The 287,429-nt window shown below is 47.8% G+C and overlaps 2 protein-coding genes and 1 long non-coding RNA gene across 4 annotated transcripts; 1 reads left to right on the forward strand and 2 right to left on the reverse strand.

Moving 5' to 3' along the window:
- Positions 1–32,170: 32,170 nt before the first annotated feature.
- LOC111772839 (uncharacterized) lies at positions 32,171–39,188 on the reverse strand. The gene is made up of 3 exons (XR_002806926.2): positions 39,103–39,188; positions 37,996–38,094; positions 32,171–34,317 (listed from the first exon to the last, which is right to left on the reverse strand). It is a non-coding gene; the product is annotated as an uncharacterized lncRNA (long non-coding RNA).
- Positions 39,189–73,284: 34,096 nt separating this feature from the next.
- On the forward strand, positions 73,285–203,755 carry CPXM2 (carboxypeptidase X, M14 family member 2). Of its 2 annotated transcripts, none has more exons than XM_014733353.3 (14): positions 73,285–73,733; positions 83,675–83,773; positions 105,920–106,029; positions 125,157–125,296; positions 161,887–161,971; positions 162,927–163,077; positions 172,552–172,655; positions 180,228–180,351; positions 181,810–182,006; positions 183,059–183,238; positions 188,208–188,505; positions 193,041–193,180; positions 195,120–195,219; positions 202,420–203,755. In XM_014733353.3, exons 1-14 carry the CDS (start codon positions 73,418–73,420, stop codon positions 202,671–202,673), a joined length of 2,298 nt encoding a protein of 765 aa, XP_014588839.2. In that variant the 5' UTR covers positions 73,285–73,417; the 3' UTR covers positions 202,674–203,755. The 2 variants fall into 2 exon arrangements, with proteins under 2 accessions (XP_014588839.2, XP_023493433.1); XM_023637665.2 differs by having other exon boundaries at positions 73,287–73,733; positions 172,567–172,655.
- A 51,494-nt stretch (positions 203,756–255,249) lies between these two features.
- Positions 255,250–281,074, reverse strand: GPR26 (G protein-coupled receptor 26). Its single transcript, XM_001490947.5, has 3 exons — positions 280,185–281,074; positions 271,238–271,351; positions 255,250–258,570 (listed from the first exon to the last, which is right to left on the reverse strand). Exons 1-3 carry the CDS (start codon positions 280,850–280,852, stop codon positions 258,339–258,341), a joined length of 1,014 nt encoding a protein of 337 aa, XP_001490997.3. The 5' UTR covers positions 280,853–281,074; the 3' UTR covers positions 255,250–258,338.
- Between the last annotated feature and the right edge of the window lie 6,355 nt (positions 281,075–287,429).

The following is a 287,429-nucleotide window of genomic DNA, read 5'->3' on the forward strand; positions in this document are numbered from 1 at the left end:
TGGAGCTGAGAGAGCCTTCTGGACAGAGTCTGGGCTGGGAGGCCGATGCAGCCCTGGCGGCTGAGGTGAGGGCTGGGTGACATTGTCAAGGTCATTCCCTTGTGGAAGCAGAACTGACTGGATGGTGCCCCATTTTCCCTGCACCCTAACTGGTGCCCAGCCTTGCAGGGCCACTGGGGCAAACACTTGATCCTGCCCGCTGAGGCCCCCTTATTGTGTCCCTTCTGTGTCCTGCATCCACCTGGATGGGGGGAAGCTGAGTCCAGAGTGCTTCTGACTCCCCAGAGGAGCACTTGACTTTTTGGGAGGTTGAGCTGGGGGGACTGGCTGCTCCGCGGGCCCTTCCACCTCACGGTCTGAGGCTTTCTCAGAGCCCAGGAATCCTGGGCTGCTCCCAGACCACCAGTTCTGAGGTCAGCAGCTCCTGCTGCCACTGCGGGTTCAAATCATGGTCAAGGAATGGGGAGTGGCTGCTTTTCTCCTCAGGGCTGGCCTCCAGATCTTGGAGGGGCAGCCGGACATCCCAAATTAGGCTCCACAGTCACCATGGAGACCACTGTTTGCCCCCACCTCCACATGAGATAATCTGGACAACTGCTGTTTTCTGCACTTTCAACATAATGGAATTCAGAAAAATTCCAAAGCTAAGCCAGCTCCCAGTGCTAAAGGCAGAGACCTAGGCAGCCTGCGTGGACCTCAGAATTTGGGCAAACTTCTCTGTCTGGCCTCTAATCTTCTTGCCTAAGAGAGCATGTGCCTCACCTATGCTCCAAATTTTCTGCCTCCTGCCTTTGCCCAAGCCATTTCTCCACTAGGAGTGCCCACCCTCCTCATTGGTTAACTGAACCAGCTTCTTACCCTACCCTGAGGACAATTTCCCGTGTGGGCTCCTCCTCCACAATGGCCTCCTGGATTCCACCTTCCCTTCCACCTCCTGACCTGCACAAGGACGTCTCTCCCTCTTCTCAGTCCCTCTCCCATCTAGTGTGACATTGACTGTTTTCTACCTGACTCTGTAGTAATTTGTCTCTTTCCATCTCTCATCCACACAGCAAATCCTGGGGACTCCCACCCCCAGATAACTAGCAGTGGAGTTACGTTCCTAACGGGAGGCAGTGGGGGCCTGGAGAAAGAACTGAACTGGGAGCTAGACAGCTGGATGACATTAGGCAGACGATTTAACTTCTCAGAGGCTCAGTTTCCCTAGCCACTGACCAGGGTGGGGGCCTGGAGGATTTCCGGTGGCCCTTCACATCTGCCCATCTCTTGACTGTCTTTTGAAAATCTGCCACTGTCCTCCAGCTGCGTGAGTTCCTAAGCGTTTTGCAGAGGAAGTGTGTGGAGAAAGAGGTGGAGGTGGGGAGTGGTCACCCCCTCCCCAACCTTCGGGGGTTCCCGGGACCGCTCACCCCGGGAGCAGGAGGCACCGAAACGCGGCCCTGCGCTGCCCCCGTGTGGCCGCACGGGCACTGCCGTCAGAAAGCCTTTCTTAGCCAACCTTTTCGAGGGCCGTCCTGGAGGGAGCTCACCACCCATCTGGACCGCCCGCTTGACCCCCACTCTCTACCTCTCACCTGGGCCAGGGAGCTCCCTCGGGCCGAGGGTAACCCCAGCAAAAGGGCGTCCAAGGGTGGAAGGACTAAAGTCTCAGCTCAGCCAATCTTTGTTGTTCTGAAAGTGCAGCAGTTGGGGGGTGGGGAGGAGGAGGAGGGGAAGCGTGGTCGTTGGAGGTCCCCAGAGGTGCGCTCCGCCTGTCTGCCTCTTGGTCTCCAGACTCCCCTCCGCCAAGAGCGCCCCACAGGCCAGGCAGGATCGCTCAAAGAGCAGAGAAAGGGAGGCTGGGAGAGGGCCAGTGGCAGAGCTGGGGCTCCTTGGGAGCCAGCCTGACTCTGGGTCCAGTGCTCCCTCCACTCCATCGGGCACCTCCAGAACACAGGCTCCTGATGTGCAGAGCTGAGACCCCCTCCGCCCCTAGGGACTGGTAGTGGTCCATACACCTCCTCCCCAGCCCCTCCCTACCTCAGTCCTTCCACCTGTGGATGCCTCATCTTCCCAACCCACCATTCCAAACACCTATCCTGAACCCACCTGCGCTTTGGCCTCATGCACCCCTCTAAGACTGCACAGTTGAGGAGGGCCCGAGGGAGCCATCCCTCCCCCCCACCTCGGAGGTGCGGGTATACGTGATGGGGGGGCCTGGGCTTGCAGCTCCTGCCTGTGGATCTACAGAACTCCATCCTCCCTGAGCCTTGCCCTGCCTCCTCTGCCTTCTCCACTCCTCCCAGCACCCTCTCCTCTCTGGACTCTCCTCTTTCGTCCAGCAAATAGCTCGCCTGACTCCAGGCCCCACCTCCAGATGAAGCCTTGCTCTGTGACCTCTTAGCCCCATGCAGGCAGGCTCTGCTACCCCTGTCCTGGGGCCAATCCTTTCCTAGATGTGGGGGGAGGGAACACAGCAGGTCCAGGGGGCTATTGTGCTCCCCACCTCTTCCCCCACTTCCCAGGGCCTCCTGCTAACCAGCACCTGTCTTGCCTTAGTTTAGACACACTGGGTCCTGCTTAACTAGTCTAATGGGGCAGACTTGACTTCCCCTTTCCTTTGAGTTCTTCCTTTTATCTCCTCTCTTTCCCTCCCTTCTCCCCCTTCCTCCTGGCCTGTTCTCCCAACAGCAGTGAGAGTTTGCTGGACTGGGCTGGCCCAGCAGGGCTGGGCTGGGCTGGACTGGGCTGGGCTGGGCTGGGCTGGGCTGGACTGGGCTGAAGTCCCAAAGGGCAGATCTGGAGAAGCTGCTACAATGCAGCTCTAGGAATGTCCATGGTCTCGATGATGAGCCAAGCTTAGCATAACCAGATAAATTCCCACATTGTCAGGACATTCAAAGAAACACTGTCTACCAACCAAGGAAAGTGGTCCCACTTTACGAGCAGCCACTGAAAGACGCCTTTCTGAGATCCAGTTTGCAACCCTCAGGTCCACTTCCCACCAGCTCTTTCTCCGGCTCTTTCACTTGTCCCAAGACGCCTGCTCCAACGCATCTCCTTCACTGGCTGGGGGCCACACCTGCTGGAACACGTGACCTTCTCCGCCCATGCATCAGCAGAGAGAACTAACCAGTGCCTCAGCTGAGAAGTGACTCGTGTCCAGCCCACTCATGTTTCAGTGGCCAGAACTGGTCACATGGACAGACAGTGGACCAAGTGCCTGGATGGAGGGCCCGTTTTCGGCGAGCACTTGCTGTGGCGGCCAGCTCACTCAGTGCTCTGCTACGTTCCAGGCTGGCCTTCTAGCTTGTTCTTCTGGTCTCTTCATCTCTTGCAGATTTTCTGCCTCCTTCTCTCTGCCCTGCCTTCTGTGAAATTTTCTTACCCTTATCTTCCAGTTCACCAACTCTTTCTACTTGCCTAAACCACCAATTCTGCTCTCTAAACCATTAAGTTTTTTGTCTTTAAATGACTCTTTTGGGTCATTTTCAGTCGTAGAACTTCTATTTGATTCATTTTCAAGTTTTTCATTTTTTCATAGAACTTTGTTCTCTCAATATGGATTTTATTCCTTCTTTATGTATTTAATCATGTTAAACATTCTAAATATGATTTATAATTTCATTTGAACTGGCCTGTCATTTAAATTTGATTTATAAATGATTTAAATTTATTTATGATTTAAATATGGTTGATTTAATCATATATAAATTTATAAATTATCATATATGAATATAATCATAAATTACTAAACGTAAGTCATAAATTTAAATATGATGTATAATTTCATTTGTTCCGTTATTACAAGTGCTTGGAGGAGCCTCATCATCCTGTTTTATTTTATCTCCTGACTTTTCTGTATTGTGGATTACTTCCTAAGTACTTTGTCATTTTTAAAAATTGTTGTGAGTTTTTCTTAGGGTGGTGTTGCATATTTTTCTGGGGGAGGCCCGCGGGCCCTGGTGGAAGTTGTCTCCAGGAAAGGCTTTCTTTGCTTTGGCTCGGATCCAGGGGCCAAATTTTACTCTCTGAGACCAAATTTTACAATAACTTTTGGGCTTGAGATGTCCCTGCTTTGTGGGAAGTATGAATGAAAACTTTCCATCCCATGGGGTGGGGTGGGGAGCCTCCATTTCTAATGGGAAACTTTTTCCACCCTCACCTTTTCTGAGCAGAGTCAAGCTGTTTGTTCCTGAGGTTTCTCTCGGGTTTTCCTGTTCCCTCCTATGAGGAGGGGCCGGTCTTCCAGGGTCCAGACTTTATTCAGAGCTCCCAGATCACCTCTGCCTCCTGTGTGTCAGGGCCATATTTTCTCTCTCCTGTGAGCGTTGAAACCCAGCCCCCAGCCCTGAGGACATGTACTTACAGTTGGCCCCTCCCTGGCTCCTGTGGTATTGACTCATGAATGCTCCTTCTGGCTTGTATATCCTACTTTATTTCTGGCTCAAGAAGTGCCCCATTTCCTTCTTTCAAACTGGCCTATGAATGACAAAGAAATTGACATATATTTTGGGAGCAGAGATGGCTAGCAGGGCAGAGATGGGAATTTTCTAATTAACTTTTTGTTATTAATTCCTAGATTAATTTCAAGGTGATCAGAGGACTTACCTCCGAATGATGTAAACCCTTGAAACCTGTTGAGGTTTGCTTTGTGACCCAGCATGTGGTTCATTTTATTAAATGTTTGTGCACTTAATGAGAATGTGCATTCTATCATTGTTGGATACCGTGTTAATTAAGTCAAGCTAACTGTGCTGTTCAGACTTATGCCCTTATTGATTGTCTATTTCTATTGAGAGGAATGTGTTGATGTCTCCCAATATTATTGTAGGTTTTTCTATTTCTCCTTTTCGTTTAGTGCTTATCTGGCATAGCTTTTCCCAAACTTTCACTTTTATCATTTTTAGCTCTTATTTGAGGTGAATCTCTTATAACCAGCATATAATCAAGTTTTAAAAATTTGATCTGACATTTTAATTTTACTTGGAGTATTTAAGCCATTTACATTTAACGTAATTATTAATATATTTGGATTTGTAGGTACAATTTTACTATTCATTTTCTATTTGTTGCACCTGCTTTATGTTGCTTTTCCACACTTTGTTTTTATGCTTTCTGTATGGACTAATAGTTTTACTATTCTATTTCTCCTGTACTAACTTGGTATGAAATCATTCTTTTATTTGTATTTTCATAATTACCCTGGATATTACAGGATATTACCCTGGATATTATCCCTGAAGTACTGCTGTCTAATATAATTTAGGAGTTTTATTTCTTCCGCACAGTGTTAAGATCTTAGAACACCCTATTCTTTCACCCTTTTCTGTTATTGTTGTCAAGCATTTTAATTCTACATTAATTCTATATTAATTCTACCTATTTGAGTTCCCAGAAGACATAACTTTTGATGTTTTGCATAGTTAATATTTATTTATGTTTCCGTTTTTAATCATTTGGTAGCTCTTAATTTCTTCATGCATTTCCGTTTTTTATCTGGCTTCCTTTTCCTCTGTCTGGAGAATTCCTGTCAGTGTTTATTTTAGAGTGGGTCTACTGGCAACAATAGATGATTTCTGTTTTTCTTTCTATCTACCTATTTTTTCCCTTCATTTTCAAAGGCAGTTTTCACTGGATATGAGTTTCCAGGTTAGTTTTCCTTCCTTTCAACCCTTCACATCATCTCTGTTGAAAAGTCAGTCTTTGGTGTTATTATCGCTCCATTGAAGGTAATGTACCTTTTCTCTCTGACTATTTTCAAGATTTTATTTTGTCTTTGTTTTCCAGCAGTTTAACTACATTGAAGACTGGTTTCTTTTCCATCTATCTTGCTTGGGGTATGTAGTGATTCTTAAATCTACAGATTAATGTTTTTCACCAGTTTTGGAAAATTGTCAGCTGTTGGTTCTTCAAATATTTTTCTACTCCATTGTCTCTTTCTTCTCCATCCGGGGCTGCAATTATACATATGTTAGGTCTTTATACCTTGCTCCATATGTCCTTTATACACTTTTCTGTATTTTCTATCTTTTTTTTCTGTGTTTTAGGCTTAATTTTTCATATTCGTCTATATTCCACTTCACTCTTCTTCTCTGCTGTTCTAATCTATTATTAAATCCATCTTAATTTTAGTTTGTGAAATTTTTAGCTATCAAATTTCCATTTTCATGGCTTTTCAATTGTCTGATGAAATTCTCTACAGTTTCATCCATCTTTTCTTCTATTCTCTTTACCAAATTAATGATAGTTCTCTTAAGCTCTCGTCAGCTAAGTCCAATATCTGGATCACCTGTCTGTTGATTTCTCTTTTCTGCTTTTCCCCTCCTGTTATTTGGTCATTTGGTCCTGTCTCTTGGCATGCCTAGTCATTTTTTCATTGAAAGCTGGATGTTGCTCATCCTTTTCTGATAGGTGGATAGACTGTGGGGGGCCAATTAAGAACAGGGTGGAGACTACTCAACACTGCCTCTCAAGGCTGGGCAGCAGTATTGGTACACCGCTCCTTACCCTTGGCTCATGCCCACTCCTGGAGCATGGTTTTAAGGCCCCATCAGGGCTCTCGCCCCGTGATAGGTCCTGAACTCTTGTCCTTGTGTCTTCAGCCCAGTGAGACTATTAAAAACTTCACTTCACTTCTCAGACTCTGTATTCACCTTTCTAGTTTCCATTTTGTGAAGCTTCAGAACTCCTCAAATATCTTGAGGGGAAAATTGGCTGAGAGTTGGGCTCAGTGCTTTGCCCCATCTTTGGGATTCTGGCTCCCCCACCCTGAGGAATCTACTGTTTGTCTTTACAGACCTATAAGCTATCTTTGCTGGCTTCCTTGCTCCCTCTAGTAGTCCTGACCTGGGACCTTCACCTTCTGCTGTCTGTCCAGGATCCCCAAGTGGAAAAGTATCTTCAGAATACGGCTCACCTTTCCATGGTTTCTCCCTCTCTGGAATCTTGGTCCCTGAGGCCTACTTCATCAGCTCTCCAGTGGCTTCAAACAAATGCTTTTTGGTATGTCATCAGCCTTCTTGTTGTTCCCAGTAAGAGTATTGATCCTCTGCAAGCTTTCCAAGCAACATATATCTTGGGGTCTGTTTGTTACCCCAATCTAGCCTATCCTAACTAATACATATTTTACCAGCATTTCTAGATGTTTTTAGGGGGAAGTGGTCCACAATAACTAGTCTTTCAGGTTATTGAACTAAATGGCCTTATATCCGTTACAACAGAAAAATATGAAAGAAGTAATTCTAAAGTCAGGTATTGTCATTAGTGACAAAATATAGGAACACGATCAAATACTGTGGTGAAGAAGCATGTTTAAAAATGCTATGTCTTGTTATAAAGATAATACACATTTATAAACAATTTTGTTACTACAAAAATAAAGAAAAAATTTCAAAACCCAGTACTTAGGGGCAACTGCTATTTACATATTGTCATATTTTTTTTCTGGTCTTATTTCTCTACATTTTGGCTTAGTTGAGATCATATTATATGGACAATTCTATATGCTGCTGACAACAGAACACACATAACACAAAACAGTATAGCCTATGCTGTGTGCCCCTGGCCCATTCAGTTAACCACATGGTACCTCACTTTCTTCATCTGCAAAACAGACTTTTTTTAAATTGAGATTCATAATAGTTTACATCACTGGGAAATTTCAGTTGTACATTATTTCTTGTCTGTCACTGCACAAGTGCCCCCCTTCATCCCCTGTGCCGACCCCCACCCCCCTTCCCCTGGTAACCACTGAACTGTTTTCTTTGTCCCTGTGTTTGTTCATATTCCACATATGAGTGAAATCATCTGGTGTTTGTCTGTCTCGGCCTGGCTTATTTCGCTTAGCATAATTCCCTCCAGGTTCTTCCATGTTGTTGCAAATGGGATGAATTTGTCTTTTTTCCCAGATGAGTAGTATTCCATTGTATATATATACCACATCTTCTTTATCCAATCCTTAGTCTATGGGCACTTGGATTGTTTCCATGTCTTGGTTATTGTGAATAGTGCTGCAGTGAACATAGGGGTACATATGTTACTTTGGATTGTTGATTTCAAGTTGTTTGGGTAGATACCCAGTAGTGGGATAGCTGGGTCATATGGTAGTTCTATTTTTAGATTTTTGGGGAATCTCCATACTGTTTTCCATAGTGGCTGCACCAGTTTACATTCCCACCAGCAGTGTATGAGGGTTCCCTTCTCTCCACACCCTCTCCAACATTTGTTATTTTTAGTCTTAGTAATTATAGACATTTTAACAGGGGTAAGGTGGTATCTTAATGTAGTTGTGATTTGCATTTCCCTGATGATTAGTGATGTTGAACATCTTTTCATGTGTTTATTGGCCATCTGTGTATCTTCTTTGGAAAAATGCCTGTTCATCTCCTCTGCCCATTTTTTGATTGGGCTGTTTGTTTTTTTGTTGTCCAGTTGTGTAAGTTCTTTATATATTATGGAGATTAACCCCTTGTTGGATATATGATTTGCAAATGTTTGCTTCCAATTGGTGGGTTGTCTCTTTGTTTTTTGTTGGTTTTTTTTTTTTTTTTGAGGAAGATTAGCCCTGAGCTAACGTCTGTCGCCAATCCTCCTGTTTTTGCTGAGGAAGACTGGCCCTGAGCTAACATCCATGCCCATCTTCCTCTACTTTATATGTGGGATGCCTACCACAGCATGGCTTGCCAAGCAGTGCTGTGTCTGCACTTGGGATCCAAACTGGCGAACCCTGGGCTCCGAAGCAGAACGTGCAAACTTAACTGCTGCGCCACCAGGCCGGCCCCAGTTGTCTGTTTGTTTTGATCCTAGTTTCTTTTGCCTTGCAGAAGCTCTTTAGTCTGATGAAGTCCAGCTTGTTTATTTTTTCTTTTGTTTCCCTTGAAAACAGACATATTTTTAACAGAGTTGTGGTGAAAATCTAATGTGCTATTATACATAAAGCTCTTAACATTATTCCAGACACACGATTGCTCAGTACATTGTAGCTATTAGAATTAGGAGCAATAATGTCAGTTGTATCCCCATGCTAGAGATGAGACCATTGAACCTGAGAGAAGTTAACTCTCTTGCCCACAGTCACACCTGAGGTCCACGCTCTGGTCTTCCTGACACCAGGCTCTTTCCATTGGCACCTCCTGCCTCAAACTGCACCCAGCACCATGCTGCGTCCTGAGACTTCAGAAAAACTGAAAGCTCCCTCTGGCAGCTCTGTGGAGGTAGAGTGAATCCATCATCAAGTGTCACAATATTGCTGTGTAACAACCCCCGCCCCCCAACCTCAGTGTCTCTATTTGCATTGATTTAGCAGCTCATGGGTCTGTGGGCCAGTAGCTTAGGCTGGGCTTTGCTCCCCAGTTCTTCTGGTCTTGGCTGGGCTCACCCACATGTCTGCTGGTCAGCTGCAGGTTGGCTGACCCAGAGTGAACACAGCTGAGATGACTGGTGAACTTGGCTCTACTCCACATGACTCACCCTCTGGTGGGTTGTCTAGCTTGTTCTCACAGCAAAGGAAGAGGAACCAGGGAGTGAGGGAGAGGGGCAGGTGCTTCTTCAAGCCTCTGCTTGTGTCACATTTACTAACATCCCATTGGCCAAAGCAAGTCACGTGGCAGAGCCTGGAGTCAAGCGATGGGACAGAATGCCATGCCCACAGTGGGGGCTCTGAAGGTCTCATGGCAAAGGGTGTGGGTGCTGGAAAGGTGAGGAACAGGGGCATCCAGGCCAGGATGTTCAGGGAGGAGGAGACACAGAGGTCATCCGATTAGCCAGGAGGGCAGACAGGTGAGCACCCACCTGCAGCATCCCAGCAGGAGGACCTGTGAGAAATGGACTGCGGGGCTCCTTCTAGATCCTCAAAACCCTTTAACTGGGTTGCTTGCTGGAGGACCACATTGCCTGGGGCAGGTCACAAATAAAGTGTGAAGGTGCCAAATTCCTGGCTTTTAACTTCAAGAGCCTTGATCTGGGAATAAACAAAAGATTCAGAAAGATATGCAGTAACGGTTTCCTTTATCAACAGTAACTTCCCTTCCAGATAAGGCAGAGCCAGAGGGCAAGGAGCAGGAATATGTGACAGTAGAACCTTAGGGGGGCGTGGGCTCATGCACTAAGCATGTCAATTTGGCCAAGTGCCTCAGCCCAGGGGCCGGAAACAAAAGGTGGCAACGACAACTATGAAAGATGACAAAGCTTGGTGATCTCAGGAGAAGCACAGTTGAGAGCTTGCCAAAAACCCAGAAGGGAGGTACAGGTCTTATTTCCCCTTCACTGTCTGCTGTAACCTTGTGCTTCAAGGAGCTGAGCGGGCCTGGTGCCAGCTGCTATCTTGGAGCTCGGCTGGCCCTGAACTAGGAAGTAACAAGCAATTCCAGGCTTACCAGAATCAAGACCATGTTCCTCCCTTGTGTGCCAAGATCCGGAAACAGGCACGCCAAGAGAGAACATGAGAAACAAAATCTCTGGAGAGTTACAGTTGGGGTGACCGGAGGCAGGGTTGGCCTTGAGGTGACTGACTTGTCCTGGTTTACCCAGGACTTTCCTGATTTCAGCACAGAAAGTCCAGCTTTCTGGAAACCCCCTCGGTCCTGGGTCCGTTCCTTGGCCTGGTGGCCTGAAATTGCAGGGTGAGCAGGAAAGCAGGGAGCCGGGGACGACGTTCTGTGCCCCGCCTGAGTCCTGCTCCCCTGAGCTGTGGGTCTGGACTGAGGGGTGAGGTGGCCCTGCAGACCCCATGGCTGGGGTCACCTGCAGCATCTGCAGGACAGGCCTGGCCCCTGAGAAGTACGGGAGAAAAGGCACCCACTTTGCGTTGCTTGACAAACTGACTCCTGGAGGAAGATCTGCGTGGCCCCTTCAGAAGGACAAGAACTTGGTGGAAAGCTCCCAATAAACACCAAGCAGCAGGGAGACGGGGCCGGTCCACCGCCAGGACACCTCCCTGGTTGCACCTGATAGCCCGCAGCCTGCGTAACTCCCCATGCCGGCGTCTCCTGGCCCCTGTCCCCACCACTGTGCCCACCAGTGTGCCCACATGGCAGGGTGGCTGGGGGCACAGTGGCGCAGAGGAGCCCTCCCCCTCCACTGCTCCCCACCCTTCTTCCTAGGCTGAGAATTAGAGGACATTTATTGAAAAGTTTTGAACAGTGCACAAACGATTTGAGCATCCACTACCGTGGAGACCGTGAAGAAGTCCTCCGTGCCCCCACCCCCGGCGCCCCTCTGCCGAGAGCCACCCTCAGGCAGAGCCATGCAGCCCAGGGAGGAGGAGCCAGTGGCCCGGCCTCCTCCAGGCAGCGCTCCTCCCCGGGCGCAGATGCCCCGCACCGGCCCTCCCCAACCTGGGGTTTGCGGTGAGGCCACGATGCTGACACTCAGAACCAAAGGGAACATCGTTACCACCCCCTGACCCCCAAATATATTTATACACATCTCCATTGTTCTTATTGTGCTGATCAGAATTTGTCAGTGTTTCCTGCCAATTTGAAAGATTTGTGGGATCCACTCAGGAACCAGGATGAGATGCATTTCCCATGAGCCAAGCTTGTGTCTTCCACTTGTCACCTTTTTGAATGGTTCTCCTACTTTAAAAAGGCGAGTCAGAGTCACTCCTCACCATAAATCAAATTCATAAACAATATTTAATATTCTGCTTCATATTGTTAAAAATGCACAGTCAGGCAGAGCTGGCTTTTCAGGCTTTCCCAGTCTCCCTGCCTGAAACCCTCACCAGCAATGGCAAAGGGGGGGAGGAGAAAAAAGAGTTAAACCCTGTGAGATTGTGTGATTGCGCAAGAGTGTGCATTTGTGTGAGTGTAAGAGTGTGGGTGTGCTTGTGGTGGCAAGTGTGTGTTTGTGTATGTGAATATGTGAGAGTGTGGGTGTGTGTGACAGCATAGGTGTGTATTTCTGTGTGTGAGAGTGTGGATGTGTGTTAATGTGTGTGGGTAAGAGTTTGTGTGAGTGTGTGTTTGTGTAGGTGTGTGTTTGTGTGTGAGGGAATGTGTGTGAGAATGTGGGTGTGTGTGTGTGGAGGTGGGTGGATGTGAAAGCGCGGTTGTGAAAGTGTCTTGTGAGGGTGTATGCTTGTGTGTGTGAGCCTGTGGGAGGATGTCTTGTACCCTGGGGCTGGGTCCTGCAGAGTGCAGGAAGCATGTTCCTTTTCATTAGGGTCCCCGGGAGCAACAGTGACCATCTGGGAACGCTGGCCTCGAAGCGGGGCCCCACGTCACCTCTGGGATGCGCTGGCAGAAGAGCAGCGGTGGCTGCAGGTGTAGCCTGTGTGCAGATACTGAGTGCCTCAGGGTGGGGGCTGTTCTGGTGCTAGAGACGTGGCCCCAAGCAAGACGAGAGTCTGTCCTCAAGGAGCCGATGCTGTCCCGCGGAGGCTGCATAACAACGTGTACGTGGTTGAGGCTGTTTCAGGAGCTGCCTAGTGCTGTGGAAAGCATGAGACGGGGCAACATGGGACAGCGTGCCTGGACAGTAGGCCAGGGCAAGAAGTGAGCGTGGGCCATTTTGGGAGAAAAAGGAGGCGTGAGTGGCCAGACTGAGGGCAAGAGAGGAGGGAGAGGAGAGGATGTGCCCTGGACCGACTTTATAACCTCAGTTCGTGGCTTTAGTTCAGACTTCTCTCCAGAGCTCTGGACTCTCGCATCCAGCCACCCGTATGCCTGCTGGCCCCTCGGCCAGGATGTCGAGTGAGTGCCTCATGCTCCTGACCTTCCCACCAGCCGAAGTCCAGACCCTGACCACCTCTCCCATCTCCACGCAGCTCCCCAAATCCACGCCTCCATCTCCCTCCCTGCCAGAGGCTGGACACTAGTCTCTGCCCTCATCACCCACCCCAGTCTCTTCACAGTCAGCAGCCAGAGGACAAGAACTTGTGATGTGAGCTGGGCTGTCCCTCTGCTCAAACCCTGCCGAGGCTACCACTACTCAGATGGACGCTGAGCCCTTCCCACGACCCCCGAGGCCTGGCATGGCCCTCTCTCTCCGCCTTGGTTTCCTGCCACCTCCCCTTGCTCTCTCTCTCGTCCCAGTCCCATGGGCACCCTGGCTGCTCCTCACACCCTGGGCTGCCCCCACCTCGGGGCCTCTACACTGGTCAAGTCCGCTGCCCCTCCTGGCACCTGGCAACAAGGCCGCCATGATCTGCTTCTTTCTGTCACAGCGCTTTCCATCTTGTACCCCATTATCCATTGCTTATTAAGTAAATGCTCACGGTTTTCCCACCTCCCACTAAATAGCTCCATGGGGGTGAAGACTTTTGACTCTTGCTCTGATATCTCCTATCGCAAGTTCCCAGATCAGTGCCTGGCACATAGTTTGTGCTCAGCAGATATTGCCTGATGCTGGACGGATGCAAGGCCTGGTCGACCACGGAAGGAACTGGATGTTTTTTCTGGTCATTGGAATGGACATGGGAGAGTTTAAGCAAAGGTGTGACGACAGCAATGTATATGCTCTGCCTGCTGTGGGAGATGGACGTGGCGGGGGCAGGAGACCCACGAGCAGGCAGGGATCACTGTCTCTTTTGTTCCCCGGTAGGGCCTGGAGCACTGTTGCCCAACAGGACTTTCTGCCATGATGGAAATGCTCTGTAGCCGTGCTGTCCAGGGCGGTAGCCACGGGCCACGTGTTGCCAGTGAGCACTTGGAGTCCGGCTAGTGTGACCAAGGAGCCGGATTTTAAATTTCATTTTATTGTAATCAATTGAAACTTAGATAGTGACAGGGGCCTAGATCCCCGGATGAACACTGCAGTCCTAGACTCAGGGACCAGGGTGGTGGCAATGGAGATGGTGGAAGAGGACCAGACCAGGGAAGGAGAAAGCATAACTGGAGCTGAGAGAGGCTAAGCTGTCCCCAGCATGTGCCCGAGGTGACTAGACTCTGTCCTAATATCCGTTCTCCCGAGTCAAGTCCAGGTATAAACTCCTATCTGTTATGCCACCTGGTTTGCGGCCTGTGGAGTTCATTCTCGCTGTAGGTGCCCAGGAAAAGCAAAGTTAGACTTTCTTCTGCAAACATGCAAATAACAGCAGTGACTGGAAACCAGTCTACCTGGAGGCTGGGATTTTATTGGTAAATAAGTTTGGGTCATGAAAAGGTGCAAATCAGCTGGACTTCTGATCTTCTGTAACTGTCCTGTGGGATCAGTGTCTGTTTACAGCAACTCATAAAGAGCTTTGAAAATATCTAGCCTGACTTAAACAATGAAATTAATTAACATGGGGGAAAAACATCTCTCAGACACGTGATACACTGTTTTCTTAACAGACTTCAATCCCTGATGCTAACCGCTGAGGGTTTCAGGTAAGCCCTGAGTGAAGTGTTTTGGGCATTTAGGTCTTGAGCGTCAAATTCCAAATGGCCCCTGGAACCTGAGCTGTGTCTTGGCTCACGAGGTCCCTTATTGAGGACCTGCCAGCAGGTGGTCAAGGGGTTCTAACTTTGAAAGTGCAGCAATATTCTTATTTCCCACGTAAACTTTAATGGACCCTGACATGCTAGGGGGTGGCCTGGAGCCCAGAATTTTACCCTCTGCCCTTCGGCACTCCCCTCCCTGCACCCAGCTGTGATGAAAACACGCTACTCACACATTTTATACAATCCAGGCAGTGATTTCACTGACAAGTAGAACATAAACTAAAAGTTCTCAGTCCACATAAGTGGTTAGAATGGATGCTGATAAACGTGTGATCAATGCTCTACTAATGATTTTGAGAATTGTCGCTCCCAGTTTACAAGCTTGGACCTAAAAGAGGCCTCTGAGAACCCGACCTGAGGAGGCCTCTGTTTTCAGGTTCCCCCGACACGCCCAGCAGAGGGCAGGCTGGTGCTGGGAATGCGCTGGAGACGGCTCCACATGAGACTGTCAGCTTCCCAGGAAGCTGGGAATGGATGGATACTGAGTCTCTGACTCCCTCCAGAGGCCCTCTCCCCGCTGGCTCCTGCCAGGACCCAGTTTGCTCCCCATCAAAGAGACTATCTTCTCTGGCAGTTCTCGGCCACGTCCCCTTCCCTTTCTACATGCCCTGCCCTATTCCACCAGATGGTCCTGGCTCACCTGTCTCTTGGGAGCCGGGGTTCTGGGAACTCTAAGCTGGGATCTTGTGAGGATTGGCTCCCTCCGCTTCCTGCTGCCGTTTGAGGGCCAGCTCACTTGGTCACTGCCACTCTTAGCCAGCTCCAGGCCTGCTGAGCCCATGCGGCAGCCCCGAGCCAGCCCCACTGCCCACCTCGGTTCCAGGCACCGTCCAGCCTCGAGAGCCTGGCACAGAGGTTGGGAGCCTACATTCCAGACCAGCCTGGGCTCAACTCCTGGCTCTGTGGTTTAGTAACAAGTGACCTTGGCTCTCCACAGCCTGGTTTTCTCATCTTTAAAATGGGACTAAGTGAGTTAATGTTTGAGAAGGGCTTAGAAGAGTATCTGTTACATCATCTGAGAGGTTGATTGATTGATCAATTGATCGATTGATAGATTGATAGATATAACATTTTCTTAAGCTGGGAAACACTGTTTTTTCATCTTGAAGCTTTCAGCGATCTCCGTATGCCGAGGTGGGGTGGGTGCAGTCAGAGGCGGGCTGACCCACTCTCCAGTCAGAAACCGGCTGGTGCCTGGGTTTTGTCAGCTCGCAGGCAGAGCGGGCCACGCTCGCCCCGTCCCCCATCCACGGGCTCCTTTACCCAGCACATTATGCTGTGTTTTCTTTGAAGGAGATTTTAAACTGCAAAGCGCTCGTCCCAACGTGCTATGGAAGGAAAGGGGATTGAATTTGCCTGTTGCTTCTTATAAATGCTGAGAGGTTGAGTTTCAGTCCCCGACTGGAAAGTAAGGAAACCCTGAATTGTATATGGGTCTGGATCATTCCAGAAGCCCCCAGAGATATGCAAGTCTGCTGAGAGCTACCGGGGGCTGCCAAGGCTCCTCATTGCCCTCCCTGACAGCCTGGGCACAGGCCGTGGACGCTAAGCCAGGGCCTGCCTGTGGGCCAGAGATGGCCAGGGTGTGGATGGGGCAGAGGAAGCAGCGAGGCCCAGGGGCAGATATATGTCCTCCGTTTGGGTCAGAGCACAGGAGAGTGGACCCTGTAAAAGGCCCATCTATCTGGCTTAGTCCTCCTGGCCAGTGTTTGCTGCTGGGGTCACTGATCGCAGGCCCCCCCACCCACCCCACCCTTCCTGGGCGGCCATTCTTTCTAACAAAGGCCACTGGAAGCAGCTCCTGTTTCTCTCTGCGTAAACAGTATGGGTTGGCCTCAGCTTCGCCTGACCATATTTTAATAGGCGTTTCATTGTGGGATGATGCTAGGGTGTGTGCATTGTGTGAATTCCAATACAAAACCTTTTTGTGTTCCTCATCATCTTCATTCTGTTTGGCTTCCTTTGACTCATGTTATCTGTTGAAACGTTAATTACAAAAAGATGGCTAGGGGTGCAGAGCTGGGGATGATTTGGTCTGGCTCCTTCATTTAATAAAGAGGAAACAGGCCTGGGGAGTGACTTGCCCGAGGTTGCCAGTCCCTGGCAGAGCGGGGCTCCAACCCAGGCCTCCTGAGCCCCATCCTTGGTCCCTGGCGCTTTCTTCTGTCCCATCGTTGACCCGGCCTCATTTCTGGGACTGATTTCCCTGCATGTGCAAAGCACTAGACTGACCCATGAACTCAGCAAGTGTCTAAGGAACATGGAAGCCCTGGCAGGAGCTTGGGCCCTCTTGGAAAGGATCCTGGAGTGGTGAGAAGCCACTGCTTGTCTGTGTGTGTGGGCCAGGAGGGGCGGCAAGAGTTCTCCTTTTCTTGATTGAGTCACTCATCAAGTGGGGACCTCGGGGCCCCTGACCCTGCTGGGGTGATGGGTGATATCAGGGGGTCTGCTGTTGGGAGGCTGCCTTCAGCCTGGAAAGAGAAAGGGGTGCTGGTGGCTGGTGCATGTGAGCGAGAGGTGGCCACACTGGAGCGTGCAGCCGGGGGTCAGGAAAACCACATTCATGGATACGCCGGGGGGTCCTGGGACAGATCAGAACTTCCATTTGCCCATCTACACACAGAAGGGGAGCTAACACTACACCTTGTTTCACAGTGTTGTAAAGAGAAATTGGGGTCTCCAGAGCCTTTGTTAGCGGGAAAGTGCCTACGGTCACAGGCCCTGCCCCTTCAGTTGGTGAGAGTGAGGAATGAAGGGCTCACGTCCCTAATGTTAAAGTCACTGACCAAGGACGCCGTGAGACTAGCGAGCTCTGATGCCTTGGTAGCCTCCATCAGCCAAACAAATCCTCCGCCGGAGTGACGCACTTGAATCCGAGGAAACGAAACTTGAGAACACGGACATCACGGACAACCAACTTTTCCCCAATAAAAACCCATCAAATAATCCCTTTGCTCTGCTTCTGTGTCTTCTCTATAAAAACCTCTCCCCCAGCTCCTGTCGGTGGAGTGCTCCTAACCACCTCTGGTTTGGTGCTGCCCCATCCAAATCAATGGATGCTCCAGTAAACTCTTGAAAATCTTAATGTGCCTCAGTTTATCTTTTACCACTGAGCGCTTTGCACGGGGCACCATCATCAGGCCCATCCAGCCCTGGTAGGGAGAGCAGGTCGCTGGGTGGCGATGGAAGGGGGTGCCCCGACCGGTGGCTCAGAGGGACTGGGAAGGTTTTCAGCCCTGGGTTAGTGTTTCCATGAAAACCTGCTCTTGCCTTGAAGCAGCTGTAGCTAGAAGCCCGAGGGCAGCCCCCACACCCCAGGCCCTCCAGGGCTTGTGGAATCTGTGGCTGAGCACCAGCATAATGAAGGACGGGAGTTGGGCAGGCCTGCCCTTTCCTCCGGAAATCTGAGAGTCGGGCGATTTTCCTTTACGGGAAGGATCTGCAGGGCTGGCCAGGGAGGGTAACCCAGGTTCCTAAGGGTGCAAGTTTCCAGGTTCAGGGTAAGCTGGGAGCCTCGCCACTTGTGAGGTGCAGGGAGAACAGACCCACCACCATGCTGAGGCTCTGGGAAGCGTGGACGTGAGGATTTGGGGATCAGGTGTGAGCAGGAACTTGTCAATACCCGGAGCCTACAGAGAAGGTGGATATTCATCTTGGAGATGCAGAGCACGGAGGGCCCAGCATGGACCTGGAACCACACCCCGTCACACTGCATATTCTTCCATCTGTTCAAACTAAGTCATGGAGGGTCAGGGTCCCTGCTTAGTGGGTCATTGGCCTCCCTTAAAGAGCCATGGCCCGGGTGGTGTGTGTGTGTGTGTGTGTGTGTGTGAGTGAGGGTTTTAGGTGGTGGTGTCTCCGAGACTGGGATTGGAGCACGTGGGATTGCTCCAAATTTAGAAAGCAAATGCAGGGTAGCGTGGAGGGGGCGCTGCCAGAGGATGTGGGCTGGCACATCTCAGTGTCTCTTTTTAAGGAGGAAAAGTTCTAGTCTGTTGCCTACTGTTGCCAACCACGTGGTCTTGGGGAGGGGCTTCCCTCCAGGGGCTGTGGTTTCTCATCGACTGTCATTAATCAGCGTCATTGCAAAGTCTCTCCATGGCTGTGATTTGGGGTGAGTCGGGGCCGCCTGTCTTCTTGGGGTTTGGGTGGGGGTTGGATAACGTCAGAGGAACCCGTGTGTCCCGGGCCTGTGCCTTATTCTTCCAGGAGCTCAGAGAGAAGGTGCGGCAGGCTGCAGGCTCCTGCCCTCTGTCTGGCCGAGGGCTCCAGTGCATCTGTTTGCTTATTGCTTTTCCTGAAAGTTTCCATTTGGAATAAGGATTCTACAGCTCTGTATCATTTGGGAATCCTCGGATCAGAGCTCAGAGGACTCTCCTGCTCCGACATTTGATGATTCTGCAACAAGCGCTCATTCAAGGGCAGCCAACATTCCCGGTTTGCCTTGGACTCAGGGTTTCCTCGGGGAGAACCAGTGCTGAAACCGGGCACGTCCCAGGCAAGCAGGGCTCGTTGGCCACCTATTCCACTCTCACCCCACTCCCTTACCTTCTGAGCCACGCTTGCTTCGTAGGAGAAAGACACACCATTTAGCAAGCCTCCCTTCTGGGAAGCCAATCCAGTAGTAACACCGGATGGGGAGGGAGGGCAGCTCATCCCATCTGTTTTGAAAAAGCAGCATTTACTTTGACTCGCAGATCACAAAGCAGAAGCCAACTGGGGCCAGGGTTGGTGTGACGGATGGGAGCCGAGGGGAAGGGGAAACTTTAAAAAAGGAAAAGAATTTCACACTGAATCTCTTAATCTGATTTATGAAGAGACTCTTAAAGCCTTAATATAGCCCCAGGACAGTCATGTTTATAGACGTGGCTTCAGTAGGCACAGCAAGGCAGGGCTTGTAGTGTGATCAAAGAGTTTGCAGAAATACACCAGAGAGGCATATGGACTAAAGTGACAGAGCCGCCTCCAAGCAGGGTAAGGTGGGACAGCCGGGGCATCTCAGTCCGGTCCCCACCATGCGGAGGAGGCTGAGCTACAATCTAGTTTGAGGTTCCAGGTCACTTGCTCTTGTCTAAGAGCTCGATCATGCCCGGCCCCACCCGAGTCCTCTGGGGGAGGGGAATGGAGCCCCCCCAGGGGAGGGGTAAGCCCCTGCCTCCCAGCTCTTCTAGAGGAAGGTGTGTGACATAGACGTGAGCTCTAGACCAGTGGACACACTTGTGATGGATTCGAGAATGGACAGAAGCAGCTGAGAAGGAAGTGGGGCTGGCGAAGTGGCCAGGGAGGTTCCTGCAGCTTCCTGGAGAAGAGATGCTGGCTGGCCTCCAAAGCATTTGGGAAGGTGGAAAAGGAGGGCATTGCAGGCGGGGGAGGCGGCATGAGGGAAGGTGGCGAGGCAGCAGAATGGGCAGGATGCCGGCCGGGGCGGGGAGAGGCAGTATCTCTGTTAAGGAGAGGTGAGAGATGAGCTTCTCCCATGTCCTGGCCTCGGAGATGAGAAGAACAAACCCCAAACCAAACCCAAAGCTTGTCATTCAAGGCGAGTGTACAGTCTAGACTCTACCCGGGAGAGCTGAGCTCCCGAGGCAGGCGCAGGAGGAGCACCTGCCAGTGTCAGGGGCCGGTCACAGCCCACGGAGGTTGAATATTCCAACAGCACTGGGACAAGCCATGTCCGAGGGCGGGCCTTCCAGATGGAGTTCTTCTCCCCTTTCTCCACGTGCTCCCACCACCACCCCAGGAATCTGGGAATGGGCATGACTCTGTGTCAACATAATGGCTTTTTAATTGTTTCCTGTTACTTGTTTTAAAGAAGCAATTTCCAAACACTGGTCTACGTGGAAAAAGTGAAGAAAGAATCAAGTGTTCCTTGGTCTAAGGCAAAATGTGAAACATAAAGACAACGTAATGAGTTTTTTATAAAGCTGAGTTTATTCAACTTAAAGGAACATCCTTTACACAGAGAGTGCGCTGTATCTATCTTTCGTTGTTCCCCTGGCATTCTTTAAGGGAATTGTGGTGAAAGGTGGAGGGCGGTTTTGTTGTTGTTCTGCCTTGACTTCCTGTTTGTTTTAAGCTAACAACCCAACATCAGTCCCTGATTTAACTTAAAATTGAAAGTACTGGTTCCTGAAATCCCGAAAGCTGAGAATCACCGATTGTCTCCCTGTCTAGAAGATATGTCAACACAACTTGGAATTTTGACATACGGACATCAGGCATCAAGAATACGGAAGAGTCCAGACTGTGGCACACCAAGACTTCAGTGGTTGTGCCGCAGAGCATGGCATGTCCAAGCAGAAGGAGAGGCCCCTAAAAGGCAAACCCACATCTCCCCTCCTCCTCCTTGGTCTGTCCCCTAGATGATGTGCGTTATTACGGTGATGGCAGGTAGGGACAAATCGGAAGAGGTTTAGACGATACTGTAAGATTCGAACCTACAAAATCTTTGTGAAAGTTTGTTTCTTTGAGCCAGGCTTGGGATGGGGATGAATTTTCTCTCCTTCGTCCCAGGCACAAGTGAGATCAGAAAGTCTCCCAAGACGCTGAGAGTCAAGCCACTCTCCGAGTCTTCTCTTACCCCTCTCTGGCCTTCCTCTGCCCATGCCTCTTCCCAGAGGGTCAAAGAGTCCAAGACCAAGTTAATACGCCCTTCTGGAGCCTGCGCCTCTTCCTTCTGGATGAGGCTCCAGTTCTGGGAACCTTGAAAGTCCCTGTTCAAATGGCCCCAAGGTCCTCCCAGGCCCTGTGCTGGCCTCTTCCCTGGGTCCCTCTGCCCAGGCGGGCCATGCTGTTGGATGAGCTCCTCTAGGCCCACCATGTGACCGAAGGGGCCTGTTTGCAGGTGGGGGAAGAGCTTAGAATATGCGGAGCTGGTGGTGAACATATGTGTGCGTTAGAGGCAGGTGGTCCAGGGTAAGCCAGGTAAGGAAGGGAGAGAGGGGAGGATGGGCGGGGGGCCCTCTGTTGCCACACTGCACGTTCTAGCGCAGGACTCCAAGCAGAACTCTTGGATATTAAAAATGTGATGGCATAAGTTTACAAAATCCATAGAAGAGTCAGAAGAAATTAGAAAAGAAAAAAAAAAAGAAAAATGGAAAAGGAGAGAGAAAAGATAAGAAAATAAGAAGATCAAGTTAGAAAGTCTATTAGTTGCAGAAGAAAGCCAGAAGGAGAACGCAAGGAAGAGGAAGAGAAGAAAGGAATCAGGAAAATAATTCTTAAATTCAACTGTTAACATGATGTCTTCATCTGGGTGGAGGTAAGCACGTCAAGTCAGTGGCCAAAACAGAACTCTGAACCCTGCCCCCCACCCTCGAAGTGTAGTTCCCTCCACCCCAAACGTGTGCCTCCCCCCGCGTCGTACCTCAGTGACTGGTGTGGTCACAGGCCCAGGAGATGGATCCGGAGGAGGAGGCAACTAGTGGCTACCATTTTGTTACTTATGACCATCTTCCCGACTCAGGGAAACCGCTGGAGCAGAGGTAGGTTGACGGTCACACTGCTTCTGGGGAATCGGACCTGGGGGGAGTGATGGCCCCAAGAAAAACCTGAACTTGATTAGATGATTTTAAGCCTTTTTGTCCTCCCTACACTATTTTTTAAGCAGCTAGCTGAGCCCATTCAAGCTAAGTGATAAACTGCAAGGAATCGGCATAAAACCTGTGCACAGATGCAGCAAGAAAACCAAACAGGAGAGAAGACTATAAGTAGAAGTCAGATGAGTAACGTGCTTCCACAGAGGGGTTGCTTGGAGCAGGAAAGGAGAAGATCAAACGAGTTCCCCGTAATCTAAAGAAACTACAGACACATCAGAATGAAAGACTGCACTCACCTGAGATCTATGTGAGCTTCCAGGAGGAGGTTCTTTGACGACAGGAAGAGATGAAAGGCAAGCTGGCAGAGCTTAGGAAACCAGTAGAAGAGAAAAAGAAAACATTACAGACCCAGACCCAAATTCAAAGCAACGAAGATCTGAAAACACAAGTTTGACAAAATCATGGACAACAAACCTGCAAAAAGATGCAGAAAGGACTGTGGAGAAGACGATTTGGGCAAAGAATAAGGGGTGTCTCCAAAGGCGAGAAGAGAAGGAATGGAACAGAAAAGGCATTCAAGGGAATACAAGGAGTAAACTTTCCAGAAGAAGAACTCGGATCTTCTATTCAACGGAGTACATTGTATCCCAGGAAAAACAAATGCCAGGGTGATGGATGCTGGGACAAGCCATGTTTAGCTACTGAATGCCATGGCCAAGGAGGAATCCTATGGACAACAGAGCCAGACGAAACAAAGCAAGACAAAAATGCCCCACAGTGTTCAACGCCTGAGGATGGTGGCCAAGGGCTGCAGACTTCGGAGGGAAAGGAAATAGGACCCAGCAGTCGGTCCCTGGGGTATAAAAGGTCACAGCCATCTTTAAGCAGGTGGCGGACAGTTCCTAAAAGCCCTTCTGTAAATAACCCTGAGGAATCAAACTCCAGATCTCAGAAACAAGGCACCACACTGAAAGGACTGGTGGTGAGCATAAACCCATTCTATTCTGGAATTCAAACTCAACACCTCTTGGAATTACGTTATAGAACAGAATGCTGTAGAACTCACAGGTGTAAATAATGATGCCACTAACCTATTCGAAGGGGCGGAGACCGAAAGGTGGTATTTCCCTCATCTTTCATAGCAGGAAGTCAAAGTTGAAACCTATAGTCATCGAAAAACGTAATAACCTCAAGTTCTTTTATTTTTATGCTCTTTTCCTCCCTTAACTTGAAGGCATCTTTTGGTCCTTTTTATATTGCTTTACTTTTTTTAATGAGCAGTTTTTTTTTTAACAACAACAAAAAAGAGTCATTGTTCTTGAAACATTTCTCTTTTTTTTGAGTTTTCTCTTTTCCAGTTGGTTTGCTTCATTAAAGAAGAAGAAGGAATTTCCAAGCCTTTGAAAGGCGCCTGTCCTAATGCAACATCCCAGGGCAACGAAGGAGCTGAGCGCTGCAGACCAGAGGCTGTGAAGGGTGTGAGGGTAGTGGGGGTCTCCCTGCTCCCCACTGAGGGGGGCTTAGAGCCCTGGCCCAGGCTGGGGGGGGGGGTCTGTGAGCACCTGGCTCTTGGAGAAAGTGTCAATGGTCAGTTGGGGGCCCTGAGCTTGGGACCAGGTCTTGCTTTGTAGGCAGAACCCCGGGAGGAGGCAAAGGAGGTGATGCCCCAAAGCCCTTCTGGAGGGATATTGCTGGGGCCCCCTCCCCCCAACACCCCGATTTCCATGTCAGTGGGCCCACTCCACATCTGGGGCCAGATATGGGGCATAAGGGTCCGACCTTCCCAGAGCAGCAATCCTGCCTGCTGCCCTCCCTCTCTCCAGTGTCGACCTGTGCTCCTCTCAAGCTTAGAATTGACCAGAGAGAAAGTGGGGGTGCACTTGGAGGGAAGAGGAGAAGAGGGGTGCCATTCATTCATTCATTCATTTGTGCACTGAGAGGCCCTTGTGTGGTCTCTGGGGACACAGAGATGAGTGTGACACTCTCAGGCCTCTTGGTGTCTCTGCCAGATGTGAGGAAACCACTGGGGAAACCCTCAGGAAGACTCAGGGCCCCATGGGAGTTGCGGGGGATGGTAGCTGTGTGCCAGGCACTGTCCTAAAAGTAGGCAAGATGGTAACTCCAGGCTGGGAAGAGGGTTGCCTCCCTGGAGGAAAGCCTTCTCTGCTGGCCTCAGAGGGTGACAGTGGAGTAGGTTGCCTTGGGTCTCTTCCTGGCCCTTCTCTGGCACAAGCTCTCCATGTCCTTAGGGGCAATTCCCAGCTGCCTTGTGTCTCCCTGCCTCCAGGCCATGCTGATTGGTCCAGGGCTGGGGCCACCTGGCCTGCTTGGGCCAATCAGAGTGAAATGGCACCAGACAGCTTGGTTCAGATTCCTGCTCCTTGATTGATTGATTGAGTGAGTGTGGGCAAGCTAGTACCTGCTCTGTGCCTCAGTTTCCCAATGTGAAATGGAGCCAAGTCCATCTACCACACTGGGTTGTGGGAGGATCAGATGAGATAAAGCATGTAAAGCATTTGGCACCGTGCTTGGTGCCTGGTACACAATGACACAGATACACCCCAGGAACTAGAGGTGTCCTGGGTCCCCAAGGGCACACCACCTGGTTCTGGTCCTTTCAGGAGCCCAACTTACCTCTGTTCATGGAGTTCATAATCCAACCTATGTTTTCATGATAAACTCTCCTTTTTGCTAGCTCAGTGGTAATGGTGGTGATGGGTTCTGTTACTTGCAACAGCGTCCCACAGATGCTAACCCAAATGGGGGGCGGGGATGTGCAGAGGTGGTGGGCCAGGGGACGGATGCCAGGGCTCAATGGGCAGGAACAAAGCTGACCAAGCTTGGGCTCATGCCATTTACCTGGAGCATGGAGCGCTGGAGGGGGCAGCAGCAGCTGGGCAGAAGGACAGACCAGGACCAGATGCTGAGTGTGGGGCGTGCACACAGTAGGTGCTCAAAAAGAATTAGCTTCCGCTTCCCTGCGACCTGGCCCTAGTGAGCCCCACCGCCCCCAGACCAGTCTCTCCTGCAAGATCAGTTGTTGAACTAGATGATCTCCAGGACCTCTTCCAGCCCAAGAAACTGAGTTCTCTAGGGTAAGTGATACACTTAGTCTATATGATTCATAAAATATACTAATATGTCCTATGCTTATTTAGGCAGCCCTGTAAAGGCGTCATCTCTTTTAATCCTCAATTCTTATGCCCATTTTCCAGAGGATAAAATTGAGGCTAGAGTGGTGAAGCCACCTGCACAGTAGAAAGTGGCGGAGACCCTCGAGCCTGGGTGTGTCCAGCTCCACATCTTGGGCATTTAATCAGCATATTCATTGCTTCTCTGTGACCTGTTTAAATGTTGATCATTTTTTTCCCTCCAACTGGTAACAAAAAACCCAAGAGGAAGAACTAGTCACTTCATTAGGAAAGGAGAGCGGGCAGGAGGAGAGGAGCCGTAATAGAGGTCTGTGTCAGCGGAAAGCTCTGCCAGAGCCATTTCTCCCTAATTGAGAAAGTGTTTGGAAAATACTCCCCTTTCTGCATGAAGAAAGATGGTAGAAACCGGCTGATTCTAAGGGACCATGAGCTGATGCATATATGCATGCGAACACGGATGCACCAGCGTGTGTTATGTCTGCCTTTCCATTTGTTTTCCCAGGATGTGACCGCTTTAAAATACATAACAAAATGCCTCCTTTGTGGTCTGTTTCTCATTTAAAGAAAAAAAAGAAAAGCTCAAGATTTAGAAACCCAGTATAGAACCAAAAGCATTTAACACAGCAATATCATTAAAAAATAAAATAAAATAACAAAAAAATAAAATAAGGCACCTGTCTCCCTCATCATGACCATTCCGACCGGTTCTTTCTGTGTGCAGCCTCACCCCGAGTCCCATGCCTCCCCCGCCCCCAAGGCAGTTGCTGCTCACCCCACAGAGCCCTTCTGGCCTGAACTCTCTAGTGGGTATTTGCTGTGTGGATACAGAATCCACTTTAGAGAATCCAATTATCTGACCTTTTGTATCGAGACCCATCGGGAGAATTTTAATCATTCCAGCAGAATATGAGATTCCAGTGGCTCTCGGTTGATCTCTGTGACTGCATTTTAATCTCCGCGATTCTGCAGTTTCATTCTCTCTCCTAGGTCAACAAGGACGCTTTCTCCAAGAGGCTCGTTGCCAGCGCCTGTGGGCAGAGCGCCCTGCGGTCTTAGGAGAGGATGTTGTGTCTCCAGCCGAGATGCGTTCTGCATCTCACTTCAGGGGGATTAAATTGCACACGGACCCTCGGTTCTGTCTGCCCTGTTAATGTTGCCTTATATCATAACGACCTTCTGGGTCAGCTCCTCGGCCTGCACCCTCTCCCACTGGCCGGTGGTGCTGCTTCCATTGACCTGTCCTTATTACTCTTTGCCACCCAGGCCCTTCCCGGCACACTTTACCAAGCTGGATTAGCAGGTGTCTTGCTGGCCCTAGGGTAAGCAGGGCACTGTGGCCATGATCCGAGAAAGGCTTGGGTGGAGATGAGAGGTGTAGCAAGGAGGGGAAGGGATGGTGCATATTTTCAACAATAATCTGCCATCTTTCCTCCAGTTTCCCGGCACTCACCCTGGTGTCAGGTCTGCCTACCCCAGGGCCCTCGTCCTGGCCTCAGTTTCCCTCTGGCTTCCCTCAGCATTTCCCTCTCGGCCCTCGTCCTGGCTGAGGTGTAATCATCTGTGACTCCGCTTTCAGCTCCACTAGGGGCAGCCCAGACCTCACCTCACATCTCCGGACACAATGGTGGCCGTCCTCAGGGACCTCATAGGACAGGCACCACACAGGGCAGTCTGTGCTTTGATAGAGAAATAACACCTCACCGGGCGCCCCCGAGGGGCATGGAGGACTGAGTGAGGAGGGGGAGGCAGCCTTCTGGAGGACGTGATGCTGAGTTGACTTGGAAGGGCGAATATCTGGCTGAAGAAGGGAGGTGGGAGGAGGTCAGGCAGAAGGAACAGAGTATGGAAAGACCTGGATGCACATGGCTGCACAAGTGAGGATTCTAAGTGGTTAGACAGAAAGTGTCTGTCAAAGATGCTGACAGGTGCGGCCAGAGAGATGTGGGGGCCTGTAGACCTTGAAGGTCTCTCCATGTTACACTCAGGACCACAGGGTACAGATGTGTAGATTGTGGACTGCACCGTTCTAGGAGCATCTCTAAACCTGTGCAGTACACAACCTGAATAACTGAACAGGGTGATCCCGCTCCACTGAGGGAAAGGAACTTTATCCTGGCGGCAATGTGAAGTCTTCAAAGGGCTGTAAGCAGGGGAGCGACCTGGTTATAAATGTGGCTGTGGAGAGTGGGCTGGAGGAGGAAAGAGAAGAGGCAGGAACAGGAGTAAGGAGGAGCCATGGCGCTATAGGTGGCATGACGGGGGCTGCTCTAAGGCAGTGCTGGGCAGAAAGGAGAGGGAAGCTGCCTGCAGGGGTGGATTCTGCCGGGCTTGGAGCCAGTAAAGAAAACGCCTAAGCCGTTGTAAATGCCTTCAGTGAATAACAAGGGGCCTGGAACATGAGCTTCCATTCGTCCTTGCTCCTGCCACGGAAACTCTCCAGGATTCTTCTCCTCCACAGTTTCAATGATGCTTGAGAAATTATTTTGCTTGTTGCAGATAATATGCACGCTTCAAGGCATTTCTTTGTGTCAATATCTGTTCCATGCTAATATTCAATACCTTTTCTCTTTTATGACTCAAAATGTTTTTGATTCCTCCTGTCCTTATGCCACCTCAGTTCTGGAGAGGAGAAAAGCCTGGGTGCTTGAGATGGAAAAGGGCACCAGTGTGCCCAGGCCCATGTCTGCTGGCACCCCTTCCCCAGTTAGTGCATGGAGCGATGTGGCCTCAGTTGTGCCCAGGCACCTCCAGCAGAGTTGACAGAGCCTGACCCCATGAGTTCCCTGCCTCCCCCCACCCCTTGGCTCACCCCCTTCCCACCCTCAACACCCACAGGGATAATTCCCTCACCTCCTTTCTCTCCCCCACAGCTACCCTGAAAACAACCTGTCATCTTGGTCTCCACTGACAGCCATGCTCTGCACAATAGAGAGAAGAATCTGGGGTTCCTGGTGGCAATTCAAGAGGTAGGGGTGAGGCAGAGGGAGGAAGGGTGGAGAGAAAGAGAGAACCCACTGAGATGTGGGGAAGGTGAAAGAGCTTCTGGTGAAGAGACACAATTCCAGCGGTGGTGTGGCCAAAGACCCAGAATGTGATCCAAATGGAAATGCACACAGTTGCTGTGGAACTATCTGCACGAATTCATAAGCTAGCTGCTGTGACAACAAAACCCAAACAAGCAGCGGTTCAGCACAGGGCACAGGTTCACTTCTCGCTCCCAGAACAGCCTGGTGGGTGGCTCTCCTCCACAAAGTCACTTAGGGACCCGGGTCCTTCCGTCTCTTCTCCATCACTGTCTGCATCCATCAGCCTGAAGGGAAGGGCCTTGAACATGTGGGAGGTTTTTACAGCTCAGTTCTGGAAATGGCATGCTCACTTCTTTTTTTTTTTAAACAAATTGTTTTTTTTAACAAATTTATTGAGATATATTTCACATATCATACAGTTTACTCATTTTGGGTATACGATTCAATGATTTTCAGTAACTGTAGAACATTTTCATCCTCCCAGTAAGATCCTGTGTGCCCATTGACTGTTCCTAACCCATAGGCAATCACTAATCTACTTTCCATCTCTATAGATTTGCCTATCCTGGACAGTTCATATAAATAAAATCATACAATACACGGTCTCTTGTGTCTGGCTTCCTTCACTGAGGATTATGTGTTTGAGGTTCGTCCTGACATAGTGGGGGTCCATAGTTTGTTCCTGTTTAATGCTGAAGAGTATTCTATTGTACAGATACACCATGGCACATTCACTTCTGCTCTCCCTCCAATGGCTAGAACTCATCACCTGGCCAATCCCTACTGCAAGGGAAGCTGGGAAACGTAGTTTATGTGCCCAGAGAAAGGGAGCCTATTGCGGTAAACAGGTAGCAATCTATGCCCAGGCATTCTTTCCCTGCCTCCAGTTACCCCATAAAAATCTATAAACACACAAATTCCACATGTGAGCGGTATATGTGAATGCATGTGCAGGTACATGTGCATGTATGTGTGTGCGTGTAGAAACCGCAGAGTCCAGGTCTGAGTTGGCTCCATGAGCAGCAAAGGGTGTGCGTGGGAGGAGGTGGGAGGGGGGCACAAACCCCAAGTTGAGGGCCAGAGGTGACCTTGAGGACATTAAGGTAACTCCCTGCTCTCCCAGAATGGTGACTTCTAGACACTTTGGAAGGAAGATTAGCTCAGATCCCCTCCAGCTCCTCCGAGGCTGGGACATACGTAGGTTACAATTCGTGGAATCATTTCAAATGCCCTTGCAACAGCTCTTGAGAGGGACCTGTGAGGGGTGGGTGGTTCTAAAGACATCTCTTCTGTGCTTTCAGATTTTCACATCAGCCGCGTTGTTGACCTGCTTAGTTGTCGACGCATATGCATCAGCACAGCTCAAAGTCTGGAGGCACAATTTTTAGAAGAAAATATGAACTCTGCCTGCATTCTTGGAATAGTTGTCAAGGGGGAGAATATCTTCCAGAAAAAGTGTGGTCTTTGGAGGAGAGGGAAAGAAACGGCAGTCTTGGGTCTTGCCTGAGGGTGATGCTGCTACCAGAAGTTCAAGGGGAAGAGCTCTTGGAGGGGCGGCCTGGGGAGTCATCTCAGGACACGATTTGCCCCGGCTCCCTTTGATCCTCAGCGATGTTTTTCACTTAATAGTTTAATCATTTGGCAGAAATGGGGAAGCTCATTCCTTCATGGACACGGTGAGCTTTCCAGGCCAGAGAATTCCATCACCTTGAATAATAGGCCCAGCCGCCCATGCCGACCTGCAGCTGGCGGCTTCTCTGGGACAGCTGAGGCCCCGCACCTGCTCTGTGGAGCCCGCGCTCCGGCCTGAGAACAGCCGAGCGTCTCAATCAGGGGGAGAAGTGCTGAGGCTTCTTGCCTTCGGAGGCAGAATGTTGGAAATGCAGCAGAGAGTCTGTCTTCTTTTCCAGGGGGCAGTGAGGTTATAGAAAATTCTGCAAATAACCCTGAGGAAACTTCTTCACATCTGCTTGGCCCTGTCCAGAAATTCTTGTCCATCTGGGGAGGGGCAAGAGGGAAAGAGAGTAGGGACAGTGTTTTGCTGAGACCTTGCAGCCATTTCTTAGAAAACAGCTCAGTTTTCCCAGGTCCTGAGAAATGGCAGGGTGGCAGGCTAGGATTCCACGCCTGGCTCAGGTCCCCTGACTTCAAAGAGCCAGAAAGCAGAAATGAGGGAGTTTGTGTCAGAGCCAGAAGTAAAACGTGGCAAAGTCTAGTGCTGTAAGAGCCTACAGAGGACCCTCTGCTTCTACTCTACAAGAAGGAGCAGGTGGGGAACCAATATTTAGGGCGAGTCTGCTCTGTCCTAGGCACTGTTTTCAGCACAATTCATATGTTCTCATGAGATCCCCACAACCCACCAGGGGCACGCTGTTATTACTCCTTTTATGGACTGAGGAAACTGAAGGGAGCGCCTCCCTCGAGGTGACACGGCGGGCAAGGGAGATTTGGGATTGCAGCCCAGGTCAGTCTCATGCCCAAGCCTGGCTCTTTGTGCAACATCATGAACAAAGAGTTCCTGAACTTTCAATTTTGCAGGGCTGGCGTACCCTGACCAACCTGTGGAGCATTGCAGAGTGGCCCCAGATAGAAGCAGCAGCAGGTAACCAAGAGTAGGGGCTCCTTTAATTAGAATTCCATGAAGGACCCACCCCCCCCACCCCCCCCAGCCTCAGCTCTAGAGACAGAAACGCCTTCTAAGAGTCATCAATTGCACAGACTCTCCTACTCTGGGGGGCCGGGGGGCAGCAGGGGCTGTGTCTCCTCCATCAGGAAAGAGGAACAGGAGGCGGAATCCCTCCGGGCCCAAGGCAGCCTGGTCTTGTCTGTGCAGGCAGATTCATCACACTGGACAGCCCCACTACGGCCCTGGCCCTGGACATCCACCCGCAGGGGCTGTCAGTAATGTCTTGGCAGCCCAGCTCCAGCCCGCTGGCACACACAGAGCCCGGCCACGAAGCCAGCAGTGACGCTTTTATGATTCTGTTTGTCATTTTTCAGACCTAACCTCATCACTTCGTGGAGCTGAAAATCAGCCCTCTTGAGGCCCAAGGGGCGGCTGGCCTTCCTGCAGCCTGCTGGCCACCTGAAGATTTGCCTCTTGCTGACCACGCACATCCCAAACAGCTGGCACTTCCTTCCCAGATGACGTCTGAGACGACAGACCCCTGAGGGCCTCACACCCTGGCATTTTCATTGTTGCCGCTGTCATTTCTCAACTTTCCAGGAACTTGTACATTCAAATGCTGTACCCTGTTCCCCCCGTTAAAAAGATAACTTTGTAAAGGGTAAAGTCATGAGTCTCAGAAAATATGAAATGAACTCATGTCAAGTTTATTTAGCTCATCATTAAATAATGAGGAAACCGATAGTACGCTACAACTAGTTCAAAGGGAAATTCAAAGAACACACATATCCAGGCAAACAGGAATGCTGAACCGAATGTAGAAATAGGTGCAAAACTGGCCAATACCCACAGGGCAACAGTCAATGACACCAACAGACAAAACTCATGTGTGCTTACAGACAGGAACCATTCGCGTTGCTCTAACTTCTCTGCAACTCACGGAGTTGGCAAACGGCTCAAGGACAGTGAGGGTGCAGGCCCTGTGGAGAATCAGATAACCCTGGAGGGTGCACGAGACAGGACATCCAGTCACCTCGTCTGCCTATTTCAAATTCTTTCACAGTCTTTCCCGACACCCTCATGAGCACATTTCCCAAGCACCCGCACTAGCGCCCTCTGGAGCACACCCTCTAAGAACTTTTGTGCCGTGAGCCATTATGCCTACTGATTCTACGTTTATGTACTTTGGCTGCTTTCCTCCTCATTTCAGATGAGGCTCAGAGAGGCTAAGTGGCCTGCCCACTAGTCATAATGAGGTCTTCCAGCTTTTGAGCTCTTTCCCCAAGCATCCCCAGAGGCAGAGGGGCGTGAAGGCTGCTGCAGGTGTGAGGGGCTTCATTTTCGCTCATGTGAATTTTACGTTTTATTCCCTCATTCATCCAGGTTGGCTTAAACACAAAAACAGTGTTTTTACATCACTCACTATTTTGGGTTGAATTGTGTCCTCCAGAAAGATATGTTGAGGTCCTAACCCGCAGTACCTCAGAATTTCACCTTATTGGAAATAGGGTTGTTGCAGATGTAATGAATTAAATTTCGATGAGATCACACTGGAGTAGGGTGGGCCCTTAATTCAACATGACTGGTGTTCTTCTAAGCAGAGGGGAAGAGACACAGAAACACAGACACGTGAGGGAGAATGCCATGTGACCACAGGGGCAGAGACTGGAGCGATGGAGCTGCAAGATGAGGAATGCCAAGGATTGCCAGCAACCACTGGACACTGGAAGAGGCCAGGAAGGACCCTCCGCCAGAGCCTTCAGGGAGCACGGCCCTGCCGACACCTCGACTCTCAACTTATAGACCCCAGATCTATGAGAGAATCAATTTCTGTTGTTTCAAGCCATCCAGCTGGTGGTACTTTGTTATGGCAGCCCCAGGAAATGAATACACTCACTGTGGAGACAATAGATGCTCCAAGAAGTTCCAGGCTTGTCCTGTTCCTTTGAGGAACCCCCACCCCACCCCTGTTGTACCCATCGGTGTGGGAGTCTCCATCTAACCCACAGACCTGGAGAGGTGTGTGCTGATGAGCCCCCCGAACCCTTCCCCTCCAAAAATTCAGTGTTGGCTTTAAATGCTGGAAGTTGAGAGGGAAAAGCTACTGACATATACAAAGGCTTATCAGGTAGATGCTGAGGTATCCCCCAGAACTTGGACATGAGGGAAGCGAGGCTGCTCACTGAGCGCTATTGTTAAGACCATCACCCACGGTATTTAGATCAGAGATGTATAAGCTTGCTGGAAACATTCCCAGGCTTGGGAACTCTTCTCCAGGCTGAATTCCTGAGAATCTCCATGTACATCAGGATGAGGGCTCATCTATCACGGAATGGGTATAAGGAGAGGCACCGAGGTGGGTGCGGGCAGTGCCTCGCAGGGCAGGAGGAGGACTAGGCTGCAGACTTTGGGGCCTCCCCGCCCTATCGGTGGGGGCTGCGGCTTCCCAGCATGAGCCGCGCGCAGGGAGCCTGCGACGGGGTCTGATCCCGATGATGACGGCTGCAGGGAGCTTAGGGGTCAGGACATTGGGAAGATTCCGGTTCTGGAGACAAGGCAGTTTGATAGTGGAATGGCGCCACTTAGCACTCGGTCCTTCCACTCCTCCTTGTTCCACCCAAGCCCCTGGATGTGCCCTGCCAGCTCTGCCTGCGGAAGGAAAGGCGTGCCGGCCGGTCCTTCAGGGCCCTGGTCTCTCACAGCGGTTCGCAGAGAGCAGGTCACGTGGCTCCGGTCCTGAGCCCGGCTCCCTGCGTAGCCCTGATCATGCGCACTGTGCGCATTTCCGGTCCCCGGGACAGGAGTTTTCACGGCACATTGAGGCGCTGGGTTTCGACGTTTACCTTCATCTCATTTTCTGCCCGTTTGCGTGAGTCTGCCTGTCCGGGCCTGATGAAAGTCACGTCCCGCCGCCTCTTTGCAGACATGGTCTCTATACCACCCAGACGCCTGTCCTCTGCTGGCTTCTATACCGGGCACCGGGCCCAGCACTTCACATGCATGGTCTCGTTTTCATCTCCACAGTCCTGTGAATTAGGGACTATGCCTTGCTCTCCCCGAATTTCGAAGACATAGCAATAGAAGCCGAGACAGTTCAGTAATTTGCCAGAGGCCACACACAGGTCTGCGGCCGAGGTGGGATTGGAATTCGGGTCTGTCTGACTCCACAGCTGGGCTCCTCCCACATCACCTCAGGAAGAGCCACCATGTGATGCAGAAGGTCCAAACCCACCAGGGCACTGAGCAGAGGGACTTTCTGAACCTGCCTGCCCTCTGCCCACTGGGCCCACTCTATGCTGCTTTACTGGCCTGGCTTGAATACGTGGGTCCTGTTTCCAGCCTTACCCTAGGCAGGCCCAGGTAGAGAACATCACCATGGTAACCCTTGTTTCTGAGGGGCAGCATATTGCTCTGGAAAAAATGATACCTTGGTTCCCAACACTTAGAGCTCTGCAGGTCTGTGGGACGAGTTTAATTGGCACTGTTCGCAGTTGGCTCAGCAGAGACACTTCTTGGCTTTATGTCCCTGATGTGGTATCCAGGATACCAGGAAACATGATGTGTTTGCTCCTAGAGAAGAGGGAGAAAGGGAGGCCGGGTGTCTCGTCTGCATTGGCTCCAGGCTGTCTGATGAGAGGGGCTGGCAGGGCTGGTGCTCTGGCTGGGCTACCGGGTCACCTGGGCTGTGCCCCACCTGTGTCCTCAGATGAGGGTCACCTGGGCTATGTCCCACCTGCATTTCCCCCTACCCCAATTAGAGTCAGTTGGGCTGTGTCCCACCTGTGTCCCAGATGAGGGTTGCCTCCCACCACTACCACCTGTTCCATGTTGAAAACCTGGCATGACCTTGTTCTCTTTCCACTGGCCCCCAGTAGGTAGAGAATAAAGGGGTGGCCTCAAGCGTTTGAAAGATGGCTATGAGCCATTGCTGGCTGGTCAGCCAGCGCCATTCCCCTTTCTTTCTTCCTGAAAGTGTCTGCATGGTAACCTCATTCCCTTTACAGGTGCTCACGCTCCCAGGCTCCCTGGCAGCCCAGGTGGCCAGGAGACAGAGCTTTGGCCAATGAGATGTTACGGGGTGTCTCCCAGGAGGCTTCTGTGGAATCTGTTCCCTTCCTAGTAAAAGCAGCAGACCGGGGGAAAGAGCCCCTTTCTACCTCCTCTTCAGGATCACTCATGTGAAGACCTGCTATTTGCGGCCACCTCGAGGCTGGGAGAATGGTAGACACTGACCAAGCCTGCTGATACGATGGAGCTACAAACCGCCCTGCATGCACCCACCGACAGACTCTTGCTTTGTGACATAATGAAATGCCTCTTCTTGCCTGAGCCCTCGCTACCCACAGTGCAACCCCACATCAGCAGGTTCAGTATCGCCTGGGAGCTGGTTAGAAATGCGGACTCCCAGGCCCCTCCCCAGACCCACTGAGTCAGAATATACATTGAAGAATGATCCCCAAGTGATTGTGTGCATAGAAAAGTGTGAGAAACACTGACCAGAGAGAGAGAGTGGGAGAGAGAGAGAGAAATATAAACGCCTTGTAAGAACTGCCTTTTTCTGGAGATTCATTTTCTCGGCGGTATTTTTGTGTTTATGCCTCTTTGAGCTAGGAACAATGAAGTCTTAATTCTATTTAAAAGGAAGACAAAGCTTCCCCCAACCCAACCTCTCCCTATCTAGCTGCAGGAGTGGCCATGGGGTTGCCAGCAGGTCCACAGGGATGGCTGCGGGCGGAGGCGGTGCTGGCCCCTGGCTCCTTCCTCTTAGAGACAGATCTGCCCTCGTTGCCTCTGAAGTCTGGGCTTTAAGTCTAGAAAGATTAAAACCAGCGTGTTCAAAGCAGAGCCCTGAAAAATAAAACGTGTTGCCGGAGGCTTTTTCTTTCAAAAAGTTTGTTTCCCTCCTCAGACGAGCCATCAGGATGCTTGGAGGAGAAAACTCATTGTGAACTTGAGCTTCAAGGAACTGTCAGGAGATTTTGTGGAAAAAGGGAGTTCTTTCTTAAGGAAGCGTGTTTGGTTCCTGGAAGTACACAAAGAGCTCAAATCCCACTGTATTTTCTCTTCCCAACGCCAGGATTTTAGCGTGTGTGTGTGTGTGCGCGCGCGTGAGTGTGTGTGCATGTGCGAGTGTGTGTTTCCCCTTCTAACAGGGCTGAGAGCGGGAGAAGCATCCTAGCTGACAGAAGTTTGGGGGTGGAGGCATCTCAGAGCTGTAGAAGTCAGAAGGGTTTCCGGCTGTTAGAGCAGGAAGGAAGGCACCTCAGCTGCTAGGTCAACGCCTTCCTCCCCAACCCTCCCTGCAGAAGGGAAGCCTGGGGCTCCGAGGGAACCAGGGCTCTCCTGAGATCCTATGGCTGCAAGTGGCAGCATCAGGTCCAGAATCCAAGTGCAGGCTCCTTTCTCCACCTGCTAGCACCCCCGCACACACCCCTGAGTTATCAGGAGAGGAACTTGGGGCTCACCTGGATTCCCCTTTATTTTGTCAGGGAGGCTGCCCAGAAAGGGGGCATTGCTGGCAAAGTTCTCAACTTTGCCTCCTTCTAGCTGTCATTGACCTCCCCGAGCCTCAGTTTTGTCACCCCATTGAGATGGAGGTAACAAAGGAGTCGACCTTTACTGCCTTCCTCACCCCACCTTCTAGGGAGTAGCTTTTGTCTGCCGTGCTTGAAAGCATGGTTTTCTCCCTGGTGAATGAGGCGAAGAGTCTAGAAGCAGAACTGAAGAAGCCAAGGGAAGGGACTTGATTACTACCTACTAGAGGAAGAGAGAGATCTGGTGGGCAGGGGGCCGTGGAGCCGAGATCCAGGGGGTGGGAGTATGGGGAGAAAGAGAGAGGAGGAAAAAGTGCAGCTGGGTGTGAGACTCGAGGAGAGTGTAGAGGATGTTTTAAAGAAACATGAGTGTCCTATGATGTAACTCACCCCGGAGGCAAGACCTTTAGTCAGGACCCTTCCCGCACTCCGTGTACCCAGAGCCATGTGTTCCAGAAAGAGGAGCAACTTTAAGCCAACTCTCTCTTGGCATTCTTGGGAACGGGATGCAGGGAGCAGAGTGGGGCTAGGGGGATCACAGAGAAAGATGGAGAGTCAACTCAAAGATGCATTATTGACTGCAAAAGGCAGCTAGCTGCCCAGTCCTGCAGACTCTCAAAGAAATCTATGGAATATGTCTTAGAACTGTCTACCCAACGAACAGAGTGGGAAACACTGTTAGCTTCTGACCCCATTGGTCAAGAGTGTCCCATAAGGTGTTAATTTGCAAGTTGGGAGGGAGGGCTCTCCAGTTAGCATAAATCCTGCTCAGAGCTGGTTGCTGTAGCAAAGGTGGAGTGAGCAGAGGGCTGAGGGAACTCTGGAGGGGTGCACAACAGCAGTGCAATACTGGCCCCCACCACACACAAGAGGGTGCCTGCAAAGGGGCCTCTTGACCTTGCACTTGCATAACCAAGGACTGAGGCTGGACCGAGCACAGACAAAGACGATTGGCTTCCAGGTGGCCGCCATCTCTGCCTGTCCTTTTGCACAGTTTCACCTGTGCCTTCCTAGACTCACGTAGTCTCTAATTTAATTAACACTTGTCACCCTATTAAAAGAAACCTCAGACTTATGCTCTCTATATAGTCCTAAACCCTGATTTTTTAAATTTAATATTACAGCATAAGTATTTTTCATGTTCTGTCAAGCTCCTGTGAATTTCATCATCGGTGGCTGCCTGACGTCCTTGCGTGGCACACAGCTGGGGAACGGCGTTGCTACTCCACACGACACCACGGTGGACATCTTTTTGCAGAAAGTATCTTACTCTCCCATTTAACTGGTGAGTCTTATATGGTCATCCTACTTCTATTTATTTAAAACGATGTAGTGGGAGGACTTGACAAGCATAATTGTCCCTTTTTGATGAAGTCTAATTTATCAGTTTTTGCAAATGTTGCTTTTTTATGAGTTTGGGGCTGCCCTCCCCTATGTGGAGGGGTAGGAAAGGAGCCAAAAGCCTCTCACAATATAGGAGACCCTCAGGTTTGACAATTCCCAGAAGGACCACAGCACATGCTGAAAGCTGTTGTACTTGTGGTCACGGTGTATTACAGGGAAAGGACAGAGATTAAACCCAGCCAAGGGGGGAGGCATGTGGGGCAGAGCGCAGGGGGCACAGATCTCCCAGGTGTCCTCTCCCAGGGGAGTCAGGGACTTCTGTAGCGACGTGGATAACACACGTAAAATTTTGCCGACCAGGGCAGCTCACCCGATGCTTGGGGTCCAGAGTTTTTACTGGAGCTTGGTCACGTTGACTTGGTTGATTGCTCATGGCTGGCCTCTGTCTGCAGCCCCTCTGGAGGTCTAGCTGATAAGGCATGGCCCAAAGACAGCGCCCCCCCCCCCCAGAAATCACATGGTTAGACTATCCAGTGTGGTCCAAGGCCCCCAGTAAACAAAGACAATTATCAGGCAAGACATTCCAAGGGCTTAGAGGTCACCTCCTAGGGGTCAAGGACAAAGGCCAGACCTTTCTTTGGGTGACGTTAACTCCTTACAACACAGTCCCTGAGTACATACGTGACCGTGAGCACACAGACCTACACAGAGACATCCAGGAATGGAAGCTCCCTAAGTTCTGGGTTGCTCGAGGAGTCAGTTCCCAAAGACTTCTCCTCCCCTCCCTTCCTCCTTTCTTAACTACAAATAGACACCTGAAGTCCTTCCCCACCCCCCCCCCAACCCCGGTCCCTTCCCACTGGCAGTCTCTTTGCCAGTCAGTGGTGGCAGTCAGTCCCTTCCCTAAGTTTCGGGGAGCCTCCCTGACTGGTGTCTTAGTCCGTTCGGACTCTATAAGGAAGTGCCACAGACCGGGTGGTCTATAAACAACAGAAATGTATTTCTCACAGAGTCGGAGGCTGGTAGCCTGAGGTCAAGGTGCCCGCGTGGCTGAGCTCTGGTGAGGGCCCTGTTCTGCCCTGTACACAGTCACCTTCTTGTGTCATCCCAGTGAAAGCGGAGAGCAGATAAGGGAAGCCAGAAGGCACTAATCCCATTCCTGGGGGCTCCCCCCTCATGACCTCATCTAATCCCAATGACCTCCCAAGGCCCCACCTCCTCATACCATCACATTGGGGGGTAGGGTTTCGACATACGAATTTGGGGGACACAAACATTCAGCCCTTCACAACTGAGGTGGCTATTGGTCCATACTCTCTGTTGGGGTTACCTGTGGTCAAATTGTCCCCACAGATATGGCTGGACACTCAAGCCTGGGCCACAAACCAGGACATTACGGCACATGCAGTGTGGGTAAGTTCCCCTCCCTGGGCACCGATCTGCGGCTGTGGGGATGAAAGATTTATGAGCTCATTACCAATTGCTGGTGACTTCCTGGGCCACTTATTTTCTGTCACTGTGAAAGGATGGTGATAATCGAACGTCAAACCAACCAATTAAAATGCATGTCCGGAAATGCCATTGTGAAATATTTGGGGAGCGTTCTTTCAGTGACTCGTTGGATCCACTCTTCGGATGTCTTTTTTCCCTGCTTTGACCAAAACAGGGAAATTAAAAGCACATGGCAGCTCTCAGGCATGTTTTGAATTTTCAAATCCCAGCTCCCAACCGGAGGCCCGAGTGGCCGTCACCCTGTTTCTGGGCTTGGCATCTCCTGGGTGTGTGCACGCGGAGGTTCTGATGGCCTGGAAGGCCAGGGCTTCCTGAAGGAGCGCCAGGCGGCGAGCTCCAGGCGTCCCGCGGAGGTGCCCGCAGGAAGCGAGCTCCGGGCCGGCGGGCGGGGGGAGGCCCGCGTTCCTTTGGAGCGTTTCAGGCCCAAGATAAGCTGCCGTGGAGCCCCGGGCTGCTGGCAGCAGGGGCGCCCGGTTGTTTTGACTGCTGACAGAGTCAAACTGGAGAAGGGCCTCTAGTTCAGGAGGCGCCGCGAGCAGACGAGGCCTCAGTCGGTCCGCAGCCGGGGGGGCAGGTCTGGAGGCAGCGAGGGGCTGCGGGGAGGAGTCCGCGCGGCCTTAAGAGGACCCCGGGGGGCGCGGGCACGGGGTTTTCTCGAGAAAGTTAAAGCCACCCACTGTTTAGTTGAAGCCTGCCTTTTCGGTGCGTTTCGTTTATCTGGGGTGAGAGGGCGCCGGGGTGGGAGCCGTGCTGGAGAGAGGGGCCCAGGGACCCCGGGCTCCTCGGAGGAGTTGGGCATCCCAGGAAAGACGGCTGCGGCGGGAGGGGCAGCGCGTGGGCCCGAGCAGCTGGTGCGGGGCTGGGGGTGGGGGAGAATGGGGTGAAAGGGGGATGTTTGTCGAGTCAAGGCAAACCAAGGAGGCCCCGCTGCAGGGGAGCAGGACCCGGTGGTCGGGCATGTGTGTCCCCACATCTTGCCCTTGCTAGCCATTACAGATGGGGTACGGGGTGTGGGTGAGAGGCAGCAGGGGGAGGGGTGTGCAGGGCGGGGTGCACACTCGCCCTGGCAGGGCCCCTTGCCTCTCTGGACTGTCACCAAAGCAGGAGCTCTTAGGTGGCAGGTCACTTGGAGGTGGCCATTTCCAGATACTCTTGCGGAAGGCTGAGGAACGTTTCCCAGCAGGAGTAGAGGTGGGGAGGGGTAAGCAACAGGCAGGACTTTGGCCAGAGCACTCACTTCAACCCAGGATCCAAAGGGAAGTGAAGCAGCTGGTCCAGGGGCATATGAGGCCTCTTCCAGGGTGGCCTCCCAGCTTTCCTCCTCCCAGACCTGTTGTCTGCTAGGTCTTTGGTTTACCTGGTCTCTGCTCACATGCAGTTGCTGTTCTGCAATTTCCCTTTTGTCAGGGACACTGGGGACTCTAACCCATAAAGCCACCCATGGGGCGACCAGGAAGCCCCCAGGTCCCAGAGGCTGAGTCAGCTCCATTCACTCTTATCTGCCAGGGCCCCAGCCCATTGGCTGCTCAGACCCCTCACTGGGGCCACCCATAAGCCATCACCCCTCCTGGCACTGCCTGCCCCACCCTATCATGTGTGGCAGCCGGCTTTCTCAGATCTCTTTACAAGGACCTCAAGATGTCTTCTGGCTTCAAGCCTGCTGGCTTCTGGAGGATTCCCCAGCCCAGCCTCCAGTCCAGGGACCAGCTACAGGCTGCCTGTGCGAAGACCCCCTGCTGCACTCAGGACCACACGTGGCTTCCCAGGCACCCACTGGGGCATCCCCACATCCCAGTTACTGCTTACATGTAAGAAACCACCCCAGACTTAGTGGCATGAAACTACTTTTTTATGGTCACAGGTTCTGTGGGCCAGGAATCTGGAAAGAAGTCAGTGGGGATGGCTTGTCTTGATTTCCTGATTTCCAGGAAGACCCAAATGCTGTGTTATCTTGGGCAAGGTGCTTCACCTCTCTGTGTCCCGATTTCCTCATCTAAAAAGTGAGGATGATATTCGTACTTACAGGATCATGGGGAAGAGTAAATGACTTAATGGTGTGTAAAGGGTTTAGAATGGTGCCCGGCATGTGCCAAGTGCTGTGTAAGTTTTTGCTCTTCTGATGGTTTGTTAGAATTAGCTAATTCAATTCTCACAGCAGGTACTGTTATCAAGCCCATTTCTGGATGTGGACACTGAGGCACTTTTTGCTAGTCTAGTGTCCTTGAAGTGTGGAGCACATGAGGCTGCCAGAGAAGGAGACGAAGGAAGAGGAGAGTCAGTCCTTCCTGTAAAGGGAGCAGCCTTTGCAAAGGCCCAGTGGTGAGCTAGAGCACGGGGTAGGTAAGGAGCTGTCTGTGGAGTGTGGCTGGAGCCTGGAAATCCAGAGGGAGCAGTGGTGAGGAGGAGGGGAGAGAGTTGGCAGAGCTGGGTGAGGCCCACGGGCCCCCAACAGAGGAGCGTTTGCTGGGTTCCTGTCGTGTGCTTGGCCCTGCAGTGGGTCTAAGAATTTAAGGAGTGAGTCTGTCCCCTCCCTGAGAGGCTCTATCAATTAGAGTGCATTTGCCTGGTACTCAGGAAACCTGAACAGCAATGACTTAAGGAAGTAAAGGGGTTTTCCTCACATAACATTAAATCTGGAGTCAGGCAGTACGGGGTTGATGCAGCAGCTCAGAAGCCAGTGGGGGCTCCATCCTCTTCCTGTCTTCCTGCTCTGCCTCACGGTTTAAGTCCATGCAGTTTTAGTCCTCATGCTTGCAATATGGCTGCTGTACCTGCAGACATCACATTCATGTTCCAGGCACACACACACACAAAAGACAAAGAGTAAAGGGCAAAACCAAAATGGAGCTAGGTGGCTGGGTCCATCCCCTTCAAGAAAGCTTTTCGGAAAGCCAGACCATGTTGCAGGGCCAGCCTAATTGCAAGAGAATCCAGGCCGTGCTACCCTTTTGTCCACTGCCCTGGACAAAGCGGATGCTCTCTGCATTCTGAAGAAGGGGAGAATGGGTGTTTGGGAGGTAACCAGCAGTGTCTGTCACGGGAGTCCAGCTTAAGGGAGAGAGACATGTGAACAGATGATTTCAATAAACCCTGGTTGCTGCCACAGAAGAGGTAAGCCGAGGGCATGGGGCCAGCAGGGGGCATCTGACCCAGGGAGGGCTCCTCAGAGAAGGTGGTGTCTGGATTGAGTGTTAGAGACAATAGGAGCGAGCAGAGGAAGAAGAGTGGAAGGCAGAGGGAACAGCACCCTTGCTGCAAGACGGGTCACTGGAAGAGCAAGTCAGTGTTCCCAGCTCTTCACTGCCCCTTGGTTTGGGGGTTGGCTGGTGACTTGTTTTGGACAGTGGGACATTAAGACCATGGCACAGGCACTGCTGGCCTTGCCCTCTGGCCCTCTTGTGATCCACCATAAGAAAGGCATGTCCTGGGGAGCTTCTAGAAAAGGGGGTGAGCTTGGAATGTATGATCTCTGGGCCCTTCCAGCCCTGAAATCCTGCTATGCTTTTAAAGCATTATGTGCATACACATATTACTGGGATTTCTTTGGGAATCAATGAAAACAGGGCATTTTTGCCTAATGCATAGATCTTGGAGCCTAATTTTGACTGTGTTATTATGATTTGTTATGGTTCTATCTTTAAGCTCCACAAATTTTGTTTACCACTATATCCGTAGTTTCTAGAAGAGAGCCTTGACACTTAGCAGGTTGTCAACAAGTATTTGATGAATGAATGAATGAAGGATGAATGGCTCAGAGTCTAGAAGAGGAGCTAACAGGTAAACAGAAGATGAACACATGGTGAGGCAAGTGCGGTGGATGGAGAAGCGCATAGGGTTGCAGGACCCACAAGTTCTACCTTGAAACACACACGAGAGAGGCTTGGGAGATGCCAGTTTCTCTGGATGTGCACTACTTACAAATATTTTGGCATAGACAGAAGATTTCCAAAGAATGTTTACAAATTAGAGTGTTTCTGAAATGTATGCATTTCAATTAAATTCACTGTATTATGTGAAATCGTTGTTGAAGACACCATCTCTCTCTGTACACTAATTAGCAATCAAAATGCCGATGTGTTTTGCAGATTTAGCAGAGGCTGCAAAGATAATCTTCGATTCACTGGAAAACAAAATTAATAGATGTGTGAGATTCTTTCTAATAATCTCCACTTCTAAATGAGCTCTGGAAACTTGCCGAAGAACTAGGCAAGCATTCAAGCCTGACTTCTCGGATTTTTTTAATTGATGCTGTTTTTGTGTGCTAGAGATTACTCTGAATTGAGAAAAAGAGCCAGCGGATAGGACTTCCAAGTCTCCCCCTGCTAATCCTTATGTGTGAGGCAGTGGAAAAAAACACCAGATTTGGGGCTTCAATTGGTTCCAGGGGCCACATCTTCCTCCCACCCCTCTGTGGGTGGTAGGCTTCTGCAGGCCAGGAACCCTGCCCAGCTGAGCTTGAGGTTACCAGCTCAAGCACAGTGCTGGGCTGTATACAGCAGGTGCTCATTGGCATATGTGGAATGGATACGTTAATGAATTGCTATGGGAACTGGAACCCCTAACCTTTAATAAAATGTGTCAAACTTAGAGAACAGTTGAAAACTTGTACCCTTCATGTAGATTTGATTTAGCATTTTGCCATATTTGATTGCCTTCTCTCTGTATGACTGTGTCTGTGTCTATATCTATACATATCTACCTACTGTATATATGTTGTGTATACCTGCACACATACATACACATGTATCATTTGAAAATAAATTCTGACCGGTAGGATATTTCACACCTAAATCCTAACCCATCGCTACAAATCTCCTGAGAACAAAGATAGTTTCTCATTTCACCACAATATTCTTGTTACATTTTGAAAAATAACAATTATTTTAACTATATAATATCCGGTCTATGCTCGTATCTCCCCAACTGTCATCAGAAGGTGTTTTACAGCTATTTCTTAAAAATTGGGATCCAATTCAGGCACAGATATGGCATTTGGTTGTTATGTCTCTAACTCTTTTGAATCTAGAGTGGTCCCTCCACTTTTTCTTTTCTATGACATTATCTTTTGGAAGCGTGCAGGCCAGTTGTCTTGTAGAGCGCCCCACGTTCTGGATTCACCCTATTGTGTCCTTGTGGCTGTGATATGTTCTTCTGTCCCCTGGATCTCCTCTCACTGGGAATTAGGTCTAGAGGCCTCATTTGATTTCTTTGGTGAAATGTGACTTCCTGGGTGAGGGTGGGGCCTTTGCAGCCCTTGGGAAGCCCACAGCATCAGGCTGTGTCACTGCTGTCATCTGATCACTTGGTTGAGGTGGCAGCAGCCAGATGGCTCTGTGTTAAGGCTGCTTTTCCCTCTGCCACTAGCCATCTGTGGGGTGACACGTTGGCATCGTGTGAATATCTTGTTCCCCAACAAGGTGTTGATTCTAGCTGGAATCCGTTATTGCACTGGGGTTGCAAAATGGAACTCTTCTGTTCCTTTTGCATCCTAGAGCTGGGGCTATTCCACACAGAAGAGCTTCCCACCCACCCGGGAAAGCTCTCTCACCTCTCTGAGCCTCCTTTTCTTTAGGAAGACTAACTTCAGCTCTCAGAAATGTTCTAAAACTCAGCGAGGCAAAGTCCAATTTATAAACTGTCAAGTTCTGTATTTGTTTTTGCAAACCGGGGAAACTGACTACCGCTGCAAGCTGGCCAGTCTGGCCGCTGCTGAGGACCACTGGGAACCCAGTGTGTAATGAGCGTTGTTTGAGTGAATGATTGAGCATCCAAAACATAGGTGTTCCAGAGAAAGAGCCATAAATTCACATGGAGAGAACTGCATTATATCCAGGCAAAATTTTATCCTTTGACATTAAAAAAAAAAAAGCTCAAAACTTTCCTTTTTTGCCCTTATTGCCTTGGGCTCTGCTGGTCTCCGCGACTACATCCATGGTTAAGACATCTGGATCCACCTCCTGCTTCTTCAGAAATCACTGCCAGGAAGTTTCCAGAATGGGTCAATGCTGGTTCTCAACCAGGGGTGATTTTGCCCCCTGGGGGACATTTGGCAATGTCTGAAGACATTTTTGGTTGTCACAACTGTGGGGAGGCAGGGTTGGTGCTACTGGCATCTAGTCGTTAGAGCCAGGGCTGCTGCTAACATCCTACACGGCACTGGACACCCCCACAGCAGAGAAACATCTGCCCCCAAATGTCAACAGTGCCCAGGTTGGAAACTCTGGACTACAGCAAGAGACGTTCTCATTTAAAGGGAAGAGACTCAAAGGGCTGTGCAGGGGAGGATGGGGTGGGGGCCCACACGCCACTTTCTCTCGGGGGAGAAGCGCTGAGCGAGGCGGAAGGCTTCCATCAACCGTCACGCCCTGCAGCTTTCAGACCTCGCTTCTCCCCTCTGTCAGCTCCAGGAAGAGGAGGAAGCCAGGAATTTGCTTTTCTCCTCAAAATTGGAAGCTGCCAGGGAGTTGCAAACCTTGGTTCTGAACTGGCGCATCTCCTGGGGTTCTTTTTACCTTCCTAAACGCTGTCTCTTCCTCCTGCACTCAGGCCAGCAGTGGCACACGTGGCCGCCTCCATTACCACCCTGAGGGCCCCGAATGCCTCGGCTCGCAGGATGTTTGCCTCAGAGCCTCTTGGCACGTCCTCTGTCTGGAGCCTGAACTCAGGCTCCTCTGTAAGTTGTCTTCATCCAATTGTGTCTTGGCATTGGTGGGCTGCCAGTTGTTCTTGTCCCCTGCACAGAGCATCCTTTAAGGTTTTAAGTCTGCTTTGGCCGTTTGAGGCTAGCTAGTTTTTGTTTTTGCTTTTTTTTTTTATTTTTCTCCTTTCAGTTGATGATCTTATCAACAGTGGAGCAGCGGTTACCATTAGCATCAAGGAGGTTCTTTTCCATAAAGACCTTTTTTCCGTGTAAACAGAATTAAGAATTGTCAGGCAGACCAAAGCTATAATGTTTAACGGTTTTGAACTTTAGGGGTTTTTTTTTTTTTAAATCCTGGTTATCTTGGCTAATTGAAACCTCATGGAAATGAGTGAAAGCTGAAATTGTTTGCCACATTCTTCATTTGGTGGGCGCTCTCTCATCTCTTCTCTCTGCAAAGAAATCTGCACTAATAAACATGTTATTTTTCTTGTGCTAAAACTGAAATGTCTACTTCACTCTTGTCCAAACTAACTAGTGCTTGTAGAAGTATTTTTTTTAATGTTATAAAAATAGTTGATTGTTCAATGAAATTTTGGAAAATATAGAAAAATAAAATGAAGAGGAAAATTACCAATAGTTGTTTAACCAAAAGAAGTCACTAATAACCCTTTGTTTTATTTGCATCTAGCTCCTTTTCTCTGTTAATAGTTATTTTTGGACATAACTGTGATCATACTGTTTATTCAATTCTGTATCACGATTTTTTTAAACATTAGATTACAGGAATTTTTCAAAGTTATAAACCCTTTGTAAAATAATTTTGTATTGTTCTTATTTTTAATTTATATACTACTAGTGACAAATTCTCTTGGTTTTATGTCTTTATTTTACCTTCACTTTTGAACAATATTGTTGCCACATATAGGATTCCAGCTTGACAATTCTTGCCTTTGAGAACTTTAAAAGTGATTTCCAACTGTCTTCTGGTCTCCGTGGTTCCTGATGACAAATCTGCGGTCACTCTAATTGTCACTTCCTGTACTTATAATGTCATTTTTCTCTAACTGCTTTCAGAACTTTTTCTTTATCTTTAGTTTTCAGCAGTTTGATTATGATGTGTCTTAGCATGATTTTCTTTGAGTTTATTTTGCTTGAATTTTGCTGAGTTTCCTGAATCCATAAGTTTATGTCTTTTACCAAATTTTGGAATTTTAAAACATTATTTATTTATTTATTTATTTATTTATTTTTTGCATCACACTCTTTCTGGGTCTCCAATAGAATGAATACTGGACCTTTTAATATTGTCCCAAAGGTCTCTGAGACTATTTTTTTTCCAATCTTTTTTCTCTCTCTTGTTGGATAATTTCTATTCATCTGTCTTCAAATTAACTGATTCTTTCCCTTGTCCTCTCCATTCTGTTATTGTGCCCCTCTAATGATTTTTTTAAAAAAAATTGGCTATTGTATTTTTCAATTTTAAAATTTCCACTTGGTGCTTTCTTATTGGTTCTATTTCTTTGCTAAGAACTTTTAACTTTTTATTTGTTTCAAGAGTGTTCGTCCTTACTTAGTGGAGCATGGTTGTCATCCCTGCTTTAAGGTCTTTGTGTGATAATCCACCATCTGGGTCGTCCTGTGGTTGGCGTGTTGATTGTCTTTTCCTTGAGAATTGTGGGGATTTCCCTTTTTTTTTTCTGTTGAGTAATTTTGGATTGTATCCTGGATATTTTGAGTACTGTGTCACAAGACTCCGGGTCTCGTGGCTGTTAAAAGCCTCTGGTAAATGTTGGTTTTTTGGTTTCAGCAGGCAGCCAACCCAGTTAGCATGAGACTACAACTCCCTACCCATCTGCTCTAGGCTGCAATGTTAATGTCTGTTTAGTTTTCAAGTCTTTGCAGTGCTATTCCGATGTATCTTGTGTATGCACCACCCGGGGTCCAGTCAGGCCCCTGGACAGTGGTCATACTGCGGTTAAGTTCCCAGAGCCATGTCTAGGCTGCTTTGTGTCAGTTCCACAGACACACAGCTCAGCGATGAGCCTGGGACTTCATACTCAGATTTAGGGTGTCTCTTCCTCCAGCTCCCTCCACACTCCAGCTCCCTGGGTCCCTTTCCTGGCACTCTGGCTAGAAAGCTGCGATTTTTAACTTCCTTGTGTTCTCACACACTGCTCGAAACTGGGTCCACCTGGGAGACAAAGCAAGTAGGAAAAAAATGAGGAAGAAAAAATAACAGTCACCCTTCCCACCTCACTCTTAAGAACAGAGGGACCCCCTTTCCAAGTTCCTCTAGTCAGAGGAAATAATTTTCTCAGAATTTTAAGTGCTCACATGGCTGCCATGCCCACTGATGCTAAAAGATTACAGCTTCACGGCAGGGGCTTGCTCAGGGCAGGGCTGGGAGAAAAAAAGGAGAAAAATAAAACAAAATGAGGATTTCCCCTACACCCTGTACTACAGGGGCTGCCTTACTGGTTCTCGGGCCAGAGAGAGGATTTCCTTTGGAATTTATTCTGTCCACTTCTGCTGCACAATTCCAGCATTTGGCTGCCTTAGTGTCTAAGCCAGAAAATATGGGGGAGGGACCCCAGGACACTCACTGCCATATCTGTATTTCTTCGTTTTGATTTCTCTGTCCACGCTGCTTGTTCTTATTTATTTTTTTTGAATACTCTGATAGTTATTTCATATATTCTATCCAGGTTATTAGTTGTAATCAGTGGGAGAGATAGAGTGGGGTTTACCTCCCAGCCAGAATCAAAGTCCATAACACTATTTTTCATAACTGCATAATATTTCATCACGCACGTGTGTCATGATTCCTTGAAATTTTCTCCTGTTTGATTTTAGATCATTTCTATTTGTTTTCATAATTATAAGTAAGTTGCAGTGGATATCTTGTTCTGTATTAAGAATTATTATCTCATAACAGATATTCAGGAGTAGAATTACTGAGCCAAATAACGTGAACATTTTTAGACCCTTGTGCTTCCCTCTGTCTAGAATGCTCTACTCCATATTTTCCTGCAAATGAGTGCTACTTGTCATTCAATTCTCAGTTTAAAAGGAGACCCCTGACTCCACCGCCACCTGCCGTATATTCTTGATCATGTCACCCTATTTTAATTTCTTCCTGGCTCATATCTCTGTATAATGTTGTCCTGTTCATCAGTTGTTTGGTACGTGTTCCCACTGTAATGTCGTCCCTTCCAGTACAGGGGTCTGTCTCTCTCATTTGCTGTTGTATCCCCAGCACCTGGCATGGTGCCTGGCACACAGTAGGTACTCAATAAAGGTCTCTTGAACAAATGATATAACATAGTGTTAAAGCCTATGTGTTCTTAGTCAGACTGCTCAGGTTTGAATCCTGGCTCAGATCTCGAAAGTCTGTTGCAGGGTGTAAATGATAATGTTTGAAAAGCTGAGTGCCTGGGGTACGGGAGCATTTTGTGGGTATTAGTACTTACTGTGCTGTAATCAAATTGCTACTTCTGTAAAATGGGGCTAGCAATTCTTCCCCCCTCTTCAAGGTACAAAAAGAGAATGTCAGTGAGAGCACATTTGGTTGTTAGGTAGGAAGGGGCCATTAAAATCGGAGGCATTATGTCTGTTATTATGCGTACAAAATAGCAAGAAAATTTCAGCCGTCTTGTGAGGCCCATTACAGCCCTCCACCAAGAGTGGCAGTTAAAATGAAGGTTCTGTCCGCGGGCCCTCTCAACAACCTGACGTCTTTGCAATGTCTCCTTTTGAAGGAAAGTGTTGAAGAAAATCCAGGCTGTGTAATTTAATTATTTTAATGACATTAAAAATATTAGTCACTGTAACTTTCCTTCCTGTGGCTGAGCACTTCAAAGTGGGTCCTTAATTAGAAATGGATTGAAGGATCTTTCCTATGGGCATCTCCAGGGAGATGTTCCAGGAGGCTTGTGAACGTTCTGACTTATTTTGGCAGCTGGTGATTGTATAGGTCTGTTTTCATCTCCCACTCTCTCCCTCGCTGCCTCCAGCTCTTTCCGGAAGTCCGTGCCTCCACCCCACCTCACTCAACTTCAAGAGAGCCAGGCTTAGCCTCCCCTCCCACCCTCTGTCTCCGTCTCCGTGTGCTTCCGTCCTGCTCTCTGTGTTTCCATCTGTCCTCCTTCCTCCTCCCCTCCCTGCCCACCCCACCGCCAAAGGACAGGCAGAGACAGCTTCAGCTAGAGAGCTGGATGGGACCCTTGAGAGAACGTAGCCAGATCAAACTAACGAATGTTAATTTGACGCCTGCTCTATGCCGGGCTCTGAGCTGAGGGAGAGAAGGTCTCGCCCTTGAGGAGCTTCTGAGTTAATACGATCAGACGCACATGCAGGGAAAGTTTAACAGTCGGAGAGAGCTTAAGGCAGTCTGTGAAAAATTGCCGACTGCAGTGAATAGAAACTCCCGTGGGACCGTGGGAAGCAGCAGGCCCTGTCACACCTAGCTGGTGTGTGTGTGCTGGGTGGTGACTTGACGCCTTGGCTGTCTCAATTTTACAGACCTGGACGTGGAGGCCCAGAACACCCTGGACACAGAAGCCCAGTTTATAGTTCATCAGTGCAGAGCAGTTTCTCTACCTCAGGACCCTGCCCTCACCCCGCGAGTCCCATCTCCTACTCTCCCTTCACCCAACCACCTCTGTCACATAAATAGTGGTATTTTGCCCCTACCCGCCGGGATGCAATTCAAGCTCAACTGTGGCCAACATAGTGCTCCCATGGCTGGACATGAGCGGTGGCCATGGTGGTCTCCCGTCCTGTGCTAATTTGGATTACAAACATTTACTTCCTCCAAAAGCATAAAGTAGCATCAGACTCCGAGCTTGAGGACAGAGCAAACCTGTACCAAGTGTCCAGGAATTCCCAGGCTTCCAGAGCTGGCACTGGTTCCCCAGAGGGCATGGAGAGACGCTCTGGTCCAGGTGCTAGAGAGGAACAGAAACCTGCTCAAGCCCAGGAGGGGCTTTGCTGGAAGACTCCGGAGGTCTCCAGCAGAACTCCAGGGCTGGGAGTGCATGCTGGCTTCCAGAGCAACCAGAACCGGAACTGGAACATCTGTGGGACACCTTCTCTGTCTCCTATTGTCTTCTCTCTGCTTAGCTTTCAAAGTAATACTTGTTGAATGTCCACTCTGGACAGACTCTGAAGATATGGTGTGGCTAAACCAGACCCAGTCTCTGTCCTCAGGGAGCTATAGACCAGTGAGGAAAGTTAATGTTACATAAGGCAACAAGCTGGTAAGAAATTACCAGTCGTGTTAAGTACCAGGAGGGAAACAAGCAGCTGGCCAAGATGGAGGATATTGGGGGGGCTTATTTTGGATAGGAGGGTTGAGAGAGGTCTCCCTGGGGGAATGGAGTGCAGAGTGAGATGGACGAGGAAGAAACAGGTGTACAAAGGGCAGGGCAAAGACCATTCAGGCAGAGGGACGGTGAGTGCAAAGGCCTTGAGGCAGGAAAGACTGCACATTTGAGAAACTGAAAGAAGCTGGTTGGGGTAGCAATGGGGAAGGAACCAGAGAAATTGTTGGAGGGGACAGGACCCAAGCAGGTCCAGGCTCAAATGCCTGAGAAAGGAGTTTGCCCTTGATTCTTAGTGTGATGCGAGTCGTTGAAAGGGTTTAAAGCAGGGGAGTGACATGATCTAGTTCCTGGAGGCTGATCCCTCTGGCTGCTGCGTGGAGAGCACAGTGTAGTGGAGCAAGAGAGGAAATGGGGACAAGCTAAGAGGCTGCTGAGCAAACTCAGGCCAGAGATAGCGGTGGCCTGCACGGGAGTAGTGATTTTAGAGAAGAGGAGGAGAAAAGGGGGCTAATGGTTCGTCCTGGAGGTTGACTTGACAAGGCGTGCTGATGGATGCTATGCTGGGGGTGTGGGAAGAGGAAAGGAAGGCTGAGTGCCAGGTTTCTGGCTTAAGTCACCTTCCGGGAACAGGGTGGTGTCATTTACTCAGAGCAAGAAATGAGTTTGGGGGAGCCAATCGCGAATTCACTTGCCATTCAGGTTTGGGATGTTGATGCAACATCTAAGTGGAGAGGTCCAGGAGGCTGCCGGGGGCGCGGGGTCTGCCTGGGACCCATCTGCATGTGCGCTGTTTAAACCCACAGGAAAGGAAGAGCTTCCCTGGAGAGAGGAGGCGGGGAGCTAGAAGAACACGGGGCCCACCTGGGCTAAAGAATGTCTCCATCTAGGGTCTCTGAGAGGGGAGAGGAGGCAGAGCAGGCTGGTCAGGGCGTGGGAGGAGAGCCGAGGAAGTGTGACGTTCCAGAATCCAAGTTGGGAGAGTGTTTGGCAAGCAAGCCACAGTCCACAGTGTCCAGAGCTGCTGAGAGAGTGAAAAAGAAGAGGACAGTCATGCTTGGCCACATGGAGTCCATGGCCGACCTTGGCAAGCGCTGCTTCAGTCTTCAATTTGACCATCCTCATTTTCCCTGCCTCTCAGTTCCCTGCTTAGAACCCCTCCCAGCTCGTACGCTCCATCCCCAAGACTAGCCGCCAACCGACACAGACTGCCTGTCCTCAGGTGGAACGCCAAATGCCCAAGGCAGGGAATTTGTGGTGGTCAACCTGGGTCTATCAGGTGTGTCCGGGACTGAGGACTTACGTAGTTCATGGGCCGAGGGCAGCTCCCAGCTTCCAGAGCACAGGAGGGTGCTGCCCCCTGGGCTGGAACGACACTTGGAAGGATGCCCACTGCATCTGGTGAAACAGCATCTTCCTTTATCTCTGTGGACCTGGAGCTGCTGGTCACCATGGAAACAGAAGCTTTGTTCAGACTGCCCCTTCCCTTCTTCTCACTCCTCCTCCCGTTTTTCTTTCTTTCCCTTCCTTACACCCACTCACTCTCTCCCCTCCACTTTCCTCCCTCTATTTTTATTCCTCATTTTCTGTCTCACATGCCCTGATTTCCTTATCTATTTTTTTAATTATTATTCTATGATGTGTGGCTTTGTGAGCCACCTTTAATTCCCTTTTTGGGAATCGGTTGGCAAATACACACCTGTGTTCAAGTAGACGTATGCACATACCCACCCCCGCACACAAACACATTCATATGCAATAAGCCCAGGGCTCTTTTTCCGAGCGAATGCTACCCGATTATTAAGAAAAGAATAAAGAGTGGGGGAGAGGTGTTCTAGCCTCGTCATTCACCGCACGCCACTTGAAGTACAGGCTTTCCTTTTAGATTGTCCTGAGACCCCGCATTTGGATGAGGAAGCGCTCCTTTGGCATACCTACGTACGACTTAACAGCAGCCAGGGTTTGTCTGCTCTATCGTAATAAACATAGCTATCAGTCATGCTCGGCTAAAAATACCCACAGAGCATCTTTTATTTCATGTATACACACAACCAATCCAGATTCTTCCAAGAATACCTCTGCCAAACTCCATAGTCATTAATCAAATCAAGGCAGAGAGCCCAACAGCTGGTTCGGGTAGGAGCTATGTAGATTTAGGGCTCGTCGTCTCTCCAGAGTGGAGCCTGGGGATCCATCTCTGTCACTATGCAGACTTCCAGCACACTGGGCGATCGGAACCGCGAGGCACTTACAGCATGGACCAGCCTTGTCAGTGTCGTGAGAGAGGAACTGACCAGCGCTGGCTGTCCCTTCGTGACCTGTAGAGCCAGTTGGCAAATGAAACTACAGCAACAAAAAACCTGTTATTTGACTCCAGAGAGACGAAAATAACTAAACGGTCGACTGGGTTGAGGGTTTTTTAAAAAACTAACTTAATAAGTCATGAGAGTCAAAATGGCAAAAGTGGGTTGTTGACGAGGGCCCAGCATGAAATGAGTTTCCGGCCTTTCACGGCTGGACTGGGGCGGGGTGGGTGTGTTTGAGGTCGTGCTCCTGACCCCTGGCAGTGCTCTCTAAGGTGGTGAGCCCCTCACTGAGTCTCCTAGATGGTGTCAAAGAGGAAAGCAACAGACCCTGGCCACTAGCCCATCCTGGCACCAGCCCGTCCCCATGCTTTTCCCCGTGGGGGTTGTCCCCGGGGAGGGCCAGTCTGCGGATATGGGACTGTGGCCTGGGCTTTGGAGCAGAGCCCCAGCGTCCAGCCTCTGCTGCCCCTCACATGACCTGGTGAGATGAGCCTCAGTTTCCTGAACTGTGCGCGCACATGGGAACCCCCCCCGCAGGGCTGCCCCGGGGTCCCAGGAGACGGTGCGGGCAGAGCCGCTTGCTCGCAAAGGGTGTGCAGTAATCGTGCCTATTATCAGAGGCCCAGGCGTGCTCTGGGGGTGCCTTTCCCTGCGCAGTGACCAGTGGGTGCCTCGTGTGGCCTTCTGGGCTTGTTCCCCGCGCATCTCTCCAGACTCCTCTCTCACCACCTGTCTGTTTCAGCCATGTTGAATCTCCTGAGTCTCCTGCAGGCCCTCAGCTTCTCTCATCTCTGAGCTCTTGGCCCTCCTTCTGCCCCAGGCCCCTCCACCTGGGCAGCAACTGAGGCCTTTCAGCCTCAGTTCTCATCTCTCGGTGTTCCCTCTGTGAAGTGCCCTGGAGGCTCCAAGACTGGGAGAGGAGGCCTACTTGGGAGACGAGCTGCCTGAGGGTCCCTGCTTTACACGTCATGGCAGTGGCCTGCTCACTTGTCCGCTGGACCGTGAGGCCTCGAGGCCAGGAGTTCCTAGCACCTCCCGGGGGTGCTTGGAGCATAGTAAATGCTTGCTGAATGAATTAGTGACCAAACCGCATCCACCAAGGGAAACATAATTCAGGCCTGTTATGGGTTGGATTGTGTCCCCTCAGAAAAGATATGCTGAAGCCCTAACCCCCGGTATCTGTGAATGTGACCTTATTTGGAAACAGGGTCTCTGCAGATTTAATCAAATTAAGATGAGGTCATTAGGGCTGGCCTTAACCTAATACAAATACTGTCTTTATAAGGAGAAGGAAATTTGGATGCAGATGTGGACACACGGGGGGATGTCCTGAAAACACCGAGGAACAGATACAGAGGGAAGAGTACTGTGAAGGTGGAGGCAGAGACAGGGGCGATGTGGCCACAAGCCAAGGAACGCACGAGGCCACCAGACGCTGGGAGAGCAAAGAAGCATCGTCCCCTAGAGCCTGTGGAGGGAGCGTGGTTCTGCCGACACCTTGATTGTGGACTTCCGGCCTCCAGAACGGTGAGAGAATAAACATGTGTTGTGTTAAGTCCCCCAGTCTGTGGTACTTCGTTACGGCAGCCCCAGGAAGTGAATCCAAGGTCAGTGGTGAGTCAGAGCGCTAGTGTAGTTGCAGGAGAAACGGTTGACACCTGTACCTTGTATCTGTTACAGTTTAGCTCGTTTCCAGAAATATTTAGTAATTGACTATTCTGAGCCAAACTGGTGCTTGTTTCTGGGTGGGCACTATCGGGATGGCTGCTGAGGAGGTGAAAGCTGGCATCCTGTGGGTTCCCCTGCCTGCGGGCCTGGTCCTGAGGTGGGGCAGGGGCCAGTGGGGTGGTCTCCAGGACCTTGGGGGTGAGGAGTGATTTCAGATTTGCTTAGTGCTGATACAACAGTGATGGGCTCTATTGGGGTAGAGCGAGTGGTCTTGGTCATTTCCTGAAGAAGAGCCCCACACCTAAGGCCGTGGATGCACAGAGGGAGAAAGAGTCAAAGAGCCGTGCCAGGTGCTCCAGGGCAGAGCCTGGCACAGTGCTCTGGCGTTAGAGCAGGGCACCTGTCTGAAATGGATGAGAGAGCAGAGGGCTGAGTGGGGAACGAGGCGGGTAGGCAGGGGCCCAGTTGTGGGAGTTGGCCAAGACAATGGGGTCAGCTCAGAAGGGACATGGCTATCAGAGGTTCACCCAGACATTCCAGGCCTAGCTGCAGCAGTGGGCCTGTGGTGATCCTATCTTCTGATGGGACTGACTCTGCCCCTGCTCCTTGCCCTGGCTGTGTGGGCTCGGGGGCTGCCTGGGGCTGCACCTGCAGAGGGCAGGCAGGTCGCTGCAACCCTAGCAGGCCTGAGACGTGGAAGCTGGGGACACGTCTCTTGGAGTCATCTTTATTTCTGCATGAAGAGCTCCAGACCATCATCGTGGAGGGACTAAATCTTGGTATGTGAGATTGTGGCGGGGTGACCTCTCCATGGCCCTCCTGGGTGGAACCACCCCTGGACATTGCAGAAGCCCCAAATCCTCCCCTTCCTTGTCAAAGGACATAACGGGGAGAGCGGCATGGTGTGGTCATCCACTCATGCCTTGCCTTCTTTGGCTTATTTTAAATGAAATCAGAATGACTTGTTGAAGCTGTTCCATAGGGAGCTTTTTCTGGCTTTCCATTTGAGTCGTGCTTTAGACATCAAAGACCAACCATCCACCTCTGCATTAGGGAATGTGTCGACAGAGATTTAGTAATGTGTGACGGAAAGAGCAATATTCTGGAGGCTTTGAATGCCCCAGCAATTAGGCATCATCAGATACAAGCAGCCCTGGACAAAGGCATTCAGAACCAAATGAACAGCTGGGGAAAGGTAGGAAATGGCAGGTGCCCAGGCTTCAAATTGTCACGCGTAACCGTGCAGAACGTAAATTATATAGCTGCTTTCTGGGCATGGCGCCGGTTAATTACTTTATTCAACACAGATCTGGTTCTTTGGCAAAAGAAGTTCTTAAAAAAAAGTTAAGCCTAGTGTGAACTGCAGTCTGAATTTTTAGAAGCTGACTTTGGGAAGTGGGAGGACCTTGCCAAGGGCCAGAAGACCTGTTGCAGGTGGGATGTGGGCTGGTGGGATACACCCAGGAAGACTATCCTGGATGCAGAACCTCAAGGTGGAGGGAAGGTAAGTGCACCATGATGCGTGCAATGCACAGATCCTGCTCTCCGGCGACGGCTTCACGAGTCATCCTGTGCGGGACACGCCTTGCCTGAGGTTGATGCAGGATGTGCCCAAGTGCAACAGGTACTTGAAACCACAGCTTCAGAACAACAGAATTGCCTCTTAAAACGTAAAGTCAGTATGCTAGGTTATTATAAAATGTTTACTTAAACCTAGCAAGAGTTAAAAATGAACTTCATGGCTTTTTTTCTGTTTACTGTTTTAAATCTTTTTTTTAAATTAAAGTCACATCCTCTGAATGATACTATAATGATGGATACGTGTCATTTATACATTTGTCCAAAGCTGTAGAATGTATAACAGCAAGAGTGAACCCGATGATAAACTGTGGCCTTTGGATGATGATGTGTCAACGTAGATTCACCGATTGGGTACCACTCTGGTGGGGCCTGTGGATGGTGGGGGAGCTGTGCATGTGTGGGGGCAGAGGGTATATTGGAACTCTTTGTACCTTCCTCTTAATTTTGCTGTGAGCCTAAAACTTCTTTAAGAAAACAAAGTCTTTAAAAAAATTAAGGTATAATGTACATATAGTGACACTTACATATAGAGAAATAGATATTAAGTATACAGTTTGCTGAGTTCTAACAAATCTATAACCAGCACCCAAAACAGGAGATGGGCCGTGTCCATCACAGCAGCAAGTTCCTGGGCACCCGTTGTATTCAGTAATTTCACGGCTGTTTAAACTCTCAGTCACCTCCTCTTGGTTGCCTGGTCCCTGTGCAGCCGTCCCTGGCTCCCCAGGCAGATGGTCACTCTCCTGGCTCCTGTCCCCTTCCCCCAGCCCTCCATTGAGGCCAGGACCTCCTCCTGAGGGAGTCCTCATTTGCATATCTGTCTCCTTTCAGGCTGCGGGCTGAGTCATCACACTGAGTTTCCCCAGGCCTGCCCAGGGTCAGGCCTTGGTAGGTATTCAGCCAGTGTTTGCTGATTGAGTGAGTGCCAGAGGGGAAAAATTAGCAGGTGACCCAGCTCCTCTGCAAACAGGATGGTTCCTACCCCTGGCCTTATGGAGCATCTCTGGTGTAATAGCTGCTGCTCAAGCTGCAAACTTTGGAATTTAACGCCTCTCACTTTCTGGCCTTTCCCCATCAGAAGGGCCCCTGCTCAAGCCCCCAGCCACATGCTTTCCTCCTCCTTCCTTCTGAATCTACAGCTTCTAAAGCAAGTGCTGCTGGTTCAACCCCCAACAGCTGGCTTGAATCCGTCCCTTCCTTTCTTCTCCATGGCTTGCTCTCAGCTCACACCACCAGAGTCCTGCACATGAACAGTTAGGTGACCCCCAGGCTGATGTCCCTGTGTCCATGCTTTACACTCAAATCCCTTCTCCTCCCAAAATGATCCTCGTCACGTCCCTCCCCTGGTTAAAGTCTTTCATGGATACCCAACGAACTTGGCATAAATTCTAAATTACCTCTGCTGGTCTAACACCCCAGCTGGCCCTGGCTCTGGCCTGATGCCCCAATTTACTTGTGCCAATCTGCCCGTCACTCTCAGAGGTCCAGCCTCATGGGCTTCACTGTCCCTTGAGTGTGTCCAGCTGCTCCTCACCTCGGGCGGGCTCGTCACTGGCTGCCTCCTTCGCATTCTCTCTGGAATGCTTGTCCCTCGACTGAGCATGTGGTCGGCTCCTTCTCATCCTTGGGGGTCCTGGGTGAGACATCCTCAGAGAGAGCTTCCAGCCAACATCATCTCAAATTGATTCCCTCCCTTTCTCTCTCTCACGGCTCCCGTTCCTCCCTCCCTTCTGTCTCCCTCCTTCCTTTCTTCTCTCATTTCCTCTCTCCAGTCTCTTCTCTTCTCTTAAGCATTTATCCAAGGCTGTGTACGTTTTGTTGATGCTCCCCGCTCTAGAACACACGCTCCATGGAGGTGGCGGGATGCCCCTGTGCACGTCGTGTGTCCAGACGCTCACTAACTATTTCTGAGTGTGCGAATGAACCCATAGGGGAGTATCTATGATTCTATGATGGGAACAGTAGAAGAAACATTTAAAAAATCATTCTCCAGAGAAGTCCATTCTCTCAGGGACCCTTGACTGGTTCCTAAGAGAAAAATGCACAGGAACGGCTCCATGTCACCCAGTGATCCTTGGCAGGGTCAGGGTGGCTGTGGGGTGGGGGCGGGGGTCTTGTGGTAGTGACGCTGTCCTCTCTCTGCTGTGTAGGGCGGGGGGGCAAGGACAGTGTGGGCACTGTGGGTACCCTGCTTGCACCTGCCCTGGCAATGCCGCTTACTCTGTGTGTTGTCTGTCCCAAGTAAATGCATTTTCATGATAACATCATATAAAGCACAGAAATTTGAGGGGAAAAAAAAGGATCTGACTTGAATAATGGTCTCTGTTCTAATTACAGAAAGCTGTGTCGCTTGAAAAGAAGAGTTTTCCATTAGGAGGACTCTAAAAATAGTCATTGTGATTTGAACTGCCTTCTTCAGTTTCAGCCTGAATGTTAATTGCTTTAGCAAATCGTTTTGGCGGCTTGAACAGGTAGGCCCACCGTGCTGCCCAGCCTCCGGTACACAGGCCGTGCCAGTGGGGCCCCTTCTGGAAATAGGGCTATTTAGGAAACATACACACTCCTTTCCGGTGCCTCTCACAGGTGCCTCTCAGCGTGAAGTTCATTGCGCCGAACTTGTAGGGGCGGAAACTCATAAATCCTTTAGGTGAACTCCAGATGGGTAGCAGACATCCATCAGGCAGCTGCTGGGCAGCTGGAAATGTTGCCAGTAGAAGAAGACAAGGACTGGTCACTGCAGGGGAGGCAGCCATATGGAAAGCAGCGCCAGCATCCTTCTGAATCACTCCCACCGGCATCATTAGGGGGCTGCTTTCCATTGTTCTGGCCCTTGGTGGGACCCTGCTTCTCTCTCTCCTTCTAGAAAATGCACAGGAATGGCTTGAATCTTGAGGAAGTGTGAATGGTTTCCTGCATACATTTTTTATCTTCGGAAGGTCCTCAGGTCTTGTGGAGCCAAATTTGGGGGAATTCAGGGCCCGTGGGGCCAAATGTAGTATTTATTTATTATTATATTTTTGGTTTGGCATTCCACGCAGAGAATTTGCAGTGTGATTTTTATGAAGTGCTGCAGCTTCTGGATTTAATTTAAACTTTATTTCAATATCATGCACACATGCCCAGAGGCTCAGAGACAGCTGAGTGAGGCTGACATGATTTACAGCAGTGGTGTCTGGGGAGTGGTGCTCTGGCAGACCCCCTGAGATCCCGTAGCTGTCTGGAGGAAGAGGTGTTACATCCACTGACGTGGGCAGGCAGGAGGAATAAGCACGCCTTGGCTTAGCATCAGCCTGACATTTGTGTGGTGTTTCCAGTTTGTGAAGCCTCTCTATTCTGTATCTCTTCTGAGCTGGGTAGGCATTAGTGTCCCATTTTACAGATGAGAAAACTGAGGCTCATGAGGTTAAATAAGAGGTTACCTGTTTGCGCTCATCTCAGCCTGTCAATAACCAATGTTGTGGTTGGACCAGCCCTTGAGGTTCTTATTATGATTGCCCTTCAGCAATAACCATCAGGAAACTTTGAAAAGATAAAAGTTTATTCTCACAGGACCTGGAAATCACGCAGCACACCTAGGGCTACACAGTGAGGTCGTGGGGAGAGAGAGAGAGCGCACATACACGCACAGGTCTGGGGTTCTGCTTTTATTGGGGTCGAGGGTGGGGGCCTAGGGTTTCATGGGCTTACTCTTTATTGGTGAATTTAAAACATAAGAGTGGGAATTTAAAGCATGAGAAGAGAAAAAACAAGTGGTCCAAATGGACAGTTGTTGAAACCAACCAAGATCTCTGAAACAAAGGAGCATCAGTGGGGGAGGCGGCTGGCTCTTTCTCTAGTCATGGGCTGGCGACGTGCTTATTGGAGAGAGCCCTCTTGAAGGGGATGCCTTGGCAATCAAAGCTTGAGTCAGGCACTTGCATTACAAAGAAAAAAAAAAAACAACTGTCAAGGCTTACACTGCATTAGTGCTCGATCGGCACGTGTTCCTTCACCTTGCTGATGAGACTTCTGGAAGGAAACACGGAGACTCGGGAATCCAGAGTGGAGCAGGTGGAGGAACTGGCAGTGGAGGCTTCCTGAAGTTGGCGAGGCTGTTCCTGGCAGTAGGATGTGGGTGAGCATGAGTTGGGGGGAGGCATGCAGATGGTGGGACCTCATTTCCATCCCTGGACGTCACTTGTGGGGTGAGGAGTAGGGGAGAGCCTGGGGAGGCGGGGCTTGGGGAGTTTATGCAGACCCCGGGGTTTGGATGTTGTCTTCTGGATGGCGGGGAAGCACCCAAGGGTTTGAGCTTGTCCGCTAACAGAAACAGAGAAAGCTGCGGTTCAGGGCGAGGAATCTCAAAGCAGGATGGAGGATGGAATGGGGTGAGGTTGGGGGTGGGAGGCAGTGACAAGAGAGAAATCACTGGGCAGGAGAGGCTGTGATGTGCTTATTGTGGGATTTGACACTGGGGTTCACAGAGCCGGAGAAGGGGGTTGTGGGGTGGGAAGAGGAGGAGCTGCGAGTGTGATGGGCAAGGCAGGCCTGAAGCAGGTTGGGCCAGGGGCCACAGGGAGGTCTGGAACTGGATGTGTTGGGTTGGGCCATCTCTTGGTCATCAGCATCCTCTGCCCTGGGGTGTGGTCACTGTACATTAGAAGGTCAAGGGCTGAAGAGGGAGGAGGATCCTCCAGGTCACCTGCCCAACCCCCTAACTTGCAGATGGGGCAACTGAGGCTCTGAAAGCCTGAGGTACAGAGAGTGACATCCGTGGAGCCAAAATGGCTCTGGTCCCATGCTCTCTCCCTCAACCGCTCTCTCTGGAACCACAGCTTCATCACTAAAGTCACACCATCCTTCAGTCTGGAGACACTGGCCACAAACAGCCCAGCTACCAATGTGTGTCCATCATTATTTTCTCTTATTTCCCCGTCGCCTTTGTTGAAAGGCCCACGTCACTGCAGGCGCCCATTAGAAACAGCCTCCTGAGGAGCACAGTGCATCTGGAATGCAAGTGCCTAATGAGGGAGCCACAGAGCCCCGCTCTGTCCTTGTCTTCGGGTCACTTCCCCGCACAGCTACCCCTGCCTGGCCCAGAGCCTGGTCACCGGGTGTGTCACAGGGACTCCAGCTTCCTCTCGCAGGGCAGGCTGCTTCTTCACTGGGAAGGAGGAGCGTGCAGTGGGTGGGTGAGTGGGGCGGGGAGATGGAGGAGGCGTGACACAACTAGAAAGAAGTGGCGATGGAGGGGATGGCACTGTGGGGAGGTGGGAGGGCTCGATGGGTGAATGCAGAAGAGGGGAATGCTCGGTTTGGCCAGGGAAGGGGCTCATGAATACAAGAAGTGGGGAGAGTTAGGAAACACAGGTTAAGGCCAGGGTGGGTCTGCGCTGCTGCCAGCCTTTACTGAACACTTGTCCCAGCCAGGAATTGTGCGAGGTGTGGTCCTACCTTAGTGAACAAAACATATGAAGCTAGCAGTGGGGATGGCCCTTCCCATGGCAAGGCCTTGTTCCAGGCACGTTACATGTATTAACTCATTTACTCCCAAGGTCTGTGTGGTGGGAACTGTTACTATCTCCATTATCCAGATGAGGACACTGAGGCAGAGAGGTGAGGTGACCTGCTCCAGGACAGCTGGTGAGTGACTGAGTTATACTCTGAGCCCGGGTATCTGACCCAGGGCCCACTCTCTCAGCCACTGAACTCACCTGTCTCTTACTCAAGCATCAGAGCAATCAGAAAAGAATGGCACAGTGTGGTGGGTGCCATGAAGGAAATGAAGAGGATGCAGAGCCAGGAAACGAGGGGCGTACAGTAAGTCCTACTTGAAATAGAATTTTCCAGAAGGGCTCTTCTATGAGGAAGTGACATTTAAGCCGAGACCTGAAAGATGAAAGGGGTTTTATTTGTGTAACTAATACTTGGGAAGGTTTCCTTTGAAAAAGAAAATACTGCATATTGATTTTAATTGTTGTTATGCTATTTTTACTTTGCTTCATAAGTCTCATTTATTTTTTCTCCAAAGCGGGAGCTAAGAGCTGTCTTAGCCGAGGTGGGTAAACTCACGGAGCTTGACCGGGGGAACCGACGGGAGAGGCGCAGGTCCTGACCAGGCTAACCATGCCAGAGGCCCAGAGCTTCCCCCAGAAAATATCCTATTTTTGTCAGGCTCTTGCTATGCCTGGCAAATCTTGTTTAAGTTGGATCTCTGGGATGTTTAAAAAATTAATTGGTTTGGCTCCAGCTTTTCTTCCTTTGAGAACGAGATCTGTTGTAAAATTTAAAGTGGCTGTGCCAACTGGGGAATGCTCTCTGCACGTGGTGAAGTCTCCTTGCCCCAGGGCTGGGGTTCCATCGCTGAGACACAGGAAGACGTTCCCTGAGTGGGGTCTTCTTCCTCACATTGGGCACCCATCCCTGGGAGGGCTTCCCCACTGTCAAGGAGGGACCTGAGGATCGAGTGATGATAAAGGTGATGGGACAGGATAGGCGGGTGCCCCAGAACTCAGGCTGCACCAGAAGGCCAAGAGGGGCCACCTGGAGCAAAATGGGGTCCAGGGCACTGTGGAGTTGGAAAGTCAATTTCAAAGCGTGACTGTTTATTGAGCACCTACTGTGTGCCAGGCACTGGGATAGGCCCTGAAGGGGACACAGAGAGAAATCAGGCTTTGGACCCTGCTCTCAAGTTCTTTTCATGCAGCCATCCAGCCAGCATTTACTGAGCACCTTCTGCATGCAGGAGAGATGACAACTGCTTTCCGACGTTCTCTCCTTGGAGGAGCTCACTGGGTGGTGGGGAAGTCACTGCCATGCCTACACAATGTGCTGAGGGTCGTGGGAGCCCCGTGCAGGGTGCTGTGGGAGCCCAGGGGGGCAGTCAGAGCAGACCTCCCCCCTCTGCAGTGAGGGAGGGCTCCCCATGAAGAGGCGTTAGAATTGGACCTCAGAGTGTAAGCAGGAGTTTACCAGGAAAGCAAAGGCCGGAAAGCATCCCAGGTAGTGACAACAGCGTGTGCAAAAGTGGGAGGTAGCATGTGTGGGGGGTGACAAGGAAAGAATGAAGGGCACAGTGTGGAGGGTGCTTGCCTCTACTAGGCAATAATGAGCAAGTGCCTTGCTCCCGTGGGACAAGATAGTAACAACAAACAGCGGCAGCAGCAGCTAACTTTTATTGAGCACTTATGTGCCAAGCTTTATGCTAAGCAGTTATGTGCATAATTCTCACCACAATCCTCTATTAGGTCAGGATGGGATTCTCCCACTTTGCAGATACATAAACTGAGGCTAGGAGGGTGCAGTCAGTCCCTGCTCCAGGCTGACAGCTGGTGAGGGGTGGAGTCAGGGTGGGAGCGACCCTCGGCCCACGTTGACCCGACTCTGATAGGCCACCTGTCTGTGTGTCGGCTGCATGTCCTCAGACTGGCCATTCCTGGTACACTCACTATGTTCGGGGGCTGTTTACACAGTAAAATGTAAAATTCAGACACTTCAATATTTAACACTGCTCACTCCCACCTCCGGGATGGAAACAATAAGAACAAATGCTTTCTGTTTTATCACCCGAGTTTGGAAGCTTGGGTTTAAAGAAGATTTAAGTTTTCTTCGGGTTGTTACAGCGGTTGCCAATTTTAGCTGGATACACAAAGCATCGGATTTTCAGCCTTGAAAGTTAACCCTCTTAGAAATAGAAATGGATTCTTAGCTACAGACTTTATAACCCAGTGTGAAAACTTACCTCCCTTTGCACATGGAGGGAAAAATGTGCTCGGGTGGAAGGGAGACAAAGTGCTTGCTGCTGCCGGGAGCTCCCCGTCTCTTCTGCCTCAGCCCCCTACAGCGGGCTGCATTTCGGCTTGGGATTTACAACTTGCAGGTAGTCATCAGCGAAACCCAGGTGTTAAGGAATGATGCCAAGACTTAAAAAAAAAATCGCGTTTCCGGATTGTGCCCCTAAGGGTTGATGTAATTAAATTGAATTTAAAAAACGACTGTGCCTCTGCTTTTTTGTATATTCTCAGCATATGACTGTAATCAGGTCACTGTAGCTTGAGAACAGGGCTATAGTTTCTTACTCTATTAGGGTATTTATATAATATAGTTCCTAGATGGCCAAACGGCATATCACAAACGCTTTTAATACACTGCATTTGCTACCTATTCCTATGTCTGTCACTCCCTAAAAGTAATCAGAAAGTTATGGAAGAATAAAAGGTTAATCCACATTACCAAATAATTAATTTGGGTTGACTCTAGAAGGTCGTGCCATAAAAATCCATTGGTTTGTTCAATTCAATAGAAAAGAAAAAGTCAATTAAGCTGGTTGACCAAAGTCTGCTGTTTTCAAATGGCGAGGTAGAAATTGTTTCAGTGACTCATGTCCTGAGTTAACGTAATGTTCTTTATTGGCACAAGCATTTTAGCAGGAAAAACATGCTTATCAGCTAAATTTTTCTTTTTCATTGTGTTCATAATCGTTAATGTTTTGTCTTACACAAATAATGAGCAATCAGGTATGGGGGACGTGGTCACTTGGAATGCATTGGGGAGCATGAGCTGCTCTCCAGTTTGGGTCACCTGTCTTCACACTCACCGCAGTGCTCAAAGGCTCATATAACCCCACATCGTCACCAACACTTGACACTAGCCAACTTTTTCATTTCTGCCCAGCTAGTAGTTGCCAGATGAGATCTCATCATTTAAATTTTCATTTCTCTGATTACTAATATTTTGAGCATCTCTTTGCACCTTTGTCCATCTTTCTACTGGAGCTTCTCTTTCTTCCTTTTGTGTCATGGATATGAGTTTTTTGTCAGATTTAGACATTGCTGGACTCAGCTCCCAATGTCATCTGCCTGTTCATTTTATCCAGGGTGTCCTTTGTGGGACATAAATCTTTTATCTTGATATGAGCAACTTCACCAACTATTTGTTCTTATTTTTGCCTTACTATTTATACTTTTGAGGTTTTATTTAAGAAGTCTTTCCCCATTGTTAGGTCACAAAGATATTTTCCTACATTTCCTTCTGTTATCTTTACGGTTCTGCTTTTCACATTTCGTTCCTTAATCCATCTGGAGTCCACCTTGTGAGAGGTGTCAGGTCAGGATCCAGCTTTAGTTTTCCCCGAACACAGCGCTGGGTTTCCCAACACCATAGAGTGAAGACTCTGCCTTAATTCATCGTGTTCTCATATTGTGTGTTGTTCCCAATCTGCTACATGTAAGCCTACACCTAAGCTGTCTCTTTTGTTATATGAATCTGCAGCCTGTTTTTATGTCATTAACGTAATTTCTATTCCTTTTCCTTTTTTCTTTTGTTCAATTGTGACTTTGTAATGCATCTTAATACCTAGTTGGATAAGTTAAGGCTATTTTAGCTATTTCAGGATGTTTTCCCTGACATATATATTTTAGATGAAGCTCATTGAATTCCTCAAAAACCCCAACTGGATTTTTTTATTGTGTATAATTATTTATAGATTAATTTATGGGAGGAAGAATTAAAACTTTAGGATACTAAGTTGTCCATGAAAGAACATGGACTGTCTCCCCATTTGTTCAGGATATCTTCTATATCTTTTAATAAAAATTTAAAATTGTCTTTTTATGGGTTTTCTGTATTCTTGGTTAGCTAAATTCCCAAATAATTCCAACCATAATTAGCTACTATAGTGAATTTGTTTTCCTTGTATTATAATTTCTGGTTTGTTATTACTGGTGTAGAGAAATGTTATTGATTTTTGAAAAATTTGTCTTTTATCAACAAATCTTGCAAAACTATGTTTTATTTTGTCTGATGATTCTGTTGGTCTTTCCTGGATAAAAGATCATATCATCTGTAATAATAAAGATTTTTATCTCTTTCCTTCTTAAATGTATCCCTTTTGTGTCTTTTTCTTTCTTTATAGTTTGGCCACAGCTGCCAGGATCATATGAAACAATTACAGGGATGGTGGGCATCCTCGAATCCAGCCTTGAACCCTGTCTTATGGGAAATGCATCCAAACTGACTCCATTAATTATAATGTTTGCTGTAGACTTTTGGTATATCAAGATATCTATCTTATCAAGATAAGAAAGTTCACTTTTATTTGTAGTTTGCTGAGTTTCTTTCCTAAATAGGTGTTAAATTTTAAGAAATGCTTTTCTGATTCAGATGATTCATTGATTCAGATAATTATATAATTTTTTCCCCTGGTCTATTGATGTGATGGATTACATGGATAGATTTTTCTATTCTTGAACCATCCTTGTATTCCTAAAATGAGACCTCTTTACTATACGGTATTTTAAAAAAATAAGCTATTGGATTCACTTAGCTAATATCTGACTTAGGATTTTTTGCATCTATGTTCATAATGAAATGAACCCATTATATTCTTTTCTTACATTGTCATTCTCTGGTTTTAGAATCAAGATTGCATTAGCTACATAAAATGACTTAAGCAGCTTTCACTCTTTTTCTGTTTCCCAGGATAACACTTTTATAAGATGGGGACTTCAGCCTTTTAAAAACTTTGATAAATTCACCTGTAAAACCATTCAGAACTTCTTTACAAAAACTAATTGACTCCCATTTTAATTTCTTTAGTATTGTTGGTCTGTTTGGGTTCTCTGTTGTTGTGTCAACTTTGGCATTTTATATTTTTTAGGAGTTTATTAGAGTTTCAAATTTGTTAAGCTTATAATAGTTTCTTGTTATATTTTTAGTCTCTAGTCTATCAAGCTCAGTGTCTTCTGTGATGTGGGGAGGGGCAGGGATGTTCTTCTGCAGAAACTGCAGTGCGTGGGACCCCTGGTTTCAGGTGTGGTTGCCTGAGAATGGGCTATAGACGTAGGTGGTCTTTCCCATCCCTGGGGCCTCGCAGAGTGTGTAGACAGACTGCAGTTAGCATTGCTGTTGCAGAGAGCCCTGCACCCTGACAGAAGGGAGAGAAAGGGGAGTGTCTGAACTTCAGGCCTTCTAAACCCTTTCTTCCAGTTCTGAGCCGGAGCCTGGCAGCCCCATGTGTGTGGAGGTGGTGGGCTGGGGATGGGCAGCACCTTCCTAGGCTTTGCTTTTTGGCCGCTCACACTGAGTTCTTTTTCATGCAAATAGTGATTTCCCAAAGATTATTGTTCCTTCTCTTTTAGGATTTATGCATTAAGTGACCACAGGAGCAGCTCCAGAATTTCTAAATTCGAGGAACTTAGATCCTAAATAATCTCATTAGAAGGAAGGGCTAGAAATTTGCTGGAGGATAAAGACACCCTGCAGAACACCTTGTGACCATCACTGGGGCTACGCCCTTGCTCTGTACTCTGCCTTTGTGCATCTTGGGCTGTGTGATGGGCAGAATCCCCGTTGGCCTGAGATTGTGACGCACATGATGGAGGCATATGTTTTGGAGCCAGATGGTCAGAAGTTCAACTCCTGACTCAGTCGCTTCTTAAATGGATGACCTCCAGCAAGTGACTTAACCACTTCTAGTTTCCTCGGCTGTAAGATATGGGGGAACATTCTCCCCTCACAAGGCCTTGGGAGGATTGTATCGTCAGGGACCTGCAGGAACGTAGGTACACACAGATGAACTGAAGTGAATCGAATGAAGCACAGAGGCCTGGGCAGCATTGAGGGGACAAACAGGGGATATTGAGGCATCACGACTAGTGACAGCAGGCTTAGGCCTGCAGGAAGTCATTTTTGCCCATTGACCTGCAGAACTGGAGATGAGCAGAGCACAGAGATGCAGCCACCACTAGGACTCCTGGGGCCAAAGTGGGGGAGGGGAGGCAGAATGATGGGGGGAAGGGGAAGAGGTTCCCAGATCTCTCTCTCCCCCGACTCTTCTATCTCCTGCTAGCACCTCTCAGTGACTGTTCCCTATCAGAAACCAGAGGATGAGGATACTCACTTCAAAAGGATCAGCCTCCAGGATACAGACGGCAGAGAGGGAGGGAGAAGGGAGGGGATGCAAGCAGAAAAATATCAGCACAAAGGTGAGATGTGATCATATCCGTAAATTATCCTGCACACAGTAGGTGGCCAAGAAATGCTGCATCTCCCGGGATGCTGAGCAGCCTCTGGCTATTCTGAGTTCAATGTCTCCCCAAGTATCTGTTGAGTCGTTTCTTAACAGTTTTCACAACAGCATCTTATTGTTTACAAATGGAAGATCTCAAACCAAAGCTAGTTTCCCCAGGTCAAACTGAAAATGGAATCACAGTGCAGAGGCAATAATAAGGAGAGGAAGTGAGTTGCAAGGGAGACCCATGAATTAAGAATAAGGCTTATCGAAAGAAGCCAGATCTACAGAGTATAGGAGTAAGAACAAACACGTTGAAAATTAAATATGAAATGGGTGATTATGTAGTAATGAGATTGAGGACATTACAAAGGACACTGCCATTTAAACCACCACATCGCAATAGAGTAATGAACGAGAAAAACCCTCCAGCTTCGTAATTATAATCATAGTTGCCATAACAACTTAGTATCTCTCTCCGTGAGCATCTATCTTGAGACTATATTTTTAGCAATGACTGTGCCTGAGCATGTATTTTTCTTTATATAGCAGCTAATTTTTCAAATTACTGATCTTAAAAAAAAAAATTCCATTTTCATTCTCTCCGAGTGTAAAAGTCTCGAAGATAATTAGGGAAATGAGCAGGTGTGAAAGTCCGTTATGAAAAGTGCTATAAGAGTATTGATGTCTCGACAACATTTGTTGCAGCAAAATGTTCTCTGGACTTGTACACTCTATTGTTCCTTGTCAAGCAGCTTAACATAAATCTTCTCTGGAGGGCTCATAAATATTTGAAAAATTATTAGCTCTGTAAGGTGTTTGAGGATTATTTGACAAGTACAGATTTATGTTGTGTAACAGAAATTGGCTTAACAGAATCCTGAGTCTCAGGAATGAATGAGTGAATAAACACTGGCTTTCCTTGCTTGACAGAAATGCATATAACAGATTCCCAACTGAAGCAAACCATGGGCTGACATTAAAGAACACCGTTTGAAGAACTCAGAGACCACGGAGGATTCCGAGCTGCCATTTTGGTTTCCAAATTTGCCCCTGTTGCTACTCCCAGCTGAAGGGTTTGCTTTGATAGCATGGCTATTGTCCAAGAAAAGTTAGCATGTACCCAAGCTCCACTCACACCATTGGGAGATGCTAATAGCCCTTTGTTAGGGTCCCAGACTTAAAACAAATTATTAGGTTGAAAACAAAAAGTTCTCAGGAAGAAGCACTCTTTCCCAATGCCACGAAAGACCTGCAGTCAGACTAGTCGTGCGACAAGGATTTATTGAGAATTTTCTTTCCTGACTTTACTGCTTCTGTGGAAGATGTAAAATTAGCAAATTATTATAATCACTAATTTATAAAGAACTTATAAAGTCTGTGCAGGGGGCAATGAAGAGTAGGCCTTATTGCTGTTGCCCATTGGTGAGCAGGGGAGCTAAGTTTGGGTGAGTATGGGAGCCTGAGTCCCATGCAAAAGGGTTGGACTTACGTGGGATTAGTAAGCACTTTGGGTTCTTTAGTAGGAGAACAATGTCATAAATGGGTGTTTCAGGGAGAAAGCTGATAGCTTCCTAGGCGGGGTGGACAGGAACTCAAGAGGCCAGAAGCAGGGACACAAGCTGTGTGAGTGTTCCAATAATCTGGTATGTGGCTCTGAATAACGGACTAAGATCCTGGCAGTGGGGACAGAGGAAGAGGTGAATTAACGAATGTGTGCCACAAGAAGCAACAGGACTCACTGACATGTCAGATATATTAGAAGGTAAAGCAGAAAAGGGACAAAGTCTTCATCTGGGAAGCTGGAGAAGGAGGGCCCCTCCCCGGCAGATAGGCAGGGTTGAGAAGCAGGATGAGGTTTGGAGGCCAAGAGAATGAGGTCAGCTTTGCCATCCTATCTTCCTAAACTTCATGAACTCTGGCTGTGCCCTGCACATTTCCAGGCGAGCAGCCCGAGAGAGGGAATCAGAGATAGACAAAGGCAGCTTCAGGGACCGTGCAGCGGGCTGCTCCGTGTAGGGAGAATTGGCATCAGTGCAATCAAGTCTTGTTCTATTTGTTCTGCTCGCATTAATTATGTCTCTCCATGGAAAACAAACAAGCAAGCGATAATAGGGAGAATAGTGATTAGTGAGATTCGTTTCCTGATTCTGAGGATGTGTTGAGGGTCACGTTGGAGTGGGACAGTCTCTGATTGCCTACCAGACACTGCAGCGCGAGTGTATGTTACTTTATTTACCTATGAGGTGTCGGGAAAGTAAAATGTTTCCGGAATTTACAGTTTGGGGCTACCAAGATTCATCCTGCCGGACTTCAACTACAGGATAAAGGCAGAAGTGCAGGGTTTAGTCCTGACTGTCACTAGTTTGCTCTGTGTCCTTGGGTGAGTCTGGGCCTCAGGCTCCTCCTCTGTAAAATGGGAGGGAGAGAGTTAGTCTCAAGTTTTAACTGTGCCGGAATCACCTGAGGAGTTTTTCCGAGGTGCCAGTGCTCAATCTCACCCTTGGGAGATTCCATAGGTCTGGGGTGGGCCTGGGCGTCTGCAAGGTTAGCAAGCTCTAGAGTCTCTGCTGGAGGTGGTGCAGGGGGCAACCCTCTCTGAATGGTCTCTGAGGCCCTTTCTGTCCAGGATTCCGGGTGATCCTCTTACCTGTGCTTCATACAGCTAGCTGGAACTTCTGGGTGTGTCGCCTGCTGCTCTGTTGCCCCTGAAGCCCCGCCTGACTTGTTTTGTTGTTGGGAGTGCCTGGCTGCAGATAAGAGAGCCCATGTGAGTGGGCCCTGGGGATATGTGATGGAGGAGGGCGGGCAAGGATCCAGAGGGGGCCATGGGCCAGCCTGGCCCAGGGCTTGGAGACTGGTGGGAGGGGAAGGGGGCCCCCTCCTCTCTTACTCTGGAGACCTGTGTGGGCTCTGGGTTCCAAAATGTCCTGAGTGGGTTGATAGCTGAGTCCAAGGCCTCCTGGCCCTTGGAGATATGGCAGGGCCTCCTCAGCCTGCAGCCTCCTCCTCTCACTCTGACCATTCTGCTTTGGCTTGCAGCCGCTTTGGCTTGCAGCATAGGAGGCCTGAAGACCTGCCTTAAGGGATGGCCTGCTTTGGCAGCCTGTGTGGGGAAAATGAGAGAAAACAAGGTGACAAATGGGGGAAGTGAGAGGAGGAGGATAGCAGCTGTCTTGGCCCACGCCCTGCCCGCTGTGGGCTCAGAAGAGCGACTCCAGGCGACTGGGGAGGCCTTGCCCAGGTGCCCAGATTCAGCTCAGTGTCATCTAGGAATGGCAGAGTCCAAAGGGACTGGAAAGGTGATAGCCCAACCCAGGGATGAGGGTCAGTCTGTCCCTGTGGTAGACAGAATGGCCCCCTAGCGACATCCCTACCTGACTCCTGTGAATAAGTTAGGTTAGATGGCAAAAAGGGCTTTGCAAGTATGAATAAGGTTACCGCCTTAAGAGAAGGAGATTGTCCTGGATTAGCTGGGTGGGCCCATCTAATCACAGAAGCCCTTAAAAGTAGAGAACTTTCTCTAGCTGGAAGAATGAGAGATGTGCAGAAGAAGTCAGAGCTCTGAAGCCACAGGAGGGACTCAGTGTGCTAGTACTGCCTCTGAGATGGAGGGCCCACAGGCAAGGACCAGAGAGGGGCCTCTAGGAACTCCCATGGAAAGCTTGGGAAGGAATGCAGGAGTAAAAACCGGCCTTGGCAGCCAGCCAGCCAGTAACCGGGATCTCAGTGCTCCCGCTGGAGGGACTGAACTCAGCCAACAGCCTGTGGGAGCCTGGAAGCAGGTTCTTCCCCAGGGGCTCCACTAGGAACGCAGGCTGCCGGGGCCTTGATTCTCGCCTGGTGACACCTGCCCAGACTTCCAACCCGCAGAGCCGTAAGATAAATACATGTTGTTTAAAACACTACCTTTGTGGGAATTTGTTGCAGCAGCAATAGAAAACCAGTGCAGTCCTGTGTCCCCAACATCCCAGCCTGAAAGACCAACACAAAGTCGTCGAAGGTCGAAGGTACTTTCTCAAAAGATAGTGAGCTCCCTGCCCACCTGACCGCAGGGCCCTCTGGACAGGAGTCTGCTCTTTGGATGAACCAAATGTCCCCTGTGCCTCCCAGGATGGCAGCCCTTGGGAAAACTCCACTTTCTCTCCCCGTGCGAGTGTCATGGGCTGGGAGGCGAGCAGGGGTCCTTCAGGATCACTAGGTCCTGCCCGCACGGCAACTTTACTCCTGGCAACCCTGGGGACCTGGGGCCTTGGGAATTCCTCGCTCAGTTCCTGAAATAGGATCATGATCAAGTTGGGAGAAAGGTTTGTACGGCTGGTAGGGAACGCAGGTCAATTTTCTCCAACCTGCAAAAGGCCTGAGCTTCCTTCTAGATGGACACTCCTTTGAGTTCCCGGGAAGCAGGGGCCCAGCAGTGACTTCACTGGCCGGCTTCGGGGTGCGAGGAAGGGAGGAGGGTTGGAGGCAGTTGATGGGATGGAAGGGGCCTCAAACACCTGCCTCCAAGGGCCGGCCGCCGCGGGGTTGGCAGGGAAAGGGAGGGGAGAAGGAAAGGCGGGGCCGGCCCCCCTACGCCCGCCCCGCGCCTCGGCGCGCCCCTGCCCGCCCCGGCCCGGCCCAGCCCAGCCCAGCCCAGCCCCGCGGGCCGGTCACACGCGCAGCCGGCCGGCCGCCTCCCGCGCCCCTGCCCCGCGCCGCTGTCCGCGCCCGCCGCCCGCCCGGCGCTCCCGGCGACCGTGACCCTGCCCAGGGCGCGGGGCGGAGCGGGCATGGCCCGCCGGGGGGCCGCCGCGCTGGCCCTGGCCCCGGCCCTCGCCCTCCTGGCGGTGGCCTTGGCCGGGGTCGGGGCCCGCGGCGCAGTCCTCGAGGACCCCGACTACTCCGTGCAGGAGATCTGGAGCCGGGAGCCCTACCACGCGCGCCCGAACCCCGAGCCCGAGCCGGAGCCCTTCTCGCCGCCGCTGCCCGCGGGGGACGGGGAGGAGGAGCGGCAGCCGCGCCCGTCCCAGCACAGGCCGCCCAAGAAGGCGAGCAAGCCCAAGAAAGTGCCCAAGAAGAAGTTGGCTCCAGAGACCTCTCCCCCAGGTAAGTAACTTTCTGCGCGGGGCGGCCCGAGGGGGCGCCCGTGGCCGCGCGCCTCTCCCAGCGGTGGCCGCTGGGTCTGAGGGGACAGCTGGCTTCCCTTTCCGTGTGTCTGGGATGAGAGAGCCCCCGAGCCTGCCCATCTCTGGCCCCCCGCCTCCCTGGAGACTGCTGTGCGCGTCCTGCTGATCCCTCGGGGCTTCCCGGAACCTAAAGGTGACCAGCATTCCCTCCCAGGTGGAGAGAGAGCTGTGCAGCTGCCAAGTTGCCTGGGGAGCTGGTCCCTCCTGCTCCAAGTTTGAGATTTACTGGGCAAAGGATCTTTCTGCCGGCCACTTCTTCCTTCTCTGCCTACTTTTCCAATCTTCGTACGGGGCGTTTTCCCGAGAGTGAATTTCCGATTTGGCCATGTGGACGGCCGGTCTGTTTTGGCACAATGGCCTTCTGGGGAAAGCTCCACAGGGGCCTTTACCCAGCCCGTGTCCCTCTCAGCTCCCTCCCTCCCACTTTCTATGGGTCCCTTGAGTCCTCTGCCCACTTGGGACAGGGTGGCACAGCCACGGGCTACAGGCAGGCTCTGGTGTCGGTGGAGCTGGCCAGGTGCAGGCTGTGGGGGAAGGCCAGCAGCGCCAGGCAGCCTGGGGCGTGGTGTCATCCGTCCATCTCTCACACGCTTCTCGAATCCATCCCCAGTGTCTGCCAGTCCCGTCTTGGAGAAATGACTTCCATTCGGTTTCTTACACTCCTTTGAAGGGGGACTTTCTCTTAATTGTTGGGAGTGTTCTTTGCTCAAGTTGCAGAGGGCGGTGGTCCTAGTATTTCAAGGTTGAGAAGTGTGCAGGATTGTGGCCAAAGTCTCTGAAAGGAGACTGAAAGCAGATCCGTGCTGGTGGCCCCATTGGGCAGCTGCTGGCGTGGAAGGAATCGCCTTGGTTTGGTTAAACTTTTCATGGGAGTCAGCAGCGACTCCCAGGGTGCAGATGGGGACACAACTCTTGAATGTGTGGACCCGTCCCAGCAGCCCCTTTGCACATATGTGGGGGTGGTCCTGTTGTATTTGAGTTTGGGCAACTCTGTAAATTGGCAGGCAATTCCATGAGTTGTGTAACCCTGAACAGAAGCTTCCAGAATCTCACATATTTTCTGGGGAATTATGGGAATTAAGATTCGTAAAAGTCACAGTGGATTAATAACAGGAGTAGGAGTGGGAAGAGACAGTTATTTGTAGAACCTTGTGACTGTTTGTGAGCTTCATGTATAACTTTTTTAATTCTCTCAGTGGCTCTAAGGGGCCGGTATTCTTGTGATTTTCCAGATGAGGAACTTGAGGCTCTGACGGTTTAAGCAACCTGCTCAGTGTCACTCGCTGGCTTGGAGGTTTGACAGTACTCCTTTGCTTTTTAACTCAAGGCCTTTTTTGTTTGGTAGTTTGAATCAAATTTGCACGTTTTTGTTTTTTAGTATCTGCTATGTGTTTAGTGCAGCACTGGGCATGGTGGGGTGGGGTGGGAGACATGTATGTTGGGTTCTGGTATTTACTGGGCAGATCCTGGGGACGACGTGAAAGGGGCCCCAGATTGAGAGTCTGAAGACCACACTTCACATCCAGGTCTGAGGCTCAGCACCCAGCTTCCTGGACCTCAGCCTCTTCATCTGCACAGGAAGCCCGGCACCTGCTGCCTCATATCACTTTGCCGCTTGTCCTACAAGCTTTTCAACATAAGCTCCAGTGTGCCCACTCATGGGTGTGCTAGCCCTTCTGTGAACTGTTCAGTCATCCTGCAGGTTGTTACCAAGAACCCGCTCAACCCCAGGTGCTGGGTGAGGTCCTGGGAGTGGAGAGAGCAAGACAGCCCCACTCCCACCCTCGGGGAGTGCACAGAAGTTGGGGGACTTGGAGAATGTCACTGCAGGTGTACTGAGGGCTGGGTCGCTGATCCCCAAACTGAAAACAGGTCCTTGGAAATTCCAGAGACTCATCTTCGAGGCCTTCCAGAGGAATTCCTCCAGGCCTGCCACATTTCTAATGAATTCTTGGGGCTTTTTAGAGCACCCTGAACTATAACAAGCTAAGTGTGACTTTCATCACATACTTTCAACTCCTGTCCTTTTTTTTTTTTTGGCACTTGGCCAGTGGAACCCTCCATGCTGGATCCCAAGTCTGGGAGATTGGTTTAAGAATGACCTTGATTAGGGGAGTCAATCAATGATAGTTTTAGACTGTATTAAGAGAAAATTATTTTTTCCCGCTTTAAGTGTTGGCCTGATATAGGTACTGCTCGTGATGTCACAAAAGCATTCATCTCTGCCTCGGACCATTTCGTGAGCAGGTTGTCATAATATCTTAGGAATGCATTTACAGAGGAAGGAACGTTGTGCCATGGTTGGAGTGTTTAAGGTGAACTTCTGGACTCGGCTTCACCGACCGGGGGGATGGTACGTGAGGCAGGAGTGAGGGGTTAGAGATGAATAAGAATGTAAAAGCATACATAATAACTTAAAAGTCTATCATCTGCTTTGTCTTTGCAGATGATAAAGTGTTTTCCAGGTAGCCTTGGGTAGAGGTTGGGATCAAGGGAAGATGGAAGGCAAATGGTCTGTGTGTCAGGCTCCAGGAGGGAGTCTCGTCTTAATTTCATAGGAAGATTTGTTTAAGGAGCCAAGGGCACTGGGGACTTGATGTTGGTGTGAGTTTGGCTTTGACCCTTGCCTGTTCTTTCACGCTGCCACAGAAATGTGCCATGGACGTCCTGTGCTGACATTTTCCGGGAATGGCTTGGCCAGCTGAATCCTTTGGTTAATTGAGAGCATTGCATTTTTCCATAAGTGGCTGACAGATTCCCAGAGAAGGAGAGCCCTGATATACTGAATAGAGTGGGATTAAAAAAAAATTGTTTTTTAAGTTTTTATTTTAAAATAATTATAGACTCACAGGAAATGGCAAAAATAGTACAGTGAGGTCCTGTGTACCCTTTGCCCAGCTTCCCCCAATGATAGCATCTTTTAGGACTATATATAGGATTTCTCAACCTTGGCAGTATTGACATTTTGGGCCAATTGTGTTTGTGTGTGTGAGGGGGCTGTCCCGTGCTGTGCAGGATGCTTAGCAGCATCCCTAGCCTTGACCTACTACATGCCAGTAGCACCCTCCCTCCAGTTGCAATAACGAAAAATGTGTAGACATTGCCAAATGTCCCCAGTGGGTTGAGAATCACTTCTATATACAATATCAAAACCAGGAAATTGTTATTGGTACAATACTATTAACTAGATTGCATACCTCATATCTCACCAGTTTTTACATGCACTCGTGGGGGTGTGTGTGTAGTTCTCTGCAATTTCATTACATGTACAGATTCATGGAACCACCACCACCATCAGGATACAGAACTGTGGAATCCTTTCCTGAGGTTGAGTAGGACTCCATATTATACAGTTTCTGAGGTCCTTATTGTGAAAATCAGTTAATCCCCAAATTTTAGTATTTGAAGGAAACTAAGTGGTCATTGTGTACAAATTCTTGTTCTACACAATCTCAAGAGTGGCCTGCCCAGTCTCTGCTCTCACACTGCCACTGATGGGTTCACCACCTCCCAAGACTGCCCATTCACTGGGTGATCAGCACTGATGGCTAGAATGTTGTTCCTTGTGGGGACCTGACAACGTGCTTCTCTCTAGTTCCACATATTCAGCTGTTTCTAGCCAAATTCGGTAGTTCCTAAATCCTTGCAGTGGTAATGCTTTGGGATCCAGAGAGTGAGTCTGAGGTCTCCAGTTTTCATTATTCCAGGGTGATGAGTAAGATAAGGGACCACATTCTGCGCACAGCAGTGGAATTGGGGTGCACTTACTTTGCATGTCATCTCCAAATGGATGACCTTGGTTTGTAGCCATCTCTTTTTAGAGAATAAAATGGAACAGAGAAGTAAACCATAGTTGTATATAACTCCCTTACTTGTTCCCTCCCAAGTGGCAGGAAGGAACAAACAAGTTAATAAACAAGACTCTAAGTGATTTAAGATTTTTTTCTTTCCCATCATTGTGCCTTGGTTAGAAATAGGTGAAGTCATGTCACCTTAACTTTTGGGTGCTGATTTGTTTATTTGTTGCTTTCTTCAAGGACTGGCGAGAATGCGCCACCATTTGAATATGTGCATGCCTGCATCATGTCCACGGTCCCGGTCCACAGTCCTGAGCCCGTGGAATTTGCAGAGTGGGCAGCAAGCCACGTTTGTTTGCATGTCTGTGCCCAGAATCCGCGAGTTTGCATTTTGCTGTGTTGTGCTCCAGCCATGGTGGGGTAGGGGGTGGGAGTGACCAAGAGTTGTTATTTGAGCATATTTGGTTGTAAACAAAGACCTTTCTGTTGTGTGCGCTGCAAGCCAGTTGCTGGAAAGAGCTTCACTTTTAAGCTTTGCCTCCTCTCTCTTTGGGGCGTCTTGCTGTGTTTGGCCTTTAGGTGGAAACATCTTCTCTTGGGCAAAGCTGGAGTGTGAGGATTGGGAGGATGTGTTTGTAAATATGTCAATATGTATTTTAAGAGTAATCCCAACGCTCTCAGCTAAACAAAAACAGGAAATCTTTATATCATGATGTCATGTGCTTGCTTGAAGAGTTAAATTCAAAGTGTTTTGTCCAGATAAACTCCTTACAAAATTCCAAGGGAAAGGAACTTTTATAAAAAAGGTCGTTTCATGTACATCAGCAAGCAGCTTTCTAAGACACCACCTCTCTTTCCAAAATGCTTTCCAAAGTCAACTGTTCATGCTGGCAAATCCCCCCGCCTGTGCCCATGGTTCCAGAACCCAGGGTTTGTGCCTGGATAGTGAACGGGGAACACTCCCATGTTTGGGGAAGTGGGATTGGATGCTGTGGTTCTTCGAAATAGCCATCATGTCTCCATGTGTTTCAAGTCTCTTTGGCTGCCAGATCTCATGGTGGATGGTGACTTCACTGCTGGGACAATGGCCACCTGGTCCATGGTCCCTTGAGTTTTGAGGTGAGGTCTCCAATGGATGTCCCTGGGGGATCAGGGAGCCTGAGGTCTCAGGTTTGGTGACTCCAGCAATGGCTGTGCCCTCTATGGCCTTCTCAGGTCCCTGCCACCATAGCTGGTGCTCTGGGATCATGAAGCCCATGAAATTGGGGTGTCTTTGGATGGCAACTGGGAAGGGCTCATGTTCCTAACTGGCTGGCAGCCAGTTGGCTACTTGTCCAGGCATCATACGATGGTTGGAGGGGAACGAAACACCTTCAAATGTTAATTTAAGGCTCTGCTGTCACAGATTGTCATGGTATACTCGATCTGTGCTAGGCACATGTAGGTGTTTGGCAAAGTTTGTTCAGGACTCAGAGAGAGCTGGGATCAGAATCTGGCTGTCCCTCTCATGGGTACATGTGACTTCTCCAAGCCTCGGACTCCTCTCTGTGACACGGGAATAGTAATAAGCCACGCTTCCCGAGGGGGTGTGAGGTTGGGTGGGTCAGCGTGCGGCCTCTCAGCCTTCGGAGGGATGGGTCAGAGGCACCTTCCACCCAGTTCCCCAGAGTTCCCAGCAGGCTGAGTCCCAGTGGGTCCTGCTCAACAGTGCAATCTGGGTGACTGGCGTCTTTCTCCCTCCACATCTTCACCTATGCTTCATGAAGTCTCCTCCTGGATACACTCCTGCACCAGGACCTGGTCTCAGGCTTTTTCTAGGTGGAACCCAGACTGAGACAGGCAGGTATCACAGTGCCCTGCACATGCCCCTGCTGCTGTTCTGAGCCCCTTATTTGGTTGTAAGTCAGGAAGGTGGCCGTTGCTGCACAGAGGCTGGGAGTGGCTGTCCCTCATGCCCCAGGGACCCTGATGGAGATCAAGTCTTCTGCACAAAAGGCTGGCCCAGAGGAGGGCAGAGACTGACAAGAGAAGACAAAGCAGAGACGGGGGGGGGGGGGGGGGGGGGGTTTGATCGATTGGTTGGTTGGTTGATTGATTTGGTCTAGCCCTCGTAAAAGGTACTTAGGAAATTGTATTGGTGCCCGTTTCTCCACCCCAGACCCTCCAGGTTGCTGGTTAGTGGAAGCTGGCACCTCATTCAACCGCTCAGCCTGCCTTTCAGAACTCACCTGAGCCCTGGGAAGCCTGTGTCCACTAGGAGCTTGGCTGTTGCAGGGCGCAGGCTGTTCCCTCCCTACGCCAGGGCCCTCTCCCCACTAACACCCACTGGAGCATTTGTAGCCACTTTTGTTTAGGATTGTCACGTCACCTGCAGAGTCCTCCTGGCTCTCATGTGCCAGAGGTCTCTGCAGATGTGCATGTGTTGTGGTGTTTAAAAAGCTCTAATTACCATCTGTCCCGATGCCACAAGGCTGCATTTCTGGGGAGCCCCCAAGAGCCCCCTGTGCATTTGGGGGAGACCTTCCTCCTCATGTGGGCTCCTTAACAGGAGGCAAGCAAGGAACTTAGAGCCCTGGCTGAATCCTTCACGAGAGAGAGAGAGAGAGAGAGAGAGAGAGAGAGAGAGAGCGAGAGAGCGAGCAGATGGTTGGGCTGGAATTTCCTGGGGAAAATGCAAATATGCAGCAAAGAATTCTTCAGTTTCTGGGGGGTTGCTACTGTAAGCTCCTTGTACAGGGAGGGGAAAAAATAGTTTCCTATCAACCAAGAAGCATTCTATTTATCACCATAGACCAGAATAGAACATGTGGCCTGCACTGGCAGTTCGGTTTGCTACTTTTAAGGAATTCAGTTTTGTCGTGAAGCCCAGATGGAGATGTTGATTTGATTCTGGCTCCTTCTCTGTGCACCATTTCCACTCTACTCTCTTCTTTCATCTGTACAGGCCATCTGTTGCCTTCTTGCTGCAGAGAAGAGGGGGCTGGGAAAGGCTGAGACGTGCGGTCAGTCTCCCGCTCTGCCTCCTCCTGGCTGTGTCAGTGACCTTGGGTGGGTCTCTTTTCCCCTCGGAGCCTCAGTATCCCCATCTGTAACATAGTGTTCATAGTAAGCTTCCTGCCCTCGATGGGTACTTGGCCAAGATCGAACGTTATAATCTGTGGAAATGCCTTGTCAATTATGAATCACACTCCACATGTTGGCTGTTACTCTTCCAGCAGCTGGAGTGGGGCTTTGTGACATGTGGGGGCTTGATAATAATATTAATGATGAAAAGATGGATGCTGTCTTTTATTCAGTGGTTCCTGAGGTCAGGCACTGCCCTGAGCACTTGACATATATTATGTATTGTTTATTTCCTCCCCCTAAATTCCATCGAGGCAGGTGCCGAGTCTTCTCGTGGTACTGCAGAGGGAACGGAGCGTGGAGAGGTGGAGTGGGTCACACGAGGTCCCGCCGTGGTCAGTGCGGTGGCAGAACCTGGACCAGCTCCATGGACCTGTGTGGAACCAGGAACCACCGCTTCCTCCCCAGAGAAGGTGGCAGGGCCCTGCCTGTTGTCTCTGCTCCTTTGTCACTGCCTTTGGAGATTCTGTCCCCCACATGTTGGTCCCCCTGGGGAATTAAACTCTTAGAGGTGGTAACATGTGTGCCCCTTCTCCAGGCCTTTACTGGATTCCCGGAGCTGAGCGGGAACACTGGTATCATGGGCGTGGATCGGGCACATGGCGCTGAGGCTGAGGGCATCAGTGGGCCACACTCTTGGACTCTTACTCCTTGTCGATGGAGCTCCTGAGAGGTTGTCCTGGCAGAAAGAAAGCTTGCAACGAATGCCGACTTTCGAGGAGGGATGGGATGGAACATTTGTTCCCAGAACTTTGGCTTTTTCCTCGCATATTTTGTAGAGCTTTTTTTTCCTTAACATCTTATCTTTCTGCCAAATCAGAGTCTGCCTTCTCAAAAGTTATGGCACCATGTTTTTGAACAATCGAGCTCTTCCCAGACCTTGGTCAGGCTCTTTCAGAAGAGGCTGTTTTTGGAGGTCTGCTGGCCCTGACCTTCCTACCCACAGCAGTGGGAGAGATGCCAAGGTGACATCAGGCTGATGTCAGACACACCCAGGTCCTCTGGGTCAACCTTTCTCCTCCAACTTTTCTGAACATTTTGGTTTAGTGACTTCCTTGACCTGAAGCGGACACTTAATTTTGTGACTTTTCAGCTTACGTGAAAAATGAAAGACACTCCCTGTGGGCATCACCCAAGACTGTGATGGAGAGAGGATTGCCCTTGGCTGGGCCCAGGGCACCCCTGGAATTTTTGGAAGATTTAAGGTTTGCTTGATAAACAGCCTTTTTTTTGGTGATTATAAAACGTTCTGAAATGATTTCATTAATTGGCACTATCCACTAGATGTTTTTGGTATTTCAGCTTGCTTTATAAAGTCCAAACTAAGCATCTTTCTCCACAGACCTGCCCCTCCTCTTGTTTTTGTCTGTTTGGTCATTCATTCATTCATTCATTCATTCGTCACAGTCTGTTATGTACCAGATTCTGGAGAGAGAGCAGTGAGCATAGCCAGTTGCAGTTCCTGACCCCATGAACAGACCAACATGTGTTACACATGTGTGATAATGCTGCACAGGACAGGTGTGTGTGGCACCTGAGTGGAGGCTGCTGGTGCCTACCCAGGACCTCTTTTCCCTCAGGGGCTCCCATCCCCCAGCTACTGGGTGTTGGCTATGACTGCTCACAGCTTCTCTGGAAGCCTTGCCCTTGGAAGGCTCCATCTCCTCCTCCCCACTTGATCAGTCTGTAGCCAGAGGCTAACCTGTAGTAGAAAAGGTGACCCCTTGTCTCAAGGTGGGGACAACACTGTATGCAGTTCCTACTCCAGTGCTCCCCATGGGATCCCGCTGAGTCAGACTCTGATTGAGAACACAGCCTAGCTTAGCTCCTTCCTCTCCCCATCCTACTTCTTCCCTCCCTTTCTCCTTTTGCCCTCCCTCAATACATCATGTGTACTGAACCCCTGCATCAGGCTCTGCATGGAGGCAACTTGCCTAAAGACAGGTGTTATCAGAACTCATCAAAGGAGGCACTGATTTATGTAAGGAGTTGAGGAAGGCCATCTCAAGGAGGGGATGGCAGAGCTGAGATTTGGGGGATCAGTAGGAGTTAATTAGCTGGAGACTGAATGGAAGGGTCCTCCAGGAGAAGGAACAACACATGCCAAGTTCTAGTGGGGAGAAAACGTGAACTGAAGGCTGAAAGGAGGCCAGTGTTTCTAGAGCAGAGGGGGAGGGAGCACAGTGTGAGAGAAAACTGGGGGGGGCGGGTCAGTGGGGCATGAGCAGGAGGCTTCCTAGGCTCTGATAAGAAGTCCCTCCAGGGGCTGGCCCCGTGGCCAAGTGGTTAAGTTCGCGCGCTCCGGTGCAGGCAGCCCAGTGTTTCATTGGTTTGAATCCTGGGCACGGACATGGCACTGCTCATCAAACCACGCTGAGGCAGCATCCCACATGCCACAACTAGAAGGACCCACAACGAAGAATGTACAACTATGTACTGGGGGGCTTTGGGGAGAAAAAGGAAAAAAGAAAAATCTTAAAAAAAAAAAAAAAAAGAAGTCCCTCCAATTGGTGGGAGCATCATCACCCAGCAGGTACCCAGCCAGGGCCTTGGAGAGAGTTAGGTGGGAGGAGCTCGGCGTGGTGGGAAATCTATCTCTGGGGTCCAAAGTCCAGAGTGCCTGCTCCGTCTCATTGACAGACGTGGTGTCGTTCTCTGGGCCCCAGTGAGGGTCAAAGGTACCGTCACAGGGCGTTTTGTAGTCCCGGAACGGTAAGGACCTGCCAGTATACATTGTTTTATTAGGGTGTTTCTTTCCCTGGCTATTCACAGTAACACGCTTCCTTCCCTTCAGCCATGAGCATCTGACAAGGACCGTCACCGGGGACCGGGGAGGCAGAGGGTGGAGACGGCTGCGTTGCAGGAGAAGATGGTCAGGTGCTCGCTGTCCTGGGATGACTTGGACATACCTGGAAGTCAAAGCATTTCTCTCTCTTTTTAGGTAAAAATAGCAACAGAAAAGGCGTGAGAAGCAAGAGCTCTGAGAAGGCTGCCAGTGATGATCACAGCATCCCCGTGGCCCGTGATGATGTCAGAGAGGGTGAGTGAGGCCCTGCGGACAGCCTCCTGCCCTGGATCTGTCTGCCATCCGGGGAGGACACGGGCCCCCGCTGCAGCAGCCGGTTGCAGGTTCCCCAGCTTGGGCTGCCTGGGGCCTGCTGCCTCTTCTGCACCATCCGTATGGGGTGGAGCCATGCACAGACGCTCTCTCTCCCACGGTGCACAGTAACACACAGCCACACTTTCCTGACTGGCTCTGCTTAAGTCCTTTCTGAGTGTCCCGGAGCTCTTGGCTCCCTTCCCTGCCCTTCTCCTCCTCCCCGAAGGCATCATTTCCTTTTTTGTAGTGCCACATAGCTGCCCTCAGCCTTGGGCGTGCATTTCTTAGCTCCCAACTGAACCAGGGGCCTCTGGGGTCAGAGATGAAGTCTTCTACTTCCAAAGCCTGAGATGCTAGGCCTGGCGTCTAACTGTCCTGTAAGAATAGTGGTCCTTCAATAACTTGCCTTTGGATGGTTGAAGCCGTTAGTTCTAGACTCATGGGCGGACTCTGGCCCACTAGCTGTAGCTATTGGCTGTTACTAACTATTACCATTATTATTATTGTATCTCTCATTACTCTAAACTATGGTATTTAGGATCACATTTCTGCTAATGTTAGTAATGTCACCATTTATTAAGCACTTAAGTTTCAGTGTTTGCCAGGCACTGGACTTCATATTTGACGTCTCCCGATGCCCTTCTGAGTATTGTGGGTATTATTATGATTATTATTACCGGTAAGGAAAATGAGACTCGGTATCATAGGTCATTTGTCTATGGTTATGCAGTTTGTAAGTGGCAAAACAGGGATTCGAGCCCAAGATTTTCTGATTCTAGATTTTCTGTTTAGCAGTATAGCTGCTTAAAATCAACAGAATGTTTCACAAATGTCCATTTACAGAGGCAGAATCCGTTTCAGCTGCCATGTGAGCCCGTAAACCGTGTAACAGAGTTGATTGTCACAAAGGGCGTCACATGTTCCCTTAGGCATGGTGTAATGATTTGGGCTGTGTTTCTAATCAAGAATTCACCATCAAAGAAATCGTAGATACGACTAACAGTGCATCCTAAAGTAAAAACAGCCGTCCAACAGCAATGACTTTCTGCGATCACTTAACAAAGGAGAATTGCATTCCATTTTCGCTGCACTGTAATTTCATGTCCTGGACCCGTTGCCATCAGGAGGACCCTGCGTATCGGGTGGGTGATCTGAGGACACAGTGCGACGCTGGGGCTGTGTTTCTGCCGGGTCCCCCTGATAGTGTGGTCCTTTGGGGTTTTGACTAAATGGGTGGTCATGACACTCCCCGCTGTGGATGGGCCTTGGCCATGACTTTTTGTCCCCTTGCTCCAGCAGGCTGATAAAACCCCTGCTGTTCCTTCGGGATGGCAAATGCCAGCAGGCTAAAGCAGCTTCGATTGCTGGCCTCACCTTGCTGGGTTCTTGCTGCCGTCAGATCTGGCCTGGGAGTTCTTCACTTCTTGCAAATTCTTAAGTGCTTTGAAACATATTTAAAAAAATATTTTGTCCAGATTTTTTTAGTAGGTTCAGCACAAGGGGTGGTTTGAATTATATTAGTTCTTCATTACCAGAATTGGAAGTTATTAAAATTTTGGAGGATATTTTCAGAAAGAGTTTTCAAGCGCCGTTTCCATGCACACACATGCACAGTGAAGTCTGAACTTGCCTCCTTTCTGCCACATGTACACTCCCCCCACCCCATGCTGGCCCCTGACCTTGGCCTTGGGGCTCTGTCTGAACAGCTTGGGATGGCTGATCTCAAAAGCAGCCGTTATGGCTCTGAGTCCCTGAGCATCCTAGACGTGGTTTTGGTCTGTGACACTACTTTACGTTGCTCTTCTGTTAAAATACAGTTGAAGAGTTGAGGGCAACGACCTTGGAGGGCAGAGAAGCTGTGGGGGCCCCTGATGTGCAAATGCATGAGGGAGAGAGGTGAGGAAGGGAGGTGCTGTGCCTGAGGTGGTGGCATCGCAGTTAGGAACACAGGCCTGTGGGGTAGTGCTGGGCAGAACGGGGCCTCCGATGTACAGCTGGGCATGCTCAGGACCCTGCGTCCATCCTCCTCTCAGCGTCTCCTCAGGTCGCACTAAGGGGCCTTGCTGGAGATGTGGCAGAATGGAGTCAGGGTGGCAGGTGGAACAGATGTCACCTACATCATGCACAAGGTGGCAGGTGGAGCAGATGTCACCTACGTCGTGTGCAAGGTGGCAGGTGGAGCAGATGTCACCTACGTCGTGTGCAAGGTGGCAGGTGGAGCAGATGTCACCTGCATCATGTGCAAGGTGGCAGGTGGAGCAGATGTCACCTACATCATGCACAAGGTGGCAGGTGGAGCAGATGTCACCTACGTCGTGTGCAAGGTGGCAGGTGGAACAGATGTCACGTACATCATGTGCAAGGTGGCAGGTGGAGCAGATGTCACCTGCATCATGTGCAAGGTGGCAGGTGGAACAGATGTCACCTACATCATGCGCAAGGTGGCAGGTGGAACAGATGTCACCTGCATCGTTTTCCAGGTGGTGAGCAGTACAGATATTAACCACAACCAGTTTCGTGAGTGGATGGCATCAAAGGGCTTGTGTCAGATGTGGACTTCACCCTGGGGAACTTCCCCTCTGAGGGAGAGAGTATGTCCATGGCTGTCACTATGACTAAGGAGCAGCGTCAGCTGTGGCAAATACCCCAACTTCATCTTGGATGTTGTTCCATTACAATATCTGTGTTTGGTTGAATTATTGGTCTGGTTCTTCATCACTCCCCATCTCCACCCCTTTTGCTGTGTGACTTTTCAGTTCCTGTCACAAAAGGTGAAAACCACTTGACTTTGGGCTGGTCCTTGTGCCTTGTTGAAGCCAATAGACTGAGGTGGAGTGACAGGTGCCAGTTGTGAGAGGAGGCTAAAGAGGCTTTGCTTGTGTCCATTTGCTTCTTGCCCCTCTGGCATCTCCACAAGAAGAATGGACGAGCCTAGGCCACTGCTCCTGGGGGCCGAGAGATGAGTGGAGCACGTATGGGCCCAACCTGTAGCCCAGAGCCTGCCGGTGAGCCCAGCTCATCTGTAGATGCCTAAGAAGTGAATGCTTCTTGTGTGCCACTAAGAGTTTGTGAGTGGTTGTTACACAGCAGTAGCTGACTAATACAGTGAAGATAAGGAAGATCCTCATTTTTTTAAAAGATTCCATGGCATTCCCTTGAAGGGATGTTCCATAATTTATTTAACCACCTAATGATGGACATATTTTGTTACTATAAACAATGTTGCAGTGAAATTGCCATACACCCATGTCATTTACCATGCCTTGGTTACAGAATAATTCCCTACTTAGCATTCAGAGCCCACTAGGATTTGACTCATTTCTGGCCTCTGCTCCCCTTTTTTTCGGGCCAGACAAGGGCTTGTCCCTATGCATGTCTTGTGCTGCAAGCCCAGCTCACGGATTTCCTCCATTGGGAACTGGACAGCATCTAAGTCGGTGATCAAGGGCACAGCGTTGGCGTCAGGCTCTGCTCTCACTGGCTGTGAGGCTCTGTGCAAAGTACTAACTTCTCTCTGACTCAGTTTCCTCCCCTGTGAGGTGGGGTAATGTCTCCTCTGCAGGGTTACTGTGGAGATGGAAGAGGGTCTGCAGAATAGCACACTCTGCACACAGTGAGCTGTCAGCAGACATTAGCTATGATTTTTATTTGCTATCTTGGGATTTTTTTGTGTCTTAGTTGCAGGAGTTGGCAGACATTTTTGAAGGATCAGATTGTAAAAATTATATGCCAAGAAGCAAAGGATATTATGTAGGTTCTTAAATAACCATTTAAAGTGTAACCATTAGAAAAATATAAAAACCATTTTTATCTCATGGGCCGTAGGAACACAGGGGCTGGGCTGGATTTGGCCCTCACACGGGCTCTAGCTTGCCAACTCCTGCTTTGGAACTTCAGGGTTTTGCAAATGCTGCCTCCAGGAAGCCTGCCCTGATCACCTCTCTTTCGATTTCCTCTACCTCTTCCTCATAGTCCTGGTCCCCTCCTCTCTCACATCACAGGGATTCCTATGCATGGCTCTTCTGCTCTGGGAGGCTGTGAGTACTTAAAAGTAGGATCCCTGTCTGGTTCTCAGGATATTCCCAGTATTGGCGGCAGCACTTGAAAAAAATGCCAAATTCTTTTATTGAGCGCCTGCCTGCGCCAGAATGAGTGTTCTGGGGCACAGAACGGGTGTTCCGTGTGTGTTCAAGTGGGTTCTCCATAACCCGGAACAGCAGGGCTGGCCCTCCACAGGAAGTGGTCTTTGGCTTCGGTTCTCCGAGCAAGATCTATGGGAAAGAAACATGATCTCCCGCCCACACGGGATGCACTTTGGTGAATGGGTGCTCCTGGTGCTTCTCCCTCATGCCTGGGCTGGATGAGACTTGAGATCTGAGGCCTCACCCAGGTACCATGCTTGGGGGTTGAGGTGCCCAATGTGTGTGTGTGTTTTAAACGTGAGGACTGTCCATCATGTTGCAGACAGTTTGGTTTTCATCCAAGCCCTTGTTGTGAGCCTGTCCCCATTGTGGGGCAGCCAGGTGGTGCTCTGGGGCTCCTCTCTGGTCTTCCCCCAGACTTCTGGGGCAGCCGCTGAGGGCCGTGGAGTAGATCCCAGACTCCCGACCCTGGAGGAGGGGTGGCTGACATGGTCTCGCTGCCGGGCAGACGCTGTGGTGAATGGTCACATCTGAATTTCAGATGCCTCTGGAATGAGAGGGGAGGCGAAGGGCCAGAGTAGGGAAAGGGCTACGCTGTCTAGGACAAACCTTGGTTAGGAAGCCTGAGAAATGTGGGCGCTGGACGACCAAGGGCTCCCCCACTCCGTGCTCTTTTCTCTATCTCAAACGTGCCTTCAACAGTATTCTTTAGTCTTTAAAATGAAACATGCCTTTCTAGCCTTCCTTTACAATTTGGAGAGACTTACTCTGTCCCTCCAGTGGTTTTGTCACAGGGCCTTCACTGGGTTCCACTTGGGGTCCTGGGCTGGCTGCCTGCTGCAGCCGGCTGTAAACTGAGGGTGTTTATTAATATGCTGTGGGCCATGCGGCCAGCCTGGGGCCGCGTGCTTCACAGCCTTGGTCTGAAACCAGAGCCACTGTGGACTTGCCAGCAGAGAAATACCTGCCAGACGAGGGGTCGAGGGACAGAGCTCCGATGTGCTCCGTAGCGCCCGTGGGTGGCAATAAGATGCTCCATTCATTTCTGTCACCCAGTTGACCCCAATGTGGTTCTGGTTGACCAAGGTCTCACCAGTCCATCTGTGGAGGAGGAATTCCAGTGCTCCTTCTTTGAGCCCACGTGATGAGGGCCAGCACGTGTGCTTCCCGTCACTCCTGGGGTTTTGTTCCGTGACTCTGCCTGTCTTTCCATCTTCCCAGCGCTTCTGTGATGAGATCCTCTTTTGAAGTAGAAGTTGTTCTAAAAATAGATTTCTTTCCTGGTTTATTAAACATATTGACTATAAAAGTAGTGAATGCGCCTTGTTGAAAATTTGAAGATGTAGAAAAACAGAAAGAAGAAAATAAACTTAATCCACAGTCTTATCTTCCAGAGAAAACTACAGTCAACATTTTGGAGTCTCTCTCTCCAATCTTTTCTCTGTGTGTGTGTGTGTGTGTGTGTGTGTGTGTACAAGAACAAAATGACAGTTGTGTGAGTAGATCACACATACACCTTTTGCAAAATTGGACTAGTCCTATTTTTTAAACTTTTATTCTTATTTAATACGCTATTGTTATTGTCTTGTGTCATCAACTGTTCTTTCGCAGCACTCTATAAAATTGTTTCCTAGTTTGTGATGGAGTCACAGCTAATATTCACATTGCTTCCACTTCTCCCCTGGTTGTGAGCAGTTCGGCGCTGCATCCTCGTGTCTGTGTCTTTGCTCGCCTACTCCCTGAGCTTCTGTTTCCTAGATGAGGTACTGCACCAAGGGTGGTCACTGCTCTCTAGAAAGGGTTATACTGACTTGCGCTTTTACCAGCTTTTCTAGCTTTTTGTCCATGTTCTATTAGGATGTGTGTGTGTGTGTGTGCATGCATGCATGTGTGTTGATTTTTAAGAGCTCTTTATATATGAAGGACAGCTCTTTATATATGAAAGCTGTGTGACCTTGGGCATGTTGTTTAACCTCTTTGTGCCTCAATTTTCTCAAAAATAAATTGGGGATAATAATTGAACATACTCATAGGGTTGGGATGAGTATAAAATAAGATAACTTGCACAAAACACTTATAGCAGTGGCTGACACACAGTAAATACTCCATAAAGGTTGGCTGTACCTTATTAGGTCCCATCGAATGAGCTTCCCATCAGTCATTCACTTGGACTCTTTCCATCCTTCCTAAAGGCCTGGAACATAGAATGATCTCTTCCTTGAAAGTCTGAAAGAACTAGAGCGTGCATTCATTTGAACTGGCACTTTCCATAAAAGAAATTCTTTGATAATTCTTTACTTTCTTTCGTGGTTATTGATCTGTCAGGTTTTCTATTCTTTTGAGTTAATTCTTTTTTTTTTTTTTGAAGATTGGCACCTGAGCTAACAACTGTTGCCAATCTTTTTTTTTTTTTTTCCTGCTTTATCTCCCCAAATCTCCCTGGTACATAGTTGTATATGTTAGTTGCAGGTCCTTCTGGTTGTGGCATGTGGGATGCCGCCTCACTGTGGCCTGATGAGCAGTGCCATGTCCGCGCCCAGGATCCAAACAGGCGAAAACTTGGGCCACCGCAGCGGAGCATGTGGACTTAACCGCTTGGCCATGGGGCCAGCCCCCTTTTGAGTTAATTTTGATAGATTTTATTTATTTACTTTTTTGGTGAGGAAGATTGACCCTGAGCTAACATCTGTGCCAATCTTCCTTTATTTTGTATGTGGGATGCTGCCACAGCATGGCTTCGTGAGTTCGGTATAGGTCTGCAGCTGGGATCTGAACCTGCAAACCCCAGGCCACGGAAGCAGAGCATGCGAACCAAACCACTATGCTACCAGGCTGGCTCCAATAAATTTTATTTTTTAAGACATCATCAGCCCATTGATGAATTTTCTTTTTGCTGTTTATTTATTGAAGAGCAGTTTTAGATTTAGATCAACGAGGGGAAAGTGCAGAGAGCTCCCATGTATCTCCCTTCCTCCTCTAAATTCCTGTTAGTGACATCTTTCATTAGTGTGGTCCATTTGTTACAACTGATAAGAATGTTGATGCATTCTTATTAACTAAAGTTCATGGTTACATTAGTGTTTAGTTTTTTTGTTGTACATTCTACGGGTTTTGACAAATGTACAGTGACATGTATCTACTGTTACAGTATCATATAATATAATTTTGCTGCCCTAAAAACCCTCTGTGCTCCTCCTATTCATTCTTCCCTCCCTCCCCTGAACCTCTGGCCATCACTGATCTTTTTGCTGTCTCTGGAGTTTTGTATAAATGTCCTTTCCAAAATGTCATATAGTTGGGATCATATAGTATGTAGCCTTTTCAGACTGGGTTCTTTCTCCTAGCAATATTCATTTAAGCTTCCTCCATGTCTTTTCATGGCTTGGTAGCTCATTTCTTTTTATCACTGAATAATATTCCATTGTATGGCTGTACCACATACATTTGTTGATCTGTCATCTCTTGAAGGACATCCTGGTTGCTTTCATGTTTTGACAATTAAGAATAAAGCTGCTAGAGGGTCCGGCCCCATGGCTGAGTGGTTAAGTTTGCGCACTCCACTTGGCGGCCCAGGGTTTCACCAGCCCAGGGTTTTGCCAGTTCGGATCCTGGGCGCGGACATGGCACAACTCATCAAGCCACGCTGAGCTGGTGTCCCACGTGCCCCAACTAGAAGGACCTACAACTAGAATATACAACTATGTACCAGGGGGCTTTGGGGAGAAGAAAAAGAAAAAAAAGAACATTGGCAACAGTTGTTAGCTCAGGTGCCAATCTTAAAAAAAAAAAAAAAAAGAATAAAACTGCTATAAATATTCACGTGCAGGTTTTTGTGTGGACAAAATTTTCAACTCATTTGGGTAAATACCAAAGAGCATGATTGCTGGGTCATATAGTAAGAGTATGTTTAAGGAGTTTTGTCTCTTTTATAGGTACCCCCACCAAAAAAAACCCCAAAACATTGGTGTTAATCCTCTCTATTTCCTATTTGGCTTTCTGTCCTTTCAATATGCATTCTGAGAGCTTTACAGATTTGTTAGCACATCATTGACGTGATTTTCTGCAGTAATATTTCTGCTCATACTGCTTCATGAAGGCTATTTCCTACTTTTATTGTGAAACAAAACATACATATAGAAAAAGTACATGAAACATATTGAATATATATTTATAAAGGCAACTCTGTTTAACCATCAGCTAGGTCAAGAAATAGAGCATTGTCAGTCTCCCCCGTCACATCTTTATCCTGTCACTGCTAGAGGTAACTTCTATCCCAAATTTGTTAATAATGTTTCTTTAGTTCAAATAATTTTACTATTTATGTTTATATTTCTAAGCAGTTATTTTGGCCTGTTTGAAATTTGGCCTGTTTTTGAAATTTATTTGGCTGAATACTGTATGTATTCTGTCAGGTCTTGTATCTTTCTTTCACTGTTATACACTGTACTTGTTTAGTGCATTTGTTTTCCTTACTGTATAGGATTCCATCGTAGGAATACACAACAATTTCTGTATCCATTCTAATGTTGATGGACGTTTGACTTGTTTCCAGTTTCTATCGTTTATGAAAAGTGCTGCCATGAGAATTCTCGTCCACACATCTTGGTGCCCGTGGGCATGAGTTTCTCCAGGTATAATACACTTAGGTACGCAAGGGCTGAGTTCAGTGTTCAACTCGACTGTTGAACAAATGCTCAGTTGTTTTCCTTTGGTGGCCTTGCCGTTCTAACTTCCTATCAGCATTGTGTGGGGCTCCATGGCTCCATGGCTCCATGTCCTGAACATCTGTTGTATGATCAGACTTTACTGTTTTGCCAATCCCAGTGTATAATGGTAACTCATTGTGATGTAATTTGCATTTCCTAATTATTAATGATGTTGAGCATCTTTTCATATACATTTGAATATCTTATTTTGGGTGAAATTTCTGTTTAATTTTTTTCCTTAGAGATTTATTCATTCTGAGTATGAGTTTTGACTTTATAATGTTGGTAGGCAATATGTCCTCTGCTTTTGTGCCTTAGTTTTCATTCTTATAGGTTATTTTAATGAACAGAAGTTTTTAATTATATTGTAGTCAAATATATCAATCATTTTCTTTATGGTAGTTATGATTTGTGACTTGTTTAAGAAATACCTCTTAGTCCAAAATCATAAAGATATTTTATGCTATCTTCAAAAGTTTGCTTTTTCCTTTTTTATTTTTCACACTTCAGTCTTCAAACACCTGGAATGGATTTTGGTTTTTTATCTATTTTTGATATGAGATTAGAGTTCAATTTTATTTTCTTCCTTATAATACCCGAATGGAATGATAATTGTTTCCCCCACTGTTTTGCTGTGCTAACACTATCTGGTGGCTATCAAGAATCCATATGTGCACGACTTTGTTTTCAGACTTGCTTTTCTTTATCATTAATTCATTTATCTACCCATACATGAAATACTGCACTCTCTTAAGGACTATAGCTTTGTAACAAATCTTGATATCTGGTAGAGTGAGACCTTCTTCTTCTTCAAAAGTTTTGGTTATTCTTGACTCGTTGTTCACACGTGTGTGTGTGCACGGGCATGTGCACACACACACGTATTTACACCACTTAGTCAGATTCTTCAAAAACTCTTGAATTTTGATTAGAATTGCATTGATTTCGTAAATAAATGTAGGGAGAATTAACATATTTATACATTGAGTCTTCTAATCCATGAACATGGTGTATCTCCCCCCTTGTTATATCTTTTTAAAATATCTCTTAATAAATGGGTCTTGCAAATCTTTTAATAGATTGATTCTTAGAAAATTGCTGTTCTGTGATGTTTCTAGTTTCTGTTTTCTGTCTATTGCTGGTATACAGGAGTGCAGTTGATTTTTGTATGTTGATTTTATATCTGGCAACTTTGCTAAACTCTTATTAATAATAATTATTTATACGTTAACTTGGAATTGGGTATAAAATCACAATATATGCTAAATAATGACTATTTTGTTTTTTCCTTTCCATTTCTTATACCTCATTATTTTATTTATCTTTCTTCACTGTATTGGCAAAGATCCCAGTTCAAAAATAGTAGATCTTTCCTTGTAGGTTTTAATTCTGCCTTTGGACTTTTAGTTTTCTTGATATTTGGCCTTACTTTAAATATTTTTCTATCCTATATATGATATTTACTTCAGAATACCTTTTTTTTTTTTTTTTTTTTGGTGAGGAAGATTGGCCCTGAGCTAACATCTGTGCCAGTCTTCCTTCATTTTGTATGTGGGATGCCTGCCTCAGCATGGTTTGATGAGCAGTGCATAGGTCTGCATCTGGGCTCCAAACCCACGAACCCTGGGCCACTGAAGCAGAGCACGTAAATTTAACTACCACGCCACTGAGCCAGCCCCTCAGCATATCTTTTTTATGGCAGGTAGAGGCCATGTCTTTTACACTGTCCTTAGGATGAACAATTTCTGGGAAAATATTTTTTCCTGGCTATTCCATCAAAGCGCTTTCAAAGGTACATTATTTCTCCAAGTCTTTTGGATGAGGTTCCTTTTTTCACGTTCTTTTTGTGGAATTTTTGTTCCTCACAGACTATACATTAGTGTTTGTTCTTTACTCATCTTCAAATGAGGCAACGTCCAGTCCGATTTCCCCATTAGGGGATAGACTGAGCCCTTCTTCAGATCTACAGAAGTTGACCCAGTCAACACGCGCAACCCCCAGTGCAGTTCCTGGTTTCCAGCAGCCTTTTATCGTTCGCATATTTTTGCTCTTCTGAGGTGCCAACTTCTTCCCTTGCCGCTGGTTCTTAGACACTCTGGTCTGACGGGGTACCCGGGACACGTATGCTGTCATCAGTGTTCTTGTCTTTGCCCCATGCTGTCATACTATGTGACACTTTGCCCTCCCCCTACTTCCTGTCCAGTTGTTTTTTGAGAGTTTCAGATCCAAACAGTTGTGGAAAGTTGACTGGAGGAGAGATGAGCACCTGGCTACCTCAGAACGCCACATCTGGGCTTTCGAGATGGGCGTTCAATTTTCTAGTTGCTGCAGACCCCGGATTTCAAAATGGAGGCCTACAAGAGGGATGAAGGGCTTTCTGCCCCTCCTCTGGTCGTCCGTTTTTCTCCTCAGCTGTCTCCATCTGACTCCCATGTGGTGAGTATTCTTCCACGTCTGGCGTTAGGTTGAAGCACTATGGGGAGTCTTTCCTCATCTGCATCTTCACAGGTTTTTGGGATGAGTTTGGGAGAAGTTGCACAATTTTAAGCTAGAGTTCCCCAAAGTCTGCCTTGCCTCTGTACAGTGGTGATTTTATGAGATACATTAAATAAAAGTTTTTCCTTTCAGATCCCTTTCAAAAACCCTTTTTGTTTTGGAGTAATTGTTGATCCACAGGAAGTTGCAAACAAAGGGGCCCTGTGGCCCTTCCCTCTGCCTCCTCCAGGGCTGACATTCTGCAGAACTGTACTACAAAACCAAAATCAGGCCACAGGCGTTGTTGCAACCCCCAGAGCATGTTCAGAGTCCACCAGTTATGTGTGCACACGTGTGTGTGTGTGTGTGTGCGTGTAGTCCTGTGCAGTTGTATCACGTGTGTAGCTTCATGGAAACACCACCAGATACAGAACTGTTCCAGCACCACAAGGCTTCTTTGTGCCACCTCTTTATAGCCACACACTCCCTCCCCCAGTCCCTAAGGCCTGTGGGTTTTAATTCTCCATCTCTTTAATTGTGTTATTTCAGGAGTGTTTGGTAAATGGAATCATACAGTATACAACTTTTTAGACTGGATTTTTTTCCACTCAGCATAATTCTCCTACTCTTTCTGAATTAGATAAATAAACTTAGTTTGGTTATGGTATGATATAGTAGCTGGGAAAAGCTAAACCTTTTTATTATTAAAGTATAACATGCATACAGAAAAGTCTAGAAATCATAAGGGAATAAATCATTGGATTGTCATACGCCCCACTCGGATATGTGAATGCACGATTATAACAATCATTTAGATGAGAAATCGAATGTGACAGGACCTCTCAGGCCTCGCTCCTGCCCCAGCCTGTCCCTGGCCCTGCCTCTCCTCAGAAGTAACCACCGTCAGAGATCACTTTCGCCTGTTTTTGAGTTTCATATTCATGGAATCATATACTGTATACTCTTTTGTGTCTGATTTCTTTCCCTTGATGTTATGTTCATGAGATTTATCCCTGTTGTTGTCTGTGGCTACGGTTCATTTGTTTTCATTGATTTATAGCATTCTCTTACGTGACTATACCATAATTTATTTATCCATTCTTATGGTAATGCACATTTGCGTGGTTTTCGGTTTTGGGCTGCTGCAAATAGTGCTGCCCGGATCATCCTGCTCCAAGTCTTTTGATGCATCTTTGAATGCGTTTCTGTTGGGCCGATACCTAAAAGTAGACTTGCTGGGCCATAGACCATGAGTATTCATCTTTAGGAAATACTTCTGGAGAGTTTTCCACATTGGTTTTACCAGTTAACACTTCTGCCAGCAGGGTTGCCTCACCCCCTCACCAACGTTTGACATCTGTCTTTGCAGTCATGCTCATATTGGTGGGTGTGTGCTGGCATCTCGTTGTGGTCTCACTTTGCATTTTCCTGAAGGCTAGTGACTAATGCTTACTCATCATTGGAACACTTCTTTTGTGAATGCCTGTTCAGGTCTTTTGCTTCATGTTTTTCTTGTTGATTTACAGGAGGGTTTTTTGTTTGCTTTTCTTGAAAGTAGAATGGATATGAGTCCTTTTTCAGATACATGCATAGCAAATATCTTCTCACACTCCTTGGCCTACCTTTCCACTCTAGTAATGGTGTTTTTTGAATAATAGATGTTCTTAAATTTAATACAGACCATCAGTATTTTCCTTCAGTACTTTTTGTTTCATGTTTGGATTTTTTTTTTTGCCTACCCTGAGATCATGAAGATATTTTCCCATGTTCTCCTCTACTGAGAAAGTTTCCTGTTACACGAACATATTTCCATTAATATTACTTGACTGAAATAAAAATATGAAGTAAGTAATAGTGCAGGTGGTACGTGGACATGGAAAAATTCATGAAGATAATAAGCAAGTGATTGAGTTTTGAGAAACGCTATTTTGAGCCATTAATTCCTTTTTTGGCTTTATAAGCACTATATAAAGAACACACTATTGATTTTCCATGATGATGCAGACATAGTGATTATCAGGTATATTGGATTGCAATACAAATTCATTAATTTATTGGGAAACATTGATTGGGCTTTGGGAATTCAGTGATGAAAACTCATGTTGCTGCCCTGTGACGTTAACAGTGTGGTTTGTACTGTTTTAGGCTGGGGCGGGTAGGCTGAGAGGGATGGGTGTCGGAGGAGGAAGTCTTGGGAGGTTTTCCACTGGGACGACCACTGATCAGTGCTCAGAGCCTCTGAGAGTGCAGGCAGCTCTGGGCAGGCTCCCGGCGTGAGAAGCTTCACCCGCTTCCCTGAGAGTCTCCTCTGTCTGGTCCGCTGGGGCCGGGGCAGGAGACTCTCTGAGCCTGTGCAGCCTTCCAAGCAAAAGACAGCAGCCAGGTTCCAAGGGGCTCAGAAGATTGAGAGCTCTAGATCAGGGCCTGGGCCCCTCTGCTGCCCTGTCGATCAGAGTCTCTAGAGAGGGGTCCGGGTATCTTTTTTTAAGCTCCCTGGGAGCTTCTGATGTCGGGTCAGGGAGAGAAGGCTGCCTGGAGTGCCCGAGAGGAGGGAAGAGCTTTCCAAGGGCGATTAGATAAGGCTGAGATTAGGTCCTTTCCCAAGACCCTGAGGGAGGCGTGCCCTTCTGGGAAGCCAGTGGTGTCTGAGACAGGCAAAGAGCCTCGGCAAACACACTCTCCAGGGCACCAGGAAGCTGCCTCCACACTCTCATTGATCAAAAGGAATGTCAAGTTCAGAAAGGTGAAGGAAAGAATGTCATGAGTCAGAGCTATTCGATTTATAGGCGACAGTGAAAGTGAAGGTTCAGAACCGCTGTGAGCTTGACCCTGCCGCTGCTCTGGAGGTCGTGAAGAATTCCTTGCTCCATTTCCAGCAGACAGCACAGCAGACCAGATAGCCTTGGGCTCTCAGCTCCCGTCTGCCAACTGGGGACGCCTGTCCCAGCTCCTCTTCCTTTCTCTGGTGTGACCCCAGACACCACCAAGCAACCTGCATTTGTATTATATTCTTTTTTTTTTTTTTTTTTTACAATTTTTAAGTTATTTTATTGAGGTCATATTGGTTCATAAGATGGTGTAAATTTCAGGTGTACATTGTTATATTTCAGCTTCTGCATTTGCAACAGCCTGGATGGCCCTTGTGGGTATTATGCTAAGTGAAATAAGTCAGATAGAGAAAGACAAATACTGTATTATATTCTCGAGTTTTCAAGTCAAACAGAGCAGGTGTAAAGATTGTGCCTGGAATTTAATGTCCACTTGGTTTTCAAATTCTAACTCAGACACTTAGGAGCTGTGTCACTCTGTTTAAGCCTCCTCGAGTCTTTGTTTATGTGTAAAACAGGGATAACAGTGCCCCTCTCTCACGGTCGTTATGAAGATTAAATGACAAAATGTCTTCAGAGGGTCTGGCTCCCTGAGTTGCTAGCACATTAGCCCCGTTGCTCCCCAAATCGCTACCCTTTTAAAATAATTTTCACGACTTGACTCTCATAACAGCTGCCCTGACCCCAGAACAGATTTGGGGTAATGGGGGCGCTGTGTTGGGATTGCTGCTCCAGATTCAGAATTCTCACTTCTACGCTATATTCTGACTGTGCCCTGTAACTTCTGGGTCACAGAGACCTCCCTGATATTAAATGCACTGGACGCCAGCGATTTGTTGAAGAGCTGGTGTGCACATGTGGTAGTTTATGGGGGTGATAGGGCAGATGAGGACCAATAAATATATGCCGTAGTGCTAATGGCCACTTTGTAAAGTGGCTGCAGTGCTGGGAATTTTAGCAGGGGGTGGATTTCATTGAGTGTGTGTGTGTCGAGGGGAGGGTGTACAATGAGGCTCAGGATCCCGTCTTTGCCCACCTCCTTAGGGACAGCGCACGGGCCTGGGAAGGGGCGCCGGTTGAGCACAGGGTGTTCTTAGAGAGCTGAGCCACCTTTATGAGAAAAGTAGAGTCATCTTTGATGACTGTCACTCTCTTTCTTCCAGATTATGACACATCTCCAACCTCTAATTAATATCTTCCTGAAGTGTTCTCTTCAGACTTTTTTCACGTCGTCCTTATCCACATGCTTCTCAGGATTAGAGTCTTTTTCCTCTTGGAAACAACAAAAACTTGACTTGATGATAAAGCGTTCTTGTTTGTTTTTGCAGAAGGAGCGGGGGCTGTCTTGAGGGGCTTTCCGCGGCTGCTGATTGGCAGATGGGCCAAGAGCTGAGTCCTTGCTGTGTGTGTTACTGCCAGAGCTGTTTCACTGCAGCCTGGCTGGGGACTTGGAAACCAGAGGAGGGGTGAAGAGCTGGGAATGAGTTTCCCACTGATTTCAAGCACTCTTTAAACCTAGTGATTATCTCCTCAATTGACATTATAATCTTGAGTTTACTACAAGCATATTACAGTTTCAACAAGGACACCATCGCTCCGGGTTCTGGAATTTGACTTTCCAATTGCGGATATTTAAATTAAGCTTTGAAACAGTGGTTTCTCCTCGCTTGTCCTGGATCACCAATGCAGCACTGCTGTCTTCCTCGGTAAAGTTTTCTAAAGGATGAAGAAGAGTCCTCGTTGTTGGAAGGTGGCGTCGTGATTGACAGCCGCTTAGACAGAGACAAGATGTCCCTTTGAGAATTTAAAACCAAAAGAACTCTAACTTCTTGTTCCAGCTTTGCATTGCTTTTGGAGTTCTGTGGCTGGTAGCGTCCGCCGGACTTTTTTGAGAAGAAGTCACTGTGCAGTGTATTCAGCACTCACTATATCGTGTGTGTGCGTGCGTGTGTGTGTGTCTGGCATGTTACTCCAGCGGTTCTTTCAGCAAGAGCCTACGGTTATGATGGACCAGGGGGTAAGTTTTCTAAGTTCTCGTATGTCTGAAGATGTCCTTAGTTACCTTGGCTATTGACTGAGAGTGGGTTCTGGATCCTAATTTCTTTTCCCTCAGCCCTTTGGATGCCCAGGTTCCAGTGAGAAGTCTCGTGTTGGTCTGCTCGTTCCTCTCTTGGTCGTCTGCTGGCAGCCGTGGACGTCCTTTTATACCCTCTGCCCTTCCAGGGTTCTCGTTTTGAGGTCGTGGAGGTGTCCTTGACGTCAGCTGCCTCATTCTGTAGATTTTGTTTGGCTGCTTAACTGCCTTTGGGGTTATAATGGTAGCAGCGGTCCCCCGTTGTGTCCTAAGTCCAGGGAGCAGCTGAGCAACTCAGTTGTGCAGATGTCACCTCCAGGGCTGGGAGGCAGCCTTGAGCGTTGGCCCCAGGTTGTGGGAGCTAGTGGCCACCTTTCCTGGTGTTTCCTGTTCCTTTCTGAATTGCTCTTCAGCCTTTGCCAGCCCAGGGTGCAGCCGGAGGGAGGAATGGCCCCCCGGCCCTTTGCAGATCCCTGAACGACTGGGGACCTCACTGGCTCTCAGTGCTGTGTCAGCACAGGGCCCACCTCGCCCATGGGGCTCTGAGGCCTCCAGACTGTTCTGTATGTTAAAGGTTTCCCACCCTCACCTTTCTCCTGAGGGGCTGAGCTTGCTTCGCAGAGGCTTCTTGATCATCCTGTGTGATTTTCTCTCTAGCGTAGGATTATTCTGCCAAATTTGTGGATGAACCCAAGGAGCAGGAGCAACTCACTTTGCTCATTTTGGGCATTGAAGGGACCTGCTGAAAATCTTGAGGATGATGTTCCCAGGGTAGAAAGAAGAGGAGAAAAATGAGTCCAGTTGGAATATACTGAAATGCTGAATTAAGCGTTTAGTACAGAGAACATTTCAGTACTGTGTATTTTGAATTAATTTAGAATCTTTAAATCAAGGGGTAATTTCCCCATGTCTATTTTCCTGTCCTGTTCTTGAGTGTAGGAAAATCCTTCATTTTTCTAAATGTGGAGATTTCTGTGTCAAGCTTTGAGTACAAGTCATTACAATGGGCCTAGAAACTTTTGTCAGGAACAATGTTATTCTGACCTGGGATTTTTCCCTCATTCATCTTTGCATAAAGGGGTGTAGGGCAGAGAGTTTATGCTTAAACTACTTTTGGTTTTTTTGGTAAAGAAGATTGGCCCTGAGCTAACATCCGTTCCCAGTCTTCCTCTTTTTGCTTGAGGAACATTGGCCCTGAGCTAACGTCTGTGCCAGTCTTCCTCTATTTTGTATGTGGGACATCACCACAGCATGGCTTGATGAGCAGTGTGTAGGTCTGTTCCTGGGATTTGAACCTGTGAAACCCTGGGCTGCTGAAGTAGAGCGCATGAACTTAACCACTATGCCACTGGGCTGGCCCCTTAAACTACTTTATACTTAAACTTTTTGTTAACTACAAAATCTTTTCAGATGTGACTTTAGAAAGGTGGGGAACCCCCAGCTGGTTTAGCACATGCTTTTAGCTGAGCCTAGGGGTCCTGCGTCATGGAGCATGGCCCCCTGTGTTAGGTAGGGACGCAGTAAACGTCTGTTGAACTAAATTTCGTTGATGGTCATGGGAATGGAGTGAAAGTCAATGTAAGACAGATATGTGATGGCAGGCAAGGCATGGAAGCTCTCAAAGGGAAAAATGAAGAGTGGAGAGTTGGTGGAATGGAGAGAAACGTCCCGAGTGAAGACGGCACTGGTGCTGTGTCTCTGTGACCCCTCCTGGGGCCTCTGCCATCTGAGTGTGTGGAGACAGAATGCCGAGGAGGAGGAAGTCGCTGCGGCCTTGGAGCTCCCTCAGGAGTGGACTGTGGATGACACTTGGCACGTGTGCTTCAGCTGTGGCCTTCACATCGGCAGCGACAGGAGCCACCACGGCTTCTGCTGCCACGCCTGACGTATGGAAGGCTGTGGAATAGTCAGTCTCCAAACATGCTCATGAGTGGTGTCCTGGGTTTAAACTCCATCCGTGTGATTTGATTCCTACTAGTGTAGACGGCATCTGTGACATCTCGTGGGTGAGGCCATGGGTGCCCACTGTGGATTGTTAAAGGGAAAGGGAGGGAGGACTCTTACCGAGTCCGAGGGTTACACCCTGTGCTGAAGGGCAGGAAAAGGCTCCCCTCACACAAGGGAGGGAAAGAAACTGGAGAATATCGTGTTATGGAAGCCACAGGGGTGGAGGGAGGGAGTAGCAAGAGGGAGCAGATGGCAGCGAGACCAAGAAGAGGCTGAGGATCCCAAAAGGGCCACCAAATGAGGAGAGCCCCATGATTCGAGACAGAAGCCAGAGTGCAGAATGCAAAAATTCAAGAAGGGAGTGGTGGAGAGCAAGCGGAGATGGAGCTATAGACTCCTGGGGCGGCTGCAAGACCCGACTCCACCTCAACGGCACAAGGCTGCGCTGGCCCTTATGTACCTGCAACGCTGGGCAGGTGACTCCACACGCCTGTCCCGTGAGTGACCGGCATCCATTCCCCTCACTCACAGCACCCCCTTCCCAGTGGGCAGACGTGTGACGAGGCGAGTCGGACTCTGTCTGGGAGGTGGGATGTGAGGTTGAGTGGAGGCCCTTGAAAGATGCGATGCGGGCTGGAAAGTGCTGTGGGAGTCGATCTGCTCCTCTGGCAGTGCACCGGCTGGTGGCTTCTGCTGCCTGGATGACGAGGGCTCTTCTGGCTCCACTCCGCACCTGTCCTGTGTCCCTGCCTTCGTCCCCTCTGAGAGCTTCCTGCCCTCCCTCCAATCATTCCCATTTCTGCTTGCGTTAAATACTGCTGGTTTCTCACAACCAAAGGTGCCCCGCTAACCCCCGTGTGTCAGTAATTGGTGTTGCCGCCAAGGGCCTTGCAGTTTCTCAGTGTAGATCTATCTCTAGCATCTTTATTAATGGCGTGGACGACGGAGGAGGCTGCCAAACAAAACTAAATTCTCTAAAGATGGTGTCTTCTAACAGGGAAGAAAAATCCTTATTAGGATTCCTGGGAGGCAACATTTCCGAGCAGGCCGAGAGCGTGTGTGTTTATCTGGGCTCCCCACCAAAGGCATCGTCAGCTGTGCCGTGGATGGAAGGACTGGCTTTTCTGGCTTGTGATGTCACGTCAACTCAAGAGTGGACAAGAGTGGACATTTGGCTGATGTGGCAGCTGACAGCACCACCGGCTGCCTGGGACTCCACTCTTGCCACGTGTACGTGATGGTCTAGCCCCCCTGAGAGGGCAGCCATCAAGCTTTTGAGTTGATGTTAGACGTGCAGTCAAGAAACAGCCCACTTACGGGCACTTCCTTTTCACCCCTGTGTATCTTGGTGAGAGGATGTGGCGGAGCTTCCACATATCAACAGAAGAGCAATTTTGATCAATATGCAATTTTATTCAGGTAGTTCCTTTTTGAATTAAAATATTAATATACATATGGATGTTTTCTTTTCCTGGAAGAAATGCATTGGATGGCAATTATTGTTGCTTTATTTAACTAGTAAGTAATATATGTGTGTCTGTCTATCTATCTGTCGGTCTGTCTGCCTGTCTCAACGATATAAATGGGAGGTGTTAGCTGGATGAAGTATGTGGACTTCACCACCTGCCCTGTTTTCTACTAAGAAGGAAGTCCTAAGGGGATGGAACATTCAATGTGGCTGTGAAATAGGTTCATTGAATTGGCGGCAGATCCGTTTTGTGTTTCTGTTGCTTGATTATGGGAATGTTGGGGACCTGAACTGAGCACCAGGAGAGGTGGGACAGAACCAGCGCCCTGTTTCCACTTAGGGTCTGAAAGCAAAGCTGGCACATCTGCCATAATTGAGACACGTAGAGGCCATTCCCAGGATGCACAGAATTGTCTAACAGAACCGTGGCCCGGTCAACTTGGGGTCAAGGCTGGGGAGATGCAGTTATTCCTGAGGATGCTGATGTGCCTGGACATGTGCCTGGACGCCCAGGCGAGCTGGGACAAGGAGAAGGGGATGAGGGGAGCCAGGAGGAGAGGAGGTTTGAACTGGGAGCAGCAGGGCAGTCTGCGAGCCCAAGGTCAGAGCCAGGCTCCGAGTGGCAGGTTGAAGGACATCCGAGAGTCCAGCTTCCCAGAGAGCACAGGCAGTGACCTTGACCCTCGTGCCTTGCCCTGAATCCCAACCAGGGCCTCTGGTGCGTGCCAGTGACCACCAGGGTCTGAGAGCCTGAAGGGTCCTGGTCCAGAGGGGCAAGCAGCACTGAGAGAAGGTGCCACCTGTCCTGAGGCCAGAGTGGAGCAGCACAGGGCCTTGGGCTCCCCCTGTTCTATAACCTGGGCTTGGGGGCTGAGCTGTGGAGGTGGCAGGAACGCAGAGGGGCAGGTACAGCTGGCTTGCTTCATGTGTGCCCCCCACCCCCCGCTGCATGGCCCCTTCTCAGGCTCACTGCATGGACCCCCCATTGGACACATGACGCCCCACTTGTGGCACAGCCACCTCTCGCAGAAGCCAGCTGGAGCATTATTGCTCATGGTGCCACCTGAAGCCTTGCGAGTTCTCCTGCAGTGTCTGGCTAGTGGCAGCAGTACCATCACCTCCCTCCTCATGCTCCTCGCCCTGCTGGCACCTGAACCTCTGCCTCCCCAAGCACAGCACAGATGGCTGATAAATATTTACCAAGCCAGGCAGCCTCCCGGCAGGTATGGACAGGGCCAGGGAAGCAGCGTGGCTTGTTTGCAAGCCAGGAGCTGAGAATCTGGAGGCTGGCATCTGAGGTCCAGCTCTGCTGCTGGCAGAGACGCCTTGGATGGCTTGCCTCAAGTCTCGAGGCCTCTGTTTCCTCTTCTGAGAAGTCAAGTGGAAGACTTGAGGGCATCTCAGGTCCTGGAGGCCTGGATTCCTCTGGCTGCAGCCCTTGGGCAGACTATCTTACCCCAGGGCCCACAGAGCACCCCAGTGACTGCTGTCTGCCCAGCCTCCTCCAGCCTCCAGAGGGGCCTTTTCCCTGCAGGGGTTTGTCTTGGATGGACAGATACCTCCACGTCCCCAGGTGACCCTGCGATCCCTGGGCACACTCCTATCTTGGCAGTGACTACACAGCTTTTTAAATTTGCTTCTGTTACATTAGAGGTTTCCAATAATTCTAGTAGAAATAGATTTGTTCACTTCTACTCCGGAGTTTTTATTTTCTTTCTCCAGGGTCAGATTTGAAGGAGATAGCATCACTTGGAGATTTCCAGCCCCGTGGCAGGGTGGGTGGTGAGAAAAGCAGCCCAGAAGTCAGGAGGCCTGGGATCCGGCCCCAGGGCTGCTGTTAAAGCTCTTATCCATGGGGACGGTGGGCTGGACCAGGAGAATGGCCAAGGGCCTGCCCGGTGCCTGCAGCTTATTCCAGGGGCAGCTTGGACCAGACTGTGTGGAGTAGCCGTTCTCAGAATTACTAGCCTTGTCAAGAATGGAAGACAATAGATTTTTTTTTCTATTTATATTGCTCTGCTCATTAGCATGCACAATAAAAAGGCCAGAATTGCTGAAGCAAAATCAACCAATTCTGATTAATTTGCAGAGCTCATTGGGATCACTCCAAAATTTCTAACCAATAACGCTCCCTGGCTGTGTCACGTTGTGGAAGGAGCCTTAATTGGAAACAGCCACAGACAGTAGCATGGACAGCGACAGAGAGAAAGAAGATTAGAGCAAAAACACCCAGAAAGGAAATGCCGACAAGAAAGAAAATTGGCTTAGTGTTTGACAGCTGAGTCGACAATGTTTGTGTGGAAACCCCGGGCATACCAGAGGGTGGGGCTGCCATGAGGAGAGGGAGTTCAGGAAAAACGGAAAAGCACGTGGCCAGATTTAGAAAACCAGGCACTTGTTTCTTTTAACATCTGTCCTTGTTTTTAACAAGCATTGTCCTTTCCAGGTTGCCCACCTCTTGGTCTGGAAACCTTAAAAATCACAGACTTCCAGCTCCATGCATCCACTTCGAAGCGCTACGGCCTGGGGGCGCATCGAGGGAGACTCAACATCCAGGTACCAGGGCCGTGGGAAGGCTTCTGCGTGTGCTGCTGGGCGCTCTGGTTGTAGACACAGCGATGGCTCGTTGAGCTTGGGTCAGGTGGCATGCATGATGTTTACAGTGCCTCAGCCCTGATTCTCCCAGCGGGAAGGACAATGCTGTGGAATCCTCATTTCACAGAGAGAGCTCTGAGACTCAGGGTGGGTGTCTTCTCCAAAGACTACTTAGTGGAAAGGATGCTGCCAGTTCCTGGACCCAGGTTGGTCCGCCTCTGGCTCTTGAGCTCTTCCCCTCTAGTCGTCTGTCTGGAAAGGTCAGGAGGAGAACCCAGAACACCTGTGGGCATGGGCAGGCAGTGGCATTTGTCCTCTGTTGCCTCCCTGCCAATGCATCTCACCTCCCCTCTACACACACCTCTTCCAGGCTGTTCTGTGGCTCTCCCCAGGCCAAACCCTTAGTGGCTCTCCAGGGCCTGGCACATCATGGCTGGCTTTCCTCCCTGAGACTCAAGGGCCACCATAACCTTGGCCCTCGCTGCTGTCGAGGTCCTGCTCCCGGAAGGGGAGCCCCTCGTTGACACTCTGTACACCCTGCAGTTCTTGACTCCAGGCCTTTTCTCAAGCAGGTCCCCCTACCTGCAACTCGCTTCCCCTGCCCTACCCCACCCAGTGAAAATCCTGCTTCCTCCAGGGTGTTAGTTTCCTCCTGCTGCTCTAACACATTCTCGTAAACATAGCCCCTTCTGCAACACAAATTTATTCCCTTACAGATCTGGAGGATAGAAGTCTTGTTGGGCTAAAATCAAGGTCTGGGCAGGGCTGTGTTCCTTCCGGAGTTCTAGGGGAGAATCCCGTTTCTTTGCCTTTTCCAGCTTCTAGAGGCATCCTATTCTTGCTCGTGGCTCTTTCCCTCTTCTAAGCCAGCAATGGCAGGTTGAGGCCTTCTCAAGCTGCCGTCTCTCTGGCTGTTTCTTCTGTCTCCCTCTTCCACTTTTTAAGGACCATTGTGAGGACCTTGGGCCCACCTGGGTAATACAGGATCATCTCCCATCTCAAGTGACCTTAATTGCATCTGCGACCTTCATTTCTCTTTGCCACATAACCTTAGTATTCACAGGTTCTAGGGTTAGCACGTGGATGTCTTAGTGGGCGATGGGGCGTCATTCTACTGGCCCATCCACAATGCCTTTTCCCTCCTGCTCCAGCTCCTGCTGATCCGTCCCTTCTCCATGTAGCATTTGATCATGTGCTGTCCTGTGTGGTTCTCTAATGTTTTAGTTTTCTTTCTCCAATTACTCTATAACTATGTGGTTTCCAAACCCTTTTGCATGTGCACCATCTCATCTAGGCTTCTGGGCGGGGGTGGTCTGTTCATCCCCGAGACGCGGGATGGCCATCAAGGCTAACAGCTTCTGCGCGGCAGAGCCAACACCTCATTCCCTCAGTGGTCACTGTAAATGTGCTTTGGGCAGCCGCTGTGCTGGGAACTGGACAGGAGTGGCTGAGGCCCCTCCCCAGGGAGGTCATGGGTTTAGCCGCATCTGAGCGGAGCTCTGACTCCAGGCTTCTCCTCTTCCCTCCTCCCTCGACACTTGACCGCATCAAAGAGACTTTCAAACCACTCAACCATCACTGCTTTTCTGTTCAGACGAATTCAGGTAGAACGTTTCCAGAACTAACTTTAATGAAATCCAAAGGTTGATTTATAAATATTCTTTCTCTTTTTAAAATAACAGCTGTTAAGAAACATTTGGATGTGTACAACTGGACACTGTATTTGATAAGAGGATGGACGCTCAAAGGTTGAGCAGGCGTGACAGTTGATAATCTCGGTGACTCCGGCACCTTGCATGGGTTCCAGTCTTCTGAGTAAATGAAGTCAGGCCCAAGCAAGGCTAGATCAGATGGGCGTGGGGCTGTTTTGGGCATTAATGAGTGGTGCTGTCATCGGGGCAGGGGTTGGGTTGTGTCCTTCCGGTTGGGACGTCCCCGGCAGAGTGGATGGCAGGGTGTACAGCACGGGCATCCATGTTGGGCGTGTGGAGTTCAGATCTTGGCCTTGGCATGTCTAGATTTTGGGATCTTTGGAACTTTGATCTCACATCTCTGAGCCTCATTTTGCCTCATCTGAAAAATGAAGATCCCAAGCGCTCACAGGATTTGTTGAACAGTGAAATTAGGTGATTTATAATTTTAGTTTTTTTTTTTTTTTGAGGAAGGTTAGCCCTGAGCTAACATCTGCTGCGAATCCTTCTCTTTTTGCTGAGGAAGCCTGGCTCTGAGCTAACATCCGTGCCCATCTTCCTCTACTTTATATGTGAGACGCCTATCACAGCATGGCTTGCCAAGTGGTGCCATGTCCGCACCCGGGACCCGAACCGATGAACCCCGGCCGCTGAAGCAGAATGTGTGCATTTAACCACTGCACCACTGGGCCGGCCCCTGATTTATAATTTTAAAACATTGACTGGGTCATTTCACTCCTCTGCTTAAAGCCTCCAGTAGCTTCCAGGTGCTCTTGGAAACTCCCTGCTTGGCCCTGTGCGATCTGCGCGTCCCTCCCCGACCCATGGCTGACTTACTTCCTCGGGTGTTATCTGCCCCTCCTTGAGCGGAAGCCCCAGGTTAGAAGGGCTTTGTCTCCCTTCCCCACCCCGAGCCCAGAACGGTGCCCCGAACACAGGACATGTACAGAGGATGTCAGGTGAAGGCAGGTGGAGGTTACTCACTGCCCTGCCTTCATGGGGCCATGCAGGAGGCCCTGCTCGTGGACCAGTCATCCAGCAGGGGGCAGCCGGCTGGGCTGTCCTTATGTCCTGATCATCTTCCTGCCTCCTTCATCCTTCGCCCAAGGGAGGCACACCCCAGGGAGAAAGCACACTCCCCAGGCTGAAAGCATTGCAGACACACTCTCCTGCCTCCAATCAGGGTGCAAATCAGGGGGGTGATTGAAAACCACTTCAGTGAAAACCACTTCAGTGCTGCTTGTCCTAATGGAGATTCATCTTTTCTTCAGTGATGTATCATTTTCCCAGATGCCCTCTGCCAAACAAACCTCTGCCCCTGCCCTCAGAATGTGAAGTTGCTCCTTTAGTGGCGGAGTCTAGGCCAGCCACCCCCGTGGGTGACGTGGTGTTAACCACAGAGAGTGGAGGGTTACTTGAAGCTTGTGTGAGGGGCTTCTGTATGCCACTCCCTCACGGGGAAATCATGACTAGGTTGGGGTCCCTCTGTGCTTCGTACCTTCCAGAATCAGCGCCAGAGGAAGCCTGATTCCACCATCACATGTGCTCCAAAATGCATCTTCCCACACGTATGGGTTGAAACGCAGTTTAAAAATAACCATATCTTGTCTCTCATATGAGTATTTCGTAGGCGTATGAAGCTAATGGGATTTGATGTGTGAGAAACACCAAGATATCCGGATTAGAAACTGTGGTTAAATGCCGTTGTGCAGGGTGTGAACGAGATTCCTCCAGCCCGGCCTGCTGGCCTGGCCCTGCGGGCACCCATGTGGTCCACCCAGAATGCTCAGGGTTGCAGGCTTGACGCACCTCCTGGTTCTGCTAATGAGCTGAGTGGCTTTAGGCAAGATGCCCGACTTCTCTGAGGCTCAGTGTCTTCATCAGTAAGGTAGAGGTCCCACCACCAGCACTGCCACCTTCATGGGGTGTGAGCATCAGAAGGAGTAAAGAAAGAGAATTGTCGTCAGCAATTCTCAGATGCCGTATTTGTGTCCGTTACAATGCATTCGCTCAGCTGGCCATTGTGAAGTGCCGGTTGTGTGCTGGGAAGTGTGCCAGGCCTTAGAAGAGCAAAGATGGAAAGCTCCCGTTCATTCCCTTTCCTCAAGATGCTGAGTCTCCAGCGGAGAGCGGGGATCGGCTCTGGTAGGTACTGGCATTGTGCTGAGCACTTTCGAGCATTGTTTCGTTTATTCCTCCACGTGAGACAAGTGCTATTATTATTATTACCTATATCTTATAGAAAACGGACATGTGGACCGGAAGAGTCACTTGGTTAAGATTTCCTGGGGGAGGCAGGATGTGGAGAAGCTGCTTTAATCCGGGAGTCCTTGATCCTCCATTAAACTGCCCCAGGTCACCAGATAGAGTGTCCCAGGCACATCTGGGTGATGATTAAACCGTGTGCATCTTTCTTTCCTGACAATGATCTGACATTGATTTACTCCTCTGTCACCCTCACCAAATGGTAACCTTCTTGCAGGGGATGTGAATTTTGTTTTTGTGGGTATTCCCACATTGTCTCATCACACTGTCTGCACATATGTATGTGCCTAATAGATGTTTCTAGGTAGTTGTGGAACCCCGTTTGCAAGCCCCTGGTCTAACTGTGCTCTTGTGGCTTATAATCATGAAGAAGCTCTGCAGGGACCAAGGGTGAGCGGCCGGGGCCGGGACCCCCCAGGGAAAGGGCTGGCGGCGGGAGGGGGCATGGAGAGCAAGCCTTCTAGAGTGGCACTGAGTGTGGAAAGCTCTGGAATTGCTGCTGGGGCTATTGAAGGGCTTTGATGTCCACTCTGAGAATGTTCCAGGTGATCAGTCACCTCCTTTCTGATTAATAAAAAGTGTCAACATGCCTTTCTGCAAAAAAAGCCCCTGTATACAGTGTGTATAGTGCTGCGACGGCTTCAGGGTGCTGTGGCTGCTGTGAAGAAGTCCTCTTGAAGGGGCGGTGCAGGCTGGTCTACTCTCTCCCAGTTTTGCTGTCGCAGATTTGCTCATATGTGATCGGCAAATATGGGATGATGTCATTATGATACAGAAGTAGCATTGCTCCATGTACCACTTTTGCCAGTACATCAGTTTTTTCTTTTTTTGAGAAAGATTAGCCCTAAGCTAACATCCGCCGCCAATCCTTGTCTTTTTGCTGAGGAAGACTGGCCCTGAGCTTACATCTGTGCCCATCCACCTCTATTTTACATGTGGGACACCTGCCACAGCATGGCTTGGTGAGCGGTGGGTAGGTCTGTGCCTGGGATCCGAACCAGCAAACCGCGGGCCACCAAAGCAGGGTATGCACACTTAACCGCTGCGCCACTGGGCTGACCCCCAGTACATCAGGGTTTTGTGGGACCAGGCACCAGCCCCTGACCCCTCCATGCACCAACGCAGCTGCGTGCAGAATCCTCAGAAGAGCTCCCTCCTGCACTTCCCGTACGTGGAGCTCGGCTCTCCACGCTCCTCTGACTCGGGGCCGGGAGCTCTGTGTTCGGATGCCGTCGCTCAGTTCCTTTGCACATTTTGCTCTGCCCCCTCCGCTCAGCAGCTCCCATGCTTCCTCACACCCTCTTCCGTCATGCTGCTTTCACCATGTTTTTTTTTTTTTTTTAGGGCAAATCCTATCATTATAGCTGTATTTATTTATTTATATATTTTTTTTATTTTTTAAGCAATTAGCATGTCTTCTTAACTGTGCTTTTTTTTTAAGTTTTGTTTTTGTTTTTGTTTTTTTTTGGTCTTCTGATTACAGAGCTGCATAGATTTTGAATGGTCTGGCTAGAATTCTATTTTTCATGGGAACTCGGTTTTCATAGTGTAAGGTTTTGCAGACTGTGAAGTTTACTGAATTGCATGTGCCATGTTATAGCAGACACACTTGTCTCTTTGCCTTAGTCCATTTGGGCTGCTATAACAGAATACCCTATATTGGGTAGCTTATAAACAGCACAAATTTATTTCTCCCAGTTCTGGAGGCTGGGAAGTCCAGGATCAAGGCACTGGGAGACTGGGTGTCTGGTGACACCCTCTTCCTGGTTCATAGATGGCTGCCTTCTCTGTGTCCTCACTGGTGGAAGTGCCTGGGGGCTCTGTGGGTTCTCTTTTATAAGGGCACTAATCCCGTTCGTGGGCCCTCATGATCTCATCTCCTCCCAAAGGCCCCGCCTCCAAATACCAGGACCTAGGGGGCTAGGTTTCAGCATGTGAATTTTGAGGGGACATTCACATTCAGTCTCTAGCACTCTTTTATCCTCATTTTAAGGAGAAGACTTTAAAAGAGTAAAATCACCTTATAATTCAACTTGCAACTTTTTTTTTGCAAGTGAAATTTTGCTTATGTCAATTTAATATATAAGCTTAGAGAAGAAACCCAAGTTTATGTTTCATCAGTACATTGGGACCAGACAGATCTTGCAAGAATTCAAGGAAGAGGTCCAGTTCAGCAGGTTGGTGAAGGTTTGTCCTCTCACTGGTGATTATTCTTTCAGTGTGTCCAGGATCCTTTTATACTAACACACTCAAGACGCTGTGATCTCATTTAGAAACAATCGTTGGCATCTTCTGTTCCGGGAGCAGCCACAGACAGATTGGAAATTAACGTTCCAAGTGTCAAAGAGAAGACTTCGCAATGACCTCTAAAATCACGCTTGGGTCATTGTTTGCCTCTAGTTGGTCTTAGGAGGTGCCTCTGTATTCAAGTGGATCATTTCATGGCAGCTCAGCATGTGTCCTGTCCCTGCAGAATCCTCTGAGACCCTGAGAGATTTTCCGTGGCTCATAAACTCAGCAAGGTGGAGTCAGAGACCATGCTCCTCCCAGTGGCCGCTTTATGGTGGATGCTTTCTCAGCTGCAAAGCCTTGAGCAAACTGTAGCAGCACTTGCCATTTCAAAGGGCTGCATTTGAATTTCCTTCTTAAGACCCTAAAGATATGATAAGCATGACCCTGACGTGATCAGAAGAAATGAAATACCAAGAGTGTGGCTGGAACTCAGGATATCACCGTAATCCCTGCCTATAGTCGGGAACGTAAAAGAGTTGATGCTCAGATTAGAGTTTCGAAGAAAGGCTTGACATTTTGAGGTCACGAGAAGAAACTTGGGACTCCGCATAACACCTCCAGATGTCCTTGTGGTGCCTGGTCATGGTCTTTGGACATCCTGTGGCCCACATCTTGTCTCATATGTGTCAGAAATGACTAAGAGTTTGACCCTGAGAGAAGGTCACCTCTGGTACCTCTTTCACGAGCATGTGTCTGGTTATAGTAGCAGCATCTGTCTGAGCTGTTTCTCAGCACGGCTGGATCAACCACAGCTCCTCTCATTAGTCATTCTGTTAAAGGAATTCTACGGAGCACCTGGATGCTGATATTAGGATCCACTTCGATGTTCTGATAATTTTTTTAATGTGAAATGAGGTGTAAGGCTTGAAGCTGGGCAGTGCCTGTGGCTTCAGACGTACCCTGCAGGAAGACGTGAAACTGCTTATGGAGCATTGAACCAAGTTTTATCATGGCGTCGAAGTTCACGTGCAGGTCACATCCCACCGTCTGTCTCCCTGTCCCCTTTGGCCCTGAGACACCTGGTGCCCCACTTTGCCCAGGTGTGGAGACCGTGTCTGTCCTGGCAGGAAGTCTGTGGGGCGTCTCAGGCGGCACCGTTTTCTCAGGCGTCACCCTGGGCGTGCCCACTCCTGCCTCTTGCTGGAATGATCTGCACCCAGAGTCTTCTGACCCCAAAGCCTATTCCTTCAGACAGTCCCAAATCTCTGGGTGCTCAGCATCTCGTCTATTTCTGGCTACACAAAATCTTGCTGTAACATAAGTCCTCATTTGGGGCTATATATGTGCTAGGTGCAGCAGAGGCAAAAATAATCACAGTGGGTACAGCTTCCAAACCAAGGAATGTCCTGCTTCTTCTGAAAAAGGGATTTTTGTTTTGCATCTGGCTTCTAGAACAGTCTGGGAGAGAGTGTTTGGATGCCAAAATTCTGGAATTTTGGATATTTGGCTTTTTATGGGAATAACAGGACCAAATACTTTAAATCACGACTCTCGGAAAATTTAAAATGCGTATTACCGTAATGATGTTAATGTGCTGTTCTTTTTCTCGAGAAGCTTGCATCGTAAACATATGAGCAGTTAGGAGAACTGGGAGTAAAAGGATGTGACAGAATGACAAGGGGAGCCCAAGTCGCAGACAGCCCTGGCCTGTGACCACAGACCCTGTGCTTCAGATGGAGACTGTGTTCCACTTGCTGTGTGAATTTTTCTTTACTGTTTTATTGCGTTTCATTAAATTAGTATTTCATTTCATCTTCGCTATACTCATAGGGGAACTCTGTTGTAGAGATAAGAATTGAAGTCAGAGGCTGAACGCCCTGCCCTTGCCCCACAGCTAGTGAGCTCAGGGCTGAGACTCAGATGGAAGGTTCTGGGCTGCAGGTAAGCCCACACCCCCTCCTTTCCATCTCCAAGACCCATGAGAAGGTTCAGCGTGGGGCCCCCTGGGCATCTCATCTCATGGCTCATCTCCCTGCCCGCTGGCCTGAGCCCCTGGTACTTTCCGGACCCGCCTCCTGGCAGGGCCCGGAGGAGTCTGAGGGGTGAAGCCATCACCCCCGGGGCCGTGTGTCCATTCAGTGGGCACAGCCGAACTGTGTCTTCTCAAATGATGCCCCCGGGGCTGGGCCCTCTGGGTTGACTGTCTCCAGGACGTGTACAATCGGGAGTCAGGTGTGCAGGTCATTCGTGCTAGGGCTTCAGTGGGTACAAGCAGAGAGGCCAGTGTCGGGAGAGGATGTGGGAGGGAGACAGGGAGAAAGAGGGGGAAAGAAAGGTCAGAGCAGATTCTTTTACTTATTCATTCTTTGAAACAAACGCCCCTCCCAGGGACCTTATACATGCTAGGCACTATAGGAAGTCCTGGGAAGCGATGAGCAAAAATAGAAACAGTGTCTGATCTGTTAACAAGTATTTGAGAAGGGCCTACTGTGTGCTGGGCCCCCTTCTAGGTGCTCAGGATACCTCAAAGACCAAAGTAGCCCAAATCCCTGCAGTGTTAAAGCTTACGTTCTAATGGGGGAGGCACATACAAGCAAGAAATGTGATAAAATATAACTTTGATAGTTGTTAGAAGGTGATAGGTGCGATGGAGAGAAGAAAGACAAACTCACAGCCAGTAGTGAGGGTCTGGAGGGCCGGCCCTGGCGGGGATGGGTTGGGGCAGGTCATGGTTAAAGGTGATCATGGTCGGCTTCATAGAGGAGGTGATACTTGGGCTAAGTTGGCTTGAAGGGGATCAGCAGGGGGTCACGTAGCTGTGGGGAGAGCGTTCGGGGCAGTGGGAGGTCCTGCCGTGACAGCGTGCCTGGCGCTACCAGGGTGCAGTGGGAGGCTGGTGTGGCTGGAGCAGCGCGAGCATGGTGGGGTGGGTGGGGGCAATGCAGGCCTGGAGGTCACCCTGGAAGGACTTTGGCTTGTACTCCTGAGTCCGTTGGGGAGCCCTGGAAAGTTTTTGGGCACAGAAATGACATGCTCTGAATAACAGGTGAAAAGAAGCAACCCGGTTGCTGGGTTGACCTAGGGGAGCGAGTGTTAGGCGGCAGCTGCTGCACCCCAGACGAGGAGGGTGCTGGCTCCGGCTGAGACGGGTGTGGGCGAGGTGGGGAGAAGCGGTGGGATTTTGGGTATTTGAAAGTAGGGTTTTCCGATGAGGAGCTGGGTAAGGTTTGGATGAGGGCTGCAAGAGATAAAAAGAGGAGTCAAGGATGCTGCCCATGTTTTCTGGCCTGCAACTCTGATCATCTAATTGGGAAACGAAATTTTTAAAAAATCTTGCTAGCGAATGCACATTTACAACCTATACTCAATACTCAGAAGGAGAGCGCCCTGTGTATTAGTTTCCTGGGGCTTCCGTAACAAAGTATCACAAACCAGGCTGCTTCAAACAGCAGGAATTGGGGGCCGGCCCTGTGGCCTTGTGGTTAAGTTTGCTCACTCTGCTTCGGCGGCCCGGGGTTCACCGGTTCAGATCCTGAGTGCGGACCTACATGCCACTCGTCAGGCCAGGCCGTGGCGGCGTCCCACATAGAAGAACTAGACTGACCTACAACTAGAATATACAGCTATGTACTGGGGCTTTGGGGAGGAAAAAAAAGAGGGAGATTGGCAACAGATGTTAGCTCAGGGCCAATCTTCCTCACCAAAAAAAACATACTTTGAAAAAACCCCAGGAATTTATTCTCTCACAATGCTGGAGGCTAGAAGTCTGAAATAAAAGTGTTCGTGGGGCTGTGCTCCCTCCAAGCCTCTAGGAAAGGATCCCTCAGTGCCTCTTCCAGCCTCCGGTACCCAGGCATTCCATGGTGTTCTTTGGCTTATAGTGCATCACTCTGGTGTCTGCCTCTGTGGTCGCATGGCAGTCTCCCTGCATGCCTTTACATCCTCTTCCCTCCGTGTGTGTCTGTCTCTGTGTCCAAATTTCCCCTTCTTATAAGGACATCAGTCATCAGATTTAGGGCCCACACTGCTCCAGTCTGACCTCACCTTCACTTAACTAGTTTTATCTACAATGACCCTAGTCCCAAATAAGGTCACATTCTGAGGTTCCAGGAGTTAGGCTTGAACATATCTTTCTAGAGGACATAATTAGAAGTTAGGAGTTTATCAGACAATGGGTTGGCAGAGGCGGGAGAGGGGAATTCTAGGTTGACGGAAACAGTGTGTGCAAAGGCCCTGTGGTGGCAGGGAACATGACATATTTGGGGGACTGAAGCAAAGCAAGTGTGGCTAGAGACATGTTTTGGTTATGGAGCAATAATGTGGCCATTAAACATAAGAAAAAGTCCTCTCTATTATTGTTATCAAGTAATATAAACTAAAACCACAATGAGATGTGACACACAGACACCAGAATGCCTTTAAAATAAAGGACAATATCAAGTGTGGGCAAAGATGTGGAGCAGTAGAAACTTTTATTCAGTGTTCGGAATGTAAAACAGCACAGCCACTTTGGAAATCTGTTTGGGGTATCTACTAAAGCTCAACATTCTCATACCTGTTGACCTAACAAATTCACTCCTATGTCTAAAAGAAATGCATTCCTATGGGCACAGCGACACGTGCAGGTAGGTTCACAGCATCATTGTTCACGATAAACCAAAGCGATGACAATTCACATGTCCATCAGCAGGACAATGGTTAAGTTACTTGCAGATGCACACAATGGAATAAGGTGATAGTTACTAAATTAACCACTAAAACAGAGAGACAGACCTTTAAAATTTTCAGAGGAAATATACACTTAAAGCAAAGAAAACGGGTCAGTAGTTAAAGATAAAACAGAAATAAAAGAAGCAATAAAAATAGAATATCCCAGAAGAGTTGATGACTCATTCAGACGAAGCACGTCTCTCAATGGGCTAAATGGACCAGATTCACTTGTGAATAGAGGAAAACTTAGCTTGTGTCATAGAGCGAATTCAGTCACAGGTCTCAGCAGATGGGAGCCGAAAAGTGGGTCATGCCTGTTCCCCAACAGCTGCCCTCTCCCGAGTGCACATACGGTCCTTTACGGACGACCGTGTGCCCATCGCCACAGGCCCCTCAGGTAGATTCTGTTTCTATGCTTATTTTACAGACAAACTGACCTAATCGGAGGTATTTAAATAATGACCCAGGACTTGAACTTTGCCCACACGGGACTCCAAAGGCTATTTATTTCGTGCTGCACTGCCTCTCTGGTGCGTGGGAGCACTCTCTCTTTTTGTGGATCGCTGATAGGTGAAGAGATAATTGTTTACTTTGAGCATCAAACTACTTATTCCATAGATATACAATAATAGTGACCAAAGCGTTTTCCAGATTTTAGTTGAGTTGAATTAGAATATTGATGTGAAAAATCTTTACTATCTTTTTCAATTAGTATATTTCTTTCCCTATCTTCTCTTTTTTATTGAAGTATGATTGACACCCAATATCCTATTAGTTTCAAGTGTACGTCATGTATTACGAAATGATCACGTAATATGCATTATGAAATGATCACTGTAATAAGTCTAGTTATCATCTGTCACCATACAAAGTTAATACAATATTATTCACTATGTTCCCTATGCTGCACATTGCTTATTTATCTTATAACTGGAAGTTTGTGCCTCTTAATCCCCTTCACTTGTTTCTCCCACCTCCACCCCTCCCTGCTCTAGTAACTGCCAGTTTGTTTCCTGTATCTGAGTCTCTTTCTGTTTTGTTTTGTGTGTTTGTTTTGTTTTTTAGATTCCACATATAAGTGCAATCATACAGGACTTGTCTTTCTCTGTCTGACTTATGTCACTCAGCGTAATACCCCCTAGGTCCATCCATGTTTTTGCAAATGGCAAGATTTCATTCTTTTTTATGGCCAAGTAATATTCCACTGTGTACATATACCACGTCTTCTTTATCCATTCATCTATTGATGGACACTTAGGTTGCTTCTATATCTTGGCTATTGTAAATAATGCTGCAATGAACGTAGGGGTGCATATATCTCTTCAAATTAGTGTTTTCGTTTTCTTTGGATAAATACCCAGAGGTAGAATTGCTAGATCATATGATAGTTCTATTTTTAATTTTTTGAGGAACTTCCATACTGTTTTCCATAGTGGCTGCACCAATTTACATTCCCACTAACAGTGTACAAGGGTTCCCTTTTCCCCACATCCTTGCCACACTTATTTTTTCTCTCTTTAATAGCCATTCTGATGGGTGTGAGACAGTGTGTGACACTGTGGTTCTGATTTGCATTTCTCTGATGATTAATGATGTTGGGCATCTTTTCATGTGCCTATCTTTTCTTTTTTTAAAAACAATTAATAAATGGTTTATGGTGTATTTAATAGATTTTATTTATTTATTTATTTATTTATTTAAAGATTTTATTTTTCCCTTTTTCTCCCCAAAGTCCCCCGGTACATAGTTGTGTATTCTTCGTTGTGGGTTCTTCTAGTTGTGGCATGTGGGACGCTGCCTCAGCGTGGTCTGACGAGCAGTGCCATGTCCGCGCCCAGGATCCGAACCAACGAAACACTGGGCCGCCTGCAGCGGAACGCGCGAACTTAACCACTTGGCCACGGGGCCAGCCCCTAATAGATTTTATTTTTAAATGTCTTTAATTTCAAACTCTAGATGTTTTTTAGTTTCCTTGGCCAATGCAAGGAAGTATTTTATAAAATTGGTTTTTGGTTTTAAGAATGGCTTCAAAAGCAATGAATGTTTCTTTTTTCACTTTGTTGATGATTAAAGTCTGAACTGGGACAAGACACTGATAATTTGAGAAGGCTCAGCTGATTTGCATGTGGGCAGTTTTATGGGTTTATGAAAGGTGTATCACAGAGGTTTATCGAAGGAGATAGACCACATTAAGGTCCTTTTATGGCAGATTAGTTACTTAACTATATTGATCCGGTGTCATGTCTAACATTTTTAGATAACCACCCCTCCAAAGGGGGTGACATTTTGGTAAGCTAAAAAGTTTCAGCCGCCGCTTCTAAGGTTTTTGTCTCAAAAATATTTTTAAAAACTGTCACTTCATTCTGTTTCTATCCAAATGGCCCTGGGCTGTCTGCAGAGTGGCAGCTGTAAGTCAACTATCCTGGAATCGCTAAATAGTTACATGCACTTGGAGATAACTTTTTAATTTGCTTCCAGATGTTTCTGTATAGAGGCAGGCCATGATTATGAATTATGTATAATGCAGATCAGTAACTTCACAACAGTAGAGTGATTTTGAAACTCACTGTTTTCTACGTGTTTGGGCTTCGCCATAAGGCAAGGCACTTTGCATAAAGCCTAGCACATAGGAGGTGCTCTATAGACACCTGGAAAATGAAAGAATAAACCAAGTAGGCTTTACATCACTCACTCTCTATATCTTTCCTTTTTGAAATATGTATTAGTCAGTTTTATAAGCAAGTTGTTAAAGAATTCAGAGTGTTAAATGGATTATAACAACAACAGCAAAATGGTCCCCTGTCAATTCAATCCACATTCCACCCCACCCCTGACTGCTATCGATGCTGTGAATGAAGCAGCTACTTTCAACTCTTTTTACTTGTTTCTTTGGGAATTTAAATCTTTATTTCTAAATAATATGCACATGCTGATATGTATTGATTTATAAATTGTTGACTTTAACTTTTGAATTCTTACTATGGAAGATGAGAATTTCCGCTCATCTTTTTACCCATTTACCCCTCTTTAATCCTTCCAATAAAAATTGTATGTCAAATTTTGGGTAAGTCTACATTCAAGGTTTTTATTATTATGACAATGTAAATATTGCTTACTACTGAGCCGGGAAATATTGTAGTTTTGAGCCAAGAAATATGCATTTGATATCATTTCTTGACAGCTTTTTGTTTTCCTAGGTCTGCTTGTATTTTAGAAATCATCTCCCCATACCCTGCAATACGTCTGAGTCTTTGAAATACCTTTCTGTGTACAGTCATACATTGCTTAACAACCAGGATACGTTCTAAGAAATGTTCCGTTAGGTGATTTCATCATTGTATGAATCTCATAGAGTGCACTTACACAAACCCGGATGGTATAGCCCACTACACACCTGGGCTCTATGGTACTAATCTTCTGGGACCGCTGTTGTATGTGCGGTCTGTTGTTGACTGAAACACTGTGACGTGGTGCGTGACTGTAATTTTCTGTAAGGTCAAACCTGTTCAAAGGCTTTCAGTCTCACTTTTGTTTTTTTGTTTCTGCAGACATGGAGCCCTTTGACCTGTTGTAGGCTGAATGGGTTGCTTTCTGGGTCTTCTACATAGCTACTCTCTCGGGACTTCCTGCTGCCATTCTGAGAATTCTCTCCTATGTTGGAGCCCTTCATTTCTGGACCTGATATCTTCATCTTTGTGGTGTTCTGGCTTATTTTTGTGGAGCATATCCTCTAGCAGCTTCGTGGAAAGGGTGCATGAGAGAGAAATTCTTTGAGGATCTGTGAATCTAAAAATGTCTTTTTTTTTTTACCATCAGAATTGATTGGTAGTTTGAGTATAAAATTCTAGAATTAAAAATCTTTTCCTCCATCACTTGGAAGGCATCCCCTCCGTTCTTCAGCTTCGGATGTTGCTGTGGAGGATCCTGCTGCCATTCTTACTCCTTTTTCTTTGTTTTTACACATTTGTTTTATTATCTGTTTCCTCGTTGGTAGCTTTTAGAATCTTCTCTTTATTTCTGGTGTTTTGAGGTTCACAATGCTATGCTTTGGTGTGTGTCTTATTTTATTCATCGTACTAGATCTTTAGTGTTTTAGAGACTTAAGCTTTATAGATCTGGGACATTATCTTTTTTTTTTTTTGTAATTTCTTCCCCTAAAAATCTTCTGGATTTCTTCCTCTGCTCTTCTTATTTTTCTCTTATTATCTACTGTTAGTGGAATTTTCGCATTCCTAGAGCTCTTTCTTGTTCAATATTTTTTCCTCTAAGAATATCCAATTCTTGTTTCCTATAATATAAGCAAGATCTCTTTCAAGCAATCTTATTATAGCTCCTCTGAGATTTTCTTCTGTTCTCCATGATATGTTTAGTTTGCTTGTTTTGTGTGTTCGCTGTAAGCCTGGCTACATTGTGTTGTAGAGTTGGGTGGAGGAAGGGCGCTGGGGCCCCTCGCTCTTCAGTGTGTGCTGGTGTCTCACTGAGTTCCCTCTTTTCATCTGTCACATCACATATGCCCTCCTCTGTGTCTGGGATCCCCAAATCAGGAGCCTCTGTGGTTTTTGTTTTTAGAGAAAAATTTCAGGCCTTCTGTGGAGTGGGGGTGAGGATGTGGGAATCTGATTTTTTAAATACACATTTTGAATCAGTTCCCTGTTTTCAGTCCTGCTTGCCTCTCACCTTCCGCAATACCTGAGAACCTACCTCTGAGCGGCTTCAGGTTCTGTGGCTGTCTCCTCGCTGGTGTGCCGCTGGGAAGTCTGCGTGTTTTTCTCTGACTGAGTCACTCAGATTCTGCCATCCGATTCCTGTCCTCTTATATTGTAGTTTGGGGATTATAAATGTGTCCTAGCTTTATCAGAGATCCAGGTTGTATTTCTTGTTTTCTTTGTTTGGGGAGAATTTTTGAGAGAAGAACATGGTAAAACCAATATACTAACTCCATCATCTCGAAACAGAAAAATCTTCTTTAATTGATCTTAAATGAATAGTATTAGGTTTTCTCTTTGTTATGGATTTAATAATTACCACATTTATCTTAAGCAAAATAGTCTGATAGATGCATTGGTGGTTTTCTTTGCAATAAATGATGCATACAACTTAATTGCCTTGAGAAAATCACATTAATTCTCAATTTATTTGGGGCCATAGTACAAATAATCATTCCATGGTAGTGGCGTTTTCAAGACTAGCATATACTTTAAAGAATCAAACCTTTTATTTCAACAACTTCTGATTGAAATTTCTCCAAAATTTATCAAGTATTTTATTGCATTATTAAGCAGCAAGGGATCAATGTACCCTTTTCTTGGTTCACAGAGATGTTGTATGAATATAATTTATTGCACTGTAGTGTAATTTGGTGACATCTCTGGGGCTGGTACCTCCTTTTTTACTGAATTCTCCCAGGCACTTGCTCTATAAATTCATAATCAGTTTTGCAGAGGTGGCTGTCATTTCCACCATGAGTCAGCTTCAGGAAGGACTCTCCAGTCCCTTGACACCCTACCACATTTAACTGACTGTCTTGTGTGCTCAGAAAGAACTGAGATTAGCAGCAGAAGCAAAATATCCAGGCTGGCGAAACTAGGCCCCTAAAATTTACTTCCAAATCCCCATCAGTAGACTTTGGTTCAATGGCATGAGGATAGCTCCTCCAAGCTTCCGTGATCCTATAATGGTAAGACCCTGGGCTGTGTGGCAGCTCCGTTCTTGTGGGCCTGGCGCATGACCAGGCACTCTCAGCCTTGGCACAACTGACATTTTGGGTCAAGTAATTCTTTGTGGTGGCTGCTGTGCTGTGCATTGTAGAATGTTTAGCAACATCCCTGGCCTCTATCCGTTAGTTGCCACTGGCACACACCTCCTCCAGTGTGACAGACAAAAATGATTCCCTGAGGGGCAACATGCTGTTGAGAACTTTAGACTCATGGGTCTCCTCTTTTTTCAGATTTTGTAACTCTATTCTGGATATTTGAATTGTAGAAAATTTGACAGCTATTACCTGGAATAATATTGTGATTTTCTAGAATTTTTTAAAATTTGAAATAATTTGTAAAGCACCCATATTTCATAATTTGCCAAATATTCATTGTTTTAAATATACTGATAGCTAACATTTATTGAGTGCTTATTTCTTTTTGAACCCACGCTATGTACCAGGCCCTGTTAGAAACACAATCAACACCCTATGGGAGAAATGATCATTGTCCTCCTTTTAATGCATGGGAAACTGAGGCACAGAGCCCTTAGGCAAATTGCCTGGGTTTATAGAATGTATAAGTGGCAGAGCCGGGATTCACACTCAAGCACGGGGATGTCAGTGCACGAGCTCTTAACCAGCGTTTGGTGCAGTGGTGGATTTTAAGATGCCAAGACTAAGGCCTAAGCGCAGTGTGTGGACTTCAGTCTGTCTGTCCATTCTGAGCTCCAGGAGGGCAGGGCTGCACACGTTTTCTGCCTTCACTTGCTTCTTGCCTGGGCCATACTTGGCACATACAGAGGCCTGGTGAAGGTTAGTTTTAATAAGTGGATGGAACTATTCTAAACAGCAGTCTCCTGGGCTGTTTACAAGAAAAGAGGAACCACAACAAAAACGAAGTGCATATTCTAGTTTCTGGAAAGAAATGAGTTGTGATAGTGTAAGTCAGTAATGTGCTGCGGGTCCCTGTCGTGGGGGGACAAGGGCCTTCGATGACGGGAGGGAGTGATTGTGTAATTACAGTCGTCGGGCTGGGACAGTGATCTCCCTGTCGACTGGCAGCGTTGGGAAATAAGAGATCATGCTTAATAGAGTCACCATTACTTTAACAAAATGCGCTGAAGCACAGTGAAGGACCCACCATACACACTTGGAAAATTCAGCCTTTCTTTGATGGTTCTAGAAGGCAGGACCTTGCAGCACCTCGAGGTCCTTATTACAGACACCCTGTATGCCCTCAGACCCTGTGGTGCTGGTTAATTAAGAGCTTGGGTTTCTGGAGAGTGCTGACTTGTAGCTTTCTTATCCACCCTCATTTGAGATAGCAGTGCTTGTAGAGGACCACGATATGTTAGTATTCTGACATTTGCCCTTAGAGCTCCTTCAAGCTTGTTTCAAGAGTAGATTGGGAATGCACGTATGGTGGTTTGGTCCTGATACAAGGCTATGTTAGCTGGTGCAGTGATGGATAGAGTTTGCTAATGGAACCCTTGGCCAGGTTGTTCCTCTGCTGTAGCTGGACTCTGAGTTTCACATCACCGTTGGCCATTAGAAGTAAGGCTGTCCCAGAATTTGAGCTGAAAACTCCTCAGAGTTAGAGAAGATAGGCTGGCCCATCATTTTTATCTTTCAACTATCATTTAGACTTATTCTCATCTGACCATGTACTTGTGAAATAGCCGTGGAAAAATGAGATTAATGTAGAAAGTGTCTTAGTAAATTAGGAAGCTTCATTTGGTTCAAATGTTCTCCTTTTTCTTCTTTTTTTTTAAAGGTCAGGGAATTCTCTCTTCAAATGGTGATAATATAGGGAACATTCCAGAGCAGAAACTTCACCTACGTTGTAAATTCAGATCAAAAGAATCTTTGGTAGCAATAGCAGCTGATACTCAACACATCAAATGACTTAAATGCTAATAAATAAATATTCACTAGGTGAACTTGCCCTTCAACACCCACCTCAAATATCACCTTTGCCTTGGGGCTTTCTGTCCCTGGTGCCTCCAGATGACATTAGCTGTACTAACCTTAAATGCTCCCCTAACGGTTTGCTCCTATTCCTGAAATAGCACATGCCCCATTGTGTTCTAATTCATCTATTTTCATCTCTTTCTTCTTGCCTGGATGGTGAGGTTCTGAGAGGGAACGATTCACCTTCATATCCCCAGCACCTGGTGTGTGTAGGCTGATACGTAGGAGGGGGTCTGTGTGTGCTGGGTGAATGAGTAATAGCAGAACTCATTAATTTCATCTTTCACACTGGGCAAGAAGAGGACGTATCATATTGAGATATTTCCAACGTGTTAATAATAAGCAACTCCTTTTATGATTTAGAGTAAGGAGTTCAGGGCATAATGATTTTTGTTTTTTTCTCTATCCTCTTCCTCATTCTCTTCTATCCCCTGCTCCCTTCCTCTCTGTCTCATGAAAAAACTTGTCGTAATTTTCTTCGATTCTGGGTCTTTCTGAAGAACATTTCTCTTTCTTTCCAGGCGGGTATTAATGAAAACGACTTTTACGATGGGGCGTGGTGCGCGGGACGGAATGACCTCCATCAGTGGATTGAAGTGGATGCCAGACGTTTGACCAAATTCACTGGTGTCATCACTCAAGGAAGGAACTCGCTCTGGCTGTAAGTGTGGCTGGATCGGTGCTTTTCTAGACTCCGTGCTTTGGGTCTAATGTTCTAGGGTTTGGACAGAGACAGGAAAGTTGCAGAGAGGTATCTGGTGATTGGCAGTAGAGGGGAGAAAATTGGAATGTAGACAGGATTCTGGGCTTGCTGTGACACAAGTCCCACTGGGAAGGTGCATCTCTTGGAACAATGCCCTTTCCTTGTGTGGGAACAGAGAGAGGGATCCACCAGGCAGGTTAGGCTGACAAAGGTGCAGTCAAAACAGTGCAGTTTAGGCAGGGGGCTGCCATCTTGGATCCTTGGTGAGTTATTGGTGCCCTGACTGGTGGACTGAACACAGCCAGAGGTAGGAGCTCTGGACAAGCAGTGAGCAACAGGTGACAGGCCCCAGCCACTGTCCTGGGGTAGAAAGTATGAATCTTCCAGACTCTGGGAAGAAGGGCTGGAAGTCTAGGCAGGTTCCCAAATAAAGGTCGACTAGAGAAGTTGTAGAAGTGGAGAATGAGCCAGTGTGAGGCCTGAGAAGGAGATGGAAACCCATTTCTCAGAACTGAGCTTGGAGTCAAGGCTGGATCAGTAACAAGATGACCTGATAGTCGTCCCAAGAGAGGTGGGCTGCAGCCGATTAAAACTCTCCGTCTCATGGTATGTGCATACGATGGAATGTATTCAGCCTTAGAAAGGAAGGAAGTTCTGATACATGCTTCACCCTGGATGACCCTTGGGGACATTACGCTAAGTGCAATGTCAGACACAAAGGACAAACACTGTTTGAGTCCCCTTACGTGAGGTCCCCAGAGTAGTCAGAGTCATAGAGCAGAAAGCGGAAGGGGGGCTGTCAGGGCCTGGGGAGGGGGAGGGTAGTGTTTAGTGGGTGTGGTTTCAGTTTGGGAGGATGAGAAGTTCTGGGGATGGATGGAGGTGATGGTTGCCCAACAATGTGAATACACTAAATGCCACTGAACTGTACACTTAAAAATGATGCATTTTATGTTATGTATATTTTGCTACAATGAATGAAAAAATATATATGCGAAAACAAAAGAAAACAAAAACTCTCCACCTCTGCCCAGGGCTGGTTGTGGAGACAGAGGCAGGGCTGTATCTGTGGGATTGTCCTGTGGCTCCTGCGGTGTGGACAGCAAGCAGGCAGAGGTTGGGGACTGGGCAAGGCCTAGGAGGGTCTGCAGGGTCTGAGTTGAAACAAGAGATTTCCAAGTTTCTCTAACATCTGTCTACACTGAGAGGCCACGAGCCCAAGTGCCGCACACTGTGACCTTAGGAAACAGACTGTGGACCTAGTCAGCTAAGACCCCTCTGCCCTGCCTCCCCTCCCTGTCCCGATTGTACCGCGCTCTCACATTCCCGTCTTGGCACCTTTCAGTATTTACTGATTGTCTGTGGCAGTCGTGTACAATCTGTCTGTAATTTGTTGATTAGATTAATTTTAATTCCTGGAAAGGTCAACATTAATAAATAAACTGGGATAAGAGAAGGGAACCTGACATCTGCGCTCACATTTAAGTGCCTGTCATTGTCACTGTAAAGGGGACTTTGCTTACATCTTGACAATTATCAGGCAATGACTTATCATCCATTTTCCTCTGAGTACTGTTTTATTGTAAAGACAGTATTATAACGTCTAGCAACATTTTTAAACATTACCCATGATTCCTCTATCCTTAGGCAAACATAATTTTTTACGTCTTTGCAGTCATATTACATATGCAGTTTTGTTATTTTTAACTTAAAAAGGTATCCATAACGTTTTTTGTCCTGTTACTCAGACTTCGTAATGATCATTTTTAATAGCCCATAATTTACTCAGCCGTGCCTCCATCACCATCTCAATTTTCTACTATCACGTATCATATGCAAGAAAGCATTTTCATACTTCTTTCTTCCTGTGAATTATTTCCTTCAAGTAAATTTCTGGAGCTGGGGTGACTCGTGCATTTTGACAACACTTGCTTGTGCGTCTGTGCTCTCTTGTGGATCGCGCTGTGTTTGCTTTGCCTCTCAGTAGCACTCACGGGTGTGTTCCTGTAGGCCTGGGGTTGCTCTGTGGCATGCATTTTGCTGTAATCAGAGGCTTATTACCGTGACAATTGTTTTCACTGTTTAGATTCTGAAAGGCAAGTCTTTTGGGAAAAAAAAAGTAGAATTGCTCAAGGAAAATGGAGGCTTGGAAGGAAAGACTGACTTGAGCTTCCCCGTGGGGATGACAGCAGGGGTTCCGCCTCATGCCTGGACGCTCTCTGTCTAAGCACCGCCATTAGAGGCCCGGTAGGGGACTATTATTGGATTAGAAAGAAAGAGCAGGAGGGGAGTAACACTCACATTCCATTTCAGCCAGCAACACAGAGGGTTTGGGGTGAACTAGAAATTGCAGTAGAACGGTGTCTTCCTTTGACTTAAGTCTCGGACAGGAACATCGAAGCGGGAAGGCAAGGGGTAGAATTGCTTTGAAGACTCAGGGTCTTTTTTTTTATGTCTAAATGTATTTCAAGTCAAATTATTCTTCAAGGACAATGAAAAGAAATCTGCTGAGTTTCAGTGTGTCTTACCTCCTGGAATAGGACTGTCTGCTCTAAGGACTGAAGGGGAAATGGGACAAGGATACATTTTGGTATCTGAGCCCTTTCTCCCAGAAACGTGAATAATGCTGGAGGCAGTGGGATCTGTTCCAGTATGACCAGAAGACATGTCAGCAAGAGATACCGCCAAATACTGATGGTAGAGAAGACAGTAGCTGTCTGTCTTTCCCTCTCCCCATGACCTCTGTCCCCAAGCTCTTCCTAGTACAGGCATCTGTGGCACCATTTTTAATATACCTATTTATTGGTTTCTGTATTTCTCCCCACTAGTTTGTGAGTACTCGCTGATAGAGGCAATGCCTTGGTGGCCTGTGTCCCCAGGACCTTGCCCAGTACCAAGCATCCACTAGATGCTCCATCAATGATTCTGTAATGAATGAATATTGTTAGGAAGTAACAAATTGACAAAGGTTCATTCACACCAAATGGGATCGAGTTAATTAATCTATGAGTGTAAATGACCGAGAGTAGGCTTATACTATAAGGGGGCGTGCATGGAGAGAGAAGGTGAGAAGTGACAAGGATTTCTAGAGATGGACGGTAAAACAGTGTGGCTTTGAAATCACATCATCGCTCTTGGCTCTTGCTGGTGATGAGATTTCTCTTCTCTGAACCTCATTTTGTCCTTCTCTAAAACGGGATAACTATTCTCTATCTCACAAAGATGTGGTGGGGGTTAAAGGAAATGGTTATCATGTTTTAAAATTACCCCGCATATATTAAGTGCTCAATAAATGGTGGTTCTGTCCTCTGCACCTCTTTGGATTTATTTAAAACAGTGGTTCTCAAGCTTTATTTTTGGCCACAGATTCTTCCTTCCAATGAAATCTTTCTTGGAAACATTTAGAAAATACAGACAGGTGAGGCTGCTCTGTGTGACTTTGGGAGTTGAAGGGGAGCATTGCCAGCCTGGTCCCCCACCCCCTCCCAGGAGCACCCCTGGAGGAAGGGTTCATTCCAGGCATCACTGTGTAACAATGGTACTCGTCAGCTCGAGGGCGTCCCGTGCGGGTTACAGTCCTGCCGACTCCTCCACATGCCCATTGCTGCTTCCTGAATCCCACGGGCAGGCAGGCAGATACGGAATTCAAACGGAGACAAGCAGTGGCAGAGTTGGAATTAGAGTTTGATTTCTATAGTTAAATGTGCAGAACATACCCTCATCTCAGACTGTTGCATTTTGGTTGGTGATGTTTTAGAAATGGAAAGGAAAGGGGTTGCCGGCCCCTTGGGATTGGCCAAATGGATGTTGCTGTTTATAAATGGCTTCTGTCTGGTTGTTGGAATATAGAAGCACTTGGAAGTACAATATATATTTAAGAATATTCAATACTTTTCATTTATAGGACTTTTATGGTTGGTGTTTGCAAATGAACATCCATAATCTTATTTGTTTCTGACATTCTCTTCATGTGTTTATGGATGCGTTCATCTGTTGTTGAGCACTCTGTATTGAGCACTAGCGACAGACGTGAGCGAGAAGTGACCTGCCTGCAGGGAACTTTCAGTCCGGCGGAAGAACCCAATACTTTAATAGGTCCATCAGCATCAGCAAAGCACCTGTCGATGAGGGATGGAGATAGGTGGGCTGTTATCAAACCTGTGATACAAACGGAAGGGCCGGTACAGCTGGTTGTGAGGCTTAGCCAGGTTAACCATCATGGCCAAGCTGAGGAAAAAAAATCTATGCTTCTAGTTGTAATAATTTTTCAAATAATTTATGCTATTTGAAAGTAATAAAATATAATTGTTTTCATGATTTTGAAAAATTTATTTTTTTCACCAATGTAAATTATCCTTCCCCACAGCATTGCAATTTAGTGAAATGTTAGTATACTCATAAAAGCCAATTTTGTATTTCCCTAATTTCTGAAGGCATATTAGATACATGAGTGATACAGTTATAACTGATGTGATGATTGAAAGTTAATTATTCCCCCTGAGGTGAATAGATGCTCCTAATGACTTGGGCGAAATACAGGCAATTTAAAATAATCAGAGGTTTTAAATTTTAATTGTTTAATAAACAAAACAATTCTCGTTATCTCTTGGGAGTCCATGAATGTGTCCTTCAAGGGAGGCAGCGATTTGATTGCTGAGTGTTGTGAGGTGAGGCCTGGGGAAGGGTCCACTCGGTGGCAGAGTTTTTAAAAAGCAGTTATGCTATTTAGAACAAGACGAATGGAGCTTCTGCTGTGAGCCAGGCTCATGGCCGAGGACAGAAAGGTGGCAGATGAGCCTGAGCCCAGCCCGAAGAGGCTCACTTTCTCTTTGCCAGTGCAGAGTCTTAGCAGAGATGCCGAACGTGGGCTTCCCCCTCGAGAATTCTGATGGTGAAGGAAAGGAGCGGACGAGGTACCAAACCAGAAGGAAGACAAGACCGAGGAAACGCCGATTTCCCCACGTTTTTCCTGGAGACAGCTGTGTCCGTAGTTGAGGACGGTGGCCAATGGGGCAGGTCTCTGCAGGATGTGGGGTGGCGGTGAGGAGTGGAGCTGACACAGGCGGCAGGGCTCACCCTGGAAGGAGGAGGGTTTCCTGGTGCCCTGAGGTGGTGGAGTCGGGGAGTCGGAGCCTTCATGCCGTAGGGTTTATATTCTTGGTGCAGTACGAGGTGGGGTCCTCTGCAGAGCATGCTAGGTTAAGGGTTGGAAACTTAAAGAAAAAGGATAGGGAGATTCTCTGCCCAGTTGCAGAGAGGGTTCGGCTGGCATCCTGGAGCTCATGGGATTGTTAATGGCCCCATCTGGCACCGTGGCACTTTCTCCACCACTCAGGGGGCAGTAGAGTTGATGGCCGTGCAGCTGGAGGAGTCCAGGGGCAAGGGCATCATGGGAGCTGGTAGGACACAGAGCGAGTCCCGAGTGAAGGGTTGTGAGCTTGAGATCCAGGGCTGGTCGGGAAGGAGTCACGCCAGAGGGCTGATTCCCTGGAAGTGAAGGGCAAGTTCAAGGAGTCCCTGGGGGAGATGAGGCTTCACAAGTGATGGGGGCATGGCCCGGGAGGGCAGAGGCCATCTGAGGACTCCACAGGGCAGTAGAGATGATAACTGGGGTCAGGGGGGCGTGAGTGGAGGGTTGGAGAGGAGCAGATGTCTGGGAATCTGGAGGCTGCAGGGTTGGCCCTCAGCGCTGTCCGTGTTGGGAGAATCTCCAAGGCGTGGTGGGCCCCAGCTCTGGAGGAGATGAGGAGGCAGCTGAAGAGATGGAGGGTCTGTGCGGGAAGGAAAATAAGGGTGAGAAGAGGCAGAGGAAATAGAGAAGCTGCTGGAGGGTGTTCATCCAGGGACGGGGGATGGAGATGGAACCTTCCCAACACCTTCCACGCCCAGGGCTCTGCCCCGTGACTGGACCTCTGGTTTCCCCAGTGAGAAGTGTTCACCTGGGTCCTCCGTTTCCTTTCAGCCTTGTCTGGCGTTCTGCTCCCAGAGGATGGATCCTGGCCTTTGCAGTTCTTTCTTTCCCCCCGGGGTGGGTCTGGGCCCCAACACAGAGCAGCCTGCCTGGGGCAGCGGGAAGGGCGGCCAGGGCTGGGCCGGCAGCTCGAGGATGCTCGCAGCCCCTGGAAGCAGAGCTCAAAGGGAGGCGGCTGGTGCTTCATCAGTCATTTCCTCGTCCGCCCGGGGCAGAGCGCCTAGGTTTTCAGAATGTATCATGCTGTGTCTGCCTGCTGATTGGCGCAATGAAATGTTTGGCACCTGTGGGGGGCTGGGGAGACAGAAGTTTCCAAACTCCTCTCTAACCTCTTTGGAAACTGTCAGTTTTTGAACTGCCGAGTTTGGCATGAAATAGAAGGATTTTAATGAAAACATCTCCAAGTTCAAGTAGAAGGCCAGGCATGCAACCATTTCTTTGTTTTAGGTATGTTTCAACAATGCAGGTGTAGTTATTTAAAATAAAGTTCTCGCTGAGGGCTGTGTGGGCTCATCCTTGGTTTTATGGGTGCCTGTGACTAAGGAATGAATTCTCGGATGGTAAAAGCTGTAATGGAAACAATTCCAGAGCCCCTTCCTGGGGCTGAAGCTTCTCCCTGCTTTCTCCAAGGGTCCTTGTGCCCTGCTCTGACTACCTAGGAAACCCTCCAGATGGTTGCTGGGCGGGGACCTTTCTTTTCATCTGTTTCCTGGTGGAGAGGGCCCCTCTACAGTGGGCCCTTTCCCCTGCTTAGCGCACATAATGCTCCCACGCCTTGACCTACGAGGCCTGATGTGGACTGGCTCCCCCTGGCTGGCTGACCTCATTCCCTCTGCTCATTGTACTCCTAGCCAAGGAGCCCCCTCTTCCTTCCACAGATACAGAAAGCATGCTCCTGCCCCAGGGCCTTTGCACCTACCATTCCCTCTGCCTGAAGGCACAACTCTCTGTGCATTCTGAGGCTTTCTCTGACCACTGAAACCCACTCTCAGTCGCTGTGTCCTCACTTAGCTTTATTTCATTGCCTATTTATTTGTTTGTACTTGCACTGATGTCGCTCCCAGAGCAGGCAGGGCCTGACTTTTGTTTGCCACGGATGCCCAGTGCTAGATCAGTGCCCTGCAGAGGGAAGGTCTCAGTGACCACCTCCCCCACCCCCGCTCCATCATTTGAAACTGTTAGATCACATCCTGTCTCTCCTCTCAGGGACTGGCAAGCCCCCCACCCTAGCCCAGTGTCCACCCAGCACAGGGGGCTCTTTAGTGCGTAAACCCCTAAGAGGAGTGTGCTGCACCCTGTGGGCATATGCTCTCACATTCCTTTGCTGTCCTTCCTTCTCAGATGTCCAGGTCCTCACCTGGAATGGGAGAGCAGACAAGAGCGTAGATTCCAGAGTAAGACTGGGAGGCCAGACTCCCTTGGTGTGTGGCCTTGGCTGTGTTTCTGAGCCTTCCTGGGCCTCAGTTTCTTCATCTGTAAAATGGAGGTAATAATAGTGCCTGGCACGTAGGCTTGTCGTGGGGATGAAATGAGTTAATGCAGGGCAGGCAGTTGAGATGGCCCTTGGCACACAGTGCATGCGCACCCTCTAACAACAGTCAGCATTGCTGCCGTTTTCTTAGGATTCCTTCCCGTCTTTTGTGGAGGGTCCTGCTCACATGCCAGCCCCGCCCCCATCCCTCTTTCTTCTCTCCAGCCAAGCCTCAGCTCTCTCCTCTCTCTGATGGGCCTCGCTCTCTCTGTGTGGTCTTCGAGTCATTAACCAGAGGCAGCCCTGAGTAGGTGGGTGGTCCAGGTGGTCTTCTCACCCTCCCAAGCCTCAGTTTCCTGGTCTGTGAGAAGAAAGGACCACTTGCTCTCTCAGCTTGTTGCGAGTGTTCAATGCTATGCAGAGGGACAGCACTGGCACATTCTGGACACATAGCAGACACTCAGTGAACCGTGGCTGTGGCCTCCTCGCACCCCTCCCCTTCCTCAGAGCCCCCTTCCTCCCAGCCTTCCACGGCTCCAAGCTCCAGGGCCCCCAGCACCCCCAGAGGGCACTCAGGAAAGACTTTAGAACCGAATCAATCACATCGTGGTTAAGATGTCAAGTCTGACATTTTGCGAAAATACTCCTGTGCCACGTCTGTATTTTGTTGGTTACATTTGGCTAGCAGGAAGTTTCTTTCAATAGAAACACGTTGGTTCCCTGCACCAGGGCTGCTGAGCACTTGGCATCTGCTCACATGGTACTCTCGGTGTTCTGTGGGGACGTCCCTGTCCTGTCCCACTCTCTGGACGAGTAGACTCGGGTGCAGAGCCTCGCTAACTTGGTTTCTCTCTCTGCCTCAGAGCGAAGCTACTGTCCTTTCTGCTCCTTCCTCCCTGACTGTCACTCACGGTTTTCTCCTGTGCCTGTGGCCTTGTGCCTGTGAATAGATCTGTGCATGCTTCATCTAAGTGCCTTCTGAGGCACGGGCCAGGGGACATTGCGCGGCTGACCCCAGGCCCGACATTCCCATCAGACACAGCAGGCTTGGTGCCTGGGGCCTCACGACCTTTAGGGGCACATGACAGTGTTTAACTTCTTTTACAATCAGGAGAAAATAAATGAACTTTTAGGTCAAAGAAAACTTTAATATATCATGTTAGTGTATTAGTCTTTATACCAACGCGGTCATAAAATATAACTTTTAGTTTTTTTTGCTGGGAAAGATTTTCCCTGAGCTAACATCCATTACCAATCTTCCTCTCTTTTTCTTTTTTCCTCCTAAAGCCCCATCACATAGTTATATACTCTAGTTGTCAGTCCTTCTGGTTCTTCTATGTGAGCCACCGCCACAGCATGGCTACTGACAGGTGAGTGGTGTGGTTCCACACCTGGGAGCTGAACCCAGGCCGCGGAAGCAGAGCACGCTGAACTTTAACCACTAGGCCATCAGGGCTGGCTCAAAATATGACTTATTAATTTTTTTTTTAATGGAGGAAGGGGCCTGTGGTCGGCAGAATGATGGCCCCCAAAGATGTCCACCTCCTGGTCCCCAGAGCCTGTGAATACGTTAGATTACATGGCAAAAGGAACTCAAGGTTGCAGATGGAGTTAAGGTTGCTCATCAGCTGACGTTAAAATAGATGACTATTGTCCGGATGGGCCCCATGTAATCACAAGTGTCCCTGAGAGTAGAAGAGGGAGGCAGAGAGAGATAAGACATGGCAGTGTGAGAAGGAGTCTCTGAAGACAGAAGAAGGGGCCTAGAGCAGGGAATGTGGGTGGCCTCTAGGAGCCGGACAGTGCAAGGAAACAGAGTCTGCCCTGGAGCTTCCAGAAGAACACAGCTCTGCGGACACCTTGATTTCAGGACTTCTGACCTCTGGAGCCTTAAGATAATAAATGTGCACCACTTAAGCCACTGAGCATGCAGTAATTTTACAGCAGCCATGGAAAACTAAGAGTACCCAGAGAGGCAGACGTGCCCAGGGCCCAGATAAGTCCTCCCGAGGCCCAGCTGCCCACCCCTTTGCTCTGTGATGCGAGGTCGTGCTGTGTTAGAGGCCTCCGGCTGTCACAGTGCCTGCCAGGCGGCTCTGTGCCCCACACACATTATAAGTGAACAGAATCGGGCCAACCCTGTCCTCCCCATTCTTTAGAATTCCTCTGAGCCGTTTCTTTGGTTCCTTTCATCCTGGTCTCTCGAGTGGCTCTTTCATATTTGGAGGACTTTAAATACAGACGGGCCCCAGCTTACAAATGGTTTGACTTAACGATTTTTCTATTTCACCATGGTTTGAAAGCGATAGGCGTTCAGTAGAAACCATACTTCGAATTTTGAATTTTGATCTATTCCCAGCTGGTGATACTTGGTCCTCTCTTGTGATGCTGGGCAGCGGCAGCCCATCGGGCCCCCGGTCCCAAGGGTGAACAACTGATGCCCTTATGACCATTCTGGTCCCACACAGCCGTTCTGTTTCTCACTTTGAGTACAGTAGTCAATCAATTCCATGAGCTAGTCAACACTTTATTATAAAATAGGCTTTGTGTCAGATGGTTTTGCCCGACTTTAGGCTAATGGAGGTGTTCTGAGGGTGTTTAAGGGAGGCCAGGCTAAGCTACTGTGTTCAGTAGGTTAGCTGTACTAAATGCATTTTTGTCTTGACTTATCCTATTTTCAACTTACGACGGGTTTATCGGGACGTAACCTCGTCACAGTCAAGGAAGGTCTGTCCCTTCTTTTTACTTTTAGTTCTCTGCAATGGGCTTTGTAACTAGGAACTGTCTCGCTCTTTACCCAAATTTATGGAACTTGTACCCCAAAGTGGCATTTTTTCCCTCCCTGTCTCTGGTAAACATTTTTACTGGAGGTAATGGAAAATAGGTAATATTTCTAAGTTTATAACATTCCCTCCTATGGTCTGCATTCTCAAAAAGCCATAGTGACTAGAAAGTGAAAAATTCAATAAATCCCTGGGCTGCTTTTTCAGTGTCCAGCATTTGGCTGTCCTGAGAATGTGGCAGAAGCGTTGAACTGTGTGACCGTGGTCCCAGCAGGGACGGGAGAGGGAGCAGGAGTGAATGAGGAGGAGTATGCACTTATGTTCTCGGGAGTTGTCCATGCCCAGGCTTACTGTAGACAAGAGATACAACTTTTTTATTCCATATTGTTTCCAGAAGCTACTAAAGGCAAGTTTAGAGCTCTGGGGAGCAGTGGTCTTGCCTAGAGTTATAACTTGGCCTCAGCCAGGATTTCAGCCTGCTAAGCTCTGTCAAAGATGGACAGGAAGAGGAGGCTGCCAGCTTCCTCACAGCGCCAACAGAAAGTTGGCCTAAAAATGAGGAGAGATTTTTGAAGTCTTCCTCCCTGATGGAAAAAGGATTTAACAGTGCTACTTGTGTGAGAAAGTGGACGACACCCACTGCTGCTTACAGCTGAGGTGTGGGGTTATTGGAGGTCCTTTGAGTTGACTGATTTTGCTCATTTGTCATGTCAGATGGTATTTGCTGAAGCTGATGGTGGTTGTTGCTGAGGATTTGGGGAGATTCTATCTCTTGTGAGGTGGAGGGAGAGAAAAATCTGACCTGGAGGACCGATGGCTGTGAGACTCCGGTGGGCACCTCAGGTCTTACCCTGTGTCCACCCAGAATCAGTTCTTTGACTGTGATTTGAGCTACTCATATTTTCACCAATTATTTCTTTTATTGTCACTTTGCTTAGAGTACTTTTTGCTGTACAAAAAATTTGAACTGGTAGACTAGTTCAGCGTGCTCTGCTTCAGCAGCCTGGGTTCAGTTCCTGGGTGTCGAGCAACACCGCTCTGTTAGCGATCATGCTGTGCTGGTGCCCCACATACTAAAAAAAAGAGGAAGATTGGCGTGGATGTTAGCTCAGGGCGATCTTCCTCAGCAAAACAAAAGAACAAAAAAAAAAATTGAATTTTCATATGGTTAACATAATTAGCCTCTTAAGGTTTATGTCATACTTAGAAAGGCCTTGTCCTTTCTAAAGAGATAAATGATTTCCCCCATATTTTCTTCTAGTACTTTTGTGATTTCAATTTTTACTTTGAAATCTTTGAACCATATGAAATACATTTTGGTGTAGGGTATATGTAATAGATCAAGCTCTTTTTACCCTCTAATGGCCACCAGGATGTCCTGACATTATTGATCACTTGATCTCTTTTTTCTCCAGTTCCTGTGGTCTGAATGTGTCCTCCTGAAGTTCGTATGTTAGATCTTCATACCTCAGGTGATGGCATTTGGGGTGGGTACTTTGGGAGGTGATTAGGTCATGAGAGCAGAGTCCTCATGATTGGGATTAATGCCCTTATAAAGGAGGCCCCACAAAGCTCCCTAGCCCCTTCCACAGTGTGAGGACGCAGTGAGAAGTCCGTGATCTGGAAGAGGGCTTCTGTCCGACTGTGCCGGCACCCTGATCTGGGACTTCCAGCCTCCAGAACTGTAAGAAATACATTTCTGTTGTTTACGAGCCACTCAGTCTAGGATGTTTTGTTATAGAAGCCCCAAGGGACACCAACTAAAATGCCCCGAGTGTAACACTCTCAATTCCTGTCCATCGTGGGGTTTACATCTGGACTTTTTATTCTGTCCCGTTGCTGTCTTTATCTGCCAGTACCACACTGCTGTCTAGCTATTATAGTGTGTGCCGTTCTGCTACCTCGTAAATTTAGTTCTTCCTCTTTCTTAATCTTTTCAGGAGTTTCCTGGATATTTTTGCCATATTCTTTTTTTATATGAACTTTTCGTTAAGAGCAAATTATCTCCAAAAAGAATTTCGGGTCATGTGTTAGAAGGTATCACCTTAACTTGGATGGTTAATTGGGGGAGAACTGCATCCCTGAGAGACGTTTTCCTCTAATCAGAACACGGGGTCAGCTTTTCCATTTGTTCAGATGTTCCTTTTAACTCTTTGTACTGTTTTGTGTTTTTAAAAAATAAGGTTTTTTTTTTTTCAAATGGATCGTGTTTCTGTGTTAATTGCATGCTGAGTTTTGTAAGAAGCTATCTTCCTGAGTGGCTGTATCATTATACATTCTCACCAGGAATATATGGCGGTCTGGTTTCTCCACATTCTTGCCAGCATTTGGTCTCGTAATTATTTTTATTTTAGCTGTTCTAGGAATTGTGCAGTGGTCTCTCATCATGGTCTTAATTTGCATTGCTCTGCCAGCTGCTGCTGCTGAGCATCTCTTCATGTGCTTATTTGCCATCTGTGTATCTTCTTTAGTGAAATGTCTTTCATGTCTTTTGTCCCTGTTCTAATTGCTTCTTTTGTTTTTTTACTCTTGAATTTTGAGAGTTCTTTGTAAATCTAGATATGTCTTTGTCAGATACGTGGTTTGTAAATATTTTCTCCCAGTCTGTGGCTTATCTTTTCATCCTCTTCACGCTGGCTTCATATTGGCTTCTCAGGAGAAAAGTTTTTAATTTCAGTCAAGTCCAATTTATTGATTTTTTTTGTTTCATGGATTATGCATTTGATGTCACATCTAAGAACTCTTTACTAAGCTCTAGATCCCAAAGATTTTCTCCTCTATTATCTTCTGAAGTTTTATATTTTTGTTTTACATTTAAATCTATGGTCCATTTTCAGTTAAGTTTTATATAAAATGTGAGGTTTAATGAGATTTAATGATCTCATTAAACCTAATGATATATAATTGCCTGTGAATCTTTAATTTTTTTGCCTATAGATAGATAATTGCTTCAGCACCATTTGTTGAAAAGACTATTCTTTCACCATTGAATTACTTTTACATCTTTGTTAACAACCCGTTGGCCCTATTTGTGTGGATTTATTTCTGGGTTCTCTATGCCGTTCCACAGATCTTTGTGTCTCTCCGTCCCTATACCACAGTCTTGATTACTGTACCTCTATAAGGTCTGGAAACTGGGTAGATGGATTTCTCCCACTTTTTTCTTTTTCAAAATTATTTTAGCTGTTCTAGTTCCTTTGCCTTTCTCTATTAATTTTAGAATAATCTTGTTTATAACTATAAAAAGATCTTACTGAAGTTTAATAGGAATTGCATTAAGCCTGTATGTCAGCAGCTTATCTTTTTCTATATCTGTATATCAGTTTGGGAAGAATTGGGAACTCCACCATGTTGACTCTTCCAATCTGTGAACACAGAGTGTTTTCTCATTTATTTAGATCTTCTTCAGCCCCTTTCACCAGCATTTTATAGTTTCGAGCATGTAAGTCCTGTACGCGTTTCGTTAGATTTACACCTAAGAATTTCCTTTCTTTGGACCATTGGTCAATGGTATTGCTTGCTAATATGTTATTTAAGATTTTGCATCAATATTCATTTGTGACATTAGGCTAAAGTTTCCTTTTTGTGAGCCGTCTTTGTTGGGTTTTGGTATCAAATCTTCCAAGTGAGGGACGATGTCCTCCGTTTCTCAACTTTGAATGCGTCCCGCATGAGGCTCCGGAGGGCTGGTACAGGGCTCTGTAACGACTGCCTCTTTCTGCTCTGGTGCTTAGGCTGTTCAGATTTTCTGTCTCTTCAGCTGGTTTTGATAAATTCTATTGTCCTAGAAAATTTGTGTTTTCAAATGTATTTGTATCTGATTCACCAAAATTATCTCTTGAAGATTCTTTTAATTTCTTCTAATCAATGATCATTTTCTCTGTGTTATTTTTATTTTAAGTATTTGTGCTTCCCCCTTTTTTCTTCCTCAGATTACTTAATCTATTTTATCATTTTTCTCAAGAACAAACATTCTTTGAAATTATTTATTAGTTCTGCTATTTTTCTGTTTTTGAATTCATTAATTTCTTTTTTGAAAATTGATTCTTTTCTTTGCTTTTTTTTTTTTTTTTTTTTTTGAGGAAGATTAGCCCTGAGCTATCACCCACCACCAATCCTCCTCTTTTTGCTGAGGAAGATTAGCCCTGAGCTATCACCCATCACCAATCCTCCTCTTTTTACTGAGGAAGATTAGCCCTCAGCTAACATTCGTGCCCATCTTCCTCCAATTTTCATATGTGGGATGCCTGCCTCAGCATGGCTTGACAAGCGGTGTGCAGGTCCGTGCCTGGCATCTGAACCAGGAATCCCTGGGCTGCTGGAGCAGAACGTGGGAACTTAACTGCTGCACCACTGGGCCGGCCCCTTTTCTTTGCTTTTTTTAAAGATTTATTTTATTGTTCTGTTAACTGCCTGATTTGAATACTTAATTCATTTGTTTTTCCCTCTCATATCTAGTGGTATAAGTTTGTAGGATTGAGCAACTTTTGCTGAGTACTGCTTTAGCACTGTTCTGTTGGTTCTGATATATAATATTTTTATTATCATTGATTTCTAGGTATTCTATAGTTTCAATTTTAGTTTTTTCTTTGATCAAAGATTGTTCAGAAGACTGATTTAAATTTCTTGGGACAAGAAGTTTTTGGATTTTTAATTTTATACGTTTCTTATTGTATCAGAGAATATTGTCTCTACTTTCTAATTTCTTGATGTTTGAAAGTTTCTTTTGAAGCCTAAAAAAGGGACAATTTGTTTGAATGCTCCATGAATGCTTTTTTTAAAAAAATTTATTTTTAAACTTTATTCTTTTTTTTATTGAGTAACATTAGTTTATAACATTATATAAATTTCAGGTGTACATCATTGTATTTCGATTGCTGTGTAGATTACATCATGTTCACCACCCAAAGACTAATGACCATCCGCCACTGTACACGTGTGCCCTTTTACCCCTCTCACCTCCACCCCTCCCCTCTTTCCCTCTGGTAACCAGCAATCTGTTCTGTGTATTTGTGTGTTTGTTCATTGTTGTTATTGTTGTTTTTTATCTTCCCATACAAGTGAAATCATATGGTATTTGGCTTTCTTGGCCAGACTTATTTCACTTAGCATAATACCCTCAAGGTCTATCCATGTTGTTGCAAGTGACAAGATTTCATCTTTTTTATGACTGAGTAGTATTCCATTGTGTATACCACATCTTCTTTATCCATTCATCCATTGATGGGCACTTAGGTTGTTTCCAAGTCTTGCCTATTGTGAGTAATGTTGCAATGAACATAGGGGAGGATATATCTTTTCAAATTAGTGTTTTCATGTTCTCTGGATGAATACCCAGAAGTGGAATAGCTGGATCATATGATAGTTCTATTCTTAATTTTTTGAGGAATCTGCATACTGTTTTCCATGGTGGCTGCACCAATTTGCATTCCCACCAGCAGTGTGTAAGCATTCCCTTTTCTCCACATTCTTTCCAATGCTTGTTATTTCTATCTTTTTAATAATAGCCATTTTGATGTGGTTTTGGTTTGCATTTCCTTAATAATCAGTGATGTTGAACATCTGTATATCTTCTTTGGAAAAATGTCTGTTCAGATACTCTGCCTATTTTTTAATCAGGTTGTTTGTTTTTTGTTGTTGTTGAGTTGTATGAGTTTTTTATATATTTTGAATATTAATCCCTTATTGGATATGCGATTTGAAAATGCCTTCTCCCAATTGATAGGTTGTCTTTTCGTTTTATTGATGGTTTCTTTTGCTGTGCAGAAGCTTTTTAGTTTGATGTGGTCCCATTTGTGTATTTTTTCTTTTGTTTCCCTTGCCTACTGAGACATGATATTCAGAAAACTACTGCCAAGGCTGATGTTGAAGAGTGAGCTGCCTATGTTTTCTTCTAGGAGTTTTATGGTTTCAGGTCTTATGTTTCAAATCTCTAATCCATTCTGAGTTAATTTTTGTGTATGGTCTACTTTCGTTCTCTTGCGTGTGGCTGTCCAGTTTTCCCCACACCATTTATTAAAGAGACCTTCCTTTCTCCATTGTATGTTCTTGGCTCCTTTGTTGAAAATTAGCTGTCTAGAGATGTGTGGGTTTATTTCTGGGCTCTCGATTCTGTTCCATTGATCTGAGTGTCTGTTTTTGTGCCAGTACGACGCTGTTTTGATGACTATAGCTTTGTAGTATGTTTTCAAATCAGGGAGTGTCATGCCTCCAGCTTTGCTATTTTTTTCTCAGGATTGTGTTGGCTATTCGGGGTCTTTTATTGTTCCATATAAATTTTAGGATTCTTTGTTCTATTTCTGTGAAAAATGTCATTGGGACTTTGATGGGGATTGCCTTGAATGTGTAGATTGCTTTAGGAAGTGTGAACATTTTAACTATGTTGATTCTTCCAATCCATGAGCACGGAATATCTTTCCATTTTTTTGCATCTTCTTCAGTTTCTTTCAACAATGTTTTATAGTTTTCAGTGTAAAGGTCTTTCACCTCTTTGGTTAAATTTATTCCTAGGTATTTTGTTCTTTTTGTTGCAGTTGTAAATGGGATTGTATTCTTGATTTCTCTTTCTGCTATTTCTGAAAGCTTCATGAATGCTTGAAAAGAAAGACTATTTTTGTTTTCAGACTATAGAACTTCATGTATAGTAATTAGATTTACCTTATTAATTATGGCTTTTAGTCTCCTTCATGCTAATGATCCATCATGACCTAGAAAGACTCTCTCTCTCCCTCCCTCTGTTGCCTATAATTTGTTTCATTAATGTGGATGCTGTGTTTTAGTGCATAGGTATTCATAACTGTTTAATGTCTTACTGTGAGCTTTATCTTTTGGCATCATGTAGGGCCATTCTTTGTCTGATTTAATGCTTTTTTCCCCTAAATTCAACCTCCAGATTTTAGGATTACAATCTGGGCTTTCTCTCTGTTTGCATTTGCTGATATCTATGTGCCCACACTTCTTTTTAACTTTTCTGAATCACTTTGTATGTTTCTTGTGTATAACCATAGAGTTCCTCTGAATTAACAAGTTCTGTAATTTCGTTCTGGTGGCTCTCTCTGACTACAATTTTACATAACGCTCCTAATACAGTATTTTTTCAGACACTATTAATACCCTATTATGAACAAATGATTAAATTTATGTAATTCTTCTTCATATCCTACCCTCTCCCTCTACTCCTTCCAATTTTAACTGATTACCTTTCTGAGTGTTACTTTTGCATCGCTAAATGTTCCTAACCCTTCATTACCTACTTTATTAGCTTTAATATCTTTCAATTACCCCTCCCTTTCTTCAGCTATTAAGAATAGATTAAAAACAATCAGGCCACCTGGTTTGAGGTCTCATCACCCTGGCCCTGAGTGAACTGGGAAAGCTGCTTCCACTCTCTGCGCCCAGTAGTATCATCTTGCAGAGGAGACAATAATCCTGCCAGATGCTGTATTCTCTGCCGCGGGGAAGGCAGAGAACCTTCCCCCTTCTCTGGGACCCAGAGCAAGCGACTTGACTTCGTGTGCTTCCATTTCCTTCTCTGTAAAATGAAACAAGTAACATAGTTAGAGTTGTGTCTGGCCCGTAGTCAGCCTCCATAATTACCCTTTGAAGATGCTAATTACTGGAACGAGGTGAAACTGTGTGGTAGAAAATGAGCATCACAGACGATGTCCCCATTAGATGCAGCTGAAAGGAAAGGTAAGGAAAACCATGGAGCCCTTCTCACCCCTAGGCCCATTTTGGTCGTAACATACCTGGTCCTTAAAAACCCCACGTTCTGCAAAGTCGTGCATTAACAATAGTAGACCTTATTGGGGCAGATCCCACAAAATCCAGGCAACTTGGAACCGGAACGTGACTAAAACTGACAACAATCCTAATAAAAAATCTCAGTGCGGCCAAAGACATGTTACGTCTTATATTCAAGTACATAAAGCACTGGCCCCCATTTTAACAAAAAGATGAAGTTATCTTGGAAAGATTGAGGCTGCTGTGTATTGCTTCTGGAGAGAAGGATAGATGGACATCGTCATCATAAGGCAAAGTGGGGGTTAGCAGGTGCAAACTCTGGCGAAGTGTTCTGATGCCGGAGGGGAAGTCTCTGCCTCATTATCTTTTGTTTGTTTCTTTGGCACAAAGATAGTAAGTAACCATGCGATAAACACTTCCGAGTCAGACGTGTGACCAAACTGAGCAGAGAGGAAGAAGGTGGGCGAATGGGCACCGAGTGCTGCGCTGGAATCCTCTCTGGCCTCCCGCGTTCAGCTGAGTTAGCGTGTCTCCCTTGGCTGCCGTGACCTGGTGGCATAAACATTGACATGCTGGGAAACCATTGCGTATGAATCAAGAAGGCTTGTATGGGACTGTTGATCCGTCTCTCTTCTCTAATGAGTATATGTACACGCACTAAATATCTGCGTAGAGCACATGGTGCGAGAGGCCTCCATGAAGTCTAGGCACTGCGTTCTCCATATGATGAACATTCTGAGTTGTGGTCAAGGCACAACTTAGATCCAGAAGATGAATGTTTCCCCTCATAATCCTCTACCCAGAAGCTTCTGGTCCTCCTGGAATTTCTGGTAGGTGTCCAGCCATGTCAGCAGAAATTTCCAAACCATGTTTGGTAATTTCGATTTGGGAGAAAAGCAGACTTTCAAATAGGAAAGAACATGATTCCTCCAGGTGCATGTTCTTCTGCAGTGGCCTGCTCCCTTCCACTCAAAATGGCAGTCAGTTGAGTGCCTGAGTCCCTGCTGCCTTGTGTCATTTGGGGCTGAAAGATGTCACATTTCATTGCATAATAGTCATGAGGAAGATAACTACAGCGTGGGCCACTTCAGTAGCACGTGCATTGTGCTGTTAACTTTGTTCCTTCCAGCACCTTGGAAGTTCGGGTTTAACCATTGACTCATAGAGAACTGCAGGTGCCGGAGGTGGCAGAGCCCTTATGTGGCTGAGCGAGTCTTTGAGCCCAGTTCTGCTGGACGTTTCCAGGATGCATCCAGCACCAGGAATTGTCCGCAGCAGCTCTGTTTGCTCCCTCTCGATGCTCCATCTGGGCTTGAGAACCTATAATTCTTAGCTGTGGATTTTGCTCACTTGATACCATCTTTCATGCTTGGTAGGAAGCTCCTTATTTTCTACTGAGACCTCTCCCATTTGGGGGAGACTTTTCCTACTATGCTAACTTCCGTCCAGGTTGAGGGAGTGGTTGAGCCCATGAATTTTCTAAAGCACTTTTAAAAGTTAAAGTCTTTGCTAAGTTTCATAGAAGTAATTATTTTTCTTCTTTTTAAATAAACTTCTCATCTCCAGTTCTTTCAAGTCCATCTAAAAAATAACATTCTTGCAGCCAACAGAGTAGTCAATTGGCAATGCATTTAGAACACAAGGCGGGCAACGGGGAGTGAAAAGAAAAACGCTTTCCAGTTTTACTTGTTTAAAATTCCACTGACTGTCTCTCCAGAGTAACATAGTAAGATGTGAACTCTCAAAAGAAAAAGAAAAAAGAAATTCTGCTTTTTAATCCTGCTTGAGTTTATAACTGAGATACGAATTGGCCGCAATTCTTGCCTGCGTTGGAAGAAAATGACCCTGAACTGGGTGGAAGAATTGAGAAAGTGCCAGAGGAGTGAAGCAGACATGAGAAAGAGAGAAATATGGGTTTTTGTTTTTTTAATTAGAAAGTTTATTTTTTAATTAGAAAACTAGTGTGTAGTTTAAAAAGTCAAGTAGCACAACTTATGCTTAAAAATAGTGGCCGCTGTATCGCACCCCTCGGTCCTGATTCCTGATTTCCTGAGGCAACAAGTGCAGACCCTTTGGCTGGTTCTTCTATTTTATTTTTATTAATCCTATATTTCTGAACAAAATACTTTAAGGACTCTTTCTTGATTTTTCTAAATTAGTTGTTATCTATTGACTTTCCACTGTGAAAGGTGAGAATTTGTCTCTTGTTGACGTACCTCCAACACACACCCACCCACCCACACCCACCCACACAAACGCGTTCCTTCTCTGCCTCTGTATTTCTGTCTCTCTCCTTCCATCCTCGCAGAGGAGTTATATTACCAATTTTAGCTAAATCAGTAGTTAATTTTTGGATCATGGTCATTTTTGAACTATTATTTATAGTTGGGTCATGTGGTGTACTATAGGTACATTTCCTGTTCTATTTAGCTTTTTTGCTTTTACTGGAGGTAATAATCACTGCCTTTTTTTTCCCTTTCTTTCTTTTTTTTTTTTGCTGAGGAAGATTTGCCCTGAGCTAACATCTGTTGCCAATCTTGCTCTCTTTTGCTTGAGGAAGAATCACCCTGAGCTAACGTTTGTGCCAATCCTCCTCTACTTTGTTTGTCAGTTGCCACCACAGAATGGCTGCCAAAGAGTGGTGTAGGTACACACCCTGGATCTGAACCCAGGGCACTGAAGTGGAGTGTGACCAACTTAACCACTAGGCCATGGGGCTGGCTCCAATAATCACTTTGTTTTTAATGGTTTTCTTGGTTTTCTAGGTCCCTCTCACTAATTATTTCAAAGCTTTCTGATAGACCTGGAAATCTCCTCTCAATATATTCATGATATCAACAATTCACTCTTTTGTTTTCTTCCTGGAGATGTCCTCCTGGACCATCTGGCCTCTGTGGCATCTGGATTTGTTTAGTCTCCAGACCTATTGCACAGCTCTTGTCCCTTCACCATTCCCCCTGGAATTCTCTTCCTCTCCCCTGAGTTATGTTCTGTCTTTCTTAGATTCCATGTCTCTCTGTTTTTCGCTTCATTTTGGTGGTACATATCTTCTTGAAATGGAGCTTGTGAAGTAAAATTTTGGATTCCCTGAATGTCTGAAAATACATTTTTGTTGACCTCAACCTTGATTGGTAGTTTGGAAATAATTTTCCCTAAGAATTTTTAGCAGCTTTATTGAGATATAATTCCCATACCATATAATTCACCCATTTACACCAAATTCATTGGTTTTTTAACATATTTACAGAGTTGTGATATCATCATGACATCAAGTTTAGAACATTTTCATCATCTCTAAAAGAAGTCCCGTACTTGTTATCCCTCAAAATTTGGGAACATTTTCCCATTGTCTTTTTATCCTCTGTGTTATAGTATAGAGATCTAAGGATATTCATACTTACAAACATCTGAATTATTTTCCTCAATAAAGTTTTAGGGTTTTTTCCATATCCCTTGTGCTAAAAATTTCTCAGTGTTGTGCCTTGTTGTATCTGGCACTTCTTGTGACCTTGAGATATGGAAACTCATATTTTTCAGTTCTGGGGAATTCTATATCATCATCATCATCATTATTATTACTATTATTATTATCACCTCCACTGTCTCCTGTCAGCTTTTTTGAAGTTATTATTTTTTTGTATGCTGTATTGTTTGTATGCTGGATCTCTTTTATTAACTTTTTCTTTCTGGCTTAAAATGAAATGCTAACACACCCTCCCCTCGTAACTTCCTGTTCATCCTCCATAGTCTCAGCTCAAGCACCACCCCTCCAGGAGCACCTTCCCCATCCAGCCCTAGACTGAGTCAGTGCCCCCACCAGCTGTTCATAAGCTCCCTGTATTTCTCCTTTGAACAATATCACAATTGCAGTTCAAGAGTTAATTGCGTAATTAATTATGCAGTCTGTCTTGCCCTCTGGACTGTAAGCTCCCTGAGGCCAGGGTCTGAGTTTACTTTGAGATTCACTTTGCCCCAGTGCCTGGCACGCCTGACAAGTATTTAGTGCACAAGTGGACAAATGGTGGTGTCTGGGCTAGTAGGAGCAGGGTTTGAGCTGAAGTTGTCACTGTCTATAAAGACCTTTTGGTAAACAAAAGAGCGCTGTTAATCTTCTCCAGGGGCTGTCTGAAACATTTGAAAGCAAACTATCTTCAAATACTTTGGATAAAACAATTTCTGTTCACCAAACAACTGTTTATTCCTTGTGGCCATCAAGACAGCTCAGCCACATTCTGTGAAGTCACTTCAGCCACCACCTTCTTCGTTGGTCACCTGTCTGCTTCTGAGTCCTTCCTGTTATTTGGGCAAATAAACCAGAGCATGCTGAGGAAGCTTGTATTATCTAATCCATCCTCGTATTTAAAATGTCGTAAGTCCCTGAAAACTCTGTGTCTTAGTTTCCTTACTAATAAATTGGCAATGACGTTCATCCGTTCTTCAGAATAGTTTCGAACAAATCAAGTGGAGAATTAGTTTGTTTTTGAATTGTCTAGAGAGGGGTTTCTCAGCCTCAGCACTGTTGGCGTCATGAGCTGGGTGACTCTTTGCTGTGGGAGTCTATCCGGGGCATTTTAGGATGTTTAGCAGCATCCCTGGCCTCTAGGAGAGCACTCTACTTAACATCCTACCCACCCTGGTCATAATAATCAGAAATGTCTCCAGACATTGCCAAATATCCTCAGGGGACAAAATCACCCCCAGTTGAGAACTGTTGCTGTCCCTGCAGACATGGGGTCTCTTTCCAGTCAGATACAATTGGTAATACTGCCCAGGGCCTGTTGGCATTCCACAGAAAAGTGGGAATATGCTCATGCGGTTGGCGGAGGGCCCAGAAGAGCATATGAGCCTTCGGCTGGAGTTGGAAGAGTTTTCTGAAGTCTCCAGTGGCCGATACGATGACCTACTTGTTCTTGCCAGTTGAGCTCACGGTGGGAAAAAAACAGAGCGCTCCTCTTTCTGGGGCACAGCTTCTAACGTTGTGTAGAAGGAGCCAAATGTTTTGAGAAACACCAGGAAACTTCAATTATGGCAAGCGGACCATGAAGTCAAACATTGATTTGTCAGTTGGGAAGGAATTTCCTTAATGTTTATTTGAACTGTGATGTCCACTGCGGGGGAGAGACTGGTGTGCTGGGTCAGGCAGGGTGACTTAGATTTGTGTGGCTGTGGTTTTCTGGCTAAGACCTAAGCTTTGCATGTGTTGAATGGAATTAGGGAACCATTGTTTATCCTGTTGGGATCGCGGTGGTGGGACGTATCTGGACCCACAAACCTGGAGAAAAAGAGAAAGGGTTAAGAATGAGTCTGAAAGTGAAGCTAGAATCTGAATGGGGTCCTTGTAATAGGCAGATGTCCTCCCACAAGATGTCCACATTCTAATCCCCGGACCCTGTGAATGTGGTACCCTACGTGGCAAAAGAGACTGCAGATGTGATTAAAGTAAGGACTTTGAGATGGAGAGAGGATCCTGGACTATCCAAGTGGGCCCAGTTTAATTACCTGGGTTAAAAAGGGAGAACCTTTTCCAGCTGTGATCAGAGGGAGACATGACTACTGAATAATGGTCAGAGAGATGGGACAGCGCTGGCTTTGAGGATGAGGAAAGGGGACCACCAGCCAAGGAAAGTGGGCAGCCTCTAGAAGCTGGAAGAGGCAAGGAAACAGATCCCCGCCCCCACCCCCCCCATAGCCTGCAGAAAGGAGCCAGCCCTGATGACACCTTGACCTTAGCCCAGTGAGACTTCTAGCCCATAAGATAATAAATCTGTGTTGATTTAAGCCACTGAATCTGTGGTAATTTGTTATAGCAGCCGTAGGAAACTCATGTAGCTCTCAAAGTCTTTAGAGGTCAAAACAAGAGTCCGTTGAGCAGGATCCCAAAGCAGGGCCTGTCAGGAGCAGACATCCTGGAGTGGGTGCTGGTCCTCTGTTTCATATGGTAACCCTGGGCCTACTAGACGTGTGCATGTATGTGTGCGTGCATGCATGTGTGCGTGCATGTTTGTACTGGCCGGAGTACAGAGGCTTGCAGGCTGGAGACCTGGCCTGCTCTGAGCAGAAACTGACATTCCAGGCTACTTGGAAGGCTGTATATCCTATTACTTACAGCACCACCATCCACACATATCTATTTCAGTTTTGTGCTTATATATTCCTCGTCGGGTCCTATTATTTTTATCGGGAGTTTTGAAAGAGGACGGGATTATATTTATGGTCCATCTGCTGTGTTCCCGAGTACCGAGGTTGACGCGTATATGTATTTATCACTTAATCTTCACAGATGGCAGTGGTTAGGGTGCAGTAATAATGCTGATCTGCCTTCTGATTGCACTTCGTTTTACTGGAAAACACATTGAAAGCTTTGGGAGGAATTGGGGCACCAGGCTTCCCTGATTCTTTTGGTTCTTCTCAAATATCCCCATTGTAATGATAGTGATCTCTGTTTCCTAATCCACAAGGTTTTCTCAAGCTGCAGTGGGGAATTTGGCTGCTGCTGTCCAGTGGGGCTCTTGATTATCTGGCCCCCAACAGGCTCAGATTGCTTGGTGGGGCCAGTAGGGCTTCCTCCCAACACCTGCCCCTGCCTCAGCCTTCCTTACGTGTTTCCAAGTGCATCAGCTGGACTGGAGATTGTCTCCCCTTGTGATAAATATCTTATTGAAGCCACAAGATGTAGCCAAGCCACTCCAGTATCCTAATCTTTGCTATGTTGTCCTAGCCTCACTGGACCTATGGCCTGAGTCACAGAACACTCCTGGCAACAATTAGCTTCTTTGCTCCTGCAGAACAATTGCCAGCCTCCCAGCCTGGGCTCATATTCTCTGCCTCACTCAGACTTCGCAAGTTCCACATTTGAGGATCACTGAACCTTCAATTACAGTTTGTGGATAGGACTTCCTTGGATGGAAATTATCAAAGCCTGCCTTGAAGCGCACTGGGTGTGTCAGGGAGCTTAAGAGCAGGAATGGAGGTGGAGCTCAAGGTCTCCACTGGAACCTGGGGTCCAAGCACTGTTGGGGCTCTCTTTGCGGGTCTCTCCTTTGAGCTTCTCTGTGCTTCTGGCTCACTCTTCTCTCTCTGTAGACTGGCCTCTGTTTCTCTAGCCACATGATGGGGAGTGGGACTGCTGTCAGCACCCAAGGTTTACAACTTACATCTGGTCTCACATCCAAAATGCAAAGAATCCAAAAGAATGTATTGGCCCAGCTTGGGTCAAGGGTCTAGTGTGGACACATCAACCATGGTCACATTGTCAAGGTACTGTGATTGACCCACTGCTCACCTTTAGGCCATTCAGCTGTGGCCCAGGTGCAGGGTCATGCTGCCTAAAACATCTGCTCCTGAGGTAATCATGTAGAAGGATAAGGGTGGAAAGATAACTTCCCAAAATAATAGGGCTGAACTCACAAAGCAGTGTGTCCAGACAGATATAGTTAGAGCAGATTATATCTGCTGGGCCACTACCATTTTTGGGCCATACCTTCAAATATTTGAGATGCTCATCTCTATTTATTGATAACAACTGATGTTACACAATATTCATTAGGAAAGTTAATTAAGATCTAGATTTCATGTTTAGTTTATGTTTTTTTTTTTTTTAAAGATTTTATTATTTCCTTTTTCTCCCCAAAGCCCCCCGGTACATAGTTGTATATTCTTCGTTGTGGGTTCTTCTAGTTGTGGCATGTGGGACGCTGCCTCAGCGTGGTCTGATGAGCAGTGCCATGTCCGCGCCCAGGATTCGAACCAACGAAACACTGGGCTGCCTGCAGCGCAGCACGCGAACCTAACCACTCGGCCACGGGGCCAGCCCCAAGTTTATGTTTTTATTGTACAATTTCTTAAGTTCTGAAAATTGTTTTGTGATCGTATATCAGCCCGTGTTTGTGCTTGTGAAAAGGGAGATTATTTGCAAGTCATTGAGAAACACTGATTATAAGATTAAAATGTAAGCATTTTTGCCTGATAACAATTGCTACTCATCATGTGCGGCTCCAGAGAACTTGCTTAAATACCCCAAAAGATTGGTGATTGATCTGGGGATACTGAAATCCTGTACCTAGAACCTTAGAGAAAAGAGGAGTATGATGAAGACCAAAGAATGGGAGACTGGAGCATCTGGGTATGAAGAAACAGGAATAATAGTGATCTGACCCTGTCCTCCTACCAATGCAGTTGACATCCTTAATGAGAAACTTGGCTTGTTCTCCTTACATAAAGTAAGATTGGAAGCATTTTGTAAACTGAAGTGCCATATGAAGTATTATTAGGAAATGTTAGTATCATTGCTCTTTCAAAGAAAGAATAAATTATGTATTTATAAGGAATTACACAGGCAAAGATTTTATATTATTTCTTAAAATATGTCTTTAAGAGATGAATAGGGCATCTTCACATATAACCCTTTACGAGAAATGATTGCAACATTTTCCTGTACCGAAGCTTGTTGTACAACATTCAAATAAATATTTTATCTTTCTTGTTGTGTAGTATTTGATGGATACGAAAGAATGGATGTAATATATACGTAAGGTCTCAGGCATCATAGTAAAACCAACACTCATGAACCCACTACGCAACTGAAGAGCTAGAACCTCGCCAATACTGTTGAAATTATCTGTGCTCTTTCATTACGATGTTCCTGAAATTATCTGTGATCCCACCAAGTGCTTCCCCCAGAAATGGAACCATTCTCCTTATTAGGAGTTTATTATTCCCTTGCCTCTTGAAAACAGCCTTATCGTGTATGTAGCATACATACAAAAAATATTATTTTTCTTCTTCTGAGCTTTATAAAAATGACTTTTGACTGTATATAGCTTTAGAAACGTCTTTTTCTGCTCGACATGATGCTTCAGAGGATCACTTGTGTTGTTGCCTATAGCTGGAGTTCATTTGTCCTGCTGTTTAACCTTGTGAGGTGCCACTTATCTACTCTTCCTGGGTGGAGATTGGACAGCTCCCTTTTCAGTTTTTCATTATTTTATTTTATTATTATTATTTTTTACTCTTAAAAGTACTGCTGCTATTAACATTCTTGTATATGTCTCCTGGAGCATATGTAGAAGGGAACTCTATGATATATACATCGGAATAGAACAGCTGAGCTGGGAGGTATGCAGATGTTGAGTTTCACAGGATAATCACAAATTATTTTCCAGGGTAGTTGTGCAAGCATCCTCTCTTTCTCTGATAGCGTTTTTAGGGTTCTTGTTGCTCCACGTCCTCACCAACATGTGGTATTGCCGTGCTCCTTAATTTTCAATATGGAGAGTTAAAGCAGCATCTTTCACTGTAGTCCTGACTAGTATTTCCCTAACCACTAATAGGGGTGAACTTCTTTCCTTATGTTTACTTTCCATTTCTGTTACCTTTCCTGTGAAATACTGGTCATGTTTCTCCATGCTTATATTGTGTTTTTTTCTTTGTCTCATTGATTTATAGAATTTTAAAGAGAGGGCTTCTATTTTTTTTTTTTTAAGTGTGGCCCTGAACTAACATCTGTTGCCAATCTTCCTTTTTTTTTCTTCTCCCCAAAGCCCCCCGTATGTAATTGTACATTCTGGTTGTAGGTCCTTCTAGTTCTCCATGTGGACGCTGCCTCAGCATGGCTCGATGAGGGGTGCTAGGTCTGCACCCAGGATCTGAACCGGGGAGACCCTGGGCCGCCGAAGCAGAGCACGCGAACTTCACCACTGGGCCATAGGGCTGGCCCCCACTTTATAGAATTTTAAAAATAAATTCTGAATGTTAATTCTTTGTTAAGTAAATGTGATCAATATATTTTGATCTCAGCTTAAAGTTTCTCTTACTGGTTTCTTTATGGTATCTTTTGAAAAGCAAAAGTTTTTAGTTTTAATGTAATTCAATTTATTCATCTTTTATGGTTAGACTAATTGTGTCTTACACATAAAATCCTTCCGTTCCCCATGGTTATGAAGCAATTCTCTATATGTTCTTTAATTTTTGTTAGGTTTTACTTCGTATATTTAATTAGTTAATTCATTCAGTAATGATTTTTTGTGAAAAATGTGAAATATAGGGTCCAATTTCAATTTCTTTTTTATTAATATCCAGTTGCCTTGAGACCACTTATTTATTTCCCATTGATATGCAAGACATCTCTATCAAGTTTATGTGTGTGCATGGGTCTGTTTCTGGGCTCTCAATTTTGTTCCATTTATAAATTTATCTATTTTTCCATCATTACCACTGTGTCTTGATTACTAAAGATTTAAAATAAGTCCTGATATCTTGATAGGACAATTCTCCCAACTGTTTCTTCTTCTCATAAAGTATCTTGGTTATTTTCTCCCATATGAATTTTAGTATCAGTTTGTCAACTTTCTTCATATGCTTTTGGAATTTTTGGTGAGAATTGACCTGTTTACAATATTTTTCTATCCATGAACATGGTATGGATCTCCACTTTTATGTCTTTTAAAATGTCTTTCAATAAAGTTTTCTCCATAAACGTCTTACACATCTTTTGTTCATTTTATTTCTAAGTACCTTATTTTTGGCTGCTGGTTTGTAGAACTGTAATTAATTTTTGTATAGTAGCCTTATGTCCAGTCATCTTGCTGAACTCTTTTACCAAGTCTAATAGTTTTCCTCCTTTCTTTTGCGTTTTCTTTGCAGACAATTAAGTTCTTTGGAATCTGAATTTGTTGCTTTTTGTTTCTGCTGCTTCTTTCTCATAGAGAATGTTTTCTTGTGTGCTTTATGATTTTTTAAAATCATGTGTTCCTGTGTCATTGAACTTAGGGAAACCTCTGAAAGCCTAACTGAAGACTCCTTTCTTTAGAGAGGATGTGCAAGTGCTTCTTTTGGGAGCCAAGTTGATGCTACTATTCTGAAACTATTTCAGTCCTTTTGAGGGTGAAGGAAGAAGTCCCTGGTTCAACTTCTTTACCTTTTAATGGTCCCCAGGCTTGGTTTTTTGATTCTAGTACTGTTATATGCATTTTTTTCCTAAGGCAACTCTGCCTGTTTTGTTTATTCACTCTTCATTTGTGGGGGGTTCACAGCCATTTTTTTCCTTGGAAATTTCCTTTATTTGCTTGCAAACCCACAGATGCTTTAGAAAGCTCATTTGTTCTAGCATAACCAGGATGTAGTTGTATTGCAGTAGAAGGCTCTGGAAGCATTTAGTCCGCCATTTTGTTGTTGGTGGACAGCCTTGGTTTTTATTTAAACCAAAGTAACCTCATGTAGTAAAATATCTAAATGTGTTCCAATGTTTTTCTTTGTATCCCAGCTTCTCTGTTTGTCTGATCTGAAGGAAGGCTGGATTGGTAGGAAGTGTGGTAGTCTCATACAAGGGTAGGGTTTTTTTTTTGGTTTGTGTTTTATTTTTGTTTTTGTTTTAAGTGAGGGAGCTGGCTGGAGCCCAGAGGAGAGGCAGCGCAGCCTCTCTCTCTCTGCAGTCAGGAAGTCTTTGGCGCAAATACTTCTTTCCTTGGGCTGCATTGCTTTGAGTTGAAACCTCCAGTCACAAAGAATTAAATGTCAAGGTGGTTTTGTGATGTGGAAAAATCTCTGTGAGGGAAGTGGAAAAAAGCCGCAAAAGTGCCGTGAATTTCAAATCTTCCCTGAGGATTAGGAGACCAGGATATATGGCCATTCTAGCTCCAATTTTTGAAGCTGGCTGGCTCTCTAATAACAATGGATATGCCTGTCACGAAAGAATAAAATATGCAGCTTTTATGTTAGATAAGGGGTGAGTTGCATGCACTAACCTGCCCCCTGCCTCCTTCATTCCTCTGAGTCATAAACTCTCTCTCTCTCTCTCTGCTCTCACAATGCCCTGCACTTGCCTCTTCACAGCGTTTAATCACATTCTCTTGAAATTTCAAGTGTACTTCTCCGTCTTCCTCATTCACCTGTAAAAGCCTTGAGTAAAGAGATCATATCTAATTTACCTTTGTATTCTCAGAGCCTGGCATGATATTTTATTATAGTTGCTGCAGGGTTGGGAGCAGGACTTCACACATTCTGTGTTGCTTTAATCTTTCAGGCACAGTTCAGTCCTACCACAGCATTACTGATTGGCAAGTATCTCTTCTGTCATCCTGAATTATCAAGCTTCTTCATTTAAATTAAGATTTAATTAATTAATTCTTAATTTCTTTATGGCTGCCACTGATTGTTACCCTTACTAGGGTATAAAGGGTTAAGCTTGATGATCAATCCTGAGCTTGAAGACGTTCCCTAAAAGTGTCTGGAGGGAGCATATGAATTATATTTACAGTTCAACTGGTAATCCTATGTGTTGGTATAGCTTTTGACTGCTTGTTAATCATGATAGTGTTATTCTTATTAAGAGCTCAGATTTATGGAGTAATTACTATGTTCCAGGCACTATGCTCAGACTCTGCATGCATTACCTCATTCAGTCCTCATTCACTGTGCAAAAACATAGACTTGTTACCTTGTCCTACAGCTGGAGCCCAGAGGTCACATGACTCTCACACAGGTCAGGGCTAGTAAATGGAAGAACCAGGGTTTCGGTTTGTGCTTCTTGCTCTCAAAGCCTGAGATCTTAACCAGTGGACTATTGCATCTCTCAACTGATGAATTAATGTATAACCTGCTTGTAGATGTCCTTATTATTTTCAGAAACATCAGGTAGCTTGTCAAGTTTATACAGTTAGTAAACAACAATGCTGGATTTAAGCTAAAATACCACACATTTCTCTACTCATACTCTTATTGTACATTTACTAAATGTGACAACAGTAGTTTCAAAATGTGCATGTATGTTTATAAATAAAACAGTGACTCAGAAGCCAATGGAACCAAAGCTTTAAAGTGCTGAAAGAAAATGAATGTCAACCCAGAATTCCTAGCAAAATTATTCAGAATTGACTAGGAAATAAAACCATATTCAGACAGTAAAAACTGAAAAAGTTTATTGTAAGCATACTTGGTTTAAAAGAAATTATCAAAGGGAGTTCTTCAAGGAGAAACAAAATGACCGCAGATGGAAATATGGAAATGCAAAACTAAAGGAAGAGTACCGGAAATAACATATAAGTAAGTTGATAGATATTAACTGTACAAAACAGTAACAGTAATGTCATCTGAAATTTAAGATATATATAGAATTAAAAATCAATTCCAAAATGTGCAAAAGATAAAGAGGTAAATGGGCTTAAAATGTTGTGGGGTTCTAGTATTCTCAAGGAAGTGGTAGAAATTATAATTTGAATAAGACTAGCAACTCAAGGATGCATGTTGTAATCTTTAAGGTAACTAGGAAAAGGATAGTGTGAGTGTGTAGCTGGTTGGTTAATAAAGAGGAAAAGAATAATGAGAATATTTGATTATCAAATAAAATGCAAAAAAAAAAGAGAAAAAAAGGAAAACAAAACAAATGGGTCAAATAGAAAACAGTTGGTTAAGATGGTAGATGTAAATCCAATATAGCAGTAATTACATTACACTTAAGTGAACTATGTTCTCCATTAGAAGAATAATATTATCAGACTGTATTTAAGAAAAAGCCCAGAAAACGGAACTGTCTGCTAATTTACAAGAGACACACTTTAAATTTAAGGAGATAGAAGGTTAAAAGTAAAAGGATGGAAAGAGATATATCATATAAACCCTAACCAGAACAAAGCAGGATTTGCTAATCTAATATCAGACAAAGTTGACTTTAAGTTAAGAAACATTGATAGAGATAAAGAGGGATATTTTGTAATCATAAAAGAGTCCATCTACCAGTAATATAGCACAGTCTTAAATCTGTATGCACTCAATAACGTAGCTTAATAATATATATGGCAAAGATTGAGAGAACTATAAAGAGAGACAAATTCACAATCCAATTGCTATTCTTTTACACAACTCTTTCTATAACTGATAGAATAAGCAGACAAAAAATCATTAAGGATACAGAAGATCCGAACAACACAATTAATACATTTGATCAAAATTCTGTGTGGAGCATTGCTCACAGCAATTACAGAACTGACATTATTTTCAAGTGCACGTGGAACATGAGCCCAAATTGACCATATGCTGAGCCATAAAAGAAATCTCAACAAATGTCAAGGGAGCGACTTGATTCAAAGTATATTCTCTGTCTGTAATGGAATTAAACTAGAAATAAGTAATAAAAAGATAACCAGAAAATCTCCAGTACCTGGAAACTTAAAATTATACTCCTAAATAGTCCATGATCACAGAAGTCACAATGGGAATTAATATTTTGAACTGAATGATAATGAAGATATGACATATCAAAATTATGGCATGGAGCTAAAACAGTGCTCAGAGGGAGCTTTATAACCCTAAACGCATGTGTTAGAAAAGAAGAAAGACTGAAAATCAGTGATCTCAAGAAACCATACAGAAAGAACAGCACATTAAACCTGAAGAAGGTGCCAAGAAGAAAATACTAAAGATCAGAGTAGCAATTAATAAAATATTAATTTGAGGCTTAGGAAATTGCTGATATTGATCCATTTTGCTCTATAAAAATGGTAGTTTCATATGGTTCAATCTAGTAGGAAACATAATAGAGAGTAAACAGCACCAAAAATTGATTATTTGAAAGATTAATAAAATTAATAAACTCATGGCTGATCATGAAAAGAGTGAAAAAATCAACTACCAATATCAAGATTGGAAAACATAGGTGAATATCTTTATGATCTTGCAGAAGGCAAAAGTTTATTGAAAAAAGCACAAATGCTGGAAAGTGTAAAGAAAAAAATGGTTAGTTGATCTATATAAAGATTAAGAAATTCTCTGCATCTAAAGATACCCTAAAGAGAAGGAAAAGGAGGACACAAACTGGAGAAGATATTAATAATGTATATATTCAGCAAAAAAACCTCCTGAGTGTAAATAGGTACAGTTAATTTGGACAACTATTACAACTGAACATCTGTATATCCTATATTTTCTTCTAAAAGCTTTATTGCTTTACCTTTCCCATGTAGATCTGCAGTCCATCTGGAGTTAATTATTGCACGGTGTGAGGTAGGGATCAAAATACATTGTTTTCTTTATGGGCTTCCAATTGACCCAGAACCATCTATATTATTATTTTCCTATTGCACATCAGTGACACATTGCTATAAGTCAGGTTTTTTCCTGTTGGTTTATTTGTTTGCTTATATTTTAATCACATATGAGTTCATTCTTTATCACATAATGAGAGAGTCTGGAGGTCTGCAGCTCCTGGCACTTATTCAGCTGGTTGACTATGCCAGAGCCAACATCAGTAGACATACATTCTTTATACTTGTCTCAGAGTTCTAAGAAAACATCAAGATGTATTGATTTTTCACATTTGTCTTGGGTTTGAGATAGTTGCTACAGGTCCATAGCAGGTCCATGTTCAGAAAATACTGAATAAAGTCTTTCAGCTTCTATCAAACCACCTCCTAATGTTATAGCAGCAGAATGTGCAGCTCCTCTTGTTTGGATTTTTTTTTTTCATATTATAAAACCTTTTAGTTCTTAAAATGTCAGTACATACAAGTTCTGGAGTCACTGCAGGAGCTCCACGCAGATTCTGCAGTGTGTGTGCTGGGCCCCTTACTGCAAGGCGTTTGGCTATACTCTACCATAGCTTTTATGTAGATATTTTTCTTCAGATTAAGGAAATTCCTCTTTATTTCTAGTTTAATGAGGTTTTTTCTTTTAAACACAAATGGCTATAGAATTTTTTCAAATGCCTTTTTTGCATCTATCAAAATGATCGTATGATTTTTCTTCTTGGCTCTGTTTATGTGGTGAATTATACTGAGTGGTTACAGTTGTGGCTGAACCACTCGTATTCCTGGAATGAATCCCCATTGATGGTGATGTATGATCCTGTTTACATATTCCTGAATTCAACTTGGTAATATGCAGCCTAGGGTTTTTTGTGTCTATGTTTATGAAAGAAATTTTTCTGTAATTTTGCTTTTTGTATTGTCCTCATGAGATTTTGATATTAAGCTTATGCCAAACTCATAATTGAGAAATGCTTCCCCTTTTCCTTTTTCTGGATTTAAAGGAAAAGTGCCATTTCTCTCTTAAATGTTTGGAAGAACTCAATCAAACTTTCTGCTGCCCTGTCCCCCACCCTGGCCTCCAGGAGTGTCAGCTTCCTTTCGGGTTCTCCAAAGTACCGTGGTCTCTCCTTCCTCCGTCTCTGAGATGTGTATACTCCACTGGGGGATAATGACACTTATCAGATGATTCTAGAAATGAGTATAAAATTACAAATGGAAGTAAACTATGAAAGAAAGGGGCATATGAGAAAAGAAGCTGGCTAGACTGGAGGATTTGGACAGGCTTTCCTGATGAGACTTGAGGTCTAAATAATTTAGAGGCAGAAAGGGGACGAGAGAGGAAGAGGAGTCCAGACAGATGGAATGGTATGAACAAGGGCAGGAGAGTATAATTGGTATCAGGAATTGAAAGAAAGAGCACAGAAAACGAGGTAAGCTAGGGTCTTGTAGAACATCATATGGATTTTGGCTCACTACTAGGATAAGAGTGATATTTTAAGTAGCGGGTGACAGGATAATGTTTCATTAGAAAAGTAAGCCTCTGATTGCAGGATAGATTGGACAGCCGTTTAAATGCAGGAGACCAGTTAGTTGGAGGCAGTTGCAATAGTCCTGGCCTGAGAAAATGGGCCGGGGGTGTGGCGGTGAGGATGGAGAGTTGCATAGATTCTGGAAAGATGTGGGAGGTAAAATTGACAGACTTTGGTGATGGATTCAATATAGGAGAGGGAGGGAAAGGGGTGCCAAGGATGACTCTGGGATTTTGGCTCCCCTGGGTAGATGGCAGTACCTTTTCTGAGGCACGGACTCTGTTAGACCCCAGGTTGGTTGGTTTGAAATGTTTGGTTTGGGGCAAGTTAAATTTGATGTCACTGAGACATTAAGAGGGGAGGCGAAATTGGCAGACGGGTATGATGCTGGGCTGCCATGTAGGAGAGCTGAGCCATGTAAACAATTACCATTCAAACCTAAGGAGTGGATTTGTGCCTGTGTGTTTTTTTTAAGTTTGAGAAATTGTTGCTTGGCTTCCATTTCCTTTTCTCTCTCTTTGGAGAACTTATTTTAATTTTTCTTTCTTCCCCTCTCTTATTGTTGGTGTGCTTCTTTTGACTGAGAGGTTTCCTAAACATGTTGCCTCCATCTCCGTGGGAGATGGCCCTCACCTCTGCAGACTGCCTTGCCGGAAGCCCCTGGGGCATATCAGCTGAAAACAGACGGCAAAACGAACAGCAGTCACAAGTCATTTGGAAATTATTTGAACGTGGGAAACAAGTTGCTATTTTGGGTGAGGATAATTTTCCAGCGCAGAGGACATGAGCTGTTGCTGGGGTGCCTTTCAACAGACGCGCTTAATGTGTCTGCATCTGCAGGCGTGGGCTCAGGCCTGGAACCCTCCAGGAGGACTGTGTGGTGTGATAGATTCCCGCTTTCAGCAGGTGTTCAGACAAAGCTGGTGGGAAGGAGCGAGGAAAAGAGAGAAGGTTCAAAGGGAGAATTTGTTTCCAAGCACGGATGAAAACACCTAAGAATAATTTTCGCGACAATCAGATGAACCAGAATGCATAGACCCAGCTGTTCTTTCTAAACAAACTTAACTAGACAGTATTGATTCAGACTAGAAACTCAGAACCTTATTGGGTTATATGTGGTTCCTGAGTCCATAGAGATTTCACAGTAGGAAAAGAAGGATTCCAAATGTTTCAGCTGGCAGAATGACCGAAAAGATTAGTAAATGGGTGCTTAGTTCCAGTATTTTAAAAATCAAGAAGAAAGATGCTCAGGAAGACTTTTCTATATTGCTTAACAATTAATGTCCTAAAAAAAACTGCAGCAGAGGGGAAAAAAATGTGTTTTCCACATGAAAGTTGTGTTTTTGCCAAGCCTATCAAATTGACCTCCACTCTGGGAAGTCAAATTATGGTGGTTTTACCCTCGGTAATTTCTGTGCAGTAGGACGTGATGACAGGGCTCTGGCTCCGGGCCCAGCTGTCACTGGGTGGTGGCTGGCGGTGGGGGATTGTCTGCGTGGCTCAGACAGCCAAGGAGAAACCCAGCGTCTTGTAGATATTCAAGCTGTTGCTTTTGTGGTTGATGGGAACTAGTCTATTATGGTCCCAAGTGAGTTTTCCAAATGAAATTTCTAGACCCACTTGCACCTTTTACTGAGATTACTTTTCCACATGGAACTCCATTAAGCTACTCCTGTGTGTGATGTAAACATTCAATATAAACAAATATGAGAGTATTTGTATATCTTTGTGTGTGACCAACATTAGTGCTTGTTATGGGCCACGCATTGTCCTAAGTGTTTAAAGGATATTAAACCATTGAATGCTCACATTGATCCTTTAAGCTTGGCACTTTTATGATTTGCATTTTGTGGGTGAATAAACTGTGGCATAGGTTGGTCAGTTACCTGGCCAAGGTCACAGTGAGCAGTGGGGCCACGGTGTGACCCAGTGCTGTCTACCTCTGGCGCCCACTCTCCTTACTGCTATACCTCCACGTGGAAAAGGTAAACCTTTTAAAGTGTGTGGTCCCAATGACATTTTATTTTCTCTTAGGAGTGACTGGGTGACCTCCTATAAGGTTATGGTGAGCAATGACAGCCACACATGGGCCACTGTGAAGAATGGATCTGGGGACATGGTGAGTCTCTTCCCTCTAACCTCGGTGCCTGGCTCTGTGGGGCTCTGCAAAGGGAGGCAATGTGTGCCCGGGCAGTGTCTGCACCTGGAGTTTACTGATTCTGTGGTAACTCAAACCAGCCACAGAGTCTGGTGGATAATGGCCACCGCTTCCATGCCCTGAAGCTCAAGCGGCCCGTGTTTAGGGCTAATGTAAAATTCAGAGCTGCTGAGCTGCAGTCTCTTCCACAACTCTCAGGTCAGCCTGGAAGATCCGCGGCACATGGTGTGTGCTGGGCCCTCACAGCTATTCAGTTACAAAAGCCCCCAACTTTCTTTAATGACCTCGATCTTTCAGCTCTGTGACTCCCTCCAGGTTGGCCCGTTCTGGTTACGTCACTGTCTTCCTCAGGTTCTCAACTGCGTGTTCCTAACATGGTCCCCAGTGTCTCACGCAGTCTGACTGCAGTCTCTGTTTTCAACCTTCTTTCTCATTCTCCCCCCCACCCCCCCACACTCCTGTGTTCGAGTTAAAGTGAGCCAGTTGCTCTTCTCCCTCTGAATCCCATCGCTGGGCTTCTCCATCCATTGCTGTTCCTTTTCTCCAGAATCCCTCCCATCCTTACAGAACTAAATTGTTTGCCTTCAAAGCCAATTCAAATGGTACCTCCTCCCCGAAGCTCTGCCTGGTCCTTTCCTTCTGAAATCCCAGAGCTTTGTGGCTGTCTCTTTGCCATGGCACTAACAGATTTCACCTCTGATATCTAAGTAGTTCCCTCCTCCTCCTCCTGCCTCCCATAGGATGGGGGCTTCCTGAGGGCAGGGGCCAGGCCTGAGTCATTTCTTTTGCCCCCTCAATGCCCAGCATGCATTAGGGGTTCCTCAGTAACATCTTGGGGATGAGCGAATTACTGACTCTTATCCCTGGATAGTCAAGCTCTAAAAGATTCTCTTTTGTTCCCCTTGTGCGTAAATAGATATTTGAAGGAAACAGTGAAAAGGAGATCCCTGTTCTCAACGAGCTGCCCGTGCCCGTCGTGGCCCGCTACATTCGCATCAACCCGCAGTCCTGGTTCGAGAACGGAAGCATCTGCATGAGGATGGAGATCCTTGGCTGTCCTTTACCAGGTGAGTTTGCCCTTCTTTTCTTCCTGCAGGGTAGGAGTGCTGGTGGAGAACAGGTGCCTAGCCAAGGCGAATAAAAATAAACCAAGCAATCTTTTACTCATGTAAAAAAAAAAATACCATGTCTATTGTAGAACATTTAGAAAACATAGGTGAGAAGAAAAGAAAATAAATAAAAATCTCCCATAATCCCACCCAGAAACACTGTGAACATTTGGGCTATCGAGTAACATGCCAAGTGTGGTTTTGCCTACTGGGATTTTCCAGTGATGCAGGTTTCAAGGTTGAAAATTCACCCAACACTGCCACTGAGAGTGAGCAAAGAAATTACATGAAAATTTTTTGGTGACACATTTAATTGTCCTTGAGTGCTCCCACTACAGTGGGTAGAGGAAGGGGTAGAAGCTAATTTTAAACTTGACCATTTACATAGTCTCTTCCTGTTTAAGTCGCTTCACTTGGATGCCTGTGTCTTTGGGTAAATGCCTGTTTCTGTAGGCTGTATTCTCCTTGCCCTGTTTTCACTGGATGGTATCTGGGGGTGACCTCAGGGTGGCAGGAAGCAGGGGACTTGAATTCACATGTGCCGTGTGGATCCTTGCTGGAACCTGACAGGCTGGTGTCATCCTCCTCATGGTTGGCTCTGTCTGGCCTTTCAGAGCCTATGCATTTGTGCTCATATGGAGCCTATAATAGACGGCAACCTCTTCATCCTGACCAGACATCTCCAGGGAAAGAAGCTGGCCCCTAGAACATTCCTAAAGCCCTCCATTAGGGCCTGTAGGAGCTTCCACATTCCTGTCCACCCAGACTCGGGCCATAGGGAGCAAGGAGTGCAGCCTTGGGCTCCTCTATCTCGTACCTTCTCTTCCAGTGAGGCCTTACTATTCTAGGCTAGCGTGAGATTCAGGCCTCTCTACTGCTGCCCATGGAAGGGTACCAGCAGCTCTGAAGTTCTCAGGTGTTGCTGTCTCCATCATGCTATTTCTGTAGCCATATCACCCCCCACCATGAGTTTACCTTTACTTTGTTTTCGAAGTACATTTAATGTCATTTATTGCTTTCCTCTCGATCCCATCTATGATCTTGCTTTGCCACCTGTGAGCTTTTAAAACACTCTGTATTGGTGAGAAAGATGAGTCTATCTACCTACCTACTTCCCCTCACACTAGACAGAGTCTTTGTGATATATTTGGACTTACTACATTGCAAAACTTTTTTCATGTCATTTAAAAACTATTAGAGACCATCTGTCTTGTGGATGGCTTTATCCTAGTCCGTGAACAAAACCCCATGTTTTTAATTTGCCCGTTATAGTTGGAAATTCTGTGGTTTCCAATATTTTGATTCTATAAAGAACCCCACAATGAGCATCTTTGTTTCTACGTCATTGTGCGTGTCTATGATTGTTGCTGAAATTATAGGATTATTGCTTAAATTGCGTTGTGATAGATGGGATTGCTGCTGTAAAAGCTGTGTGCATTTTCAAGGCTGACCCAGAGGGAGTGTTGAAGGCCTGCCTGATTTTGGATCTGGGCCTCCTTTTGTGGCTGGGGAGTCCTGGAATTGCAATCACGGGCCCCGCCCGCTGCCGTCCAAGGCCCGCTGGGCCTTCCTGAGCACAGTGGTCTGTAGGCGCAGACGCAGGCGGGCCTCTGAAGCGAGGCCCCCTTTGTGCTGGGCCAGGAGGCTCGCTCTCCCGTGTCACCTAGCTCAGCCTCCATCTGCTTGTTTTAAAGACTGGGGTCATGGTTTCTCTCTGCGGGCAGGAATTCATCTGTTGTTGGTAAAGGGCAAAGGGCAGCCTGTGAGTGTCTCATGAAATAAATATTTCCCTGTGAAGTTATTCTTGGTGTGTCTGTGTTTGAAGATAGGTCCTGGAGGCAATTTAAACACTCACAAAGGCAGAGTTATGTTGTGAAATCTGGGTGGGTTTCAAGTATGGGCTAGGAATGGTTCTATTTTCCAACCCCAAATATTTAATAGGGTCGTTTTTCTTCTAGAAGTTACTTAGCAGTCTGCCCAGAAGGGAGGTGGTCTTTATGCATGCCACCTGTTGGTGGTCACATCTGAGGGCTTGGGGCGACCCAGGGGCCTCCAAGTCCATGTGGGTATCAGTGAACCTTACTCCTTGAGCCATTGTCAGCACAATTCCTTTGTGCAAGTTGAGGCCAAAGGCAGAGATGACTCAATCAACTCAGCTTCTCAAACCCAACGTGACCTTGTGGTCTCCCTTGTGGTCTGAGTGCAGCTGCCCAGCCTGTCCTTCCCGGAACTCTTGTTTATGAAAAATTCGTTTACCTTCACTTCTGCCTCTCTTTGTTCTGTCCTTCTGTCTTCCTGTGAACTCTCGGGTGGGGGCAGAGGGAGGTGGTGATTCTTTTTAAGACTTCATGAATAATGTCTCCAGAAAGTTTTGAACTGGGAAATGAGTTACCCTAGGTCATGGTTATTAGTAGGATTTTTAAACCTCAAAAGTAATAGAAAATGGGGAGGGTTGTTTAACGGTTATAGAGTTTCAGTTTTGCAGGATGAAGAAGTGCTAGAGAGCTATTTCACGACAATGTGAATATACTTAATACTACTCAACTATACGCTCAATAATGGTTAAGATGGTAAATTTTATGTTATGCGTGTTTTACCACAATTAAAAATTTTAAAATTCAAAAAATTATCTTATTACTGTTTATTTTTTAAAAGGAAAAGAACGTCCTCTTCTCCAAATTTGAATGGACTTGTCCATTTTGGACTAAAGATTATACTTACCAGAAGCTGGGGAGAGCCTTAAGATAACCGTTTAATCAAGAAGGATGCAGGTTAGGACACAGGCTGCCGCCTTCAAAATCACAGCATGGGTGGTCTTCAGGAGTTTCACTGTTGCAGACAACCCTGCAATGTGTGCTGCCTGGTTCTGGAAGGGCCCCAGGAACTCTGCATGGGATTTCCCCACAGGGTGACAGGGCTGTGTCCAGGTCTTGGGAAATGACCTTTGGGGTGGGGGATGGCGATGCTTGAGCCCCGATGTTGCTCAGAGCTTCTGTTATGAACATGCGACTTTGACCTAGACATTGTGAAGCCCAAATATGATCAGTTTAGAGCACCAGCGAGTGGTGAGTGAAGAACAGATGTCATTTTCCCCGCTTTCCCTCCTTCTTTCTTTTACTTCCCTTGGTTTGACCATTTGGTTCTGTGGATGACTCATTTCTAAGGCCACCAGACCCCACGGACGGTGGGTGGATGAGAGAGAAGACGTTTCATTTCTTCTCATCCTGGTTTTGTCTTGTCCTCTCTGCATAGGGTGCAGGCCACCCAGCTGCTCTTGTGACTTGCTGATGGAGCTGAACCTCTACTTTTCCAGAAACCAGAAACCAGCCCACCTCTCCAGTCTCCCCTTGTGCAGGGGGCTCTGAGATTTGAGGATGAGAGGGCAGGTCACGCGGGGAACGACAGATTTCTCTCCCATCTCATCTCAAACTCCTTTCCTGGGTTTGGCTACACGGCAGGAAGCCCACCACTGTACAGAAGTAGCTCGGTTCAGAAAGGTGGGTGGTTCTGTCCCGGTGGGCCTTTGTACAGGGCGTGCCGTGACTGACTGCGCTGGGTAGAACAGTGCCCCCCAAATTCATGTGCACACGCAACCTCAGAATGCGACCTTATTTGGAAATATGCTCCTTGCATATGTGATTAGTTAAGATGAGATCACCCTGGTTTAGGGTGGGCCCTAAATCCAGTGACTGGTGTCCTTAAGAAAAGAGAAAACAGAGACACCAAGACACACAGGGAGAAGGCTGTGTGCCGACAGAGGCAGAGATTAGAGTGATGCGGCCACAAGCCCAGGTGGCCGGTAACCACCAGAAACTGGCAGAGGCATGGCAGGATCCTCCCTGGCAGCCTTCAGAGGGAGCCTGGCCCTGCTGACGCCTTGCTCTCAGACTCCATCCTTCGGAGCTGTGAGAGAATGCATTTCTGCTGTTTGAAGCCACTACTTTGTGGTACTTTGTTATGGCAGCCCTGGGAAACTTGTACACTAACCGACCCAAAGATGTCACAGTTCCGTGATTAGCCTCAATCCTGACCACGTGTTTTTCCCTCCATCCTACCCTCCATTCTGCCGTGGTTCTAGGATGATAGCATTGTGGCATAAAGTGGGCCCCTTTCGGAGGTCCCCGGGGCCCTAGAAAGTGTTATTTTTTCATAACCAGCCCTTCTTAAATAACTTGGTTGGAATGTCTGTCTATCTGTTCGTTCATTCATCACTCATTCATATATCAAGCGCTTTCAGAGCACCTGTTCTGAGGCAGGGCCCAAGGATTCTGAGATAAGATGGACACAGCTGATGTTCCCAGAGCTCTCCCAGTGTAGCGAGAGCGACATGTGGGGCATCTTTGCCCCGTGAATCCCTCTGAGTTCAGGGGGATGCAGCCTTGGTGGCTACAGCCTGTCCCCTCTGTGACGGAAAGCAGCTCACCCTTACTGAGTTTAAATAAACGTGTGATTTCTCTTCTTGGTCCAGTTGCCCGATGTTGATTATCTTGGGAAACTGTTAAAACAGCAACACTCTTGAAAACTGTCTTTCCTGACAGTTTCTTCTGTCAGTCAGGCTGCAAATTGGCCCTGGGGCTCTCTGGAGAGGTAGCATCTGCCAGGAAGTCAGAGGGTTTTCTGGACTTCTGCAAGCAGCAGAGGGAAGACATCAGGCAGTAACAGGCATATAACTTCTTTTATATGAAGTGAGGGCGTAAGGACCGATGGCCTGCGCCCACAGAGAACTGTGGGTTTAATGCTTTCACCAGGAGTAATGAGTTAGGATCAAAGTGGGCTCTGCCTGGGGCCCACTTCTCCTCCGTTCCTCTTGGAATGACCCTGTTATAAGAGCAATCAGATGGGGCCTAGACAAAGGTGACTTCTTTTCATCAGGGAGCCAGCTCTTTGCAGAAGGGGTTTGGTGCTCAGTTTGCATATAGTACCAGGTCATCTGTGCTCAGGGTCTGTGCCGAGGGTGTTTGGGCTTAGGGAGGTCACAGGCCATAGTGGCGGGCATTTCCTTGGGTGAGAGACTGGACTTGTGGCAGGTAAAGAAGATCTGCCATGACTGTGTGCTTCTGGAGTCTTCCTTAGTCCTCAGAGAACATTTCAAGGCTGGCGTCTTTTTTTTTTTGGTGAGGAAGACTATCCCTGAGCTAACATCTGTGCCAATCTTCCACTATATTTTGTATGCGAGATGCCACCACAGCATGGCTTGATGAACAGTGTAGGGCCACGCCTGGGATCTGAACCTGTGAACCCTGGCCGCCGAATCAGAATGTGCGAACTTAACCACTATGCCACTGGGCTGGTCCCAATGCTTTTTGTTTTAATTGAAGTGAGATGCCCATAACATACAACTGATCATTTTCATGCATATAGTTCAGTGGTATTGAGTGTATTCACAAGATTGTGCAAGTACCAGCTTTGTCTAGTTTCAGAACTTGGTCATTGTCCCATGAAAATGCCCTGTGCCCATTGAGTAATCATTTCCTGATCCGACTCTGCCATCCCAGGGAACCTCTAATCTGCTCTGTCTCCGTGGCTTTGCCTCTTCTGGGTAAAGCATTTCAAAGGAGTCATGAGTCCAGCGATTCTTGATTACAGGCGAGCCGCCTCTCCAACAAAGGAAGGCTTTCTTCTCCCGGCTGAGCACCTGCTCCTTTCGCGCAAGATCCCAGCCCCAAAGCAGCAAACAGCAAAGCAGAACAGTCCAAGAAGCTCGGGATTTCCAGTAATAGGGTTTGGTCTGGGATTATTACTGTTCTTATAAACACAGCCCTGCGTGGTGATCTGGTGCCTGATTTGGGATGGGCGCGGAGAGCGTCCACAGCAGGGACTAGGCGGGATGGGCAGGGCGTGTAGCGTATTCCTAGGGCTTCCTAACAAAGGACCTAAAGCTGGTGGCTTAGAATAAAAGAAAGTCATCATCTCACGATTCTGGAGGCCAGAGATCTGAGATCAAGGTGTTAACAGGGCTGGTTCCTTCCGAGGGCTGCGAGGGAGAAGCTGTTCCGTGCCTCTCCCCGGCTTCCGGTGGTTCACCAGCAATTTTTGACGTTCCCTGGCTTGTAGATGCCTCACCCCGGTCTCCGCCTTCGTCTTCACATGGCCTTCTCCCTGCGGGCTTATCTCTGTGTTCACATGTCCCCTTTTTTAGACACCAGTCATAATGAAATAGGGCCCGCTCCCATGATCTCATTTTACTGTGATTCCCTCTGTAAAAACCCTCTCCAAATAAGGTCACATTCTGAGGTGCTGGGGCTTAGGACTCCAGGATATCTTTTTTTTGGCGGGAAATGATTGAACCCAAAACAGACATAATCAGTAGACCAGCTCGAGCAAAGCGGGGCTGTGAGTAGTGGAATAAGGGAAGCAAGGTGGGGAGAGTGGTTTAAAGGCTCCGTGTGCCCTGCCTGCAGTTTGTCTATCCCTGGAGGCGAGGTGTTCCAGAAGGAATCAGCTGGTTTTTAGAACCTAGGGCGTCGTATAAAACCAACCACAGGGAGGAAGCAGGAGACTGGTGCTCCAAAGCTCCGTCTGTGAGGATACAGGCCTTGCAGACTGAACCAGTCAGGACTTCTGTTTGACGTGTCAGAAGTCCTACTCAAAGTAGCTAAGGTGGGGAAAATTTTGGCTTACATAAGTGAAAATTCCAGGGGTAGATCTGACTGTGGCTTCAGGCAAGGAGGGGTCTACTCTCTGAGAGCCTTCCTGGCGCAGTCAGGGTCCCCCACTCCCATTTCCCAGACAGGGAGGTTGGCCATTACTGGACTCGTCCTCCCGTCTGAGTGACTCCTGCAGAGGGAGGTGTCCCTCCTGTAGCTCTGCGAGGAGAGCCGTCTGATTGGCCCCGCTTGAGTGCTGGGATCATCTCTGAGCCAGTGACAGTGGCCAGAGGACCGAGTGTTTTAATTGGCTGGAGCTGGGTCACATGCCCATACCTGTGAGTGTTGGGCAAAGCAACTCCATCAGAACCATCTGGAATAGATTCCCCATGGGAGAATGGGATTCTTTTGTCCACAGAAGGAAGAAGGAGCAGGGAGTTTGGCTGACAAGTCGGCTGTGTCTAGACTCGGCCCCAGGAGGGCTGGGCTCGCATCTCGGGCATCTCTTTACCTACAGTCTGGGCTCCTAATAGGTTCGCAGTAAAACTTTACTCAATCAGAACAAGTGGACAAGTGGAAATGTATTTGCTCAAAATGTGTGAGACTGAAAGTTGTGAAAAATACCCGTGTTTTTGAGACAGATCTGGAACTTGTACCCATATCCTTAGGCAGACTGACTCGACTTTAGGAAGGCGGTAGGTTGCCAGACACGGAGCTCTTTTGTACCTCGAGTTCTGAGTTTTTCTTCAGTCCTTTATAAGAGCCTTGAAGGCCTAACTTGTGTTGGAGACAAAGGGGGCTTCAGAGAGTTCTGGAAGGAGGCCCCTGGGACTTGGGGGTGGAGAATAGCAATTGGAAAACAGCGTGTGGGTAAGTTAAGTGTAAATTAATGTGAAAAATATCCTTTACCTCGGATGTGAAACATACGGGTTTGGAAATCACAGCTAAGGTGCTTGCTGAGGGCGTGGTCAGCCTGCTCTCCCGAAAGGAAAGAGCCAGAAAAGTAACTGGGGGCCTCGGCTAACCCTGAACTGCTTGTCTTTCTTCCCTGGACAGAATGCGTTTGGCCCTCCCGCAGTATTTCCCTCCACAACAGAGATTTGTTTCTGATCGTGTTACCGGCAAACCCTTGTGAATGTTGAAAACTGTCTTTTTGGTGTTTGGGTCCATATGTGATTTTCAACTCGTTGCCTGTGGCTTCGGTTCTCAAGGGTGAGGTCCATCTGTTAGTGAACCTGGCAGGTTCCTGACGTGACCTCTGGCTGTGGGGACGCAGACACACAGCTAGTTCAGCTGACTGCAAATGTGGGTGACACGCACGGAATACCTCATCCCTGCCGGCAGTGTGCTCAGTACTTTAGCACGGTGCTTCTCAGACTTCCAAGCCTACGGAGTCAGCTAGGATTTTCTTAAAATATGGACTCTGATTGTGATGTAGGTGTGGGCTGGGTCTAACAAGCAGCCCAAGTGCTGGTCTGTGGACCACTTTTGGTGGCAGGAATCAGGACTTGCTTCTCCTGATGCCTCTGGGAACATCGCTGGCCACTGCCACTGCCTCCAGAATCACCCTTTGAGCCACTTGGACCAAACCGACAGCTGACCTTGCTTACGTGGTTGCTGGGTTAGGAGACAGAGCTGTCTAACGCGCCCTGTCCTCTCTGCGTTGGCGGGAGATCTGACCTGGCGAGGACTTCTGGCCGCGTCCTTCAGGTGGAGATGGTGAGGCTGGCTGAGGGTCTGACGGCCTTGCTGCTTTTGTCAGGTCAGGAGACAGACCTCAGGGCCCACTGAGCGGTCCCTTCCCCCTTTTCCTTCTTCCTGCTCTTCCTCCTCCCAGTCTTCTCCTTTCCTCTGAGTGTTCTCTGTTTCTGTAATTGTACAAACAATACAGGCTGATGGGAATTAAAGAAAAAAAAGGTCAATTAATATGGAAGAGAATCAAGTCAAGAGCACACCTCTCCTCCTGGACCCCTGAAAACGTGTCCCCAGAGGTCACCACTGTAGCACATCCTGACTATGCCTATTAGGGTGCTCCAGCTCCCACAACAGAAACCCTAGCTCCCACTGGCTTAATGGTTTGGGGAATTCTTCATCTCCTGTGTTTGGAAGTCCCAAGGGAGGTTGGTTGGGATCCAGGGTTGGTTCACTTAGTAGCTCCTGATGCTATGGGGGTTCTCTCTGTCCTCTACTCTGGAGACGTTCTCGCCCACTCCTCCTCTCGGCCATTAAAGTCCTTCCCTTCAGTCTAGACCAGTAGGAGTGCAGAGGGTACTGTGCTCTGGTTGGCTTAGACCAGTCCTGTTGGACCCTTGGAGCTAGGGACATGAGGTCAGCTTCCTAGAAGTAGAGAAAAGGGGATTCCCAGACACAAGGCTTCTGTTAGGAAGGATAAAAGGGGACTGAATGCTGGGTAAGCAACTGATAGTGTCCACCACACTTCCAGAAATTTCCATTTGTGCATGCAGTTGTGATATTCATTCATTCATGTAGTGCTGGCAGTTTGCCAAGCACATAGATTTTTTTTCCCAACTAATACAAACAAGTGAGGGAAGTACCAGTATTTTTCCTGTTTGTGGGTGAAGAAACTGAGACAAAGACTGTTTGGTGAGCTATCCAAGGTCACACAGCAGATAAGTAGGAGAGTGGATATTTGAATCCAGCCATTCTGGGTCCAGCCCTGTGCTCACCACTGGGTAGTTCTGACTCCTAAGATGCTTCTCGAAAGTTGGCTCTCCCACCTCTGTGCAAATGTTAGAAGCTGGAGATTGGGCCCTGTTCCCGCGTGAATCAGGTACTTAAGAGAGCCGCCACAAGTCATAGAATGATGTGTGTGAATTCAAAGCAGTGTTTCTGTCCCTAGATCCAAATAATTACTATCACCGACGGAACGAAATGACCACGACCGATGACCTGGATTTTAAGCACCACAACTACAAGGAAATGCGCCAGGTGAGATCCAGGTTTGTCCAAGAGCCATGAATCACGTGCCCTGAAGCCCGCGGTTGTTTCTTTTCAGAAATTAGGATGGTGTGTTCAGGACAGAGTCGGAATGATCACCTGGGTTTGCCAAAGCCACACGAAATGCCTGTGGTTTCAGGGTGAGATGCCTCGTCGAGGTTCGCGTGACCTGAGGAGGCTCCCTCGCCAGCAAATGGTTAACACAGAGTGCGAACCCAGACTTCTCTGATTTCACACTCTAGTTCTCAGGAATCACTGTGTGTGTGAGTGATATCCCTGATTTCAGAGTGTTAGTCACGTGCAGAGTCGAAGAAAAAAGATCTAGAATGATACTGATAATAGTAACAGCAGGAGCCCTCACAGAGGACCTACATTAATTTACCTATGTGAGCAATTCAGCTGCACTGACGCGGTCAGTCTTCCTAACCACCTAGGAGCGCGGGGACTGTTGTTACCCTTGTCTTCCTGATGGGGAAACCGAGTCACCCACGGAATATGTAATGCTGCCTCTTGGTATTCAGATTCTCTGATTCTCGATTTTGGTTGCATATTAAAATCACCTGGGGAAATTTGGAAAAAACACCTGTACTTGAAGCCCACCTCAGGGCAGTTACAGCAGAGTCCCTAGAAGGGCCTGGGGTCTAAAGTTTTAAAAGCTGTCCTTGGGATTCTAATGCACAGCCAGGCTTCAGAACCGTGGTCGGGACCTTTATAGCTGTTAGTACTTTGGTGCTGTTAGGAGGAAAAGACAATCCCAGGTGAGATCGTCCCCAGACTGAATTAGAGAAACTAAGCCATCCTGAGCTGTTGACAGTATTTGCATCCTGGCTGCGGAAGGGAGAAAGGAGCAAACATTTATTAGGACAAGCTGGAAGAGCAGTCCTGGTGCTGACTGCCTGTGAAACCCTGTCCCGGGTTTGTCCCCAGCAGGGGGGTGCTGGGGAGACAGGGAGGTGCTGGCAAATGAGAAATCCTTAGAAATCTGAGAATCTGTTTGTAGAGACAGAACAGAGAAAGGTCCTCATGAATACTTTCACAGAACAAGGATTCTTCAGGGCCAAATTAACGTGGTCGAAGCAAGGGCTCCAAGGTGCCGAGGGAAGGAACCAGTGGCCGGTGCACCTGCAGGAGGTGGATATTCCTGAGGTCAGTTCCCTTAGGCTGAGCCGAGGGGGCTCTCTGCCTCACCCGCGGAGTTAACAAACCTGGCTTGTCTCGATGTCATTTAATTTGAGATACTCACTCAGCTTCCAGACACCTGTCAGCACAGACTTGGAGGTGGGACATGCTAAAGAAATTGCCTTGCTGTCTTGCTCTTCAGAAATCGGGATAATGAGTTTGGACGTGAGGTCGTGAATCATCCCCGCTGCTCCACGTTCTCGGGTGCTTATATGGCTCTGCTCACTCTTGCATTTTACGGAGCGCTTGTGTATTAGCTCAGCTTTGCTCACTGAACATCTTTCCGAGCCCAGAAATGAGACAAAAATCAGCTCAGTTGGTGTGGTTAATGTCAAAAGCAATAAATCTAAATGCATTTAAAATGAGCTAACTGCACAGGGAGTTTGGGTGTCTGGTGTCTTTAAATAGTTGTCCCGCATGGAGTTCTTCTCATATAAGGAGAGCTGGTGGAGTGTGCTTCATTCCCTGAGGAACTCTGGTCATCGTCACTGGGTAGACGTCAGAGCTAAGAGGAGCCTTGGAATGGTCAAGGCAGCCCCTGCAGGTGCTGCTGGGTGACCCCTCCGAGGTCCCAGGGCCCCCCAGCACTCAACAGGGAGCTGCCCGGGGGAGCATCTGTCAATCGTGAAGAGTGTTCAAGCCGGAAGTGATTTGCCGCCTGGATTCCTGGCTCCTGGGGGTGGGAAAGAAGCCAGCACTTTTAGCACTTCCCCGTATGGAGTCTGCTAGGTTACTGTAGAAATCTTCCTACTTCAGGAAAAAACAAATGTTAGTTTATCCTAGAGTTGAAAGAGACATTTACAACAAACAAACAAAAAAGAGAAACAGCAGCAGGAGCAGGAAGAGAGAAGAGAAAATAGAAGCCCTGATTGCTTTGGAAGGGGAAATGCGAGTGACTCTTGTGCGCGGGAAATATTTCTAGAGCAGTGATTTACTGTTCTGCCCGCCGGGGGAGCCCCAGGAGGCTGGGATAGGGAAGGGAGGAGGGGAAGAAGGAGAAAATTGCACAAACATTGATATTAGAAGGCAGAGTGGGTTAATTATTCCCAGAGTGCTGAAGGCCTTTGAGCGTGTGTCACGATTTGTAATTGCTTAGTCACCTGTTTACCATGTGGGCAGTACGTCCCCTTCATCTGGCACCATGAGGGCAGAGGCTCTGTCGTTTTATTGTAAATCCATAATGTGTGCTGGATAAGTATGTACATTTGAGGTCATTGCAGGGGAGAGATTTGGGGAGAAGGAGGGAAAGGGACCGGCCTGGTTGGCCATGGTTGGGAACGGCTTTGGGTGAGATGGGTTGGCTATCATTTAGGACCTGTGGCCAGCCCTGGGCACAGAGACGGAAGGAAGGGCACTCTGAGCATCAAGGACAGCAACAGCAAGGGTGTGGAGGTAGCACAGAGCATGTTTCTTGAACAGTTGGCAGTCTGCTGGGAGAGGAGGCTGCCTGAGTGCTGGGAGGGGCTTTTGTACTGAATCTGAGAATCAGAGGAGGGTTTCTGGGAGCAGAGCTCAGGCAGATCAATCTGGAAGTTGTGTGGAGGGTAGACTGGTGAGCAGTCCCTGGGAGAGACCAGCAGGGCCTGAAGAAGGATGAGGGGAGAGGCATTCTGAGGTGGATTGGTTAGTCCTAGGCAACCAATTGGAGTGAGCTGGGGAGAGAAAGGGGTCTGACATGCTTCCAGGGGGGTGGGGTACCATCCACAAAGGGAGGAAAAGAAGTGATTTGGAGGAAAAGGTGAATAATTTGCCTTTGGTGTTGGGCATGGTGTTTTCAGGTCCCAAATGCCCAGGAAGTTCTGGCTGGTTGGCTCATAAGTGGAGTGTGATGTAGTAGGAAGAAGTGGAAACATGGATTGGACAGCAGCCAGCTGGTGGAATTGGTTTCCATGGCAACATAGGAGGGTCTGGGGCATCAGGCTGTGTGGGGCAGTGGCTGAGCCTGCCACCTGCTTCATGCTCAGCCTGACCCTGGGTGTAGGTGATGGTGGCGGAAAGCCAGGGCAGGGCAGCAAGCCTGCAGATCCAGACAAGCCCAACTCCTCACCCATGGGAGCCTCCTTCCAGGATCCCCTGCCTCTGCCCTCCCTCTAGAATTCCTTTTTCATTTGATCAGATGCAGTGTCTGTTTCCCAGGTAAGTGAATAAAGATGGACTTTTTCTCTTTTCTCTTCTTTCTTTTTTTTAGCCTTTTAATTCATTGGACAAACTATTGTGTCAACATCAAATGCAAACCAAAAGTTTAAAACTTTATCCTCCGTGAACCCACTACCCTCAAAACCCAGCGATTTTCATTTTTCCCTATTTCTATCCAGTGTTTGAATTTCTATGTTCAGAGATTTCATATGATTTTGTTCAGAAGATGGTTACAACTTTGCCCTGCTTTTTTCAGTTAATATCGGGTCATTAGCCATCTTACATGCTGTCTTCATAATTGTAATTGTAACGCTGCAGAATGTTCCAGTGAGTGGATGCATCATGGTTTTCTCAGCTATCTTCCTGCTGTGGAGCATTTGGACAGCTCCCAACTTTTAATGAATACCAAGAAAGTCTGAAACATGCTATGGCGAGTGTCATCATGCATACAATTTTAGCAATCTCTATGAAAAAGTTCCTCTGATATATTGCTAGAAACTCAATTACTAGAAAGGGGGGGCTTTTCCTTCTATTTCCTTCGGGAGAGGAGGGAAGCAACAGAGCCTAGAATTCTAGGAAATAAACAAAGATGGCAGTTTATTCCCCTCTCAGAGATGAGGAAACAGTCTTGACGTCACTAAGAGTCTTGCAAACCCAGGTACGCTCTAAGGTGATATTTCTCAACTTTTTCCACTATTGCCATCCCAAGGAGCCATTTAGACGTTTTTGTTAATTACCCTCCCCCCATTATATTAAATATTAAGGAGTAAGATTTTGTCAGATAGGGCTGAGCTTTGGAGAGCCACGAAGCATTGCAATATCTAAGACTTTTAGCCCCCAGAGACCCAACTTTCATCTGCTTGCGGGTGATATCACCCCTGTGAGATTGCATGCTCTAAGACCATGAAGAAAATTCTATTCCTTACTCTCACTTTAACCTTCAAGACGCAAATGTTTACCCCGAAGGCCCAAACTCCAAAAAAAATCTTTGACTCTTTTCAGGTATGAACAAGGTGGATCACCACCCAGGTCTCTGCTGGTGCTGGTGGCCACTGGGGAAACCTTCCTGGCATTTCAGAGGGCCACCGTGCAGAGAGGATTGCAAAGAACCTGCATAAAGGAGATTCTTTAAGTGCCCTTGTTCTCAATCTTATGTGTGGAAAAGATGCTTGTGATACCTCCACAGAGGAAGGAAAATGTGGTTGGTCTGAAAACACCACAATGGAGGGTAGTTTAAGGAGGTGACTGATGACTCACATCTGAGGGTCAGCCCACACTGAGAGACTGTGTCCATGACTAAGGTGCATCCAAGGGAAGATGCTGTTTGTCTTTTTCCAGCGTCAAGGTCATGATCTCTAGCATAGGTGGCACACTCCTCCGGCAGGTAATTGAAAGGGCGAGGCGGGTAGGCATTAAATGACAGCCAGGTTCTGTGCCGAATGCTTGCCTCCATTGCCTAGTTAAGGATGAGCCAACTGGCTCTGTGTCTGCCAAACTAGTCATTGATGTGAACGGAAGACGATGGGTCACCTGCTGATCAGGATTTGCTGAGGTCGATGCTGGTGGCTGAGCATGACTGTGCGGTCAACAGGAGCTGGTACCCGGGCCCCAAATCAGATGGCGAGTGTGCTGTGGCCACCTTTCAGAACAGTCACAGTGTGCAGCAGACAAAATGGACCATGGAGATGTGCTGGTTTTCATCGCTTTGCTGCGCTTTCATGGACTGGCAAAAGCCCTAAGGGTCTGAAGCCTTGGCTCCACCGGGTACCAGCTGTCTGACCCTGGGCAGATCAGTCAGTGTCTCTCTGAGCCTCAGTCTCCATATCTGGAGAATGGGGATAATCACCTCTGCCTTATCTCCTTCACCTAGTGATCGTGACAGTGAAATTCAGTAGAGAAATACAACGCATTGTTACTGCAGCGGTTAACGTTGTTAGTGACATGATTACTGCATCTCTTGTTAAAACGTGGTGGTGCTCAGATGTGGCTCCACTTCAGTCCTGCACCGTATGTCGCTGGTGGTGATGGAGGTGGAAGCTCCGTTTCCCTGCACCTCGTCTCTCTGCTTAGGGTGGGTTTCTGCTTTTGCCCTCCTGGGAAGAGTCAGCTTTATCTTCCTCTCACCACTTACTGTAACGCAAAGCGGGTTATCATAAAGTGGAGCACATCTTCCCCCAGGAACAGTGAGGGAATTTGACCCTGAATCCCTGACAGAGACTGCCCCGGTAGCGCCTCGTAGCTGTGTCCTAAAAGCAAAGCTCTAGGGACTAAATCTCTCCGTTCCTTTAGACGTGCTCACTGCTGCTCCTTGAACGCAGTCCGCCTAGTCACTGCAGACTGTTAGGTTATGAAAAGCAAATGAAGCACACACAACGTAACTCCACTGCCTCACCACTTCTTCATAATACCAATTTTCTGCTTCTCATAGCTTTTTTGACCCATCATAAAATTTGCAACAGATTTGTTTATTTACAATTTACAAGGACATTTTATGGATAATTTGGTTGATAAGAATCTTTTTTTCCTTTTTTTTTTGAGGAAGATTAGCCCTGAGCTAACATCTGCTGCCAATACTCCTCTTTTTGCCAAGGAAGACTGACCCTGAGCTAACATCCGTGCCCATCCTCCTCCACTTTATATGTGGGATGCCTGCCACAGCATGGCTTCACAAGCGGTGCCATGACTGCACCCGGGATGCGAACTGGCAAACCCTGGGCCACCGAAGCAGAACGTGTGAACTTAACCCCTGCACCACCAGGCTGGCCCCTCGGTTGATAAGAATTTTTTGAAAGGTGGTTAGAGCAAGTACAGATGCACACCGTCCCTGGGGGACCATGCCCTTCCTCTAGTCGCCACAACCCACTCCCGCTCATCTGTCAGAAGGATGAAGCTCTCCCTGATGGGCACCTGCCTGCCCACAGCCCTGGCTGGGATGTCCTTCCTCGCTGCTTCTGGAGCACCCGGGCTTCCTTCCTGGTCTTTAGCACGCTGTCATGAAATTGTCCAATGACGGCTCCTGCCTCCCCGCGAGTGTGGCTAGTCTGGTGCCTGACTGAGCAGCGCCTCTATGGATGAATAGATGCCAGACGCCCTTTGATCAGATCTCCTCTCACTTGGGCATTGCTAAGCCATTTCACCTGCAAATCCAGGCTACTTAACAGCTCACTCGCAGGGACTTGTTCAGAGATGGGAGGCAAGGCACCTCTGGGAGGTTGTCTCTGTCCTCTGTCTCCAAGGGCAGCTTGTGCTGGTTCGACTCCCAGGGTCCTCCTTACCTCCTTTGGCAGCTGTCTCATTCTCACAGACTGAAGCTGTCAGTTTGACTAGCTTGACTTTACAAGCAAAATTCAGAAAACGGCCTGTATTTATTCTACTTCCTCATGGAAGCCTGCTTCCCTCACCCTCTGGCTGCACGACTCATTATCATGGCGCCCTCTGTGTTCTTCCTTAGCAGCGATGAAGAGGGTCATCCTGTGACTCCTGTCTGTTGCTGCACTTTAAGCTCCAGGAAGGCGGGAGCAGTGTCTGCTTCCTCGGTCTGACATCATAGATGCTCATGAAATCTTAGAAGAAATTGACATTTAGTAATAAATATATTTTTAGGGAAGGATATAGAGTTAAAGGATCAGTCCATTTCTTAAAGGATCTGCAGTCTAGTGAGGAGACAAGAAAACAGAAACCACGGTGAAAAGGAGGTAATAATCACAACCTAGGGAGGTGATAACCACAACCTAGGGAGGTGATACCACAACCAAGGGAGGTGATACCACAACCAAGGGAGGTGATAACCACAACCTAGGGAGGTGATACCACAGCCAAGGGAGGTGATAACCACAACCTAGGGAGGTGATATCACAACCTAGGGAGGTGATATCACAACCAAGGGAGGTGATACCACAACCAAGGGAGGTGATAACCACAACCTAGGGAGGTGATACCACAGCCAAGGGAGGTGATAACCACAACCTAGGGAGGTGATATCACAACCTAGGGAGGTGATATCTCAACCAAGGGAGGTGATACACAACTAAGGGAGATGATCACAACCAAGGGGTGCTGAGAGATCAGGCCAGAGGAGGCACAAGGAGAACCTTCCAGGCAGAGGGGATAGCACTGGTGTGTGGGGAGGGTGGGGGCATGCAGGGCGGCTGTGGAACGGCAGCAGCAGCAGTTGTCTTCTTGGGCACTCTGCCCCCTGTAGTGCATGGCCATCATTGCTTAGAGCCTTAAATCCATTTTGTTTTTCAGTTGATGAAGGTTGTGAATGAAATGTGTCCCAATATCACTAGAATTTACAACATTGGCAAGAGCCACCAGGGCCTGAAGCTGTATGCCGTGGAGATCTCCGACCATCCCGGGGAACACGAAGTCGGTGAGGCTGCCCCCCCGTGGTGCCCCTGTCCCGTCACATTCGGAGCCTTCTTAAAGAGCTCGGAGATGGTTCATCCCCGTGAGAACATTCATGAAGCAGGGCAGGAGCCATCTGTGCCTTGCTCTCACATACATAGATTCTGCAGATTTTGGTTCTGTGACCCTCTTATGACACGAGCTGTTGACTTGTTTAAGCTAGAAATACCCTTCTTTCCTCCAAATGGACCATATTTAATTCTCTTCTCCAGCTCTAAGACCAGTCACACGAACCAAAGAAGAAAGTGGCCGGAGAAGATTCTGGACTCCCTGGTCACTAGTGGCTCAAGTTAGAGAGGTCCCCTCTGTTTAATTTCAATCCTCTTTTCAAGCATTTCCTCTTTTCAGCCTTTTCCCTTTCAGTTGCTCCTAGACTTGTGTCCTGCTCCAGGTCAGAGGGCCTTCTCTGGTTTTTCTTTGTGGTAAATCTGTGAGACCTTTAGAAATCCATCGACATTTAAGTGTGAGATTTGTCTAATTCATTTGACTCTAATATTAATCAGTTTTTCAGGAATTCCTCTAGGAGTATCCTTTCAAGGGTAAGAGCTTTATCTCCTGGTAAAATCGCATTTTCTTGAAAGCAGTAGCTTGGCCAGTGGGGAAGGAGAAGTGTTGGCAGCTCGTGCCTAGCACTGATAAGTCCCAACACTAAAAAAGCTGAGCTTTGGGGCCGGCCCTGTGGCCGAGTGGTTAAGTTCACGCGCTCTGCGTCAGTGGCCCAGGGTTTCACCGGTTCAGATCCTGGGCGCAGACATGGCACCACTCATTAAGCCATGCTGAGGCAGCGTCCCACATGCCACAACTAGAAGGACCCACACCTGAAAAATACACAACTATGTATGGGGGGGATTTGGGGAGAAAAAACAGAAAAAAAAAGATGGCAACAGTTGTTGGTTTAGGTGCCAATCTTTAAAAAAAAAAAAGCTGAACTTTGAAGGGAAAAAGCTCAAAGACAGCTCCCTTTACAAAATCGTGTCATTGCTGATTTGCTCTGCTGGATGATTTTCTGCTTGTACTGATTCATCTATGTGTCCTTGTAACATAATGGGAAGTTCTTTTAAGAAAAATAATTGCCTCCCAAAAGAGAAAAATAATTGTCATTGCTTGTGTTTAATTTGTATGTTTTAAACCCTAAGCACTGTGTAGTTTTATCTATTCTTGCTCAATAAGAATAAACATTATTACTCTGTGTCTGGTATCATTTAAGATTTTTCTATGCATTTTCTTATGTACCTGACTATTTGGGAATGAAAGGAAAATAGTACTGATATAATTTTGGAGGTTTATTTGAAAGAATAGATAGGGCTAAAATTGTAAGTTTATATTATTCAGAGATTTTTTTTTTCCCCTAACATAATGTGATCAGGGCTGTTTTGCTAGAAGCTTCCAATATGAACCTGTGTTTCTCCCCCTTTGAGTAAAGGTGAGCCTGAGTTCCACTACATCGCAGGGGCCCATGGCAACGAGGTGCTGGGCCGGGAGCTGCTGCTGCTGCTGGTGCACTTCCTGTGCCAGGAGTACTTGGCCCGGAACCCGCGCATCGTCTTTCTGGTGGAGGAGACCCGGATTCACATCCTCCCCTCCCTCAACCCCGACGGCTACGAGAAGGCCTACGAAGGGGTAAAGGCGCCACTTCTCTTGCCCAGGGCGGCAGCGCTGACTGCAGAGCGTGCTCCGCCATGGGTGGTTGTGAATTCCTCAGTACAAGCTTTCTTTCTGAGCATCTCTGCTGAGGCAGGGAAGCCCATAAGGTTTACAAAAGATGCCAAGCAGGAGTTGAGAATTATGGGGACCCTGAGAGGTGGCCATGCCAACAGACTGGAGAATGTGGAAGTGAATAATAACATTGTTTTATATATACGATGATAATAATAGACTCGAATAATAATACACCTGACATTGATTAGCACTTAATCAAGGCATGCACTAACCTTGATTATTATTCATATCTCTCATCAGTCCTCTAAGAAGAGTTGTTTTATTATTCTGATATATTGTTCATATTTCATGTTCTAATTATGACATAGAATTTGTATAGGTTACAGGTGTGTATAGAAGATACATCTGTATAAACTTATGTATAGAGTATAGTTAAATATTATGTTGTGTGGTGTATCCATAATTGTACATCACAATATCTGGGAATAAAATGGAAAAATATACTTAAAAACAATGATACTTTTCAAATGCAAACTTGATGACACAGAATTTTGGTTGTGTTTATTGGTGCAAAGAGTTGGTTACGGGTCTGCAGTGCTATAGTGAGCCAGAATGATGGGCAGGGCATGGAGAATGTGTGCATATGGTGGCCGCCAGTTTTGCAATGATGGAGTCTTAGGCTCATTACTACTCGGGGTTTCATCCACCCAGTGTAGAAGAGATGCGGGAAGAGGGGAAGAAGGGACCTAATACTTTCCGAGCACCGCCACGTAGTGGGAGGGACTCTCTGCATTCTCTCTGAGTGATTTGGCTGTGTTATCCATCGCTCACCAAATATTAATAGCACATGTTTCGATATTCTCCTTTGGATGTCATCTTTGGGACTGAGGGTGTATAGAGGCTTAGAGACACACACCAGGTGGAGATGGAGATGCAGATGGAAGTGGTTTGTGTGTGAGAGGCAGCACTGTCAAGAAGTCTGTGAGTTCCTCACGTTCTGAATTGTCTCCCAGGGCTCAGAGCTGGGAGGCTGGTCCCTGGGACGCTGGACCCATGATGGGATTGACATCAACAACAACTTTCCTGACTTAAACACGCTGCTCTGGGAGGCCGAGGACCGACCGAACAGTCCACGGAAAGTTCCCAATCACTATATTGCAATCCCTGAGTGGTTTCTGTCTGAGAATGCCACGGTGAGTGAAAATACTCCATAATCTATAGAGCAGCGAAAGGCCAAAGTGAACACCCGTTGGTATTTGCAGAGAATGTGACATTTAAGAACAAGACAAAACCATTTTTTCTTTCATGTTTTCTCCAAAGGTAGGGAAGTATGCTAGATAATAACTACCTTTTAAATTGATATTTGAGGAGATTCTCCATAGAAGAGAAATCATTTTATTTTATTTCTTTACAACCACACAGTGCTCCAAAAACAAAGAAACTTCTCCTAAATTGTGCATGTTTATTCCTATCATCACTACCCTCATCTTTGGCAATTATCCTGCTATGAAATTGTCCTTAGCCCTAACTGACTGCTTGCGATATCTTATTTTTATTTTAATAAGTCCTCATGGATTTATTACATGTGGTGCTTCCAGAAAGAAAAATGCAATTGGATGAGAAATGTTTCTCTTAAATTTCTTAGGTCTTGTTTCACAAAGAATAGGTTATAGAAGAAATAAATTTTCCAAGCCTGCTCTGCCCATAGTAATCCACCTCTTTACCCCTAGTCTTTGATTACATATGTCCTTCAAGAGGTCTGCCTTGAATTCTATGTAAGTGAGGGATTAGGTTCAGCAGCAACGACAGGAAAACCAAAATAACAATGGCTTAACAAGGTAGAAATTTATTTCTTTTTTCATATAAAAAAGACCCTGGAGGCAGATGATACAGGGCGCGCCAAATAGAAGCCCCGTGATCATCAGGGACCCGGGACTCCTCTTTCTGTGTCCACCATGTTAGCATGTGACTTTCATCCTCAGGTTCATAATCCAAGATGGCAATGGGTGCTCTGGTTGTCATGTCTGTGAAGGAAGAGGAGAGAATGGGTTAAAAACATAAAAGGTTCTCCTTTCACATAATTCAGTTTCTTTTAAGAATTCATTCCCAGAATTCCTACATAATACTTCTGCTTAAATGTCATTGGCCAGAATTTAGTCAAAAGCTGATGTCAACCACTGCATGGAAGGTTGGGAAATGCTGTATTTTAGGCAAGTACATTGCAAGCTCAAAAACTTAAAAAAAAAAAAAAAAAAATGGCTCCTCTTCCTGAGGAATGGAGAGAGAATGGATGAATGGATAGAGGACAGCAGCTCTCTGGCTCTGCCTCGTGGCTCCAGCCCGCAGCACACGTGGGTATCACTTACTGAAGGAGGGCCAGCGTGGTTGCCTCATTTAGTGATTCATAGGATGGTTTTATCCAGGCCCTCAAGAAGCAACCAGTCAAGTGATGGAGACAGACAGTGGGAAAACAATGTGGTTTGGTTAGGATGCCCATGGGCTGCTTACACGGGGTAGAAGATTCAAGGGCCTCTGAGTCTTCTGAATCTTTTCTCCTGTTTCCTAATTCCATCCTATAAAATCCCCCTCTCTCTCAAACGGATGTACTAATGACATCTAGCAAAGCAGAGAATTCAGGTGCTGTTATAATTTGGGAACTCTTGGACCAAAGTTGGAATATGATTCTTAGAACTTCTTAACCCTAGGCTATAAGAGATAAGTAATTATTTTAGCACAGTCATACACCGTCCTTGGATTTCAATCTTTACTTTAAGACTAGAATTTAGTTTTTTGAGCTTCTTATTCTTGAGAAATACAGGGAGAATTACACAAATCTACCATCACCAATACCCTTCTTAGTTAGGGATAGCTTAGACAGATAAGAAATCAGCAAAGAGAAAGATTTTAATAGCAATTAACAGGCCTGACATAAGAGATCTATAAGAATTGTACCACCAATGTTAGAGAGTACATATTCTTCTGAATAATTTCTGGAGCACTTTCAAAACTTGATGATGCTCTGGGCTGTAAAGAAAACGTCAACAAATTTCAGAGAATAGGAGTCAGGCAGATCGTAATTCTCTCACCACCATATGGTCAGACTTGAAGATAGTAATAAGATTCATAAGAACATCACCATGTATTTAGAAAATTAAAAATCAAAACTTCTAATTAATGGGTCAAAGGGAAAGATCATACCGGTAATTAAAAAAATAATTAGAACTCAGTGATAATGGAAACGTTACGCATCAAAATTTGTGGAGTATAGCAAAAAATAGTGCTTCTGAGAATTTATACCTTTAAATGATTATATTCCAAAAGAAGAAAGGCTGAAAATTAGCTAATTTAAGAAGCTAGCAATGGAATTACAGAAGAAACCCCCAAAATGTAGAAAGATTGTGATTAAAAAGTAACGGCAGAGATCAATGAAATGATAGAAAACAAAGAAAAAATATGAAGCAATTCATCCACAGAAAGAAGCATTTGATAAAATTTAACAATCTTTCACAATGAAATCTCTTAGTGAAACTTTGTTATATAGATGATTAGTTTCAGGGTGCGGAAGGCTATTTTAAATGGTATTAATCATGAAAGAAAAGGTTAATAAATTCAATTACATCAAAATAAGAAAGTCTGTTCATCAGAAGATTTAGAAGCCTTAATGAGAGAAGCTAAAAACTGAGAGACATTATTTGAAAACTACATAATTTGAATTTTAAAATATATGAATAATAATAAAAATATAAACAACTCAGTAGAAAAATGGGTAAAAGATATGAAAAGGCAATTCACGGAGGAGGAAACATATGGCTAATAAGCATGAAAAGATGTTCAGCGTTACTAGTACTAAGGACATGCAGAGAAGAGAACGTTTACACCCATTGACTGGCAACATTAAGAAGTCTGACGGTACCCGAGTGTTGGAGAGGATATGGGACAGTGACGTCTTACACAGTGTGGGTGAGAATATAAATCAGCACAATGACTTTGGAAAATAACCTGATTATCTTGTAAAGTGGAATATGTATATATGCTGTGACTCTGCAATTCCTCTTCTGGTGATTTATGCAAGATAAATTTCAGCACGTGTGTACCAGAGACAGGACAAGAACTGCCAAAGCAACAGTGTTCAGTATAGCAAAAAAATTGAAAATTACCTATATGTCCATAATCACAAGAAGAGATCAATTAAATGCTGAGATCATTGTATTGAAGTGAAAAAGACTGAACTATAGTTTTTTGTAAGAACACAGAAGCATCTTAGAAACATGAAACTGAAGAAAAAATAAGTTGTAGAAGACAACATCAGGATGGTTGCCCCCCACCCCCAAGCAAGTGAAACCAAAGAATACATTTTTAGGCATACACATATGGGATGAAACAGAGAGAGAATGAGAATTGTACCATTTAGGATATAGTGGTTACTATATCCTAAATATATACTATATACTATATAAATATACTATATAATATAAAAATATACTATATCCTATATATAGTGGTTACACAGAAATTGTCAGTAAGATCTGGTTCTTGGGTGGGATGGTGGGTTGACAGGTTTTCATCATATCAAAATATATAAAGGAGGAGGACCAAGCATGGACCAATAATGATACTGCATAAAGAATCGAGTTCTAGGATTAATCCCATCCGGGGTCCCCGATGTGTTTAGAAATACAGTAAAAACAGAACTTAATGGATCCTATGAAGTCAATTTCATTCTTTAATCAATTTTCTATACTGCACAGTTAAACCATTTCCAATGTTTCTTTCTTTCTCTTTTCAATTTTATTCTACCGGAATTAACTTCATAGGGCTTAGCAATTTATGATAAATATTTGATTCATTGATCAGTATTTGACCATATCAAGCTCTCCAATTCTAGCTTCCAACATTGTCAGTTTTCTTCCTTTCTTGTTTTTCTTAATTTTTTATCATTAAAAAAATGTCAAGCGTACAAAATTAGAGAGAAAGCTGTGAAGGACTCCTACATACCCATCTCAACTTCAATACTTATCAATTCTCGCTTCATCTACATCTTCACCCACTTTCTCCTCCCCTCAAGCTTATTGAAGCAAATCCCAGGCATCATAGTATTTCATTTGTAAATGTTTCAGTAAGTATCTCTAAAAGATTGGGCTCTCTTTTAAATTATTGCCATTATCATATCAAAATAAATTATTTCTTAATATTATAAAATATCCAGTGCGTGTTTATATCTCCCTATTTTCATTCTCAGTCTCTCTTTCTCTCAAAGTTTGTTTAAATCAAGATCCACTTAAAGCCCATTCATTTCAATTGGTTTTCGATTGGTCTTTTAAGTATGCTTTAAACTGTAGATTTCTCCTCACTTCCTTTTTGCTTTGGAATTTTGTTGCTGTTTATCTTGTAACAACCGGGTTATAAACAGCTAGATTGTCTGGGCGCTGCTAATTGCTATTCTTGTGACATCATGTAACGTATTCCTGTGTTTCCTGTAAATTGGCGCCGTAAGACTCAGACCCGCGTGGCCTAGATAGGACGAGGGTTGGCGAACTGCAGCCTTTGCGCCCCGTCCCGCCCAGTCCTGTTTTTGTAAATGGCGTTTCGTTGGGGCGCTGCCTTGCTCCTTCATCTGCAGATGGTCTGTGGTGCTGCCCTGCTACCGCGGCAGAGTTGAATAGTTGGCAACAGAGACTGTGTGGCCCTCCAAGCCTAAAATATTTACTATTTGGCTCTTTGCAGAAAGAGTCTGCCGGCCTCTGGCCTGAAGGGTTGGTTAGATTCAGGGTTGGTTTTTTTAGGCGTGTATTTTTCCATCAGGAGAGACGCGTTTGGTTACGTCTCTTTCTGTGCCCTTTGTAGCCATCAGTGAACATGCTTGACTCATTAATTCCCTGGAGTTGCCGAGTCCTGATACTCTGATTCTATCGTTCCCTCTTTATGCATTAACCGGAATATTCCAACAAGAGGAAACTTCCCTGGATTTCTCTTTTTTTTAATCCATTATTTCCACAAAGTCCAGTTTTCCCAGGGCAGATTTTGAAATTCTAAATTTTGCTAAGATTATTCCATAAAATTATTGCTTTTCCAAATACGTCCCTGTTTGGAAAGCCAGGGAGAGAAAGCAGTTTCCTTCTTAATTTATTTATGAAAGCGTGTTTAAATTTGCAATGCTCACAGGTGGCGGTGGAGACCAGGGCAGTCATAGCCTGGATGGAAAAAATCCCCTTCGTGCTGGGCGGCAACCTGCAGGGAGGCGAGCTGGTGGTGGCATACCCCTACGACATGGTGAGGTCCCTGTGGAAGACGCAGGAGCACACCCCCACGCCTGACGACCACGTGTTCCGCTGGCTGGCCTACTCCTACGCCTCCACGCACCGCCTCATGACGGACGCCAGGAGGAGAGTGTGCCACACGGAAGACTTCCAGAAGGAGGACGGGACTGTCAATGGGGCTTCCTGGCACACTGTGGCCGGAAGTAAGTCTCTGATTGTCCTGCTGTCGTCATGGGGCCAAACGATAACGGACTGCTGGGACTGGGCGGGACCCTGCGGCCCATCTCCTCTCAACCCACTTTTCATCATTCCCATCAGCATCATAACTACTGCAGTTAACTATGTGCAAGGTGCCAGCCCTCTCCATAGATTCCCCGTTAGTCCTTACTACAGTCTTTGAGGGGGTGTGGCTTACTCCCTGTTTTATGAATGAAATCACTGGGGCTTGGGGACTGGAAGGGATCTGCCCGAGCGAGAAAGAGGCAGAGCTGGGGTCTGTGTGTCTCTCTGGTCTGCTCTTAGCCATTGAGCTACTCCAGTTAGGGTCAGAGATGGTTAAACATAGACTTAGGGGAAATATTGGACCAAAAAAGCAAACTCAGCAAATTGGGGAGAGCATGCTGGTCCTGATGCTGGAGCCACAGCTTTCACCCAGAGTTGGTCCCATTGTGGGGGACGTCCCATTCTCTGAGCCCACAGAGAGAGCTCGGCATTGATCCCTGCTCAGGTGTGAAAAGACTCCTAGCGGCAGGTGTGTCCTGAGGCCCATAGTGAAGACCGTTTCACACATCTCTCATCCACTGGCCGTCTGTGGGTGGCCTCCCCATCATACCTGAGCGTCTGGTCGATGCCCAACTGTGTGCGATGCAGGGAATATGTGGCTTTGCTCCGCACATCCACACAGGACCAGAGAGGCTTCCAGTAGAGACTTCAGGAATTCCTCTCAGCAGCCATAGAGGACCCTGTGGCCCAAGTTTCAGGATAAGCACTTTGTTTCCTGTGTCGGGGTCCTCTTGGCCTAGGGCCTCCACATGAGGAGGGATAAGGATGTCATGTTCCCTAAGGTCCCTCCGTATTAGGATGGCAAAACCCCAAACATAAGGCCCGTTGCTTATTTTCTTGACTTTGTGAGGGTTGGTCCAACCACTGATGAATTTGAAAAGTATCCCGTGTCACATAGACCTGAGTTCAAATTCTGTTTCATCATTTAGATGCCGTGTGACCCTGGGCAGGTTACTTTACCTCTCTGAATCCCCATGTTTTCCGTTTGTAAAATGGGCGTGATGGTTATGATGACAATGACGACGACGATGATGATGGTGATGATGCTGCCTTGAGGACTACTGTGAGGATGACATAGGTGACAGGTGTCGCTGTCTTCTGCGTCTAGCTTATGGGAAACACTCAATTATGATAACTTCCCATTCCCTACCTTCTCCCCTCCCCCAGTATCATGCTCACCATGAAACCTCTTTATGAGCATATTCTTATTCTCCATTTCACTGTACTAATTAACTTTAATATTAAATTTAATATTAATTTTCTTTGCTAGGGATTCAGCCTCCACAGGCTTTTCAGATATGTTTCCACCCTTGGGAAAAGAGAAATAAAAAAGTAGTAGACGTATTTGTTCCCGTGAAACATGAGCAGAAAGCTTGCCATCTTTTTCTTGGATCCGTACCAAGGAGAGAAGTGTTTTATTTATCTCCATCATGCTTTTGCTCTGTACAAATTTAAAGGAAAAGCAAATCCCTCTCTATCAAGAAAATTTCCTAATGGCCAAAAAGCATTCTTGCTTTTCAGTTCAAGCCCTAAAAGCCTGCACTAATCTGTATGAGAAATATCGGTTGATGTCTTATGGCTGCCGTGACTAAATTGGGTATGGACACAGCTGGATTTGTCAGGGTTGGGTCAATCGTAACATTTTGAACAGTTGACGGCTGCGTAGTCACGTCGGCAGCATTTGATTTTTCTCTATCAATTATATTTTCCATTATTTCAGAGACTTCTGTGGCAGAGCCACGTGGTGGCTGGAGTCTTTTTAATCCTTCCTTCTCCTGGAGGTGTGATGAAGTCTGCAGTTTCGTTTCTTTGTAGACTGATGAAATGCGATTTCTAATTTCCTTCCCTCCCCCTACCCCTCCTCTCCGTCTTTTTGTTCCTTTCTTGCTTGCTCATTAACAGCGCACTGACAGGCATTAGTTAATGGAGACTGGGGCGGTTAAGTGCGCAGTGCAATCAGTCTCAAAATGCACATCGTTTGTAGCGTGTGCGTTTTAACTCCAAAGTGATGTTAGATCTCTTTGTTTGTGGCTGCGATCCTGCGTCCTCTCCCCGACAATGGAGGCAGATGTGCTGATGGCACCAGGCACAGAGCTTCAAGGAAAGCACAGCTCTGTGTTCCACATTGCAGCTTGTGACAAGAGCAGGATTCCGGGCAAAGGGAGAGCACAGAGGGATGTCTTGCCATCCCCAGCCGGGACGAAGCCTTGTGCAGAACTATCTGGGTCACACCACAGCTCCTCACCCACATGTTTCGCTTTTGAAGCCGTTCTTTACAAAGTATTCTCAGCTACACGACATTCGCTGAAGGGCTGGACGTCCCAAGAGAGCCTGGCCCAAGCTTTTCCACCGTACTCGCGGTTTCTCATCATTTTGCCAATTTTTCTAGTGCTGCTAGTGCTTTGAAGACACATTGCAAAATGGCAGGCCTACTCCAGAGTTTTTAAATATCAATTTACTTATTTCAGTACTAACAAGGCCTAAAAAGTTGACAATAATGACAGTGTTAGTGCCTAGAGGAGCCCAGGCCCCCCGGGTGTCCTGCCCGTGCTGAGCGGTGGAAGTGTTGTCCGGCGGCCTTCTGTGCTCTCTGTAATTCCGGCCTTTGAGTTCAACTGCATGAGTTGACCTGGAGTTTTGATCAACCTTCTTCAACCAAACCAGGCCCCTGCCAACGGTTTTTCCATTAGCTTGATGCTGTCCCCCCTCTTTTATTGCTCTGCTCTCACCATTCTTGTTTCATCACAAATGTGGCTGATGACTTGTGGATGGTTCGAATTTGGAATCTGGTAGAGACTGGCGATATGTTTTGCACCATTTTGCCTGTGACTTTAGTGGTTAGGCAGCAGATTGATACAGAATCGCTCTGGACACCCAAAGCCATGATTTTTAAGCTGACATTTATGCTGAGGAATGCATCCTTGAGTCTTATGGTGAGCTGAGAAGGGAGGGAAGTTAGGATGGGTGAGGATCCGGGCTGGTTGAGGCACAGGAGGACCCCACAGAGAAACCCGGTGCACCAGCTTCAGCGTTCCGGTGCCCTGACTCTCAGAATCCACGCGGCGCCTTCTCCTGGGCCCGTGCGTCCTGGTGGTCACATGGAGCATGGCTGCGGTATGTTCTTGCTCATCACCCTGTTCTCCAATAATAACTGTTGGGAAGAGAGCCACTGGAACTTTATGCCACCTAACATTCATTTATTCGTTTCACAAACAGTGGGTGCTATAGTGGCTGAACTGTGGCCCTCCAGAGTCTATGGCTGCTTCCTGATGTCTGGAACCTATGAATGTGACCTTTGGAAAAATGGGTCTTTGCAGGTGTAATTAAGTGAAGGGTCTCAAGATGAGGTCATCCTGTGTTACCTGAATGGGCCTCAAAATCATTGACAGATGTCCTTAGAAGAGATAGAAGAGAGGGCACAGACACAGAAGAGGAGGCCCCATGAAGACAGAGACAGAGATGGGAGCGATACAGCCACAAGCCAAGGAGCTCCAGGGGCCTGCAGAGCTGGAGAGGCAAGGCAAGGGCTCCCCTAGAGCCTTTCTGGGGAGCACGGCCACGCCTGGGGTTCGGACTTCTGGCCTCTAGAACTACAGGAGGATCCATTTCTATTGTTTTAAACCACCCGCCATGTGGTCACTCCTAACAGCAGCCCTAGGAAACTAAGGCAGGGACCGACTCCATGCCAGCCTGGCTGCCTTCCGTCTGTCGTCCTCGTGTCGGGATGCCGAGGTTGTCTGCTTTCAGGCTTAGCGGGTGAGTGCGTTGGCCCTGAAGCCCCAGCGCCGCGCTCTGCCTGGAGATAAGAGCAAGGTCGTGGCATCACCCACACCTGGCTTCAAACCCTGACTCTGGCTCTTTCCAGACGCATGACTCTGGGTAGCTTTCTTAACTGTTCTCTGCCTCCGTTTTCTTATTTGTCAAATTGTGCAGTGCTGCCCTCCTGTCTGCTGGGTTTGCGCTCAGCCGATGCGGAGGCTGAGGACAGGTCCTGGCTTCTGTTAGGCACTCGGCAATGGTGGTGTGGCTAGCTCTCTTTCTGAATTAGAATAGAAAACTGCTATAGAGCTGTAGCTGAGAACACCGTAACTATAAATTTAAATGCTTAAAATCTATACTGTTCCCTATTGATACCTTTATTCTAAAAACAGTGTGCTAAACTGAATTTAATAAAATAAACAGAATTTTACCTAAAAATCACTTTTTTCAGGCCTCCATTTGTGGAAGATGCTCTTATATATGCCGTCTTTCCCATAAACTAGTCTGGCTGCATCCTCCCTCACCCTCTCATCTCCTCCCCCAACATTTGCTCTAAGCAATTTTTGTCTACAGTAGATACCTGACACGTCCTTGTTCAGATGAAGTCTTCTGAATCACATCCTTGACCGTTCTTGCTGTCTCCCCAGTGCCACCTTGAGCATCGTTTAGTGACAGTGTTGTCCGGTTGGCTTGGCAGGTCTCAATGATTTCAGCTACCTTCACACAAACTGCTTCGAGCTGTCCATCTACGTGGGCTGTGATAAATATCCGCACGAGAGCCAGCTGCCTGAGGAATGGGAGAATAATCGGGAATCCTTAATCGTGTTCATGGAGCAGGTATGGCGTGGGCACACGGCTGTGATGGGGGCTAGCTGAGGAATGAGGCCCTTTTGATGGCTGAAAAGGTGAGACCAAATTGGTGCTTCAGACCTGGCTGTTGTCCTGGGCCGGCCACTGCAGTGCTGGGAGGGACCGCTGTCTGTGAACACTTGATTAGACCCAAGAAAGGGAGCTCTGAGTGGATATTACAGCTCCCACTGGTCCAAGGTGGGTGAGACTAGTTCAAGGGGTTCTCAGATGCCTCTCTGTAGGGAGGGGGTGACATATGTCCGAGCCAGTGTGCCCAGGCCCCTTGTATACTCTACTAGGGCTGCATAGCAAAATACACAGACTTGGGGCTTAAATAATAGAAGTTACGGTTCTGGAGGCTAGAAGTCCAAGATTCAGTGTCAGCAGGTTGGTTTCATGCTGAGGCCTCTCTCCCTGGCTTCCAGACGGCTGCCGTCTCACTATGTCCTCACTGTGTCCTCCCCTCTGTGTGCACACATTCCTGCTGGCTCTGTGTCCTAGTCTCCTCTTGTTATAAGGACCCCAGTGAGCCGGATCAGGGCCCACCCTAAGAGCCTCATTTTAACTCCATCACCTCTTGAAAGATACTCTCTCCAAGTACAGTTACATCCTAAGGTACTGGGGGTGAGGACGTCAACACATGAATTTGTCGGGGCACAGTTCGGCCCATAAAGCCCTCAGGCTGAAGAGTCATCGCTGCAGGTGGCAGGGTGTTACCTGGGAGCAACTCCAACAAGCGCCCGCCGGGTCCTGCTTGGAGTTCGTGCAGAAGCCTGCTGTATACACTAGAACCCCGCACGCCTTCCCTTTCCCACTCTCACAGACACAGCTGCCTTGTAGGCTTGAGTAAACTGGTTCTAGTTTGGTGCTAAAACCACCTGAATAACATCCAAGGCCCGCTAAGGAACAGACTAACTAGAAACCAGAGGAATAAACAAAACTGGATGTCAAACCTCAGTCACATGACTCTCGTGATTCCCTCCATTAGAATCAGATCCTGAGGCTGTGCGTGCAGGTTGCCCTTTCCGTGGGTTGTCACCGATAAGGCAGCAGGAGCATTCAGCCGGTGGCTTGCACTGCCCACTTCCAGTACCTGCCCCTCCACACAGGTGGCAGAGGTCGGCACTGGGACCATCAACCCAGTCGGCTCTGGGGAGGGTCCTGGGACGCTCAATGCAGCTCACAGTGTGTACTTCCCCAGTACAGAAGGGACCCCATTTGTTCTTCCCTCTTGGGAAACTGTGAGCACACTTTCTGTCCCCACCCCGGAATTTTGTGAGGGAAGGCTCTTTTTCATTTCATATATGAAAAGATAGAAGACCTTGACTATAGCAAACTAATCCTTCTAAAGTGATGATCCCAGTTGAACCAAAGAGCCTCCTGTGGATAAAATGCCCAGGCGTAGTAATATGTATAAAGAATGTCATTGGAAACAATAGTATGTCACCTTGGATTGTCACATCATTCTACAAATGGGGAAACTGAGGCACAAGGTTCTGAGCTGATGTGTGTCATGACACAGCTGATCAGTGGAAGGGCCCTATAGACAGAGTTGTAGCTTACAGGGACGTCTTGGACTCTGTCTTTTGTCTCTGCCTCTTAAGTCCTTAAGTTTATATAGCCCAGGAGAGTCAAAAATAAATATGTCTATAAAAAATTAAATTCTATTTTTAGTGGATGTGTTTTCTATTAACCTTCTCAGATCCTAACATTTTTTAAGCCTTTGGGATATTTTAACTCCAGTGGAAGACTTTCTGGAGCATAGACCCAAAAGGAATACGAAAGTTTGCACACCAAACCCAGGCAGAGCCAGTGGGCGTCTGAGCTGCACATGGCTCTGAGCCGTCCGAGGCTGGCGCTGGGCGGCGGCGGGTCGGGTCGGGCCAGTCGGCGGGCTCACCCGGTGTCTCGTTCTGTTGCGGACCAGGTTCATCGTGGCATCAAAGGTCTGGTGAGGGATTTACATGGAAAAGGAATCCCAAACGCCGTGATCTCCGTGGAAGGCGTTAACCACGACATCCGAACAGGTAACTGAATGTGTGTAAACTGCCTTTCAGGAGATGTCGGCTTCTGGAAGGGTTTCACTGGGGTTGAAATCTTGAGTTGAGTGTGGAGACTTTGTCCTCAGAGCAGAAGTGTCGGCTGCGTCCTCTAACTTCATGAAGACCCTGCGCGGTGGGGTTTTCAACCTGTGCTTGCCCGCTTCTCTCTGTGCCCTTTTCCCACATGATCTGTTTGCAAAAGTTTCATAGATGTTCTCTCTCATTTCTTTTCTCGCTTTAACCCTTTGAGGGAGGCAGGCCCTTCTTTCCCTTTTTCAGGTGAAGAACAGAAGCTCAGAGAGGGTCAGTGACGCCCTGGAGGTTTCAGAGGCGAGTGGGCTGGGGTTCAGGCACCTGACTCCCGGCCTGTGCCGTTCCTGCTCTGGGCAGCGCTGCCCTGCTGGCTGGAAGATGCCTGCAGACACTCCGCGGATCTGCACAAAGACCGTGTCTGCTCTTTGCGGATTGGAAAGTGATAGGACAAGTCCAGGCTTCCCCAGGACTGTCACCACACAGATGGCACTTGGTGTGTTCAGTGGGAAATGAAGATACAGTGACCCTGACCTTGATCGATGATATTTGCAGCAGGACGCAGTGACAGATGACTGTGGAAGAAAGAGGACTGGCTGAATGCTAAATCAGAGTGTCTGCAAGAGTTCTGGCAGAGATGGGGTGTCCATGGCCATATTTAAACCCACCCGGGGGTTTGTACACCGAGGGAGACCGAGGAGCGCTGTGTCCTTGTGTGGGCAGATGCTCTTTACTATGGCGTCAGCTGCAGGGAGCTGGGCATGGGTGCTGTGACAAATGACCACAAATTAGATGGCTTAAAAATCTAGAAATTTCTTCTCTCACAGATTCGGAGCCTGAAGTCTGAAATCAAGGTATCAGCAGGGCCACACTCTCTCCGGAGCCCCGGGGAGAGCCTGCCTTGGCTCGTCCAGCTTCTGGTGGCTTCAGGCATTCCTGAGCTTCCTTGACCCCATCACTCCAGTGTCTGCCTCTGACTTCTCTTGGCCTCCTCCTCTTCTGTCTCTCATAAGGACACTTGTCAGTAGATTTAGGGCCTCCCTGGCTAATGCAGGATGATCTCCTCTTGAGATCCTTGATTACATCTGCAAAGAGCTTTTTGCTAAATAAGGTCACATTCATAGGATCTGGGTAGTCGGATGTGGACCTATCTTTTAGAGGGTCCCCATTCAACCTACTACAGGTCCTATCCAGGAGCAGAGAGTAGACTCATGAGCAAGAGACAGGAAATCGTGATTGCCGTAAGAAAGACCTCGTCAGCCCTCAGACACACTGGAACAACTGGGAGAAACCAGATAGCACGCTGACTCCGCAAGCGTTTGACATAGCCTGACCCGTGCCTGTTGGCCTAGACTGTGCTGAGCCGGCCAAATGTCCTGATTTGCCCAGGACTGAGGGGGTTCCCAGGATGTGTGACATTCAGACTTAAAATAGAGATGGTCCCAGGCAAGGTGGCTCAAGTCCGTCCTCTTCCTGTGCTCCCTGTGTGTTATGACCTGTGACACGTGCGACGGCCAGAATGATTCACGAGGTACAGAGGAGGAAACGGAGGCTCAGCCTTGGTTCTTCCCTCCCGCGCCCCACGCCCAGTCTGTCAGGAGGCAGGTGTAGAATCCAGCCCCTGCTCACCTCCTCAGCTGCCACCCTGGTCTGGCCTGCCACCTCCTGCCGGGTCACCATGATACCCTCCAGACAGGCTCCTCCCACTTCTGCCCTCGCTGCCTCACAGCCAGACTGAGCTTGGTACCAGGGAAGCTGGGCTAAGTCACTCCTCTCCTGAACTCTGCAGGGGCGCCCCAAAGTCTTAAGGTGCCTACCCAGCCTTATAGGATTGCGCCACCGGTTCCCTCCCAAACCTCCTCTCCTACAGCCTCCTAGGGCGACTGACTCTCCCAGTTTGCCCGGGACTGTCCCCGTTTAAAACTGAAAATCCCAAGTCCCAGGAGCGCCCTCAGTCCTGGGCAAACAGGATAATTGCTCCCCATGCTTCCTGCTGCCCCATCTTCTGCCCCCACCCACCAGCTCCTCCTCAAGGACTGAGGCCGCACGCTGGGGCCCTCGCTCTAGCTGCTCCTGCCACCTGAACCTTCTTCCCTCGGCAGTCCCTGTGTTCCTTCCTCGTCCCCTTCAGGTCTTCGCTGAGATGTCACGGTCTCAATGAGGCCCGCCCTGACCACCCCATTTAACGCTGTCCACCTGCCGCTGCCACCTGCTGATCCCACTCTCCGTCCCCACTTCCTCCTTTCTCCAAAGTGTTCCTCCCTTCTAACACACTACATTTATTGTGCATATTGTTTGTTTCTGTCCCCCTCGCTAGTAGGGCAGGACCTTTGACTGTTTTGTTCATCAGTGTGTTACAGGCACACTGTCTGGCGCTCAGTAGGTGCTCAATAAATAGTTGAATGAACGAATGAGTTTGAATGAGTGAGTGGACGTGACATGGTGTTTCCAAGAGAGCGCAGTGAGTGACTGAGCTGGGATTTGAGCCAAAGGCTTGAGACTTTTAAGTTCAGTGCCCCTTACTTGTCCCCGTGCTGTTCCTCCTGAGTCGGGGAAGGGGCCTTGTCCCCCCAGACTGTTCACATGTGTTCACAGACTCTATCCTCCCAACAAATGGTCCCATTTGACCCGTGAGGACGGGGAGGCTCTGGGACATTAGGACGGGGTGAGGCTGGGGTTCAGACCTGGCCCCCATGTTCACTGCCAGGCTACCTGCCCACGTGCCTGGTACAGAAGGCCAATTATTGTTTAAATGAGTGAAATGTATCTGAAATGCCACAAAATAGTAGACTGCTGTGTAATGCTCTGAACTGTGCTCTTTCCAGGTAATTGTCCTATTTCTTTGCTCAACAATATTTTCTAAACATCACTACCACTTGTCCTTGAGGATCTTATAGCCACTGACCACAGGGTTTCACACTGTGTAGCATGGCATTTGGTACATAGTAGCCCCTCATACGCATCCACTGATTCATTCATTCATCCATTTATTCATTCATTAATTCAACAAATGGAGATTGTGTACCAATAAATGGGCCAGATACATGCAAAGTGCTGGTGATGATTCTGAACGAAGGATGCTGTTGATCTGGCTCTGCACAGGACTTGTATTTTAAACATGGCTAATGAGCTCCTTTAAAAGATTTATTCATGAAAGAGCCTGGAACGTTCCTTGAACTATTGGCGCCTAGTATGCAGTGTGAGAAAACGTGAGGGTTTTAAGCAGAGTGGGAGATTAAAAGGCTCCGGGGCCCCACAAGCCAGCAGGGGGTACTTTGCCTACTGAGCTCTGAATTTCAAGCCCCTGTAATCAAGGAGACAGTTTTGATGAACTAATGGGAGTTGCATCTCCCTCTGTTTCCCCTACAGATAATTTCCAAGCACGCTCGCATGAGGGATGAGTGCCATGCTTTCCGCCTGGCTCCTTGTGGTATTTGTTGTGCCGTCTTTCAGTGTCGCCATCGGCTCTGAATTTGCCTTGATTTCTGTCTGAGGCTTATGTGATCTGACCAGGTTTATTTCAGAAGGGATTTTGCATAAAATAAACAAGGGTATTAAATGGAATTCCACAGGGAGGGACACTAGTAATGATGCTTTCTAAATGCAGGTAAATACGTCGGCCAACACCTGGCTCAGGACGCCACATGCGTGTCCTTAGTCTGGTGGACACTACCTTGACCTACTGACGAATGGCCATTTGTTAGGGCCTGGGTTGTCCCTTCGGTCTGCAGGCGCCAGGCGATGCCGGCTGTGTGTCGACCTCCCGCTGCGGCTCCACGGAAGCTGACCTCTGAACACAGACCTGATCAGGGGGACCACCCAACACGCCATCCGAGTCTCATGAAGTGGATGGTTCTAGACTTTCCCGGTGGTCAGGGGCAGAAGCAGGTGGAACAGGAGCCTTGGTGATAAGTGTGAGGAAAGCCCAGCAGACAATTTCTAGGGAAGAGCAGGCCCTGCCAGGCAGATGAGAGAGTCAGGCCTTTCCGTGTTACAGAAATGGAATCTTCCAGATTACAGAGGCGACACCCCCCCATGCTGGTTCTGTGACCCTAAACAAATTCCTGACAGTGTCATTCATTCTTTTAACATAGCTTATTGAGCACCTACTATGTACCAGGTTAGAGATAGTGTGGTGAACGAGACAAGTATGGCCTCTGACCCCGAAGAGCATACATACATTCTAGTAGAGGAGACCTACAAGCACTTATAAAGGAAAGTAAGAAACTTAATTGCAGACTATGATCAGAGCCAAGAAAGAAACAAATCAGGTAATATATAGAAACAGATGAGAGAGCCGAGGAAGGTTCCCTCCCTGAAGGGATGAGCGCAAGCTGGCCTTTAGAAGAGCAGGGAACAGCATTCCAGTCAGAGGGAACAGTCATTAGCAAGGTTTAGAGTCAAGAGTTAAGGAACAAAAAATCCTTGTGTGGCTGCAGAGTGGTGGGCAAGGGAGGAGGGGCATGTGATGATGTGGGAGGGGTCAGCAGGACCTGAGTTGGGGTTTTGCTTTGAGCATTTAGCCCTTATCTGAAAGGGGTGAATCCTCAGGCTGACAGGACACCGTCTCCAACTGCTTGTCTCAAATGAGTACGTTGTATCTGGATTTTCTTTGAAGACTTATCCAACAGAGCCATAGGAACAGAACAGACTGCTTTTAAATTATGGAGAGTGGGTTTCATTATTAAGAAAAAAAAAACTTTACCCATTTAAATAGAATCTTAAGGCCTGAGTTTTCAAAGCATGAAAGGGAGTTGATCCAGCCCAGGAGTTGGGGAACAGCAGTAGGAACAGGATATGCAAAGGCCCTGCCTGAGGTGTGAGAGGCGTGTGGCCCATTCAGGGAACCACTGTGAGATGGGACACAGGGATGTGGGAGTGGGATGTGGATGGCAAGGGCAGGAGCTGGCGTTTCAAGGGTGCGGGCCACCCAGGGACTTTGGGTTTCGTTGCCCAGGTGACCATGTCCTAAGGGCAGGTTTAAGGCCCAGGTGCCAAGACATGATAAGAAGGATGCCAGCCAAGGCGTGGAGGATAGACTGGGGAGGGGGTTGGGGAGCCTTCTGGCTTTTGCTAGGAGGAGAATCACAAAGCCTTCTCATCAGCGTAAGTTTGAATCAGTAGTGCTGATAGGCATTTGTTCATCACGGATCTCTTCCACCCCCTCTCAGCTCACTGGGCACCTCCCTCCGGGAGACCTGCCCCTTCCCAGGCTGTTTCTAACTGACCTCCAAGTGCGCTGGGGGCGCGCTCCACCGAGAAGAACGGCCTTTGGCAGGCGCCTTGGCTAGTCCACTCTGGGGTTTGCAGGGTGCAGGGACCTGCGGTAGCTGAGACTTGGTGTAAAATGTTGATAAGGCATTTGATGTCATGTTCACACATTCCTCTCCATCCCGCTCATTCGACTCAGCATTGATTGAGGGCGTGCGTGGAACGCGCTGCGAAGCACTGAAGAGCACGACTCAGACTCTTAAGGAGCCTATGAGGGATCATGACGGGAAAAGGTGGTCGCACGGTCCCGCAGGAGGGCAGGCAGGATGCTGAAGCGGGTGGCTCATGCAGGTTTGCCCGGGGAGCCATGGGAGCGGAGATGTCACAAGGGGAGGCTGCCCTGTGAGGCTGAGGCCAGCTGATGGCGAGACGAAGACTCTCGCCTTCTGAAAAGCCATGAAATGGCATTTTATGTAATTGAAAACCCTATGTTTTCACGAAGGGAGACACAGGGCTTAGCACCAAGAAACAGCAGGGGCCGCCCCGCTGTGATGTCCCGGGAGCTCTCGTATTGATCCCTGTTTCCCAGTTAGCGGACCGTTTGTTCGTGTGGCAAACAGCTGCCTACATGTGTCGTTTTTCATAACGTCTCATGCTGTCACGTGCACACAGCGTCATCTGGGGTGGCTCGGATGAATGAAGACTAGTGTGGGCTTAAACGTGATGCTTCGAAGTGTGACGGATGTGTATGTGGGAGGTGTGTATTCACACACACACGCACGCGGAGTGTTCGCCCGCCCCTTGGAAGACATCGGGGCTCTTTCAGACAGCCCCCCTCACTCGGGCCTCCCCAGCACGCCGTCAAATCCAGCCTCTCCTCTTCTTTACCTGGCACCGAAGCGTTAGGCCAGGCAGGACGTTCAGATTGTCATAAGAGAGAAAACCAAACCGGGCACTGGACGACCAGTGAATTCCCTGCTGTGTGACCTTGTGTAGGCCATTGCACCTCCCTGGGCATCCGAGGACTCATGGAGAAAAGGGAATGTTACAGGATGGACACCCAGGAGTTGTTTGTTCAGTGGATCAGTGGCTGCCTCGTCCTTCCAGGTGCCACATTCTCAGTGGGAGTCGCTAGTGTCTCCCTTTCTGTCTTTGGCCACTTTAATGTCAGGGGTCTAAGGGTTCTCAGGCGGTTGAAGCCCCCTGGGGAGGGGTGGCCTCAGCCTAGAACCCCGCTGTATGCAGCAAGGAGCTAGGCTAGAGCTAAGCGTGGGACACGGTCCCCTTAGGTGGTTTTTGGGGGCAGACCAAGGGTGAAACTGGGGAGGCGGGGGCTCAGTCTTGCAGCACCCATGTGTCACTGCCCCTGCAGCTCCAAGGTTCTCTTGGCCCCTGGGCCATGGAACGAAGGCCATGGAATCAGGTGCCGATCCCAGGGCCTCCTCCCTGGTCACCGGCCCTCATCCCGTGGAGTTCTTTCCTTCTCTTCTCAGAAGTGAGGAGCCCCACCTCTTTTAAAAATTACTGTTCTGTATTTATAGCTGTGCCAAGGGAAGCCAGGAAGCCAGGCACAGATGGCTTTTCAAGATGGCATTCTGTGCCAAGGGCGTATCGTTTGAAAGTTCAAGTTCATAATGAATGGCGTGTATTGTCACAGAGGAAGGAGGGTTGGTGATTGTTTCTCCACCTCTGTTCGTGTGTATTAGTGCTGTGGGGAGCCTACACCCCAACCCCCTTCCTGTTAAACCCCTTAAGGCGGCTTCCAAAGAGGAAAGCATCTTGGCTTCCAAAACACATTAAGAATTTGCATCTGCGGGGGCTCGAATTCCTCCCTGCCTGCCTCTGGGTCTCTCTCTGGCCTGGAGGTTGGTCTTGGAATAACTGGGCGGGTGGCATCTGTGTTAGAAAAGAGCCGCTCTGAATCCCTCTGCTTGCTTTTCACAGCCAGCGATGGGGATTACTGGCGCCTCCTGAACCCCGGAGAGTATGCGGTCACAGCCAAGGCGGAAGGTTTCACCTCGGCCACCAAGAACTGCATGGTCGGCTACGACATGGGGGCCACACGCTGCGACTTCACGCTCAGCAAAACCAACCTGGCCAGGATCAGAGAGATCATGGAGAAGTTCGGGAAGCAGCCGGTCAGCCTGCCAGCCAGGCGACTGAAGCTGCGGGGCCGGAAGAGACGACAGCGCGGGTGACCCCCACCCCCAACGCTCGAGACACATCCGGACCCCTGCAAATTAAACCACGCTGGTCGTAGCTCCGTAGAGGACTCGCTCACTGTTGTTTTCTCTGTAATTCGAGAAGGCCTAGGAGAATGTCTGTATTGCAAGGCTGGTTCCAAGGGAGGGGCCCGAGGGCTTAGGATATTTTCTTTTCTTTGTTCCCGTTTATCCAGATAACTCGGACAGGGCAGCAGAGAAAGGCTGGTAGGAGTGAAGCTGAGAGTCTGAGAAACAGGGAGTTGCCTGTCCAGGGCCTCCTGGCTGTGCAGGAAGGGAAACCTGTGCTTCCCCCGTTTTCGTGACAGCAAGAGGTCCCTTGCATTTGCAATTTGCACGGCTAAAATTGCAGCATTCCCAGGGCCCGGCTGTCACAAGTGTCACCATTTGAGATGCTCATGGGCATTTTAAGGGAAACCACCCTCTCTGGCCCTGGGACATTCCAAGCTGCTGCAGACAACTGCTGTACTCTGTTCACAACAGAGACGTTAGCAAGCGAGCATCAGTCGGCCCCTAGAATCCCTCTGGTTTCCCTTTCAAGAAAGGATCCTAAAAGGGGAGAAAGGCTGCAATCATGCAAAAGTGGTTGTTGGGCAGCAGCATGCCTTGGGGCTCACTGCATCCATGCTGGGGCCACAGAGAGCCCCCAAAGTCCCTGCTGGTCCAGTAGCCCTGGGGTCTCCCTGAGGGGCAGAGCAGGAGGCGCCAGCCTTCCCAAGGGACCAGATGTCTAGCTGGTGCTCCTCTTGGACCTGCCAGGACTTGAGAAGAGCATGGAGGCTGACCTGCAACCCTCTCTCTGCTCCAGACAGTCCTCCTGTCATGGAAATGAGTCCTAAATTGGCCTGACATCCCCCTGGGAGTTATTTTTGGTGGGTGGGATGCCAGACCTTCCAGATTAAGCTAAATTTGATGGAAAGCTCTTGGAATTATCTGTGGAGCACTGATTCGGAAGGGGTTATTGAATTACCATGCGAGATTATTTGTCTCACTTTTTCTTAATGTTGCTGCCTCACTGACCTGGGGAGAATGAGAAAAATAAAGAAAGCAAATGGTAAGATCCTTCTAGTGTGTGGTTTTCCTGGGTAGACTTGCAGCCACCCAGACGCCTCTGTTGGCGGGTAGTCACCCTAGAGAAGGTGCCTGCTTGGGGCGGGGCATCCTGCACCCCCGTCAAGCTGGGTGCTGGTGCTGACAGCTGCATGTTCCCCGGCTCCTTCCCAGGAGAGGCTTGTGTTTGGGTGAAATCCTCCTGATGCTTTGGACCCGCTAATAACTCCTGGGGATGCCAGTGAGCATCTTTCCAGAAAAGAGCCTCATACGACTTTTTGACAGTCTATACTAGGATTGGCAAACTTTGCTTTATAAAGGATCAGTCAATATTTTAGGCTTTGCAGGCTATAAAACCCATCACAGGGGCCAGCTCAGTGGTGCAGCAGTTAAGTGCACATATTCCGCTTCGGCGGTCTGGGGTTCACCGGTTTAGATCCTGGGTGCAGACCTACGCACAGCATGGCAAGCCATGCTGTGGCAGGCATCCCACGTATAAAGTAGAGGAAGATGGGCACAGATGTTAGCTCAGGGCCAGTCTTCCTCAGCAAAAAGAGGAAGATTAGCAGCAGATGTTAGCTCAGGGCTAATCTTCCTCAAAAAAAAAAAAAAAAACAACCTGTCACAAGTACTCAACTTTGCTATTGTAGCAAAAGAGCAGACATACACAATACATGCATGAGTGGGCATGACTGTGTTCCAGTAAAACTTTATGCACGAAAACACGTGGCAGCTGGCTTTGGGCCCCAGGCTGGGGCATGGTTAGCTGACCCCTGCTATAAACCAGTGTTGTCCAGCAGACCACTCTGCAATGATGGAAATGCTCTACCCTGTGCAATCTAGCACAGTAGCCACTAGCCACATGTGGCCATTGAGCACTTAGAATGTGACTCTTGCAACTTAGGAACAAAATTTCTAGTATTGTATAATTTTCTTCAATTTAAATTTAATTTTCGGTAGCCATATTGGGCCATGCAGCTCTCTATCAAGCCCTCGGTGGGGAAGTCTTACCCTCGCAGCATTAGATATGGTAGATGGTGATAGAAAGCACTTGAAGTGTTGAACCGGCTATGCGGTTCAGGAGGATTGACTGCTCCAAGTGCAGCAGCAGACTGTCGATTCCCGGTCAGGCCAGGAAGCCGGGAAGCCGACTGGGAAGCCCGGTTCCCACCCCTGGTGCCGAGATGATTCAGTCTCAGTGCCAGCCTCCAGCTCGGGACCTCGTCAGGCCCAGGGACACAAGCTGCCGTGTTCGTGCGGTTCTCCACCCTCTGCAAGGCCTGTGATCAGACAGCTCATGAACAGGTGTCGGGCTTGCAGGCTGGAGCTCTGGATTCTAGGCCAGGCACTGCCCTGGGTGTGTGGTCTCAGGCCAGGCAGCCTCTCTGGTCCCCCAACCACTCCTGCAAAGTAAAGCCCGTGGGCATGATGAACTCTAAAGGCCACTCTGGCTGGGCGTCCACTGATCCAGGTGGAGAACTGACATTCCAGATTCCTAAAGCTCTGTTCTGCTGGAGCTGCGTCTCTACTTGGCCCCTTCAGGGGGCGCCCCATTGGCTCCATCCTACAGCGACTCCTCATGGAGACTTCAAGCACAGACTGCCTTCCTTGACCCAGTTCCTGGAGCTTCTCTCCTACTTGGCTTTTCCCCTGCTTTTCAGCTGGGGTTACCCCTCCTGCATCTTGCCAGGGGCTTGGCTTGGACCTCTGCATATGCTATTTCTCCCCACAGCTGAAAACTTTCCTGCTTCCTTCTCAAGGCCTGTCTTGAATGCCACCTCCTACAGGAAGCCTTCCTTCCTCTCACGATGGACACATTTGAACAGACCCACAGAGCCCTCAGGGCCTCTCAGAGGCACAGTTCTCCATCCCTTTCCACTGGAAGGCGTCTTGCTTCCGGTTCTTTCTCTCTGCTGTTGCTGCAGAATCTCCCCAAGGGCAAAAACAATGTCCCCCTTAGGATTCGCCCCCACAGGGCGAGCTCGGCGCCCTACTCACCCAGCGTGCTCAATAAAGCCACGTGGAACTGAACTAGCCTGTGCCATGTGCTGCTTTGTTTGTAAGATGAGAAAATGTGACTTGAGAAATTAAAAATCTGTAACATGAGTTCATTTATTGTCTTTTTACCTTCTGAACAGTCTTCACTTTTATAAGTAAAGTCAGATACTTAACTGAGTACAGACTTGTCCAAAAGATTTGTAGAACATTTTGCTTTCTATCTGGGTGTTTTTCTAGAAGGTAAAATCAACAGAGAACCTGTCTCCAGGTGTCCTCTCTTTTCTTTATTCTCCTACCCGAGGCCGGGGGCCACAGCAGCTGTGCCCTTTTCAATGCTGCCTGGGTTTTGTGATGCAGGGCGTTTAAGGAGCTGCCCAAGTCACGATTCTTCAGCCACCACGGCTCCTTTTCTGTGATTTCATTAGGAAACTCCAGGATTTATTCAGTCCTTGCACAACAAAGACACTGGGAACAACTTTACCACTACAACCTGTCCTTAGTGTGTAAATCGTATAGTAGAAAAGATGTTACATTAAAAGGCTATTTTGGGTGGCTGGGCCAGAAAAGGACCCCAGGTTTGCAGGCTCAGAATTAGCCCCAGGATCACCACCCTCGCCCAGAGAAGCTCAAATTTCCAGGCTGTTCTGTGTTGGCATCCCCGTACCCACGGGGACAGTCACAGTGGTTGGGGTAGCTGCCACCCACAGAGCCACTCGCAGCAGGAGTGGCCAGAAGCTGCCCAGACTGGTTCCCAGAAGCCTGATTCTGCAGCTGACCTGACCGCTGAGGCTGTGACAGCTCTTCCTCCTGCCTGTCCGTCTATCCTCTGCCACATGAACACAGCCCGGAGTTCCCAGCCAAGGCACGAGAAGTCCAGGGAAAATTAGAAAAAAGAAATCAGAGAGGTGGGATAGAGTGTTTCAGTGCTTCTGGTGTGCACCGAGGAGAATGACAGGTCTTGAGAGCTGAGGGGCACCTGGAGATCAATGAGTCCAAGGATGGCAACCAGGTGTCCTCTTGCAGGCCGCCTCTGATTGATAGGACTTGCTTGGAGCTCTGTGTTAAGAAGGATTCTGAAGCAGAGTCCTGGCTCAGTGGGAAAGAATACTGCAACAGATTAGCTCTGTCTGCTATGGGTAGGGGAAAGGTGACAGCATGGTTGCCTCATATTTCCATGTCTGATCTAGTCCAATCTCCCTAGGTTTAGAGACAGGAAAACGGAGGCCCAGGAAGGAGCACAAAATGTCCAAAGCCATGTTCCAGTGCATGGCGGGGGTGGGACTCTTAGGGCAATGCCCTTTCCATTTTCCCCCTGGAAAACTGTAATTAGGTCCTGGAATAGCCCTGGGGTCTCTGCCTCTTGGCCTGACTTTCTCAGGAGTTGATCAAGCCCCCAGGCAGTGATGGAAGCTGTGGGAGCTATGGGTGCGTTTCAGAAATCAGAGGACAGAAGATGGGAGCCCTTATTGACCAACTTGTCTGGGGAAACTGTCAGCAAGGAGCTGGTGAAATGCACAAGAACGCCCTGAAGAAGTTCACTGGGCCTGACTGTAGATGCTTTTTTGCCGTCATAGCTGCCCGTCCCGTTGAGACAACCTCACAGCGGGGCGATGTCCTGACTCCCTGGCACCATTTGATTTCCAGTTGGCGATGCTCATCAGGTGCAGCTTCCGTGTCCTTCGCCAGCCCGGTGAGCTTTCCCAGCGGCAGGAGGTCAGCTAGTTAGATAACTGACATTTCTAGTTATCTCATCTATCATGAGAGCAAACGTGACAGATAGGGACAGGGGCTCCACTCACACTCATTAGGGCCTCGGTTAATGGACTCTGTCCAGGCCTCATCCATTTAGCACATCCACAGGATGGCCACTTTCTGGAGCCTCCTCCCAGCCTCTCCTTGGAGCAAGGCTGAGCCGTGCAGACGAGCTGAAACGTGAGTCCATCACGAGAGTCAGCGGTTCGCTCCACCTGCCTCACCTCTGGGTGGTTTTGGAGCAAAATATTTAAGAGCCTCATCCTGGGATTCAGGAGATCTGGGTTGTAGTCCCAGCCCTGCCAGTTACTCCTTGGACCCCCTTGGGTAAGTTACGTAACCTCTGTGGCTCTCAGTCTCCTCGTCTGTAGAATGGGTAGGACAACATCGTCTACCTCGCCGGTCTGCCGTGAGGATCCACGTCACGAGCATTTTGGCTGGCACCTGGCAGGCGGCAAGCACTCAGAGACAGGGAAGTAGCTGATTATATTTCTTCAGCTACTATGTTCCCAGCTCTATGCAACATCTCTTTTAATCCTCACAGCTGCACTTACAGGTGAAGACTGCTATTATTCCCACTTGTCAGATGAGGAAATTGAGGCTTAGGGCATGCCTACATACGTGTAGCCAGATCATCTACTTTGATTTTTTTTAAGTCGATCGCCATGATGGAAGCTCCCATCTTGATCTACTCCTTAATTTGTTCTTATAATCAGCCTTAGCTGAGCGCTGAGGGAAGTTGGAGCAGAACCGAGGAGACAGACAACCCCAGAGCTACAGAGGAGATAGCCCAGCACGGAGAACACTCACTGCACGGTGTTGTCTGTCCATGAATGTTCACTGAAAATCGTGGCTTCCTGTCTGACTCTGCCTCACTCCTCATTTTCCCCAGGCAGGGCCTCTTGCTGTCTGGCTCCCCAGAAGGGCCAGGGGACATAGCCAAGCCCAAGGTCCTTTGGGTATTGTCCCCTTCCAGCTCTGGGAAGTCCAGAGATGCCAGGACGTCAGGATCTGGATCCACGCCTTCTGCCGATTCATATAGAACACACTGTACAGGGTCTGATACAGGGTCTGGGGGATTCTTTGGGGCAAGAAGAAGAGGGAGACCTCTGAACCCCATGGAGAAGGTTTCCAAGGCACCCCCAGGCCCGCGGAGGAAGGAAAGGGCCGTCCCCTCCTGGTCACTGCTCTTCCTGGGAGGCCGGTGGGATCGAGAGGGAAGGAATAGAGCGTTAGGGGCGGATGGACTTAAGTTTGTCCCAACACTGCCTCTTACCATCTGAGCGACTTGAACAGGTTGCCTCATCTCTCCGAGATTCATTTTCCCATCTCTAAAATGGGTATAGTCGTCCTTGCCTCTTAGGGTTGTTGTGGAGATTCAATGTTAAAATCTTTAAAATGCTCGGAACCTTTAGCATCAAAAATATCTAGAAATAAAAATGTGCTATTTTTAGAGAAAAGTGCAGCCACTTTAGAAGACAGTCTGGCAATTTCTCAAAATGTTAAATATGGCATTACCATATGATCCAGCAATTCCAGTCCTAGGTAGAGACCCGAGAAAAGTGAAAACATATGTTAACACAAAACTTGTATGAGAATGTTCATAGCAGCATTATTCGTAGTAGCCAAAAAGTGGAAACAACTCAAATGCCCATCAACTGATGAATGGATAAATGAAGGGTGATATATGCATACAATGGAATATTATCCTGCAATGGAAAAAAATGAAGTAGTCATCCGTGCTGCAATATGAATGAACTCGGAAAACATTAGGCCAAGTGAAAAAAGTTAGTCACAAAAGACCACATATTGTATGGTTCCTTTTATGTGAACGCTCCAGAACAGGCAAAGCCATACAGACAGACAACAGATTGGTGGTCGCCTAGGGCTGGGGGGCGGGGAGATTGGAGGCAGGGAGGGTAATGGCTAAAGGGTATGGGGTTTCTTTTGGGGGTAATGAAAATGTTCTAAAACTGATTGTGGTGACAGTTTGACAACTCTGAAAAACCATTGAACTGTATACTTTAAATGAGAGCGTTGTATGGTATAGATTATATGTCAATAAAGCTATTTATTAAAAAAATATGGTCATACCTGATTAGATAAGCATCATCTTTAACTATGACTTTCCAGGCAAGACCTTGGTTGCATATCCAATTTTCCAAATTATATCGCAGTGAGAGGAGGACAGGTTCCTATGAACCGACGCAGGTAGCTGTGTACCCTACAAAGGAGGGAGCCCACTCAGTGAGGGGTTCTGAATTCAGGAATGAAAACCAAGGCAAGTCCAATTCACTTTTCAAGTTTGTCGTCCAATAGCTCCTTCACGTTCAAGAATAAACTGACCCTGTCCTTGGGGACAGGTATCAGGGGTCTGCGAGGACAGGACTAGGTTAATAATAATGTGAAGAGGTTATTAACGTGTGATGCATTCATGTTCTCTTCAAATGTATCCATAAATAAACATTTAAAAAATTCTCCATTTCAATTTCCAAAACAGAAAACATTGATAGTTATTACCCTAAAATCAAAAGCTTTTTGGGGTCCTTCATAAGTTTTATGAGGGTAAAGTTGCCTGGAGACCCAAAAAATCTGAGATCTGTTGCTTTAGGACAAAAGTACTGTTTTCCTTGAAAAATAGAAGCGTCTACACAGGTGTATTTCTCGATCACTATTCTTTCTAGGATAGTCTCAACCACTTATATCAAATATAAGTTCTAACCAAAGTAAATGACTTCTGTTTCCTAGAGCACACTGTAGGATGGTTGACTGAAAGCTGCTGTTACACACCAGCATTTTAGCAAACTAGTCGAGCACGTGGATTCACAGAACAACTTCCGTTAGCCACATACCTCCCTTAAAGAACCTCTAAAAGTAGCAAAAATGTGCACACTCGTTACTGTGGCCCAAAGCATATATAAATGAGAAGCGAACATCTATAAATTCAAAATGATGCTTAGTAATCAATGTTTTAGTATTCGTCTTGCTTAGCAATGATCTTGGCATCTAATGATTATCCACTAATTAATGCAATTTAATATCAGTCCAAGGGCTTAAACTACTTTCAGATCTTGGAAATTACCTTCAAGCTGATACACTGCAAAACATAATTACTGTTGAAATATAGAGTTTGTCAGAATAATGATTCAATTTAGTTGAACACTAATTTACATTTCTCATAGCCTTAAAAATTAGCTAGAAATAATGTTAGCTTATTTAATCAGTAAAAGTGAATAGTTCAGGAAAAAACACACCAAGTAGAATAAAATGGAGCTCGTATTATATATAGCATTAATAAATCAGAGACGACATAGTTGTTTTTATTAAATTAAAGTGATTAAACTAGTCTCCCTTGCTGAAGATTTCCCTTAATTATACGGATTCCTAAAATGCTTCTAAGTTAGTTTCGGCTAACACATTTAAAGTATTAGAAGCTTAATGTCCTTATTTTCTGATAATTTTAGGAAAATTTAGTTTCTGTAAGTATTTATCTCAATAAGTCAATCAAAACCTTGCTCCTTTAACTTAAGTGACTTTGTAATTTAATTTATTCACACCCTCTGGAGATAGGAAAACAGGAATTGCACAATGAAAGGTAAACTTCTTTCTGAATTAGACACACGACATTTGTATCCACAGTGAGGTTATTGCTTCAACTCTGCCATTTCAGCTGCTGTTCACAAGACTCATGGGTCCACATATCAAAGAGCTGTTCTCTTTCCTGGTGGGCACACAGTTCTTACTTGATTTGAGTTCAAAATAGACAAATGGACAAACAAAAGATTGCTTATAGGTGAACTCTTACTCCCAGAAGCATGCAGCGGCCTCTCTAGGTGCAGGGCTGCGCTCGAGCTTGGTGGCCCGCTTTGCTTGCCCTTGCAGATCCCGAGTGCCTGGGCACACATGCCGCCCTGGGGCATCCCCTCCCCAGTAAGTGATGGGTGTGCGCGTGTAAATACTCCAGCTCCCTTAATTCCTGATCAGGACATCAGTGAGTTGACCCTGTACTGTCCCCAGAACACCCCATGGGACCGATCAAGGTTGCCCTTGGGGAGACTTGGCTTATATCACGTCCTTACTTAGACTCCTCCTTTCCCGCAAAGGTCTCCATGCTCTACTGGGTTTGCCCAGACTCGCTTCCCAATAAACCGTTCGTACAAATCCTCATCTCAGAAGCTGCTTCTGGGGAACACAGCCTAAGTGTTTACCTAATACCCTCTTCATGCTTAGTAACTAAGCCCTGAGTATATTCAAGGGTTAATAATATCGACAAAGAAAAGGCTACATTTCTGAACTGTCCTTGTGGGTAGGGGGTGGCACCATGTTTATAAGTTCTGGATAATGAGATGGAAGTGAGAATTCCAGGAAGTGAGAAGAAAGGGAGGGTATGCCTTTTTCTTCTTTCCCCTTTCTCCTTCTGTCAGCCTGGAACAGAGACACAAAGGTGGGTGCTCAGTAGCCATCTTTGATGCTGACCTTGAAGGTGGAAACCAAGCATTGAGGATGGCAGAGTCTGGGGCCTAGAGACACCAAAGTGCCACCATATCAGTCCCCAGCTGTCTTTCTCTGGACATTTCCAACCGACCTTGTTTCAGCCTTGGTTATTGGGGGTTTCAGGAGACATGTGGAATCTTTATCCTAACTGGCACTAGGCTCAAATTCAGGTCTCTCTAATGCAACAGTTAGCATCTCCAGCCATAAGCAATACTGAACTCAGGAGCATTTTTGCATCTATTTTTCTAATTTGGTCTGCCTCAGAACTTTAGAAACCCAAAGCCAAAATGCTAAACTGCGACTAAAAGAATAACGGTGTTTCTGGGATAGTTTCAGCTCCGGTTTTTAGATGCTCCATTATGCCCCGAGGTCCTTTATGAACATCCTCACGAAGTCGCCTGCCATCTCTTAACATTTCCCAAGCTGTCGCTGGGCACCACCTTCTAACTCAGCAGCCTGTGAAGGATTATAAGGTGAGAATAAAAACGCTTCAGTCTGCTGGCCTTGTCAGAGCTGTGAATGCCGCTATGTTCACACATTTGGGTGCAAACTCTCTGCATGGTGAATCCGTATCAGTGACCTGGGATAATTTTGCATTTGCAGAAAATACATGCATGATATTTCAAAACATTGTTTCACACCTTCCAGCTGATAATAAATAAAGAACTTTTCAAGATACTTCTTTTGGTTAACAGAAAGGTAATGAGCTTCTTCCCAGGGTGTTTGCTCGTTCAGTGACTTCCTTAGGGATTATGTTATCTGTGTTCTCCTAAAACTCTAGTAAAGAAATGTGTCGTGAGGTGAAGGGGGTAGGTGTGGAGCCCTGTGGCAGAGGGGAGTGAAAAACTGAATAGGCCCTTGGACGATAGTCAGACTATATATAAAAATAGAATTGTGCCCCACAATCTGCAGCAGCCAGCCCGGGAGACCAGCCCCCTCGCTCTAAGGAGGTCAGACGTGTAGGAAGTCAGATTGCTGTCTCCAGTAATAATTCAGGAAGCCAAACAATAACCCCTCTAACAATCAATCCAGAATGGCCAGGACTTGATCACTAGCTGACATCTTCCTTAATTTCTGTCCCTGCTTCCAATTTAGGACCAACCAGAGAAAGTCCAGCATACTCTCCTCACCAGTCACGTAGGATGCCCTGATTCTAGCTAGCCCGCCTCCAGCTTCCCCAGGCCAACCGTCCCCAATCAGGGCCCACCTGAAGCCTCTTTGCCCGTGTAAAGACTTCCCGCTCCTCTGCCAGCCTTTCAGTCTCTGCCAAAATGCAAGAGATGTTTACTGAGCACCAGCTCTCACAAGCGTGGAATAAACAGCCTCTGCCTGCTCCCATGGGGGTGGTCTGCATTTATTCCACAGGAGAGAGCTCAGGCAATGGAAGGAGAGAGAAATGGATGTGACTTCAGACTCTGTCACTCACTGCCTGTGTGACTACAGGCAAGTCACTAGACCTTGCTCAGGCTCAGTGTCCTCACCTGCAAAACGTGGCAGCAACAAAGGCCATGCACAGTGCTGTAGTGATCCTAAAGGAGGCAATGAAACAAAGCCCTCTGCGTGATGCTGGTGCAGAGCGAGCATGCAGAAAGTGAGGGACCCTCCACTTCACTCAAGTCAGTTCCTAGACATCAATTCTATTACTTTAAGTTTTTTTTTTACTTTTTAGTAATACTGAGCAAATGCATGTTTTTAAAATTTACACAGCATTTTGCAGCTTACAGAGGATTTGCACACCCATTATTTTATTTGTTCCTCCAGGCAACCCCTGGGGCAGGCAGGGAAGTTCTTATCAGCGCCGTTATGCAAATGAAGAGGTGCCTTTGGAGCAGGAGTGGTTCACTGGGCTGGCTGCCCCTCTAGTGGGAGCTAGCTGTGCTGTTGGAGCCGCCAGGGCTGGTACCCCACCCTGACCTCTTTCAGTACAAGTGGCGAACCAAACATGTTTGCCGAGTTCCCGGGAGTATTTGTTTAGGATTTGCAGCCTTCGGATAATGAAGGGGATGTGGGCTCTGAGCCAGAACAGAGCTGCCCTCTGCCGTGCTGCCAGCTACCGGGCTTCCTCCACACACAGCCCTCGGTTTGGTTGCTGGGGCCGCTTTCCATTCACGCTCTGGGTCTGTTGTGCAGACACCCAATGTTATCAGTGCAAAAGGGATTATTCAGAATTAAGATGGTACTTCAGTGCCTTTGAGGGTTATGAGCCAGATGTGCAGAAATACTCAGGTCCTTCCCTGCCAGTCGCCTCTCCCCACTCCCTAGAGGCTCCATGCAAGGAAGAATGACAGTGGCACAGGAGTCAAGGCCACTGTATAAAGAGCTGAGCCGATGAAGGCTTCTCTGGTCACAATCCAGCCTTTCCCCCTGCAAAGGCAGTGGGGGACCCAGTTATTTCAGAAGGGCTCACTGCTCAGTGCAGTGAAGAGGGAATTTGGGTGAGGCCTCCTAGGCTGGAGTAGGGGCTCGAGAGGGAGCAAGAACAGGTTCCTGCCTTTAAGTGCTATAACCACACCCAGTGAGGAAACATGGACCAATGATTATCGTGTGTTCTGGCCAATCGAGCACCAGCACAGCCTGGGGAGTGACGGGGAGCTGGGAAAGAGGAAGTCTGGGGCTGGCCTTGGATGAGACCAAATTATCCGCCATACCTCCTGGGATGCTTCCTAGTTAAGATGTGAAGGCATCCTACACAGAAATGGACCCAACCGTTCCAACGGTCATGTGGAATTCTCTTACCTTCTTGCATGAAGGAAATCTTGTGTCCTGCCCTGAGCAATACAGGGGGATTCCCTTGAAATGAAAGTTTGTCATGAGATGAGCTTTGTCGGCAAAGCCTTTATTGAGTGTCTGCTGTGGTCTCCTCCGATAGGCACTGGGGACTTACGATGGAAAAGACCCCAGCCCTGTGGTTGGAACACAGGCAAAAAGAGACACATGCCAACTTTGATGGCAGTTTTAGAGACAGGTCAGTTCCTCTGATGACTTAGGTGCTACAGGGCAAGAAAGTTGACCTTCAACTCCATCTGGAAGATGCACCAGAGTTCACCCTGCAGACCAGGAGAGGAAGACGAAGAGCGGGCCCTTCTGGGGCGGGGGGAGCCGTCTATGCAGGGCACAGAGAGGCACAAGTTGTGTTGTATTTGAGGAGCTAGAAGACACCTCCCATTAGAGAGGGGGAAAAATCAGGGGGGGAAAAGTTGATGATGGCAAAGAGGAAAGCAGAGGCAGGATTGTTTCAGGCCTCGGGTGCTCTATCAGGTCTTAAGTAGAATCCTGTGGGTGCGACAGGCCATGGAGAAGTTGGCAGAGGCCACACATGTGATTCCAAGGAAGGTAAGAGAGCGGGAACACAGCTTCTTGCTGAGAAGTAATGGGGCCGTTTCAGTGAGCGGTTACTTCAGTCTAAAAATATGCATGTTAGAAACCTTTCTTTTAAAAAATAGAGTGGAAAAACTGTTTGGTTCTTAAGGAAGGAGGGTAAACAGGCTTCTTCAAAAAAAATCAAACTAGAGGACAGGCTTTAGGATTTAATTGCAAACCTAAATGTGGCAAATCTGGTACCTTTATAAGCACTTCCCACACGTTAACTTGCCCAGTGCTATCTCCCAGGAGAGCAGTGAAACTGAGGAAGAGAGGTATAATTGTTGCCATTTTATTGATGGGGAAATGAGGCCTAGGAATGGTCAGTGACTTGTCTAAGCTCTTTCAGTTTATTGAGAAGCAGAAATTTTGAGAGGATAGCAGTTAATAAAAGGATAAATAATTGAAAGTTTTGCAAGATGGAAATTTGGGGCAGAAAAATGTCCACGATAGGATATTTTGTCTAACCGTATGCCTTGGTTTGGGGTTCCTTGAAAGTAAAGTCTGAGACAAGAACTTGGGTGCAGAAAGTTTATTTGGGGGGTAGTCCCAGGAAGCAGGAGTGAGGGAGCCAGAAAAGTGACCCCAGGAAGAAGCCAAGACAAGGCGGCTGCTGGGGGCAATGGTGGCTCGCGCCCCAGGATCTGGAGAAGAACGTGGAACGCTTCCCGCTGTCATCCACATGAGGGACAGGAGGCTGGAGCTGCTGTGAGGTCTGGTGGGCTCCTGGGGCTCAGAGGCGGGTCTGAGTACGTGAAGTGAGCAGTAATAACCTTGAGGGCGACATTGCCAGTAGGAAGTGAGTGAGAAGCTCAGGTGACAGGTGGACCTAGGGGCACTGGCTCTGGTCACCAAATGTAACCACAACCCCAAGAAAGGCATATTTGAGAGATGGGTCCAGGAAACTGACCTGTGAATGTGACGACTGAGTGGGAGATGCTCTGAGTTCACCACCTCAGTGCCCTGGACTGGTGAGGACCTCAGGAGTCTCTGTCCCCTCATCTCCCTCATACACTGCTGGTTATGCGGAATCCTAAACCACTGGAAACTGGAGGGCAGCAAGTAAACCAGAAGCTGGACAAACCACTTCTATTTGTTGATTCTTTCACTTAACAAAGGTTTACTGAAGCTCACTGTTTACCATGCACCATGCTGAGGCTTGGGGGCACAGCAGAGAAGGAAAGAGGAATTGCCTCTGTCTTCATGGAAATGGCCTTTTCCAGGTGTCTTTACTGGTGCCCTCGAATTTTAGGCTCGGTAGGCTTGCTGTGGATTTAGAGAAGATACAACTATGAGCTCACAAGTGGAGGGAATCAGATGAGGCTATTCCTTGTCAAATGTAGTGATGTGCTCAGCTACTTGGCAGATAACGTCATCCGGGAAGGACACACAGAAAAAGGGCTATAGGATGTAAACATCTCCGTCCAAGGAAGTGGATTCTGGAGAGGGATGTGAGGTCGGGAGTAAATCTCAAGGCTTCCTCATGGGGTCAGGGGGAGGTGGGATTGGGGGATGGCATCTTTTGACTGCAGGTGACTGAGGTGTCCTGGGAAAAATACACCCCACCCCAGGAGTTCTGACTCAGTTGGTGGGCTCAGTTCTTCATGTCTTCACACGCGTGTGGTTGAGCAACACTGATGACAGCTCTAGAGCCAAGGGTGAGTGGTCTTTCTCCAATTCATCTGTTCTGTATTCGAGGAAGAAAGTTTTAACAGCGGCAAGAATGATGGAGTTGGCAGGGGAAAAGACTGAGGAAAGGGGGAGCCAACTGGAAGTCGTGATACCAGTCCAGGTGAGAGACGATAAAGGTCCAGAGCAGGCAGTAGCCATGGGGATAGTGACGTCACATTTCAGACATTCTAGGGTGTCCTCAAAGGGATTCCGTGCTTCAGGTTCCAGAGAAATGTCAAGTCTCAAGTCCAACACATCTAACTCAGCCAGTTAGTACTTAAAAATGTTGAAGCTAGTTGTGGCCTCTGGCACTTCCAAGCCAATGCCTCTTTCCCCCTCATCAGATAGGACTGATGGCAAGGCCATGACTCTTCAAGGCCTTGAAGCCAGCCCGGCTGCCAAGAGCTTCCCCTTCCGTCCCACCCGTATTCAGGCCATACTTCTTTATGCTGAGCTGGTTGAAACCATCGGCTTCAGCCGAAAAAATCCCCAGGTGCTGTTACCTGTGGCGAGCCAACCAGAGGATGTAATTGGTTATGTTTTATAGTCCTTGCCTGTTCAAGTGTCTTTACGTCCCATGTGTCACGTAACGTTCCCACACCACACAAACTAATATCCTTCGGAAAAGGCAATGTACCTTGTGTGGGAAGGAAAACGCTGTTGACAGTCGCTGTGTCCTGCAAAGACATTCTGTGTTCTCCTGGGGATGCGTCAATCTCCTGAGAAATGAGCGGTATCAGCTTACACTTTTCAGTTACTGACTGTCACTCATCCCACTCAGCGTAAATGCCAAGGGCTGATTTACATTGTTGTTCCCCACATGAGTTCTGGATTTAACATTTATCAGGCGAGAGAAAAATAACTGCAGGCAAGGGAAATGGGAGGGTCTTTCTAGGGGCGTCCTTTGGTCGGCACCACTTGCCAATTCCCAGCCTCCACACCGCGAGGAGTTGCCCTCCCGAAGCCCAAAGCCCCTCAGGACTAGGAGTTCGCGTGAGGCCAGGTTGGAGAGTGCTTTCTACAAATCCCCAAGCACTCCCTGGAAGGCCAGTCACCTGTCTGCCCCAACTGGTTTCCTAGCCAGGTAGTGGCTTCTGAGAGGAGGCGCCATCTTGCTTTCATTCAAGCTGACACTCAGGGATAGGAGCCACCAAAGGGTCCACCAGGCTGGAACAAGGTGAGTGACAGTGTATGTGCAGGCCCTGGGGGATCCAGCGTTCCTTCACAATATGCAGAGATGCAGCCGTTCCATCTTCTGATTGTAGACTGTTTCAGGGGGTCATGGGATTTCCGTGACTGAAGAGTTTAAAGAATGATTTGAATTGGGACTTCCCACTGTCCATATTCTAATTGAAATCCTTCTTCACAAAAGTGATATCTGAGCCAGCCAGGACCCTCTTCCCCGAGGTCTGGGGTTAATCGGGTCCCCATGGATCTAGCTTTTCAAGCTGGATGGTGTGGCTGCACCCACCCATGGGTGGGTGAAGGTGGCTGGCAAGGTCAGGTGGAGGAAACAGAGGGCCCAGAGTCCCAGGGCAGCCTCCTGGTTGGCTCTGCATCTACAGAGGCTGGAGTGTCCTCGAAGAGAAATGGAGATCCGGGGGAGGCAGGGCCTTGCTGGAAATGCTGCCACCCTTCTCCCGCTGGCACCACGGCTACAGCCGCTCCTCATGGAACCCGTCTGCCCTATTGGGCTGGCTTCCCGGCCCAGCAGCGGCTTGTGAGAGGACTCACTGGCTTGCTTTCATTCAAGCTGAGACTCAGGACAGGGGTGGCAGCCGGGTGTGCCAGCTGGGGAACAGGGGCATCTGCAGCATGCCCAACCCAGAATACCGAGCACCATGCCGAAAGGCAGCCCAGCATGACCAGACCTGCTGACTTTGCAAGAAAAGCCAGAAATCAGGATTTTTATGGGATTTATATGTTGGTTACTAATTCAAATAAAATAACGTCTGGGGCCAGATTCGGTTTGTGGGCACGAGTTTGTGACTTCTGATTAGAAACAAGCCCGTTAATTTTTCCTTTTTCTTTTCTTTTCTCTTCCCTGCTCTGCCCTCAAAGAACTAGTGAGTGTAACCCGGGCCTCTAAAATCATACAATAACTGGAAAACAAGGGGCATCTTTGTGAGCTTTTAGAGCCTGATTCAACCTTTTCAAAGCATTTAACTCAATTGTAGCTTAAGCCAGTCCCAAAAAGGTTGTCGCTGGGAGATATGAGTTCTAAGAGGAGGTGAGTTACCAAGATCACTTTTAGGGTGATTTTTATTAATCTTTGGGGGTAACAAGTCACAGTCTTCTCCAAGCAATTGGAAGAAAGAACATTTTGTGTTCAAACTGCATTGTAACCCCCACTGTCTACTGACCCTCAGATGGAAAAGCCGTATTCTACATTTCTGGCAATATTCTTCCCTTTTCTGTCCTAGAACAGCTCAGTAAGTTGCTACGTGTTACTTCTGTCTGATTCTCCTCTCCTGGCAGGGTCTCCGGGGCCAAGAGAGGAGTACAAAAGAAGCCCCTCCCAAAGTTGTGATTCCTGACACCAAAAATGATTCAGAGGGAAAGAGATAGAGGTGGGCACTGCTACCCAAAACGGGCTGGCAAGGGAGAAGGACCTGGGATATTGGGGGTTGAGGTGAGGAACAAGGCGGGGCGGGAGGTAGTGCTGGTTACGGGGGATGAGGAAGAGGAGAGAACTAACAGCTGGGAGTGGTCTGAGTATAGGTGGAAAACAAGGGTCCAGGGAATGGAAGGGTCTTGGTGGGCCTTAACTTTGCTGGTCAAGGGTAGCTCCATTTGCAGGGGGTATATGTGTTCATCCTCATTATAGAGGTTAGGGTTTTTCCAATTGCAAGCGAGAGAAAAACAACTGAAACAGGCTTAACAATGGACTTTAATGACTAATGCAAATGAAACTTCAAGGATTATGTGGATATCAGGCATGGTTGGATCAGGACGCAGATGATGTCATGGGGACCCTTGCTCCATGCTTAGTCCCTGGTTTCCTGTGAAGTTGCTTCATAGTGGGAGGATTCTCAAGATGTATTGTTAGAGATAAGTCTGACAGTGCCAGACTTTTATCCCACTAGTTTAACAACACCAAGAGAGGAGAGCACCTTTTCCCTAATAATTCCAAGAAAGCTTTTGGACTGGCCAGGATTCTCCAAACTTGGGTTGTGACTAGGAAAAACACAATGTGTCTATTACCTTCCCACTGAATACTCCTAACACCAGATGTGTGGGGTTTTTCCAGAGAGGATTGCTGGGTTGCAAAAGCAGCTTATGAACACCATGCAGATAGGGATTCTTGCTTTGTTGACCACTGTGTCACTGTGCCACTGGTGCTGTGTGGAATGCATGTCCACTCTGCCGACAGTGCACTTGACGGGGAGCAGGAACACCATGATCTGGTTGTGGCTGCATCAAGTTCTTCTAAGTGACCTTGATCAAACCATCTTACATATCTGGGCTTCTATGTTCCCTTCAAGCACTAAGATTGTCTTCAAGTCTGATTAATAAGATTCCACAAACTCCAGCTCCACAGGGAAATTTGTCTCCCTCCCTGATGGGTGTACCCCACGCCTGTACCTGGTGGGTGAGTCAGGGTTGGGGGTATATGTACTAAGCCCCCAAGTTAACTGCACTCTCTGAATTAGAATAGCTCCCATGTTGGGTCTCCAGGAACAGCACCTGTGGCCAGATAGCCCCTCTCCTTCTCTCCACCCGCCCCTTTGTAATCTGGGGAGGGCCCTTTCCTCTTTGACATTTACTGGTCCTCAAGGACACGCTGTGTTGGGGGGAGAGGGGAGCAGGGACTTGGGGTGTGGGGAACATGCTCAGATGACACATTCCTTCGGTTTTGGTCACGCGTGCAACTTCAATTCACAGATGCGTTTACGTGTTTGTATTTTCCAAATCCCATCGATCTATTCATGAGCCTTTGCATTGCTGGTTGAGTGTCCTTCGTGAGTCTGTGTCTGAGAAAATGAGAGGAAGAGAAGAAACCCTTGAACATGTAACGGTACATTTGTGCCATCAAAACTCGGGCTGCAAGTTTTCTTTTTTAATAATTTTTGTATAAATGGCACTTGGCAATGTCAAGATGACTCTGACTCTGGGTTGGGGTACAGAAGGATCTGAACAAGGACTATATTTGAGGGCCTAGTGAAGGATAAAAGCAGTGTGAGTGGTAATGTACGTCCTTCCGTCCTCCTCCAACCACCTGCTGATATTTCTCAGCTCCCGACCCCGAACCTGACCGCGGCTAGATTCAGGTTTAGGAACAGGGGACACGACTTCGTGCAATCCCCCTGGAAATGTCTTGGCAGTGTTAATAGGGCAGGGAGATTTGGTATCACTTCTGCCCTGGAACCAGCTGATCCCCAGGTGAGCCTGGGGCTCAGGTCCTTTTTGGTGACCAAACGACAGTCTGGGCACCATGTTTGTTTTCAACAAAAAGCCACAGTCAAGGAAGGCTGGGGGCAGGATACCTGCGGTGTCAGCATGCTGGGCCAGAATTCCCAGGAGTGAACAGACCTAACTAGGGGTCCTCAAGCAGCAGAGTCTGACTGTTGCTGAGCACCCAGAGGACATCCACTGCCCTGCCGTGCCCTGGGCTGGCTTGAAATGACTCGGGGAGTGAGCCAGCCCATAGGTAAAGCTCTGCTCTCACCAGCCCTTCCCCACCAGCAGGTCAGGTGCAGGCAGCACACCAGAGACCTCGGCACCCTTTGCCATGTCCCCTGGTCCCTGCTTCCCTTTCCCTACAGAAGCCCCTCCACCAACTTTCTGCCACACACCCACCCCTTGCATCCTCGGCCCCTGCCCTCCTACCTCCTGTGGTTTCCTCACATGCAGCTACCCCCCTTTTTCAGTGTTAATTCAGAGTGTCTGCATGACCCCCAGGGAGCATTTGGTTTATGCCAGTGACTTTCGTCCTATTTCATGTCACAAACCTCCTGGAGGTACAGTGGAATGGTTGAGTTTGAATCTGGATTTGCCGCTTAGTAGGTCTGAGACCCTAACCTCTACGAACTGGAATGTTTTCGCCTTTTAAATGAGGAGCATAATATCAACATTTCTGGGCTGTTAAAATGGTAAATATAATAATGTTTATGAAGTGCTTGACACATGCAAGCTACTGATTAACTACTCTGAATCCTTTTTCAAGAAAAACATATCTACAGAAAATTCATCAATGCTGGTGTAATACTGATTAAAAATTTGTGCCTGTCAAAGCAGTGGTGTTTATAAATAATGGCTCCCTCACCCCTTCATCTCCTGTTATACTCGTGTTTATCCCCCATCTCTCCTGAGGTTTCCAGACTGAGAGCATGTTAACTTTTTCCTTCCCTTCCACCAGCTTCTTCCGTGAGCACCCCAGCTGTGTCCCATTTTCCTTTGAGAATTGCCTTGGGTGCTTACGTGAACCTTGGTTCTTGTGGCAGGAGCTGTGTACAGAGGACTGTGGGGGCCCACGCTAAGACTTGTTTGATTTATTTTGTCCTGCATCCCCGTGGGGTCGACCCTGGAGGACTTAGAAGTGATCAAAGAGAAGTGGGCTTCAGTGTGGACTTGGCAAGCACCATGACACCGAGTTTTGTTCTAAGGGATTGGAAATAAGGTGAGGGAAGAGGAAAGGTGCTGGCTCCTCCTCAGGTAGGTCCAGGGCCTTGCTCTCGGTCCTGTCAGGAGGTCAGCAACCTCATTCAGCCAAGTGTCACCTGAGTGTTCTCGCGGCCCAGGCTTGGAGCTCTGGTCGCCTCCGTGGTTGCTCCACAGTACCTGTGAAGGAAGGATGGCCTTCAGAATCTTGGCTGGAAACCACTTTTCTAAATTAAATCTCACCACTTCCTCCTAACAGGCTGAAGAGCTGATCATTGCACAGACTTTTGAGGATAAGAATTTGAGTGTATCAATGGCGTTTTTCTGAGTACTTAAGTTATTGCGTTTTCTCCCCCCCAATATGCATCTTCTTTTTCCTTCTCTTTTGGATTTTGAAAATGTTTCCGAGCGTTTTACCTTCTCTGAGTTACTGGAAGGTGCTTTAAAGGGTTGCTCCCATTTTCTGAAGGGGAAATTGAAGCACAGTACATCCCAAGGAAATGCTAGAGGATGACCATTTAAGAGGATGCAATTTGGGATGACTCACTCTTGAGTTCAAGGCTTGGATCCTCAACGTCCTAGAGGATAATCTTAGGCAAATTGCTTAGCCTTTATGAGACCCAACATGCTCACCTAGGAAATGAAAGAAAAATAGTTTCAACTTTTTATTCTCTTCAATTGTCTTCTGAAGAGTAGTTTTTTAATTTTATGAAGTCCAATTTATCAATTTGTTGTTTTTCAGATCATGCTTTTATTTCTGTCTCTGAGAAATATTTCCCTAACTCAAGCTCACAAACATATTCTCCTCTGTGTTCTTCTAGGATTCTTATGATTTTGGGTTTTACATGTAGGTCTATGATCCATTTCTGGGAGGAAATCTTTGCAAAGGATCTATCTGATAAAAGACATGTGTTCAGAATATAGACAAAACTCTCAAAACTCAACAACAACAACAAAACAAACAGCCCAATTAAAGAAATGGACAAAAAAGTTGAACAAGCTTTATCAAAGAATATATGTGGAGGGCAAATCCGCACAGGAAAATATCATCCTCATCATTAGTCACTAGGGAAATGCAAATTGAAACTTCAATGAGATATGACAATGAGATACCACAACACACCTATGAGAACGACTAAAATTTTAAAAACCAACCGTACTAAGCATTGGAGTGGAGGACCTCGAATTCTTACATACTGCTAGTGCGGACATGAGATGGTATGGTTACTTTGGAAAACAGTTTTGTAGTTTCTTAGGAACTTAAACCCAGACCTACTAAATAATTCAGCAATTTTCTCCAAGGTATTTACCCAAGAGAAGCCAAAGCACATGTTCATACAAAGATGAGTACACAAATATTCATAGCAGCCTTGTTTGTAATAGCTAAATGCTGGAAACAACCTAAATGTCCATCAATAGGGGTCAGGGGAGGGGGATAAAGAAGACTGTGGTACATCCATCCCATGGAATGCTACTCAGTAATAAAAAGGAACGAGCTATTGATAACACACAGCAACCTGGGTGAACTTCAAGGTTGTTATGTGAGCGAAAAAAATTTAAGCTTAAAAAGTTACGTACTGTGTGATTTCGTTTATACACCAATCATGAAATGACAACAGGAGCTTGATAAGTGCTTGCACACCAGGGCTTGTCCTTCTGGAACTCTTGTTCGTAGAGCTCATTTGCCATACTGTGAAACTCATGCTGCATAGAGAGGCTCCATTGAGGAGAACAGAGATGCCTTCAGTCAGCAGCCCCAGCTGAGCTCCCAGCCAACAGCCAGCATTGACTGCCATCTTGGATGCTCCAACCCAAGAAAGCCCCCAGATGGCTATAGCCCAACCATCATGACATGGAGCAGAAGAACGTCCCAGCTGATCCCGAGCAAACCACAAAATCACAAGAGAGAATAATACAGTTGTTGCTGTAAGCCGCTAAGTTTTGGGGTGGCTTGCTATATAGCAATAGATAACCCACATAGGTTCCTATCAGCTCCAAACTTATGACAAATAAAAATGGCAAGCAATAGGATATACTGGAGTATAGGAGGAAGCCATTTGGCATAAACCTAATTCAGCCTTTGTTTTTCCAAAAGGGCCTGACTGTGACCATTGAGCATGCATTGTATATCTGCTTAGACATTTTGAGGTAAAGGTGCAACTTCCCTCCCCCTCCCAACGATGGCATCTCCTTAAAGATTAAGCATCTTTCTTTAGGCTGGGAACTGATTGCAGCGCTCATCTGTGACCGCCCAGCTCGAGGCAACGGACCTGCCACCCTGCGGGGTTCACTGAGACAGCAGGCCTATCTGCTGTTTCCATCAGTTGCTGTGCTGACAGAGCAGCCTTGTGACTATTGTAAAAGGGACATTTCAATCATATGTGAAACATACTCTTTGAAGGTATATAACCACCCTGTATACCCCCACTTCTTTGGAGTGCTCTCTTCCTTTGTGGAAAGACTCTCCTGGGTTATAATCCTCAGATTTAAGCTCAGAATAAACTCACCCAAATTTTCATTTATAGATTGATTATGGATTATTTTCGTCTACACCTACATTCTACTAGCTGAGTGACTCTGGTGTAAAAACAAGGCCTGTTTTATAGGTATTTCCTGCTAATGTCCTGGAATTGCCCCTCATAGGGTTGACCTGGGCCGAGTGTCCGACCACATACTAGTATGACCACAGCTAAGGAAGGTGCTGGTCAGCCAGGCCTGGGTTCTACGTCCAGCCCTGGAGCTGAGATGGAATCAGCTCTCAAGCAGTGCCACCCAGACGGAGGGTAGGGGAGAGCCTTTCCCAAAGGGAGATCAAAGGGCAGCTACCAGAAGAACGGCAGTGGGTGGAGGGCAGAGCAGACCAAAGCAACAGCCACTGCAATGGGACCGCAGGGCACTCAGCAGGGGGAGGCGCTGAACGGATCTGGGAATCTGAGGGTGTTTACGTAACTACAGCGAGATTAACCTTTGTGCAGATTGCAGGAGATAATTTTAGGGAAAGCATTACACCCAGGGCCTGGCTCATAGAAAGTACTCAATTATTGATAGCTATTCTTATTTTATTTTTATTACTGTTATTAAACAGTAGCTATATAATATTAATAGATATTCCTTAGTCTGCAGACATCAGCCGATACTTGGTCCCAGCACTGGCTCGATTTACAGAGAAGCACATTTGGCTCCATTTGAAGGACTGTCCCCAGACTACGTGGCCTCAGTACTCAGAGGCGAAGAAGTGTTGTGCTTGTCTATTCGGAAAGCTGTCGTCTTATTAACTCTTAGCCGCAGGGACTGGACTCTGCTGTAGCTCCTCATTTAGGAGACAAATAACTCAGCCTGGCCCAGTCCTGTCTGGTTTCAAGGTTTCCATGGAGACTGGGATGGAGACAGAGGTGGCCCTGGAAGACTTGACACCTTCTCACGCACTCCGGAGACTGGCAGTTCCAGGGGCTCTTCTGTGAGATCGGAGAGACGGGTGGGGAGGAGTATGTGGGAGTGTGTGCACGGGTGTGTATGTCAGAGACTTGGCATTAGATGTCCACATGTGCACAGGTGGTCCTTTCTTAGGAGAGACAATGTCCTCCTGGAAATCACAGTGAAAAGCCATGACACACGCCCTGGAAGGTGTAAGAGAAACCTCCAGGCTGGCTGACCACAAGTCCACCTGTTAATGGGGCCTCGCCGCCGAAGGCTAGCTGGGCCACTTGGTGGCTGGCATTTGTTAACCTTAAAGATCAGAGGTTAGACTGCATCATAGTTTCAGTTATTTGAATGCGAATGGCTTGGGTACAAGCACTTGGTCTGCTGCAGAGGCGAAGGCAGGAGCTGCGACTTGGGTCTCCTGGAGCCTGGACTTTTTGCTATCACGCGCAGAGGCATTCCTCTTGATGTGGTTTGGGAGAGGAGGTGAAAACAAGGAGTTATCTGTGTGTCTAGCTCATGCATCTCCAGCACAGTGCTCTGTCAAGGAATCTATGTCTATCGTTTTACTGTAAAACTCTTTATTAAGTACCTATTGCTTGCCGGGCACTGTTCCACATGCTGCTGACTAAGACGCAGCCCACTCACCTAAGAAACTCACAGTCTACATGAGGAGGTGGGCAAGCAAACAGGAATTAGAGTTCACATGCTGCCAAGGGCTGTAGAGCCCCGAGAACAGAGCCCCCACCACGCTGTCGGGGCCAGGAGAGTCTTGTCCCGTTTGCAGATACCCGGTGCCTCTAACCACGTGGGCAATGGTGTGTGCGTCTTCTCATACCCCACTCCCATCAGAGTTGATGGCCATGTGACCTACCATCCTGGCCTTGCACCTCTCCTCCCACCTATGGTTTGGTGACTTAAGCCAATGACACCCCCTTCTCCTTTTCCTAACCTAGATTGGGTTTGTTTCCTGATACTTGTAGCCCCCTAAAATCCAGCTAATCCAGGAGGCAACTTGTGACCTGGTTCCTAAATGAGGTGGCACTTGTCAGTTAGCAAAATGAGGAAGAGCTCTTCAAAGAGAGGAAAGAGAGAGCCAAGAGAAGGAGGAGCAAGTGGAGACGGCATAACCAGGATTAGCAGGGAGCCGGCTTGGCTAGGGTGGCCCTGGCGGCGCTGGGGACGTGTCTAGAACTGTAGTGTGGAGCCTTTGTAATCAGCCACATAGTAAACATTCACTGAGTGTCTTCTAAGACAGTAGATGTGAAAGGTCTTCGAGCTGTTTTCAAAGACGACACGGATGTCCAGGCATTATTAGTGCATCGCACGCTCTTGTTGCTGTGCGTTGGGGTGGGAGGGCAGGACTCAGATCTTACACCCCTTCTCTTGTCTCACTGTGCTTCATCTCACTACATCGATGAGTCCAAAATTGTGTCTATGCCTAGATTGCCCCCTGAACTCAGGCTGTCCATCCCTCTGCCTACTGGACACCCCCACAAAGATGTTCTTTAGACGTCTCAAACTCAACGGGCTGATCTCCTGATCCTGCCTCACCCAACCTCTCCTCCTACAGTTTTCCCCACATCAAGTTGGTAGAAATTCTTTACTCCTGGTTGCTCCAGCTACAAACCCTGGAGTCACTCTACCTGACTCTCCTCTTTCTCTCACACCCCCAGGCAATTCTTCAGTCCCCCACATTGGTGCTACTTTCCAAGTATTTCCAGATCTGATGGATAAAGGTCACCTTGCTTCTAGCCGTGATTGCTATAGACTGCTCTCCCTGCTTCTGCCCTGCTTCAGTCCACTTGCAAGCCAGCAGCCAGAGGGAGTCTGTTAAAACCTAAGTCCTACGACATCACCCTTCTGCCCCAAGCCCTCCAGTGGCTCCGGTCTCACACAGAGTAAAAGTCAACGTTCTCACCGTGATACACGGGGCTTTGTGGTCTGGCCTTCTCTTCCCTTTCCATCTTCCTGTCCTCATTCCACTGTCCCTCTCTCTTCTCTACTCCAGCCTTAGAGATGCCAGACTCACTCCCACCTCAGGGCCTTTGCACTTGCTGTTCCCTCAGATATCAGCAATGCCCATCACCTCACCTTCTTCAAGGTTTTGCTTAAATGACATCTCAGTGAGTTCTTTCCTAAACACCTATTGAAACCTGTGCCCTCCCCCAAGCATTCTCAAATCCCTTCCTGGATTTAGTTTTTTTATTACAACCTCCTATGTGATTTCTCTACTTATTTTCTCCCTCTAGAAAGTAAGCCTTATAAAAACCCAGATTTTCATCAGATTTGTCCACCGATATATTCATTTATACCTAGAACATGTGCTGATAAATTTTTGTTGACTAAATGAATTGTGTCCAGAGATGCAGTCATAGTTGATATATCCACTCTTATTTAGGTCCCAACTCAATTTCAAAGCTCCTGAGCATTTTGTGGTGGCAGACGGTAGAAGGAGCTATGTGTGAAGGAGGGGATGAGTTCTCTTCACCTTCACATATGACACTGTGATGGACGAGAGAGCCTGCCATCCTCCAGCTACAACACAGCCGAAAATTCTACATACAGAAACCCCTTTATAAATGACTACACACGCCCCAAGAATGTAAAAGGAACCCTCTGAGGCCAAGGATAAGGTGCGAGCTGGAGACCAGGCAGATAGAGAGCAGAGCATTGCCACTGATCCTTGACCAGGATCATCGACGCCTCTGGGTGGCCCAGAGCTTCCCTGTGTCATGCAAGGCAGGGACCCAGGCTGAGACATCCCCACCCCCAATATGAAGCTGGGGCTCAGGAAAGCTGCACAGAGCTCAAGTGTGAACTAGAAGGAAACCTGCCCCATAGAACCAAACACCATGGAGATCTGCCTACTTCATACTTGGTTCCAACTGGGGGTATTAAAAAAAAACGCCTTGACTAAAATATTATTCCCATAAACTGGCCCTTGGAACTAGAAGTACCATGGTGTTACTCAAAAGACTTAAGGGAGAATGTTTCATGTAAAGTGGACCCAGGTCTGAAATGCCCCCAGGAGTCTGGCAGAAGCAAATACAAACCCTCACTGGAGAAACACATTCTTTGTCCAGCTGCTCAGAAATCCCACAGAGAGAGTTAAAGTTATCTGAGTGAGAGTCAGACAAAACAGCAAATGATAAAACAGGCCTACAATGATTTTGAGCCACAAAATACTCAAGTCCAGAATATACAGTAAGTTTGTTGCATATTGTTAAAGAAATAGAGAAGGAATTGTAAACATGAGTAAGGTGCAAGAGACTGTGAAAAATGACCAGGAGCAAGTGTAAGTCTTGGACACTGAAACAGTAGTAATAGAGAATAAGATCACAATGGAGAGGCTCAAGACCAGGAAAGACACAGAAGAGAGTTACAAACTGGAAGACAGATGCAAGGACTTTACCAAGAAACCATCACAGAGACAAAAAGAGATGAAACTGTGAAGGAGAAGTTGGGAGGAATGGAAGGGAAGGAAAGGCTGGTGAACACATGTGTTCTGAAGTGCCAGAAGAGATAATAGAGAGATAGGGAAAAGGCAATATTCAGTCAGGTGATTGCTTAGTATTTTCCAGAAATGATGGGGGGAATATCCTCAGACTCAGTAAGCCCTCCAAAACTAAACTGATTAACAAGAATTCACATCTAGACACATGGTACTTAAACAGCAGACCACAGAAGACAAATAACGCAGAGGCTTAACACAGAGAGGAAAGAAAAATTATTTACAAAAGAAAAAAGATGATACTGGGAGCAGATTTCTCAATAGAAACAAGGGAAACCAAAATACAGTGGGACACTATCTTCAGATAAATAAAAGAAAATTAATGGTTAACATGGTATGGCCAGTGAAACAACCTTTCAAGAATAAGAGTGAAACAAATACTTTTAGATAAATAAAAACAGAACACTTACCATCTAGGGCTGGGATGAGGGTGAGGCAAGTCAAGTGCCTGGGACATAGAATTTAAGGAGGCACTCCCTCTCAGGGCCATGATAGTTTAGGTTAGCACCTGAAAGTGCGTGCTCCCTTAAAATTTACACGCTAGGAGTGACACCAGCAACATGGTGGAGTGAGCGATTTTCTTTGTCTCTCCCCCTTTGAACTACAAATAAATGGACATTCATTGATCAACAGGAGATACTCACACAGCACCTCAGGATGCCTGAGAGACCCACACTGCTATACACTGGAAGGTGGATGGACTACCCCCAGGGAGGAAGTGGAGGTAGGTGAAAATTCTCCAGCCCCTAGACAGCCTAGTACCTGTGAGTGACTCTCTCCTGGCTGACACACTCATAGCACTGCCACAGCCCCAAGGGTGGGCTTGTACATTGGCACTACTGTGGAAACAAGTAACTACAGCCCTAAGCCTCCCATGATTGCCCTGTGGACCAGTGGGAATATACATGGTCCCACAGTGTCCACAGGGAGAGTCTCAGTTTGGCCCTAATGGAGAAGACCCAACCACCAAGCACAAAAGCTAGGTGACCTTTGAGCAGAAGTGGCACAGCTGGGTGAGCTACCCACTGGCTGTATTAAACACCCATATCTCTGCTGCAGCCCAGAGTGAGCAAGTGAGATCCAGCAGGACCAGACAGTGGCAGAGCTGAGTCTGGGTAAACAAGCTCCCAGCTGCTGTGAAAGCCCATAACACTGCTGCAGTCCCTAGGGAGGGAGTGTGTCTAGGCAGGTGTGTGGGAGCAGGCAGTAGCAATCCAAAGCCCCCATGTGATTGCTCCCGCAGTGTACAGCAGACCCCACAGGGCCACTGTGATCCCAAGTTGTGCCCAGGCTTGGTCACGACCAGCTGACAGGGATCCTGGTCGGCACAGATTACACAGCTACTGTCCCCTCACCCCCAGTGGCAGCAAGTGGAAGCAGTAACCAAACTCTATCACTATGTAGAAGCACAAAGACATGCCATAAAGCAGTATGAAAAAGTATATTAAATCTCCAGAACAGAAGGAAAATGAAAAGTATCCAGAAAACAACCCCAAAGACACAGAAATCTATAAGTTAAATGACAAAGAATTCAAAATAGCTATAATTAAAAACTCAATGAGTTAAAAGAGAACACAGATAGACAACTCAATGAGTTCAGAAGCTACATCACAAAAGAGCTTGGTACTATAAAGAAGAACCAATCAGAAATGTTGGATATGAAAAACACAATGGAGGAGGTTAAGAAAAATCTAGAATCCCTGAACAGTAGGGCTGATAATATGGAGGACAAAATTAGCAGTCCAGAGGATAGGAATATCGAAATGCTTCAGATGGAGGAGGAGAGAGAATCAACACTAAAAGAAATGAAGAAACTCTTCAAGAAATATCCAACTCAATTAGTAAATGCAACGTAAGGATTATAGGTATCCCAGAGGGAGAAGAGAAGGAGAATGGAGCAGAAAGATTGTTCAAAGAAATAATAGCTGAGAACTTCCCAAACCTGGAGAGGGAGCTGGGAATCCACGTGACAGAAGCCAATAGGACTCCAAACTTTATCAATGTAAAAAGACAAACCCCAAGGCGTATAGCAGTGAAGCTTGCAAAAGTCAACAACAAAGAGAAAATATTAAGGGCAGCAAGGCAGAAGAAAATAATCTACAAAGGAACCTCTATCAGTCTGTCAGCAGATTTTTCAGCAGAAACCTTACAGGCTAGTAGAGAGTGGAATGATATATTCAAACTTCTGAAAGAGAAAAACTTTCAGCCTAGAATACTCTATCCTGTGAAAATATCCTTCAAATATAATGGAGAAATAAAAACTTTCCCAGAGAAACAAAAGTTAAGGAAGTTCATCCCCACAAGACCCTTGCTACAAGAAATGCTCAGGAAGGCCCTCATAACTGAAAAATAAAAAAGGAAAGGGGTTACAAAACCCTGAGCAAAGGAGATAAGTAGAAAGACAAAATCAGAAAATTGAAGCTCTCTATCAGAACAGGTTAGCAAATGCTTAAGTATAACATTAAACATAAATGGAAGGGAAATACCAAGAATAAATGTAATCTTTTCATTTTAAACACAAATTCACAACACAAGAAGAAAAAAGATGTGACAATAACAATGCAGAAGGGGAAGAGGAAAGGGATGGAACTGGCTTATTCTAATGAAATAAGACGCTATCAGAAAACAGACTATCTCATCTATGAGATGTTTTATACAAACCACATGGTAACCACTAAACAAATAATTACAACAGAGACACAAATTACAAATAAGGAGAAAACTAAGAAAACCAACAAAGAAAACTAAGTAACTGAACTGGTAGTGCAAAATTCATGGGACAAGAAACAAAGGAAATGCAGGAGAACTGGAAAACAAGCAATAAAATGTAAGCATTAGGCCCCTACATTTCCATAATCATTCTAAATGTAAATGGATTGAATTCTCCAATCAAAAGACACAGAGTGGCAGGATGGATTAAAAAACAAGACACAGCAATATGCTGCCTCCAGGAAACTCACCTCAGCCCCAAAGACAAACACAGACTCAGAGTGAAGGGATGGAAGACGATACTCCAAGCTAGTAGTGAACATAAGAAAGCAGGTGTCACCATACTTATATCAGACAAAGTAGCCTTCAAGGCAAAACAGGTAAAGAGAGACAAAGAGGGGCAGTCTATAATGATAAAAGGGACACTTTACCAAGAAGACAGAACACTTATAAATATATATGCGCCCAACACAGGAGCACCAAAGTGTGTAAAGCAGCTATTAACAAAAGTAAAAGGAGATATCAACAACAATACAATAATAGTAGGAGACCTCAACAACCCACTAACACCAACGGATAGATCATCCAGACAGAAAGTCAACAAGGAAATTACAGAATTAAATGAAAAACTAGACCAGATGAAGTTAATAGATATATATAGAACACTCCATCCAAAAACAGCAGGTTACACATTCTTCTCAAGTGCACATGGAACATTCTCAAGGATAGACCATATGTTGGGAAACAAAGCAAGCCTCAACAAATTTAAGAGGCTTGAAATAATATCAAGCACCTTTTCTGACCACAATGCTATGAAACTAGAAATCAATTACAAGAATAAAGCTGGGAAAGGGGCAAAGATGTGGAGATTAAACAACATGCTACTGGATCCATTGAGGAAATCAAAGGAGAAATCAAATATTATCTGGAGACAATGAAAATGAGAACACACCATAGCAACTCATTTGGAATGCAGTAAAAGTGGCCCTTAGAGGGAAATTCATTGCAATACAGGCTCACCTCAATAAACAAGAAAAATCTCAAATAAGCAATCTCAAACTACATGTAACAGAATTAGAAAAAGAACAAACAAAGCCCAAAGTCAGCAGAAGGAAGGATATAATAAAAATTAGAGCAGAAATAAATGAAATCAAATAAAAAAGACAGAAGAAAGCATCAATGAAACAAAGAGCTGGTTCTTCAAGAAAATAAACAAAATTGTCAAACCCTTAGCCAGGCTCACTAAGAAAAAAAGAGAGAAGGCTCAAATAAATAAAATCAGAAATGAAAGAGGAGAAATCACAATGGACACCAGAGAAAAACAAAAGATTATAAGGGAATACTATGAAAAACTGTATGCCAAAAAATTGGACAACGTAGAAGAAATGGACAAATTTTTGGAATCTTACAACCTCCCAAAACTAAATCAAGAAGAAATAGAGAATCTGAATAGACCAATCACAAGTAAAGAGATTGAAACAGTAATCAAAAACGTCCCCCAAAATAAAAGTCCAGGACCAGATGGCTTCTCTGGAGAATTCTGTCAAACATTCAAAGGTTTAATATCTATCCTTCTCAAACTATTCCAGGAAATTGAGGAAGATGGAGCACTTCCTAACACATTCTATGAGGCCAACATCACCCTGATCCCAAAACCAGACAAGGACAACACAAAGAAGAAAAACTACAGGCCAATATCACTGATGAACATAGGGGCAAAAATCTTCAACAAAATATTGGCAAACCAAATACAGCAATACTTTAAAAAAAGTCATACACCATGATCAAGTGGGATTTAGACCAGGGACACAGGGATGGTTCAACATCCGCAAGTCAATCAACGTGATATACCACATTAACAAAATGAGGAACAAAAACCACGTGATCATCTCAATAGATGCAGAGAAAGCATTTAACGAGATCCAACATCCATTTATGATAAAAACTCTCAAAAAATGGGTATAGAAGGAAATTACCTCAACATAATATAGACCATATATGACAAACCCACAGGCAATATCACACTCAATGGGGAAAAACTGAAAGCCATCCCTCTGAGAACAGGAACAAGACAAGGATGCCCACTCTCATCATTCTTATTCAATATTGTACCGGAGGTTTTGACCAGAGCAATTAGGCAGGAAAAAGAAATAAAAGGAATCCAAATAGGCAAGGAAGAAGTGAAATTCTCGCTGTTTGCAGATGACATGATCTTATATATAGAAAACCCTAAAAAATCCATTGGAAAGCTACTAGAAGTAATCAACAACTACAGCAAAGTTTCAGGGTACAAAATCAACTTACATAAATCAGTAGCATTTCTATACTGTAATAACGAACTAACAAAAAGAGAACTCAAGAACACAATCCCATTCACAATCGCAACAAAAAGAATACAATATCTTGGAATAAATTTAACCAAGGAAGTGAAAGACTGTATGATGAAAACTACAAGACTTTCCTGAAAGAAATTGATAATGACATAAAGAGATGGAAAGATATTCCATGCACATGGATTGGAAGAATAAACATAGTTAAAATGTCCATACTACCTAAAGCAATCTACAAATTCAGTGCAATCCCAATCAGAATCCCAATGACATTCTTCACAGAAATAGAACAAAGAATCCTAAAATTCATATGGGGCAACAAAAGACCCTGAATTGCTAAAGCAATCCTGAGAAAAAAGAACAAACCTGGAGGCATCACAATCCCTGACTTCAAAATATACTACAAAGGTATCATAATCAAAACGGCATGGTACTGGTACAAAAATAGGCACACAGATCAATGGAACAGAATTGAAAGCCCAGAAATAAAACCGCTCATCTACAGACAGCTAGTCTTCAACAAAGTTGCCAGGAACAGACTACGGAGAAAAGAAAGTCTCTTCAACAAATGGTGTTGGGAAAACTGGATAGCCACATGTAAAAGAATGAAAATAGACCATTCTTTTATGTCGTTCACAAAAATAAACTCAAAATGGATCAAGGGCTTAAAGGTAAGACCTGAAACCGTAAGACTTCTCAAAGAAAATATAGACAGTACAATCTTTGACATCAGTCTTAATATGATCTTTTTGGACATCATTTTTTCTCAGACAAGGGAAACAATAGAAAGAATAAATAAATGGGATGTCATCAGACTAAAGAACTTCTACAAGGCAAGGGAAAATAGGATTGAAAGAAAAACACAACCCACCAACTGGGAAAAAATATTTGCCAGTCATATATCTGGCAAAGGGTTGATCTCCATAATATATAAAGAACGCACACAATTCAACAACAAAAAATCAAACAACCCAATCAAAAAATGGGCAGGGGATATGAACAGACACTTCTCCAAAGAAGATATATGGATGGCTAATAGGGACAAGAAAAGATGCTCATCATCACTGATCATCAGGGAAATGCAAATCAAAACTACACTAAGATACCGCCTTATACCCATTAGAATGGCTAAAATAACCAAAACAAAAAATAACAAATGTTGGAGAGGTTGTGGAGACAAAGGAACCCTCATACACTGCTGGTGGGAATGCAAACTGGTGCAGCCACTATGGAAAACAGTAGGGAGATTTCTCAAAAAATTAAAACCAGAAATACCATATGACCCAGCCATCCCACTACTGGGTATCTGTCCAAAGAACTTGAAATCAGCAATTCAAAGAGACCCATGCACCTGTGTTCATTGCAGCATTATTCACAATAGCCAAGACTTGGAAGCAACCTAAGTGCCCACTGCCTGATGACTGGATAAAGAACATATGGTGTATATATATACAATAGAAAACTACTCAACATAAAAAAGGATAAAATTGTCCCATTCACAACAACATGGATGGACCTTGAGGGTATTATGTTAAGCTAAAAGAGAAAACGTAAGAGTGAAAAGAGGCGTAAAGAGAAAGACAAACTCTGTATGACTCCACTCATACGTGGAAGACAGACAAACACGTGGACAAAGAGAACAGATTAGTGGTTGCCAGGGGGAAGGCGGGGGGGGGGGGGTGGGCACAAAGGGTGAAGTGGTTCACCTACAATATGAGTGACAAATAGTAATGTACAACTGAAATTTCACAAGGTTGTAAACTATCATAACCTCAATAAAAAAAAAGAATTTACACCCTACATGCCTCCCTCTAGTCCTGGCCCTGTTACCACCAAAGGATCCACCCTGGGGAGCTTCTAGTGGATATATTTCAAGGAGAAGGAAAACAACCCCAGAAGGAAAATACGAGGTATAAAAAGAAATGATGACTTAATGAAATAGAAAATATCCAGATAATTCTAGATATTTTGACTGTATGAAAATTAATAAATGTGTAATATGTGGGCTTAAAAGAAAAAGATGCAGCTGGACAGCCAGATGACAATAGCACCTGGGCCAGGAGGGAGGCAATTGGGGTTAAAGCTGTGAAAGATTCTTGCATTGTTCGAGAAGGTTCTGATCAACCTAAGACCCGCGCTTGCCGGAATTTCTCTAGGAACCACTCATCGCCCACATCCCGCTGGACTGTCCTCGTGGCTCTTGGCACATTCTGTCCTGCGTCCCAGCCTCTTGTACTCACTTCTTCTCCCACCAGGGTCCAGGGGGCTCTCCATGGAGGAGGCCACACGAATCTCATCTTCAGGACCCTCCTCAGGCTGGAAACAGCATGTACCCAGAAAATACGTGTTAAACATCTCACGCTCACCCATTTTTCGTGAGTGAAAACTTAGTAAAGTGGTTCATTCTGCTAGGCTACAAGGGGAGACTGCGACTGTTCACTCCTGAAATTCCAGTGCCTCGCAGATGTGCCAGCACGTAATAAGCACTCAAGAAATACTCCTTGAATGGCTTATAGCCATTTTTGATGGAGACGTGTATCACATGATTTTTACCCTTTGGATCTTGTGTTTCGCCATCTTACAGATATTTGACAAGCGTCCTTCACTCCAGGCATTGTCCTAAGTACTGGTGAGCAAAATATAGACACCACCCTTGTCCTTACAAGCCTTACGGTCTAGGACCATGACTTTCAAACATGTCGACCACAAGCACACTTAGAAATGCACTTTACTGTGTGAACCAGCACACACACACCACACAGTAATGAAAGTTTGGGATATCTTTAGTACACACGATGTACTCTGTTATCTTCTATTTCATTCACTTTTCTTAAAGGAAAATGCCGGTTGCAACCCACTAAATAGATTTTATGACCCATGACTGCTCGCATCATTCCTGCGGTTTGAAAGACATTGATCTAGCGCAGGGGTTCAGTGTCTTTTCTCTGCCAGGAGTTCCTTAGAATCATGTTTTTTAATGCACAGAGCAATGTACATAGGGTTACAATGGGAACTTACATTGAAATGCAATTATAGACATATTTAAAAAAACAAATGTGTGATATAGGAATCCGTGCCCTTCATTATTAACACATTAAGTGCACGATCTGGCAGCCGATGCATATTGGCTCTAATTTTGAAGTAGTGATGAACAGAAATGCTAGTTTGAGAATTCTGCGGCGACTGTGATGTGATGTGGAAATATCTGCGATTACTGTTGGTGACAAAGCCACGGGTGCTGAGTCCACTACTCTGGAGTGTCCCCTACATTCATAATTGAAGGAATGCTAAATTTTAGAAGTTAGTGAAAACACAGAAGCACTTTCTCCCCGTTCAAGTTCATAAAACACACAGGGCTCCTGGACTCCCACATAGGAATCCCTGTCTAGTGGATGTGCACTTTATCTCAATAATCTCAACCTTTTTATCGCAGCAGGACTGAGGGCACCATTCTTTAATCTTGTCATTGAGATGAGAGTACCAAAAAAGGAGACGTAGGGAAATTATGTTTGCCTAGCAACTGTCAGAATCAACTGGAGGGGCCCTCAGCTGCCCACAGTGGACCATTTTTTTCCCATAATCTACTAAGTCTTATTGGTCAGATAGAGAAATGTTGATCACATCTCAGGTAGACTTCCAACCACAACTGTTGAGGGTGCTGGTCATTATGGGTCTACTGCTTTAAAGTCAGGAGAGGTGCAGAGGGCTAAAGGCAGCCAGTGTCCTGGCAAGGGGCAGGCAGATGGGAATACCCCCACCTCCCACCCCCCTCCACTGCACCCTCTCCGTCCTGTTATAAAGCGGGTGACTGCACGTGCAGCCCGCTCCTGCAGTCTGGTTTGTCTGTGGGGATAATGAGCATCTTGAAGAGGCGGCTGTGTGGGTGTCTCAAGGGTATCTCACTTCCATAGATGTGTGGCCCTCAAGGGACATCCACTCAAGTTGCTAATAGGTTGGCATTAAGGGAAGAGAGGAAAAAACCAACAAGCGAGCGCGCTGGACCGATTTCGTCTTGTTAAATACACCATAGAACGGAGCGTGGGAGGGAGCATTTTATGAGCTCCCTGACTGTTTGTCATTGAAAAGGCGCCTGCTTGCTAACACGTCGTGGAGAAAGTCACTTTGAGACTACAGCTGTTGGATAAATAGTAAGACGTTTCCTTGTATCTTACAGGCCATGTAGGGGGAATTCGGAGGGAGCTGAAAATTGCCTGAGAAAGTGGAGTTGCAGCTTCTGCTTTTTCATGACTTACTGAGAAGCCCTCGGAGGACCCCCAAGCGCTCCTACCATTTTCCAGTATTTTGGTAGGTAGATATCACAGTCTTTCAATGGTCCAGCTGGAGCAGGAGGCTAGCAGTTTGCATGATTTAGGATGTGTGATGGCTAGTTTTATGCATCAACTTGGCTAGGGGAGAGCAGCCAGCTATTTAATCCAATACTGGTCTAAGCGTGGCTGTGAAGTTATTGTGTGGATTTGGTTAACATCTGCAATCAATCGACTGTAAATAAAGGAGATTATTGCCCTCAGTAATGGGAGGGGGCGCTCATGCAATCAGTTGAAGGCCTTGAGAGCAAACATTGAGGTTTCCCAGAGAGGAAGAAATTCTGTCTCAGGACTGTGACATCATCTCCTGCCTGAGTTTCCAGCCTGCCAGCCCTAGGAATTCCAGACTTGCTAGCGCCCGTAATCACAGGAACTAATTCCTTAAAATAAATCTCTTAAGATACTTGGTTCTATTTCCCTGGGGACCCCTGACTGATAAGGGATGCATTTTTAAATTTTTTTGTTTTAAATAGTTCTATGGCAAGAATCTGGAAGCAAAGTGACTTAAACACACCACACGCGCGCCCACACACATGTACACGCCCAATCTGCGAGTTTGGAAGAAGAGGCCTGTGGGCCAGTGAGAGGCTTGGACACAGGTTGATAGTTTTTTTCCTTTTAACTTCATTTAGTGGGTAGAGGAAAGCAGCACTTCTCATCGATCTGGTGAGGCCCTTCTTCGTCTCCCAGCCACGTTCCGTCTTCTGAGCTCTGACTTCCACCTCCATCCTGCTACCCAAACCACGGCTGACCAGTCCCCACAGCCTCCTCATTCCTCTGGCCAAGGTTATCCAGATGGCCTCATCTTACGGGTCCTTGTTGCCACATTTTTCTCTCTTTCTTGAAACTTGCTCTCTCCTGGGTTTCTCCGGCGCTCCTGGTTCTCAATGTACCTCTCTGCAGCCTCCCTCGGTCTCCATCCGCCTCTCCCTCCACGTGCCCCGTGAACATTGGGTTCTGTGGGTCTCTCACTGAGCACACTGTGACAGAGTGATCTCTTCGCTCGTTTGGTTTCACCACCTGCTAAATCTTGATGGTTCCCAAATTCTCATCTCTCTTCTAGAACTCTCCCTCCTTCTTCAAAATCATCTAGCCAACTGTAAACTGGACGTCCCCCCTGGAGTCTCTCATGGCACCTCAGACTCAACATACCCCCATGTGGACCCGTCATGCACACACCGCATTCTTGATGTCAGTTGGCAGAATTTCCATCCACCAGCTGCCTGAGCTACCCTCTCCCCTAAGAACAAGTCAGCCGGTTTTTGTTCACGCCTGATTTCCTTAAGAGCAATAGAAACGCTTTAACTTCAACCAGGTGAATGAAATTGGATCAGTCTGAGGCATAATCATTCTTCCAGGTACGCGATTTCTGTAATGGGATAATTGGCTGCCTCTGCCCCTGGGTAACACCTGACATAAGTAATATGTGCACCTGTGCTTTTAATCAAAGTGCGAGATAAGATAATAACCAGGAGCAGTCAAGAGGCCCAGCAAACGTGTTGGCGGTGCTTCTGATAAGTTCATGGCAGTGAGCCATGGAACGTGTCCTTGTGACTGAGAGGGACATGATGGGTTTGGGGAGACGGACAGGGCACAGACTCAGGCGGACTATCGGCCTTGAAAAGGACATAATCTTTGTCCTAAGTACAATGGAGAACCATCGGGAGGTTCTGGAGGGGGCTGTGAAGTGATCAGGTTGATGTTTTACACCATCATTCTGGACTCTTTGGGGCAGGATCGAGCCCAGATTCCTCGTTCTGATTCAGCTGGTCCGGGGTGAGGCCCAGGCATCAGTGGGATTTGAAAGTCCCAAGCGATTCTAATCTGGAGCCAAGGTGAGACTTTCCGTGCTGCATCAAGTCCTCCAAGACTTGCGCCGCCCTCGTGGGCCTGCGGGGGAGATTCCTGCAGCCTCTGCTCCCACAGCCCGGCAGCCGCGGGAGCTCCCTCTTCACCAGCGGGCGCAGCCAGCTCCTGCGCAGACAGCTCGAGGGCTGGAAAATTCCTCCTCATTTCAAGTCCAGATCTTCTCCACTGGTTCAGCCTTGCCCTCTGTACTAAGTAAACATTCTGGTTCTTTCAACAGCCCCACACAAGACCTGGTTTCCTTCCGTCTTATCTTGCTTTTCTTTAATATGTAATGCAGGCACCTGGAAGGAGAAAGTAGAAAAGGTGAGATGAAGGGCAAAGCAGATGAAGATGCCAGACCCCAGGCCCTGGAGTCAACCCTGGGTCAACCACGTTACTGCTTTCTATCTTTTCAAAGATATCCTGTGCGTTTACAAAGCCTACACATTTTTTTAGACAAAAATACTACATACACTATTCTGCACCTTGCTGTTTTAAAACCTAATAATGAATTTTGGAGATTATTCCATATCAGTATATGAAGCTCCACCTGATTCTTTAAAAAGTTGCACGTACAGTTTAATAAACGGCAGTTTACTAAGCCAGTCCCTATTGGTAGACATTAGGTGGTTGCCACTGTTTTGCTACTACAAATGAAACAATCACTAATATCCTCGCGTTGTCTATACCTCTTTGTGTAAGTTATCTGAGTGATAAGTTTAGAGCAATGCAACTGCTAGACCAAAAGTCCTTGCACTTAAAATTGTAACACGCGTTGACAAATTGCCATCCAATGAGATGGTACCAATTTGCTCTCCATCAGCAAGCCATCAGAGTTACCGCCCTCTCCTCTGAAGAGATGTGCCAGTTTGCAATGCCCTCCTGGAATTGCTTTGCCTCAAACTGAACCCACCATTTCCGTGTGATCCAGTGACCACAGTGAATGTGGACCATCACCTCTCTTATTCCAGTCCCCATGCTTCTCAGAAAAACTCAACACTGAATCCGCCATTGTGACTGTGGCCACATCACCGACCCATAGCCGTTAAGCTTTGTTCCGAAGGGCAGCTGCTAAACCAGGCTTCTCCCATTTTGTACCTGGGCTATCGGACTTCTGTACCCAAGTTGCAGAAGTTTCCATTTATCTGTGAAATTAGTTTCCTTTCGCTGCTGTAACAAATTACGCAAGTTTGGTGCCTTAAAGTAACACAGATTTTCTTACAGTTCTTTGTTCAGAAGCCCAAAATGAGTCTCATTGGTCTAAAATCAAGGTGTCGCCAGGGCTGTGTTCCTTCTGGAGGCTCTGGGGGGAATCCATGCCCTTGCCCTTTCCAGCTTCTAGAGGCTGCCTGCCTTCCTTGGCTCATGGCCCCTTCCTCCAGCTCAAAGCCAGCAGCACAACGTCTTCTAATCTCTCCGTGACTCTGACCCCTGCTTCCATTGTCACATCTCCCTCTCTGACTCTCTGGTTTCCGTCGTCCATTTTTAAAGGACCCTGTGATTACATTGAGCTCACCTAAATAATCCAGGACAATATCCCTACTTAAGATCCTTAATTCAATCATATCTGCAAAGTCCGTTTTGCCACATAAAGTAACATATTCCCAGGTTCTGGGTATTAGGACATGGATGTCTTTAGGGAGCCAGTATTCTGCAGGCCCAATCTGCATTAAACATCATCTTGTTTAGGCTGATTGCTTCAAATGCTGCTTGAACATAAGTGGGCTTTCAGTGAGAGGCTGGTATCTCTCCTTCTATGAGAGATTTTAAATTAAGTACCAACCAGTGCATAATGTGGAGCTGAGCATCCTTGGGGCTACTGTGAAGAATTACGAGAGCAACTACCATCTGGACCTGGGCTTTACAGTTTACAGAGGACATTGACATCTACTATTACCATATGTTTCCCACCATCACCATATATTTCCCACTGTCAGGGGAAGAAATTGTCTGAAGTCACACAGCAGGTACATGGCAGCAAGATTCCAAAGCAGATTCCAAAGCCGCCACCCTGTCTGTCCACTGCACCAGCTGCATGAATGTCGGCCACCAGCCCACACAGAGGCTCCGTTAATGTCCTTGAAGCTCTTTTCCCCTGTGGGTTTCCAGAGCTGCCGTTCCCATAAGCTACCAGTTTGGGTTGGAATAAGCAGTCCCCTTTACCAGTTGATAGATCTCATATCTTAACCAGCCAGAACTCACGACAGCTTCATCAGCTGAGCTAGGCAGGCCTGGGATGTGACTCCATACCCTGGATGGCAGCGGGAAGACATAGGCCCAGAGAGATGGGGAGACTCAAATCTATGGGGCTCCTCTCACTGACCATCACCGTCTCTTCCAGAAATGCTGCCCTGGAAGTCTAGAAATTCTGAAAATCCCAAAGAGCTTGCCCTTCATTCCAGAGAATGTTATGAATTTCTCAGAAATTGGAGGCTAAGTAGGGAACTAACGTAAATGGAATGGCTACTGTGTGCCAGCACTTTCCAGAGGTAGATCGTTTCATCCTCCTAACACTTTAGGTACCATTAGCACCATTTCACTGACGGCAGCTCTGAGAGGTTAAGGTCACAATGATGGCAATGAATGAATTCTGTAGCAGGTCATTCTGATTCCAAAACCCATGACTTTTCCACTCACCCATGCTGGATGAGGAGCTAAGCAGGATTCCAGGTTCAAAAAAAAAAAAAAAAAAAATGCAGCACCTGCCGTGTGAGAGGAGCCCTCAAACTCTTCTCTGGTTAGGTTTGCAGCTGGTTGGATGAAAGTGAGTGTAGCTGGCGGGAGAGGTAGGGAGGGTACGTGCAGGCCAGTTGTCCTGGGCTGGTGTCCAATGACCTGCAGCCCTGGGAGCAGGTGCCAGCACCCTCTCCCGACCAAGAGGAGGGAGAGGTCAGTCCAGTCTGGTCGGGGTTGGGGAGAAATGTCAGAGCCAATTACGGGGTAAAGTCACCAAACAAATAACTAACTAGAGAGCTAGAGGCTTGTCCAGAAAGGTTCTCAGGGCTTCCTTTGATTATTAGTTGCCTGAGTTGAGTTTCATTTCCATTTTTCCTTCAATTTAGACCCCATCTGCTGCTCTGCCTGCCTGTGCCCACCGCTAGAGACACAAGCATGCAATTATCTGACTCCTACGCACTTTGCTTGTTCTCTTTCTCTTTGGGTTTAATTTCCATGAGAGGCTCTGCCTTGAGCTTGCTTAAAAGCCTGCAATTATGAGGAGGTACCTAATAAGACCAGGAGCAAACTTCTGTACTGCACAGCTCTTTTTTTTAATGAGATAAACGGGAAAATGTCAAACAGACGGCTCTCTCTGTTGCTCCGGCGACTGAAACGGTACCCAGCCTTGCAGATCAACTGCTGCCGTCAGCACATGGCTGGCGGCTGGTGATTCCTGGGGTCCTGGGGCTTCTCGACCTTGCCTGGGATCTGTGCCTGGATATCGTCTGGCTGCACTGGATCCCACTGGCCAGTGCTCCCAGGCCTGGAATCCCTCGTGGTCACGGTCAGCAAAGAAGTGCCCCTGAATAGGCCACTGAGTCTCAAGGCAGAGCTGGACCTGGGCTGCTGCGCGGCTGCCTTTCCCAGAGAGGCGTGCGTTCCTCCCCAAGCACATTATGGGGTAATGACTGGGATTGTGGAAATTGCAAACAGCATGTGTCATAATGACTATTTTGACTTGGAATACAGCATTCTCAGCAACTCCTACTGTCTGGAAACTCAAGAGGTGGCAGAAAAATCTATCGTGAAAACGCCGTTCACACAGTGTAGCTAATAATGGGAATTCAATTACTGAAGCATTTATGTAGTGCCTGCTGTGTACCTTGCTCTGTGCTGAGCACTTGGAGTACAGAAATGGGTAAGATGCAGCCTCTGTCCTTCTTTGGATCTCATGGAGAGAATTGGAGAATTAGAATAGTGATGTACATAATGCAGTCTGTCCTCACAGCAGGTCCCTGACAGAGGTTCTGACTGTGCAGGTGTGCATTGGTCCCAGGAGTTGTGTTCTGAATGCTCCATCCAGGTGACTCTGCTGCATGGTCAGGTTTGGGAACCACTAACCCAGGGCCAAAGTTCGTTTTACCACCTCCAGCTGCTGGTGTCGGCACGTGCCTTCTCTGGGCCACATTTTCCCATCTATAAAAATAGACTCGATGACGTCTGAGGTCGGCTCTGCCTAACCACCTGTGTGTCCACTGCCTGGGTGCTCGCCCACACTGCTGTCCTTCCTTCGCATTCCCATGTCTGAGGGGAGAAGGGAGCAGGCGAGCCTAGACCAGGCACTGCTCCCAGCCTCTCCACCTGCTTCCTGGGTGACCTCGGCCAGATCCCCTCCCCTCTCGGGGCCTCAGTTCAGGGTGAATCTGTGAGGAGTTGCAGCAGGTAATCTCCCCTTGGTGTTTCTCCTTTTCGCGGCTTTTTGCAGGGCAGAGAGCAAAGCACCCTGAAGGCAAAGCCAAGGCCCCAGGGGGAGGGACGCCTTCATGGCAGTGAGAGCCAGAGCGACAGCTGAGTGGTGGGCTCTGGGGTAGGCCCTGCCCTGCCATCACCACGCAGCCTGCCTGGGGCGCTGAAGCTGTGTGAGGGGCTGGAGGGAGGGTCTGCCCTGGGTCCAGCGTGACCCCAGGAGAGCCAGTCACTCACGGATGGGGGACTGTGTGACACGAGCTCACGCCCACTCCTAATTCCGCCAATCCATCCTTCCTCCAGCTCTTCAGGGAGTACCTGAGGGAGCTGAGCACTCCCAACTCTGGGGTGAAATGCTCCTCCTTGCGCCCACTTCTGCAGAGCTATTTAAAGGAGCAGAGAGGTTAAACCAACCCTCCATGAAGCTTCAAGGTGGAACCTTCCTGTCCCCTATTGCCCCCGCTGTCCATCCTTTTCCCAGCCCTCCTCTGCAAGCTCTCAGTACCCTCCCCGTCCCCCGACACCCCGGGCGCCCAGCCTCCTTCTCCACCTTCCTGTGGGCGAGGGGACAATCTCAGGGTTAACGGAAAGAAGTCAGATGAAAAATTTCGCACCAAGGCACATATGACAAAATCCCACGCTGAACTGGGGATTCTCAAACCAGGTTCCACAGGCAGAAGCCAGTGTATGAAGTTGGATGGAAAGGTACGTCTTCATTTTCACTAATCACTAACCAAAGCCAGCATTACCTTCAGTTATAAACGAGGAGCAGATGGAGGGGTGTTAGCCCTCCTGTAGAATTCACAGGTGTCTTCACAACACTTTATAGTTGTTGCAAGTATTTGAAATATTGTTCAGGCTCATCTTTTGAAATGATGGTAATTCTTAGACTGTCGCTAGATCCTCTCATTTAATATGTTATAACAAAGCACATATATTACTATATTGCAAACACGTATTTTAAAAATATTTTGGCAACTACATTTTTTCTTTTTTTGAGGAAGATTAGCCCTGAGCTGACATCTGCTGCCCATCCTCCTCTTTTGCTGAGGAAGACTGGCCCTGAGCTCACATCTGTGCCCATCTTCCTCTATTTTAGATGTGGCACGCCTGCTACAGCATGGTTTGATAAGCAGTGCTGGGTTTGTGTTCAGGGTCTGAACCAGCAAACTCCAGGCTGCTGAAGCGGAACGTATGAACTTAACCACTATGCCACTGGGCCGGCCCCTGGCAATTACACTTTAATAGAATTGGTTTCCTTTGAAATCTTATGTATTTTACTTCATTCTTTAAAAAAATATTGTTTGGAGGAGGAGTTCTAGAGTTCACAGGCTGCCAACAGGTCCATGGCACATGAAAGGTGAAAGACCCCTCCCCTAAGGAAAGCTTGTTGGCACAGGTGAATCGTATCTCATTAGGAGAATTTAAAAAAAAACTATGGAAAAATGAAGAATTTTCGATAATGGTAAGAGAAGGCTTTTTGTGCATTCATCAAGATTTCCAGGAGGTAGAAAGGATCTTAGAGATATATAGCCTTACTTGTTGTTCAATTAACTTGATTCAGCTTTAATTTACACATAATAAAATGTATCCACTTTTAGTGTGTGCTCATTGTTTAAAAATTGTGGTAAAAAAACACATAATGAACTTTCCCATCTTAACCATTTTGAAGTGCACAGTTCAGCAGCGTGAAGTATATTCACACCGTGACGTAAAATGCACCCATTTGAAGTGCGTAACGATGAATTCCAACAAATGTATACACCTGTGTAACCACTGGTACAATTGAATTCACAGCATTTCTATCACTCCCAAAATCTTTCTTTGTGCCTCTTTATAATCTCCACTACCCCAAGATCAAGTAACCATCGGTAAACCACTTTTTGTCACTATAGACTAGTTTTGTCTTTTTTTTTTTCTTTGTCATTTAGTACAAATGGAACCCTACAGAATATACCACAATTGTTTATTCACCTGTTGGTGGCTGTTTGGGCTATTTCCAGGTCTCGCTTCTTACAAATAAAGGCACTATGAACATTCAGGTACAGATCTTTCTGCAGACACAGGTTTTCATTTCTCTTGGGGAAAAACCTAGGAGTGGAATTGCTGGGTCATATGGTAAGCGTATGTTTACCTTTGTAAGAAATTGGTTGTGTCATTTTGCATTCCTGCCAATGAGGTAGGGGGGTTTGAGTTGTTCTACACTTTTCCCGGGACTTGGTCTTGTCAATCTTTAATTTCGGCCAGTCCCCGTGTGGTAGTATCTCACTGTGGTTTTAATTTGAGCTTTCCTGATGGCTAATAACGTCGAGCACCTTTTTGTGTGTTTGTTAACCATTCGTGTATCTTCTTTGGAAGTGTCTGTCTAAATCTTTTGCCCCTTTTTATTGAGTTATTTGTCTTCTTATGTATTCTGGATACAATTCTTTCCACAGACACACGTATTGCAAATATTTTCTCCATTATATAGCTTGTCTTTTCATTTTCTTAAGGGTGCTTTCAAGAGCAATGGTTTTAAATTTTGATGAGGTCCAATTCATCAATTTTTAATTGTATAGTCATGCTTTTTGCATTTTATCAAAGACATCTTTGCCTGCCCCAAGTTTGCAAAGATTTTCTCCTATGTTATTTTCTGGAAGTTTGATATTTCTAGTCTTTACATTTGGGTCTGTGATCATTTCAAGTGAGCTTTGTGCATGGGGTGAGGTATGGGTCAAGGTTTATTCTTTTTTTTCGCATGTGAATATCCAGATATCTAGCACCATTGGTTGAAAAGACCAGCCTTTCCCCCATTGAACTGCTTCAGCACTTTTGTTGGAATCAATTGACCATATTGTTCGGGTCTATTTCTGGACTCTATTATTTTCCATTGATTTATGTGTCTCACCTTACACCATCGCTTTAGTTTTGAAGATGACAAAACTGGGGCCGAGAGAGTGAAGCACCTTGTACAAGGTCAAACCAGACAAGTTAGAGGCCAGGCTGGAAGGGGACCCTTCTAAGTATTCATCTTTAACTCTTGTTGGAAGTCAGCAAAGAGAGGAATAGTAAGGAGTAGCGTGGATATCGATGCTGGGTGACAATGCTGCCCAGCCTGACAGTAAGGTCCCTGTAGAAGTGAGAGGCCAGTGGGAGTGAGAGAATTGGAGCTGGCTGCCATGTGAACTTGAAGGAGCGGCTCTGTCCCTGAAGGTTCCTGTATTAGCCAGGGTTCTCTAGAGAAACAGAACCAACAGGATAGATATATATATATACAAACACACACATCCCACATACATATATATACACACATATGTATATACATAAAAAAGAATTTATTATAAGGAATTGGTTCATGCAATTATGGAGGCTGAATATTCCCACAGTCTGCCATCTGCAAGCTGGAGACTCAGGGAAGTGGTGCTGTAATTCCCTCCAAGTCCAAGGCCTGAGGACCACGCGAACTGAGGGCAGGCAGAGATGATGTCAGGGCTCAAGCAGTCGGGCAGGAAGGGGCAAATTCTTCTTTCTCCCTCCTCTTTGTTCTATTCAGGCCCTCAACAGATCAGATGATGCCCATCCACATTGGGGAGGGCAAACAGCTTTACTGAGCCCACGGATTCAAATGCTAATTTCATCAGGAAACACCCTCACAGACACACCCAGAAATAATGCTTAGCCAGGTGTCTGGGCACCCCACGATCCAGTCCAGCTGACACTTAGACTTAACCATCACAGCTCCTCACCTGTGAGGTGGGGATCAGCATAGCACCAGCCTCGCAGCAGCACGGGGATCACCCGAGGCGATGCTGTGGAGGTATTCAGCGTAGCATCCGAGACACAGTAGGAACTCAGGGGACTGATCTCGGCAGACCCTTGGTCAGAACAGGGGTCTTTCCTCCTGGAAGTCACCCCAGAGATGTCACTGGTGGCAAAGGGGCCCCTGGTGGCCAGGCCATCCCATTCCCAGGCACCGTCCTCCTCTTTCTTCCTTGTTCTCCTGGAGGCTGGGCTGAAACCCACATACCACTCCCCTGAGGACACTCCTGGAGGACTCTGGTGTCAGCTCAGCTCCACAGGGCAGGAAGAGGCTGATCACAGCAGTGGCCAGGCCCCCAGGAGGACATCTGCAGGGCCCACCCCAGACACATCCAGGTCAGTGATACCTCATGCATGATGGCCATTCCCGAGGACTCTGTGGGCCCAGTGAGGTCCAGATGGGGACTGTGGGTGCTGAGGGAGTGTTGGGCAGGCTGAGCACTGCACAATACTTGGTTGCATCATGTCTGGGACTTCCTGCTAAGATCTCTAGACTGAGCGACAGGTTTGAGACTGCTGTGTGAATCTGCTCAGAAACGAAACAAGGTGCAGTGTTGTGAGCACCGTGGGAGTGCCAGGTCCCGCACCCGTGATGTCTCCTCCATGCCAGCCTTTCCTAGGAGTCTCTCCTTGGAGGGCCCAAGACCCGCCTTGACCCTGACCGCGTGCTATCTGGGAAGATAGCTCCAGTATTAGCCTCCGACATTGACTGAACTGTTAACCCCATGTCAGGCACCATCCTAAGCACTTAGAACATATGACTTCACGGTGCTGCGAGGCAGGTGTTATTGTCATCTCCAGTTTACATATGAAGAAACTGAGGCTCAGAGAGGTTAGTTACCTGTTCTAGGTTGCACAGCAAATTAGTGCAAAGCTGGTATTTCCTCACATGCGCCCCTGCTCTTAGACACTGCTGGCAAGAAGATATTAACTTTATACATTAATTCTTCGGCTAAGCGGGAAGTAATATCCTAAAGCCGCAGCAGCTGCGGGACGGTGGACCCCAGCACGACAAGACTATTGTGACATCGGTTGGGTGTCCCTACATGTGAGGCCCCGTGCTACCTGCTGTATGTTAGACACTGATTTATTCCTCGCAAGCCTTTGAGGAATAAAAGGTCCCTTTCCCCACACTACTGAGGAGGGAAGGATGCCACAGAAAGGCCAGCGTGCTCCAGCTATACCGAGAGACTGGCAAATCTGAAATCAGAAGCAGAAAGCAGAAGTGATTTTTGGAAGAATGAAGGCAGTGACTTGCCTCGTCATAGGATACTTGAGTTCTAATATCTGATATTGGAAGCAACTTCCTTCTCCAAGCCTCAATTTCCCCAACCGTAAAAAGAGAGGCCTTGCTGAGTCATCTCTAAGTCTGGGAGACATCTTCGCAGATTTAGTGAAAACAGGAGTTCATCTCAGACACACCTGTTTCAAACCTCCTTGCCGCACTTACTAGCTGTGTGATCCTGGGAAGTCATTTAACCCTTCTGAGCACAGTCGCTGCAGCTACTAAGTGAGAGAGCCCCTCCTTCGGAACTCTTCAGTGAGAAACTGTGGCCAAGGCTCTTGGTCCGTTCAGGCTGCTGTAACAGAAACATCATAGACTGGTGGCTAATAAATAACAGAAATCTATTGCTCACGTTCTGGAGGCTGGACGTCCAAGATCAAGGTGCTGGCAGCTTCAGTGTCTGGTGAGAACCTTCTTCCTGGTTCATAGATGCCATCTTCTCCTGTGTCCTCACATGGTGAATGGGCAAGGGCACTCTCGGGGGCCTCTTTATAAGGGTGCTAAACCCATTCGTGAAGGTTCCACCCTCATGACCAAATCACCTCCCGAAGGCCCCACCTCCAGATACCATCACCTTGGGGGGCAGGTTTCACATACGGATTCTGGGGGGACACACACGTTCAGTCTGTAGCAGGCCCCTGCATGGCGCCTTCCACACAGCGGGAAATTAGCAAATATGGGCCTCCTTCCTTTTTGAGTCCCTCCCGCTCTCTTTCTGGGATCTGAGCAGCAATTAGACATCTAGCAAAGCCTAAGGAACTGGGTTAAAAGTGGCAAAAGTTGCATAGCATTTGGCTGGGTGGGGCATGTGCCTCCCAGGGACAGGCTGTCAGTCTCTGGGCAGCTGTATTTGGTAGGGGCTTGGGTAAGTAAAAGATGGCCTGAAAGGATGAATACCTACCCCTCAGAAGGCTGTGTGCAGGCCAGGAGCATCTGGGGAGTGGAAGCAGGAGAGAAAAGGGGGTACAATATAGGAAGATAGGCGAGAAAAGAAATATAAACTTTTTATGCCCCACCATGATGTTATGGAAAACCAGCATTTCTGACAATTCCCTTGTACTTAATAAAAACATGTTCACACCGGGCCATCGAAGTGTAGATGAGATTTTATAACAGGAGGCTTTATTGCACAGAATCACAATATATACTTTTTTTTTCTGTATTAACTATCAATTCTATCATAAAAATATATTACAATGTTTGATATGTATTCACAAAACACAAGCCATTGTAAACAGAGCAGGCAACATCGGCCTTGGATTTAAACATCTTGAGTCCCATTGCAACAGAAAACAGCTGTTGGCAAGTGCATCACACGAAAGGTAATACTTTCACGTTGGGAGGGCTTCCGGGAATGTTTTTATAGTGGAGCCTACTTCTGGTTAATAACTTAGGAGAAAATAAAGTTAAGCTACAATGTTAAGAAGCATTGGAGGATGCTAAACTTTTGCTGCATTTGTTTCATACTCAGTGTGTATGTTTGTGTCCGTGAACATCTTCCCATATGCATACACTCAAGGGTGCACACGTTTGTGGGCGCATTGGCTCCAACATAAAAACACAGATGTCCCACCCATTTTCCCATGGGTCTGACATTAAGGACGGAACATTGTACAGGAGCCAGTCATGTGCACATCACTTTGTCCCTGGGAGTGAAATATCTTTTATTTTTCTAAATCCCTGTTTCTAAAAGTATTTTCGAAGTGTCCAAATATACCGTACATTTCCGTGTGGAATGCCTAACCAGCTGGCACGTACCTTAGGTTTCCTTAATGTGGGCTCCCTTCTATCATCTACTGGCCTGTTCTCTGGATGCTCCAAGCTATGGTATGGACAGTGTAAGTTCCCCCGCCTCACTTTGCACAGACACCTACAAATAACGACATCTGTGAAAACTGAAGGAATGTACAGAATTGGACTTCAGTCCTCCCGTTACTTGGAGCTTCTGGGAGTTCAAAGGGTAGCATACCCAGCTCCCCTCACTAAGGGACGTGCTGTTCCTCCCAAAGGACACTGGGCAGGGTAAAGCCTCTGTGTGGGAGATGAGTGTGCTCCATTAGGGAGGATGGATGCGGGTGGCTGGACCTGTGTGCTGACATCCACTCCACCAGATGCCACAGCAGAGGGATGGATTTATGTCATCCTAGGAGCCGCCTCACCAAAACGGATAAGGTACATCCAAACGGCAAAGGTCTGGATTCCTTCCCCACATAAGCCTAAGAAAACAAAGACTGGCCTGTTCCAATGTTTATAAAAATGCCCCACGTGGTCATGAGGGTAAGGCAAGGCACCTCTTTGATGCGTCCCTGGACTTCCAAGGCTGTCTGTGATCTGGAGTTTGCCAGGTTTCCCCTGGGGAGATCCCGATGGGGTTGGCGAGACACTGTCCTCCTTAAATGTCCCTCGACTGTGCCAGAAGAGGTTATGTTTAAACACTTGTTGTAAAACAGAATTGTTGAGGTTTGGAATGATTTCGGTTTGCAAGGGAACTTGGCATTTGAAGGTTTTTAGAGCATGGGGTTTGGTGACGATGAATAATTCAAGCAAAGATTTGGTATGAAATAACTTGGATGCAAGGCAACGGCAGGCTGAGCCTCTGGGGGCTGGGTGTCTGGAATTTTATCCAGGCATGTGCCTCATCTGATCTGGTCGTTAGGTCAACCAATCAGTTGTGTGCCAATGTGATGGCATGTGACGCTCCGCAAACATGTTCCCTATGGAGCGGGGGGTATTACTGAGGCCTGGGCCTGAACGGCGATTATCTGACTCTCACAATTCAAAGTGGGCTTCCTCTCTCCAAATCCAGATTTTAGCGTATTTGAACCCATCAGAACATGGACTTTAGGTTCTACTAAACATATGCAACAGCTCTTCCACGCCAGGGAATAGGTAAGATACTGACCACAGAGTCACTGGCCCTGCGGGAGAAAGGATAAAGGAAATGCCACGAATCAGTGTTCCAAAGGTGCACGCACAGCCTTCTGAGTCAACAATCTAAATGATTTTAAAAAGTCCTTGAATATGGGTATGCTAAGACTGATTAGATTCATAATATTTGACCTTTAAATGCCAGATATATATTCACATGACACATAGCATGAGCAAATTGTACAAGGCCCAGAGACAGGTGTGAGTTAGCGAGGGCAGTTGAATTGCTACACAGCACAGGAGTAAATTTGCAAACATGTTCGTCTCTGCTGTGTGAGTGCTTCCAGTTGTCCCGGGGGTACGTGGCAGTGCCCATTAGGACCCGCACTGATACTGAGTGTACACACCCTACTGAAGACAAACCTTTCTTCCCACTCAGGTACATTGTCAGTGATGTGCCCTGGCCAAGTGTGGTTGGTTTCTTAAGAATGAAGTATGCCCCCCCCCACTCACCATATAATGCAGATGCCCTTCAAAATAAATGCAATGTGTGTTGGTCCCTCCTTCCTCCCACCCCCCCCCTCCCTTCTTTACTTTCTTCTCTTCTTTCTTCCTTCTCTTTTTTTTGGTAGCTAAATATTTATGGATTTCCCCCCATGTTTTTTTCTCTTTCTAAAAGAAATCGAATTTGATACTCTCAACTTCAAGACTTGGATCATCTCCCAATTGGCCACAGATCACATTCACTCTGTCTCAGAAGGCACTTTCCCTCCTTCTTGGTGCTCACCTGGTACATTACTGGATACACGCTAAGCTCAGACCCCATTAGACTCCTCACAGGCACGTTCACATCTCCTCTGTGTCTTGTCAAATGCTCTTCCCTACTCCAAGTTCTGGCCCAATGTCTGGGTGCCCAGCCTTCACTCAGTAGACACCAGCTGTAAGGACCGTTGTCGTTATCACGAGCTGCTCCTGGGGGACCCGGCATGGTCAGCCCTGCTGGATGAAGCGGGGAACCAACAAGAGACCCACACCCAGGGCTTGACATCCAGCACTGGCTCAGCCTGGCTCCACTCCCCATGGGTGAGGCTGGGTGGAAAGGGGATGGGACAGCCTCTGGTTAGTGGCAGAGGGGCCAGACTCCATCGCCTCCCACAGCAGGCTACCCGGGTAGAGTCTGAGTGGAGACCCAACCAGTGTCCCTCTGAATGCCCTGCTTCCTTTTCTCCAACAAAACATCCTGGCTCTGAGCCAGCCAGGGGGCATCCTCTGCCAACATGCCCAGTACCTCTCGTGCTTCCATCCCGGGAGCCCCTCGGAAAGGAAAGCGGTGGCTTTGCAAATGCCTTCAGAGGGTGGACAGCTTTTGCTGTTCCACCAGAGTCTTCTGAAAACAGGTTTTTAGAATTTTATGGAGTGATCAATTTCGTCCCTCTGAGAACAAAATGACTCAGCCCTTGAATAAGGCTGGGAATTGAACTACTTGGAGAATTAGGGAAAGATACAAGACAATTGAAATATAGATATTTAGAAAGACCCGGTTTTCCATAGAGTTTATCTGGGTGTCTAAGATCATTTTTCCTCAAGGAATAGTTTGAAGACCACCTGCTACAGTCACCTGGGCAACTGAGGTTTGAAAATGCAGAATCCCAGGTCCTGTCCAGACCTCCCTAAACTGACCTCTGAGGAGGGGGCACAGGAATCTGCATTTTAAACAACCTCCCTTGGTGATTCTTGTGGATAATAAAGTTTAGGAGCCAATGGTTCCATTCCAGATGCTTTAGACCTTCCAGGAAATTAGTGGGAGCCCCAGATACATCCCAGACTTCTCTCTTCCCCCTGGTACTCACTGTCCGAAGGATACAAGCTGATGCAAGGAATTCCTGGCAGCAGATAAAATATCCTTATTAAAGTCATGGGCAAGTTAGTTTATCCTGCATTCGGGTTAAATTCTAAAAATGCACAGCCTGCAGTCCCTCCAAGCGTCACACCACAGCCATGCGAGGGCATCCTCTGCCTGCCCCCAGTATGTAAAAGGATGGCAACCAGGACATGGGCGTGGCCTGCTCTTTCCATGTTCTCTCAGAAAGAAAGGCACCATGAAACAGAAAACTAATTTCACGAACACGAGGAGAGAGGTTTATTGCTCACGGTAGCAGAAGACGGAGCGGAGTCCTACAAGGCATGGCAGGAGATGACTCAAGTCAACGTCCCCTCCTCCCCGAGCCGATTTCTCAGTAAAAACAGGCAGGCTCTCCGTGAAACATCTTTGGGAGGCCAGCTAACCCTGAGACCACAAATCCCCAATGCCACGACACTCCTCCGAGTTGACGGTCCCTCAGCGGGTCCCAGAGCTCTGGAATCCCCTCCTTCAAGCAGAAGCATAGGAAAAGCTAGGGTGACTGAAAAAGGCATCACGGGCTGGGTTTAAACCTACAAATTCTGATCACGGAGGGCTAGAAACTGCACCCTATTTGTGGGTTTAGGAATTTGAAAGCCTCTCCATTCCAGGTTTTATTTTCAAGCCTCTGCAAATGCTTTCACCTAGTCCAGCTGCCACTCGAGTTTGGGCCTTCGCTATCCAGCCGCGCGCTAGACCGAAGGCAAGCAGTAAACACAGGCCCTTTGACGGAGCAGCTGATCTTGACGTTTCTAAGTGTTTTACCTGAGAAAACCACGTTACGTTTGATAAATTAAATTACCAAATGAGGTAGATCATTCTCCTGGGAATATTAAAGCCGGGGGCAAGTTTTAGAGACTGTAAATAGATGAATTTTCCTCCAAAGGTAATTCTGGCAGAGTCGGTTGAGCTGATGGCTAATTCTGTGATTTTCTTCTCACTTCTCCTTGGATTTTACTGCCTGTGTCTAAATAATAAAGACAACACTCAACTGACTTATCTGTGGTTTTGTCTATATGATGCTAAGGCAACTAATTTTATTGGGTTTTTTTTTTTAGCAGTCCTAAAGGTTTGTGAAAATTACAAAATGTATCTTTTCAAGATATGTGGCATTGTGGGTGATAGGTCTTGTTTCTTAGCTAAAAAAGAGGTAAAAAAGATGGAGTCGTTTCCAGGCCTACAATCCGCTGCCTGTATAGAAGGAGCAGGAAGCGGGTTTGATGTAGTTACTCCTCCAGCCTGACTCTGAGAGAAATCTGTTTTACTGCTTGAACTTGACTGTCTACAGACCTCATCCACTGGGGCACGACTCCTCTTTTGCCCAATTCTGAGTATTTGTGCATATTTTCATGGCTGCATGCCTGGTTTTGACCTCATTGGTACTTCTGGTGTGGGGACAATGGAGGGTGAACAGCAGCTTGTTACTAGGAAAGTGCCCCAAAAATGAATGTCTGCTGTGACTCAAACTTGAGTGGCCAAATGCACTCTGAATCAGAGCAATTTTGTTTCAGTCACACACAAAGTCGTGTCTGGGCAGTGGTGTGCTGGTAGATGCTTAACAACCAGCTCTCAGTGGAGAAAAAGACCTGATTTGTAGCATTTACTGATTTTCTTGGTATAAATATTCCCATCATGGCTGATTTCAAGGTACCAACATGACTTGGGAAGGATGGGCCCCCTGGGCTCCCCCGAGCAGACATGAGCACACCTCCAACCACAACCGGAAGGTGTCGAGGCCTGGAAGCTATGTCTGTCTTCGTTCTAGTCTCCACAGAAACCTTGAAACTACCAAGATTAGGCCAGGCTCAGTTATTTGTTTTCCAAATGAGGAGCTAAGGGAAATAAGACAACAGCTTTGCAAATAGACATGAACAACACATCTCTGTCTTACAGTACTGGGGCCCCTTGGCAGTGAAAAGCAATGGGCTCCTCCTGGTTGGTCCCTGTTGGACTGCGTCCTCCTCTCTACACCTCCAAAGTCAGCACGTGCGGAGCTGAAGGAGAGAATGAGCCTTCTGAGTCTACTGCTCCCATCCTTTCCACCCTGGAGCAATCACTTAGATGGAGGACTGAGAAATAACTGCTGTTGGCATTCAGATGTCATTGGAAATGCTAATCAAAGATGGATGGGCAGAAAGCATGGTCCACTCACCTTGGTTTTTATTAAGTCAAGACAGGGGCTGCTAATGGATTGGCATAAGTACTATAGTTATGGTTTTCAGTAAAATTTTCACCCTCTCATCATGAGCTCAGGACACTTTTTTGATCAGCTTGGGCAGCTTCTACTTTCTGTTGATCGACTTATGGGATATTGAGCCACCAGGATAATGGAACCCAGTGCCTTAAAATCAAGGCTAAAACTCTGCTTAGGTCACTTCTTGTCCGTGCATCCTGCAGGACGTGCTGGGCAAGACGTGTGAGACAAAGTAAAACTCTTCCTCCAAATTCAGATCACAGATCAGGGAGAGGCCAGCCAGCCACCTTCCTCCTGCCTCTCCTTAGTTCCAACAGCTATGACACGCAAATCAGAAGAAGGTGACTTCAGGGTCAGACTTCAAAGAACATTACTACATGAATTACCTGCCTATTTAAACCATTTTCATGCTAAGATTGTCTACACACACAAACGTTAGCTTTTCGGGGGAAGCGAGGGACAAAAATTGACTCCAATAAACCATTTCTAAGACAACTGGTTGGCAACAATTGGGTAGCCATTCGTTGTTAAACATTTTCCCCTGGGACGCAGGGCCCAAGAGTCCCAACTGAGCATAACAGAGTTAGTACCAGCTGAATAATATTTGGGATAAAGCAGCCACCACTGCCATGTGGAGAAAAGGAGCCATATTAGATGTGGGGCCAGTTGTCCACAGCCAACCTCACTCTCAGAGTGACTGATGTCCCATGGAGAATGCCACTTTTCTTCAGCATAGAGCCCAACATCCTGAGGCTAGGGAGCAAGTGGATGCCATGCTTGCTTCCCCACCTGCCAGCAGCACTGTGTGTCCTCGATCATGACTGGACTGAGTGCGATCCTGGGGAGCCCCTGGTGAGTCTAGGAGCTCAAAGGAGCTTCTCAGAAAGAAAAGCCAGAGCACACCCTATGGTTATCCTTTGGTGACAAATAGGGACAATCCAACATCCACCCTTGAGGACCTTGGAAGCAGGCTTCAGAGCCCCAAAAAACCAGGGAACTGGAATCACTGGGCTTGCCAGGGGGTTGGCGGCTGGTGGTGTTCGCCCAGGAGCCCCAAGCCCTCCCTCCCTGCTTCTCACCAGCCATCTCATTCCAAACTCTCCAGCAGAGGCGGGGTCCTTCACTCAGAGACAGGCAGAATGTTCTGGCTGTGGGAGTCACTCGTGAGGCCCGAGGAGTGGAGGGAGCGCCTGTGGAGCACCCTGTTCAGAATCTCTTTGCAGCTCTTGCGGTACTGGTGTCGCAGCAAGGAGTACACGAAGGGGTCAGACGCGGCCTTGCTGTACGCCAAGCACTTGGAGAGCACCCCCCAGTGGGAGCCGATGGGCACCGTGGAGGACAGCTCCACCAGCCTGCGGAGAGACAGGGAAGGCCATTACTGGGAGTACAGCCGGGCGCTGCAGGGGGCGGCCGTGGACCAGAGCTTGTCTGAGCCCGGACCCCAGCTTCCTGGCCAAGCTCAATTTCCCTGAGACTTTTTCAAGCAACAGTGACAACAACAGCAATTTACAACAATGACAGTAACAATGGTGGATATTCACCCGGCACTTATTTTATTCTAGATACTGTGCCAACTACGCACTGTACGCATGATTTCATGGAAGCCTGGGAGATATGACAATCTCTGTTTTACACATGAGGAAGTAGATGTCCAAGGAAGTTAGTGATTTGCCCAAGGTCACACGACCAGTAAATGGTAAAGACAGGATTTGAACCCAGGTCTATCTGACTCTGGAACCCAAGCTTATCTAAGAAATGGGCTAATAGCTAATTGCGTCCTGGCCATTGGCTCCAACTCTGCTGCGGACCTGCTGTGTGCCCCTGGGCAAGTCCTCTCCCTTCCTTGCGCCTGGATGTTTTATATGAAAACTGTGGCGGTGGAATAAGATCATCTCTATGATCGCTGCAACCAGAAGAGTCTGAGGCTTTGCTCACAATCCTAGCTCTGCCTGCCTAGGGAGGCTGTCCGGGAGCAAGGGCTGAGAATAACTTTGCAAACAGCCTGCAAAGCTCCAAGTGTGTCTCACACCAGGAAGAACCTGCTGGAGAGGGAGGCCTCTTCCGAGGGTGGGATTCGGGTGACCCCTGCCCATTTCAGCAGTCAGGGTAGCCTAAAGTGACTCTCATTCTTTAGGAGGGGGCGAGGGAAGATGCAGCCCATGGGTCCAAGAGGCATGAACCGTTCTGAGGGTCCTCCTGGTACCCATTGGACAACCCCATGCCATGGTGCCAATGCCAGGCTGTGAAGTAGTAAAAGCCTTGCTCCGTGTAAGTAGAATTCTCCCCAAATGAATCCACTTATTCTCCTTGCTCAAGTGTGTCCAGCACCCTTGGCCACATTTGGACATTATCCAAATGTATAACTGTAAGGCAGAAAAGACCCATAGAGCCGGGAGAAAGCTCAGAGATCATAAATTACCCTCCCCCCAACCTGCTGTCAAATGAGGAAGTTAGGGCCCAGAGAGGGGAAGAGGTTGCTCAACATCACACAGCAAGTCAGTGGCAGAGGACGGTCCAGTGTCTGTGCTCTGACTGGGAGCTGGCACCTGTATGCTGTGTGAGGTGACTGCAGGATGGGGCAGTGGCTCTCAGCTTGGTGGGCTGCCCAGGTGAGGACCCAAATACAGAAAGGACTGAGCTTCGGCTGTAAGTCTGTGCTGCCAACTGCAAGGCTTTCCCTGAAGCCTTCTTTGGGCTGAGCTTGTGAGGACAAGCCCACAAAGGGAAGGAGGAGGAAGCTGGCAGGGCATGATCCTCCACAGCAATGCCTCTTTTTCCAACAGACGCTTCATGAATCCATTCTGAGGCCCCTCTACTTGGCTGCCCACGTCAGTGCCACTGTCCAGCCTTGCCTTCCAACCTCACCAGGGAATGTGGCCATGTTTCTATTCATGTCCTTGGGAGCCCGCGTGGAGAAATGGAACTATTAGCATTTGAGAAATCTGTACTTTTACGAAAGCTATTTTGGGAAGTGATGAATTTAAGGGACAAAACCCCCCAATTTAGAATTCACACCTAATAATAACGAAATAGCTGAATGCCAACACATTGTTGTTATGCAATGCCAAATTACTTTTCCAAAATGCCTAGTCCTCTCTACATTGCTAATTTCAGTCTTAGCATTTTGGCTCTCCCAAGAGGATTTATTAAAGGAGCAAATATCATCAAACCATCCAGCAAGACCAAAATCATCATTTGTGGGTTCTGTAAATTTCACAGAATAAAATTATTTGGGACAATTTAAAATTTCACCACTTAGATAACTAAGAGGTAAAATCTATTGCGTTTGCTCCTCAGAGATTTTATGTCAGGTCTGAACTCGCCTGGCTCAGTAACAATTCCCAAGTGAGTGCCTCCTTTTGGCCAAACACTTGATGCACAATCTCTGATCTTACAATGATCCTGCAGAACGGATATCTTCATTCCCATTTTACAGACGAGGCAGTCGAGGCTCAGAGAGATTGAGCAGCAAGCCAGCATCTCCTACGTGGGAAACCCCGTTCCATGTGACTGCAGCCAAGTCCTGACTGAGGCCATGCTGGGATTCCAATCTCAGCACTGTAGATTGGATGCAATGAACTCTGGGTCCCTTCCAACCCCGAGAACCCCTTTTCCATGAAGTTATATGTACCCAGAACTTTCGTCACTTGCTCCCATCCACAGTGCACACGACGGCTTCTGCTTTGAAAGGCCAGAGTCTGGCCTCTGTCAGGGCCTCCAGGCAAAGAGACGCTTTGAAGCAGAAAGGGCCCAGACTCTGTTCCAGTCGGTGTGGCCACCAGGCCAGGGCCGAAGCCGGGGTGGTCCCTTCCGTGCTCAGATGTGGCTGGCTGACCCACTTTCTGCTTTTCCTGGGCACCTGGACCCCTGTTCCCCATCCTGCGCCTGCTGTGGCTGGCTTTGCTCCCTCCTACCTCTGATGGTTCCAAGTCCCCATTTGTTTAAGGGCACTGCAAAGGGGCAAGAATTCTCATATTGCCACAACTGCTTCTTTCTAATTCCACATCTGGGCAGGTGTTTGGATGACCTCGTGGTCCCCTCCAGATGGCCTTTTAGAGACGGTCCATCTTCTCATGCCAGGTCTAACTCTACCCACCCCTTGCTAACAGCCTTCCCCCGCCCCCGGCCAGGAAAGGGGCGTTATTATTCTGATCAGTCACATTTTCCTTGTGGGCAGCATCACTGTGCTAGAAGTGCCAGCCATGCTCTGCCCCTTCTCTCGTTTTCACTCCCAGTGGCGGGTTATTGACCCCCTACCTGCCCCGACCCCCAGCCATCCTAGGTAACAGGGGCAACTTGCTTCTAGTGTCGGCGCCTCGCCCACCTAGCTCTGACTCAGGAGCCCCGTGTTTAGGGGTTGTGGGGCTCAGGTGTTAATAAAGTGGGACTGTGTCTCCTTTTGTTAAACCCCTGTGTGGGTTAACTTGTGTCTCCCCAAAATTCATATGTTCAAGGCTTAACCTTGAACCAGTACCTCACCATGTGACCGTATTTGGAAATACAGTCGTTGAAGATGTAATTAGTTAAGATGAGGTCACATTGGAGTAGGGTGGGCCCGTAATCCCAGATGACGGGGGTCCTCATACAAAGCGGACGTTTGGATACAGACGCACACAGGGAGAACGCCGTGTGACGACGAAGGCAGAGATGAGGTGACGCGTCTACAAGCCAAAGAATGCCAAATATTGCCAGCGAACCCCCGGAAGCCAGGACGGAGTCTTGGAACACATTCTCCCTCACAGGCCTCAGAAGGACCCAGCCCTGCCAACACCTTGGTGTTGGACTTCCAGCCTCCAGAACTGGGAGACAATCCATTTCTGTGGCTTAAGCCACTCAGCTGGTGGTTGGTTACGGCAGTGCTGTAAAGCTAATACACACCCAGTAAGGAAGCCTATGGGGACATAGGGGGTTGTTAGGAAGGATTTGGTTGTTCGTGGGTCCCTGGTCACAACAACATCAAAATGGCACCGAACCCGCACCCCATTCCCCGAGCCCCGTCTGTATCGAGGACCACCCTGGAGTCTGCGGAAGCATTAGCAGCCCTGGAGCACCGCCCCGCCCCTGCCTGGCCTTCCGGAAGCAGAGCTTTTTCCCCTCAAGCATGGCTCCCCGCACCCTGCCCCTGCCCTTCCATTAAGCACCAAGGTGACTTTCCCTGTACTGCCCGGGGCATGAACTGGGTATGAACCCTGCCATTAGGCTCCGTTCAGAGAGAAACATTTATGCTTCTGTGCTCAAAAGGCACACCTGCCTGCCCCCCACAGCCTGAGACAGCTCCCCCACGTGAATGCCCTGGGGGAGAGCCCACACACCTGGTTAGCAGGGCCGGTGGGGGAGGGGAGAGGATGGGGGGAGGGGAGAGGATGGGGGGAGGAGAGAGGGCAAGAGTCTGCTTTTTCAAGCATTTCAGGTGATTTCAATGCAGGCAGTTCAGAGACAAGGTGTGAGCACCTGGGGGAGTCTGGGCAGTGTGTGGGGAGGTGGAGGGGAGGAGGGGGGACGGGGAGGGGGGAGGGGAGGGAGTGTTGAGGGGGATGGGGAAGTGGGACATGGGAAATGCTGTGGGGTGGAGGGTCTGTTAACAAATCGGAAGCAAAGCACAGAGATGGGTGTTTTCTGACTGAAGATGAGGCACAGAGCAGATACCTGAGGATTACCCCTCAGTCCTAGGCACCTGGCCCCACCACTGCGTCACGTTGCTCTGCATTTGTCAGGGAGACTTTTCAGGGAGCCACGCTCCTTTCTCTTGGCAGGAAGCCCTCTGATCTGACCACTGGCAGGTCCGTGTACTGGCTGTCACAACAGAGGGCTGATGAGGCCAGGAAGCCTGCCCCTCTTGTCCCTTACCCGACAGGGACCTCTCATGCCCACCCAGCTACCTGGCAGACCTGGTCCTGGAGGGAGAATGGGGGTACCTTTGCCAGAACTCCAAGGCATTCTCTGAACCCCAGAGAGACCAATGTCTCGACCCTGCTGGACAATGAGCATCTCCAAGGAAACCCAGTTCTGGGCTGAGAACAGGACCAGTAACACCAGCAGCCCCGAGCCAGCCCCTCCTCTGCGCCCCCAGGGGCTCAGTCCTTGAAAACGGTTCACAAGCACTGTCTCAACCCCCAGGACGGTGTTCTCCATGCTGTGCAAAGGAGGAACCAGGCAAAGCGACGTGCCAAGGCCACATGGCCTGAACGCAGAAGAACCAGGATTTGAACCCTGGTCTGCGGGCACCAGTGACCACGTGCCTCCCCTACCACGTACCTCCTTGACTTGGACCTTGACTTTCAATTCTTGAATTTAAAGTCATAAATTAGCACCCTCTCTTTACTCTTCCACGCCTCCATCGTCTCTCCTCTCTCCCTACTCTTCCCCCCCCCCCCCACCCCACACACATACACTCTGTGTACCAAATGCAACACAGGCCACAGGACATTCTTTGGGGAGCCAGCCCAATGTCTCACCAAGACTTCTGGAGAATTTGGTCTGCATATTTGAAGGCCTGTAAGTAACACATTGACGCTTTAATTTTTCTTGAGACGTTATAATGGAAAAGGCATCTTATTAATAGAATATTAGCATTGAAGAGCCACCGGCATATTAAACCTCTCTCCCATCTACGTAATTCCGTGACTTTGAGAAGCCACGGTGCTGTCAGATCTACAAATGCCTCAGAGGCCCACTCCGACAACTTGGGACAACCATAATTATTCGTAAGCCTGTATTGCCGCAGAGATAATAGTCTTACAAGTGCTCCTAGACATGTGAATCTTAATTCAGGAAATATTTAATTAGAGCTTTTGGGTGAGAATGTGTTGCAGACCTTCAGACGCTGCTCAAGCTCTCCGGAGAGAGTCAGATGTGACGCACCAGGGCTTTGAGGACATGGCAGCCAATGTGGCTGTGACTAGAAGGTGGTGACTCCTATTAACAGTGAAGGTGGAAGTTTCCCATGGTCATCCGACATGTCCCAACATGCAGGTGCAGGTGCTCTTTGACTGCTGGGTGCCGTTGGTGAAGCCATCTTTTGGAGGGTTCTTTCTTGCGTGGTCAGCACTGTACCACCCAAGACTGCTGATGGCTCCAGCCACCAGGGCCAGCAGCCTCTGGGCCCCACTCCAGGTCTACACAAGCTGCTGTCAGCCAGGTAGGAGAGCAGAGGTGACTCCACGAGAACCCATCACTTCTTCTAGTGAAAGGATTCACACGCCTTTACCCAGAGGAGTCTGGGTGCTCTGTCTGGGTTCACGCCAAGATGCTCTGGCAGAGGAAGTTGGATCAAAAACCTATGGATGACATCTCTGTATTTGCAGTGCCCGCCCCCCAGGATTTGGAGATGGAGGGTGGCCGCAAGGCTAAATTATTGCCAATAAGCCTGACGTTGACCTTGAACCCTTGGTTCTGCCAGTTGCTACTCCTATGTGCTTGGGTGACTCATCTCACTTCTCTGAACCCTCTGAGATGAGGATTCTAGCACTTACCTGTATGTGTGGTGCTGTACATATGAGAGAGCCGTATGAGGCACAATCAGGTACTTCCTAGGTGCATTACAGGCGTCTAGTAAGTGACAGGTGCAGTTATAAAGACTTCGTGTTCTCCAGTAAGGGAAGCTTGAGAACCTATTTGAAGACTTGACTAGTTTTGACCCGAGAATGATGCTCCCCTTGCTGAGGAAGTTCTCAGACAGATGAGAATAAACTGTGGACACAGAGAAGGGACACCCTCCCAGCTGGCCGGATCTTCTCGATTAACTCAAAGGGGTGGCAGATGTCACAGCAGAAGCCGCTTCTCTTCCTCAGGGTTCCGATTCTGCCAGCTCCCAGGGTTCCCCGCAGCTGTCCTGACATTAACACACACTCTTGCACACGTCTCCGTTTATGCGGCTCGAATGGGTTGGAAGCAGAAAGGCGGGCTGCCTGGGTAGAGACAGTCACTGTGGAGTCGTGGAAAATATTAGTTTCTGTGCTGACAGCTCAATGAGGGGTTTAAGTGACACTTGAACAACTTGACTCATTCATTTCAGAAACTGCAGCTTTCTGGTTCTAAGCGGGTCGTGGCACAAAGTGCCTCCCTGCCTCCTTCTGGGAGGAAAGTGTGAACCTGCGTGCTCTCAGAGGAGAAGCAGAGGGGAGCAGCGTGGGGGCCCCACGCACGGGCCAGGCTGGAACCCCACCTGAGTCACTTACTGGACTGGGCAAGGCTGGCACCTACCCGAGCTTCAGTATCCTCATCTTTAAAAGGAGGATATTATCCAGGTCTGGAGGGTGATACAACTTCCGGCACAGAGTAGGGACTTACAGGATTGGTTTAGGAGACAGAGCTTGTTCTAATTCTCTCTGAATTCTACAGGATGGGCCTGTTGCTGCCTCAGTGGCTCTGACTTTTGTTTCTATGGACAGGAAGGAGGCAAAGAATGATGAGGTGGCACTGCATCCAGGGGAGTCCCCGGGGTGCCTGGTGGCTGTCCAAGGCTCAGCTCAGGCTGCCTGGTTCCCTGTGCCTTGCTAGCCAAATGACCTGTGCAAGCCCTTCCCTCTCTGAGCCTCAGCTCCCCATCTGCAGAGGGTAGCTTACACGGCTGGCCCAGCCTGCGCCCTGGCGCCACTGTAGGGGCCAGGAGGATAACAGGAGCAAGCTGTAAAGTCCCCCAGAAGGCAGAGCCATGTCAGGTCCAGCTAACCTGGACACACTTCTCAGCTCCCACAAGCCCACCTCTACCCCACATGCTGCCTCTGGTGCTCATTAACCCTTTCTAGGCCAGGAGCCCTACACCTCAGGGACCTGACCCCTGGAGGGTTCACACCTGCCTCATCGTCTAGGTTGCCTCTTTAGGGCCCAGATTGCACAGAGCTCAGTTCACCTGAACTATCATCACTGAGCACTGGCAGGTTGGAGGGACACTGCTGAGGGGCAGCCAGCTGGCGTGAATCCAGGAGTACATGTGATAGTTAATTTCATGTCAACATGACCGGCCCCTGGGTGCCCAGGTGAAACACTCTGAGCGTGTCCGTGAGGGTGTTTCCGGATGAGCTTGGCATTCAGTCAGTGGGCTGAGCACAGCAGACCGCCCTCCCCAGTTGGGTGGGCATCACCCAGTCTCTCGAGGACCTGAACAGAACAAGAGTTGGAGGAAGGAGGAATTCGCCCCTCTTTCTCCTGCTTCTGATTGAGCTGCATGTCTCATCTCACCTTCTCCAGCCCTTGGACCAGGACTTACACCATCAGCTCCCTGTTCTCTGGCCTGCAGATTCAAACTGAGTTATACCACCAGCTTTCCTGGGGCTGCGGGGCTGCAGCTTGCAGATGGCAGATTGTGGGACTTCTCAGCCTTTCTCTCTCTCTCTCTCCATATATATTTATATACGGCAGAAGGAGGTCAGGGAGTAACCTTTGTGTGCCAGACGCTTTAATGCCACAGCCACAGACCTGAGCTAGGAAGCAGGACAGGGTTGGGCTATACAAAGACCCACTGGACCTTTTTAAGAGCTTGAAGAGCCAGCAGAGAGCCCACTGAGGTTGGAGGCCCAGCCACACCACAGACTCAGAGTGTGACTCTCTCTGGGCAATTCAACCGCCCCTCCCGACCCAGTCCTCAGTTTCTTCATTGGTAAAATGGGTATGTGTATGTGCACTAGAGCTGCGGTTCTCAACACCGTTCACGGTTAGAATCCCCTGGGAGATTTTAAAATCCCCAATGCCAGGCCCCACACCCAGAGAGTCTAACGTAACTGGTCAAGTGTGAGGTCCAGGTATGGTTTTGGGTTTAAAACTCTCCAGGTGATGCTAATGTGAAGCCAATTTAGCAAACCACTGCACCAGATTAGGAATTAAAAACCGCACAGCATCATCTCATCTCCTTGGGCAGGAAGGCATCCCAGTCATTCATAGCACCTTCCACTAATCCCAGCCTGGCTTCAGAATCCCCCTCAATACGCGCTCTGGCAATGGATTCCAGTCGCCCTGCAGGGTGCAGCCAGCTCATCCTCCCTGGATGAGGTGATCGCTAAGGAACCTTCCACTTCTAAAACCCACAGCTCTAGGTTCTCCCTAAAAATCATTTCCTACAAGAAACTAAATCCTCAACTACATTTCCAGAGCAGAGTCTGTCTTCAGCTTCATCTGAGACTGGGGTAGTCATGTCCACCAGCTTGAGAAGAATGCTGAAGAGTCAGTCGCCACCAGAAGTGTTGGTGACCCCGATCCCAGTGTTGGTGACAATAGGACAGACTGTGCTGAGTGCCTTGTGTGGATTCTTTTATGTATTCCTTACCAGAGGTTGATTTCTCCCCACCATCAATGTGTGGTTCCTAGCCCTGACTCAGAGTAAGATGGGACATTTTGGGAGAGGCTCCTTGGAGCTCAGTGTCAGAGCAAATCTGCCCCTCCCCTCCCTTGTCTGGCAGCTCTGATGCCCTGGCAGTGGAAGTGTAGCTCTGATGGAATCCTGACCATGATCAGCACACACCTGGAGCGCAGAGGGCCCTCTGTGGGCTGATGAGCAACTTCACACATGCCCGTCTCCCTGGGGTGAGCCTCTCTGGGCTCCCAGCTACCGTAAAGACTAGGCACCTCCTCAGAATCTCTTCTCCTGTCAATCATGGAAGGGGTATGGGGCAGAGAGGTGGACAGCGGGAAGTGGTTCTAAGAGATTGTAATTTCAGGGGGACTGACCCTGAGAAACTGCCGGCCACAAACTCCCCTCCCTGCCACCCAGTGCTGGGGCCTGATGTCTCCCCTTCAGGCCCTCTGAGGGCCCCTGCCTCCACACACACAACCCCACAGAGGAAGACACTGATTTGGCTGCTCCCTGTCTGCTCCTGGATAAACTCTGACACTGAGCGGGACGCTAGGCAGGGAAGGAAGGGAGCGAGGAAGTTCTGAGCACCCTTGTAGGGTGGTTGGCATGGGGATCCCGTGGGTTCCTGGTCCGTGAAGGATGACATGGATGGCTGAAGGTCAAGGGAAAGAGGGAGCTGGGAGCAAGGGCATCAGCACAGCTCACACCCCAGACTTCTCTGACTTCAGGCCAGCACCATCCAACAGGAGGATGTGGGCCACAGGTGGGAAAAGAAACAGGTGACATTAATTTGAATTACATATTTTATTTAACCCAACATATCCAAGATATCACCACTTCACTATGCAGTTGATATAAAAGTACTAATTATGTATGTATTTTATGTCATGCTGAGTCTTGGAAACCCGGTGTGCATTTTACACCTAGAGCACATCTCAGTTCGGACAGGCCATGTTCAGGTGCTCCAAAGGGACCTGTGGCTGGTGGCTCCCACTCAGGACTCTAGACTTGGCTCATGCTGTCCCTTCCACTTGGATTGCGCCCCCTGCAGAGCCAAGCCCACTTCATAAGGCTGGGCCAGGAAGCCCCAGCCAGAAGAGCTGACTCCTGCCTTGGAACTCTTGGACCCTGTCCGTCCTGAGTGACATGACATGATGTTCCATCCCGGAGAGATGGACGTATCTACTGGGTCAGTGTCCCCCTCAGAGGGCGTCTCCTGCAGGACCTCACCAATCCATGCCTCCTCTGAAGGGTATAAAGCTCCACACAGAGAAGGTGCTGGAGAAACGTGTGCTGAAATGATATGCAATGAGGGTCTGTTTGCATATTTTATGAGGTTTGCTTAGCATGCTTCCTTGGTCGATATAGGAAAGCAGAGGCAGGAGCTGGGTGGGGGGGTGGCAGTGGGGCGAGCGGTGGTATCACCAGAACCAAATTTTGTATTTATGACGTTGACTGGGGGTAGCCTTTTCTCTTTAATAAGTTGCCACTCATCTCCATAAAAGACAAATAGTTTTGTGAATGTTTTTAAAACTCAAAATGCATCAAATCCATTTGGAGGGAACATATTGAGTCGTGAAACTACCGTTAATTTTACTCAAACATTATTTTCTGGGCACCATCAGAGAGAACCGAGCTTTAATCTGAAAAAAAGAAAATTTTGTTGGGAAATAATATTAAGCCAGAGAAAAATCCAACAGTTTAAAGTTGGAGCCACATTACCCGTTCTCCTCTGAGGGTTCAAGTTCACCTCATTAGCGCACAGCTCCCTTCACTGTGGGCTCTAAGAGGGGGAGTGTCTGCACGCCCTCCCTTCCCAGGGCATCTTTCTTCACAGGATTTAATCCCCTCCACTTCATGCGCCAGCCAGTCCCCAGGCCCAGCACCGTGGGTGGTGCTGTGAATATCAGAATGGGGGCGCTGACTGCAGACATCATCCTCGCCAGGCCTGTGCGACATGCTCCCCGTGCTCAATGCCCTTTAACCCTCACAACAATCCTAAGAGGCAGGCATTGCTCCGTTCTGGTTTACAGATGAGAGGCTGGAGGCTCAGAGAGGTGACATCACTGGCCAAGGTCACACAGCAGGAAAGAGTGGAGCTGGGGTTTGAACCTGGGTGGGCATGCTCCAGAGCCCGTGCTGGTAACCACTCTGCTGCCCCACCCTTGGAGAGCAGTGGAGGCCCACTCTCCTTTGTTTCCATGCCTCGGCTTTGTGTCCCGTGGAAAAGCCTGATCTAGGCAAGCTCCAGCATCCTGGCTGGATGTGGCAGGCCTAGACCAGAGGTTCTCAACCAAGGGTGATTCTGGTCTCCAGGGAACACTTGGCAGTGTCTGGAGACATTTTTAGTTGTTAAAACTGGGGAACAGGCGGGGAGAGTGGTGCTGTTGGCGGGTAGTGTGTAGAAGACAGGGGTGCTGCTAACATTGTACAATGCACCGGACAGCCCCGCCACAAAGAATGAGGCCACACAAAATGGCCATAGTGCTGAGGTCTGGTGGACAATTCGAGAAGGAAGAACTGATGGCTCTGCTCTGCCCAGGTCAGACCCATCCAGAGACTTACAGACAGTTCTAGGTCCTACGCTTAAAGCGAGATGTAGGCCCATTAGGTCTCCCCCAGAATGGGTGGTGTGCCACTAAAAACAGTGGAAGACACTCTGGGGCTGTGCTGTCTGGAGAAGAGAAAGTGGGGCTGCTGCGGGGGAGCCAGGCTCGCTGTCTAAAATCGGCAGGGCCCCTGGGAGTAGAGGACAGACGTTCTCCTGTGATGCAGAAAGCAGGATTGGGAGCGTGGCTAGAGATACAGGGAGCCAGGCTTCAGCTCAGTAGGACAGACAGGGAGACACATGGAGACCTGGCCACAGTGGGCTCCTCCTCCCCCTGGGGCTTGTGAGCTGTCTCTGGGGACAGCGAGGCAGGGGGTCCCCTCTAGGTCCCTGCCAGCTCTTTCTCTCTCTCACGCATACACGCAAAACTTTGCACAGATCCTACTTCCCAAGCTCAACATCTACCTGCTCATAGAAACTCAAAATCTCTTTTTATTGTCAGCTTCCAAAATACTTAAGCCAGTTTGCATGTAAAATTGTGGAGCTTTCCTTTCCCTTCAGTCCATGAAACTGATTGGGTGATATATTTTTTTTCTCCAGCTGAAACGCGGGGGAGATTCTGCAGCTCGAGCAGTTGGCTTTTGGCATGCACAGCCCTGAGGCCAGCACACTGCAACCTCGGCTGGCATGGGGGTTTGGGGATTGGGAGGCGAGAACGTGACAAACTGACAATGCCTCCACTAACAGTGGGAGGTCCCCGGGGCCACAGGACAGGCGAGCCCACCTGGCTGGGCACAGAGCGTGCTCCCTGCTCCCTGAGCAGATGGCATGCGGCCCTGCTGTTGAGTAGGGTGTCTACACTGCAGGCAGTGGCCAGTAGGAACCCAACCACCACTGGATATTTTCCTCTGCCTTCTCTCCCCTTTCCTTTCCTTTCGGGCCTCCTGGGGCTGGGCCCAGGATAAAGGGTCCGAATGATGTGATTTGGAAATCAAGTGGGAGAGACTTTCACAACTCTTTCGGTTCTGAGTCTAATCCAAAAGAATTAGAGGCTGAAGAGAAAAAGTCCGCACCCTCCTTCTCACCACGCTGGTCAAGTTCACTCCTGCCTCCCAACACACCCTCTGGAGATAACTTGTGGCCAATAGAGGCCGGCGAGCTCACGGCTGCCGGTCAGGCTCACCTGGTGATCACGTAGGGGGCAAAGCACACGAGGAAGGTCCCGATGAAGGTGCTGATCTTCTTGGTGGCGCGCTGCCGCCTCCTCTTCTGTTCCTCCAGACAGCGTTCCCGCACACTGCGCGTGAGAGAGGGGAGAAGGTGACTCAGGGCGGGCCTGTCCGGGTCACAGTGCGTTCCCTCTTCACAGACACAGGCAGCTGCCTCGAGTGGAGGCTCTGGGCTGTGGAGCCGGAGAGACCTGAGGTCACGTCTTGGCTGTAGCTGCGTGACTTTGGGCACCCTGTGCGACATCGCTGAGCCTCAGGGTCTTATCCGTAAAATGTGGATAGTGATATAATAAAATGCTGCAAAGGTCTGTTTTGAGATTCAAACGCCTGAAGCACACAGATGCAGGAAACGCATTCAGTGCATAAGGCACATCAAGCAATTAGGGCAGAGCCCAAGTGCAAAGCAATATAAATTCTTCTTATCACTACTTATAGCCTTCCTTGATCACCTGCCAGCCCCAAGTCCAAGGTCCCTAAGTACTCTAATTCTTATCTTTACCACAATTGATCCTGCCAGGTGCACATTAGCTGCCACGTGCGTTTTACCTGCCACGTGTTTTACCTGCCCTGTTTTACAATGAAGACCACAAGCTGTGTGAGGCTAAATGATTTGCTCAGCTGGTAAGTGGAGGTGGGATTTGAACCCACGTGGGTGTGACGTAAAGCCGGTTCTTTCCACCTGGGGCAGCCTGGACTCTGCGTGCACAGTGTGGCCCGGGGCCACCTTCCTCCATATCTTCAGCCCCATGTCTTCTATCCCAAACCTCAGCCCTGCCTGGAGCTACGGACCCCACTTTGTGGGGTCACTGAGGGAGAAATCACTTGATTCCTTGGGAGACCAAGTTCGGTGAAGCTAAGGGACTGCCAAGTCCCTGGGGAATCAGGGACACAGCCTCGAGGATGGAATCAGAAGCCAGCTGCCTATGCCTCTAACCACACCGTTTCTGACTTCACTTTGCACCAGGACCTTTCGAGAACTTACATCTCACGCCAGCTCAGAGGAGTGGTTCCTGCAGCCCATCTCCCGCAGCCACAGAGACATGCACGGGCAGCAGCGGGTCCGTGCATCACCACAGTCGAGGAGCGTGGAGAGGCAAGCCCGGCCAGAAGGTCTCACATGCTCCATCCCACGGGGCCCAATGTGGGCACGTGTCTCTACTGTTTACTTTTAAAATAAATCACATGATCCCAAAAAACGAACAGGGAGGAAGACTGTGGACACAGCTGCCCAGCAAGTGAAGATAACTTGACAAAGCCAGGCCTGGGCTGCGGTGCCCTGGCTCCAAAAATAGGCCAGTCTGCTCAACGAAAGCAAGGAGTCGAGAGAATATTCATGAGCCAGGTCCGTGCGCAGCGTTAATGCCAGGGCAGCCTCCCCTTCCTTCTACAAGAACCATCATTTTAGTACTCACCCAAAACTCTTCTTCATCAGATTTCTGATCACAGAGGGACAGTTCCACATTAGTTTGGATTGAAGGCCCTGAAATTCTTGCAGGATTTTTTTTTCCCTGGACTTGTGCCCTTCCCAGCTAGCTGGGGTCCCCATGCCCCTAGGGCATCATCTTATCCAGAGATTCTGAAGAATGCAGCCCCGGGGAGGGGCGGAGTCAGAAGGGTGACTTTGCCTAAGGTCACACAGCAAGAGCCATCGTAAATCTCCTCACCTCATTGACACTGATTTGTGCAGTCTTCCACCAAAGTCCCCCGGCTCTTGTGACAGGGGCAGGATATGGCTGGGCACGGAGAAAACACCTAAGTCCCCACCCCGGAGGTCTGGGTGCAGGGAGGTGACCAACTCATCTTGCTTTGCCCGACATTGTCCTGGATCTAAAATTCAGGGTCCCGCATCCTAGGAGCCTTCTCCATCCCGGGACAATGGTCACTCCCGGGTGCAGCGTGTTTAGCACATTCTTCACAAGACAGGCCTGTTTATTTTAATATTAAAATATTTCCCCTAAAACTTTCAGTGCAATTGAGTGGAGAATTGCTGGAGATTTGGGACACGAGCTGGGTGTCCTGAGCCACCATGGTGCACTAACCCCATGAGAGTGGAGTATTCTGGCCATCCCCTACAATATGAGCACCAAATTCATACAAATGACTTATCAAGGGTGCCCCAAAGAAACTGGTGGTGGTACTGGGGCCAGGCCCTCCTCTAATCTTTTACCCTGCCAATTTTGTCTGTTTCTCAGATGCTTTAGAATAACCCAGATGAGTGAAAGAGCTCTGGTTTAGCTGTCCTTGTCCCGGTTCTGCCCTCATAGCTGTGTGGCCTTGGGGAAGTCACTCAACCTCTCTGAACTTGGTTCCTCATTTATCCCATGGGGATTTCATAATAGCTGTAACTAGAGCTACCGTTTATCAGGGACGGAAATGACTCACCAGCTACCAAGCTCGGGAGGAGTGAGGAGCTTCCTCTGGCCCCCTAAGGAGGGACTTGAGTCCCCACTGAAGGGCTGAGAACCCAGCTGTACCCCCTCACCCTTCCACACCACATAATCTTCCCCTAAAGACGTGAGGAATATAAAAACAGAAGCTGGTAAACGCTTTGAGGCCTTAAGAAGGGCGAACAGAAATATTTCAGTGACTCTAAAGGAATATAATGGGCACTGTTCAGGCTAGAATGATCAGTGTCACTCTCTATGCTGTAAAAATATACGGGAAATTAATTTTATTTGTTCTTACAAGGCTTTGTGCAGCAAGGGAAAAATTAAATAGCAAGCACTCTGCAGATGCATTATTTCTTTGGGTGCCTGTAGTTTTAAACTCAACGTCTTACACCCAGAAAATACCCAATAGGTGTATGTTGTATGAATTAATGAACAACCTTGAAAAACCATCTTAGGAGGGGCTGGCCTGATGGCATGGTGGTTAAGTTTGCACACTCCACTTCAGTGGCCCAGGGTTCGTGGGTTCAGATCCCCGGCGTGGACCTAGCACTGCTCGTCAAGCCACGCTGTGGCATGATCACACGTAAAATAGAGGAAGATTGACACAGATGTTAGCTCAGTGACAATCTGCCTCACAAAAACAAAAACAAGAACCAAAAAATCTTAGGAAAATTACGACTCAATCATTTTTTTTAAGTGGCCTTCTCAAAAGAGATGATACTAAAAATCTGTTCTAAAACAGATTTTTAACAATGGGCCTTAAAAACCTTGAGCCTATCAGACAAGGCCAGGCTTGTCAATGGATGTGAGGCCATGAAAGCTTCCACTGGCCTGAGTCCTTTCTTGTGAATAGTGTAGTGGTTAAGCATGCAATGCCAGAGCCGGACTTCTGGGTTCAAATCCAGGCTTCACCACTTAATTGCTGTAGGGCCTTGGGCAAGTTACACAGCCTCTCTGTGCATCTGCTTTCTCATCTCTAAAATGAGGGTAATAAGAGAACCTACCTCATAGGGTCCTATTAAGGTTAACTAACACCCAAAAAGTACCTAGGACAGTGCCTGGCTTATAGTAACCACGCAATAAATGCTAAATGATTACTATTCATTCAACTTACATTTGTTGGACAATAACTATGTTCCAGCACTACCTTGAACCCCAAAACCACAGGGTTCTCTCCCACTGCAAGAGTTCTCTTCCTTTCCTGTGCATTTACGAGAGACAGAGAGAGAGAGAGAGAAAGCTGTCACCAGGGCTGGTGCCAGAGGAGCTCTGAGCTTGGGTCTGGACTCTCATGCTGGCTCCGTGACCCTCTCTGGGCCTCCAAGCACTCTGCCAATGCAGTTTCCTAATCTTAACCTCACCCGGCATGCCGTAGGAACACAGAGGGTGTCTGGAGTGGATGCTGTGCCTGGGGTTAACATCTGCGTGGACCTCGGCAGTTCTCCGCTCTGGGACAGACTGCCCAGACTCTACAGTCGTGTGGAGTGTGAGAGATCCTCTCACTCACCCAACCCAGCTCACGGATGGGGAAACAGGCTCCGAGAAGAGAGGGAGCTGCCCACTCAGAGAGCTGGGTGCAGGCGGGGTTAGCACCCCGTCACTGACTCCCAGTCTGGTGCTCCCAGCCAGGAACCACACGGCTGCTTCCCTGAACTCTCGCAAAAGAAGAGGATGATCCATCTTCCCTGGCGGGGGCTCCCCTGATTTCCAGGTGAGAAGAAGGAGGCCACAGGAATGAGGAGGGCAGGGCAGGCCCCCAGGCCCGAGGGAAGCAGTGCAACCCTCTCACTTAGCAACATTATTGTTTAAGCCCAGTAGGAGGGCAGCTTGCCGGCTCCCAGAACAACATAACAATAACATCACTTTGCACTTGCTGTCATTTTTTTCTCCACCATAGCTTTGTAAAACTGAGCTCCTTCAAATCTTGCGGCCCTGTGAGCTCTTATTTTCCTGATTTGCTGATGAGGACACTGAGGGCCAGAAAGGTGTATGCCATGCCCAAGGGGACAGGGGGTTCGGCACACAACCAAGACTTGTTCCAGGTCTCTCGACTCCAAGATCTGGGGTGTTCCCCCGAGACCCCACTCCCATGATGGAATCACTGAGCAGTGAGCAAGCTGCGTCTGGCCACACTAACGCATTCTCTAGATGTTCCTGGCCCTGGTGGGGGCAGCTGGGGTCCTCTGGCTCCCAGACAGAATCCACAGTGCAGAGGGCGAGAGCCTCAGAGCCCCCCAAGGCAACCTGGCCAGATACGTTCACCCAGGGTCCGAGCGTGGAATGGTCTGTGAGAGGAAACAGTTTCCTTGTGACAAAAAGAGATGGGCTCCCCAGCATTTTGACATGCGGGCTCAAAGAGAGGTTCCCCGGTAGGCTTCAGTGATACGGCAGAGGGGATGGAGAATTCTGGAGTATCTGAAGTCAATAAATGGGACAGTCATGGCTAAAATGCAGCGGGTCTGGATGCTGAAAGATCCCCAGATGTTTGGAGTCGGTCCTGAGCTATGCTCCGAGGACTCACAGAGCCATCCAGATTTGTTTTCTGGCTTTTAAGGGAAGGAAACAAAAGGCAAGAGAGCAAGCTGACGGATGGTTGAGCAGGGCCTTGAGCTTGGAGTCAGGACACTGGTGTGAGCAGTCCCGTCCTCAGGCCTGGCAAGAGAAGCCCCTGTCCTGGGCCCTGGACGTTGAGGGGCCCACACCTCTCCTCAAGAAATCAAGAGCCTATAGGGCTAAGGGGATGTGCTCACCCAGAGCCCACATCTCCCATTCTGGACCAAGCTCTGCATACCTGGAACATGGAATTCCTCGCCCAAATGCCCTGATGCTGCTTCCAGAACGTAAGCAGGCATCTTCCCCGGGCCCATCCTCCTCAGGGTGAACAATGTCATCTGTGTGCTTGGCAAGCACTGAGGGGTGGCATTGCTGAGCAACACCTGGATGCACAACCTGGATTGTCCACTTCGTGCAGGGGACACCCTAGCCTTTGTGCCGGGGAGAGCTGGTGGGGGCCAGGGCGAGGCAGGTAAGGGAGGGACTGCCTGCTTGCAGCCAGCTCAGCTCTCTCCACCATGCGCAAGGCTGAACCCCAAGGAGCCTGAGAAATTCTAAATTTGAATCCAGCCTTGCAAAGAGTTATAAATACACATTTGTCAAGGTAGGAGGATAGAACATATTTCATTTAATAGTTTGTAAGCTTAGTTTAGAACTTCTAAACATTTCTAGAGATGGTTGTGAGCCTCCGTCTGCACTATCGCCCCGTCCGCAAACCTCAGGCGCGGACCCGGCGTGAGTCTCGGCTTGAGCCACATTCTGGATCTGTTAAATCTGGCAAGTGCTCCCTTTCCTGCATCTCCCAGCTTCCTCATCTGCAAAATCAGGGGCACAGGGAGGTTATCTTTACGGGTTCTTCCGTCTACAAATATGCCACAGTTCTGACGCTCTCAGAAGCCCTCGCCTGCAAGGGTGAGTGTGCTTCACCAGCACGCTACCCCGGGAAATCGTTAACCTGCGCCGGCGAGCGGGGCCCTCCGCTGCCCTGGGAGAGCAGGCTGCCGCGTCCATGGCCGGACTCCCCATCTGTGTCTCCATGTCAGGGGAGACCCCAAGTCACTGGTGGCCCCAGGAGAGGATCTGGCTATAACTGGTCCAGAGCTGTGGTTTGGGAGGACTGAACCGAGCAAGCTAGCAATTGGAGGACCAGGTAATAAACATCAGGAATTCCAAGCTTTATGAATGTAGTAACTCGAGAAACCGCCACGGAAAGGCAGGAGTGGGGAAGGTCTCTCGGGGCCCCTGGTCTTTTGGTGGTATTGCAACAAAGGAGTCCAGCCTGCCACAAGCCCCGTTAAACACTGTGGGAAGGGCAGACACCACCAGGGAGCTTCCTGACAGATGCCACCCTGGGCCTCCAGGAACTCAAAAAGTGTCCCTTTTAATTAAGTCCCAGGAGACTATTAACATGGTGGCTGTCAACTAAAACTCCCAGTGAACAAAGACCCCCACCTGCCACCCTGGCTGTCCAGATAAGGAAGCCTGGCTTCTGCCGATCAGGGACTGGCACCCCCAGGAGTCCCCAGCTCTCAGCACCAACCTGGCCCAGGAGGCTCGGTGATCTTCCTGGAGCCTTAGTGCCTAAGGTTTGGGGGCTCGAGGGGCAGCCCCCCTGAGCTGGCTCTGCAGCTTCTCATTTGTGGGGAGGGAGAGTTTGGAGCTGCTTAAAAGAAGCCCGTGGATCAGCTGTCAGGGAGCTGGTGCCCTCCTGTGTGGCCCATCGCCCACATTCTCACTCTGCAGACTGACCCCACAGAGAAAGGCAGGTCGTGTTCACTGAAGGGGCAGGGCCGTCACATCTGCCCACTATTCCATTACCTCAGGCCAGCCCTCGGCCAGTGGGGCCTGTCTGAGCTGGCCGAAGGGAATCCTCACCCCAGAAGCCCTTCCTCTCCCCAGTGCAGATTGACTCTGTTCTTTGGCCCTGCAGGGCCCCGTGGCACTGGGAGCAGGAGCTCCTCAAGCATCCTGGAGCTTCGAAGAGGTCAAGGCCGCCCCAGAGAGGAGCGGAGGAGAGAAGAGGGGACAGGAGGCCAGCAGAGCAGCTGCCTCTGCTCCTGGGACCCCGGGAACTCTCTGCAGTCCAGGAGAGATTTGCAGAGTGGAGCCCGCCCTACCTCCTAAACAGGCTGAAAAGAAGCCACCGCCCCTCTTGTTCTGGAAGTTGGAGGAAGAGCAGGAACGGGGTTTGCACTCATCTAAATAAGAACTGATTCTTTTCCCAGCTCAGTCCCTCCTCCACTGTTAGACTCTCAGCAGAGGGCCCGCTATGGGAATCATTCAGGTCTCAGGAGATAAGCAACATTGCCTGCAGCTTCGAGAGCAGTCCAGTCACCCTCTGAATGCGCCTTCTAAAGGGAGGTCCTCCTGGCGGCCCTGGCTGACAGGAAGGGGAGCAGCTCTGCAACTGTGGCTGCAGCATATTCCCTTACATGACGATGCGCACTGCGCGGATACACGCAGAAAGCCAGACCGTGTCTTTGCATCAGTGTGCATGCACGCCACACCTGCGCCATGTGCTCCTGCGGTGACCTGTCTGCTAAACATGTGGGTGATATGTGAACACGTGGGACTGTGTGTGTGAAGCAGACACAATCACATGCATGGGTTCACATGCCGAGGTGTCTATGTGCTACAGGTCATTCACGTGTGCATATTGTAAGCACTTCTGTGAGAAAGATTCCGTGACTAGCAGCTTTGGTCCAGCACGTAATCATGAAGGGCCATTCTGAGGGGGAACAGTGAATACACACATGCAAGTCCTTATATGTGCAGACACAGTGAAGTTCATGGACTTTTCTTTTTATTGCTCATGGGCAGGAAAAACTCAGAATTGAAGGAGCCCTAGCTCAGACAGACCTTGCTCAAACAGTCTCTGACAGACCAAAGGTCAGGAGCTTGCTTCTCCCTGGGGTTGAGGGGGTCTCACCCTAGGCCCAAGCTCCCTCTTGTGCTGTATGGATGCCAACCCCCCCTTATCTAGCTCTGGGCAACTGAGGAGGAGCCAGCCCTTCCCTAGGACAATGGGATATAAAACAACAACGTCCACAGAGACACCTCCAGCTCTTTCCCTCCTCACTTTCCTCTTCTTGTAAGGAAAGCTGAGGTGAGCTCAGGACACCTCAGCAAAGAGTTTCACCCTTCTCTCCCTGAGAGGCTCTGGGGGATGGCAGGCGTTCCCAGAAGGGTACCTGCACCAGAACTGCCTGCTCTGAGCCGCCTTCCTGAGAAACAGCAGCCAGGTGAGGGGGGAGGTAGGGGGACAGGTTTTGTCCCGGGAGTCTCAGGGGTGACTCCCGCTGGGCTCCAGCACAGGCCAGTGCTGGCTAGGAAGGGCAGGAAGAGCCCCCAGTCCCCTCAGACCCCTTCAGATGCTCCTTTAAGGAGCCCAGAGGAAGGTATAGCCCAAGAACTCACACACACACAGGATCAGGAGATACACACTCAGGATCAGGAGACAGAGGCAGCGCAGACACTAGAGAAAGGCAAGACCCAGAGGAGCAGCAGGTCCTGCTTGGAGAGCTCTGAAGGAGCTCCCTAAGCATCCAGGCCAGGCTCTCCGGGCCTGATTAGAACCTTTTAAAGGCTTTAAGCAGCGAACAGAGATCACTGCCTTCCCATATGCTACTTAAAGTGAAAACTACAAGCACATAAAATAAGTGTAAGAAGTCCAACAAAGTTCCGACTCTGTGATTTCTACCCTGATGCTTCAAAAAGCACATATATGGCTTCACTCACCTTTTTGGTGGCCCTGCTTTGCTGACGCTTTAAGCTCTTAAGACGGGCAGCATTGGCCCCTCCCCCCACCTCAATTATCTGGAGAGGAAATGGAGGCTCAGTGGAAAAGGGGCTTGCCCAAGGCCGGACACTGGAGCGTGGAGGAGACAAGGACCCCTTCCCCCGACAAAGATCTCCTCCTGCCACCGAGTTCCTCCCCAGCTCTTCCCAGAACCCTCACCTGGGGTGGATGTCCACCAGCAGCACAAGCGTCTGCATGGTGATCACGTCGATGCGCTTGCAGTGGAAGCGGGCCACCTTGAGCACCTTGAGGTATGTGCAGCAGAGCACGATGAAGGAGAGCAGGAAGCTGAGAGCGTGGAAGGCGCCCGTGAAGACGGCGAAGCGCAGGCGTTCGTCGGGACGCCGGCTGCACAGCGTGCACGACGCGTACAGCTGGTGGAAGCCGAGCCAGGACAGGGCGAGAGCGGCGGCTGGGAAGGTGAGCGCATGCAGCCACGTGTAGGCCACCATGAGCGCGGCGTCGCGGAGGCGCATCTTGGCGCGGTAGCTCAGCGGGAAGACCACGGCCACCCAGCGGTCGATGCTGAGCGCAGCCATGCTGAGCATGGAGTTGGTGGCCAGGAAGGTGTCGAGGAAGGCGGCCAGGCGGCACAGGCGGTCCCCGGCCGGCTGCCGCTGCGCCACGACGCCGGCCAGCGTGAGCGGCATGTTGACCACGGTGCACAGCAAGTTGCCGCACGTGAGGTTGAGGGTGAAGAGCGCCGGCGCCTGGCGGCGAATGTCGGCGCTGTGCAGGAGGCAGAGCAGCACCAGCGCGTTGGACAGCAGCGAGACGCCCATCGTGCCCACCAGCAGCCCCGCCAGGCCCGCGTCCCACGAGTTCATGGTGCGCGCCCGCCGCCGGCGCTCAGGGCCCGCAACCCGGCGCCGCCATGGCCAAGCCAGCCGCCGGCTCAGGCCCTCGGCGGGGCCGCCGCCCGCCGACCCCTGGCCCCCGCCGCCATGGCTCCCCGGAGGGCGCGCTGCCACCCCAGAGCCCCGCGCCACCTTCCGGGAAAGCGCCCGGGTGAGCCGCTGAACCGGGAGCTTTTAGCGCCCTCGGATCCTGGCTTGCAGGCGCCTGAGGCCCCCACCTTGCCTCCGCTTCCTCCTGCCCTCACCCCATCCCTCTAAGCTCTGCTGTCTCCGCGCCGCGCACCCTCCTGCTCCGTTGCTTTCTCTTCCTCCCCTTTCTCTGCTTGCTCTCACTCGCTCTCCCTCCCTTCCTGCTCTCCCCTCCACTTTCTCTCTCTCCCTCTTTCTTCGTCTCTCTCTCCTCTGCCGTGCTTCTCTCTCCCACTGCTGTTCTCTCCGTCTGTCTCTCCCACCCCCAATTTTCTCCCCCCCCCCCCGCCTTGTTCTTCCCCCTCCTATTCTCTCTCTCTCTCCGGAATCTGGCTGCTTCTATCACAGAAATCCCCGCTGATGCACGCGCGCTCGCGCGCGCACACACACTCACACATACTCACACTCACACACACTCCTCCGGTGCAGAGTGATTGGCTCCTTGTAGCTCCCCCTCCCCCCTCCAAACCTCCCCTCTGTGTGTCAAAGACAGGCTGAGTCAAGGAAGTCTGCCCGAGAAGGGGAGGGCTGCCTGGGCACCTTCACGCCTCAGTGCCACCCGTCCCAGCCTGAGCACCAGCCTGGCCAGACCTGGCCATGAAGGTCTGCTCCACCTGTCCCGGCTCAGCTCCTCAGGGCTAATGCTGCGCCCCCACCCCCACCTTCACCCCCCGCCCCCCGCAGGGCTGAGCTGGGGGAGCTCAGTTTGTTTTTCTAAGAGGGGAAGGAACCCACGTCTCTCCATCTGGCATGTCCAAGGGCCTGGCTCCAGGGCAGCTGCTGCACACCTGGGGGCGCTCATTTCAACAGCATTCTCATCTGGGGGGACCCTGCTGTGGGGATGCTGAGACTTGTTATGATACCCCCTGGGTGTGTCAGGAGCCTGGAAAGGCCTTTATTTGACCCTGAGCACTCACAACTGCGCAGGCCTGTCTGTCCACAGCCAGCCTCTGCAGGGTCCTGGTGTGGCTGATCTGCAGCATTCTCGGCTTGAGTTCCAGCTGCTGCCGTCCGTCAGCTGCACACCATCTGCCCTGGGCCTGGTGAGGCAGCAAGTGCCAGTTCCTGAGGGACCTGAATGGTAGAACATGCCAAAGCTCTCCAGCAAAAAGGGCAGATGGTAGCTGGCATGGCGTGGTGGTGACCCAGGGACACTGGGCATGCAAGGTCTCAGCCTCCCCTCAGGAAAGTGTGCAGAGACTGTGGCCCTCTGTCCTTTTATCCAGACCCTGCGGAGAAGGTGTGTGGATCAGGGCTCCCTCCCCCACCTGAGAGCCTGCGATCGATCATTTCCCAACACACCACTGACTTTCCAGGACTCTGGGCAAGTTGTGGAACCTCGCTGAGCCTTGGTTTCCTTCTTTGCCTTTCAGAGCTCTGGTGAGCAATAGCTAAGATGATGCGTGTGCAGAGATTTGCCTCTAAGAGGGGGAAACAAAACTGAATCCCAGCCACCTCCTCATCGCTTGGCCCCTCCTGTGGCCTACAGAATTCAGGACTGGATGCATGTGTTCATTAGATACTTGGTATGTGACGTCAGAGTGAGGCATTCTCCCGTGCATCTCCCCTGCTCCCAAAGACTCTGTCCCCACAAACAGCCCCTGGCATGAGATAGGTACCCACCTACTGTTTGTGGAGGAAATGAATCAACTAATACATTCTTGGGGGCACCACTAGATCCATGATTCTCACACTTTGGTGTTTATCAGACTCACTTGATAAACTTGCCGTGCTGGTTAAAGATTTAGATTCTGGGTCAGACTTCTGGGGTTTCCAAATCAGCTGGTCTGGGGATCTGCACTTATATTGGGCTCCTTAGGGGATGCCAGTGATGGTGGTCCATGACTGTGGACCCTCTGTGAGAAGTGGGCAGGTGGACCACCTGGATGCCTACTCATCACTTGGGCGCATCCTCGGACAGTGGCCTGATGTTCTGGCCACTCACTGAAGGGTCACGAGTGTGTGTGGGAAGCACAAAGAAAAGTGTTAACTAATACGCTCACAGTACGTTGGAGATGACCAACCCGTCCAAACGTTATCACACTTTGTTTAACCCCTGCAACAATGACAAGGAGGAGAGCTTCTCTTCCACATTTTAGAGATAAGGACTCTGAGGCTCAAAGAGATTAAGTGACGGTAAGGAATGAAGCCAGCACCACTAGCTCCAAAGATTGGCCCCTTCTGCATACTCCAGAGGTCCTTGGTCACCTTCTCAAGTGGGATCTTGGTCTGGAATTTGAAAGTATCTCACTTTGCAACATCAAAATGATGTCGGTGACCAGGTGACCAGGTCTAACAGCAGTAAGCCAGTAAACATGCACACATGTGCACACACGTGCACACACACACTCTCATGATTTTGAAGATCATTTGCCTTCTGAATTCTTTTTTTTCTTTTTTGTTTTTGGAAAAGAAGAGTGTCCCTGAGCTAACATCTGTTGCCAATCTTTCTCTTTTTGCTTGAGGAACATTGTCCCTGAGCTAACATCTGTTGCCAATCTTTCTCTTTTTGCTTGAGGAACATTGTCCCTGAGCTAACATCTGTGCCAATCTTCCTCTATTTTGTATGTAGGATGCTGCCACAGCATGGCTTAATGGGCTGTGTGTAAGTCTGTGCCCGGGATCCGAACCCGCAAACCCTGGGGCAGCTGAAGCGGAGCACATGAACCCAACCACTACACCAGCGGGCTGGCCCCTGCCTTCTGAATTCTTAAAAGCAGCATTGAAAAGTGAAAATGCCAGAAAGACACTCAGAATATTTTAACTCAGGTTCCTGAAGAACAGAGCTCATTTTCTTCTGGTTGTGAACAATATTTCCTGCTCCCAGTGGGGCTGTGGGAGGGCTGAACTCCATAGTGACCAGGTCCCCAGCCCGCTTGGCTTCAGCGAGGCTGGGCCTCACTGAGCACATATTTCAACATGGCCGCAGGCACCAGCAGTGAAGTCGTACTTACCAAGGAAGGGAGATGTCTGTTCCCATCCAGGTCTTGACACAGAGTCCTCACTGCCTCTTATGAAAGGACTCAAGAATCTGGTCCAGGGAAGATGAGGTGCCGGGGCCTGGAGGGTGCCCTCCAAGGGCCACACTATGGCCAGAACTGCATGTCATGCTTCTCTGAGCTGGAGAGAATTGATGGGATGTTCATGACAGCGTTAACATGGGTCCTTAAATACTGTAACCGGGCCCCGAGGGAAGGCTCAAAAATAGAACTGAATTTCGTCCCTTTAGATGGTTTAGTGTAATTCTACATAGAGGCAGGCACATGCTGACATCCTTGCGGATCCTTCTCACAACCCTCCAGCATAGATATCTTGATTCCATTTTGTCAAGTGATAGAGCCAAGACCCAGAAAGGTCCATAATTTGCTCAAGGTCCCTCCACGTAAGCATCAATAGATAGGGTAGAATAAATTGATTAAGGTGGCAGAGTCAGGTCTGGAATTCACATCTCGTGGACATTAAAACCCATGTTCTTCCAACAGGATCATTGGGCTTCTGGCTCCCTTGCTCATTAGCAGGGAAGAGAGGAATTAGCTTTCTGAAAAGGTCCTTTGCCACTCCTGAGTCTCCATGGCTGTCACAGGCCCCACAGGCCAGGCATGGAAGGAAGTCGGCCCAGCAGAGGAAAGAGGAAGTTGGCTGCTGGGCAATGTCAGCTGGTGGTCTCCAGGGAGGAGCTAAGACACCACTGTCTGATAGGCCTCAGGATGCTAGGAACACCTATCAAAGGCTGGCTATGACCCAGACACTCTGGCTAACTGATCTTATTTAATCTTCACAGCAACCTTTTACCAGAGAGACTGTAATTACCTCCATCATACAGATGAGGAGACTCAGGTTGAAAAGGTTAAGCAATATGCCCGAGATGTCAGAGCTGATGAGGGAAGCGATGCAGACTTGGGTGATGTGACTCAGTGCCCATTAGTGTTATCACTGTGACTCTGTTCTGATGGCCCAGATTTGGTCCCCCTAATCTCTCCTGATAATGCTGATCAATGATCACTCCCATTCTTCCCTCCTCTATCTTCCTTCCTAAACTGGATCCTTGGGCTGAATGCCAGCTGGCTGGTGTAGGAAGTTACTGTGTGATACTTGTAAACTTGAGAGCTCCCTGTGGGCCAGGCCTTCTGATGAGCACTTCACATTCATTTCCCACCTCATGCTTCATAAGATCGGGATGGCCATCCCACTTGTGGATGGGGCAACAGAGACTTACAGCTAAGCAGCTTGCCCAAGGCTATCTCATAGATAGCCTATGGTGGATCCAAGATTGGAGTGTTGATCTCCCACCACCAGCCTAGGGCTCTGCCACCTACCCATAGTTGCCCCCACAGCTGGGCAAACAGAAGGAGATGCAGTCCAGCTAGAGTCTGCCTGGCCCAGATACAGAGCCATTTCTCTCCACTGAACTCACCATGCCCACACAGCCAGTCAGTGAGGTTTGCCCTTTGCCTTGAAAATCCTTTAAGCCTTCCCATGGCAGCAGCAGTTTCTTCATTTGCAGCCCACACTGGCTCTAGGAGGACAGAAACGTGTGATTGATCTTCCCGAGTGTTAGACTGTGAGGCATTGTGCCGGTCCATGAACAATGGCTTCTCTGAGTTTGGACTAACTTCTGAAGACGTCTGGTCTCTGTTCATTTCCTGTCTCTGAGCTGCAGTGGAGCAGTGGAGCTTGTCTTGTATGCCCAGGACTAGAATCTTCAGCAAGAGCTATTTCTCCCAGTTCCTTGTCCCACTCTTGTCGCTACTCCCCCACAATCACTGACTGGAAGTTCACCAGGAGTCCTGAGCAGATGAAAGCTTCTGGGCTCCTGCCCAGGATTGAGTTCCAGACAGATCAGCACTGAGACAGTGGACAGCTCCTCTCCAAATCACTCTCCCATTCTGATCACTCTCAAGAAATGCTGGCTCTCTAAGCCCAGAGCTGGCCTGAGCGCTGTGTCTATTGCCTTCTGAAACCAGGTCTTTACAATGAGCCAACTTTAGCTACAATTTATTGAGCATCTTCTGGGCTATTTCCTCCCATTTAGCAGACTCAGAGGCTGAGCCTCATGGCTACACATCTAGTGAGGGGCAACATCCAGGTCTGTTGGACTCCAAAGCTCATGCTTTTAATCACTGAACTATACTGCCCCATCATTTTAGAAGGTAGAATGTTTCAAAACCATGTATTCTACTTCCCCTGTCCATCCTGCAGTTCCTGTAACATATACCACACTGAGCATGTGCCAGGCAGCTCTCTGTCCTATGTGTGGCCTGACTTGATCTGACTCCACTAGGCTTCCCGGAGGCTGTTCCCAGGATCTGTACCTGTGTGGATATGATTCCAGTGGTCTGAAAGGGAGACATCCTTTATCGGTGATTCTGAAGTTGCCCTAGTCATGCCTCCACCCAGGAATGGGGCCATAGTCACTCCATGCCCCCAGCAGGCCATGGGAGGAGCTCCTGGTCTGAGCACCACTTTCTAGTGCTTTCCAGTGGGAATGAGCCCATTTCTCTGATGGGAAAGAGACCTTGGGCTGGCAGCATCATGCAGCAGACAGCACCCTGGACCGGAAGGCAAGAGTTCAGGATTCTGGTCTAGACACTGCCCCTATCCGACCAAATACCTTTGGGCAGGCCTCTCCCCTCTTATAACTCAGATTCCCCATCCCTGAAATGAAGTGGATGGATGAGGCAATCTCACATGTGACTTTAGGCTGTTTGCACATGCCATATCAGGGACTTGATAAGGGGAGAGGGAGCAGGAAAAGGAGGCAGAGACTGACATCATGGAGCCTTCCTTCCCCATTCTGCTGGAACTCAATCTCTTCTGGTGCAATGGCAGCTGAGGCCCATGCACCACTTTAGCTTAAGAGATCTGCGTGGGTGTGTGGGAGAGGACTCACTCCCCCTGACTGTGCACTAGTTGGAACGATCCCTCACACACTTAAGGGGCCTGTGTGTGCATATTAGGCCCTACTCTGTATATGCATTCAGAGAGAGAGTCTGCCTGTGGGTCTGCTGGAGACAGAGGCAGTGTTTGTGCATGCGTGTGCATGTGTGTCTGTGTGTGTGCAAGAGAGAGAGAGACAGAGAGAAAAAATAAGACTGGTTATAGACAGCAAAGTGATATTTTCTTATGGAGATTGGTTTGGGAACACAGGGAAACTGAGGCAGGCATAAATCCCCTTTACTAAATGACTCAACTCCTTTTGAGGCTTAGCAAGATTTAGAAAGCAGGAAAATCACTTTTTAAATCTTGCACGAATACCAAGGGGCACTTTATGGAAAACCAAACTATTTGCTCATGGTAGAGAGGCAAGGAGGGGGAGCGTTACAGAAAGGGGAGCGCTTATCTCATCTGGTGCCTCTCT

Source organism: Equus caballus, chromosome 1, assembly GCF_041296265.1.
Source record: "Equus caballus isolate H_3958 breed thoroughbred chromosome 1, TB-T2T, whole genome shotgun sequence".
NCBI classification, from domain to species: domain Eukaryota; kingdom Metazoa; phylum Chordata; class Mammalia; order Perissodactyla; family Equidae; genus Equus; species Equus caballus.

Coding starts and splice junctions, on each gene's coding strand:
- GPR26 (XM_001490947.5), bottom strand. CDS start 280,852: ATGAACTCGTGGGACGCGGGCCTGGCGGGGCTGCTGGTGGGCACGATG. Junction 271,352..280,184: donor CTGGTGGACATCCACCCCAG/GTGAGGGTTCTG, acceptor TCTCACGCGCAG/TGTGCGGGAACGCTGTCTGG. Junction 258,571..271,237: donor GCCCCCTACGTGATCACCAG/GTGAGCCTGACC, acceptor GTCTCTCCGCAG/GCTGGTGGAGCTGTCCTCCA.
- CPXM2 (XM_014733353.3), top strand. CDS start 73,418: ATGGCCCGCCGGGGGGCCGCCGCGCTGGCCCTGGCCCCGGCCCTCGCC. Junction 161,972..162,926: donor AGAATGGATCTGGGGACATG/GTGAGTCTCTTC, acceptor GTGCGTAAATAG/ATATTTGAAGGAAACAGTGA. Junction 180,352..181,809: donor TCCCGGGGAACACGAAGTCG/GTGAGGCTGCCC, acceptor CTTTGAGTAAAG/GTGAGCCTGAGTTCCACTAC.